General features: G+C 35.6%; 10 protein-coding genes and 1 long non-coding RNA gene across 15 annotated transcripts; 8 read left to right on the forward strand and 3 right to left on the reverse strand.

The window, feature by feature from the left end:
* Nucleotides 1-24,367: 24,367 nt before the first annotated feature.
* On the reverse strand, nucleotides 24,368-28,618 carry LOC128246935 (60S ribosomal protein L22-like). Its single transcript, XM_052965496.1, has 4 exons — nucleotides 28,569-28,618; nucleotides 25,321-25,446; nucleotides 24,755-24,876; nucleotides 24,368-24,578 (listed from the first exon to the last, which is right to left on the reverse strand). Exons 1-4 carry the CDS (start codon nucleotides 28,578-28,580, stop codon nucleotides 24,431-24,433), a joined length of 408 nt encoding a protein of 135 aa, XP_052821456.1. The 5' UTR covers nucleotides 28,581-28,618; the 3' UTR covers nucleotides 24,368-24,430.
* A 1,959-nt stretch (nucleotides 28,619-30,577) lies between these two features.
* Nucleotides 30,578-50,206, forward strand: LOC128246934 (OTU domain-containing protein 3-like). The gene is made up of 9 exons (XM_052965495.1): nucleotides 30,578-30,657; nucleotides 31,010-31,461; nucleotides 37,355-37,506; nucleotides 39,012-39,124; nucleotides 40,613-40,741; nucleotides 40,915-41,046; nucleotides 41,767-41,860; nucleotides 43,663-43,922; nucleotides 44,597-50,206. Exons 2-9 carry the CDS (start codon nucleotides 31,190-31,192, stop codon nucleotides 44,771-44,773), a joined length of 1,329 nt encoding a protein of 442 aa, XP_052821455.1. The 5' UTR covers nucleotides 30,578-30,657; nucleotides 31,010-31,189; the 3' UTR covers nucleotides 44,774-50,206.
* Nucleotides 50,207-50,561: 355 nt separating this feature from the next.
* Nucleotides 50,562-103,835, reverse strand: LOC128246968 (neprilysin-1-like). Of its 4 annotated transcripts, none has more exons than XM_052965543.1 (23): nucleotides 103,795-103,835; nucleotides 102,848-102,896; nucleotides 97,712-97,792; nucleotides 91,880-94,049; nucleotides 81,958-84,103; nucleotides 80,355-80,729; nucleotides 79,465-79,518; nucleotides 75,009-75,170; nucleotides 74,510-74,593; nucleotides 67,184-67,389; nucleotides 66,084-66,263; nucleotides 65,325-65,536; nucleotides 65,016-65,118; nucleotides 64,000-64,119; nucleotides 61,854-61,952; nucleotides 61,509-61,586; nucleotides 59,516-59,619; nucleotides 59,096-59,154; nucleotides 58,648-58,699; nucleotides 58,139-58,206; nucleotides 57,634-57,764; nucleotides 57,012-57,250; nucleotides 50,562-55,595 (listed from the first exon to the last, which is right to left on the reverse strand). In XM_052965543.1, the coding sequence occupies exons 5-23, from the start codon at nucleotides 82,394-82,396 to the stop codon at nucleotides 55,496-55,498; spliced, it is 2,865 nt and encodes a 954-aa protein (XP_052821503.1). In that variant the 5' UTR covers nucleotides 82,397-84,103; nucleotides 91,880-94,049; nucleotides 97,712-97,792; nucleotides 102,848-102,896; nucleotides 103,795-103,835; the 3' UTR covers nucleotides 50,562-55,495. The 4 variants fall into 4 exon arrangements, with proteins under 4 accessions (XP_052821503.1, XP_052821502.1, XP_052821500.1 ...); XM_052965542.1 differs by lacking the exon at nucleotides 97,712-97,792 and adding an exon at nucleotides 103,441-103,593 and having other exon boundaries at nucleotides 102,840-102,896; XM_052965540.1 differs by lacking the exon at nucleotides 97,712-97,792.
* A 24-nt stretch (nucleotides 103,836-103,859) lies between these two features.
* On the forward strand, nucleotides 103,860-108,678 carry LOC128246969 (protein C3orf33 homolog). The gene is made up of 5 exons (XM_052965544.1): nucleotides 103,860-104,008; nucleotides 105,571-105,630; nucleotides 106,015-106,177; nucleotides 106,985-107,142; nucleotides 107,966-108,678. Exons 1-5 carry the CDS (start codon nucleotides 103,910-103,912, stop codon nucleotides 108,257-108,259), a joined length of 774 nt encoding a protein of 257 aa, XP_052821504.1. The 5' UTR covers nucleotides 103,860-103,909; the 3' UTR covers nucleotides 108,260-108,678.
* A 472-nt stretch (nucleotides 108,679-109,150) lies between these two features.
* LOC128202952 (retinal rod rhodopsin-sensitive cGMP 3',5'-cyclic phosphodiesterase subunit delta-like) lies at nucleotides 109,151-120,778 on the reverse strand. Its single transcript, XM_052904150.1, has 6 exons — nucleotides 120,659-120,778; nucleotides 117,194-117,256; nucleotides 116,790-116,815; nucleotides 115,030-115,155; nucleotides 113,775-113,880; nucleotides 109,151-113,071 (listed from the first exon to the last, which is right to left on the reverse strand). The coding sequence occupies exons 1-6, from the start codon at nucleotides 120,697-120,699 to the stop codon at nucleotides 112,990-112,992; spliced, it is 444 nt and encodes a 147-aa protein (XP_052760110.1). The 5' UTR covers nucleotides 120,700-120,778; the 3' UTR covers nucleotides 109,151-112,989.
* Nucleotides 120,779-127,883: 7,105 nt separating this feature from the next.
* On the forward strand, nucleotides 127,884-160,762 carry LOC128203188 (peroxisomal targeting signal 1 receptor-like). Of its 2 annotated transcripts, XM_052904489.1 has the most exons (16): nucleotides 127,884-127,937; nucleotides 128,171-128,282; nucleotides 130,310-130,354; nucleotides 131,334-131,369; nucleotides 132,495-132,618; nucleotides 133,414-133,612; nucleotides 134,194-134,326; nucleotides 134,683-134,820; nucleotides 135,884-135,993; nucleotides 137,297-137,351; nucleotides 140,074-140,217; nucleotides 140,986-141,056; nucleotides 155,752-155,937; nucleotides 156,497-156,665; nucleotides 157,087-157,244; nucleotides 157,587-160,762. In XM_052904489.1, exons 2-16 carry the CDS (start codon nucleotides 128,187-128,189, stop codon nucleotides 157,810-157,812), a joined length of 1,890 nt encoding a protein of 629 aa, XP_052760449.1. In that variant the 5' UTR covers nucleotides 127,884-127,937; nucleotides 128,171-128,186; the 3' UTR covers nucleotides 157,813-160,762. The 2 variants fall into 2 exon arrangements, with proteins under 2 accessions (XP_052760449.1, XP_052760450.1); XM_052904490.1 differs by lacking the exon at nucleotides 134,683-134,820.
* Nucleotides 160,763-173,725: 12,963 nt separating this feature from the next.
* On the forward strand, nucleotides 173,726-206,372 carry LOC128246265 (uncharacterized). The gene is made up of 19 exons (XM_052964456.1): nucleotides 173,726-173,817; nucleotides 174,902-174,966; nucleotides 175,310-175,422; nucleotides 176,330-176,398; nucleotides 177,425-177,565; nucleotides 177,759-177,885; nucleotides 177,980-178,097; nucleotides 185,403-185,566; nucleotides 185,820-185,916; nucleotides 186,157-186,304; nucleotides 186,476-186,562; nucleotides 193,952-194,113; nucleotides 194,910-195,096; nucleotides 195,451-195,546; nucleotides 196,544-196,707; nucleotides 197,025-197,174; nucleotides 204,808-204,889; nucleotides 205,130-205,241; nucleotides 206,282-206,372. Exons 1-19 carry the CDS (start codon nucleotides 173,741-173,743, stop codon nucleotides 206,370-206,372), a joined length of 2,250 nt encoding a protein of 749 aa, XP_052820416.1. The 5' UTR covers nucleotides 173,726-173,740.
* A 27,511-nt stretch (nucleotides 206,373-233,883) lies between these two features.
* Nucleotides 233,884-237,331, forward strand: LOC128246266 (uncharacterized). Its single transcript, XM_052964457.1, has 4 exons — nucleotides 233,884-234,384; nucleotides 235,084-235,861; nucleotides 236,066-236,222; nucleotides 237,115-237,331. The coding sequence occupies exons 1-4, from the start codon at nucleotides 233,884-233,886 to the stop codon at nucleotides 237,329-237,331; spliced, it is 1,653 nt and encodes a 550-aa protein (XP_052820417.1).
* A 7,746-nt stretch (nucleotides 237,332-245,077) lies between these two features.
* LOC128246267 (uncharacterized) lies at nucleotides 245,078-247,933 on the forward strand. Its single transcript, XM_052964458.1, has one exon. It carries the CDS (start codon nucleotides 245,078-245,080, stop codon nucleotides 247,931-247,933), a length of 2,856 nt encoding a protein of 951 aa, XP_052820418.1.
* A 4,434-nt stretch (nucleotides 247,934-252,367) lies between these two features.
* Nucleotides 252,368-255,628, forward strand: LOC128246491 (uncharacterized). Its single transcript, XR_008263261.1, has 3 exons — nucleotides 252,368-252,478; nucleotides 254,359-254,486; nucleotides 255,590-255,628. It is a non-coding gene; the product is annotated as an uncharacterized LOC128246491 (long non-coding RNA).
* A 2,747-nt stretch (nucleotides 255,629-258,375) lies between these two features.
* LOC128246490 (uncharacterized) lies at nucleotides 258,376-262,463 on the forward strand. The gene is made up of 4 exons (XM_052964717.1): nucleotides 258,376-259,017; nucleotides 260,295-261,072; nucleotides 261,276-261,432; nucleotides 262,184-262,463. The coding sequence occupies exons 1-4, from the start codon at nucleotides 258,511-258,513 to the stop codon at nucleotides 262,398-262,400; spliced, it is 1,659 nt and encodes a 552-aa protein (XP_052820677.1). The 5' UTR covers nucleotides 258,376-258,510; the 3' UTR covers nucleotides 262,401-262,463.
* The last annotated feature ends 2,059 nt before the right edge of the window (nucleotides 262,464-264,522 follow it).

Genomic DNA, 264,522 nt, shown 5'->3' on the forward strand with positions numbered 1-264,522 from the left:
TTAGGTCAGTTTTAACAGTTTTACAACGATTAGTAATTAAACAGTACATCAATCACTCGCGTTGGCACGATGTTACGCGAGAGTCTGGTTTTGTTTTGTAAGTTACACCGGAGAACCTGGAGGAAACCCACTTGTCCGGCTTGGTGACCACTAAACCAAACTCACATGCGCCTAGGCCGGGAATCGAACCCGGGTCGCATAGGTGAGCAACGAGTGCGCTAGCCGGGATAAGCAGGTGAGACCGAGCCCATAACATTATGGTGAGGGATAAGAGCAAATGGAGTTATAAAATCCATACACTGTTTACACAATTTGTAATTATGTGAGAATTATTTGACGTAAGGATATGAGAAAAAGTTGTGTATGAGAGTGACCTCCCTTGTGAAATTGAACTACATGGCATGTTAGCGACGATAAATAGTTCTTCTAGCACTAGTTTGTTATGTCCTGTGTATATTTTTGTGTTTGTCCAGTGTATCTGTTGGTAAGTGTGCTGTGGAATGTTCGCCTGATTGTGTTTGTTATGTCCTGTGTAACAGAATGTGTGTGGTATGTCCTGTGTTACAGATTGTGAATGTAAAATCCTATGTAACAGATTGTGTATGCAATGTCCTGTCTGCCTGATTGTGCATGTAATGTTCTGTGTGCCTGATTGTATATGTAATGTTCTGTGTGCCTGATTGTGTATGTAATGTTCTGTGTGCCTGATTGTGTATGTAATGTTCTGTGTGCCTGATTGTGTATGCAATGTTCTGTGTGTCTGATTGTGCATGTAATGTTCTGTGTGCCTGATTGTGTATGTAATGTTCTGTGTGTCTGATTGTGCATGTAATGTTCTGTGTGCCTGATTGTGTATGTAATGTTCTGTTTAACACATTGTGTATGTAATGTCCTGTGTGTCTGACTGTGTATGTAATGTCCTGTGTAACACAGTGTGTATGTAATTTCCTGTGTAACACAGTGTGTATGTAATGTCCTGTGTGTCTGACTGTGTATGTAATGTCCTGTGTGTTTGACTGTGTATGTAATGTCCTGTGTGCCTGATTGTGTATGTAATGTCCTGTGTGTCTGATTGTGTATGTAATGTCCTGTGTATGTTATGTCTTGTGTGTCTGATTGTGTATGTTATGTCCTGTGTGTATGGTTGTGTATGTAATGTCCTGTGTTACTGATTGTGTATGTAATGTCTTGTGTGTCTGATTGTGTATGTAATGTCCTGTGTGTCTGATTGTGTATGTAATGTCTTGTGTGTCTGATTGTGTATGTAATGTCATGTGTTACTGATTGTGTATGTAATGTCTTGTGTGTCTGATTGTGTATGTAATGTCCTGTGTGTCTGATTGTGTATGTAATGTCTTGTGTGTCTGATTGTGTATGTAATGTCATGTGTTACTGATTGTGTATGTAATGTCTTGTGTGTCTGATTGTGTATGTAATGTCCTGAGTTACTGATTGTGTATGTAATGTCTTGTGTGTCTGATTGTGTATGTAATGTCTTGTGTGTCTGATTGTGTATGTAATGTCTTGCGTGTCTGATTGTGTATATAATGTCCTGTGTGTATGGTTGTGTATGTAATGTCCTGTGTTACTGATTGTGTATGTAATGTCCTGTGTGTCTGATTGTGTATGTAATGTCCTGTGTGTCTGACTGTGTATGTAATGTCCTGTATGTCTGATCGTGTATGTAATGTCTTGTGTGTCTGATTGTGTATGTAATGTCCTGTGTGTATGATTGTGTATGTAATGTCCTGTGTTCCTGATTGTGTATGTAATGTCCTGTGTGTCTGACTGTGTATGCAATGTCCTGTGTGTCTGATCGTTCATGTAATGTCCTGTGTATGTAATGTAACATATTGAGTGTAATGACGTGTGTGTCTGATTGTGTGTTATATCTTGCATGTCTGAGTGTGTGTATAGTGCCCATCATCATGAGTGTCTTACCGTGTTTGTGCTCGCCAGTGTGTCTGATTAGGTGGGATATATTCTTAGTATGTGTAATATATTGCGTGTATGCAATGTCCTGCGTGTATGCAATGTCCTGCGTGTATGCAATGTCCTGCGTGTATGCAATGTCCTTCGTGTATGAAATGTCCCGTATGTGTCTAGTGTGTAAACCCGCTCCTCATTTCGCTATTGATGTATGTGTCAACTAACAAGTCCATGCAATGATGTCCGTCTAGTATATCGCATTAATTACGTGTTTATATGCACATGACACATACATCTGAGACCCAGGAGAATTCGCAGAAAAAAAAAGATATTTCTCGAGTTATTGCCTTGGTATTTACACCGAAGACGGGCGCGTGGCGTTTGTATCCGGAGAAGCCGCCTTTCTCTGTTGGTAGTTATAGAGAGCGATTCACGGTTACGGCCATTAAACAAAGATACTGTGTAAAATAAATAAAGAAGTGTTTGGCAAACTTTGCTGTTCATGTTGCCTTTATTTGCTACATAGTGTATGCTAATAAGTCGTCATTTAATACAAACAAATGGACATATGCTATTTAAATTGTATTTGTTAGTTTTTGTCTCTCGTTTAGTGTCTGTTGGCCCTAGCCTTAAGCCTCTGAATACCGTACTGATGGGCAATCGGCCTGGATTTTTATTATCGATTATTCGAAGAACCTTATCGATCGATACATCGGCAGTAATCGGACAGCGTCACAAAAGTACCATTGTCTGATGTATATATCGATTAAAACCTTATTTCCTTGTATATTTCATTTAGTTTGTTTTAGTCTTATTAAGATATGTTTTTTTGCGCATTAGTTATTCAAAGGCTTATGAGGTAAGGGAACATTCCATTCTGAGGTTTACTTAAGTCGACTTTAATCTCTCATTTATCACCTGACATTTTATCCTTAGAACCAGTCTATAAGCAGCAACCTAAGCTGATAAGCCATGCCTATGAAGAATATTGGAAAACAAATAGATATATATTAGGGATGGCAACGAGTACCCGAGTACTCGAGTACTCGATCGAACGTCCGAGTACTCGAGTACCAAATTACTACTCGAGTACTCGGATTTTTTTTTTAAATCTATAAAAAACACCAAATACACGATTGACATACAAAATATCAGATCTGTTTAGTTGCCAAGAGGACAATTTACGGTCCCACTAATCCCCGCTGTGTACACAAATGACCTCAATCAATTAGTTGACAGTTGTTGTAATAGTTGCAATCGGTCAACAAAGGACCCCTATTTCAAATTAGCACTGATATCAATTAGCGAAGTTTTGATAGCGGTACTTTCACCTACACATTCTATTGTATACCAATTAAAAACCTTTCACCAAACAATGGACGCTAACGAGCGAAACAGTATCGACCGACGAGAATTGATTTCTTAATGGGCGTATTTTTGCAATGATTATCACAATTGATTGGTTGATATTTTAAATCAAGAATTATGAATATTAATGAGGTAAACAACAATTACACAATACGAAAAACTACCATTTAAAAAAAAATGTAGAGTAAACAACTGAACAACTGAACTTCGTATTGAATTTCGTTCACTTTGTTTATGTATACATGCTATTAATTTTCGTTCATTGTAATTTTGATTGTTGTTCATTTCTGCAGTGCATACTTGTATAAGATAAAACGAATAAGACAAATTAAAAGCCTGAAACAACATTTCTTTTCTTTTTATATTATTTTTTTGTTAAAATGCGTAATGAAAGTTTACTCTAAAGGTGAAAATGACCAATATTACGACCAACGCACAATATACGTCATTAACGATACATGTATACACAATCTTGTCTTCGTGAACACATATTCAATTTTTCCGAGTAATCGAGTACCCGAGTACTCGATCGAACGATCGTCCGAGTACTCGAGTATTAATGTTACTACTCGTTGCCATCCCTAATATATATATATCATTTCATGTATATATGTTATAACAATCTTTTGCTGCTTTGCCAGTTTCTTTTTTAAATTGCCTCTAATAAACATATTAGACTAATAACAACAAAGGGGACATCACCAAAAGCAAACAAACCATACACAATCGACCAAAATTAGTTTTTTCTTCAAAATTTTGAAATTAATTTACAAAATTGTGTGAAAATTTAATTGGTCAGTACTTCGGTTATTCACAATTTTAGCTGTGTGTAACTGTCAAAACACCTTATGTTCTTACACGTAGATTGACGTAGATTTTTCAACAGTGTTTACACACAGCGGTTTCCATACCTATCTTGTTTCGTTCGAAGTCCTGGTTTTTTTTATAGAACCCAAACACTTTCAAGCACCTGAACGACCAATTACCATGGAAATAAAATATTTTGAGATCGGTGTCGCTCAAACTGCACGCAGTGAGTGTAACATCACTAACAACAGTTGTTCTGTTTGTCAGGGGAGATCAATGCGTAAGTTTCAATTTCAGTTTTTTTTATTCAAGAACTAGGCCCATTAGGGTACACATATGTATAAAGAATAAATACAAGTATGTATGGCAAATGATAAAAACACATTTTTAAAAGTGATACGTGTATTAGAAATAAAAACACATTTATTTGCATTCAATTCGTTAAAAAGAAACTGTACTATTTAAATAATACCGTAACTCGGGTAGAAAAAAATGCTGTTTAATTACTCATCTTAACTCAATTCAACATTCTTTTATTTTAACACAGCTTACATTTAAGTGAAAACTCAATATTACTACATGTGGACACAAGTATAAAGAGGTGGATTAATGGCGGCTTCACAACAGGTTTGGAATTTATCATTATACAAAACAATTATAATTAGTTAGGGGAATGTGGTTTATTCAAATAATATTATTTTTTAATTAATAAATTCACTTATTTGAATTAAGGTACAAAAGTATCGATACAGTAGTGAGATAAACAAAACAAAATTAATGAACATATGATCAGATTCGTTTAAAGTGATTAACTAAGATTTAACAAAAAAATCTGTTAATCTTAAGGTATTCAAATAATATTATTTTTTAATTAATAAATTCACTTATTTGAATTAAGGTACAAAAGTATCGATACAGTAGTGAGATAAACAAAACAAAATTAATGAACATATGATCAGATTCGTTTAAAGTGATTAACTAAGATTTAACAAAAAAATCTGTTAATCTTAAGGTATCTGGGTTCTAACAATTTAAAACTGTTTCTAAAATTCAGGACATTAGGTCTTGAGTAAAAACGAAAATGTGTGTATTTTTTCCTGATAGGATTAAAAGTGGACATATAAGTAAATAATGCAAGGTACTGTTCAAATTTTACATCGGACTTAAGCAGAGAATACATTCTACCTTTAAACGAAATATTAATTTGTTCAAAACAGGTTTGCTGAAATCGGTCTACATGATTACATTTCATAAGTTTACTAACATGTTTTGCAGGTAATCTAGTTTAGTTCAGTCAAACGTATGAATAACCCGTTGAATCAAGTATTGATTAGATATTATTTGCCAAAACTGAGTTATTGCTATGTAACATGTATTTATAGGTCAAGAATCTGTTTTTCGAGTCATTGGATGAAGCAAGTTTACTCCAGTAACTTATCATTCTGGTTTCAACTACTATGTTTAGAAGGAATCTGCCAAGTTACGGGTAAAGCATGTAACGTTGAGTACTTTTTCTAGTATATTTACTTCGGCGCAAACAATTTCAATGTAGTTGCTCCAATAGATCGAGGTTTTCGAAACTCCAGACTTCACATCCGTTAGAATGGGAACAATGGTAGCATCAAAAAGCTTCAATTTATGTCTTAAGGCAAGTCAAGGTTATTAGTTCTAAGAAAAAGAGCATACACTGCTTTGTTAGCCTGGCTAATTAAATATTTACGGCAGTATAAAAGACTATATACACCTAGATGTTTGTATTCCTTAACTATAATTATTACTTATTTATCAATGCTAACGTTTATTTTTTCCGATTTCTGTCACCAAAATCAAATATTTCAGTCCGTGAGAGGTTAATATTTAATTTCCATTGCATACAGTAATCTTGAAAACAATTTAGACTTTGTTGAAAATCACATTCATTAGAAGGTCTGCCTTTTCTTCATCTGACTCTGGTTTAAGTATTCCATCAATAAGAGTTGGTATTAGTGAAGATGTTTTGAGTAAGTTGTTTAGCTAGTTTGAACCAAAATTTGGTTGTAATGTTATTAGAGTTCATATTGTATATAATTTTATGTTGGTGTTGGAATTCCTTTTTAGTTTTTCGATTTATGTTTGTTGTTTCATTTCGATTATTTCTGAATTGTTCCCAAATCAGCCCATTATTTGAAAGTTTATCTTTTTGATGTAATTTGTAATGTTTTGTTATTTAAATAATTATTGTTGTTTTATCTCTTTGTTTATCCAAGGGACATCGCCGGGTCGAACAGATACATTTTTATTTTGAATGCTCTGATTTAAAGATTGAGTCAGCGAAAGTGTCTGCGGTAACATCTGGATTATGATTGTTTTCGACGATTTTATCATTATATTTAACTCCCTTGTCATATAACCATATTTTGCGCTTAAAGTAAGCGTCCTTAGGTAAGTGAATTTCAAGACAGCAACAGTCGGACAGTGAAACCGTACAAGATTTGGAACAAAAGGATCTGCGCTGAACTTGATATGAGTGTTGAGTAATGAACATAAGGTCAATAAGTGATTTGAGTGTTGAGTGATGAACATAAGGTCAATAAGTGAATTGAGTGTTCGGTGATGAACATAAGGTCAATAAGTGAATTGAGTGTTCGGTGATGAACATAAGGTCAATAAGTGAATTGAGTGTTCGGTGAAGTGAGTCGTTGAGTAAATTAGCTGTTCATAATTAAAGAAGTCTATCAATCGTCACATTTTATTGGGCGGATTAAAATTAATGTTGATATTAAAATCGTAGGCCACAAGTATGTTGTCAATATACTGGTTGGAAGCTTGTTCGAGTAAATGTTCCATTCTTATTCACTGCGTTTGTTTGAGTTAGGAGGACGGTAGATTCCACCAACAAGTAATTTGCCCTGGCAAACATGTTTTTACCAAAACCGCTTCGACACCTTTAACTCGAAGATCATTCCGGTGAAAAGCATTCAGAGTATCTCGGACATGAATTGCGACTACACCACCGAAACGATCGTTTCTGTCATAACAAAATGGTTTCTTAAAGTTTGGAAGTTCGACATCGTCTGAAATTTTACTTGACAGCCATGTTTCAGTAAAGACAAGAGCATCGTACGGCTGGGCTTCTAATGTTAAAATGTCGAGTTTCGGTTTCAGACTTTGTATGTTCACAGTTATGATGCTCAGTCCACTATTGGTTAGTACTGCATATGCCTCGAATGAGGAGTTGAAGCTGTCAGAGCTCATCGAAGGACCAGAATTAAGCTCAATATCGCTCGATCTGCCTATAAGCAATGTAGCGATATATAAGAAAACAGGATAGAATACATGAATGAAGGAGAAGCAATGGACACCAAATTTAGAACCACTAGTCGAGATCATCATATAGAAAGTTGGTGGATTAAACTAATATCTGTCGCCAGCTGAAATAAGAGGGGCGTCTGATTACCCAACAATATCGCACCAAATAAATGGACGATCGTTTGCTGATCAATTATGAAACTTATTCCGTGTACGCGCATAAATGTAATTGTATATACATGTGTGTTTTTTTTTGTCTAGATAAAACTTAATCGCCTTGGACATGTCTATTTTCATTATTGCATACACTACGACACCGGCCTAGTGTATGTCAATTACACGCTAACATGAGCTAAGCATACACTACGACACAAGCCTTAGCTCCTTGAGCTACGCATACATAACGACACAAGCCTTTTGTGTGCCATTAACTCGTATGCAATGAGAAATAATCAACACGAGGTGGCAATCACATTGTCTTCTATGCAAGATCTCCCCTCTGTAACAAGAGTGTACAATTTTGATCAATATGTTTTATACTTTCGTTTAATATATACATTATAATGTTTTTATATCAATAGTGATAATGGTTTAGGCATCTAAAATTAAGAGTGTCAATTATTAGGATATAGGGATATGTATAAATGATTTATGGCCAGTAAAAATGCTCCGCCGTTTTGTATCTAATCTAGGTCTATACTTCGATATCTTATGATAAAAATACAATGGATGTAATCCTTTTTAACCCTAAAAATACTGTTTAAGAAAGCTGATGAAGTCAGCATAATATTTGAATCTGCAATCAGTTGGAAAGTTGGGGTGAAGCCAATGCATATTTCAAAGCTCCCGATCGTAGAATTGGTGATTAAAGCAAATGCCGTGCGTCAAGTGAAAGATCGTGACAAATCCATTAAAAATGATACACAAACAACTCCAAACTGTTGAGTTTCATTACATGTTCATGTATTTCTTTATTTACATGCACGTTTCTACCTACTCTTGGACCGTTGCCAATCCGGTTGCGCACATTTTCTTTTCCGCATATGTTCTTGTAATATTCTCCGAACGTAAAACATGAAATAACAAAAAAAAAAACGATGTGGGCAAAGTTTATAACACATTGGGAATCAATTCCAAACTGGGAACGATGGTCATTAGATCGGTCTATTGCCAATACTGAGAACGCTGCTTCTCAAACTGGCAATTTGTTTACTTGTTATATAGTATTTTTTTGGTAAATACGCTGACTGACATTTTTAAAGTACATATATGTGCGCTAACACAACGTGTTTCCAAACTTACATCAGAATGGTCATTTGATCGGTCTATTACCAATACTGTGAACGCTGCTTCTGAAACTGACAATTTGTTTACTTGTTATATAGTTATTTTGGTAAATACGCTGACTGACATTTTTTAAGTACATATATGTGGGCTTACACAACGTGTTTCCGAACTAACAGTCGATTGTCGTAGATATGTTCTATTCTGGTGAATCTGTTATAAATAAATACATTGTTTTTGTTAATTGGACTATTACAGCGCAATCACAGTTGTCTGGTTAAGGAATTTGTATTTTGTATAGGATGATAAATTTAAATACATGTAATAAAAGTGTTTAAGATAGTTTTTATATTAGTTCAATATTTAAATTATCAACCTTAGTTCGCCGCTTAAATTCCTCATAACAGGCAGTCGTTGTAGCATTTAAGTATTGGTAGTAATAGTTGTTTTTAACCAAACATCAGGCAACTTTCCGCTTTTGTTGTTAAACACTCAAGCCGTTTCTCGTGCTATAAAATATCCAGTTTTGTAGTTATACATTTCGTATCTCTACATGTTATTCCAAATTTGCATTTTTGAAGTTTTATTATTATGATATATGAACTAGTGGCGTTGTGAGTATGTAGTATTTTTCATTATATGTGTCGATTGTTAAAACGTCACATCACTCAGGATGTCTATGTTCCGTGTGATTGTAATTGCAATTTTATTTAGCGATCTGAAAAAAAAATCCCGTTTGATAAAGATATATCTGAAATAAAAATGTGTGGCCTTTTAGGACTGAGATTTGGGTTTAGGTATTATGGTAAGAGATTATGGTAATCTTGTACTTAAACTCCCAAACCACGTGTTTAGGGTAAACCTAAAGGCACTTATACTTCTAGACACATTTATACCAAGAAATGTTATGACAAAAAAAAGTAAAAACAACAATAGTTTTTACAATGTTGAGAAACAGACATCCAATAACAATGGCAATAACAACATGGATGTACAACACCCTGATTATGATAACATGTTGAACTCAGCAAAGCCAATAATTGTGCATATGAGTTAACCAAAAACAAATTAAAATAATGACAAGCAAAAACAATTGCATGGTATCCAGGAATTTGAACCGAACGAGTTCGAGCTAACTGGGTGCGTCTGTTTATACAAAAATGAATAAATGAAACAGCACACTCTAACGAAAAATTCCTCAGAAGCTAAATTATGATTTGTTATAATACAGTTATAATTTTATTCATATCTCATTTCTTCAAGTAAAGCAAGAATCAATGATGGAATAAAACAATCACAAAAATTAACTAAGGAATCGTCACGAATTAAAAAAAGTACTATATAGAGATAAAAGTGAAGCAACATGTTAATTACTTAATAAAATGTAGGATGATGATATAAATACACAACACGCAATATATGCAATAACAGACCGGACTGTGTCAAAACTAACTGAACTCATTTCACCGCTTTACAGCCTAGCGTGGCTTAAAATATTACATGAATTTACTGGCGTCCTTCCAAATATAATGTTGACAATAATTTTTGGTTAATGGTTAAAAAAAGTTTTTGAGACAGAATAACTAGAAGTTATCATTTCAATTGTGTTCTCATTTGTATGTACATATTGCAAATTTAAAGACCGTCCAAAAACAATGTGTCATAAAAAGGCAAGACTTAGTGTTTTACATTAAAGCTGCACTCTCACAGATTGAACGTTTTGACAACTTTTTTTATTTTTTGTCTTGGAACGAGCCAATTTTTGCGAAAATCCATGGAAACCAGTTAAATAAGACTACTGACAAAAATAAGATCGCAGATTTTTGTATTCAAGTTCAAAAATTGATATTTTATGCATTTTTCTTAAACCGTTAGTAACGGTTTAGGCCATAAAACATTAATTCTCGAACGGATATATGAAAATCTACGATCTAATTTTTGTCAGCAATCTAATATCATTGGTTTGCAGATATTTACGCAAATATTTGCTCTTTTCACGACAAAAAATAATAAAATGGTAGATCTGTGAGAGTGCAGCTTTAAGTGCATGATTTAAATGATGATGCGCATTCTAATAATAAGAACAATACTCAGCTGTCTATTGTTTATTGTTTTATTTTTTGTTTCAGTGGTTGAGTAATGCTGATGGGATGTGTAACGTCCAAGTTATTTAGGAAAACTCTTGTTTCAGACACAAGAATCGGCTTGCCCCTCCGCCAAAACGGTTTTCGGCGAAACACCTTGAACTGCAGAGCCATAAGATGCACAGTTTCGAACGTTACGTGTTTAACCTTGGCAGTTTCATTGAACGAAACAAGATCTTTGCCTCTAGCGTTGCTTGTTCGCCAGCGCTTCTTCCTCGTTGCAGGGGTGGCGCATGCTTTAATAAAGTATTTTGAACTATTTTTCCTTGAAACAGCTCTGTCTGAAATGTCAAGTGTTTCCATGTGGATGTATAGGTCTTCTTTCATAAAGTCATACTCTAAGGACAATTTTAAATAACCGAAAGGTTCGTGATCGTCTATGGTTTTGCCCTGTTCGCTGCATAACGACTTTAGTTTTGCGTACTCAAGTGCTAAACTTGTGGATACCTCTGCGGAAATTCTATATTTTCTTTTGATGTGTGGCGAATGTTTGAAGTATTCTTTGCTCTCAGGGATGACATTGTACTCATCCGATTCAAGTGTCAACCCTATGCCTGGATAGTGTATAAATGATGGTTTACTAGAAACGATCTCTTTGTTTCTAGCAGGCCGTTCTGTCTCTGACTGTGACATATCACAAAGTTTATATTCTGTCATTTCTTTTCTGATCACACTCAATTGGTGAAGCGTGTTCCCTCTGTGTGTTCTTTTCAGAGTCGGGTTCACTCTCACATTCATTAGAAACGTCAGATTCCTTTTCGCCACTACATTGGACTTCGCTTTCAGAATCTATGGACTGGTGTTCCACTGGAGAAGCGGATGCCTTCTCGTGGTTTGTTCTTCATTCTGGCTGAATAACGGAATCCTCCCTTTTCTTGTTTTGAGGCAGAAACTTTGCCGGATCGGTGTCAAGTTGGAGCGGGATGATACCAGGGATACTGGTGGGGTGGAAACCAGCAAGCCTGTGGTTTACATCGTAGTAATTTTCAATGAGCAAAATAGGACTGGAGTTTGTTCTGAGAGCATTCTTCGATTCCGGTTTAGAACGTGGAAAATGCTCTTTTTTCGGACGCCAGTTTTTTGCATGATGTGGTTTTCTATTTGTTTGGTCTTTTCCATCTTTGGCATATATCGTATTCTTACAAAATGAATCTGAGTGTTTTGTTGAATCTTTCGACAAGGTCTGCGTTAAGTCTGATTGAGATCGCTTGTATATCGAGTGTTTGAGGTTTTCATGATTCTGATCGTCTGGTTTCTTGTCAGAATATGTGTTCGCCGATGAATGTTTTGCAAATTTAAAAATGTTCTCCGATGCTTCGAAAGCAAGCTTTTCATCCGAATTTCCGCCATCATCTTGACTGTTGCCCTTTTGGCTATTTGACGACAAGTAATATTCTCGGAGGTTGTTTCGCTTTATTGCCGTTTCCCGTTGTTTGCTCGTTGTTCGGGATATGAGGTTGCTTAATGCAGTCCGGATACTGTCTGTTGTCTCTGTCATTTTGGGGTGATATTTTACATACTCCATAACGCTGCAGATAGACTGTCTCGCGCGGCTAAAATTTGATCGTATACTCGTCTCTTCAGTAAGTTCGCTTAACATATTTTTTGTCTTTCTAAAGTCACTAGATAAGGAAGGCTTATGTGTAATTTATATCCGGGTTTCCCGAAATCTCTTTATAAGCTACAACACAGTTTACCTACGTTATACTAATGTAAGTTATATGTCAAAATGAAAGACTGTCTTCTTATATATACAATTTAAAAAATAACTGTGATAATGTTTGGAAGAATGTTTTAATTAGTATTGGTCATATTGGTACTGAATAGTTCTTTCAGTTGACAAATGTTTTTGCGATAAGTTTTTTATTGGTTGCAAACAACGGTTATTCCAAGAATTAAGACCAGAAATTAACAAAACCGATTTGTTTGAAGTATAGGTGTGTTACACACTGACAACTCGATCCCTTCAAACTGACGATACACAAGCACAACAACATTATGAACGTATTGAATTTCCTACAGAAACCATCCCGAAAGAATTCATATGCTGACTTGCGTAAATGAAATGCAAGATAATGTACTATTTCATTTTTTTTTCGGTGTATAAACATGCATTCGCGGTTAGTTTACACACCGAATTCGACGCCAGAACGTCGGAAACGCGTCATGCCTTAATATCATAGTTTATCATACTTTATCATACTTTATCATACTTTATCATAGTTTATCAAACTTTATCATAGTTTATCATACTTTATCATAGTTTATCATACTTTATCATAGTTATTTTACAGAATATCAAGAAGGCCAAAATTGGCCCATGTGGACAAATACATACATGTAAATAAGTGTTACAGTTGAATCAATGCATATACTCATACAAAAAATGTGTTTTTGTTTTTTGTTTCAGGCATATTTAGTTACCTTACAGTGTATCTAGCAAACTTTAACTTGGTACAACATAATATCCTCTTTTTATCGTTATGAAGGCAACGTTCATACAGCTTGACATTAGCTGATGTTGTCGCCTTTGGCAAAGGAGTTACCGTTACTTCACCATGGTGACGCGACGCATCTACCTTCGCGGTGTTTCTTATGATTCTTGGTGACATCATATGCATTTTCTTTAACATTTTTTTCTTTGTGATGTCGTGTCATATCTCCCTTGGAAACGAAAGAACGTGTGTATGACTTCAAACATCAATAGCGTTATCGTTGAAGTGTTGTATGACGTCGAACCTTTCCTTGACAAGAACCTACACTTTTGTTCCTCTGTAGTATGTAAAGTATATTAAATCTATTTCCACGCCGTTGATATATGAAAGTCCAAAACATGGTCCAGCCGGAGGAAGGGAGGACTCAAATTAAGGAAAGAAAACGTTGACTAGAGTAATAAGACTTGAAAACTGACAAATGAAAATATGCAACGTATATACATAAAATCAATAACATTATGTAAGTTTCATCGCAATTTGACATTAATTATTCGATAGCATATGTATATAAGTAATGCTGCATCGTAATATAAATGAAACAAATAAAACAACTATATTATGCACAGTGAAACAATCTCAATTAATATGTACAATATGTACAAACTGGCAACACATTGCATTGCTAGTGTGCAGTTATCGAAAACAGAGCATTGTTTACATGGATCTTTCATTAAATATTGCACGTAACATTGCAAGGTATGTGTACATAAAATCGCAATATTTATTGTAACATTATGACTGGTACATGCGATATCAGAATAGAGCATTAACAAAGCAGTGACACACGCATGCAAGCAACACTACAGTGGTATACAAACGTGAGAAAAAATAATCACAAACAAGATAACACAATCATGGGAAATCACAAGCAAAATAAACATCAGCAATACATAACACCACAAATGAATAGGTTCTAACAACAATACAGACTAACAGTGCAAGGTATATGTTCACCAAATAACCAGGTAAAAATGGTTCGCCCCTGGAAAGTTTTCAATTATGATATATTAGAAATAGTGATATGATAACAATCCGGATTGACAATTTCATGTCGGCGACAATCGATATAGTGGTTGCCCAAAATCGCTAAGGTTACTTTCGGTAATAACGCTTTGTTATGGGATGAACGCTCTTACAATCTCAAATCATAACAATTTTTCCTAAAGTTACATACCAGTATTGTGTTAAATCGGCTATATATTCCATAGAACGGTTTGCAATAGACTGTTACCATGGTGTAGAGAGTCCTGTCTCACCTGCAAATCCGGGTATGCCGGATTGATGCATACTGTTCGTGAAACCGTTTTTGATAGTGTTTCAATTTTATATAAATTTCTTTTTTGCGAACAGTTTGATGAATTATAGTAAGATTGGTTCTCGATTTTTTTAATATAACAAGTTGTTGAAGGTCAACATCTTTTAAACATGTTTTACCACGATAAAATGCGAAGATATGCATCATTTGCAACTGATGTGAAATTATAATGCTTTTGTGTTATTGTTAAATGTTTTATTTAGATATCAAAGACAGTTTAAGTTTATGGATGTATACGAACAGTTCCAAAGTGCACACCAGAATCATACTTACTGATTCTAGGTCAAAGTATCTAAATTATCATGATGATACTAAGTGTAAAGACGTATTCCAAAATGATATTATAAAACTTCGATTATTGCCAGATAGTGAATCAAAATGTTTAATGGTCCGATTCGATTCAAGTATCGATACCAAATGGCGTCCTATTGAAGACCCACAACCAAATGCTCCATACTTTGCAAGGTACAATACAATATAATCCTACATGTTCAAATACACGACCAAAATTAACCGAATACAACCTTTTCGGATGTAATAGTTGTAAAAGTCTAATGTATTTGCTAAGCGCTTACGACTTCCATCTTCCCAAAGCATAATATTTTGTTCAGATTTCCTGATAATACCGCTTGAGTACAAAACGAATTTTGTGGAATTCGTAGATTTTTGGTGACAGACCCAGGCAAACTTTAAAAAGTTCACCAAAAGAGTTCTGACTTTACACAGGGTTAAATGGGAATCGTTTGCCAATACAAAACTGGGTCTCGAATATTCCCTCTCATAGTGCGGTAGCTTTTCAAGAAAGCGACTTGACAAAATGATTTAGAAGACGGAATGATGATTGAAAATGGTTTACTTGTTTTCCTAGTTTTCTGGTAGTGGAGGCGTGTGTGAACTGATTTCTTTTTAAAATCCACATGTTGTAATTGAAAGCCATGGTGGGCTTTGCGTTGCTTTTGGAAGGGAGAAGTTCACCCATTCTAATGAAACCATCAAAGGCTAACAAAACACGTGCTTGATTTAAATGTATTATGTGTATGTTTACTGCAAAGACGTATATAAGAGGCTCTCGCAGTTAGAATTAGAGTTTGATTTGTGTGCACCTAGTACCATGCAGCATACGAGGAAGGAACTACACTAGCTGATCAGGGTTATTTGTGAGTAGATGCTGATACGTTATTGAAACCAAGTGGCTACATAAGGTTTGGATAAAGTATTTTTGTAAATGAAGGTTGGCAACGTATTAGGCCAAAGTGTCAAATATTGCTGGTAAATAACTCTTCAACACTTTCATACTTGAAACAAATGAAACGGACCCTGACTTAAACCTTTTATATGGAAACCTTGTTGATGGAGCAAACGCTTTTACTGCCGCAATGTTGGAATGCTCAGATTGAGCGGTATTGGTAGCGGTGTTTTGTTAAGATGCTGTTCTAAGGTAAACCTGCAACCGAGAAAGCAGGTGACATTGCAGATCATCTGTATTTTTCTTGGTGCTAATGTGCCTAAAAATATAATTATTTTCCAATGCAGTAAAAACAATATTCCTAAAAAGGTCCATCATATGGCTATATGTCTTTGGATGACTACATGTTTGTTAAGACAATATACCACAGCCATGTTGTCAGATAGGAAAGAAATGTTTGAATTATGTCGTATATGTCCAGACATAGACACGGCAAGTGCAATGTGGGATGCAGTTCAAGAATATATATATATATATATATGATGTTGTTTGACTTTTGCTGGAAAGATACCGATAGCAAGACGAACCAGGTGTACATTCAAAGAATTTTGACCATGCAGCATAAGAGAAATCTTTGTGAGTTGTAAAAGTGGTATATCTATCACCTGTTAAACGAGTGCAACCACTATAGTCATTGAGGAAGTAGTGCCATAACGCTTTGTTTGCCATAGTTTCACCCGTAAAGCGAATATGATTATTGGGCTTTGTAAACTCGATAGTCAAGTTATAAAGGCGACGCAAGAAACATCGTTCCGGTTTGATAACCTTGCATTTAAAATTTAATTGACCCAAGAGGGATTGCATTTGTTTATGCCAACCCTTTACCGCCGTTTAAAACTATCTAGCAGGGTTTAGAAAACCTGAACTCTGTCCGATGGTAAGCTTGTCGTGCAGGAAGTTATATCCGCGAGAATACCCTGAACTTCACCTTCGGGGCTTGGGAGGACTATCTTAAGTTTTTAATCGGCAAATTTCAAGAACATTTGAAACTTATTTAAGCATACATTTAATCCCGCCTGAACAATGAAAAGAAATCGTCAGTTACATGGGATACAAAGTTTATTCTGGGTTTATGTTGCATGATCCACTATGTACTGGATGCGACGCTGGGGAAGTTGGTCATACAACAAAAATGATGCAAAGAAAAATTCAACTTAAGTTTGAATGCCCTGTTAATTCTGTTGATTGAATATCCAGGAATAATATCAAAAGCAATGTAAATTTAACAAGCATTCACGTTAAGACGTACAGATGAAGAAAAATCGACAGCTAAGTCACTTTGCGTTATCTGGGTGGGCTTGGTAATTAAAAAGGCCGTACGTAATACGTTGCTTCCGTTACGCTGCGGCTATAAAGGTGTTTGCATAACGGACATGCGTTTTCGAGTATTTTTTCGGGCCTGTTGTTTTACCCGCCGGTAAAGACGACTTCTACGCGCCATTTCAGAATTAAACTTAAATAATGAATAATGATACTAAATTGAAAAGAAAGATTAAGAGCAGGATCAGAACAGTGTAAATCAAAAAAAGTAAAACAGTAAAAAAGAAAATCTCAAAATGGCGACGTCATTCGGGAACTTTTTAAAGTCAACGTGGAAGGTTACTAGGAAGGCCTCGTTACCGTGTTCTACACGTGCTCTCGGGTACGCTGCTTGAAAGGTTACTAGGCAGGCCTCGTTACCGTGTTCCACACGTGCTCTCGGGTACCCTGCGTGGAAGGTTACTAGGCAGGCCTCGTTACCGTGTTCCACACGTGCTTTCGGGTACGCTGCGTGGAAGGTTACTAGGCAGGCCTCGTTACCGTGTTCCACACGTGCTCTCGGGTACCCTGCGTGGAAGGTTACTAGGCAGGCCTCGTTACCGTGTTCCACACGTGCTCTCGGGTACCCTGCGTGGAAGGTTACTAGGCAGGCCTCGTTACCGTGTTCCACACGTGCTTTCGGGTACGCTGCGTGGTAGGTTACTAGGCAGGCCTCGTTACCGTGTTCCACACGTGCTTTCGGGTACGCTGCGTGGAAGGTTACTAGGCAGGCCTCGTTACCGTGTTCCACACGTGCTCTCGGGTACCCTGCGCGGAAGGTTACTAGGCAGGCCTCGTTACCGTGTTCCACACATGCTCTCGGGTACGCTGCGCGGAAGGTGACTAGGCAGGCCTCGTTACCGTGTTCCACACGTGCTCTCGGGTACGCTGCGTGGTAGGTTACTAGGCAGGCCTCGTTACCGTGTTCCACACGTGCTCTCGGGTACGCTGCGTGGAAGGTTACTAGGCAGGCCTCGTTACCGTGTTTCACACGTGCTCTCGGGTACCCTGCGTGGAAGGTGACTAGGCAGGCCTCGTTACCGTGTTTCACACGTGCTCTCGGGTACCCTGCGTGGAAGGTTACTAGGCAGGCCTCGTTACCGTGTTCCACACGTGCTCTCGGGTACCCTGCGTGGAAGGTTACTAGGCAGGCCTCGTTACCGTGTTCCACACGTGCTCTCGGGTCGGACTTCTCCATTATTCTCACACTGATGGTTAACAACTTAACATAAACAGAAGCTAAACGTTACTTTGCCACTCTTTTTCATGACCGATATCTTAATGCATGAGTGCACAATATAAATCGATTTAAGTTCCTTTGTTATATGCTAAATTATATAAATAAAGTATGTTTTGTTCTCTTAACAGAAACTGTTTTATAGTAATCTTATATTCTTATTCAAGTTTAGATTGATCTACTGTTCCAGCTGATAATACTTTCAGTTAGTCAGCATACGCTCATATTCCTTATTGGACTCCGAAATGTTACTGAATTGACCCTTGACAAACTGATGCGTGTATTGCATTAGGCATGCCTGCTTCATGCACATTTGCAGTTATTTAAATATTCACAAAATCAATACATGGCCAAATTACAGCCCTGATAAGCTAAAATACAAAGAATGTTGACCAACGGCCCTCGAGTGAGACCGTTAAGCAACGTGTATGTCATTATTGTGGTGGATATATGTACGAAGTTGTTGTTTTTTTAATTTCCCCTAGGCATTACCAAGTTATGCACCAGTCAATTGTAACCACGGTCCGGGAAATAGCGGGGACTTTGACTTTCGATCTAGCAAAGCCCGGGGACAAACTGCTGATAAAATCCCCGCCAAATGCCCCCGCACACAGGGCCCCTAGGTTAGGCATATTCCCCACAAAATTTGGTGTGAAGACAAAACCACCGCATTCACCCGGCACTGCGGTGCCACCTGGAAGGAAAAAACACGGCCCATTTCCCCGGCCATCCCCCGGACCTAGGGTGTGTGTGTGGGGGGGGGGGGGTACAATTGACTGGTGCCATTGCAGCCCGGACAAACACAATCCCATAAAAGGAATCCATAAACTCTTCTTTTATATCAAGTTATGTCACAGTATGTCGACCCCAACTGAAGTTATTCAGTATTAACCACTTTTTAATTTTTGTAACAGTGACCTTGGCCATGAACAGCTCTCGGGGCCCGACAAACAATCCCATGAAAGGTCTCTCTATAAACTCTTCTTATATGCCAAGTTTGGTTGCAATATGTAAACCCTAATAAGTATTCGATACCAAACAATTTGAGCACCATCTGACTACTTCAGAATAACCTTGTTCAATGTCTTCAAAGACAGATACAGTGCACAACATGTATTGCCTTCAAAACTGGAAAGGGTTACATGCTGCCATCAATGTATGCTGCTAAGGCCCCTGATCGCCATGAAACATTTGACACATTTAAAACAGAATGGAATGTGAGATGGAGCATCGCAGCCGCAAGTTTATCTTGACTACAAAATACCACGAAACAGACCAACAAGGACCTGTACCCTAGCATATTTACAATATTCGAGGTTCTTCTTACTATGCCACCTACATCAGCCTCTTTGTGAAAGGTCGTTAAGTGGAATGAAACGAATAACAAACTTCCTGCGAACGACAATGAAAAGCGACCGGTTGTCATCCTTGACCCAAATTCACAGCCACAACAAGAGCATGATCATAGATGTTGGCCGCGTCATCAATGTGTTTGAGTCGCGAAAATGCCGGAAGCTAGAGGTTTTTTTAATGTTCCCGGAAAGTCAACTGTGCCATATATATATATGGCATTGTTTGTGCAAATACACATATAGTTAACTTAGATTTTGGTAACAAAATGCATTAATATTGAGTGAAATTTAATAAATAAAATGTTCAATGTTTTACTTCTATGGCCTGTCTTCTTTAGCTAATATACGTACAAAATTGATTTAAGGTCAAACATAATGATATTGTTGCTTTAATGTTTTTACAACAACGAAATATACGCCAAAACGCATCTACAATCACCTAGCTAAGCAAAATTTCCTTGGGGTGGGAACATGCCCCGCGGGCCCCCTAAAATGTGGCCTACACATATATTTTCGTCAAGCTACGCCCCTGCATGTAAAACTTAACTAAAATTATACTATACCATAGGTGAGATTGATGCATTCATTCCGTCGACTCGCCCAGACAACGACGTACGGCATTCTAGTTTAACAAGAGGCCCAAAAGGGCCTATGCTCTACTGGCATGGCTTTTGTGGTCATATCAATCCAGAACATGTATGTATGGGTAAAAGGCAACAGACATATAGTTTATGTTTTGTGTTTGGGTTGCCTGAAAAACGTAGCACGTTCAACATCTGAGCCCAGAAAGTATTGTAAGCAGATTAGTTGCATGAACTATTTTAATATGTGCAAAGTAAAAGTCATCCGACAAAAAAAAAAATGCTTTCAAAACAGTACTCATAGTAAAAATTTATGTAGTTTTAAAAGTTAAAAAAAGTTGGTCAAAAGGTCAAAAGTCAAGGGCATCCTAGGACAACATTGATCAATTTGAACAAACATTCACAATCAATTGTGCTGAGATGGATGCACGAACACGCAAAAAGATTTTCAAACCTTTCCAGATTTATGTTTACCAAACCTGTTAACCCTGGGTGTGGCCAGTAATGACACCAGGTGCATAACTTAAAACATTCACAACCAATTTTGTTAAGATGAATGCGCAAACTACAGAACTTTAAAGCTAAAAAATGGCCTTAGGGCTTTCAACAAGAACAAGGCAGAGTAATTCACAAAATCAACTGCAGAAGCAAAAAGCAAATTGTCTCTCAAAATCCTAGACTTGCAAATTGTCTCCCTTAACTCTAGTCTTGAATTTACATGTACATGTAAACTTGGCTAAAAATAGAATTCGCTCGTGCAGACCTGGCTAAAAATAGAAAGCATTTCTTTAAAACTTTCATGGCCCATAATCTAGGCTTTCATGGGCGGATCTTGCTGGTTTTCAAAAGGAATTGAGCTCTAATGGATATCTAGATACTGTACAAGTTTCATCGAGATACAATCAAAACTGAAGACTGTATCGTGTTCACAAGCAATTGTTTACAGACGCACGGATGCACATATTACGTACACATTACCATCGCGTAAGCTCTTCTGGCCTTTGGCCAGTAGAGCTAAAAATAAAAAAAACAAGAGGCCCTTCAGGGCCTATGCTATACTGGCATGGCTCTTGTGGTCATTTTCAATCCAGAGCATGTATGTATGGGTAACAGGCAACAAACATATGGTTCACGTTTTGTGTTTGGGTTAACTGAAAATGTTGCGCGTTCAACATCTGAGGACAGAAAATGTTGTAAGCATATTAGTTGCATGAACTATTAATATGTACCAAGTCAAGGTCATCAGAGAAAAAAAAAATGTTTTCAAAACTTTACTCGTAGTCAAAATTTCATTGCTATAGCTTCAAAAATAAATGAAGGTCAAAAGGTCACAGCCAATGTCATCCGAGGACAACATTGATATTTGTTTGCAAAACTGTACACATGGTCCAAAATTTACTGCTGAGGCTTCAAAAATAAGAAAGTAGGTCAAGAGGTCAGAAACAAGGCCATCTAAGTACAATTAAATATTTGTTTACAAAACAGTACACATGGTCCAAATGTCATTGCTATAGCTTCAAAAATAAGAAAGTAGGTCAAAAGTTCACAGTCAATGTCATCTTAGGACAACAGTGATGCTCGTTTGCAAAACTGTACACATGATCCAAATTTCATTGCTTTAGCTTCAAAAATAAGAAAGTAGGTAAAAAGATCACAGTCAAGGTCATCCGAGGTCAACATTGATGTTCGTTTGCAAAACTGTACACATGGTCCAAGTTTCCTTGCTGTAGTTTTAACAATAAAAAGTAGGTCAAAAGGGGTGGGGCCAGCTTTGGCCCCAAAGCTTGGCCTAGGAAACAATTTAAACTGTTTGGAAGAGGGTCATCATATGATGCTCCACAACAAATATCAAAAGAATGAGCCTTGTGGTTTGAAACAATAAGATGTTGGAAGTTTTTCTTATATAAGTCTCTAGAAAACTTGTGACCCCGGGGCAGGGCCAGTTTTGACCCCATTGGCATAATTTTAACAATCATGGTTGTGGACCACTATGTGATGCCTTATTCAAAATAGCAAGGGTCTGTGTTTTCAGACAAAAAAGATTTTCAATTATTTCCCAATTTCATTATACCAAACCTGTGAACTCTGGGGCGTTGCCAGTTATGACCCCAGGGGCATAATTTGAACAAACATTCACCAGTAATTGTGTTTAGATGAGTGCACAAATGACAGACACTTCTGATAGTTGGCCAATAGAGCTAAAAATCAACCAACCCCATTTAAACTGTAATTTTGATCTCTTTAAACAAGGGCAAGGGGAAGTACAACATAAAACTAACAGCACAACCTAAAAAAGTTTTCTCACTATAATACATGACTTGGCTAAAATAGCATATTTTTAATACTTTCATGGGCCATAATCTAGTCATGCATCGGCGAATCTGGTTGGTCTTCGAAAGGAACCGAGCTCTGATGGATATCTAACTACTGTACAAGTTTCATCGAGATACAATCATAACTGAAGACTGCATCGTGATCACAAGTATTTTTTTACAGACGCACATACGATGTACATATTACCATCGCATAAGCTCTTCTGGCCAGAAGAGCTAAAATTGCATGTGAAAGGAATAAAACAAGTTAAATAGATAATCAAGGGCTAAAATTTATATTAAGGGTTAATATGGAGTTATGTAACATAATTGTGTGATGGCTACTATTTAAGTATGATGTCAATTGAATGAACAGAATTTTAGATGAGAGTTAAAACCCAATGTTGCTCAAAAACTAAATACCAAACTTAAGTCGATCAAGGGCCATAATTTGTATTTAGGGCAATATAGAGTTATGTAACTTAACTGTATGATGGCTGTTAAAGATGTCTGAAGTATTAGGTCAATTAAATAAAGGTTGAGAAGCGCTTAATGAAAATCCAAACTTGCCCTAACTGGACACAATGTGCCTTAAAAATTTAACCCAAGTTCCTAAGTCAATCAGGGGCCATAATTTATATTTGAATAAAATGGTTTTGTGTTCCCTATATGTAAGATCGTCGCCAATAATTGTGAGGATACAAAAGACCTGGGACAATTAAATGCAAGTGCATCCGTGGCTGAGCCAGCTTTGACCCCAGGGACATAATTTGAACAACATGAGCCTTCATACCATATATTAAGGATATGGGCCTTGCTTAAGATTTTCAAAAAATAAATAAAAACTTGCAAAACCTTGGGTAGGGCAGGGAAAGGCCACTTTTGACCCTAGCCCTAGGGGCATAATTTGAACAATCTTGGCGAAGAACCACATGAAGATGCATACAATATACTTTTGTATTGGCCTTTTAGTTTCAGACAAGATTTCTGCAAGTTTTAAAATGATAACAGATTCCCAACATAGTGCAATCACAATAGCTCACACTGAGCAGTAGAAACACTCCCATGTTTTTAAAGTAGTCTAAAAAAAATTGAAGTACTGTTAATGTTTAGGCCTTATTCCAAAATGGTGAAAACACACTGCAATGCATAGCCATGACAAACCATAGTTAAAAGGAGTTTTAACTTCTACGAACCTTCACATGGGTCTTACTTCGCATCACCTCAATTTAAAATCATAGACGCCACGTTACAGCCAAGACGGACCAAAATCGACGAATGAACTAAATCGCCATTTGACAGAGAAAGATATTTTGTGTGGAAGAGTGACATCTTGTCCAATATTTATAACTTTTTTCTCATAAAGCTTTAACCAGCTGACTATAAAATCAAGGGTCGTTAAACCAAATCCAGATTTTTTTCAGGCCTAGAGGTAACATCTATAAGCAGACATTTTTTACAAAAATTAAGAATAATAGGTATTGGCTAAACAATAGGGTCAAGGAGATAGATCGCTGAAAAACCTGAATATTTTATATGAAGTTGAAGCAGTTTTTTAGAATGACCAACACCAACCAAGACTGTGTGTTTCCTTTTTTTTCTAAAACAGCTCGGTCATATCTTGCATATAATACTCGTGTACTCATGATCATACAGTCAATCTTGACAGCTTGAATACCGTACATATTTGCACTGAATGAAAGAAAACAATCTCTTTTCTGTAATTTATTTCTTCAATACAGACAAAACCACAACAGCTTTCCGGTCTTAAGTCTATTCATCTCCATCTTCCTCCTCCTCATCCTCATTGTTAATCTGGAAGTATCGCAGCTCGTAGGTATCCTTGGCACTGGCAACCACGCGCAGCCAGTCACGCAGGTTGTTTTTCTTCAGGTATTTCTTTGTAAGGTATTTAAGGTACCTGGAAGAAGACAAAATATGTTACAATTAACTGTCATTTAACACAAGAAACCTTATTGTTAAACTTATATCAAGTTCAGGATTTAAAAAATATGAATACTATTATAAATACTTCCATTCTTTCATTTACAAGTACATATTGGGAGTATTTAGCAGAACTTCTGATACAGCACTCACCTCTTGGAGAAGGGGATATCAGAGTTGAGGATAACCTTGGACTTGTTCCTCTCCAGTGATATGTTGTTTCCCATGTTGTTGGTCTTGCCCTCAACCTTGATGCGCTCGTTCAGGAACTTCTCCTGTAGAAGGGATGGGGTGGCGTTAGGGAAGAAAGCCCTAACCCGGGTCTAGGGACGGATGCCCTAGCCCGAGACTAGGGAAGTAAGCCCTAGTCCCACACATGTGCATTAGTCAATGATCATCAGGCGTAGTGAATCATTTCATTGAACAGTACTATGTGAACACTTGAATTTAAAAGTCCATTAAACAAATTTACAACAGGAGCAGGCACATAATTGCAAACTTAAAATAAATGTTGAAGATATAATACACAGCAAAAATATTAAATTATTAATACATCCTTTCCTGCAATCATAACATTAGAATATTGTTTGCCTATCAAAAACTTGAAAACACATCATAATCCATTCATGAACAATTTTGCAAAAGATCAACAATTCCATATTGATATTGTGAAAATATTTCTCATTTATATATCAAGTTCAACTCATGAGAAAACATACAAAGCTTGCAACGTCCATGATGCCATCTTCCACAGGATGGGTGCAGTCCAGGACATACTTCACCACCAGCTTCTTCTTTTTCCCCTTGCCACCGGACTGGGCTTTACCGGGCTTCTTGACAGCTTTCTGCGATATATTTATTTTTATTACAATTCTGGCAAACATATAGACATACAGGGCTGTTTTATACTAGCATTGCAACATGACTTTTTTTTAAATAATTTGACATGCAAAAACCTTACATTTCTGTGAATATACATATTTTGTGAGAATAAAAATGCAAGAATTATTCTAATATCTCATTTCAAAGTGAAGATATAGCAATTTGTATGCACCCACCCTTCACGGCCATTAAAATGCACTAACTGAAAAGTCAACGAAATCCTGACCCAAGTTTTTATTTTCATTGTAAGGCATGTAGAACTGCCCAAAAGGCTTTTTTACTACGTGCAAACATATAAACTGAATAAAACACAGCAAATAAACAAACTAAAATAAATAAACAGTTTCGTTACAAACTGAAACGAGTTGTACATTAATTGCAATTACAGTTTTTTATTTATTACACTGCTATTTAATAATGTGATTAATTGATCAAACCAATTATTATATTATATATAATAATGATTGTCAATTTAAGAGTGAATTCCTTCTTTTTGCTGTTGTCTCCTGTTAAATGTTTTAAAAATACTCATTTGTGGTTGATTATAAACATGATTCCCATTTGTAAGTTATAATCACATATAAACATCAACTCTGGATTAAAATAGTACATTTACATTACTTTAAGGCATAAAAAGGAAATGGGAAACATGCTTATTAATTTTCAAATAAGCTTATGTTTTTTGTGTTTAAAAAAAATCAAAATGAAGCCTTATTTGCATTCACTAAATGTGTTGCCTTACGGTATCAATTTATTTATTTTCTACATTATGTAATCTGTGATTTATATTTCAAATAACATGACCCATGATTGGAATAAAATATATCTTATCTTATCTTTTCTTATTACACAAAAACAACGTTTCAGTTAGAAAACTACTGATGTAACCTAAATCTGGCATTTTTCTCGGGCTTTATTTTATATAAACACTTCTTTATTACATACTGTAAACATATTTGAGAAGGAAACGGTATGAAACTGGGGACAAACACAAACTTTGTGAAAAAACATTGTTTATTTTACAATTATTTAAAGAATAGACATAAAATGTATTCATTCTGAATGTTAACACCTATTTACACAGGGTGTACTTGCAGTTTGAAGCTGTCAGCAACTGTTTCATGCATTAATCATCAAGCATCTGACTAAGTGAACACTGTAGTTTCACTTTGCGGCAGCCATTTTGGATTTTTGTTTACATTTTGGCGAAGTCTATAAATGGTCTAAGAACGTTCATAGTCCAGTTGTTTTCGTATCAAAAGTGATAAAAAACTATGAGAGATTCATCCCATGCTTAAAAACAAACCAAATAATCCTTTGTACTTGCCTGAAAACATGAAAAAAACGTTTAATCAAATTTTCACTTTCGTTTTTCTTTTAGAAAAAACACGTTTTCAGTGAACTCTGACTGGTTTCCAGAATATTTCATCATCTAATTAACTATAAATAGCCACATGGTTCTCCGCAAATGTTGATATATGTGTTTTTAAGGGTGTATAAAACCGGTACCAGTATTGGGTCGCCTTCCGTGAAAAAAAAAATATTCATGAGATTCATAAGGGGAGATTACTACAATTGACTTGGCTGCCGCAAAGTGAAACTACAGTGTTCACTTAGTCAGATGTTTGATGATTAATGCATGAAACAGTTGCTGACAGCTTCAAACTGCAAGTACACCTTGTGTAAATAGGTGCAAACATTAAGAATGAATACATTTTATGTCTATTCTTTAAATATTTGTGAAAAAAACAATGTTTTTTCACAGTTTGTGTTCGTCCCCAGTTTCGTACCGTTTTGTTCTCAAATATGTTTACAGTATGTAATAAAGACGTGTTTATATAAAATAAAGCCCGAGAAAAATGCCAGAATTAGGCTACATCAATAGTTTTCTAACTGAAACGTTGTTTTTGTGTAATATAATAATTGGTTTGATCAATATCACATCATTAGTCAATTGTAACCACGGCCCCCCAGGTCCGGGGAATAGCGGTGACTTTGACTTTCGGTCCAGCCAACCCCGGGTAAAATCTCCGCCCTGCAGGGACAAACTGATTGTAAAACCCCGGCCAAATGCCCCTGCCCCCCAGAGACTCTATATAAGGCCCAATCTCCGCTTAATTTGGCGCTAAGACAAAACCACCGCGGTCACCCCGCCCTGCGGGGCCACCTGGAAAGTAAAAACACGGCCCTTTTCCCCGGCTATCCCCCGACCTGGGGGGGGGGCCGTGGTTTCAATTGACTGGTGCATTAAATAGTAATAAATAAAAACTGTAATTGTAATTAATGTACAACTTGTTTCAGTTTGTAGTTGTGTATCATGAGTATGAGTGATACGGAAGAAAGACAACAGGTTGCCCTATCATTTGCAAACTATTTATTTGCTGTGTTTTATTCAGTTATTATGTTTGCATATAGTAAAAAAGCCTTTTGAGCAGTTCTACCATGCCTTACAATGAAAATAAAAACTTGGGTCAGGATTTCGTTGACTTTTCAGTTAGTGCATTTTAATGGCGGTGAAGGGTGGGTGCATACAAATTGCTATATCTTCACTTTGAAATGAGATATTTGAATAATTCTTGCATTTTTATACTCACGAAATATGTATATTAACAGAAAGGTAAGGTTTTTGCATGTCAAAATATTTAAAAAAAAGTAATGTTGCAATGCTAGCACAAGTTTGGTTTAGCCAAATTTCCATTCGGACTCAATTTTTCAAACAATGTTTTCTACAGGTCGTGGATAGGCTGGATTCTACACTCGTCTATTTTACAGCAATCAATACCAGGTATTTCAGATATTCATTAATGGTAAGCCATTAATATTCAATAACATTTTATTTCCAAAATTTGAACGACTGAGGCTGTATTTGCAAGCAGAAGCAGCAGTAGGCTACCACGTGGGTACGAAATGGCAGTGGTACGAATCCGTCAAACGTTAATTTTTGTAATCATCATTGTAATAACGATATAGATATCAAATTCAATCATTAAGACAGTGTGGCAACGACTTAATTAACAAATAAAATATACACTCTTGATGATTGGATAGCTTAAAATCAGTAAAATAAGAGCAAGTTAAAACATACAGCTGGAGCCATTTTGTACTGGAACGAAAAGGAGGTTGCACGTGTTTTATGACGACTGGTTTACGAAAAATTTACCAAAAAGAAATAGTCGCGCAGGAGTGACGTCCCTTGATTTCGTTACACTAAACATCAGTTTCTTCAAATTGTTGTGCTTGTATGAATCGGATGTTTTTATAAAGGAAAAAGGTATGTTTTTTGTTATGCATATTATCTGATATATTTATGAATATCTGACCAGGAAACAAGGTGTCGGGTTAACACGATCGGCCGAATTACTAACCTTTTGGATGAGTTCTGTTTCAACAAAGCCAGCTTGTTCTCACGAACTCTTCTGTCAGGAAAACAATATTCGTGTTTGAACTAGTGAAAATGAAAGACGTTAAAAAGGTATATTACTGGTATGTGCATCGGGAATTTTTAGCGATCGGATCTTTTTAAATAACTAAGATATTCGTTACTTCTTATTTCAATGTTTCGTTTGATGACCAACGAAAACAACTCAGTTTCCAAATAATTGAGATCTCTATTATATTGTGAGTTATCTGACATGACTGAATAGAAGCCATTGATGTTAAAGAGGCTGAATCTGTGAAGTTGTTTTTAAATGTCAAAACTGTCAATCTGTGAGCGTGCAATTTTAGATACTAATTCATTAACCTTCTATATTCAACTATTCACTGATGTTCATTTAAATACTAATTCATAAACCAATCACATAATACAAAGCTATGAATATAAATGTACGAAGTAAAAATAATGTGATCGTCTTCTCCGTGTGAGAAATTTTACTATGTGTTCCTATGATTAACTCTTAATGGGTATCCAAGACGCCAGATTGTCTACTTGTTCTATTCTGAAACAGACTATAGATCTATTAATACTTGTACCCTTGCTTAACCACTGGACTTCACTTGTAGAATAAACTTAGTAGCAGACTCACGTATTGTGTTTGTGTTTGTCTTTCACTACTATAAATTGAATACTTGTCAACCAAAACATACAACACTACTAAACTGTGAGCAAGAACCATTTAATCAACCAACCACTGATATTTTAAAAAACACACACCCAGTTGTCCGTTTAAATATTAATTCAAAAACCTACACATATGAATAAGTGTATTAAAAAATAAAGGTTTTATATGTGTGAGCAATATTACTGTATGTTCCCATATAACTCTATGTGATCTGATGAGACACCAAAAATCAGAAAAGTTGTCAATATCGTAGATATCGGGGCAGGATATACCGGATATCATGACGCAGCCGGAGATGGTAATTATATGTATTACTAGTTGTTTTCTCTATGTACATCTGCGTTTGAAGTCACACTTTTGCTTCTGTTTCTTCTTCTGTTTGAATACGGTGAATGGCATGTTATGGCGAATAATTTAGTACACCGGGAGGGGGGGGGGCGTTTAGTATAACAGGCGGCCCTAACGTCCCCCACTGTATGTGCGTCGACTGCACTGTTTTCAAGATAGATCAAGTCCTGACACGTTTTGACAAAGACTGATTGTTCTAACTGCGTAAATCTACACTGGAGATTGATAAAACCTCTATCGTCAGGGGCGTAGCTAGGCTTTACTGAATGTTACGCACGAAAGGGGGAGGGTGTGGGAGGGGAATATCATTGTAGCCGTAGGGGGGTTCGGGATACTCCCAGGGGGAAATGGAAAATGGAACTAACATGTTGAGCACTGATGTGTATTTGGAGGGATTTATAGGTTAATGGCGGCCGACTTTGTAGTTACCAAGTGATTAATTTAGGCTCAGTAAGCTATCAAACACAGAGAAACCATGCTTGCTATAGCTAATCTTCCCTTTATTCTGATATCAATATTTAGCTTAGCCCTCGACTATGCTAATTTTGGCCATTTTTTTTCATTTTTCAAATTGATCTTACGCACATGCGTAAGTGCGTAACGCTGGCTACGCCCCTGATCGTGATCAACCAATTGTTCGTCAGAATTTACCTGCTGGTAGTATTTTTTCTTGTTGCTGGTAACCTTTAGACTGGTTTTGGGGCGTTTCCTGTTTCATTAGTGACAGTTTTGATACTATTGGGTAATCCATTGTAAGAGAAAAAGGTATGCATTATTTAATTTCTTTCCACTGTAATGTTGAAAAATCACCAATTTGAATAATGAAATGACAGATATTTAAACCATTTTATTTTGGTAAATTTCGTTTGGTGCATTAAGGTGACATTATAACCAGATTTTAATTGTCACGCTTCAACAAATTTTAACTCGCCTGACTCGTTCAGTCGTTGCACTTTCAAAATGTGTATTGGTTTACTTATGCATGAAAATGGTTTATGACGCTCCTGGCTTGATAAATAGATCTTTCTTAGTTCCATGCTGAGTATAGCATGACTAATTGTTATTTACAATCTGGATAATGCAAACAAAAATTAGTATATATAAACTTTTTTTTCAGAGACTCAAAGACTCAGATGTTTCAAAGAGCTACTTCATCATAAATTGTTTTGTTATTCGAAAAAATAATATATTTGTTTAAATTGAACTTGAAATAAGAGAACTTCTTGTTCTGGACAGAACAGTTTATCATGACATCAATGAGTCATTAAAAAAAATACACAAATCTTACATTGTAACAATGTCAGCAAGAAGATTAATAAATAGCCGCATGGGTCGAAACCAGGGCCAGGGCGGTGGTTCCATTCCCAGAGCTGTAAACGGGGGTAATGTTCACTATGTGGCTGTGAGACAAGATGTTGTTACCCGTAAACGTGAGGAAAGAACGGTTCGAGAGGCATTCAGAAGGGAGAAGAAAATGACTTCGTATCTGGAGGAGGATGAAAATTTCCCAAATTTTAGGAACCAGCTTGCTAAACTTGGGCTAGAACTGAGAGATATTCCAGGAGATGGGTAAGATATACATATATATATATACATTCTTGTGGAATATTAGTTAGTGCGGTTTCAGACCTTGCACATAGTGCGGTTTCAGACCTTGCACATAAGTACTAGTAGTTCATGATTTTGTCAGACTGAAAAAAAAGTTCTTCAAAGTAAATTAACTGTGGGAGAATTGCTTTTAAGTACATGTAAAACAATAGCAGGTCCAGTTAGAATTACATCTTGTCTGGTAGAATGGATGTATCTCTTGAACATTTTCTTTTAAATCAATTTTGGGAGTGAGGTAGGGACTTCATAGAAATCTGATTTGGATTAATGCGAAGTTTAGACAATGTTATGTGCCTTTTTATAGAAGTTCAGTTGCCTTTTTGACACCCCTTCAATTTTGACTATAGTTGGAAATTCCTATTTTGCCTAGAAATGTACAAGAATGCTGTAAGAAATAGACAAAATATCTTAATTGAGAATACACCTACTCTAATAATCTTTCATACAAAACAATTTGACATTATTTTTTTTCAAAACAAATAGAAATTTTATTTTCACATTTGAAAAAAACAAACATTTGTGTTTTGGCATTGTGAATGGGCCAAGCTCAGCCCAAAATTGGTCAGAGAAAAACAACTTAAAATGAGATAATACAGAGTTTCTCAAATTTTAAACTAAAGTATTAGTAACCTTCAGGAATTTCATTCCCTTTAAAATATTCAAAGCGCTAATTCTTTGCCAAAAAAAAGATGCCTTAAGCTGAGGAGTGCACCGGCATGTGCCTCCTCAAACTTTTATTTCAATAAAGGAAAAAAAGGAATAAAATATGGCCAAAATGCATAATTTCAGACTAGAATGCATTCAAATTTTCTTGGGGGCCCATGAATCCTCTGGCCACCTTTAAAAAAAAACAGTTCTGAGGGAGGGAGAACTAGTCAAAAGGTTACGACCCTAAGTTACACACACCCTCTTATGCTAAATCCTTGATCCGCCCAATGTATCGCAGTTGCCAGTTATATTGTTAATTGTTGGTTAAATATTACAAGCAGTAGTTTATTATAATATTTAATAGTTAAACCACTTTCAATTATGATGGTGTTTTGCAATGTTGACCAAGCGTGAGAAATGTAAAGTGGGCAAAAACACCCTCTTTGAATTTATAATTGCTGATTTTAAAGATACAGTATAGGGTTTAATAATTCCTTGCTGAATCGCACACTCCCTTGTTAAAATACTCATTTTAATAGTAAAAGTCTACATAAATACTTTTTTGCAAGGTCTGCTGAAATTGTGAGCTACTTTTATATGTAAATGAGTCGTAAATATGGGCTCAGATAAAAGATTGTCTTTGAAAAAAGTATTCTAATTTCTATCCACAATAAAATTTATCAAATGGAACAGCTTGTGTATTTAAACTTTTGTATCGTTGAACATAAATCATCTATAGCATCTGCATTTATGTCATTCGATATTTGAGATATTAACATATACCGTACAAAAACTGTATTTTCTGGTCAGGTATTTCCTGTAATGATAGTTAATGCAGCTTATTTGTAAAATCAGTTTCTCTTTTGCATATTAAATGCATTCACATCGCCTACACAAGTGATGCATCGTTGCAGACAGAAAAAAGCTTATAAAAATACTATAAGATGGAGATGTGATGGTAAAAATGGCAGAGTGCTGCCAAAAAAGAACAGGGACTGAGGGTCAAAGGGCACATTCCTCTGGGCTATGAAGAACTTGAATAAATTGTATTTGACAAATGTCTGCACTATTTTGAATTAAAGTAATTTTAGCTTTGAACTGCCATATATATTAGGTTTGTATGTATTAACAATCGTACGACTTAAAAACAACATGCGTTAGAAATACATGTTAGTGATACTGGGGTTGGGTAATTCCAGATCATTAAATTGTTAGTTTATGCACTGGATAGAATCTGATAGATATTTTTACTGATGTGAAGTACAGTGCACAGGAACCTTTACAAATAATGATGTTTATTTACATACAGTAGGATATCGATCTGATAGTTTGCACTTAAACACATACCTCATGGCCATTGTCACCTGTCATGTTATTGAATGATTTTGATTTAGTACAAATAATTACATGCATTAAGATATTTATCATTCATTTAACATGCCTGCACTGCTCTGGCATGGGAAATATGATGATGTGACAATGCTTAAGTTTCATTACAGTATTACATTATTTGGTGAAATGTTAATTGATTAATATCAAATTATAGAATTCTTACCGGAAAAACAATAAAAAAAATCAATCAGAACTATACATTCTGTATTTGTTGTGAAGAATAATACCAGGTTTCTGAATAAAATTCGGTTGAACCATCTCACATTGAAAAGTAAGCGACCAGCTTCTACTTACTCTACTTAAAGTTCACTTAATATTTATCCAAATTTGGCTGGCAGTGTTTCAACATTTCACATATACCAATATAATTGCATTATTAGTATTTATTGATTGTACAGTGTATATACTTCCATGTATTTTGAAATTAGAAATTTGTCAAAACTGAAGTGTTCTTCCGCTGCGCAAATGAATTTGAAATTCACGTCACAAATTGACAGTGCTTGAAATGATCCAAATTCATTCATTTTCAGTTACATGTGAAATCTTAGACGAAGAGCTAACTACATCAATATCAATTGTCTTGCTGGGAAGTTTTTCACATGACTTATTGTCACCAGATTGATCTCTTGTTTTTGTATGATTCCTTATGATCCCATCAGCAATTAGGACTCATTAACAGTTCAGACAGCATACATGTATTATCCCAGCCTAAACTATACCTACATCTATATCTACAATCATGTCAACAAGTGCAGCCAACAATTGATTTTGCGTTTTTTTTATTATTTGTTTTTTATGGCATATGTTTTGGAACATTGTACATGACTCATAATGTTACACTAAATCATTTAAATGTGTTCCAAGTTTTTAATTTGATTTCTGACACTCCTTTATCATTTACCTGAAATTGTGCAATATTTTGCAAGGCTCCCGTATGTTTATAATATATCAGCCTTTTCTGTATGTTGTTTTGGGCAGTAATTATATGCCCCTAAATTGTGAAAACTAAAAGCTAACTTGTATGTTCTAGACAGATGAAGTTTGTTTCCCCTTTTTTAGCATGTTTTGTTTAAAAAAAAAAAATACAATAGGATTTATATTTTATAAAACTATAAAATTAATGTAACATTACAAAATATCTTTATTTGAAAAGCAACTTTGTTTGTTTCTTTTTTTTTTTACATTGCAATCAGCAATGAATTTTCAAATCACGGCTGAAAAGAACATGTTGATTGATGCATGGTTTAACTGTGATCCCACGCATTGGTGGATTAATATCTGATGACTTACATGACTTTTACAAATATATATCAAAATAAACATGTGATGTCAAGTATGGGTGGTGGCAGTGGCTTAATGGCCTATTTAAGACTCCCACTCACTTCAATCATACTGAATGATTCACTTTCATATGGAACGATTCAAAGGGATGGTCATAACCGTGTTAGCTTAAAGTTTTAAGCTTCTTAAGAACTGAGAAGATTTAAGATCACAGGGTCAATTTCTGAGTTGATTATACCATTTTTAAAACACTATTGTGGAAAAGCAGTTATGTGTAAACAAAAAATACCTCAAATCTATGAAAAGTTATGCTCCAAGCGTCTCATTTGAAAAGATGTTATGGATTTTCTACTATTATTAGCAAGCCATGATCAAATCCCAGTTGTTGAATAAAAGCACTCTTAGCCAGCAACCCTGGTAAAATCTTGAAGAGTTCATTGTTGAAATTTAACATAATGAAGCTTCAAGGCCAGAGAAAAATAATGTGTAAATTGTCTGTTTTTCTCAAAAAGATTGATATTGTGATAGCCTTGGTGTTGACGTGTGTTTAACATTCAAGTGGTCATAGCTCAAAAACCATTTGAGATATATATACCAATGAATCTTCATACACATGTTGGAAGACACATGTGACGATTTGAACATGTTCAGTAAGACAAAACAACAGACAACGGATGGTGTTTGGTCTGTGTCACTCTAGATTGATTTAATGAAGAAATTCAGCTGGTGGGCCGATTTATTATTGTTGTGGAATGGCATGGACATGCAACACCTGTCACATAATTTACCACCATATTAACCTGTAAAATCATGATGCTATAGCATTGTCAATTTTTTTTTCACAAATACTGAACTAGTTTTGACCTGAGCCAAACATACATTATGAGTCCTTATGGAAGTCAGGAATGAAGAATGATCTACCAAACAGGCTTACATTGCACTGTACTTCATTAAAGTGTAACAATTTATAAAAACAACAGCATGTATTATTTTTATAGTAAAATTCTGCTTCTCCCTTAATTAATACTTTATTATCAATACTAGTTATATAAAAATCTTATTCTGGCTATTAAAAAATGCAAATTTTGACTTCATTGGAAATTTTCCTGTCTGAGGAATGTCTATTCAGTCAACATTTACAATATAATTTATGTATTCAAATTCAATTTCAATAGAAAAGTCAACAAGGTCCTATGCATGGTCTACTAGTCTATAACTAAATATTTCATGAATGCCATTGAAAACTTTATTCTCAATAGAGACATTTAAATGGATCAGTGCAAGATATTTACACCTTGACAAAACCTATTTTATGAATTAAAGATAAATCTGGTGTTTAAAACAGTGTATGAACTTGTTTATGATATAATATGGGAAAACTGAGAGATTTCAAGTTTAATACAAGAACATGTTTGCAAAACAGTTGACATATTTCACAATGCTTTTTAGCAAGTTCTTTGTATACTCATCACAATGTAGTACGAAATACCAATTGAACAATCTGTTGGTGACAGTTTTTTCCTTAATGCTTGCTGTCTTCAAATAAAGAAAACAGCAGCAAATTCTCACATAATGCTGATTATTGGTATTATGAAGACAGATTGATGTTTACTTGAATACTGTTTTATGTACATACTTGTACTGACATGCACCTAATGACAATATGCAAATAAAGAGCAAGTTTCATCACTCTAAATGCAAGGAAGTTTGAGTTATGTCCCTTGGTCAACTGAAACTGGCATCTTGCTGAATTTAAGCATTTAAGCTTTGCATGTCGTGTTTTTTGAACCTATATCCCCCTAGTCAAAAGGTATATATTTTCCATTCTTAAAAACAGATACTTCAAATAATTTCATGTCATTTTTTGTTCAGTTGTGCCTCATTAGTTGGCACCCAGAAGGACGCTGACTTATTTGATATTACTCAAGAAATTGCTACAACTAAGGGACCAGTTCATAAATTGCAGAACAATGCTTTCGATATTTTTCTAAATGTTTCTAAAACCCCTAAGCAGTAATCTCCCTTACATTGAATCATACTAACTGATGTATCACATCGCTTACGACACATGTATCTTTTGCAGTTTTTGCGTATTTATGGAATTCAATGCCATGTTAATACCAGTAAATTTAAAAACCGCATCGGTATAAAATGTATCTGTACTAATCACGTGACTTTCACATGCTAATATTATTAACACTATAAACTAAGAAACCATTATGCACTATTTTTTAACAGGTAATATAATTGGCCTCATACTCGCTTGTATTGACAATTCTAGGTTTGGTTTCGAGGAAAAACCTATATTTGACGATTTTGTTACCATTTGGTGTCTAGTCCCTTTAATTGCAATTATTAACGATTAAGGGATGTGCTTATTGAAGGTCGATAGGCGATCTCATTGGCTAGAAAGGGATGTGCTTATTGAAGGTCGATAGGCGATCTCATTGGCTAGAATTGTATGTAGGTTATAATCTAATTGGAATATAATATAGGCATCATAAATTTATTATTTGTATGGTGTTTATTTCAGGAACTGCCTATTTCGGGCCCTGGGGGACCAGTACGAGGGTCATGTGCGTAACCACTTCCGACACCGACACGATGTTGTCAAGTACATGGTCGACAATAGAGTGGACTTTGAACCATTCCTTGCCGATGAGGATACTTCATTTGATAGATATAGTAAGTTTTGTAAAAGAGTTTCTAGATTTAAAATTTCCATTCATTTACTGTAGTGTACTATGGTTCGTAGATTAAAGATATTGCATTCATTACTGTAATGTTGTGTTTTGTTGATTTGAGATAGTCCATTGATTACAGTAGTGTTGGGAATCAGACATGATTTTACTGTCAATTCTTCAAAATCTATCAATGATCAATGAATTGTCTAAAGATTTTCATACATGTGCAAACACTTGAATTTGCCTTATAGATTCATGTATGGTATACTGGTAACTCATATTTTGTATGAATTTTCTCGTCTGTAGTGTTATATTCATTCATAAAGCCTTGATTATAAATATCATTGATTTAATTGATCATCGGAACAACCTTACATCATTGACTGGTGAAGCTCAAGACTGGTAAAGACTGGTAAAGCTCAAGACTGGTAAAGCTCAAGACTGGTAAAGACTGGTAAAGCTCAATACTGGCAAAGACTGGTAAAGCTCAATACTGGTAAAGCTAAAGACTGGTAAAGCTCAAGACTGGTAAAGACTGGTGAAGCTCAAGACCGGTGTTGACAGCCTTCAGGATCTGATTGTCTATCACTCTATGGAATGGATGTTATATCTTGTCTTCTGACAATTTCTGAACAAATGAAAATATTTTTCGAAGGTTCTTAACGCTTCACTGAAACTGATGCACTTATGGTATATGGAAAAGATCTTAATCAAAATTCAAGTGGAATAGCTGCATATTATGGTTCTTTTATTTAAATGATCTCATTTCATAATTGCTTATGAATTATTTATTGTCCTTATTAATTCATGTTTAATTATGTTATGGTAAAATATGTCTTGGTATGTTGAATTTCATTTCTATGGAATATTCCATTCCATTATGCATGTGGATGTCTTGCAACATAAATAAGTGTCCCTCTTATGTAACAGGCATCATGTTTATTGAACAATGCGAAAGAAATTATAAAATAGCTATGAAATGCTTTCATAGAAAACTTTGTATTTCTGAAAGCCAAAAGTTGATTATATTTAAAACGCATGACTAGAAAACAAGTTATTATAGCTAGCAGTAAAATTAATGAGAAATTAATCGTGAGAAAATGCATTAAAAGGTATGTTAGTGATAATGATTGTTTTTGTCATATTGTGCATCCCAAAACATTGAACCTTAGAAATAAAACAGGCACTTTGTACATGCAACCATCGTTCACCGACATAAAGAAATATAATTGCTATGATGACTGCTTTGATTATCATAAGCTCTACGTGCTTGTATCTAAATATTCTGTTCTATTCTGTTTTGACATAATGAATTTATTAAGATAAGGTTTTATAAACCAGCTTAATATTTGACATTCGTCACACAAGCAACACAATCAACATTATTCATTAAAAAAAGTGAGTTTAAGGGAAAGCGGATTATCAACAAATTTGATGAAATTCAGTTTTTGTGTTATTGCTAGAAACGCATTGTCCATTTACTAATCTATGTGTTTCTGTTTTCAGTCCATGCATTACAGAAGATGGGAACATATGCAGGCAATGATGCCATCGTAGCGTTCGCACGACTTCACCAAGTGAACATCATTATTCACCAACTCAACTCTCCATTTCTCCTGGTAAACAATTCATGAGGTGGAAGCAAGATGGTTCTATGTGACATCTAACATAGAAGCAGATAGATCATTTTCACTTTCACTCATCAAGGGTGCAAATTTTATTGTAGCTCATGCTCAAAGATAGTGTTATAGCCACCTTTATGTGAATGTGGTCAGGACCATTCTTGTGAAAATAGCAAAAATAGTAAACATCAAACATAACATGAAGCCCCTTTTAAGATCCTAGATTTGAAGAATTTTAAGAGAATAAGACTGCATTTCAAGAGTGTGTGTATACCACATGATAAATTACACCATTATATATGCTACGTCAGAAGGCAACATTTTGCTTAAAATGAAGACTTAATTCAAAGATTACTTCTATTACTATACCATTTTAAATAAAACAAAGGGCAGTCTATGCTGCTTAAAGAGCCCCGCCTTCATTTTATTACCGGAGTTTGATAAGGTGATGAGTTTCATCAAACACTTCGACAAACCTGTTTCCAAAATATATTTTGACAGTGCTCCGTCAGATGGCCGTATTGTGAAAAGGTTTGTCGAAGTGTTTGAAGAAACTAAACTCTCAATGAAACGCGGATAAAATACCGAAGGGGGGGCTCATTAAGCGGCGTAGACTGCGCTATGTTTCATCTAAAATGGTGAAGAAATAGTGAAGTTATCCTTGTTTTAAGTCTTAATTCGAAGCAAAATATTGCCTTTCGACATAGCAATTTATTGTGCAATTTATCATGTGGTATACACACACTATTCAACATGTCTGTGTTAGTTTTACTTGTTAAGTGTTCTCTTCTTTATTTTGAATTTTAATTTAAATTATGAATTTGAGTTAAAAATTGTGGAACTCCCCAACCGTATTGGATGTGAATGGGGCCGAGTTGTGGCCCCATTTTAAGTCAATTAAACATGCTGGAATATAAGCATGAATTCAGTTGAATTATTAAATTCAACTCAAATCAATTACACTATTCAATGTTTCTTTTTACTGATTGAGAATGAAAACCTACTGAGACTTATTTGGTGTTTTGAACACAGTTCATTTCATACTGTAATTGTTTTCTGGTACTTTAAATGTTTGCTGGTGATCCTCCATGACCCTTATTCTCATTTCTCACATTCGAGGATATGAAATGACTGAATATTAAATAAATATCATCATTGGTCTGATATAAATAATTTAGTCTAGACACAGGAAATAAAATAAAATGGTAAACATGTTTAATGATATTCATTTTTATTGAATCACTCAGCTTATGTTGAGCGTGTTTGAACCAGCAGAATGAAGCTTTATTTGGGTATGATATTAAGCATATATATTATGATTAACTTGTCAGACATCACATGACCCATGACTGGATTTTTGTATCTCATCTCATCTTGTTAAGTTATTATTCAATTGTTACAACTGCTTTAGCCTGTTAAAATTTCTTAGTAAACATGTTCTAATAATAAAGTCATCATTATTATCTACGTATATTTCCATTACAGATCCAGGGCCTTGAGTCTTGCAGTACGTCAACGCGCCAATTACACATAGCCTATCATAACGGGGACCACTATTCTAGTGTGAGGAAAGTGGGCGACAACACCGAGTCACCCACCAATATAAAGCTAAAGGTTTGTGTTTGATGTGTAGTATATGTTCACTCGTATTATAACAGTTCTAAAACCCGCTGAATTCTCATTTTTCTTAATTTTACCAAATTGTAGATTTATCTGGAAACACAACATTTTTTTCAAATTTTGAGCGGGCCTTTGAAAAAAACTTGAAAATAACTTCTGTTTTAAAGATAGGGGATAGTGACACTCTGACTGGTCCTAAGGAATACACAGGATATGCAACAGGGGAGGATGGGATGGTGAGAGCCGTTAGAGATTCTTCAAGACTTGTAGACGAAGTCATGAATGTTACTGGATGTAAGGTAAGCAAGAGTTACTGTTCTTGAGTTGTTATATTGTGCTTACTGATACAATAGATGTGGGACAGTAGGAGACATTTTGTGGATGGGACAGTAGGAGACATTTTGTGGATGGGACAGTAGGAGACATTTTGTGGATGGGACAGTAGGAGACATTTTGTGGATGGGACAGTAGGAGACATTTCGTGGATGGAGACATTTCATGGATGGGACAGTAGGAGACATTTTGTGGATGGGACAGTAGGAGACATTTCGTGGATGGGACAGTAGGAGACATTTCGTGGATGGGACAGTAGGAGACATTTCGTGGATGGGACAGTAGGAGACAGGACAGTAGGAGACATTCTATGGCTATGACAGTATGGGATTCTTAGGGAGACTCCTTAGGACTGTTTAGATGTGTACAGTAAAGCAGGAGTTACTGTCCTTAGTTATAATATTGTTCTTACGAATACAATGAATGTGGGACAAGGGGAAGGGTTTTATGGGTGGGACTGTAAGGAATTCTTCAAGACTTGTAGATAGTGAAACTATGAATGGTACTGGATGTATTGTGTATTGTTAGCATAGTTATGGTTAGATTTCTCCTTGCTAGATTGCCATATTATGTTTATAACATTTTAATCTCATAGTCTTAATTTGACTAATTATCTGGGCATTGCAATGCGCTGAAAGTCTTTTGAAAAGTCATAAAATAATCCCTGATTTCTGTTTAATCACCAGGACTATGAACATGTGTATGAGAGCCTGGCAGATTGTGATTACGATGTGGACGCCACCATTGCCTACGTCATGCAAACCATGGAAATGTCAAATGGTAACATAACAACTTTTATTGCAGTAGTGAGTTATTCATTGAAGCATGGAAGGTGCATTTCAATCTGCATGTTCATGAATTGATTGCAATGTAAAGGATGAATGCTCAAAGATTTTTACTGATATCATAAATATTGATAATAAAGCAGCCACAATATTTATTTTCATCTAATGTTTGATGCATACTGATTGTATCCAAATTCCACAGGCAATTGAGATTCAATTGCTTATTCTTTACTTGGTCGTAATGTATACTTCACACCTTTTTCCTCCACCATTTTGGTGCTAACCACAATGAAGCCACCCCACACATGTCCAAATATGGTCTGAAAACTAAACCACACGAATGAAACTCTGAAGGGAAATCTTGCTTTAACCCTATGTTTGTGCATGGTGGTATTCAATCAAGTGATTTACTATAGGAAAGGTTCTTCATAGATCTTTCCATCTCTCTGGAACCCAAATAACCTCGACAGTGGCCAGCCCAACCAAACTCTCTCACTCAATTTTATATGAATTACGTAGTGAGAGGCTGTTCCCTTCCGTCGTTCATTCAAAAAATGCTTCAAATGACATCTCCTAAATCTGGCCACATCGGATGAAACTTCACTGGGAAGTTCCTTGGATGGTGCCCTTTCAAATATGTTCAAAGAAATTTATTCCATGCACAAATCTGCTGAGATATTTGTGCTTTTTTATATTGTCTACCTAGTGTGTTCAAATTATGCCCCTGGCACTGCCCTGCGGGTCAAATTTTCTAACACACTTACATAGTGAAATTTTTGAAAATATTCTTGTCTTAACTGTTAGGGCCAGACTTTCGATAGTGTTTTATCTAGCCTCAAATAGTAGTCATCTATGAAAATAAAAATCAACTCTTGCTCCTGAGGTCAAAACTGCCCCTGCCCTAGGGATTACAAGTTTCCTATAGACTTATACAAGATAAATTTTTTCAGAAACTGCTAGGCCTAGACACTTGATATTTTATGTGTGGCATCATAAAGCATCAAGTTTGTTAAAATTGTGCCCCTGGGATCAAAACTGGCCCAACCCAAGGATCACACGTTTCCTATAGACTCATATGAGAAAAACTTGGAAAATCTCCTTGCCTGAAACCATTAGGCCCACGCCCTTGATATTTAGTTACGTAGCATCATACAATGGTCCTCCACCAAGTTTGTTCAAATAATGCCCATTGAGTCAAAACTAACTATGCCATAGGGTTCAAAAGTTTCCTATAGAGCTGACTTATATAGGGAAATCTTTGAAAATCTTCTCGCTTTAAACTGCTATACCCAGACCCTTTAGAATAAGTTTGTTCAAATCATGCCCCTGGGGTCAAAACTGGCCCCAACCTGGGGGTTACAAGTTCCCTCAGTAATAGGGAAATCTTAGAAAATGTTATTTTTCTCAAATCACATGGCCTAGACTTTTGAAAATTGCAAAGTATCAACATATGATGAACCTCAACCAAGATTTTTCACAGCTGTCCCCACCCATTTTGATCTTCTTTTTGATTTTAAAAGCAATGATAATAAAATTGGACCATGTGTACAAAACAAATATCAATGTTGTCTTTGGATGTCTTTGACGGTGACCTTTTGACATATTTTCTTATTTTTGAAACTTCAGCATTGAACTTTGGACCATGTGTACATGTTTTATAACAGATAATGTTGTGCTTGGACGACTTTAATCACTACAACATTTGATAATACTGGATCATAGTTTAATGATCAGTTTCAGGTGAAGTATGCATGTATATTGTATAAATATACAAAGTAATGTTTTTGTCTAATTTAGGTGCCACTACGGATGATTCAGCCTCACTTGCGTCCCAGATGACCTCAACAGACAGTGGAATATGGTCAGAGAACAGCTCCACCCCAACCAAAACCATGACAGGCAAACCAGGGCTGGACGTGAACCACAACCATCTCGGTGCTAAAGGTCACTATCGGGATGTGAGTTATGGGGGAAGCTCTGGTTACGGGTCAGTGAGCGAGCATACAAGTGGCGCCAGGCCCAAAGTGAACATTGAGGTGCAGCCTGCCGCTGATAAGGTGAGAGAGAACACATGAATAGAGCCATCAATAAGTATTGTTTATTTTGAAAAGAAATTTGTATAAACCTCAGTAACAAATATACCAAAAGTTATGTTGCAAGGAAGTTGAAGATTATCAACATTTTTTTATCCATTGTTCTTCATTATCCGATTTTTGGTCGACGATAAATGCCTTATTTAAAAAATGTGGTATAAGGAAAATGTTTAATGACATCAAATATATTGTGATAGGATATAAGATACACCAAAAAGAATACAACTGTGTTAATATTGTTTTAAGTCAAATATGTTACTGTATTTATAAGACATACTTCACATGCGACCGGAGAATGAAGCCCATAAATATATTGTCTTATTTATATTACGATCTGATTGCTTTAGAAACATTCCTACAAATAAAAAATGTCAATCACTGATTACTGAATGACTTTATAAAAAACCTTAAGTACATTCAATAGATACTTTGAGTGTATATTTTTTTTAATCTTTGTCTATGTATTACTTTACTACCTGTGACATTGTTGCTTTTATGATCTAATAAACAGACTGTTATACTTTAGCAGTTCCAAAAAGAAAAGAAAAATATGCCAAAAAAAGCTTTAAAAGAAGCTACAATGAATAATCCTAACTTAATCTCACCAAAATTTGACATGCTGCCTATGAATTTTGCAGGGAGGGAAGCAGAAACAATCGAGTAAACAGGCAAAGAAGCAGAAGAAGTTGGAGAAGAAAGCTAGAGCTGAGGAGAAACATCGCATGAAGTTCCTCGGCATGCAACCACAGGTACAGGATGAGGATGCGGATCTGATGACGGTGATAGTGAAGGATTTGAAAATGGCCAGAATATGAAATGATAAAATATATTATATAGTTTGTGATAGCTACATCTTGAATTATGAGTTTAAAGATTGACTGTTCAATAAGACATTGAGTTTAGATAAATATACATATCTCACTGAAGGGAAATCTTGTTATAGCTATAGTTATGCAAATATGTATTCCTCTATATTTATTCCCAAGGAATTACTTTTCAAAACCATGATGTTCACAATTTGATAACAAATGCTGTGTTTCATTAAGAGATCTTAGTTGTTAACCTTAAACTGCATAAAAGTTCTTGGGGACATCCTTAAAGTTAGGAGCAGAATCTATATCATAAATGTTCTTCCGATATTTATATTGAAACACAGTTTATGTCTAAATGGGATTACACCTGGAAATTTATTATCTTAAGATATTTATTGATACTGGGGCCAGGGATAATTATGTTAATTCAAAATTTATGTTAATTCAAAAGTACAAGAATTGGTGGGATTGGACTTATAACTTACATAATTGTTAAGTGTGTATATAGATATATTAAACCTTACACAAATATTGTGTTGAGGAAATGAATTATAACACATACTGTGTATATTTTGACTACAGGTTTGATAAATTTTTCATTTGTTTCACTGTTGAATTATTGCATAAATGGTTCATATTTCCATGTTGGTTGTTATTGGGGTTCTGGTGACAAATTCAAGCTGTCAAAGGCTGAAGGCAACATTGATATAACTTGGTGAATTATGTAGGAAGTAAGGTGAATGTTGCATTGATCCCTCTGTGTATTGAACTGCTGTCTTTCTGTAACATAGTGTTGTCTATCAGTATCATGATTTGTTTGCTCAGTGTTATGTTTTTATGTGATAGTATTGTATAAAACTCTGATTTGATTTATTTGATTAGTCCCATATTAATAAAGTATTCCCTTTAACATCAATGCAGGTTCATAAACACGTTGAGCTGACACATATGTGACACATACATGTTTGTTTACTCCTTTGAGATGGACTGAACACTTATTGCAAATATAATGACAGGGTTTTCCCAGGGTATTTTCAGATGGGGGCCTTGAACCCGCATGATTGACAAACGTGGGGCGGGGGGGGGGGGGTATATTGTATGGTAATTGTATAGGGTTTATATTGGACAAAAGTTTATCTTTGGGTGTCCTAGAAATGCACTAACGGTCCAAGATAGGGTACTATTAAATAAACTTTTGAGTTATGGATGCAGATTTTCTCTGTGAGGGAAATCCCTCGAAATAATACCATATGCTTAAGAGATGAACTCATTGTATTGTCATATGCATAATAAGCTAAATCCAATTCTGTTATGTCTTTCTCATGTGTTTAAGAGAAATATCTTAACTACTCTTGCAGATATTAAATCAATGTGATAGCACTTTATATGAATGTGTTTGTAGTGTTCTTTTGCAGGGTACAAACTCTTAGGATAATGTTTAGGTATCCATGTCAACATAAATGGAATGGCAGATTGTTCAGACCTTTGTTCAAGCTAACAATGTTGTACAGCATCATTGCTAACTTAGTCATGAAACAATTTATGCCATGTTTATATATTAAAAACAACAAACAAGCAAAACAAGAAGTTGTTGTCTCCATATAAGAACTACTGCAAATCACAAGTGGATCCATGAAACTATCAGAAAATAATTCGCCACTAGAATCCCCGAGAGTTAAAGATTTGAAAGTTAAAAATGATGGCATTACCAATGATGACGTTAACACTGATAATTTCAACAATGTTGAAAACTTAAAACAAGGTCAGATCAGTCAGCCAACGTAGTGCAACTTGTTATATTTACATTCTGTTAGACATATTTGCTGTTGTTGTTGAATCATTTTAATTTATGGGCATTAACTTTGGAAAGATTACTTTCAAAGATTTAGATTTGTTTTCCTTAATTGTTAAATTTATTTACAAGCCTATTTATTTAGTATAGTTTCTTATGTTGGCTGTCTTCATGAAACTTATCATGACTTGTACAGAAGATGATTTAAAATATTGGTCTAAAGTGAAGGCTAGTAGAAAATGTTTCTAATAAACTAATTGTATAAATATTGACTGGTCAGTGTTTAAAACTGCACTGTATTTTGTTTTGTTTAAAATACAATTAATATAAAAAGTCATGTTAATTGTTTAAGATAATTAGAAGAAATTGCATGTTTATAATTAACGTACAATTTCGTATAAACATTAGAAAGAATAGTCTATATACAAATTACATGGGTAGTAGTAATGTACATTTATGTTAGCGTAGAAAGTAATGTAAGAATACATGTACTGTATCTGATGGTGAAGTGTCATAGAAACCATTAATTGTCACTTAAATGCAATAAATTTATATCCGCTTCTATTTCTTTATGCATTTATCGCGTTATTGCACTAGGCTGACCATTTTTTTTAACATGTATGCTGTAAATATTTATAATTCTATGTTTTTGTTTTGTATAATATTTGTAATTGTTTATTATACATAGAGATTGCATCATATCAATATTGAATGTTGAAAATGTTATTCATGCTTTATGCTATGTATAGTTTGCACTGTACATACTATACAAAACCAGGGGTGGTATTCACAAAACATCTTAAGTCATTTTCTTAACATAAGTTGATTTCCTAACATTTTCATTGTCAAATTAACAGAAAAGTACACACGTTTTTGACATAAAAGTATAAACATTCCATCGAATCAATGAAAATAAAGTATTACAGATGTTATTATATTATATAATCAGTGGGGTACTTAACTTGAGAAAAGGACTTAAGTTTATGTAGGAAATGATGTAAGATGTTGTATGAATATTGGCCCTGACCCATTACACTGAAGGCAATATAATCATGTCAGTAGTATTTGTTTTTGTATCCATGCAATGTAGTATTCAGAACCAGTGAATTGTATTTATCTATTGTATCTTATATGAATTTGAATCTTACATGAATTGTATAAATGTTTATGTTTTTCTATTGAATTGTACATGTAACTGAATGTTTAGTTTTCTATTGACTACCATGGTTGAGTAACTGTCGGCTGACTAACTTGAGTGAGCATGGCAGAGTAAATAGCTTTATCATGGACTTGTGTTAGCATGGCAGAGTAAATAGCTTTATCATGGACTTGAGTGAGCATGGCAGAGTAAGTTGCTTTATCATGGACTTGTGGAAATGGATATGAAACTAAGGTTATTCATCGTACAAGATTATGATTAGATGTTTACAACTTACATTTGATGAGGTTATGTTTAAAATAAGCTAATGAGTATAAGTTACTTACAACATTGGTAAACCTAAGTGAGATCATAGCCTTGGTGCTTCGAAGCATGCACAAGCTTCGTTATCAGTCATAACCTTGGAAACAATTGAAGACATTTGTTCACTGTGTGTAGCAAGTCCCATAACTCTGTCTAACACGTTTCAGGAGGTCATACCCCTCAAGTCAGATGAGTGTTGGTATTAGTTTGTGGTGCTTTTGTTGTAAACCAGAGACAGTATTGCTGTGCAATACCTTTACAAACTCTGACTTTGTCACGAGCACTATCTTATAGACTTGTCACTTCTTGTGAGCATCTTTTCCAAATTCTTATTCTTGTAGTTGTTATACAATTTTCTAAAAGGAATGTGCACAATGTTATTTGAGATATTTTGTTAATCTTGCAATATTTTGTTATGTAGTCTTGGGCTCAATTTTTGTAAATGAGCTTTTATATAGACATGGTCTTTTTACATGAAAGTTTGAAAGCAGGTGGTAAATGTTTGTCTTTCAGTTGTTACTGGGCAGGGGTATATATCATTGATTGTGATAGCTGTATTTATATATATCTAAGTACTTGAAAAGTGAAGAGTTTCTCTTATTACTAGTATAAATACTAGTAACTTGCAGATTCTAACATCTTCTGTTTTCTTAAAATAAAACAAATATGCAGTTAATTATAAAAAAACTGCTGTTTCAATGTGAGATTTATGAGTTTTACTTCTGAGTAGGAGGTTGAATTCATTAATTTTGTAATAAAATGTGATTATGTTTTTTAAATACTATTTGTATACAAGGCATCAGAATCTTGTATAAAATGCACATGGTAGTTTGTGTTACCATATTTATGTTGTATATACCCTTGTTGCTTCAGGCATTCCAGGATGGCAATTGTATCAAATACTCGTTGGAAAATACCAAATGTCAGCTTTACAGGCAATATTGTAACATAGTCAGAAACCATATACCAATATTTACACCTCAACTTCCATTCCTTAAATGAACTGCCTTTCGGCAATTGCGTTCATCAATCGATGAACACAACATCTTCGGATATGTTCGGATCGTAATTCATTGCATAACAATATACATGAAAGCTATTGATCTTGTTATTGGTTGTATTGTGTCTGCAGGTCCCGTAAAATATACATCAACATTTTTAAAAGTGTTAGTTTATTATATTTTAAATATAATGGTACAAGAAGTGTTTAAATTTTACGTTTTAAAGTGATTTCAAGTGGTTGATCTTTTCCTGCGTTATTGTGACGTCATTTGAAAAAAATGTTTCCGGTTATAGTCGGGTCGTTCTATTTACAGAATGGGTAAGAACGGATTACTTAAAGGTTTTCTTAAATGAAATGAAGAATTTTTTTAACAATTCTTGAACGAAATAATGAACTATTGGTGTAAATATAAGGAATGAATTGCGAGGTTGATGTCATTATCGGGGATATGAACGCAATTGGGTTGGTCAAAGTACGCGTGGAGTCCACACACATTGACCAACCCAATTGCGTTCATACCCCAATAATGACATCAACCCCGCAATTCATTCCTTAATTAGTCTTATGTTCAGTTAGTTTCATGCCACAGAATTTAACTAACATGATAAAAATGTTAAACATTTGATTTGAGAAAGATTTTGATTGGTGGTACCGTATTTTCCCGACTAGAAGACGGGGAAATTTGGTCCCGATTTTGAACCTTAAAGTAGGGGCCCGTCTTATAAGCGAGTCTATAAGAATAGAGTCATAATCACGAATATTCAACATAAGGTATTCAACTGACTTATTTATTGTCTGTTGATGACACCCCAATAACAATGACACGATCACACCCATCGGATTAAGACGACCATCTGCTTTGCACCTGTATTTAAAGCATATTTTGTGGAATGTAACATCGTACCAGTAGGTATTTTTACCTAACACTCTCATACAAAAAAGATACTCAATACATCTAGCAAGTTTTATGGGTGGAACACTGAAGCTTATTTTGTGAAATTTGACATCTAGATCCAGTAGGTATTCGTTATGATACACTTGCATAATTATGAAACCTGTATTGCCTGTTTGTTGAATCTAATGATTCTGTGTTACGTTTAGATTATATTTTGTAACTTTGTATGCAATAAAAAACCTGTTGAATGATTTACTTTTTCAATAAAAATAGTGAAAAATGTCGGTCTTATATACATGGTGAGAAAGGATGAAAAATTAACAATGCCAAGCTTTTCTAGCATATGAGTGGTCAAAATTTCCTTACAATGTTGACTGTGATCTTGGCATGTTTACCCTACAAACACTATGGGTCATATACTGGTCAACCACAGCTCGCTGGTGGACTGACTCTTGCCAAGATGTTGTGGTTTTGATACCCACCAAGGGTACTTTCCAATGGCCTCTCAAAATACCGGTACTGGCATCTACCAAAGAAATGGACCTGAGCGTGATCCCATAAGCTATCAACTTTCATCACAGTTGAGCTGATTAGTATAAACTAAAATGATTAAGAAATAACAAATGACCCAGAAATATTTAAATTTTATTATAAATAAACACATAACATTTAACTAACAAAACTGGTAAAATAAATTGGGGGAAGGTCTAGGTTTTCAGCTTTCAATTAACTGATGATCAGTGAGTCAATAAATATATCATTTACAGGGAGAAGTTCCATTTTAGGTGTTACAGACATAAATAAAGAAATACATGATTTTTTGTTTGTTTCTATGGCACTTGTTTATTCCTACCTGGTAGGTAGGTTTTGAAGTTGGAACCCGGCACTAAACATGACATCAGTTTGGTATGGCATATAAACATGAACACATGGCAATAAACAATAACTGAGACTTTCTCATCTTTGTTAAGGAATCCGACCCACACATAAGCTAGTTCTCTGATAGCTCCATTAACCTTGATGATAAATTTGAATGCCTGGTGACGTACAATTTTGGTTATTAACTGAAAGGTAGTTGCTTGCTGATTACTGAAATGTTAAATAAATGACAACAAATGTGTTATACGCCAAGTTATAACAGTTTTGTTCATTGGCTTGTTGCATCAGCTGAAATCAATCATGAAATTACCAATCTTTTAAAGCCAAAAATGTTTAGGTACATTTTTTATTTTTATTTTCCTGCATGTAAAACCCTTTCAAATGATACCAAGGAAACAAAGGGTCACCAGGTTTACCCTTTCATGGGCCATATACCTTCGGAGACTAGTGCAGTTTAGAGGTAATAAGAAACACTATGATAATCAGAGATTTTTACAAGATATTCAGTTCATTGTGAAGTGTCCAATTTAACAATGGTCAAGGGTTCAACATATTTGTATTTACAAGCTTAATTTGAAGGGAATGCCTGAAGCGTAAACACAAAAACATTCACTTCATGGTTAGCAGTTTGAACAAATAGTTAATTTAACAGCCAATAAAACTTTATTTACAACATTATATTCTAACAACAAATTTATATGGTCATGATTGTGATAAAAATTACAGAAATGACCTCAAACTCAGTTTTAAACCCAAGCCACTCAAAAAGAGTTTGTCAATGATAATTTACCTAAAAAAATATTAAATAAACAAAAAAATCCTGTTTCATAAATTGTATTACCAATAAAATAAGTTAAACTTATATGATTATAAGAAAGTTAATACATTACCCTTATCTAATATGCTTTATAATACCTTAATCAAATATTAAAGTAAGATGTGGTATACCAAGAAAAAAGATATTTGTACATCAAACCTGATACAGGAATTCAAAATACAAACACTAGACAGAAAAGGGATTGGTCTTTATATTTGGTCAATTTATAAAAAAAGTATGCAAGGGCCAAAGCCGTACATACAAGCCCTACATTCAAATTGTTCATACCAGCCCTACACACCAGCCCTACATTCAAGTCGTACATACCAGCCCTACACACCAGCCCTACATTCAAGTTGTACATACCAGCCCTATATACAAGCCGTACATACCAGCCCTACATACAAGCCGTACATACCAGCCCTACATTCAAGTTGTACATACCAGCCCTACACACCAGCCCTACATTCAAGTCGTACATACCAGCCCTACATACCAGCCCTACATTCAAGTTGTACATACCAGCCCTACATACCAGCCCTACATACCAGCCATACATTCCAGTTCTACATACCAGCCCTACACATCAGCCCTACATACCAGCCCTACACATCAGCCCTACATACCAGCCCTACATTCAAGTTGTACATACCAGCCCTACATTCAAGTTGTACATACCAGCCCTACATACCAGCCCTACATACAAGCCATACATTCCAGTTCTACATACCAGCCCTACACATCAGCCCTACATACCAGCCCTTCATACAAGCCTTACATACAAGTTGTACATACAAGTCGTACATACCAGCCCTACATACAAGCCGTACATACAAGCCCTACATTCCTGTCCTACAATCAAGCCCTACCTACCAGCCCTACATACTACTACCAGCATTCATAGGTATTAAAAGGTTCAGTGAGGAGGACATTTTTTTTCTTAGCATTTTGTTTTTATGAATTTTAGTTAACAAACTTAGTACATTTGGTATTGAATGACCAAGAATATGATATTCCACTTATATCACAAATACTTATTTGATGGTTTACACTGCATTAATTATATATCTTGTTGCTATATTCTGCGCACATTTTCAACGCTATTCTTTTATGGTGTCATGTAAACATTTATTAACTAGTTATGAATAAAAAATGTATGTAAGTTTTTTTTCATGGTGGTGACATCATTTATACTATAATAACAGATTTTCATCTTTTATATAGCCTTTATTTATTTTAAATTACGTCAATATTATGATTTCTAAAGAATTCCGGAAATAGCATCATTTTCAAAGTAAACTTGTTCAATATATAGTTAACAAACTGAATATAAATGAGTATTTCATAGCAAAAATGAGATTCAAATCTAATCAATTGTCATATGGCAGTAATTAGTAAAACTTAACATGATAAAAGTTGAATATATGTTGAAATTCTATACATACTTCCATAATATCAATTCATAAGCTATATGTTAGCTGCTTACCTTAAAGGCACACAAGCTGGGTTTTCATGTATTGAAATGTAAAACATTTCTGAAATTTTCTAAAAAAATATATATCAAGGTGATATTAATTTAGACATAAACTTAGTTTTAATAAACATAATGATAAAAAGCATGATTCAAAATGAGGTACTCTACAGTCGGGGACGATATCTATTATACCACAGTGAAGTTACTCTCAGTTAATCTTACGTAAAATATAACCCAATTTGTCAACATTCAACCAAAAGATATCAACATTTGAATTTTTATTGATTTGTATAAAAACTTGTGGTTTGTTGGAAGATTAACAAAAATATCATCTTTGTCGTAAAGATAAGCTTCAGTCGCTTATTCAAAAAATATTTTATTTACTAAATATTAACAATTGTAGTTGCCATTGGCAAGCCATTGGCAATAATGCCCCTTTAACAACACTCACATGACACTTAATAAGAAATCTACTCTATGACAGTCACAATTTAATTGAATATAAGAGTTATGCCTTTGAACAGGATCTTGGTTAAACATTGGTTACTCAGGGGGGCTGGTCTTGTAGTTTCAATGTTCTATTCAAGTGAGCTTTTGCTTTTCTCCATAAGAATAACTTTTCATTTCAGTTTAGTGTAGAAAGTGTTTGAACTTAGCACTTAATGATAGCTTTATCACGGACATACAGCTTGCTCTTGGCCTCATGTACATGTATATGTATGTTAAAAATATAAAACAAAAAAAGATAAAAATAACGTGACAACACTGTACAAAGTTGAAAACATCAACATCTATTACAAACAACAACAGTACATAATTCAAAATATTTACACATGTTGAGGTATTGAATTGATATAATATCTTGTAATATTCATAATGTACTTGACTGTGAAGCGTTCTCTTGAAATATTTACAGTTATATTTGCAAACAACAGAGACAATGACTAACAGCAAGTGACATAGTAGTATGTGAAAAAGTTAAAAATAAAACAAAAACTATCATTAAATAAACTCTTGTAAAAACTTAACATCCCAATCTCTATTAGTTTATTTGGTTAAGATTAATGTTGATAATGTTTTATATACAATATGCAACAAAAATGGTAGTTTTTATTTTGGCAACACAGACAAAATCATCATGTCATAAGCAATTAGCTGCTTTATAGAGTTCATTGTAATTTCACCATATGATGACGTTTAGATTGCTTGAAAATTGATCTTTTATTACAGTAACTGTATTCTTTTCTGAAATAATATTTGTAAAATAAGCAAATAACACAATTTAACATGTCAACAGCTAACTCAAGATAGTCGGGTGTACAAAGCAAAACGCTTCAGGTACATCCCTGAATTTGAAATTGCTCCCATAGAAATTGTTCCAAAACATATTAATGAACACGTTTTATAAATGTAAGTCAACCACAATAAATATCAACTAAGCTTATTTACATGTACATAGTTTACATCAACATAAATATCTGAGGGATTCAACTAAAGTGTTGAATGTAAACAACACGTTTTTCAATATGTTATAATTGAAAACGGTAATGCCAAAATAAAACACACACAAAAAAAGTGTTTTTCAACAGAATAAAAATCTCTCGTTTAAATGTCTCAATTCTTCATAAAGATAACAAATTGATTCACAAGACAATGTTTTTATGCACAAATCCACAAAATAAATGCATATCTCATAACCCAATTTGCTGTAGATTCACTGGACTTCTTTACTATGATGATGCTTGGAAATATGTACAACCCTAGTTCAAGTCTTTTATTAGCTTCCAAGCCAAGTTTTCCCATCCTCCTTCCCCTGTGCCACAATGCTTTCAAAGTTTCACCAAGCCAGAAAGGTCATCTACCTGACAACATGCATTTTTCCAAACAGCATTAACAACAATCCTTTCAGCCATATTATCATGAAGCTTGACATTTTTCAGATGGCATATACAATTTCTTTCCATATGGTAAGCCATTTAATCTTTTGCCCTAATGTCATGCTATTTTCAAAAAAGCACGCCATTTTACCTCACACTTATAAACATTATTATAACTGATAACTATAATTGCAAGCCATTTATAAAGGCATTTCCTCGATGGCATATACTTAAGATGGTAGCATGGCATATACCAGACATGCTAAGATTATAGGCAGCAATTGCTATTAACCAGATATAAATACATGCTTAAGACATTATGCCTTTTACCAGACAGCAGGCCATTTTACAAAATATCCTTTTACAGACAACATAACATTTATCTTATTTTATTTTCAAATTCCAAAACATTTATGAATATCCTTTTCAAACTGCATGGCATTTATAATTCTTCTCATCAGGCGACATGCCATTCATCAATATCACTTTTCAAACTCTGTGATATTTCATCCACACAGAGTACCATCTACCAGACAGCACATTTATGTTTAGGGTTCATGGGGCTTCCAAGAGTGCAACTGTAGGCTTTAGCAAAGTCCTCAGAGTTGGACAGGGGAATCTTGGCCCTGAAAATAGAAAAACTACATGAAGTAATAAAAATCACAATTTTCCTGAACAACATGTACTAAGGCCAGAGTACTTTATGAGACATAACGATAGGGCCAATAGTGCTCCATATCACTCACCTGTACCTGGATAAAGTAGGGGAAGCAAGCTGTTGCTAAGGAACTCAATGGTTGCCAAGGGAGTCGTTGGTTGCTAAGAGAAAATGTAGTAGCTAAGCAAGATAGTGGTACTAAGGAGGTTCATAGTTGCTAAGGAATACTATAATGGTTAATGGTAAAGCAGGCCATTGTCAAGATAATAATTAATTACTAAAAAAAACTGATGTTTGCTTAGACGGTCAAAAGTTGTTAAGGGAAAATATGGTTGCTAGGCAGACAATCGGTTGCCAACAAAGTTATAGATGACTTAAAAAGAAGATATCAAAGGATATCAAAGGAATTTTGTGGTTGATATGGAGGTCAAAGGTTGCTTAGGAAAGTGATGGTTGCTATGGAAATAAGGTGATTTAAAGATGTTTGGAAAAGGACCCCAAGACATTTCAAGGTAGTATATATCTCATGACTGTGCGCTGCTGTCTTGGAGGATAAGAGTTTTAAAGTCTTCATACAAGAAAATACTCCTGACAGCCATGTTCTTTAAAACCACTCACATCACTTACAAGAATTTGGTGGAGGGTCACACAAGGAACATTACTGAGAATTTGTTTCACAGTTATTATGTGAGCTGTACCTAAGTTTTTCATAGTCATATATTTACACCTCAACTTCCATTCCTTAAATGAACTGCTTTTCGGCAATTGCGTTCATCAATCGATGAACGCAACATCTTATGTTCGGATCGTAATTCATTGCATAACAATATACATGAAAGCTATTGATCTTGTTATTGGTTGTATTGTGTCTGCAGGTCCCGTAAAATATAGATCAACATTTTTAAAAGTGTTAGTTTATTATATTTTAAATATATTGGTACAAGAAGTGTTTCAATTTTACGTTTTAAAGTGATTTCAAGTGGTTGATCTTTTCCCGCGTTATTGTGACGTCATTTGAAAAAAAGTTTCCGGTTATAGTCGGGTCGTTCTATTTACAGAATGGGTAAGAACAGATTACTGAAAGGTTTTCTTAAATGAAATAAAGTATTTTTTTAACAATTCTTGAATGAAATAATGAACTAGTGGTGTAAATATAAGGAATGAATTGCGGGGTTGATGTCATTATCTGGGATATGAACGCAATTGGGTTGGTCAAAGTATGCGTGGAGTCCTTCGGACTCCACACACATTGACTTACCCAATTGCGTTCATACCCCGATAATGACATCAACCCCGCAATTCATTCCTTAAATAGTGAAAACTAGCCAAGCCCCATGGTGGCAATGTTTTTTATGAATCAACATGACTTAGCCTTCATCCATACCTTATAGGCCCAGGACTATGCACAGAAGTACGGATCTTCTCCAGGGCTGCTTTATCCCGCATATTCCCACACCAAATCTGGGCAAAGTTCAGGAAGAACAGCTGATCATGTGTCATATTGAGCCCGGGCAGGAGGGGCTCCACACCATGTATTAGCTCATACTTCTTGTAAGCCCTGTAGGCTTGCTTCAGTCCACCGTTGTCTGCTATGTTCTCTCCTTGAGTGTTTTTACCATCAATCTGAGGGCAACATGCATATACGGCATTATGAACAATGCATTCAAAGAGTTAGTAAATAATGTTTTCTGATACTTGTTAACTTTTCAAAATCATATTGTCATAGTCATTGGTAGCGTGTGACATATATACATTATAGATATTTACAATGTGAGAGAGGTCCAGTGCTTATGGTGTTCCCCTCTCACCTCAGAGATTGTGGTTTCATTTTCACCAGCAAAATTTTCTCATGAGCTCTAAGCAAGGACACTATTACTTGTTCCTACCCAAGAAAAAGACTTGAGCCGAATTCTATAAGCTTAATCAGCTAACATTATAATCAAGCTAAAAAAAAACTAGATATAATCTAAACTATAGAGTGGAAACATGTCAAGACGAGTGCTCACATTCTTCCCAATCTGTTCCAGCTGTACGTTGCTGTACTGGTTTATGATACACTGGTTACGCCGATGGAACGCCTCGATGGTCTCGTTCTTCCACCACTGCTTCATGTTGCCATCCTTGTCAAACTGACGACCTGAAGGTCAGGGTACAATTTGCTAATATCCAATGGTGTAAATGATGGCTGCTTCAGATAGCGTTCTATATTTTAAAAGTTAACTCACAGATTTTTTTGGCAACCTTTTATTTAAACTCTGTTGATATTCAGTTTTTTTCCGATCAAATGCCAGGAACTGGCAGGTTCTCATTTAAACAGTTTTAGGTAATCCAGGTCTAAAATTATTCAATATTCAATATCATTATTAATGCTTTTCTGCAAAATAGAGCATTTTCTGTAACATTTTTTCCAGAAATGATGAACAATTAGAGCTCTTATTTCACATGAAGTTAAACATTTGGATATCTGCCATTGTAAAACAGGAATGAGTCCTTTTACAAATATGCTCAAACCTTTATCATCAAAACCATGTGTGATTTCATGTCCAATGACAACCCCAATGCCTCCATAGTTGAGGGACCTGGAAATATACAGAACTGTTAAACAACACGATAATACTCGAATTGAAATCACTAAACTTTTTTGTTAAACAAAGTCAAAGAGGGTAATTATCAAAGGAGTTAAAATCCGAACACTGTGTTGAATCAACTACGGTAATGTATAATTCCAGTGTTGTGTTCAGCTTTGAAGGTATGTTTGTCATTATTTGGGTGCAATACTTTGTTTTCTTTTGAAAATCACACAGTTATTAAAGGCATAAAGATACTATCATGGACATTCAGGTGATGTCAAGGTGACACAAAAAAACATGTCCTATAACAAATGAAATGAATTTACCGGTAAATCTTAATTCAAAAATTGTTTCCACAGAAAACATACAGAGAAATTTAACAATATTCCTTGTGCTTGGTATGGAGTATAATTATTATATAAATTAACTGTGGTTGCAATGAACACTCACTTTGGGAAGTATTCACTGTAGAATGGAGGCTGCAACATTCCAGCTGGAAACACTGAAATTATGAATAAAAAAAATCAGAACCAAAATAAGGGTGACGCAGAGCAAATGCAAATTTTCTATGATTTTTTTAGCCAAACAAGCATACTATCGAAGCCAGATCATATAGATATATGTGCCTATTGTCTCCTGCAACATGTGTACCAAGTTTTGTTTTTATATCTTGAACAGTTCTTACATTACATTATGGCCAAGGTAAAAGTTTTTGCATGTTCTGATAACCATGCAAAAAATTCACCCAAATGCTTTCAAAATACCTAGACTATTTTCTTAGACTTAATGTATTACACGTGAATCGCCTTGGTAAATTATATAAGTAACAGAACAAGACAAAAAACAAACGGTCATGTGGACATCGCATTTTTGCCCAAAAATTAATTCCACTGTTTACCTATGTCATTGGTGTTTGGGTTGTAGAAGGCATTGACTACAGCTGGGTCCTGTTCCCAACTGCAAATACAGAATTGATAAAAAACAAACATTATTAATATCAACACAGTGATAATAGCATATCATATCAACATCATGGAAGATGGAAAAACTCCCCTTAGACATTATCCTACACCTGCACAGACTGAGTACAGGTTTGCTGACCAGTTAAATGAAAATCATGTTTTCATGTATTTTTATGATAAAGGCTTAACAAAAATAGTATTTGTAAGCTTGCAACCCAAATTTCTGGTGTCTCAAGCAATTTACCCGGTAAGTATTCATTACGTGGAAAAATAATTTGGTTCAAAAATCTTAAAAACTTCATTCTATCATATTTACTTAAAAATAGAGAAAACACCCAAGTTCTGAGGATACTCACACATCTTTGTCAACAGGTTGTCTGAACCAGGCCATCATTCTGTTGGCATCATATCGTTCCACTCGTAAAATATTCTCAAAATACTCGTCTGGCTTAAAATGGAGCTAAAATATGGAAAAATATTTTCGTTTGTGGCCTAAGTTAAAGCTTTTACCCTTCGACAAGCCAACAACACGAAAGCAAAATGACAAAACCTCAACTTTTTTTCTTTTTTCGAAAAACAGACAAGCTAAAGAGAGGAAAAGCACTTGAAATGGTCATGCTTCCTAAGATGAACATTCTGTCAAGTTATAAACCTAGGGATTCCCCAGTCTCAGACTGTGCATACATTGGACACCCAAAATAAACATTTATTTAGTGCAAACCAAATACAGAGACCGCATATTATAAAAGAGAATGCCATTTGTCAACAAGAGGGTCACAGGTCTCCCAGCTGATAATTGCTATGTTAACCTTGAAAACCCTCCTCAGTCCGCCATTTGTCTTGTCTAGTACTATAACTCTTACCTAAATGAAGATATTTAACCCTAGAACATATGTCATTTCTTGAATAAAGCCTTGAGGTTGAACATGGACCAAGTACAAGATGGACTAAACTCTCTACCAAATTGAAGGAGATATGTCTGTCTTGTGCTGAGCCCTTGATATATGATTTATTCATTTGTAAGGTCTAAAGGTTTCAGTCCTACTACAATGTCTGGCTATATAAACTAGAGCTATCACTGAAGGTGATTAATACCCCCGAACGCCGCCTCTCATTATGATTTATCATTGTATAAAGTTTTCTGAAATTCCATCTAGTAGTTTTCAAGTTATTGTACGGACAAAAGTTTGACAAAAAAAAACACAGAAAAAGGCAATAACTCTGTAATTTGATAAAATAGTGTAATGATTCATGTACAGAACTCCTTCTCATTGTGCTGTACCATTGTATAAAGTTTTATTACATTCTATCCAATAGTTTTCAAGTTATGCTCCAGACAAGAAAAAAGTAACAAAGGGCAATAACTTTGTAATTGGCTGAAATAGAATTGCAGTTTCTGTACACTGCACTTCCTCTCATTATGATCTATCACTGTATGAAGTTTTATTAAATTCCATCTAATAGTTTTCAAGTTATGCTCCGGACAAGAAAAAGTAACAAAAGGCAGTAACTCTGTAATTGGCTGAAATAGAATTCCGGTTCCTATACACTGCACTCCCTCTCATTATGATCTATCACTGTATGAAGTTTTATTAAATTCCATCCAATCATTTTCAAGTTATGCTCTGGACAAGAAAAAGTTACAAAGGGCAGTAACTCTGTAATTAGCTGAAATAGAATTGCGGTTCCTGTACACTGCACTCCCTCTCATTATGATCTATCACTGTATGAAGTTTTATTAAATTCCATCCAATAGTTTTCAAGTTATGCTCCGGACAAGAAAAAGTAACAAAGGGCAGTAACTCTCTAATTAGCTGGAATAGAATTGCGGTTCCTGTACACTGCACTCCCTCTCATAATGATCTATCACTGTATGAAGTTTTATTAAATTCCATCCAGTAGTTTGCAAGTTAATGTCTGGAAAAATATTTGACAGCAAAAAAAACAAATACAGGTCAATTACTCAGTAATTAGCTAAAGTAGAGTTATGGTTCTTGAACACTTCACTTCCTCTCATTGTGCTTTACCATTGTATGAAGTTCCAATGAATTCCATCAAGTACTTTTCAAGTTATTCTCCAGACAAACAAAAGTAACAAAGGGCAATAACTCAGTAATAAGCAAGAATAGAGTTATGGTTGTTGTACACTGCACTTCCTCTCATTATGCTTTATCATTGTATGAAGTTTAACCAATTCCATCCAGTAGTTTTTAAGTTATGCTCCGGACAAGGTAAATTTCAACAGACCGACCAACAAACCGACGGACCAACCGACCGACCGACCACAGGGTGACTCCAATATACGCCCTTCAAACTTCGTTTGTTGGGGGTATAAAAAGCTTGACTTACATCCTTCAGTTTTTTATCCAGTTCCGTGGGATTCACAATGTAGTCAGGGTAACCTATCCTCTCTTTTATGGCCTTAGCCTGGAACATATAACACATATAACTATTTCTATATTGTATAAATGCATACATGCTATATCCCCTGCCTAGAGTAAAAGTCTCACAGAATAAAAATGAATCCCAGAGTGGGATGAACATGATTGGGTAATTTGTGTGTGTGTGTCAGATCAAAAAAACAACAATGTTGACTAGAAATCTATGCTTTGTACAATACACATTAATATAATAGTTTCTCTATATAGTAATTTTAAATTGAAATTTCGAATCCCAGTTACCAATACAACGCACCTTTTCCCGTGCGACCTCCCTCGTCTGATCGTCCATCCAGTTGTTCTCGTTGAGCAGCTCGATAAACGCTTCACGAAGATTCTCTATCATCTCTAGAGCCTGCAGCGTCAAATGTGGGATAGTTTCTTCAGAAGTGACTAGATATTTTGTTTTAGATAGTCCTGTATCCTTCTGTTAGTTTAGTTTATACTAATTAACTTAAAGCTTGATTGTTTAGACAGCTACTAGCTGACAATTCGGTCATCGAAATTAGTCTTTTGGATGAACAAGCCCGAATTCATATACCTCTGCTTGAAATTACATTTTTGAACAAGCCCTGCTGTATAAAACCCAGAATTTGAGAAAGTCCGGAAAGCATTTTACCAGTGCACAGTTTGCTGGGCTTGAGGTAAATTCGACCTATTAGACATTATGGATTGCTCTCCATTTCCTGGGCAGAAGCCAGTTTGTCCATTTGTTGGATAGGGTTAAAGCTGCCCATCCACAATCAGTAAAATTTACAATTACATTGATGAAATAAAATTCACAATATTTTTTGCACTAGCTGTGTGAACATTTTACAACCAGTCAATGGTTTGATTGATCTGTACCAAGAAAACCATATTATAATATTTACAAATATGGACAAGATGTCAGCAAATATTTGCACCCTCTGATTTCATCAATATATCAATCAAGCTTTCTCTCTTTCCCACTCACTTTCAACACTATGTACAATATCATTTGAGATTTCATTGATCGTGGATGGCCCACTTTAGAGAATGTTTCCCTTATGATGTTCAAACCCATGACCACTTGGGTATGAGGCGGCCACTGATGCCTCTAGATTAATCTCACGCTCATTCTATAAACTCACTTTCCTCTTAATAAAATGGAGTCGTTCATAAACTTGCAATACGATAACATATTCATTAAGCATTGCTTGTTTACAACACAACTTATTATAACTACAAAAGAATGTTCAAACAAAATGATTTTAAAGGAAACAATAACAGAACATCATTAACCAGTTACGGCAACATGAACAAGGCATACCTGTGTAAAATGGCCTTCAATAAATAACAATAACAATTGAGATCTCTGATAAATGAAGGCAGATAGGTTGATAGCGATCAAGTCAATAACATCAGAAGACTATTCACAAGTCAATAACATCAGAAGACTATTCACGCATTCTCACAGCCCTTGTGGGATTTTTGGGCATTGAAATTGCAAACTTTTCCATAGACCGGGAACCACTTCAAGAATTGATATTTTGATTCCTTGAACATTGTAGTTTTCCAAAAAAATAAGGCTTAACATCATGCAATTCCTTTTATTAAATTTTAGCAATTTCCAAAATGGGAACCGTATTGATAATTCACAAAAAAACTATAAAAGGGGAGTATAATCAAATCCTGTTAAAACTTGTTAAGTTTGAGATTTTTCTTAAATTTGAACTCATAAAATTCTAAATCACAGTTTAAAGTTTATAATAAACCAGATTGAATATATACAAAGAAAGTCACTATCATCATTCTTTGTAATAACATGTAGAGTGAGAAATAATTTTAAATATTTTAGTATTGGAGTTTTATCCCTAAAATCTTAAAAACGTTTTTCACCATCAATGTGAAAAATTAACTACAAAATTGTATACTACAAATATAAACTGGCACAATGATATATGTTCGTCCAACATAGTATTATGCATTTCAGTGGCAGATCCAGGAATAAATAACTGAGGGGGTAGGGAGGGAGCACAACACCCATCCCTCAAATTTTTATTTCACTGAGATTTTGATATGTATTCCTGGTCTAAATACAGATAAGTTGTTTGGCGACGGGCTCAAATATTTCATTTTGTGTCTTTGGTGGGGGGAATTTATAAAAACACACACCAAAGAGACCTTTCAAAAAGGAGTTCAATACATATGCTACTAATATTGAATGAAAATTGTGTAAGAAAAACTTCGGCAACAGGAAAATCCAAATTCCCATGAAAATGCATGTATTTCACTCAGTCAATGACAATATGACTACAAAACATATGTTACTTTAGTTAAATAATCTATAAAGAGAAGATCTACTTTTACCTTTCACTAAAATATAACCTCTGACATAAACCATATTACATCTGACCTAGACCATGGTTAACATAACTTACCACATCTTTGCTCTTTTTCCGGAATTTCTCATGTACAAACATGGCCCCAGTGGCGGGCCCTAGTTGATCGTTCAGGTATTCCACACACTTGTTCCAGCGAGGCTTACTTCTAGTCACTTCCTGTATAACAAAAGTATGTGATAGCCTCATGTCCAGTCACTAATGTACACACAAGCTGCCATGGCTGACCCAAGCCTTCCTGATGCACCCCATATTATTTTGGTATCGTTTGAAAGGGTTTTGTGAGCAGAAAAACAAGATGTTAACATTTTACCAAACATCTTACAACAACAAATTTGGCCATCAAACAACGGTCATTTTACGTCCAATTTCAGTTAAAATAAAGAGCAGATATACAAATTGTTAAAACTTAAGGTATGTATGCCAAATGTTACATATAAGTCATCACCAAGCAAAACCCTTCAAATGATACCAATATATTGGGTCGCCAGGCTGCCAATTTAAACATCAAGATTTATGGAGCTATCAGAAAACAAATGCTTGTTTTTGTGGGTCAGATTCCTGAAGACATTCAACCCATCCTTTACAGTGTGGATGGCTTCTCATACGGTAACCTTTTATTTAACAAATAAAACATGGCATAAAGGTCCATAAGCATGTATGGTCCACACTCCAATGTTTTAATTGTTATGTTTTACAAAAAAATTGTATATAAGCCGGCCATTAAACATTCTCTTTTTTCATATCAATTTTATCACAGCCATTTGTGTGAGAGATGGAAGCCTTTGCCATGACATTACCTCATTGTTACTTACATCATCTGTGTATTAACATATGGATGAACTAGATCCTGTGAGTGTAGAAGGGGAAGGTTGAATAGTTGGTGGTGAAAGGAAGGGGTTACGATGGTTAAACTATCTCTAGAGTCTGGCACATTATTCCAAGCCAGACTAAACATGAAATTAAGTTAAAAGGCAAAAAATTTAAGTGCAAATTTAAGCCTTAAGACTTAAATAAATCTAGTAGTAAGTACATAGTATACTTGTATTCTGTACCTGCATGACCGTCCTGTACTCATTCCTGACCTCCTGGAACTTGGCGGTAAGCTCAGGAATGAAACCCAGGATCAGCCTCCACAGCACAAAATTGCTCACCACTCTGTGATAAAACAATACATGTATCTCAGTGTTATAGCTAGCATTGAAAAAAAAAGAAACTAAGCTATATATAGCCAAAAACACTTTTGGAGCAAGCTGGAAAACCCACCTCTAACTTCCTCACCTGCATTTTTTCCATCATTTTTATGGTAAAAAAGCGCTAAAGAGAGATTACATGCTTAAGAACCAATAAAAGGAATAACAGACCTTTTATCTGTGACTTGCACAAGATCAACCATTTCCTTCAAAAAGTTGGGAGCAAACACAACCATTTCCTCTGAGAAATCGACCTCAGCCGGTAAAAATCGGTTGAAATATCTCAGCCAGTCAAAATCTGGAACACGCTTTTGAACTTGACCAATCGTCATCTTGTTATATCTGGCTCCAGTATCATGTTTCATGTTCTGAGGAGTGCTCGCCTATAATTCAGAAACAGGAATTCTTTACTTGTAATTCACATGCACTTCTCTATGCATTGCCAATGATACATAGTCCATGACAAAAACATATGACATTCATTATGTCATTCAACATGCAAGTCATCAAATGCCTAAGATAAGCTATTTCTATTTGGTTGTCCGGACAGCGCATTGATTGTCCGGACAGCGCAGTGGTTAGAGCACTCGCTTCTCATCTATTGGACCCAGGTTCGAATCCCAGCCTGGGCGCATGTGAGTTTGGTATGTGATCACCAAGCTGGACAAGTGGGGGGTTTTCTGGGTACCTCAGGTTCTCCTACTACACAAGGCCACACTCGCGTAACGTTTTGCCAATGAGCGTGATAAATCTAACATTGTAATAACTTGTTTCACAATCATTGTAAAATCAATAAATTTAAATTAAGCTATTTCTATTTCAGGTCTAAGTATGCAAAATTAAAACATAATGATTGATAAAATGAATTTAAAATTGGATAAGGAGAGAACCCATTTGCACTGGGTACATAAAATGTACAAGAAAACCCACATTCGCAATCTTTGTCTCAAATTCCAGCACTTTTGCCATTTCTCTCTGTATGGTATCAGGATCTGCCCCTAGTAGATATGCGACGTCACACATGTACTTGAGGTATGCACGAACATCGGGAGAGTTCTGGTCGTGGAGGTAGTACTCCCGTGATGGCATGCCCAGGGCCGGCTCATCCAACTACAATGATATAATAGAACAATATTAACCTAAGAGACCTTATTTAAATCAGTTACGTTAAGTATGATATCAAATTGTATTCAGATTGGGAATTTGCTTTAACATATATCAAAGGAATTTTACAAGTGTTTAGTACTCAGTGTTGATATTAACTATGTCAAATTTGGTTTGAAAATAGAAATCTTGCTAAGTACATGAAACATAGCTCCAAAATCAGCAAAACATTATTTCAATGGGTCAGTAATAAAATATTTAAATCATTTATAGAGAATAGTTGAAATCTAACGAGTGTTATCAGTAAACACAATTGTCGCACAATAGGTAATGATTGGACTGACAGTTGTACGTTGCAGCTTGGGAATATCAATTGGTTTAAAAGTGAAACTCAAAGTGATAAATGTTTAAACGAGTGTGTTGCACTTTTCATTGTTCATTGCTCATTTAATCAATATCATCCCAAATAGAGTGCACTATGCCAACATCTTCATTGGATAAATAGGTTTAGAACAATTATATTGTTCTGACAATTAATTATGGTGCCCTTGAAATTCTGAACAAGATTGAAGCTTTAAAGCAAGTTCATTAATAATTGTGACAGTAAAATTATATTTCAATGAAAGAAAACATGCCAAATTATGAGGCTTTATTTTATATTTAAAATATATAATTATTCTTACAAAATGATAACCTTCACTTTCTTTTCATATTTAGTGCTTGAAAGTGTTAAGAGTCAGAACTTGATCTGATTCGCTGTTCCTTAGGGGGTGAGGGGAGTATACATATAAATAATATTTTTCCTGGTTCTTCATTCCAACTGTTTTTGTCAATTTGCAAGCATGTGATTGAAAATTAATTGCACATATCCTGCTGTATGCTACTTAAAATGATATTTTTTAAGAACAAGAATATTCTGATTATACCTGCAGAATATTTATTGATGAATTCTTATCATCAGGCCCAATCCACACGTCAATGAGTATTGGGGCATTGTATTTGCCAAGCATGTCACCGAGAACATCTTCCAACACAAAGTTGTCCGCGCGCCATTTCTTGTCGATAACTGGCCATCGCCCAAGCTCTTCTAGGAGCTTTCGTAGCGGGGCATCACCAACAGCTTCAATCTGGGCTGAAATATACAACATTGATTTATTATGGTTTTGAAAACATGAACCAAGGTTATAAGATTTTTTAAACAGATTATGACAAAAGCACAGTTAAAAGAACTATGCTTGAGTCTGTCGTGATGGGCAGACACCATGATTGATGCCCATTTGGTGAGGTCATGAGAAACAGTTCTTTATGAGGCTCAACCCTGGAGCTCCTAATGTCTGGGAGGCCGACACCTACTTTTACTACTAAACTATCAGGGGTGGCAATTAAGAAATATCTTAAGAATTGTTTTGGAATAAATTTTGAAATGCTGTATTTCTTTAATAAAACTAATGTTTGGACTGACTGTGAATATCTGGACAATAAAGGAGTATTTTTAGCACTTTTGACTTCTGGATTTAAACAGTTCAGGCATTTCTAACATTTAAGGGAAAAACACAATTTGAACTGGAAATTATTCTGTAATACAGCCACTGACCATGTCTTGTACCTCAGTTAAACAGTAATTATAAGCAACATATTTAAGGATAAAAGATACTTTGAAAAATTGCAGTACATTATTGTTAAGTTACACAAATGCTAAAATTCGTTTAAATTATGATCAGTCCAATACAGGGCATAACTCAATATGTGACCGTTGCCGTTTCAACCTGTATACCAAGTTTAATTTCAATATCTTGAAAAGTTGGTAGTTAAAGACCTTTGTTTAAGCCTTTGCATGACCTTGCCGAAGACACCAATTCCAACCCCAAGACTATAAAAACACCTTGACTCATTTTCATGAAAATAAGATGAATAAATAGCAATGTCAAATCACAACAAAGTAAAGTACGAACTTTGCATGCTGAAAAACATTTGTCCATAAACAATAGATATACCGATAATAACCCATAATAGAAAATAAGTAGTGTAGAATAGTTTCACATAACACTATAATGTTACAACTGTGACTATGTTGTTAATTGTTGTACTTAATGGTAAGATAAGTTCTGGCCATCCCTGACAAACAAGTTTGTTTATGAGGCTGAGGTATAAATGTTTAATTTTGCACATATTGACAATTGTTGGGGGTATTGGTTGGAGGTTGAGCACTTGTAAACTAGTTTAACCCCCAGTGAACTACTACACGATTTCATTCGACTGCTCCAAGGTAGTACTCCAATTAATATTAAGATTTTTGCGTTGTTTTGTATCTTTTATGTTTTTTGTTTGGGACATCTTGCATTTATTTTGCCTCTGTGTGTGTGTGTGTGTGTGTATGTGTGTATTATATTAATACCTCATTTCTCTATCAACATGTTTCAGGTATATAGTTTAACACATGACACCAGACAAACAAACCCTGATACAGTTATTTATAACTGTTACACGAATGGAGAAATTCACTTAAAACATGTGATAACCATGGACAAACAAATACATGTGGACTTGGATTCAATACATTCTATGTTGAATAAAGAAGGCTGATCTTATTACGATTTAGCTGCATGTCAATTAACATGACCCTGGTTGTCATACAAACCCTTCAACTGAGCAACAAAGGCGTTATATTTCATCAATAAATCATGGCACATGTATGGTACAATACAATGGATTATTTTGACCACATCTAACAAACAGCCTCCGATATAAGTGACCAGCCTGAGCAAGGGATCCCATTCGTGGCATGTGAATTATAGAACACTTTCTGTCACCTGAATATAAAACCTGAACCCCAGCGAATACCTCATTACAGAACATACCAATATCTTATAATCTTTAAATTAAACTGATGAGTATTTCTACATTGGTAAATCACTTTCGTTAAATCTAGGGGCTTTTGCTTCCTCAGGAATCCTATCCTAACAGAGTTTTTCAGCATTAGCACTGCACTAGGTGAGCTGCACTAGGTATGAAATACCTCCAAGGAATCTACATGAAGCCATACCCCTTAAGATTCCACAAAAGAAGGAAATAGCATGCACATTTTTGTGATTCAAATGAGCCAGAATATTTTTGCTGAAATAGGACAACAAGCCTAATCTAATTAAGCCACATTAAGCAGCATTCTTAGATCTCTTGTCTAGAGAAAGCATTTAGGTAGAAATTTGGTTCATGTAATTGAATGTGTATTCATCTATATGGGCATTAGTGCCTGTATGTTAAATTCTAATTGCCAACTGACAAATGACTGCTGTATATGTGTTATTACATTGTTTCTAATGATATAAAACTAATAAAAAGTACTTCAAGTAAATGACTTACACAATGATTTAAATATATTGTGAACCTGTGCAAGATGTATCTTCATTTGTATATTCATGTATTGTGCAGGAAATTTGTTCAGGGCCAATGGAAATGGTAATTGTACAATATTCAAAAGACAAAGAAGAAGATTACTAATTTGAATATAAGCAAAAAAAAGTAAAATACTGTTCCTTCAATAGACTTAACAGCAAGTCAGTAAACATAAAGAAGTACACAGTGCGAAAGCAAATAAACAAATGGAATTAAAGGGACGCAACAATTCTGGCATCCTAGGTGTGATTGCACCAATAAATGGAAACAGGAACCCAAATACTGGTCCTCTTCTGATCCTTCGGAGAGCACTCTTGTCGCATTTGCTACAGATTACAAGTTAAGGCACATTTACATTGAAGCATTTCTCAATAAGATGTAGGCACGAAGCATTTACATGAAGGCATTTCTCAATAAGATGTAGGCACGAAGCATTTACATTGAGGCATTTCTCAATAAGATGTAGGCACGAAGCATTTACATGGAGGCATTTCTCAATAAGATGTAGGCACGAAGCATTTACATGGAGGCATTTCTCAATAAGATGTAGGCACGAAGCATTTACATTGAGGCATTTCTCAATAACATGTATGCACGAAGCATTTACATGGAGGCATTTCTCAATAAGATGTAGGCACGAAGCATTTACATTGAGGCATTTCTCAATAAGATGTAGGCACGAAGCATTTACATTGAGGCATTTCTCAATAAGATGTAGGCACGAAGCATTTACATTGAGGCATTTCTCAATAAGATGTAGGCACGAAGCATTTACATTGAGGCATTTCTCAATAAGATGTACGCACGAAGCATTTACATTGAGGCATTTCTCAATAAGATGTACGCACGAAGCATTTACATTGAGGCATTTCTCAATAAGATGTACGCACGAAGCATTTACATTGAGGCATTTCTCAATAAGATGTAGGCACGAAGCATTTACATTGAGGCATTTCTCAATAAGATGTAGGCACGAAGCATTTACATTGAGGCATTTCTCAATAAGATGTAGGCACGAAGCATTTACATGAAGGCATTTCTCAATAAGATGTAGGCACGAAGCATTTACATTGAGGCATTTCTCAATAAGATGTAGGCACGAAGCATTTACATTGAGGCATTTCTCAATAAGATGTAGGCACGAAGCATTTACATGGAGGCATTTCTCAATAAGATGTAGGCACGAAGCATTTACATTGAGGCATTTCTCAATAAGATGTAGGCACGAAGCATTTACATTGAGGCATTTCTCAATAAGATGTAGGCACGAAGCATTTACATTGAGGCATTTCTCAATAAGATGTAGGCACGAAGCATTTACATTGAGGCATTTCTCAATAAGATGTAGGCACGAAGCATTTACATTGAGGCATTTCTCAATAAGATGTAGGCACGAAGCATTTACATTGAGGCATTTCTCAATAAGATGTAGGCACGAAGCATTTACATGAAGGCATTTCTCAATAAGATGTAGGCACGAAGCATTTACATGAAGGCATTTCTCAATAAGATGTAGGCACGAAGCATTTACATTGAGGCATTTCTCAATAAGATGTAGGCACGAAGCATTTACATTGAGGCATTTCTCAATAAGATGTAGGCACGAAGCATTTACATGGAGGCATTTCTCAATAAGATGTAGGCACGAAGCATTTACATGGAGGCATTTCTCAATAAGATGTAGGCACGAAGCATTTACATTGAGGCATTTCTCAATAAGATGTAGGCACGAAGCATTTACATTGAGGCATTTCTCAATAAGATGTACGCACGAAGCATTTACATGAAGGCATTTCTCAATAAGATGTAAGCACGAAGCATTTACATGAAGGCATTTCTCAATAAGATGTAGGCACGAAGCATTTACATGAAGGCATTTCTCAATAAGATGTAGGCACGAAGCATTTACATGAAGGCATTTCTCAATAAGATGTAGGCACGAAGCATTTACATTGAGGCATTTCTCAATAAGATGTAGGCACGAAGCATTTACATTGAGGCATTTCTCAATATTAAGATGTAGGCACGAAGTATTTACATTGAGGCATTTCTCAATAAGATGTAGGCACGAAGCATTTACATGAAGGCATTTCTCAATAAGATGTAGGCACGAAGCATTTACATTGAGGCATTTCTCAATAAGATGTAGGCACGAAGCATTTACATTGAGGCATTTCTCAATAAGATGTAGGCACGAAGCATTTACATTGAGGCATTTCTCAATAAGATGTAGGCACGAAGCATTTACATTGAGGCATTTCTCAATAAGATGTAGGCACGAAGCATTTACATTGAGGCATTTCTCAATAAGATGTAGGCACGAAGCATTTACATGAAGGCATTTCTCAATAAGATGTAGGCACGAAGCATTTACATGAAGGCATTTCTCAATAAGATGTAGGCACGAAGTATTTACATTGAGGCATTTCTCAATAAGATGTAGGCACGAAGCATTTACATGAAGGCATTTCTCAATAAGATGTAGGCACGAAGCATTTACATTGAGGCATTTCTCAATAAGATGTAGGCACGAAGCATTTACATTGAGGCATTTCTCAATATTAAGATGTAGGCACGAAGTATTTACATTGAGGCATTTCTCAATAAGATGTAGGCACGAAGCATTTACATGAAGGCATTTCTCAATAAGATGTAGGCACGAAGCATTTACATTGAGGCATTTCTCAATAAGATGTAGGCACGAAGCATTTACATTGAGGCATTTCTCAATAAGATGTAGGCACGAAGCATTTACATTGAGGCATTTCTCAATAAGATGTAGGCACGAAGCATTTACATTGAGGCATTTCTCAATAAGATGTAGGCACGAAGCATTTACATTGAGGCATTTCTCAATAAGATGTAGGCACGAAGCATTTACATTGAGGCATTTCTCAATAAGATGTAGGCACGAAGCATTTACATTGAGGCATTTCTCAATAAGATGTAGGCACGAAGCATTTACATGAAGGCATTTCTCAATAAGATGTAGGCACGAAGCATTTACATGAAGGCATTTCTCAATAAGATGTAGGCACGAAGCATTTACATGAAGGCATTTCTCAATAAGATGTAGGCACGAAGCATTTACATTGAGGCATTTCTCAATAAGATGTAGGCACAAAGCATTTACATGGAGGCATTTCTCAATAAGATGTAGGCACGAAGCATTTACATTGAGGCATTTCTCAATAAGATGTAGGCACGAAGCATTTACATTGAGGCATTTCTCAATAAGATGTAGGCACGAAGCATTTACATTGAGGCATTTCTCAATAAGATGTAGGCACGAAGCATTTACATTGAGGCATTTCTCAATAAGATGTAGGCACGAAGCATTTACATTGAGGCATTTCTCAATAAGATGTAGGCACGAAGCATTTACATGAAGGCATTTCTGCATATGATAAGACAAAGGCACGAAGCACTTACATACACCATTTATTTACTTCAATGCCCTTTAATACATGTGTCCTGACATTTCAGTTCCATATAATGTAGCTTATCAAGCCAATCTGTTGTTATTTAAATGTGGATGAAGACTTAAACAAGGATTTCCATATATTGGCACTGCAAACATTGCTAGCTTTGTTACTCTATATTAAGGATAAGATGGCATTACTTTTTTAACAATGGTAATTTAAACCTTATAAATAACATATGTTTTCTAAAACAAGAATACTACATAAATAGAGGTACTCTCAGCACAATTAATTAACAGTCACCTATACAAGTGTTGTTATATTGGTATAAAACAAGTGACATCTGCAAACTGTCTATTTGGAAGATTGATAACAGAAATATCCAGAAATTAGAATACAAGAGTGAATCTTGGTGCATGATAGAAGTTTTAATGAAAACTGCATGTGAAAAAAACTGGTGTTTAAACAAGTAATGCTTAATTGATATGTAATGCATATAACTAGAAAATATTCTTAAACATCAATTTTAGGTTATTAAACTTTGATTCTACCAAAAATTTATAAGACAACAGATGCTTGTCTTAAACTATTCTTGCTGTCAGACTCGCTCAAATTTTTCACTCATCGTAATTGTTACACAAAAAAATCATGTGCCTTAAATATATTAAAATTTATAAAAAATAATTATTATTAATAATTATGTGACATACATGTACATTAATTAATTGATAAATCATTGTGACACTTCTATAAATTAAAATGCAGAAATGGGATGATTTAGGCCTACTAATACATGGAGTGTAATTTGGTACTGAAACCCACTGACTTAGACACTGATTTAACATGTTGATAGTTCAAACATACTTTATCCAACATATATATCAAACCTAAGAAAAATGATGTTCTCTCCGAAACCACATGCTACCATTAAATGTAAATGTCCTGAAGATAAATACTGAAAAGGCCTGATCTTAACCAACAGTTAACATGCACTGTAGCTAATATTCTTTAAGAATAAGTCAACTAAATTGATGCATTATGAAACATGCGACAGGCTGCCAGATATCAACAAGACCAGAGTAAAATATTTTCAGGTTCACATCCACAATATTTAACGGTATGGGTGGGGTAATGAAATAGTTTATTCTTTGTTTTGTTTTAATAAAAAAAAGCATGTGGCATCACTCAGCAACATTAGAATTTCAATAATCGAGCATGTGCTTGGCATTACAAATTTCAACACGTAACCAGGTAATATGCAAATAAGACTTTGAAGCAAGCCTTGCAAAGCTTGTGTAAAATTTCACCACTGTAGAAAATTTGAAATTCAACAATTCACCACATATTTTCAAAAAATTTGGGGAGAAATGTTTCAAGGAAGAGGATAAGATGAAACATATTTTTTCCCTAGCATAGCCTTGATCAATCTGTTCTTACATATATTGATGCACGACTGGTACAAAATCTTGGCCTTCAAGGTCGCATTGCTGTCATAGTCCTTGGGCGTGTCCTCCAGTAGAGCTAAAATATATAAAGCAGATCTCTCACAACTGAGTAAATAAGTGATATATCACCAGAGTGATGACTACCCCTGCACACGGGCTTGGGCCCCTGACACAGCATTCTGATTATGTTTTAAGGCAGACATTCAAATACAAAACATAGCAGATGACTCCTGATTATTTCAAGGGAAGTCATTCTAATTTTCAATCAAATCAATGTAAAATATGGCTCCATTTAACATGCCAATCATTTGTATCCAATACTAAAACTGTCGACAAAAATTACAAGAAATTGCAGCAATAAATGTATAGCATCAATGCTAAATGATAGGTCAAAGGACAATGTTAAAGACATGTAAGCCATAACTCATGAAAAAAATATATTCTGGTATATTATACCACTCTAAATATTCAGGTATTTCAGAACATGTTACCTCTCAATGTAAGCTGGAGATCATCATAGAGTTTTTCAAATGTGTTGTAGCTGGGCCTGTCCTCAGGTATGAAGTTTTTCTTGTTCCAGTTTCCACAGGCGTACTCGAAAAAGTCGTCACATGGGTCCACACTTCCGTCCATGGAGTCAAGGAGCTGGGCAGCTGGGAAATAAAAAGTAATATTCTAAATATCTTAGATTCATGTGTTAAGAAGTTATGTTCCTATGATCAATTATAATCGAAAATTGATTGGTTGGGCCTGAAATCGGAGATAATCAATTGGTCTTAATCGATCATCAATTCAATCGGCGAGTTATTTTTCTTTCTTCCGGTGGTTATTTTATTTCTTTCAATATCCACCAATTTTCTCCTTTAAGTTCATTTATACACATTCCCAATGTTCAGTTGTTATCGTTAACTATATATATATATTGGATGAAATCAACAACAACACTAAATAACTTCAAACATACACATCACATAAGCATTGCTAAGAATAAAACTAAAATTAAGACTTAAAAGTATTAAGACTTAAAGGTATTGTCAAAAACCAATTGTACTATCGATAATCAGTTACTTGAGTGGAACCGATTATCGATAGTTAAAATGGAAACAATTCCCAGCAATAGTGTTAAGAGAATATTTTCAAACACAGGGACCGTCTAAAACAGATACTGCAAGACTAATACTGTTAGATTCAGGCTGTTACATTAAAATTTCAGGCTCATCATCTCCATATAGCTTTCCAACATTTAAAAAATAAATTTATATTTTCAATTTCCATACCTTGACTAGAAGAATGACTTAAGACTCAGAGAGAAGGATAAGAACCCTCATAACACAGCTGTTATCTTTACTGGCCTTCCAAATGATAAAATAGATTGAAAAGAATACATACAGAAATGAAAAAAAAATGTCCTTTGTAATAGTTATATGAAATGAGGTAAGCCTTGGGTGGTATTCAATATGTAACTTAAGTCAATCTTATGGTCATACATGATTGACTTCATTCACTCTATTGGTCAGTTATAAATAACAAGCAATCTGATTAGCTACATCGTTCTTAGATCCAGTTAAGACCAGTATAGAATACCAGCCAAGATTCAAGTCATCTTAATGACTTGAAATACAACCTCATTGGCTGACACATTGTAAATGCAATGCCTGTCACAGGGAGTGTGTATCGGATGATTGGTAGTAGGCAGACCCTTAAATAACCACAAAAGTCGAAATTCTTAATGATAAAGCATAGTACTTAACGATTGCCTATCTGCAATTTCATTGGCTGAGAATGTAGTGGTTGTTTAGTAATGGGCTTCATGTTATAATGAATGTTGTTCTTGGCCCTTTCATTTCATGTCTACCAGTAATAATATAAACACAATTTTGTTGAAAGAAGAAAAGCAACATGTTTCAATAAACACAGACCTGTGCCACCTCATGTCAAGAACAACTTCTCCAGAAGTATGAATTACTTACATAAATAATTTATAGATTTACAAGTGTAATCCATAAATAAGCAGATGTTTGTTATATCTGGATGGAATATTGATTTATTTTTTTTGTACTTTATGAATATAATTATAAGACCTAACAATACTTTATTACAGTGACTGAAAGTTAGCACAAGGCTGCAAACATGAAGCAAGCAGCCCGCTTGTGGGTCATAAACTCATTATTATATGAACATACTAGTAAGTGGGCTTGTTAACAAAAACTGTTGTAGAACATCAATAATGTCATATTTGCCTGTCCAAAAAGAAGAAAAAAGGCAAATAAAAATGTGAAAAAAGGCCATCAAGGGCCTTAATTTGTATTTAGGTTTGATCTGGTGTTTGTAACTGAATTGCTTAATGGCCCTGAACAACTGGGTGAAGTATGAAGTCCATTTAATGAACAGTATTTAAGATCAGAGTTTAAAGCCCAAGTTGCCCTAAAACTTTAACCTAATTTTCTATGTTGATCAAAGGCCATAATTTGTATTCAAAATAAAATGAGGTTATGAAATCTGTTTGATGGTCGTGAACAACTGTATGAAGTGAGAAGTCGTTGAATGAACCATATTTAAGGTCTGAATTAAAACCACATGTTGCCCTTAAACCTAAATCGAATACAATGTGCCCTGAAACTTTTATCTAAGTTCCTAAATTTTCATGGGACTGTTATTTGAATAGAATGATATGGAGTTGAGTAGCCTCATTGTGTGTGGGTCCTGAACAACTGTATGAAGTTTGAAGAGAATGAATGCAATTGGAGTTATAAATGGAAATGCCAAAATGCCCTAAAACTTTATTTGGACGCAGATGCCAATGCTGGAGAGAGAAGTACAGCCCTTTTTATTCCTCAAATAGCCAAGCTTGAAATTATATAACAGTGTTGTTGGTGTAAACATACATTTTTCATTACCTAACAGGTAACCTAATCGAATAATTTAAATCATTTTATATCTTAAAAATATCACCATATTAATACATATATCATACTTCATTTCTGTTGTAGATATATATGGTAATAAACACATCAACTGACATCTTTTGTGAGAAAAACAGGACAAATATGCGAAAAGACATTACCAAGAAGATTGTGAACAATCAGATATGTCTTCATTTGGCAGACTAATAAATTTTCAATTTGCATAAAAGCTGACAGTTTTATATAAAAAAAAATGTAGGACTGGGAAAAGAGATATTTCCAAGTGAAACAAAACATCCAGACTTTAAACCTATCCATTATGCGAAACTGGAACTTATAATTACAACAGAAAAATTAACACCATCTTCTTTGTGTTACATAATTTTGCTGTTTCATAAAAACAATGCTTTTAAATAGTCTTATCAGTAAAACTTGTTCAGCATAAAAAGGCCATTCAGATTTGTTTGCATTTAATAACAGAAACCTTTACTGGAAACTGAATATGTCTATGATTTTCAGAAACAAAATTCCAAGTTTCTGTCAGATAATGCACCAGTCAATTGTAACCACGGCTCCCCCCAAGGTCCGGGGAATAGCGGGGACTTTGACTTTCGGTCCAGCCAACCCCGGGTAAAATCCCCGCCCTGGGAGGACGAACTGATGGTAAAATCCCCGCTAAATGCCCTGCACCCCAGGGAGCCTAGGTCAGGCCCATTCCCCGCTATATTTTGCACGAAGACAAAACCACTGAATTCACCCGGCACTGCAGGGCCACCTGAAAGGTAAAAACACGGCCCATTCAACCGGCTATCCCAGGTATACCCCCAAACCTTGGGGGGCCGTGGTTACAATTGACTGGTGCATAATGTTATGATCATTTCCATCACCATTGAAGGGAATTGTTGTGAAGTGTCAGGGACCATTGCTGTTCGGCATTCAGTTTTTTATTTGATTTGTAAGACCATTGACTTTTTTAAAAGTTTAAATTCCTCAGAGTTATGAATCATATATTGAGCAATAACTTACATGTAGGCTATGACAATACTATAACACAACCAAGGGGCTTAACTCACTTCCGTAACTTATTTTGAACAGTGTTTTACTTATGGCCATCGTGGGCAACCATGCTACCATTACCCTTCATACATATTGTGGGAAAATTGACTGACTAAATCTCATTTTTATGAATATGCATGGGTCAGGGGAGAGAAGCTTCTTCCAATAAAATCACATTTTACAATTAAATACCCTTCTATAAGGGTTTGTTTTCAGTTGTTTCCACAGGCAAGTGGTCTTAGTGGCTGTGTTAAAATTTGTAGTGACAAGGCAGACCAAGTTCAATTTGAGCTTTAACAGTATAAGAGTCGGTGCATATTTCCTCATTGGAACCTTGCAGAACGAATGAAATTGCCTCAAGAATTATTTATGATTACGAGATCAGCCAAGCGTAATCACCCACAGTACACAAACGAAGCATCATCCGTAATAGTGTACTGGGGGTATTGGACAATAAATTATGGCATGAATCAAGTTGATTCAGTTTAATTCAATCTTGTCTTCAAAGGGATATTGTTTTATGTGTTATGTTGACAAACATCATCGCTCAATATTCTGAAGAAAATTATTTCTATTGCATAAATTGTACTTGAGTAATAGCTCAGAAATAATGAATCTAACTCCATTATGATTTTTGCTCAAAACTATTTTTCTATAAAATATAATCTATGAGAAAAATTAATGTGCTTTTAAAAGGTAAAAAGAAATTGAATAATGCTTTGCTGTTATATGGTAATAAATATGTTGAGATTGAGACTGAAAATTTGTGGTATTGTGGCCAGGTTTATAAAACACAAGACAGCGGGATTGACTATAAGCCACTTTGAAATGAATAAAAGACACTGATGCAGACCCCGGTATGAGTGGAATAGCCTCCTTGTTCTTTGAATAGTCAAACTCAAACTCAAATAAAATTTCAACAGAAATGCTAAAAAACATGTTTTTATACCCTCTTTGAAAGGTGTCAGGAACTTTTGTACATATTTACCTGTTTTGATGCAGTTTTCCGTCAGACAGACTTCAGGCAGCTTTGTTGATTTGTCTGAAATAAGCTGATTATATTGTATACACGTAATCCCGTCAAACGAATCATTAGGTGAGATTTGTAACAGATTGTCCATGAAATGTATATCATTTACAAGAGTATAAGATAAAAGAATGAGTTTTCTTTGAAAATCTGCTTCTAATTAATGGATCCATTCCTGGATAATGTGAAGAAAATTATTTATAGAAAAGATAAAATCAGTGCAATGCAAAGCTTCTTTCTAAAACAAGTAAATTTGCAAATGCAGCAGAATATTAAGTAAGTCACTAAGGACAAGCTGATTTTGCATAAAAGAACAAAAACAAAAGAGAATATCATCAAAGCTTGTCAACTTTTTATGGTGTTATCTGGTTCAATATAGTGCCAGGAAAGCGTGTTGCTGTAAAAAGCTTAAGAAGCTAATTTCTTTATGCCAAATTTAACATAATCTTGATTTTATTATGAAACAACTTTCACGTTAAAAATCTCAACTAAGTGTTTAGTTGACATCAATGCTGAATAATAATGCTTAAAAATGACAATAATTGAGTTAAAGGGCCATAACTATTGAAAGAATTGGATGCAACTGGTGAAAAATGTTAAACACACTAGTTCATTCATGGTGATCATGTGTCAGGAGAAAAACTTAAGAAAAAGATCACTCTGAAACCTTTTGCAACAGCCACACAACCAATCAGATGTATCATGGCTCCAATATATCCTCCTTCAAACTATGTTGGCAGGGGTAAACCCGGTATAAATACAATTATTATCAAGCCAGGACAATACTTCAACTTGTTTCAGCTGTTATGACTCCATAAACTACACACAACACAAACAGCTTAATCCCATACCTTCTTCAATGAACGTAGATGTATGGAGAACAACATTCTCCCCGTTTTGTTCAAATTCCACATAGCACGTAAAAGGTCCACTCTCATGAACTGTGTAGAGGAACAGCTTTGATCCACTGACATTTCTTCCATCGGGTAAGGTCCACCAAACCTTAGGATGACTAGGAGTGTCAAGGTCGTTTTCCTTCTCATTATATTCAACATGCGAGTTACTGTTGCCATGGTGAGAATCTGGGTCGAGTTTATGGTCAAGGTCAGGTGAAGTTTGTAAAGAAAGAGCTGAGGAATTGCAGACTAGCACAATGTGGGGTTTTCTGTTTGAGACAGATGGGTCATCCTGAGGATATCTGTAGAAACTGGCAATTGTGGGTGAATCTGGAAGGAAAGGAAGAGTTGATGAAAACAAGGGCACCACATGTGGATTTCAATACCTATTTGTTTTAATACAGTACCACTGTTAACTACAAGTATAACAAGTTTTATACAAATTCGTTTGAAGGGAAAGTTCTGATGAAAATGTATACAAAGATTTTAAAATTAGAGGCACAAGATCCATGATAAAAATTGAGGAACACTTCATAGATTACCTTGCTTGGAAGTCATTGGCAATGTGCAGAAAACATTATCTGGATAATTATGAGGGCCTCAAATATTGAATCATTGATGGTTGAATTACAGCTTAGATGCATGAGACTCTCCTCATTCCTTGTAATAACATTGGGTTTTCCCTTTTGTTGTTTAATTCTCCCCTATGCCTTTAGGTGGTGAATAATGAATAAAAGGTCATAGATCTGCTGATCAAGACTAAACCTCTCTGCCAGGTTTGAGGACTGTAGAACCAAGCATACTGTAGTGGACAAGATATTTGTGTTCAAAGTCACCACAACCTTTAACTTACTGACCTTAGACACAATAGGGATCATCTGCTATTCATGACTAAACTCCCTGCCAAGTTTGAGGATGGCTACGCCCAAGCATACTCTAGTTATCCATCAGACAAGTTTCTTGTGTCCAAGGATACTGTGACCTTTGACTTTCCTGACTTCAAAACAAATGGGGGCATCAACTGGGCATGACTAACCTCCCTGCTAAGTTTGAGGACAGCAGGACTAAGTTACTATAGTAATCCATCAGACAAGCTTTTGTGTGCATGTTCATCACAACTGTGACCTATAACCCACTGATGTCAAATTCAAAAGAGGTCATCGGCTGGTCATGACCAACCTTCAACCAAGCTTGAGGACCTTGTGCCCCAGCTTACTTCAGATATCAATCAGACAAGGTTTGGTCTCCCGAATGACATGTGCAAGGTTCTTTGATTTCAAGTCTGCATAGAAAACAACGCTAAGCTTTGAGTGAATGAGTACTGCATACATTTTTCTTGAGTCCTCATAAAAAATTTTTTAATACCATGACATACCCAAAACGAGGCTGAAACCTTTGTAAACGCCATATGCAGAAATTCAAAATTGGATACATATTCACAAAATTGTTTATTATTATTTGTAGCAGTAATGGGCATTACTGCTCCATGGTTCCCCAATTAAAATAACCAACAAAACACAATTAAGTTTAAAACAGGTTTGAATTGTCTAACACTCACCATGACATGGGCAGTGCCTGCGTAGGTGTTTATCACGTACAAAGGCAACCAAGACGAAGGCAAGACATGACAAAAACAGTAACAAACACACTATGGCAAGATACTTTTCTCTGACCGTCAACTGTCGATAACACCACAATTTTCTCGTGCATGACGAACGTCTACAAGCACTGACATTCACATTGTTACATTTATCTATATGGTCACTTTTATCACTGATTTTTCTCACAGGGACTGTTTGTGACCCAGCGACATGGGTTTGTCCATTTTCATCTATATAAGTGTCTGTCTCAGTGTGCGATATTTTGCGACCCCTTTCCCCTGGATCTCCTGCTCCTATTTCCACGGAAACATAATGGCTAGGCTGGTAATGTCCCACTCCGCCATTACTCTCCATAGCTGAGGTAGTTCCATTCGGTCCGTCCTGCCGATCCGTCATTGTTTCATTACAAATGATCTCTTATTGATACAGTTAATTATGTGTTCTATGGCACTTTTGTTTAGCTCAAAATCAATTCTCCGCTCCTTCGATACATTTACAACAGATTTATCAAATGCTTTGCCAATACAATTAATTAACTGTATAGATTCATCTAACTTTGATGTTCTTCTGTGGAAATCTTGCACTTAACTTATTCTTCAATAACTGTTGATTTTCAACAATTCAATAATTGTTACAACTTTATTCAATTGAAGGATAAAATTTCAAATTAATAAATCAAACATCATAATATCACAATTGTGCATTAAAAGACGTCTTTCACATTTCTGTTGTCTTATATATATATATACGTGGTGCAACTTATATTCACAGTGATCAGTAGCATTACGTTGTCAACTCTCAGACACTAATCATAACTAGAACACAGAAAAAGTACACAATTACTACCAGGGAGACTTCAGACATCATTATCGTATATCGTAAACAAGGAAACAAGACATTCAGGTCCCCTTTTTTCCATTGTATGAGACAATAATTAATGTCTCCGAAACCACTTTTCTGTAATTTGAGAAGAGCGTTCTACTCCAAGTCTACTATAGAAGACGATTTATGTTGTAGAAATTATTGCATTGTGTCATTTAGTTCTGTAGACCTCATAAACAAGGTCGTCAATGTTGAAAATTATTGCACAATTGTTTTTCTTTATAACCTCTGCTATAAATCTTGTCATTAGCTTATTTTTTCCTCCGAGTTTCTATTTACTGTTCATTAAATTTTATTACATGATAATTATAAGCACTAATTGTTTAGAAAATTAAACAAAATTACAGGCACAATTCTCTTTTCTTTAATACTTTCATCCAAAATGATAAACTTATAACAGACACAGTATTCCTTTGACGCGACAAGTTACCATTTGACTTTTTACATGCTCCTATCATCTTTTAACAACTGATTCCTCAGAGCAAGAAACTGATGGGCAAGTTTTTACCAATATGATCCGGAGTAAAGCAATGCAGCTTTTATCAGCCATGGTACGTAGCATAGTATTTAAGGCAGCAGTCACTCCTGGATGTATACAGTAAGTCTACATGATTCATTCATTATTTTTCTTTTCTCTTATATATTTTTGAAAAGTCATACTGCATCAACATTTATCAGCAAATATGTGCAAAATGCTTCGAAACATCCCGAATCAAACCATTGACACCTTCACTAATGGACGAGAGTAATAATGGACTGAACAAATTGTATAGCAAATTCAATATTTCAGAAATCTGATACCGGTAATATGCTTAAAGAGATTACAAACATTCTGAAAACCATGGAAGCATCTGAGACTGAGAGTTCCCCAATCTTGCTGATGAATCTTTGGACACTCAAATCTTCCTCCTCTCCATAATGACTGATGTCATCAAAATCTCATAATGCACTAGCACCGCACTCTGCTTGATTACAGCTTCATTACTACATGTTAGACTAGACATAGCGATTAATCATCAATTAATCCTCCCAAATGATGCGTCTTTCGGTCTTTCACATTATGATCATCACATGGTTGTAGGAATCTTCAGCAAGACACATTATTCCTGGGGGATTTTCTCACTTTTTGGAGATGATGTCTTGTGACTTTCCCATATATATCTGTTTGAATGATTTGTAATCCTTGGTCCCTGAGAGAGTGGTCAGCAGTTGAGCAAGTATCTGAAATGAAGGATGAATAAAGGTGAGACATTGAGTGACAATTTTTTTCTACTTTGGCATAATTAGTGGTCAACATAATATTTTGTCCAATTAGAAGGCAGTATACTTCAAAGTATGTACCTCCACAAAATAAATGGTTATGCAAGTCTGTGTTGTATCAAACCATTTATTTGTGTAAGTACATACAAACAACCATTACTGAATCTAACCAATAATGTACAGCTAAAGATGATTTCAGTTTCGAACATCTTTAATGCATTCAAGCAAACCCTGATGTAGACATTCCGTTATAGTAAAAAATAATAAAAACCTGTTCTAAAGTGTGAACATTTCATTTTTATTTTTAATTATCAACTTATATTTATGTCCATTACCATCATTAAGAACTTATGTGAATATTGTTCTGTATTTTAGATTTAAAATTGTACTGTTCATCTAAAATTAACTGTTACTCAATCAACCACAAAAAAAACTAAACCAAGAAAACACCAGCTAACTTTTAAATCACATAAATTGTAAATACATGTTCTCACAAAAATGCATTGAATCTTTTTTAATGATCCTAAAAAGGCACGTAATTGCTACAAAATAATATATCCCTTACTTAAATAAATCCTGAAAATTGAAGATCTTTGGTTGGTCTTCAATCGAGAATATTTTGATTACCAAATGTTAGATGGTTAAATAGTCGAAAAATGATGTAATTGAGTGGGAGAAATTTTAATATGTATTGACAATAAACTTATCCTTTCAGTTCACTGTGACCTGGTCTACTACTTCTTTAATTATAAAATAGGCAGTCAAACTGCACATATGATTCATACTCTGTATTGTAGCTGTGATTTATTAATTTAATGTTCATGCTTGCCTTCTTTGGATAATATAATTCTTTTTTTACATAATTTACTATATTTTACATTTCTGTGTAATTTTGTAAAAAGTCTAATTTATTTTATATTACCTGTCTGCAAAACATTTCATATCATTTTCCTCAAATTTTCAACAAGTGAATATAATTTTGATTTATATTGCACACTCAATTGAATTTTAAAATCTATAGCATATACTTACTGAATAAATATTAGATATAAATCCTACAATTTTTTGCTGTAATTTTCTTCTTTAATTATAGATTCATAACCTTAGACATACTTCATAAATATTTATAAAATTTCTTCCATAAATTCACATCTTCAAGTAAAACCTCCATATACAATTGGTTAATTTAATGAAACTAGAGCATGCATGCCTCTGAAGTTAATGGCTAAAGTACACCTGAGCAATCAAAGTCAGTAATCCAATTATATGACAGGTGTATGCTTTTTTCAATCATTCTAAATAAACTCGTACCTTTAGGAAAAGAACCATTTAATGAAAGTTGGTTATAAAAATATTTATTTATTGCAGGGTAACAACCCAAACCAAGGTTTATATTTTACATCTAACACAAGTTTTATAATCCATCACAATGAATTCCTTTAATTATATTTAATAACTACTGCAACTATTCAAAGATATGTTTAACAATCATTATGATTTTATTCTGACAAAAGATATGATAAAAATTTGTAAGAAAAATAAAATTAGAAATGAACAAAAAGTCCAGAGAACTTTTCTATTATCATACGGGATACCTACCTGCCCCCTATCTGACCCTTAAAATACCCCCTAAAAAGGAGTAATATTTGTCCAAAAAAACCACAAGCCTTACTAGATACACCAGACACACCTTAAAGCTGCACTCTCACAGATTGAACGTTTTGACAACTTTTTTATTTTTTGTCTTGGAACGAGCCAATTTTTGCGAAAATCCATGGAAACCAGTGATATAAGACTGCTGACAAAAACTCAGATCGTAGATTTTCATTTTTCCATTCAAAAATTGATGTTTTATGCATTTTTCTTAAACCGTTAGCCATAAACCATTAATTTTCGAACGGAAATATGAAAATCTACGATCTGAGTTTTTGTCAGCAATCTTATATCATTGGTTTCCAGATATTTACGCAAAAATTTGCTCTTTCCAAGACAAAAAATAAAAAAGTTGTAAAAATGGTATATCTGTGAGAGTGCAGCTTTAAAAAAGCGAGTATTAAACTTTCTAGTTCATCTAACTACTGACTTTATGTAGGAGAAAAATTCCATCAATAATAATTATTTGATCACATTAACTTCATTATTTAAAGTGTAAGTGTGATACAACCTTAACACATATTTTTTAAGTTACGCAAATCAACATTGACATCATTTTTCCTTTCCAATTGCGCATCAACCTTAACAGAAAATATTCAACTAGGGTGACTGACAAATATGTTTTGTTAGAAAAAGAATATTAAATTCTTTGCCATTTCATACAAAATGAATTTATGAAAGTCATTATGAAAAAGCTATAAACCTTGTTAAAGGCTGATTGACTTTATAACTGTTACTAAACTGTTTTCATATTTTTGGTATTAAAGACAACTTAAGGGGGAACCAAACAACATTAAAATATAGAAAGCTGTGGTACCTCGATCCTTGAGAGTTAACCCCCAAGAATAATGTCACTTAGAGAGCAAAACTTTACCACATTGTTCAGATATTCTGAAACATTCCTGTTCTCCCCTATCCTCCTGAGCACATTCTTTTGGAAAAATATATACAAGTCCTGATTTACATGCAATCACAAAAAGTTTGCTGTCAAATAGTGAGAGTTCATGAATGTCAAGTTTGTTTGATTCAGGCAAATTACTTAATCTGTTCTTTTTTGTGAGAGTGTGTTTTATCTCGAAAAACAAGATTGAGTTTACTTTCATACATGACTTCAGTGGAAAAGATTGACATTAATTATGCTTGAACATCGTACAAGCAAAAGGAAAAGTGACGCAAATGAAACATGCATGCTAGCTTCACAAACATACATGGAGCAAATAAAATGCGAAACATTCCTCATTGACGAAAAAGCTAGACTAACTTTGGCATGAATGCAATTTTCATATATCATTTTTACGTCATCTGAAAGGAAACAAGATGTTAATCTTTGCAAAATGCCAAATGCTTTTGTCAAATAGTTAGAAGTTTTGTATTGTTTTCTTTCGTGGAATCAGAGCTTCCACAGATATTCATTAACTGAATCTATAAAATTATCTCAAAAAAGCATTCATTTGGGATGATTTGAGAAAATAATGCTCTTTTTCTTATTCCATTGTACAGACAGACATATCATTAATATTTAAAAAAAAAACAATAAAATAAATCAATCTTTTTTTACATATTATACAGTCAAACCCCATCGGCTTGAACTCCAAGGGACTGGCAAAAATACCTTGAGTCTCGGAAATTTTGAGCCAAGTAGAAAGACTTAGCTTTAGTTTAAAGAAAGCTGTCCTTAAGGGTTAGGGTTACATCCAGTTCGAGCCAACGAGGAATTCGAGCCAAGCGAGTTTGAGCCAACCGGGTTCGACTGTAGTATATAATGGGCCAATTGTTCCGAACTTTGATAAAGTTAAGAACATTGTTAATGACATCATAGTTTAATTTCAAATCTTTACTTCTCTGGAAATTTAATGAATACACTTGTTATCTGATGTGTTCCTAACACAAGCTGAGACAACTGTTTCAGCTGTATTATTTTGTTTTATTTCGATATATTAGCAAAGCATCAAATTATAAGATCAAGTTTAAAAGATAACAACAATGTCTTTTATCTTTGTTACTTTTAACAAAGTTCTGAACAATCAGCCCATTATTTTCATTTGTAAACCGATGATAAAATTAAATTTAACGAGCAGTGTTTCTAAGTTTCTACATAAAATCAATCTAATTTAATGTCTTTAAGTATTATACTTCATTACCAAACAAATCAAGAAAACACAAGAATTAAAATAAAAGAAGACTGGATTGGCAGAATAGACGAAAAGGTGTTCATTGCAGAACTATATAACTTCTTTTAGTAACAAAATTTTGTTTTAATTTGGCTGCTACACATTAAAAAAATAAACATGAAACACAATTTTTCCTGGGAGCGAGCGAAATAAACCACTTTTGCCGACATAATCAATTATATTAAAAATAATATTTCTGAACAACTATATGTCTTTTCTTTCTTCTAAAGTAATCATTGTATACCAGAAGTATTGCAAAATTGTTAGTAAACATTTGTTACAAGTATAAATTATATAAGTATATTTGCAGAAATGTAAGTTATCAATTTATACAAGAAGTCTTGCAAAAGTGTAAGTGCTCACTTTATACAAGAAGTATATTTTGCAGAAGTATAGGAAATCATTTGTATACAAAAAGTTGTGCAGAATTGTTATTTATCATTCAATAGAAGAAGTTTTGCAAAAGTGTAAGTAATTATTCTATACAAATGTAAATTTGCAGGAGTTATCATTCCATACTAGAAGTATATTTGCAGAAGTGTAAGTTATCATTTAATACAAATGCATATTTGCAGAAGTATAGGTAATCATTTCATACAAGAAGTATATTTGCAGAAGTGTAAGAAATTATTTTATACAAATGTATATTAAGAAGAATTGTAAAAAAACATTTTATACAAAAAGTATATTTACAGAAGTGTAAGTAATTATTTCATACACAAAAAATAAGCAGAAGTGTAAGTATTTTTTTATACATATGTATATTTGCAGAAGTGTAAGTTATTATTTTATATAAATGCATATTTGCAGAAGTATAGGTAATCATTTCATACAAGAAGTATATTTGCAGAAGTGTAAGTTATCATTTTATACAAATATATATTTGCATAAGTTTAAGTAATTATTCTATAGAAAAAGTTTTGCAGAAGTGTAATTATTATATATACAAAAAGTTTTAAGTAGTGTAAGTTATAATTTTATACAAATGTATATTTGCAGAAGTTTAAGTAATTATTCTATAGAAGAAGTTTTGCAGAAGTGTATGTAATAATTTAACACAAAAAGTATATTTGCAGAAGTGTAAGTTGTCATTTTATACAAATGTATATTTGCAGAAGTTTAAGTAATTATATTCTATACAAATGTATATATATATATATTTGTAAAAGTGTAAGTGAGTTTTCCATACAAATGTATATTTGCAGAAGTGTAAGTTATTATCCTATACAAATGTATATTTGTAGAACTAAGTTATTATTCTATACAAATGTATATTTGTAGAAGTGGAAGTTATTATCCTATACAAATGTATATTTGTAGAAGTGGAAGTTATTATCCTATACAAATGTATATTTGTAGAACTAAGTTATTATTCTATACAAATGTATATTTGTAGAAGTGGAAGTTATTATCCTATACAAATGTATATTTGTAGAACTAAGTTATTATTTTATACAAATGTATATTTGTAGAACTAAGTTATTATTTTATACAAATGTATATTTGTAGAACTAAGTTATTATTCTATACAAATGTATATTTGTAGAACTAAGTTATTATCCTATACAAATGTATATTTGTAGAAGTGGAAGTTATTATCCTATACAAATGTTTATTTGTAGAACTAAGTTATTATCCTATACAAATGTATATTTGTAGAACTAAGTTATTATCCTATACAAATGTATATTTGTAGAACTAAGTTATTATCCTATACAAATGTATATTTGTAGAACTAAGTTATTATCCTATACAAATGTATATTTGTAGAACTAAGTTATTATCCTATACAAATGTATATTTGTAGAACTAAGTTATTATCCTATACAAATGTATATTTGTAGAACTAAGTTATTATCCTATACAAATGTATATTTGTAGAACTAAGTTATTATCCTATACAAATGTATATTTGTAGAACTAAGTTATTATCCTATACAAATGTATATTTGTAGAACTAAGTTATTATCCTATACAAATGTATATTTGTAGAACTAAGTTATTATCCTATACAAATGTATATTTGTAGAACTAAGTTATTATCCTATACAAATGTATATTTGTAGAACTAAGTTATTATCCTATACAAATGTATATTTGTAGAACTAAGTTATTATCCTATACAAATGTATATTTGTAGAACTAAGTTATTATCCTATACAAATGTATATTTGTAGAACTAAGTTATTATTCTATACAAATGTATATTTGTAGAACTAAGTTATTATCCTATACAAATGTATATTTGTAGAACTAAGTTATTATCCTATACAAATGTATATTTGTAGAACTAAGTTATTATCCTATACAAATGTATATTTGTAGAACTAAGTTATTATTCTATACAAATGTATATTTGTAGAACTAAGTTATTATTCTATACAAATGTATATTTGCAGAACTCAGTTATTATCCTATACAAATGTATATTTGCAGAAGTGTAAGTAATGATCATTTCATACAAGAACTATATTTGCAGAAGTTTAAGTAATCATTTTATAAAAGAAGTATTTCAGAAGTTGATAGACAGTTGGTTCGCATTGTTTGATGCAAGATACATGACTCCCGTAAGTTTGTTTTTTGACACTATAACAAATATTTTTTCATGAAAAAAGGAGTATTTGCAAAATGCCTTTTCTTGGTTTTTTGGCATTTTCTAAAGAAGGCGTCTGGTTAATCCACAAAACAAAAAATCAATGTTGTGTGGCCAAACAGTTAAATTGAGAAAAGGAATTTCAACAAATTCAGTGTTTATATTTAAGTGAACAGTACAATAAACATGGACAGATAAGCAATTTGCAGGCGGTTCCTCTTGTTAATAATTTATAAACATACAACCATTTCTGGGGAAGCTTAATTGAATTTCAGAGAATCATGTTATCTGCTTCATCACTTACATTTAACATACCCCAGTTTTAATAGCTTTTGATAATCAAACAAATGATCTGCAGCAAAATTTATCTTGAATTGAAAGAAATTTCACAAAATTTATTTTAGTAATCAATCATCATTCAGCATTCAATTACTTATTTGCATTTTTTTTAACAATCTAATTTATTAAGCTTGTAATGCACCAGTCAATTGTAACCACGGCACCCAGGTCCGGGGAATAGCGGGGACTTTGACTTTCAGTCCAGCCAAGCTTGGGTTAAATCCCAACCCTGCAGGGACGAACTGCTGGTTCCCCGCTAAATGCCCTTGCACCCCAGGGACCCTAGGTAAGGACCATTCCCTGCTATTTTTGGCGCAAAGAAAAAACCACCGCATTCACCCGGCACTGCGGGGCCACCTGGAAGGTAAAAACTCGGCCCATTTCCCCGGCATTCGCCGGGGGGGGGGGGGGGGGGCGTGAATACCATTGACTGGTGCATAAGCTGATATCATTGCAGTAATGTTTCCAGCTGGCTAAAAACAAGTACTGGTTTCCCTGGTGGGGATCAAACGCTAATCTATGGTGACCAGTTCACTTATTTCTACATGGCCACAAGTTGAAATTTTCATAAGTACACTCCTTATAGGACATGGGGCTTTGTGGATAGCTAATTTACCATTTGTTTATAATATTTACAGAACCCTTTTAATAATACTTCCACATAGAAAGTATATACTCCCTGAGATAGGTCTTTTCAAGACGATTCCAATAGTATCAATATCAAAATATTTTCTAAAAAGTGGCATATAGCCATGTGGAATTAAGCAGAAAACTTATACCACTGCACCACTACTAATCTCAAAATTATTTTGCATATATCATTTATTTTTCCTTTGCAAATCAGCCTATCGCAAATAATAAGTATATTTCAGTACACATAATTACGACAACAGTAATTAAGCTAACTGTAGCAATGTAGGTAAAATACAAAAAACATCATATATATGTTATGTTATAATGATATATGCAAGAAATACACACCTTCGAAATAGTGGTGACTGCTGAGTCAGCACAACACTTCTATAGTTGTACTTTTCTGACGTCATCAAACCAACTTAATTCATGCTTTTATAACTTCTCTGAAAACATTTTAATAGATGTTGCTTCCCTATTTTTCTAGAGGGTCACTCTTTGAATGTTTATTAATCTGATAGTTTAATGTATAATATCTTCCAATAATAAAGCAGCACTTTCTTGAAAATGACCAGTAGTTTGCTTCTTGAAAGTCTTCTTTTGTAATGGAAATCATTCAAGGAAGTCTCCCCACCATCTCAATGAACGACTTCTTTTGAGTTCCAAGAATAATTTCTGAATTGCACTGAAACTGTTACAAGATCGATGGCCGGGATCAACAGCATATTTTTCCATTCAATATATGGAGATTATTTGGTTGGATTTGTTTGCTTCATTCATGTATGGGAGGATTGGCCTGAATCTCTTCAATAAAGAAATATCCAAAATTATACAGCATTGCCATGAATCTGTTCATTTCTTCTTTTCTCCTTGGAAATGCAATGGTCTGTTAACGTTTTTGGAACACGGAAATGTAAAAAAACTGTTCATATCTTTTCATTTAGGTATTACATGAATAACAAATAAAGTTCAAATCATATGAGTAAAGTGGATATCTTCTTAAAACATTTTTCATTGATCGAGAAAGTTTGCCAAACATGGTCCCAGTGGTCTTACAAAGTATTGAATGGGTCTGAAGATATCAAAGTTCTGACTTTCTTCCACAGGCTCATTACAATTGGGAGTGGAATGGCTCAATATATGTGTAAACATATATACAGTGCAAAATGAAATAAATAAGTCACACTCAAATACTTGAGGTAGAGGTCAAACTGAGATTCTCTTCCAAGGAATTGTCCCATGGAATGTCTTATATGGATTGTCTGATATGGTCCCATATGGAATGTCTTATATGGATTGTCTCATATGGAATGTCTCATTATGGAATGTCTGATATTCAGAATATCTTATATGATATGTTTGATATGGAATATCTGATATAAAATGTCTGTTGTGGTATGTCTGATATGAAATGTCTTAATTAAATAGGATGTTTTTATAAAATATTTACAATCTACACATTTTACATATCAATGTCATGAGGTCTTTGAATTGTTCCAGAATGGAACAGCTAGTTGATCGATAGCTTAAATATGTGAATCTAATACTATTTTAGAACTTAATATGTATAAAATGTTATAATTTATCCCAGAATTTTTGGAGTCATTCAACTTGTCACCACATACAAACTATGATTCAAATTAACTGGAAATTGGTTTTGATCGTTTCTCATCAAGTACAAGTTCAGTGTACTTTCAAAGTTTAAAAATAAATGTAAGACATCTTAAAAACTTCTGCCTAATTGGGTACACTTTTTGCAAACAGGGCAGCAGCTCTATGTCATAATTCAATGCTTGATCATGTAGACATGTGGACAGTCATCAGAATAATTATAATTTTTGGATCAACAAGCCCAAATACTTTTACTTCTACTGTCATAATTCTTATTTTCTATGATCATTTCAGATGTTGGGCAAAACATTTTCCCAGTGATGGCTTGTGTTAGTTTGAACGCTGTACTGAGGTTATTCACTTCATTTTTGAACTGTCAAGTCTTCATGTTTGCTTCCTTGTAGTTGTTCTGCTGTTGTTGCAGTTTCCTCATTTTTGACATCATTTTTCCATTATTTCAAATCTACTTGCCACTAATTTTCTTGTCCCTTGTCCATATCTTGTTCCATTATTATCGAAATATTATTTTTCTTTTGGCCCAATTTGACAACAATTACAGACATCTGCTTGCTAGACATCTTCAAAATACCAGAAATATTTCTTCCAAAAAATGTGTTGAAATATTTTTCTTGAAATAATATGTAGATTTTGTTTCAATGCCTTGTCTTTTGTGTCACCAACATTCAGGTCTGTAAACTACATCCATTTTTTTCAAACTATTTTTTATGTAATTGTATCATGTGTCATCTGCAGTGTTTCAGCGGTGACATTTATTTCAGATTCACTCCTTCAAGGTGACATTCTCAGATCCCACACTAGTAAACCAGTTTCAAAATCTGTTGTGTCTCCATTCTTTAGTTGTTTGTTTGGCAGTTGTTCTGTTATGGTTGGTTATGTTTGTTGTTTCCTGAAAATACAGAAAATACAGATAAAAGACAATTTTCCAGCTTTATATCAAATTGTGCACAATTTCATTTGGGGTCTTTGGATTTGGAAAATAAAGTTGATTAAATAAATACTCCTCTATCTATAGCCTTAGATATGAGCCTTTTAATGCTAAATTTTAATAACAAGGGCACTAACTAGGGGTTACTGATGTGCCCATTTTCCTATAAAGGAATGGCACTATAAATAAGGGGGATTTCCAATAATATTGTCTTTGGCAAAATATGGTCTGCTCAGATCAGAGCAGCAAATGAAAAACAATAAGCCCACAGGCGGGGTTATCCGGTGGTTTTCTTTATAACTATGTGAATAATAAATATTCAGGTATCTATTTATATCTTGTACCACATTTGAAGGCATTTTCTTTGTCTTTATTTATGCATTAACTCTCGCATCAAAACAGCAAAAAGTAGCATGCAGATAAATTATGATATTTCAATTAACGCTAGTGTTGAGAATTGGTTCCTAATTTACTATCCATAATCGGTTCCACTCAAGTAACCGATTATCACTAGTAAAATCTTTTTTTTAAAATACTAGATAGTACCTGAATTGTAGTTTTATTTCATATTCAGTATTGAACTCTTAATCATCATATGCATAAAAATTATATATGTTATGTCTATGATTGAAGTTATGAAGTGTTGTTGTATAAAAAATAGTTCATTTTCATGCTCATTGTGGCTTTCATCAGTCATTTTGTCAAAGATAACATCTGAACACTTACTAATATTTTTTTTATCTTTTTTTGATGATCGATATATAACCAAATACAACAGATTAATTGTCGCCGATTTCATGCCCAACCAATCAATTTTTTTATTATAATCAATCATGGGAACATCACTAATTAATGCATACGACTTATGCACAATTAGCTTGAAATCTTTGATCCAAAACAGTTACTACACAAAACCTTTTTGATTAAAAATATACTTTTGTACATAACTTGTGATTTGCGCTTGTTGCATATATTTTTGATTTCTTGGGTAGTGTGTGCAATTATGTTTGGAGCTATCATACGGAGTTCAGCAACTCATAACATCACAGCCAACCTATGCCAACTGAGTGGCTTAATTGCTTGCTAAATTATGAAACGAAAATCACATCGTTTTTTCCAGGGTCAGTATTCATAAAAGTAATTTTTTAACACTCAATTTCCTTATGTTTATGATAGTCGAACTATAAGAGAAGTTAGAGTGCTTTCAACATACAAGTATGCATTTTCAAATTAATAAAAATAAAGTATTTCAGATATTTTAAAGCTGCACTCTCACAGACTGAACATTTTGACAATTTTTTTTATTTTTTGTCTTGGAACGAGCAAATTTTTGCATAAATATCTGCAAACCAGTGATAAAAGACTGCTGACAAAAGATCAGATCGCAGCTTTTCATATTTCCATCCCAAAATTGATGTTTTATGCATTTTTCTTAACCCGTTAGTAACGGTTTAAGCCATAAAACATTAAATTTGGAATGGAAATATGAACATCTGCGATCTAATATTTTGTCAGCAGTCTTTCATCACTTGTTAGCAGATAGATAATTACGCAAAAAATGCTAATTCCAAGACAAAAAATAAAAAAGTTGGAAAGACGGTTAATCTGTGCGAGTGCAGCTTTAATGTTGTTTATATTATATCATATGATATTTTAATAGTGAGCTTAAGAATGATTTAGTTTTAGGAAATGACTTTAGATGCTTTATGAATAACAGCCTAGTTCAATGTAATCTGAAGCATACAACAGAGTTTGGATGACCTCAAAGAAGCACCAGCAGTTTAATTTTAGATATGGGTTACTGGAAACTGGGATGACCTGCAACAGAACATCAGTAGTTTATTAAGAAATCGGTTGGCATGATAAGAAAACAATCCATTTCTTCAAAAAAATCGAAACTGTCAGGGTAATATGTTTATTATCAAACATAACACTGGCTATCAATATGTTCACAATATTATCATCTGACAAATGATTCTGTTTCGAAAAAGTAAATTTAAAATCTATTAACCAACTTTTTCTTATCATTGCCAATAGTAATTGTATTTCTTTTCATTCATTCAGCACTGTGAAGGGTGATTGCAAACAGTGATTTAATTCTTTGTTTTATGCCAATTTTTCACTTTCACAAGAACACCCAGTCTTGTAAGAGGTCAACATTATTATATTTTGTCTAATGAGAAGGCAGTATTTTAGTTTTCCAATACATTTATTTGAGTAAATCAGCCGTCAGCAGTTATTGATTCAAACAGGTGAAGCAATAGATAAAAACAGAGGCTGGCCCAATTAGTGGGTAGTTTACATAATATAATGGAGACCACTAAAACACCAAAATATTTTTTGTGAGTACCTACACAAAATAATTGGCATAGGACAGCAGCGCATCAAACCATTTATTTTTTTAAGTATACTGTGAAATCATTGAAATCAATGTTCGTGGTTTTCGTGGGTTGGGTCAGATCCACGAATTCAAGATCCCACGAAATATTGACCCTTTATTCACATTTTCAATTGCCATTTTATGTACATAGTATAGTTTATTCGTTACAGAGGCCGCAGTAAACTGCGTACATATCCGTCTCACTGTATATCTTACTATCAATGTTTTGAAAATAATTTATATCTGTCTTTAACAAATAATAAACCAAATCATTTAAATGTGTTTTTATGAACCAAATGACAGAAGCATGTGCCTAAACGTGTGCTGTTCATGAAAAGCTCCAGGTTTACAAGATGTGGGTGATGAATGTACAAAACAACGCGTTTAATATACTTATTAAACAAAAACGTGTGATTAATAATTGAAATGAGATGATATTCAAAAGTGATTGAATTTGTAAACATCAGCTTTTATTTGGGATTGTTTACTCAAATATACGGACCTTCTCTGTGTTTTCACAGTTTGCAAAATTCTTAATTGGCATTCAATGGCTCCGCCTATCTGTATTTATAATCAGGGTACATCTTCTTCTATGATCTTAATTAGGAATTAAATCGATAATTGACATGGGTATATGCACTAATTGGCATGCCAAACCACTTTAACGAGTGTCAGTTTCGAATTATTTTTTTTCAAAAATGAAAAACCACGAATTCAAGTACCCACGAAATTGTAATTTTTTGGCAAACCACGAAATTTCATGCAAACGAATATAAATGATTTCACAGTAGTCACTAACAATATTTAACCATTACTTAAATCATGGCTTTTTTTGTAATAGTTTAACTGCAAATATTTAAGGAACCATTTATCAAAAGCAGGCCAAATAAATGGGATAAGATATGCTTCCTTGTACCAACAAAATTGTTCTTCAAAATGTATTTAGCTCAAACAAAACACATATTATTAATTAACAACCTATTTTGCCATAAGACATTTTAAACAAACGCTAACTAAGGAAATAATTCAAAGACTTTGTTCAAGGAATTGGCAAAAAATTCAAGATTAACTATATAAATCCCATTTATTGAAAACAACATCTCCGTAACTCCACCTAATTGTATATAAATGTGAAACATCAAATTAGATTTATTTCCCAAGAGAAATCAAGTATCAAGAGCGATAAAATTCAAGCCACAAAATTACATTACAAATTCTTCAAGTAAATTAAGAAAGGTTGAACCTGTGATTTCTTCCAATTAAAAGGTCTGCTGGCTAATACCCTTCACAGACATAGCGGTCTTCCCTTCAGGGTGGAGTCAGTCTGTACAAATGAGTTATGAATAATTTGATCATTGCAGGCCACCAGTACAGCGAAATCTATTGGGTATACCCGAATTTAGACTTTTGAAGAAACAAGCCTGAATTCTTGACACAATTTTTTTTAGCAAGCCAAGTGCTAAAGAGTCCAAATATTGAGCAAGCCCAGAAGACATTTTACCAGGCAATACAATTTCATGGTCCTTGTCTCATCTGGTCTTAAATGTCTTCAAAATTATATTGTAGCTATCAGTCGTGATTGAGGTATGAATACTAGGGGTTGTGGTGAAAGGATTACAGTTGATTAATGTTGTTAAGAAAACAAAACAACATCATATCGAAAGCCAACATACATGCCATATCCCAAAAAAAGGTTTGATAAATGCTAAAGGAAACCTTAACAACAAGTGATTAATTAATTTGAAGTAATGATCAAAGGCAAAGAAATATTACTATTTTGGAAAAGGAAGAAATTAATAATATTCATTCCATTTTCTTAGTGTCTGAACGTCATCATAGCTGAAAGTATTAAGCAGAATTTTTTAAAAGACTGGAGGAAGGTAGATTTAATTTACAGTATTACAGTATGACATGACAGTGTATCATAAGAATATGATAAATCATGACATAAAATAATTCTGTATAATGAAAAAGTTAGAGGTTTTCATTGCAAAATTATGTGAATACATTTTTTCATACTTGCGTCTAAAAATACTTTGAAATTTTGCCAACTTAAACCTGCTAAAAAATCCCCCTGAATACTACCAAAACACGCCTAAATTTCAGCCTTTCTGAACAAATCCCCCTGAATGGTCTCCAGAAAATATGGCATGTATGAGCCAATGATTTCACCATTTATTTCATATTTAATATTAATAAAAACAAACAATAATTTAAGGCAAAGATAAAAACATAAAATAAAAATTTCTTCACAATTTGCATAAATTAAGACTTTAATCTTTAAATATTTAATTCCAGTTTGTAACACATTAGAAGCGAATAACAATTTTGTTAACCAGACATCGGCCTGAAGGCATAAGTTATTTCAATATCAAGAAACCGGGGAATAAGGAGACCGGATAATACAGGAAGAGACCTGGAAATATTATGCATATCTTTTTCTCATTTTCATCTCTTGCTGGGTTTTTTCAGTTGAAAGGCATCAGTAAACAATCAGTAAAGCTTGAGATATGAGCCTTAGGACACCAAAAAGGCAATGCATGATCTCCCCAATGCTTATTTTCTGTACACTTCATTTACTCTTTTCACCAACAATGAAGCTAAAAATGGGCTTCTGACTTTTGACACTAAAAAGGGCTCTCTGACCTTTGATAGTTAAATAAGTCTCTGACCTTTGACACTAAAGTGGAAATCTGACCTTTAACACTAAAATGGGCTCTCTCACCTTTGATAATTAAATAGGTCTCTGACCTTTGATACTAAAGTGAGCTCTTTGACCTTAGAAACTGGCAAGTCAGTTGTTTTCATGTTTCCAGATATATATCAAGTATGAAATAATTTTAATTATAAAGTAATAAATAAGGAAGGTTAAAAAAAGCATTAGAGACACAGAAAACAATACATACACAAGAGCCTAAGTATTAGAATGATATAGTAAAACTTTGTATGAACAACATTTTTTTAATTTCAGATACAAGAATATTGCTGTCGTAGCAAAGGTAAGAACAACTTAGAAGTTATGGCAGCAACTCATTCCGTTCCAGTGCACTAACTTTTTGAAATTTATTCCCCTCATATTTAAGATCAGCATTTTAAAAGTTTAATCAACTCCGGAGACAGAGAGAGGTGCTATTGTTCCTCTTGTCCATAGTTTGATGATTGTTGTTGCCTGCTTTAATGAACTGCATTAGATATGTGTATCACTTGTTTAGAAAAGAGCTAATAGTTAGATGCATGTATGTGTTTTTGCCTCATTGCCATATATAATTTAGAAAGCAGTTTGTATTATTACTGCTTTTATGTACCCTTAATCTGTTGATATAATTAGTTCATATACGATCGGATTGTGGTCATGACATTATTTCTTAAACCAGCCCATTTAGTGCATTTTTCTAAATTCGTTTTTTTTTCTGTCCTCCATCTCAACTATATTTTAGATTAAGATTAGCAAAGGTAGCTTAGTTTTACCGGTGTGTATGAAAATGTATTCGCATTGTTTCATATAAATGTGCTTAGTTGTTCTTTGTCTTATTGTATATATATGAGCAATTTAAAATATTTTATTACTTTTGAATGTTCTTTATTCGCCTTTGACGTATCTGCAGTTATTCTACAATATTAATCGGCCAATTTTAGTCTTTGTTATGATCTCATCATTCTCTGTCATTATAGTTTAATTATTTTATAATTTTCGTTAAGATAACATTTGTCTAGTTACACATGCTTAATTATTTCTATAATAGATGAATCTTGTTGTTAATTGTTTTTGTTGGTAAAAAGCTAGACATAGCTTATGTTTATATGTTATATGCAATTTATGGTATCTGACAATAAACAAATACTGTATTATCTAGAAATGGGTCATCATTTAATTTTAATTACATTGACAAAACACATAAAAGGCATGGCGAGAAGGTAATGTCTTATGACAGCAATTAGCTCAGTCATTATGTCGGTGCATTCCAATCAGTGTAATGGTAATTAAATGAGCTGCTATCGATATCAGTGTGCATAACCTTGCCGCAATTAAGGGCATGCACTTGGAGACAACCAATTTGTTTTACATAACAAAAACATAATGTTTTGTTGCATGAGCACAATTATTTTTTTCAGAAAATGGCTTAGTTGGGTGCTTCAAATTGAACATTATCCAGGCCACAAAATAAGGATAGCTACCAGAGTAACAACTCATTTTTAAATATGATAATAAAGAAAACATTCTATCTTCCAAAAATGTTATTATTTGGCTGTCCTTCCTTGAGGCAGTTTATTAGCTACCCAGATATGGAAATAAAACTTAAAAACGTAATTCTAGAATAAATGCCCTTATTTCAATTCAAACAGGTGTTGTTATTATTTCCATACATAGTGAAACCAGGCTGTCCCTTACACCGGAAACAATAGAACATTAAATACTATAAAACAGATAAACAAATCACAGTTCAACTTTAATTACTGCGAGTACCAAACAGGAATTCTCATGTGTAAATTGAAAAGCCCCTTACAATTCACACAGGGACAATAAACCAACCTTGAGAGACTCGTAAGAGGGGTTTTAATTAACAATAAGTAAGTAAAAATGGCCATGATGGTTGATTTGATGACTAGAGTTGGTATGCAGAGTGACCAAATTAATTCCATAGAGAGTTATTCAATCTCTTAATGATATATTGAAGTGATTGAAGGACTCATTTGCCTTGGAGATAATGTTTACAAACAATATCGTCAATCCGGGCACGTTGCACAACCGACTTGGTCTGTAGCGCAATGTGTGTTGTTGTCTTATAGCACTCCATATCTGTTCAAATTGAAAATGATATGGAATGCCAAATCTACATAAAATGAAACAATTGATTAGAGCTCTTCAAATAATTAGAGTCCCCTAATTGATTTGAAGAGGTTGCTAAATATTTGTTGCTGTCAATTCAATTCGATTCTTGCTCTCACCAATTGAATTAGAGAGCTCTTCTTAGCAAATAAAAAAGGATAAACCCATGTAATGTTGTTTATTTTTTACTTTAAATTTTCTTGAACCAACACCTTCACCTTTCAGATTATATAAAGCATTAAAACTCATCTAGATGGAACTGTTCAAATTGTATGGACTTTGGAAAGCAATTATTTTAAATAATCTCCTCCCTTAGTCTTCACTCAGGTGCCAGCTCAGCTACTGGAGACGTTTTTATCACACTTATAAGCTGTACACTTCATAGTTCCACAGCTATAAAGTGAATATTTTCGGCATAACTTTCAGAAATATTCACATTTTAGGTCATGCAAAGTTTTATTCATATCAAATTGAATCTTAGTAACCTAGAACATAGCTGAATAAATGAAGATATAGCATATTATAACATTGCATGTACTGGGAAAGAATTATGCATCAATTTTCTAGTTAGATAATTTATTAGCACTAGATATCTTTTAGCTGAGTGATGTAGGGAAATCGCTTTATTATGTTAACCATATTGAAATCCTAGTATCCATTATCAATAAGGAACATCTGCTGGTATTGTTCCAACTGCCTGCCTAGTATGAGATTAATAGGCCCAAGTGTTCATCAGCTATTGACCTTAAACTTTACCCATCTAAAGGTCATGACCAACTTGCCTACAAAGTTTGAGGACCCTGGGACAAAGTGTTCTTCAGTTATAATATTAGAAACTAATTTTCAGCTCTAAGTCACCACAACCTTGACCTTTGACCCACTTATCTCAAAGTCAATGATGTTCATCAGTTCTGCTGGTGATGACAAACCTGTCTAACAAGTCAGTGGGCCCAAGCATTTTTCAATTTTCAATTGGAAAGTTTTCAGCTCAAGGTCACAAGGTCCTTGAACTTTGAACAACTGACCTCAAAAGGAAATTTATTTTATGTTTTTGCATAAGGTTTGGCTGTATTTTATTACTTTTTTTCTCCTGTATTATACTAAAAAGTAAACTTGGTCAGGGTCAAGAGGTCCTAGAACTTTGACCCATTGACCTCAATAGCAATAGCAGGGATAGGCCAGGATTTGACAAAAGAGGGTGACTTAGGGGCGAAACTTTTGATTTGCTCTCCTCCCTCAGAACTGAAAGTTATTTGGATTATGCCAAGTGTTTTAATGGGTCCATCATTTGGCAATACCGGTATATTTTATAACTTTTTTCTACTATATTAAAATACAAAGTAAACTTGGATGATTTTAGAGTGGTGGGCTAGTGAAGTGTGTTCATCTACTGGTCATCACCAACCCGCCTAACAAGTATGAGTTCACTTGTCCCCAGCGTTCTCCATTTAATGATTGGAAATGGATTGTTAGGACAAGGTCACCACAACCTTAGCCCCTGCACCTCAAAATCAATAGGGTTCATTAACTGGTCATAACCAACCTGCCTACCAAGTTTGAGGTCCCTGGACACCAGCATTCTTCAATTATTGATCTGATTCTGAAATGGATACCAAAAAGACAAATCTTTTATAACATTTTGTACCAAAATTATAAAATACAGAACTTTACGATTGGGAAACGAGCATTTTCAATTCGTTATTATGAAAAATGGGAGGTTCAGACAAACACCACAATGTATTGCCTAAATGCCAACCCTTTGAACAGATTGGGGCCATTTACAAATGTAATCCTACTCTCAGGCCCAGAGCAGGATATTTTTTTTCAAAACCCCTGGGCTGAGGTTCAAAAACTTGGAAGTTGGGAGGTTTTCCAGGAATTATAAATACTTTGAAAATATATCAGACTAAGTCGTTAGTCCCCTAAATACGCACTTTCCAACTTTTGGGTGAAAACATTGTAAAAGTCTAACCAGTAATGCACCAGTCAATTGTAAATATGCCCCCGCCCCCCAAGGTCTGGGGGTATACCTGGGATAGCTGGGGAAATGGGCTGTGTTTTTACCTTTTAGGTGGCCCCGCAGTGCCGGGTGAATGCGGTGGTTTTGTCTTTGCGCAAAAAATATAGCGGGGAAATGGCCTTACCTCGGGTCCCTGGGGTGCGGGGGGGGGGGCATTTGGCAGGGATTTTACCATCAGTTCGTCCCTGCAGGCCGGGAATTTGACCCGGTGTTGGCTGGACCGAAAGTCAAAGTCGCCGCTATTCCCCGGACATGAGTGGGCCGTGGTTACAATTGACTGGTGCATAAAATTGTAAAAAAAATCAGAACTAGTAATAATCAGTGGCGTGTAACCTTAAATTGTTGTCTCGAAAATATGTTACTTTATTTATACGCCAACTAGTTAGTTTGAATCAACAATATCTGAAGCTGTTTCTTTGCAGAATTGATAAGGTCAGTTTATATAAAAGTATTTTAACAAATTCAATATTATAATCACCTTTGTTTTCTACAATAGTCCACAGAAAAAATGCACTAGAGTGATTTCCCTTTATAGCTGTCAAACTTTCGGACAAAAACATCTTTGACATCTATTTTTCCCACGCGTATTGAATATGGATGATGGCAATAGAACCAATGGCAGCCGTCGGATTAAGAAGACTTTTATTGACGATTTTCAAGTGTTTGTTGACCGAAATCATCGCATTTTTACAGTAATAAATGTTAAATTCTTTCTAAGAGATTCATTTCCGGACCTGTCGTTTTTCGGATATATTTTTATTGAAACGATAAAAAGTGTTAGTTATAATAGTAGCGGATATATAGTTTATGTCAACGCACTGGACGGTCATATTAGTCATATCATGTGACAAGGTCATCTCAAATCTCACCACTAAAACTTGTAAGGGCAATTCATAAACAGAATATTTTTCAAATACAAATATACAGAATTTTAACCCTGCCAATGATACAGTTCTATCTATCTTTGAATACTGCCGAACCCCTCTTTCGAGTATTACTGGCAGGTGCGCGTCGGACTGTTAGTAAAGTGAAAGAAAGAAATAAAAGATAACATTGTGAGACATGGAATAGAAAAACAAAATCCAGTCATGGTTAAAACATGTTAGTCGTGAGAACATTTTTAAAAAGTAAAATATGATAGTACGTAAAACTAATATTGTAAGCTTGACACTGCCTGTTTGAACCTATCAAGTTCTGTTGCTGGCAGAGTTGCTACATTGACGGGCAGGCTATTCCAAAGAACTATGCTATGGGGGTAAAAGGACCACTTGTGATAATCGGATTGGACTTGGATTTGCTGAAAGCTATGGGGATGAACGTGCCGGCTAAGTCTGACAGGCTTCTGGATATAGGGTGGAAGGTTAATGGCCACGATGTTGTGTAAGATTTTGAAGAACATGATGAGCCGCATGTCATTTCTGCGATATTCGAGTGACCGCCAGCCAAGGCTGTTTTGCATCTCAGTAACACTTGCAAGAGGGGAATAGTTGTATTTAACCCAGCGGATGGCTCTTCGCTGGACCATTTCGATTTTATTTTTATTTGACTGGGTGTAGGGGCTCCAGACTGTTGATGCATATTCAACTTGCGGCCGAACTAGGGTTTTGTAAGCCATAGCTTTCACAGATTCATTTCTTGTGGTAATGTTACGCTTAAGAAAGCCCAAGGTCTTATTGGCTGTTGCTGTTATTCTTGTAATATGGGAGTTGTATGAAATATCTGATGAAAGGTCTAAGCCAGTTTGTTATAAAAATGACTTATATCAAACACATCTACATTTTTAACACCGCATGTAGCAATAGGATTAGCCATTTTTAGGAGAATCTCATTTAAAAGTAATATTAAGGCACTAACTAGCATGTATGCCAAATGTAAGATTTTGATTTAAATGTTTTTCCTAAAGATATGTTTGGTCAAAGGTCATTTCAAATGTCTGATATTAATTTATACTTTGAATATCATCAGAATAGCTTATCAGTGAAGCTGACCATCCACAGGTAGCAGTTTCAACTGTTTTTTTTTATTTATATGTACTTCTATGAAGTTTGGTGATGTAAGATGAAGTCGAAGATCATTTTCACAACTGGGCCAATGAATTTGAAATTTTCAAGTTATAAAAAAAATGCATCTATACAAAAGTCATGTTAATATAAAATACAAAAATCAACTGGTCAAAATTACTACCTGCGACAATCATTTATTCACATACTTTCATTCATAATGCGGAATATGTAGCATTTAATTTCTGTTTCAGAATGCTTTGTATGCTGCTGGTGGAATCACAGTAATCTATATGGCGTGGAAGGTCAAAGCGGTAAGAATAAGAAAGTAAGAATAACATATAACATATAAGAGGTTTTCCATCAGGGAAGTGAAACCGTTTGCTTTTTAGAATTTAACTGGGGAAGAGACCTATTAACATACCCTATCTTATATGATTTCAGAAAAACACTGTTTTTTTTTAGTTTGATATAACTCACCTGAGAAATATGTTCCATCATTGTGTTCCAAATTATGCATATTTCAATTAATGTCAAATATCTCAGTTCCCTCAAAACCAAGAATCACAATAACTTCCTTATGGCAATATCTTAAAATGCCATGCAATCAAATACTATTTTGTTATAATGAGTTCATAATAAAGTTTTTCAATACCAATTTATCTTTGTAAGAAAATAAATAAAAATAAACATTGCAGACGACAGTATTCACCCGCGTTGAGAAGATCCCAACAGATTTTATCCAGAACCGAGTCCAGCTTCTAGGTCAAGTGAGGCGAATTGATAATGATGGGGTGTTACACATACAACATAAGCCCATTGTCAAGTTAAAGGTCCCATTTACCAAGCCAAAATCCACTGGTATACATTTTTATTTCTTTGGATTATTGACAATAAATGCACAATGTTTGTGATTTTAAAATTAGTCTGGTAACTAGTCAACAATTTCCCATAATAAAGCTTACATATAAGGTATCCAAAGTGTGCCTTTCAATTAAAACGTCCCAATGTTGGATCACCATCAAGATGATCTTCTTCAAGGCCTCTCAAAATCGACCACTATGCAGCATGTATTTTTATCATATAATTTACTGAAAATAATGATCTACATTTTTTATAAAAATGAACTTAATGCAGTTTGGTGTTCTTATAAAGTCTTGGCATATTCAAAATGATTATAACAAAGGAATTAAGGCAATAATTAAATACAAAGACAATGACATAAGCTTGGATCATGTCAAAAGTACATGCGCACAGCAGCCTACATTGATCCTGTTTCTGGTATTCCTGTAAGCCGCTCGTTCTTTCCACTCATGTACATAATAGAACTGTCACTGATATAGACGCTATGCCTGTATTCATGTGAGCCCAGGTAATAAAACGATTTTGTTTAAAATTCATATACCATTTTCGACCTTTTTATGAAGAGTGTGAGCAGGTATATTTACTATATTTATGTTTGTCTTTGCCTCTCATCAAAGAGGCTTTGGGTTTGCACCCCCCACAAGGCACTGTCTCATGGCCTCTCTATATTACTCACAGATCTGGTTTATAACAGGGATCCTTTGTAACTTTTTGTTATATATCAGAGCTTATTTTGTACTATATATAGGAAACATACTTGAGGGCTTTGGTCACAATGAAACTTGATTAACTTCTTCATTACAGATCTGTTACCTGTCCACCTTGCTTGTATCGATGTGAGCCTTGAAGGACATCTTTGGTTACAGCAAAACATGCTTGAACGTGTTGTATGGTTTCATCTACTCCATAGATCCAAAGAGCATGGGGAAGCTAGGCTGCATTGCAAGGTGGAAATACCAAGGGTAGGGGCTATTCTTTAATCTGTTTGAATTTGAAGTGATCAAGGTGATGTAATGTTTGTCCCTCACCAAGGAGGCCCTTGGTAATCTGCTTAATCATAATTGTATAAATGTTGTTCTTTAAGAAAAATAATCTAGGTATTGTTATAACCTTGGTGTCAAATATAAACTTTAATAACCATATCCATAACGAGACAAACATTCAACATATTAACTTTAAGCCATATAGATGTGACGGCCAGTGATTAGACATGTTGGCTTATATTACCATTGTCAATGTGTTTAAATAAAGACCAGTGTTTTGTCAAATTTGGACAGTAAAGGGCCATAACTCCTGGAATTAATATGGCAATCAGAATGTTTGTGAGCAGTGAAGAAATATAATATGCCAATAAATAATGTCAGTAAATTTGGTAAAGATAACATAAATAATGCAAGGCCGAAGCTGATGAAATGAATTTGGTCAAATTTGGATAATTTAAGTGGAATGAATACAGTGATCTGGCTGTTGAGCAAACATGGTTGAGATATTATTGCCAATTAACACTGTAGCCAGGTTCGTTATGTGTAGACTTTCATTGAGAAATACTAGAAAGCCTAAGACATTATTGCCAGACAACATGATACCTGTATGTGTCTCAAGCTGCACAAAGAAAACAGGACTATTTTCGGCATCTGTTTTCTGTGTGATTCCCAGGTTAAAATGCTTAAGTGAACTACAACATTTCATGTTAGAAATGTTGGTCAACACTTTAAATCAATCATGAATGTACAGTTTTAGAATGATAAAAGATTCATAAGATGTGTATTTGTTTTTGTTTTTCAGAGATTCAGATGGAATATTCAAGTAAACGAAGAACTGGTGAAAATGGGAATATGTAAAATTTCATCTCTAGAACAATTAAAAGAAATTGACCCGGCTTCCACCAATCAGAATTTGTTACAATATATAGATAGACTGGTTAAGTTGGAACATCAGGCATCAAGCAAAAGTGTAGGAATGTGGACACAGTCTGAGGATAAAGTGTGGTCAAAAAAGGGTTTAAATCTTGTAAAGTTTGTTTTAACAGGACCAATAAATATTGTGAAATACATAATCAGACAACTGCGAAGAAAATAAAGTATTTTTTGTTCTAAATGGTTATGACCTGCATATATATATATATATATATATATATGGAATCTCTGTTTTAAATAAATTCATAAAGCCATTATAAATTACATGTTAACAAAGTGGGTTTGACTTTCCTAAATGGATGACACACCCATGCAATATCAACCCATGGATATGCATCGTCTATACTTTTGAGGCTTGGCTACTCAAGAATTTTCGGAAGGACATGGATTGAAGAGTTTAAGAGACTCCTAGCACAATACATGACTCATAACTTACAATAATTAACATTTGTACCATTGAGCTATATGCCTGTTAACAATGCAAGGGATTTGTTAAAGGGTAATGCTACATCTTTTTCATCACTTTTGATTGCATTAGGCATTAATCTCACTTCAAAGAGAACCAATAAATTGTTAAAATTATTCTTTCTTTTGACTGTTATGACAATTTACAGTAGATCTTAGCTGAATCATACATTGATAACAGTTTATAACCAACATCTGTCAAGATGGGACAATAGTTTCCCTTAGAGGATGGTCTATCTTATGATTCAAGGGCTATAACTCTTGGAAAACTATAAGCCATCTGTTGCCAATTGTATAAAACTGTTTAAGTATTTGGTTATGTTGAAGTTTGCAAAATTGTTATTGATTGGTCTATATTCATCCAAAAATTAATTTTAACCTATCAAATCATTTCAAAGTGCAATCTAGCCTTAAGATCACCTGTGTACAACTTATTTCAGTTTTATATAATTGGCTGCTGGTTATTTTGATAACCAGCCTACTAAAAACATCATGTGACATGAAAGTTTCACATTTTAAAGGGTCAGGAATGCAGGCTATCTCATAATATAGTCCAAAGAAATACAATTTGTTTACATTAACAACACAATTGAATACTTAAATTTATTTATAATGATATTGTACAAAATGTTCACAAAAAAGTATGGATGGAAAGAAAATAAATAAAAATTTAAAAACAAACAAAATAAACATCTATGTATAAGACCTGAAACAGTGTTCCATTCACGCCAAAAAGTCCAATCATAATAAAATTTAAATATCACAAAATCATGAAGCACACACACTTTCTACAAACTACTTTCGACATAATAAATATATATATATATATATATATACGAACATCATTTAAAGCAAAGTAAGGGTGTTTCAGCTATCAATCATCTGAATAATATGTTGGATATATTCTTCTATTATAGAGAGATAGGGGCCATATTACCAATGAGCATGTGGCAAAATATCCTAAGATCATTGGACAAGAATTTTTAAGTTAGAAAAATTAATCAATGCTACAAATGAAATAAAACATTTTGCTTGCAAAATCAAATGAACTGTGTTTGAACTGACTATTATTATCTTTTTTCGAAATAGATATTCTTACTGCTAAAAAGTATTGATTCGAAAAATTGAACGTATGATACAATCATTGATAAAATGGCTCCTAATGTTTTGGAATGTATCTTAAAAATTTTAACTGATCATTTACAGAAGTCTGTATCAACACAAAGTTAACCCGAATGATTTTACTATGCATGTACTTAACAAAAATGTTAACACCTAACTATCAATATACATTTTTAACATCAGATTTGAAGCAACAATCATACCAACATGGGTCTCAAGTTTCTACTGAAAATCCATGTGCAAATAAAACAAAATATTGTGCAGTTCTAGAAGTCCCTATTTTATTAAACCATGTACTAAGGCTGGTTTTTAATTTTTGTTCCTCAGAACTGTTAACCCATTTTTTTTTAAATTTAGGAAAAATCGCTTTTTGATACAATTTGATCCTTTTAATATTTTTAGAACAGGATATAAATCTGAAAAAAATAAAAGTACAGTCATGATCGTTTTCAAATTTTGACCTTCCTCCCGCGGACATTATTTTTTTGGAAACCCGAGTAACAAAAATTAAAAAAACTTGCCCAAGTACACTGTTCAAATTTTGTTTACAAAAAAGAAGTATCATGATTCTTGTCCCTGCAAGAATATAGATCATTTTTATATCACAAAAATTATTGATCAGACATAGCATGTGTCATGAAACAAAATAATATAGCATTAAACAATAATTAAAGAGTGTGATACAATGTAATACACATTTATTCAAGTTTTTTTCAGTTTTCATTAACCCTTGCAATAATTAAAATGGATTTACAACAATATCAGCAAAGGTTGGTGTCACTTATTGATTTCATGTCACTTAAAACCTTGTAACTGTCAGTACTCATCTTGTGCATGTACTATCATAGAAATGCAAAATCGGGCCCAAGCATTCATACTGCATGAACGTACACAATTAACAGATCAATCCTTTATTAATGTAGACATTTTCTTAAACAAGTACAATCCTTGAAGTTTAGGCTATGATAACACGTACTTGTACCCTTACAGTCATAGAAGTTACGCCTATGAGAACATGTCTCATATGTAGGCAGTACTTGCACGTGAACAGTCATATAAGTTACACCTATGACAACATGTACTTCAACAAGAACAGTCATAGAAGGTACAGCCTTGACAACATGTACTTCAACAACTACAGTCATAGAAGTTACAGCCATGACAACAAGTACTTCAACAAGAACAGTCATAGAAGGTACAGCCTTGACAACATGTACTTAAACAACTACAGTCATAGAAAGTACAGCCATGACAACAAGTACTTCAACAAGAACAGTCATAGAAGTTAGGCCATGTTACATTTCTTAACTGTAGAAAAGTACAATAATAGAAGTAACAGCCATGATGACATGTCTTAAAGGTAGGCACATAATTGTACATGTACAATGGAAGGGGTAATGGCCATGATAATAATAATAATAGGCACAGACTGAACCATTAATGTTGTACCAATTAAATAGACACCATAACTGGTGTACATTGCAGCTCTCGAAGCTATTGCAGGGGAGTAACAGAACAACTACAAACACACACAGTGACACATAGTAAGATACTTCTACGAAGGACAGTGTCTTAGAGCTGGGCTGATATTCAATATTGGTCTTAATTGGATCTAAGATTTGGTGTAGCTTTATGCTTATGGGATTACTAGTTTTTAATAACTGACAAAAAGAATGAATGATGTCAATAATGTATAACCATAAGATTGATTTAAGGTGAATATTTAATACCACCCCTGAATAAATATCAAGAATAAAAAGTAACTGTAAGTTGTATTGAAGTTAACAAAACTGTATGCCCTACATCAAATATTTAATAAACGTGTTAAGTACAATATTGTATAGTATATAAATTAGTGCAACATGAAAATTACCTGTAGATGCATGTTCAAGCATATTGGACATTAAGGTGGAACAAAAACAAAAACTATGATGGTTTCCAGCTTCCCTATCTACACTTATTGTGTCTTTTTAGGGGACAATTTCATTGTTGAATTTAAAGGCCAATATCAAATGTTAAGCAAGAAAAAGTCAATCTTAAATCAGATGTGATCAGACAAAACTATTGTTACTTATAAGGCTACAATTTTTCATGATTTTGGCCTTCACACCCTATTGTATAGAGCAGGTTACGTCTTGAAACCCATCATATTTCTTTCCACATACAAAATTATGAAATATCGTATGGGTTATAAGAATGAGACATATATAGTTTACATGTACATGTATATTATTACTGAAATACAATATTTACTGGAACGTTCACAAGTAATATTCTTAAATGTTGCTTTTCATGAGAAATGGTCTAGACTATAACTAATTATTAAGAAGGCATATATATTCAAAACAAACTGCCTGAGCGATGTCCAAACATGAAAACTCTACTGTAACACATTTAACTATAAAGTCTATGGTTTTCAAACACAAGCAATATCATAAACAAAACCATTTTCAACTTTGTTAAAAACATTCACATCGTTGACATATATCACTGTAGAATTTATGGTGGTTTGAAAATTAAGAAAAGTAACATAAGTTTGATCCAAATTTTAATGAGATGAAATATTTGTAAATAAGGATCATTAGGATAATGAAAGAGTAACAATTCCGGAACGGTGGCAATAAATAATTTTAATGAGACAATGTTTTAGTTACCTGGCAGACGAAAAACATTGTAGTACACACTTATGATGAAAATAAATTAGTATATTAAATATCATGAATCTGTTCAGAATCAGCAAATTTCTTATATGCACATTCTTGCTGACCTGGGAAAGAAATCATTTTCATTATCGTAGTCACACTGAACCAAGGTTGATATCCTAAAAAGAAAGCTTAATTTGTCTCTGTCCACTTCAGGAGCATGACTGACAAAATTGGTTGTTTCTGATGAAAAGGAAATGTGTCTTTTAATTAGATATACCAGTACCTGTAATGTTTGACCCTGCTGCACATTGGCCATTCTGCTGGATGCACTGAGCAGGTATTCCACTAAATGCATACTGAAGTTTTCATTGAAGTTTGTTTACACTTATGTACATACAAATTAATTGCATGTTATTGATATCATAACTTATGCTAAATATTATTTTTTTTGTCAACTTATTGTGTCTTAACCTAGTAAAATAAAGATAATTCAATTTTACAAAGGAGTCATCCATAACACAGTCTTCACTTAAAATGTAATGGCTATTTTCAAAGGACCAGCCAATCAGAAGCCCCATTTTTCTGTTATACACTGTTTGCAAAGTCAAGTGTATGTTTTAGTCGTTTACTATACAGTGAAGTCACATGGTTTTGCTGGACGCTACACATAGAAGATTCTCACTTTGGAGGTGCTGACTAGAACCGCTTCATCGTAAAATCTGGTTTCAATAACCACATTACCACTGAAAAGAAAGGAAATTGTTTATACTCATTTATTTCAGCTTGAATCGAATCATTCCCAAGTCTTTTTGGATGCAAACCAGTACTGGTGTCCATTTTCAGAGGCAATAACAACCTTCCCCTCTCGTGGGACTCAAACAAGAGTCACCTTAAGGGTGAAAAGGAACACGTTTATTGCTTAACTTTTCTCACCCTGATTAAAAGAGGTATTGTATTAGTTATATATGGGCAATAAACACAATATGACTCATTTTTCAGCAAATTTGCACTATTTAATTTGGAGATACATTCAGAGTGAAGGAAAAAAAACTACAGGCTAAACTAATATTTCTTTTCAACATTGGCGAAATAAGCCTTCTTTGTTGACCACTTTGCCATAATGATGATTTCATGTTTTATAAGAAAATGGTCTTCAAACAAACAACTATGAAAAAAGCTCTTCATATTTTATAACATAGAGTCAAACAACCACTAAAAAGACTATATCCATATACTTGTATAATTTCGCTGATACTGCCGGTTGCTGTATTACACCTTCCAGCTAATCTTTCAAGCGATTTCAATGAAAAATCCTTACAGGTATGCATAAAACATACCTATACATTCAAGAGTCAAGAAAACCTACAAAACTTCTCCTTCAGTTTAAAAGAGCTCAATGAATTAGTACTTGGAGAGAAAACTAGAGAAAATGACAATCAGACATACTTGAGTACATTAGCAGGCATCATCTGGCTCTCTGGGGCAGCTTCTATCACACTCTGCCACGTATTGGTGGAACCAGGGATCACAAAACCAAACTCAAACAGCCACTCTGAAATACAGACATTGGATTGTCATAGTACTTACTTAGTTATATCTTTAGTTTCTTACAAGATACTTTTAAATGTGCAACCTTGTACTTATCTAGGAGTTAAAGGCTGAGATGCCTGACCCCAAATATCCTAACAGACAGCACTTAAGCCTATTTGGCAGAGGAGGCATGGTTATTCAGGTTCATGAGGTCTGCTCTGGTCAGCAGTTTTGATTGTAAACATTCACATGGCTTGTTGTGTTATATCATTCAGGATAGAGTAATACATAAGAATTTGTCCATTGGTTCCTCATTTGAGATTAGATAAATAAAGTTTCATATACCATTACCAATACTTCTAGAATTGCGTTTTAATAAACCATTTGATAGTATATATCAACCCAGATAATGGATGTTTCCCACCATATGGCAGTTACAACCTCATACTATGATAATAAACCTGTAGACTTGAAATTCACAAAATATGTTTTTGATACATTTAATGAACCATCTTGCAAATTTTAGCTTTTTTTGTTTGTTAATTATTTGTATATTTGAAAAATATGTACTGGCAGTCTGTACTAGCAGCCAGCTCTGTGAGGTCAAGTGAAGTGGCCATTTTTCTGACTGTCTGCCTTTTATACTATTACCCCGGCCTTTAACAGGGACAAAAACCATTACCATGTTTTTTCCTTACTTAAATAAATGTTCAATGATTATGTTGAGCTGTTTGGGTGGTTGCCATTTAGAAACCCTAGTATTGTTCTATTGCACAATTCTATGTTTAATAAGAGAATACAGCACCATCAATTGTGAGATTATGTAATTAATTATCAGCTACACAGTAGTAAATAATTGATCTCTGACAGACCTTGATCATCACTTTTTACCAACTTAACATTTATTGCTTTTTGTTTACTTGTTTAAGAAAATTTCTGTACTCTTGTGCTTATCCCAATACACAAACAGCTGTCAAAGACTATGCACTAGGTGCATGGGGCAAGATAAAAGGGAAGTATGTTGCATTTCAGGCATTCACAAGGCAGTAATGGTAGACAGCTTGGTCAAAACTAAGGGAAACACCGTAGGTTGTACATCCCATGATGAACAAAAGGTTAAAGTCATTGTACTGCATTGGTTTACATAAGTTAAGGGCATCCTCTTTCCTACCTTCTAAACACTTTCCTTTGAACAATACTTTCTGTTCTAATCTGAATTTATCCATGGACTCTTTTGATGAAAAGTTGATCTCTCTTGAAACAGCCCGGCATTTCAGAATCTTTTTTGGTACTCTTGCTGAAAATAGTGTGATATAAATTTGATGCAGCTATTTATTCTTTGATGCATTACTCATTTGGAGAAATGTATTCTTCCTTTCAAAATATCTTTATTACATACATGTACATTAATCAGAATTTTCATATAATGGCATAAAATGTTTTTGAATAATAAAAACAAGTTGTTTTATTCATTTATCTTAACTATTCATAATTGTTTTCATCGGTACAATTACAAGAACTGTCACTAAGCTCTATAACTCTTCCACATTTAACTTTAAGGATTGCAAATTTTTGAAAAACATGCGTAGATCACTGTAAAATTAGATTACATGTAAAACCTAAACCAATAAAGAAATAAAGGGGCAAAATTTGGATTATATGCAAGATGGATTTATCATACTTGATTGTGTTAAGTCTCAATTCAATACATGAAGTAAATGCAGAACCAGACACTTCAATGTGCTGACATGTAAAACCTAAACCAGGTATAAGTTGAATAAGAAATGGGCAAAATTTATACAATATACAAGATTGACTTATCTTTCTTGATAAATTAAGAACATTGGATGGTTGGGAGCCTTTGTATACAGTTCCAAAGCAATACATGATGTATTTGCTGGGATATTGATTAAATATGGTCACGGTTCATGCAAAATCTTAACAAGAATTTCAATGTTGAACAAGCAAATAAGTTGAATTGATATCCCCCGCCTGATTAGGCAAAGTTCATGGAATGGAAATGAAAAGTAGGTGGAATATTCCTATATTAACATGTCATATTATGAACGTTGGATATAAGTTTGAGTTTGTTTGGGATTATTTGAAATAAAAGTTTTGTATATATAGAGATTTTTGGAAGATTTGACCTAGTGACCTAATTTTTTTATGACATGTGACCCAGTTTTAAACACTTCAAAGAGTTCATAAAGGAAAACATTCTGATCACGTTTCATGAATATTAGACCATACATTATGCCTCTGATGTGTTCCAAAGATTTTTCTAAGATTTAAGCTAGTGACGTAGTTTTTGACCCCATGTGACCCATTTTTACAAGAGGTCCATATTTCATCAAGGGGTACATCCTTACCAAGTTTAAACACAATCTAACCAATCATTACCATGATATGGTTCCTGACAAGTTTTTTTCAGAATTGACCTAGTGACCTAATTTTCGATCATATGTGTCACAGTGACCCAGTTTTATATACGTCCAAGGGTTCATCAAGGAAAACATTTTGATTAAGTTTCATGAGTATTTGACCATGTATAATGCCTCAAGTTTGTTCCAAAGATTTTTCTAAGATTTGACCTAGTGACCTAGTTTTTGTACCCATGTGACCCACTTTTACAAGTGGTGAGATATGATCAAGGGGAACATTCCGACCAAGTTAAATAAGAAAGGGCCATAATTGTATTTTATGCAAAACACTAATCAAACTTGGTTATTCAAGTACGTTGGATGGTTGAGTACAATTGTATAGAGTCTCAATGCAATACATAAAGTAGTTGCTGAGATATTAATTCATGTGTGCTTACATGCAAAAAAAGTCTTTGAATAGTTCAGCTAAAAATCAACATTTTAATCAAGATAATTTCCTTCACATGACAGACCTATCACGTTACTATCAATTGATTTGGAGAGATCATACCTTCGTGCTCAACTCCAGGCGATGACCTGAAAATATAATATTTCTATTGTTTTTACAGCGTCCATGACAGTTCACGTTGGTTTTTGTTTTATTAATGCTGCCAAAATATTATACACATTTTATGAAACCAATGTGACCACGTTATTTGCTTTCAATAAATCAATTCATCAAATTCAAAATAGAATGAAATGGAAAAACTGTTTTGGTATATTTTATGCCCTTAAGCAAATAAGATTGTTAATTAAAATTCAAATGAGTAATTTTAATCAATGCTTATATCCCTGAAGGAGATTCACCATTAATATGCTATCGTCAATACTTTACTGATTCATATTAACAATGTATTTAATTAAATGCATTGTTTTATGAATGAAATATTGGATTAATGAGGTTGACATACTTACAAATCATCACTAGATTGCCACAGAACTTTTCCACTGTCAGCATCACGGAGATTCATCCAATTTCTACACAGTAGTTAAGGATGAAGAAATATATACACATTCATACACATTCATGTTACTAAGAATTTACATACTTTACAAGACTAAATATTAGAGTTAATTATTAAAAGAGAGAGAAATGAATTTAAACAAATATGATCTAAAGTGAAATGAAGTTGTCAGGGGTTTCTAAATATGTAAAGATATAAAGTCACTTAGTTGTAGTTTTTTCATTGAGTGTTTAAGCTTAGACTGAAATTTGCAAAGCAATATGGGACAGGAATCTTTTTTAAGCTCATACTATAAATAATACATGTTTACCGAAAGCTAATGACAGTCAGAATAGAAGTTGGAAATTCCTAATACAAGTACATTTGTACTTCAAAATTAAATTTTGCTTTTGATTTTTTTCAAAACCAAAATGTTCACAGTTAGCTATAGATATTGTTTATAGGGTAAAAATGTTTGAGAGAAACCCCTGTGTTAATGCTTGTAGAAATAAACATACTTTTAGAATAATTTGCATCCTCATATAACCTGTTCCCCATTCAATTGCTTTAATATAGAGAAATAAATGGAAGAAGTTTTTTGTTAACATTTCACTTCAAAGGGATGTCACTCACATCGAATGGTGGATTTAGTTCACCGTAGCAGCAGTGGAGAGTCCAGTACATTTAGCATCATCAGACAAGAACAAATAAACGTAGTTAAATATTTCAAGTTTCGAAAAATGTATGTTAGATTTTGCATTGAATGGCTCTATATTAAAAAAATAGACATGCATAATGTAAGGTGACATCACTGTGCTCTGTCAACGTGTAAAGGTATGAAAAAGACTCACTGCCTTGTGGTCAATGTACTTAAGTACTGGTACCAATAAGTACAAACTGTTGCGATAACAGTGTTGTTTGTCCCATTAAACTACATAACATCAGGATGAAAGTTTGATGTTTATTGATTATGTAATACAGTATTGCATTAAACTAATAAAATGCTTTATAGCTCTTGTGCTATTGTTAAATATTTTAATATTTTTTTTTATTTTAGGTCATGTGCTCTACAATTAATGACCTTTGCCATTTTCGCGATTCACTAAAATTCCTCATAACAAAAATACCATTCATTTTTAAAAATTAAATAATAATATCTGGTATAATAATGGGTTTCTACTTAGGCCAAATAAAAAAATAGGTGCGTTTCAGGTAACGCTGCCAAAACTAGAAATGTGTCCATAGGACACGGATGCCCCCACTTCGATTTTTTGTCACAGAAAATAAGCCATAATGATTATTCAGGATAATCTGAGGGCCCTAACTCCTAAATGATTAAAGCGATTTCCATGGCTATCGAACTTGATCAAGATATTATGGTCACAAACATGTGTTAAAAGTTTGGTGAGGATTGGACAAACAGTTTTCAAGAATTAGATCGGAAACAATCTTCAGGACGTATTTTTCAAGTCTTTTTTTGCAAATAAAGGGCCGTAACTCCTAAATGACAAAAGCGATTTCCATGGCTATCGAACTTGATCAAGATATTATGGTCACAATCATGTATGTAAAGTTTGGTGAGGATTGGACACATACTTTTCAAGAATTAGATTGGAAACATATATTTTTGAAGTATTTTTGGCAAAAAAGGGCCGTAACTCCTAAATGACTAAAGCGATTTCCACGTACAGACAGACAGACGTACGTACGGACAAGGGCAACCCTATATGCCGCCACTTTGTGGGGGCATAAAAATAGGGTAGGTAGGTCAGAATATTTTTTTATTTATTTATTATTTTTTTTTGATATATATTGATTTCAGTACTGTTGACTCAGAAAGTAACAAAAATAAAAGTCATCAATTTTCAGGTTTATCAGTAGTTTTTAAACATGTTCCATGCTTCAAAGGAAACATTCTTTATTTGTCTGGTTAAATACTTGGACAATGATGGTTGGATTTCAACTAAGTTATGGTACACCACTCTGCTATTATTTAAGACTTTCCAGGAACGGTTTTACTTTTCTTTATGCACCCTTTTGCTTTCAATCACCCTCTGTAGAATTCTAACCTCCCTGCAACATAATTACACTTTACCATATAAGCCATCAGCCAAGGAAACCTCAATGCTGTCAAGAGGACCTGGGGGTTCAGGTTTGAAGAACAAGTAAAATGCAGGTTTTAATGCCAAAATTGCACACTTAAGTCTGACATATCAATCCGAAAGTCAGTATCTGACACATTTGTATCTGACAAGAAAATATAGTTCAAGAATTGAAATATACCAATCTAAAAATTCGGACATCCATTATTATTTTCAAAAATAATTTATTTTAGGTACCTAATTTTCGGACACCCAAAGGACATCGATGGTAACTTTTACAGTTACTAAGTCTCACAGACAAATATTATTGATCTTTATCGTTACAATGACTGGCTAGATTACCTAACTGTATACATCACTGTGATAAGTTAGTTAGTTAGTTACTACCCATCCTAAATGATTTATTGCCTGTTGAAAAGGATGTGTGATATATTTATTGGAGGATTAATGAAACAACAAGGGCAAGAGATCAAGAGATTAAGAAAACACAGACATGACATGTTTGTAAAACGATCCGCCAATAAACTTTGAAACTTGTACCACACTTTTAATATAGACTTTATGAAGCAATAATCGTACAGTAATACTCATTGTAATATAGAACAATAAAAATCAACACATTCAATGATACAGGTAACTATTTAATGTGATGAATTAAAGTTAGAAATGCAATACTTAAGTTACAATCGAAAACACCACTCAGAAACATTAATCCTGCATATAGCAATATATCCATGCTCTCCATGAGATCCTCGTGGGTATAACTGAGAGTTATGTGACGTCACACAATGTGACTGTTTGATCTGAAGCCGATAAAAGGTGTTTATTCATTTCAATGCATGTATAAAATGGTGTTGAATGGGATTTTAATTAACTTGATGAAGGAGTTACACTTATAGGCGTAATAACCATTGATAACTACGGATAAATTATTAAATGGTAACATGCAGACATGAAGAAAAAAGGCAGGTTTACCATACATGTAGATAAAATGTAAAAATGGTTAAATTAAAAATTAATTATTTCAAGGTGTCCGAACTCTAAGATGAAGTACGGTAAATACATTCAGAAATCCAACTCTAATATTGTCAACTCTACGTATATACATTTCGTAACACATGCTTTTCGTACCCAAATCACATTTTTTTCAGGGAAAAATAGGTTAGCGTCGGCGGGAAAAAATAAGGTTGGTCGGGTAACCTGAAACAGACCTATTTTTTTATTTGGCCTTATTAAAATTGCCTTTCAGCAAATTTTGGGAAAGTGACATCAGGAATAATCTGATAATTATGGTATTACCACCTGCAAATGAGAAAAATGATTAAAAAAGATACAGCTTAAAGCCCTTCATAATATCCTCCGCCCTTGCTGGCATATTTGAAGCTTTATATTCAATAATTTCTTGACTAAAATGTTTTTGTTTCCAACAGGTTCCTACTGTCAACAATCCAATATGGCCGACTTCCGGTCGTATGGGTTAGATTCTATTTAAAAAAAAATCCATAAGCAGTGAGCAGTTATCTGTCCTGTCTTTCATCAATAGTTTTTACCTTTCATACACCATGAAATTAAGGAACAAGTTATTGGTTCCTGTGCACTGGTAATACTGGCACTATAACTCGAAAACGATTTGACTGAACTTTGACCTTGAAGCTTCAGTTGGTACATGCAGCGCAGTGACTTCACGGGCCGCTATCGGTCCTAAGTTTTATACTATAAATCTAACCAAAGCTATTCAATGGTAAAATTGATAACAGTCATTCTATTAAGCCTTTGGCTAAATATTTATACAGAAAGACCAATGAAATCAAAATCAAAATCAAAGATTAGGCATAACCAGATAGACAGGTGCTAGTCAGTACATCCCTGCTCTGAGGATTACATACTTGATACGTATAAACTGGAACCAATAATCCTTCTTCCATGTGTATACAAAGGCAACATCTTTAAAGATGTCTTCTTTTTTCATTTTTTCTATTTATTTAGAAAAAAAATAATGATACGTCCGTCTTGAATCGACTGTTGCAGATTCTAGAAACAGATTATATACTTTATATCTTTATCTCTTTGCATGCTGAGTATTCCTCGTCAGTCTGTTGGTGTACATTCCTTAGCGTAGTTCATAATAACTAGTTAGAGCACACTTGTGTTTCTTATTTATTAAATCACATAAGTGAACATTGAACACATACACTACAACAAGGAAAACAAAACATGGTGTCAGAAGTTATTTGTGGATCAACTAAATTTTGATTTGAGCAGTTTTACATTAGTCAATATGGAATTAAGTGGAATTCAAGCACCACGCATGGAATGGGACTCGACAAATCTGCCAGAAGCATTCGAAAAGTTTGAGCGTCACGCGAAGCTGATGTTCTCTGGACCATTGAAGGCGAAAACAGAAGAAGAGCAAGTGTCGTATTTCCTGTTGTGGATAGGCGACAGAGGAAGAGATATTCACTGTACGTGGAAAGACACTTCGGAGGCAGATGCGAAATAGCTCAGTACATACTATGAAAGATACAGAGCATATGTACAACCAAAACTAAATCCTATTTTTGCACGTTATAAGTTCTTTAATCAAACGCAAGAGAATGACACAATTGACGCATTCATCACTCGCTTGAGGATGTGCGCAAGGGATTGTAATTTTACAAATACAGACGAGATGATTAGAGACAGAATAGTGTTTGGAACCAATTCAGCAAAGTTGCGTGAAAAACTCATCAACATCGGATCTGATTTAACACTGGACAGAGCAATACAAACTGCCCAAAACCTCGAGTATTCGCAAGAACAGCTACGCTCAATGAATAAGGACGTGGACGTGTGTCGATCAAAACCGTTTGGACACAAGCCGATTACACAGCGCCGTCAGCAACAACGCCGACCATTGACTTCATCTTCAAGACCGGGACAAGGACCACCGAGACAAGGACGCTCGTGCATGATCTGTGCAATTTCACATACATTCGGAGCGTGCCCGGCAAAAGGGAAACAGTGTCATAACTGTAACAAATACAATCATTTCGCGAAGTGTTGCCGGCATGAAAAAAACAATGTGAATAGTGTTGACGATAATTATGAGGAGATAATCTGTGGTATTCAAGAATACAACATTGACACGGTAAGCACAACTTGTTCTACCGATCGTGCACTAGTCTGTCTGTCCCTTGGCCCAAAACAATGTCTTGTAAATTTCAAAATTGATACAGGAAGCGCAGCAAATATTCTTCCCCGCAAAGATTTTCAAGCGCTAGGTTTTAATTCCCTGTTAGAGCCCCCCTATGAACGATTGACATCCTATACAGGTAATCGTATTCCAGTTCTAGGAAAAGTTCAGTTGTATTGTAGATACAAAGAAAGGTCAATCAACACATGGTTTCATGGTAGATACCACTGCTGTGCCTCTCTTGAGCCTGAAATCTTCCATAGATCTAGGTTTAATCGAACTGACATGTACCATTGATAAGCAGACCTGTGAAAGTACTGGTCAAGTGTTAAACAAACAACAGGTGTTATCTGATTATAAAGACATTTTCACGAGAATTGGTGTAATTCCAGGGTCTTGCAAGCTTCATTTGAAGCAGGATGCTATCCCATTCGGACCTCCTCGGCCATTTTTTTCAAAAACAACCTCGGGTGTATATGGACGGTTTACATACTTAAAAAGTGGTACGTTTAAGTCCGCTGCAAATAGATCGCGTAGTAATCGTATTTAGTAGTTAAAATTTATGACTTAACTATTGGGAATCGTAATTATGTTTGCAATAGTACACTTCACAGGCAATCAATTTAAACTGAGAGCAATGAATACAACTCTTAAACACTACATTTAATTAATGCTTTTATTCAAAAAAATACGGACTACTTCAATAGATGTACCGGCATACATCCGAGGTTGTTTTTGAAAAAATGGCCGAGGAGTTCCGAATGGATGCTATCCCCGTTGTGAATCCTGCAAGGATGGTACCTGAAGCATTACGTAACCGACTTCAGGAAGAACTGAATCGAATGGAGAGCGATGGCATAATCTCCAAGGTTAACACCCCGACTGATTGGGTTAACTCCCTTGTTGTAGTAGAAAAACCAAAAACTGGACAATTGAGAATATGTCTAGACCCAAAAGCATTGAATGAGGCAATACGTAGACCGCACAACCCTATGCCGACACTTGACGACGTGACAGTACAGTTAGCTGGTTGTCAATACTTTAGTCTTTTAGACATAACTCATGCTTACTGTAGCATTAGACTGGACGAAGAGTCGTCATATTTGACAACGTTTAGCACCCCTTTTGGTAGATACAGATTCACCCGTCTTCCTTATGGTCTCTGCTGTAGTCAAGATGTATTTTGTCAAAAAGTAGACGAAATCTTTGGAGACATGACAGGTGTCAAGGCAATTGTTGACGACATATTGATATATGGTCGGACAAAAGCAGAGCACGACAAAAATCTGAAAGCAGTACTAGACCGTGCCCGCGACAAGGGCATACGATTCAACGTAGACAAATGCCGCGTAGGACTGTCAGAGATACCTTATTTTGGTCATATGGTTACATCATCAGGGCTGAAAGCAGACACAGCCAAAATAGAGGCAATTGGGAAAATCGAAACTCCCAAAATCGTGCAGAGCTAGAGACATTTCTTGGTATGGTGACATATCTACAGAAGTTTGCCCCAAATCTCTCCGAAATTACAAGCCCAATGAGAGATTTACTTAAAAAGGACATAGAGTTCGTCTGGGACCAACCTCAAATTGATGCATTCACAAAGGTCAAGCAGGTTATCACAAAAAGCCCAGTTCTAGCTTATTTTGATCCAAAGAAGCCAGTTTGTCTTGAATGCGACGCTTCTAGGAATGGAGTGGGTGCAGCCATTATGCAAGATGGTCGACCCATAGCTTATGCATTTAAGACATTGACGCAAACGGAATGCAATTATGCAAACATTGAGCGTGAAATGCTAGCCATTGTGTTTGCATGTCAGCGTTTTCACCAATACATATATGGTAGACATGTAATTGTACACTCTGACCATGAGCCCTTGTCTGCAATCATGAAAAAACGTTTGCATGCAGCACCACCGCGTTTGCAGAGAATGATGCTAAGTTTGCAAAAGTATGACCTTGACGTAAGACATGTGAGCGGGAAAAACGTTCCCATCAGTGATCTCTTGTCACGGAAACCTATGTCAGATAGTTCCGAAATAGAAGGTCTTGACCTTCATGTTCATACCGTGCTTTCAAGCATGACATATACTGACCGCAGTATTGAAAATGTGAGAAAGGAAACAAAGACCGACCTACAAATGCAGGCATTGAAACGGACTATAGTTCAAGGATGGCCAGATTCTAGATCTGATTGCCCAGAACTGGTGCATGATTTTTCAATCACAGGGACGAATTATCAGTTGCCGATGACCTAATTTTCAGAGGTCAAACCTTGATCATTCCCAAGTCACTCAGACAGCACATGATTGAGCAAGTACATTTAGGTCATATGGGCACTGACAAAAGCCTACAGAGAGCCAAGGACGTGATGTTTTGGCCAGGCATGAGTAAACAAATAAATGACTTCGTTCTGAACTGTAAAATTTGTTTGTCACGCAGAAACTCAAATCAAAAAGAGCCCATGACAACCCACGACATCCCAAAAGGACCATGGCAAGAAGTTGCCACTGATTTGTTCCATTTTGATGGAAATGAGTACTTACTTGTCGTTGATTATTATAGCAGATATTTTGAAATAGACAAGCTGCCTGACACAAAATCATCGACTATTGTCAGAAAACTCAAATCACGTTTCAGTACACACGGAATACCAATGCCTATTTTCAGTGACAATGGACCTCAGTACACATCTGAGACTTTTAAGACATTTGTCGATGCGTGGCACATTGAACATCAAGTCCACGACATCCAAGTTCTAACGGACTTGTACAGACTGTACAACGACTGCCAAAGACAGTGGTCATGACCCATATCTAGCATTGCTAGAATACAGGAATACACCGATGTCAGATTGTAAGCAATCACCTGTGCAATTGCTTATGAGCAGAAGAACAAGATCTGTTTTACCTACAACAATATCTCAACTGCTACCTAAAACTGTAAACGCTAAAATGGTAAGGTCAGCCATCCAAACATCCAAACATCCAAAAGAAAGCAAAACATATTATACGACAAAAACGCAAAACCACTTTCAAGGTTGCAAGTTAATGACTTAGTACGATTTCAAGTTGGAAAGATTTGGAAACCCGCTAAAGTAATTAGGATACACAATGACCACTCTTATGTAATCCTAACCCCTGATGGAAGTAGTTACAGGAGAAATCGCCGATTCCTGTTGAAGAGTAATGAGCGATTAACAGAGATGAATGATTTCACACCCAAAGTATTGGCCAGAGATCAGTCAAGTACTGATAATGAAATCAACCCACAGGTACCCAGCTGTGCAAACTCTCAGCAGTCTAATTACCCTGCAGAGATTCCCCAAAACTCCCCTGCCCCTTATCAGACACGATCTGGTAGAATAGTGCAACCAAGTCAAAGATACAATCACGACGATTGGGTTAAATGAACTGTTATCATTATAAATTAATTAATGCATGAATATACTGTCAATAATATTTTCTATGATATTACATAGATTGTGCAAGATTTAAAAGGACAAATACATCGATTCATTTAATAATTAATGTGTAACAATGATGCCTTTTATTTACATGTTTGGAATATTATTAACTATAATATTTACTTTTTCTTTTTAACAAAACAAGAGAGATGTTGCAGATTCTAGAAACAGACTATACTTTATATCTTTATCTCTTTGCATGCTGGGTATTCCTCGTCAGTCTGTTGGTGTACATTGCGTAGTGTAGTTCATAATAAATAGTTAGAGCACACTTGTGTTTCTTATTTATTAAATCACATAAGTGAACATTGAACGCGCACACTGCAACAAGGAAAACAAAACAACGACCACTTTAATTGTAGGTTGTTCCTGACAAGTGGGTGACCCTTTTGGGGGTTAGTGTACCAAGGTCATGTTCAACCATATAAGGACAGTTTGTTTCTACAGCAACTAGAAAAAAAACCGGCAGGCTATAAAACGTTAGTAACCGGTTGCTTATGACGAGTAGGTGGCCTCAGTTGTTGACTTTGTGATCAGCATGCAGTTTGAAGGTCAAGGTCACTATCGACTGATTAATGAACATTATGTCTGCACGATTATTTGAGAACGTTTTGACGTAGGACCATCACCCTTCAATAGTATGTTTCCCTAGACAAGAAGATCACCATTTATTATTATTTTGTTATTTATATATTTATTTTGCAAAGCTCATAGCCAGAGCCAATGTATTCTCATTAATCAGAGGTTTGATTATAATGAATCTAACCTCCCTCTGATTCAAACGCTGTAAAATCGAGTGCAAAACTATGGATAAATCTTTTTCCTGATATCATCGTCGACGAATCAAAACTCACTTTACATTGAGCATGTCATATATTGAGCTCATCGAGTAGAAGCATAGTTTATTGCAACGGCGCTGTTTTGTCACTTATTTAGCACTATAAGCTCCGACCCTGTCGCGCTTTACTTGCTTAGGGGTCATAAATCAAAGAACTCTTAGATTGGCTGTAAGTTTCGCTGTTTAAAAAATGAGTCGGGATGATTTTACTAGAGCGTACATATACATAGCCACCGTACCGAACATGGTTTAAAGGTCCGTGACATAGCATCATCTCTCTTGTTCGGACAACTTTGAACGCGCCCTTGAAACACCTTATCTCGGACCTATAAACCAATATAGGTCCGTGACCTTACCTAGGACAATGAAACGTTACTGGTGTGCTGTAATTGGTCATTAGATGGCCCATACTTATTTGAATGTATGTGTAGTAGATTGAAAATGTAAGCCTAAAGTAAAATTACAATCGATCTTAATACAGTGCTATTTTAACGTTCTCAATCAAGACCTGCTCTTAAACTGGGTAACTATTTAAGTTTTCGACGATACCAATTTTATAATACTTATATAGTTAGGATGTCAGTAATCCTTAATATAAATTATGTTATTAATAATTGCTATGATTGTTAACATCATAGTAATTTGGCAGGAATATGAAATCGTTTTTCATAAATGGCGTTGTTTAGAAAATGATCTTATAATTTAATACAAAATATAGGTATCACGGAGACAATGTAATATACTTTCTAAATTGTCATTTTTACTTTACGAAAAAAACACAACAAGATCTTATTTAACATTCATGGGAAGATTCTTTGAAGGGAGGTAGCTGCGTATGAGACTCATTATCTTTTTATGTAATATTAATATTGATAGTGTCTAACTCTATATCTATACATACGCGAGAACTATTTGTTCTTGAAACCAAAATACTCAACACCTTTGCAAACAAAACATACGAATCGTGCAAAATTTATTTTGAATAAAGGTGGCACGTAATTTCAAATCACATTTGAATGTAGAAAAGATAATATTCTTGCATGCGTAACTACTTTGTTTTTAGAGGTCAGGTGTATGCATTTCCGGCAGATATGTCCTTAGGTCAAAAATCGGACGTACCAATTAGTAACATTTCAAGGTAAACAATCGAATTATTTCAGCTGTAACTGATATTGTTTTATTTTGTCGCTAGATTATGGTTTAAAAGACAATTTTGAATCGTTTAAATTATATACTGAATATTTCAAGGTGATATATCTATAGCTTTAAGAATCATGATAAGCCTCCAAGATTTTGACAATAAGTCGAATGATCAATGACAATATTAATATCATGTTTGAATGTTTATCTAAAACTTCTCAAACATTTCAGCTGTTAGTGCTTCACCATGGCGATGAGAAATCTGGTTGAGGGGGAGTGTGGTGGAGCGAACTCGTTGATGAAGCTCACCTCTCACATGACAAATGACAGGGCTCTCAGACAGGTCTATAGATTTATTAATGTTGTTGAGTTTATAAAGGTTTCCTTGCGCCCTGTAATGGCTGCATTATGGCTTGCCCCTGTCATATCCCCAAGTGTTACTAAATCAAATTTTGAATTCAAAGGGGGAGTTTTACCCCATCGATTGATGGGATTTTTGTGAAGGAGTAATTTTGTATAAATTTATTTATCAACTTTGCAAGGCATTTATAGGGCCCTGTCAGTGAATCAGTGATTTTTTGTTTTGTTGGTGTCATACAGGCATGTCATTAACCAAGCAAACATTTTACGTTGGCCCGATGATGGGCCGACAGGGTTCGACACTAACGGTAGTCCGGTAGTCCGAGACTACCAGTTTTGTGATCGGACTATAAGAAATTTTAAGTCAATAGTCCGTCGGACTACTAGAAAAAGTAAATATGACATCAGATAATTGAGCATAAAATATTTATTACGTTTAAACTTGTGTAAAACGTGTTGTTAAAATTTTAAAAAAGCCGAGTATCACTGGTAAATACTCATTCTAAAGATTGCCGAAGATGGCCGAGCAGTTCCGGACAACCTGGACTGTTAAGCGAGTTTCGGGCGCAATTCATATAGCCTTTCGATCAATATTTAAACCAGTCTGTAGAATGTCTTTATTTAGAAAGGGAAAAACCATTTTGCACTGTATGGTGTGTTTTAATCGTCAGACACATGAAAGTCTGCCAGTGTCAGCGAGGTAGATTGAGGTTTAAAATGAGGTAGAATTTCTAGATCCCTTGCATTTTCAGTCAGAAACAATGATAGATACGATGTTAGCAAAAACTTGATGGTTGTTACTATTTTTAGATTTTCTGAAAATATGTCATGGTTATTTATTTATCGTTTAGAGTATTGTCAAATATCGGTGTTTTGATAAAGCAGACAGAAGGAACATTATGTATGGCTTGTGAAATATTTTAACTGGCTTTTAGAAGAGCAGCTTAAAAAATAATCATACTGCTCATAAATGTCTAATTCAGTGTAAGTGCAGACGACGGCAGAAATTGTGTGCGTTAATTTTCGCGCCAAAATGTCGTAACATTTTATACATTGAATTGAGGGCCAATAACAATTCTTATCTAACTCCCAATTAATTAATAACATTTTGGGAATTAATTTCATTATATTTTTAAAGCATTATTGTATGTCGTTTTAATAGATTAACAAAGACTACTGAATAGTAGGATGCCAATATCAATTATCAAATAGTGCTGACCAGTAGGATGTCTGTCATTTGTGCCATAACTTAGCAACGATCTCGGTCGAGGTGTCAATTGATTTATTGCACCATTTTCCTGAAAGTGACAGATTATGGGGTATTTTAGCATGGTTTTTAGATTTTTATTCTGGGGTATTTTAGCATGGTTTTTAGACTTTTTAAGGTTTTAAAATTGAAGGCCAAACATTGTTTTGAAAAATGTGGAAATTTTAAGATTGAGACAGACAAGAAACATGATCAATCAAAGGGTTATACTGACAATGTTTTTAAGGAGAAGTCTAACAAAACACTGAAGGAAACCGTTGCAGGCTTGCATTTTTTTTGGACTATCAGAATTTTTGCTGGACTACCTGGAATTTAGATCCAGTAGTCCGAGGGACTACCTTGTGAAAAATGTTAGTGTCTAACCCTGGCCGACATGGAACCTTTCATCTGCCCAACATCAGCCAATATTTGATGTGTCTTATTAAAATGTAATCAATAAAAAATAACCGTTTTAATTTAAACAGTTTTTATTAATTCATGATGATGAATTGAAATTATTTAATAATTGCATGGGGAATTAACTTTTTGTGAAAGTTGCAATGTTTGCATTGCTCTCCCTTGAGAGCATTGGAACAATATTGGGTTGATGATAACATATTCAAAATTAAATTGTCCATAAAATGGAATACTATTGTTTGTACATTAAAATTAAAACATGCAAATCTGAATTGTGTTATGAGAAATGGTCCCTTATCACTAACGTTTTAGTGTTTTGAAATATTGTAAAACATGATGATTTCCAGGAGGGATTCCTGCCAGGAAGACCCGGGTCAAGAATACAGCATCCAGTAAGTGTACCTTTAAAAATCTTCCCAGTAGTTAACATCCAAGCCTGTGTGCTTTGTTTTTATGCCCCCAAATATCAGCATTTTAAAATGTCACCGTCCATCAGTCTGGTTTTCTGTGTCTGGGCTGTTACATTGTCATCAAGGTAGGGACTCACTCGGCACATGTCTTTGGTACATAGAGAGGATGTGTCCAGTGCAGTGCCAACAACCCTACCTCAAAGGTCAAAGTCTTACTTAACAGGTTTATCATTATGGAATGCTTCATATATGTATATACAATATAGTTGGCCTAAGTCTGGTTGAAGTTAAGTTATGCCTGAGGGATATAATAATAAATTGGCACATATGTTTGGTACATGAAGGTGCTTTGATGCATGTAAGATCGGTGATTCTACCTCGAAGTTCAAGTTCACAATTGATTTGATCAGGGAATGCTGCATATATGTACATAGGGTATAGTGATTGTGTCTGAGCTGTATCTTTGTCATGGAGGGTTTTTGAAACAATTGGTACATGTGTTTGTTTCATTAGAGGTCAAGGTCACATTTACAGGTTTTCCATTATGGATTGCTGCATATATGCAGATAAAATATAGTTGGTCCTGTCAGGGCTATAAGTTTGTCATGCAGAGAGGGATTTTTAAAAGAAATTGACAAAGGCTTTCTGTACATTTATAAGCTGATGGTTGATTCCAGGACATTACTTTGACATATGCAGATGGATTTTAAAATAATATAGTTCATGTGTTATGTACATAAATACAATATTTCATGTGCAAGACCCATGTCCCTACCTCAATGGTCAAGTTCACACTTAGACATTCAACAAGTTTTGAGTATGATTTTCGAGATGGGACCTGCTAATTCCACATGTCTTCTTAATCAGACTTTATACTTACAAGAACCAGACCTCTCAATCATTTTCAATCCAGAACATATTTCTGACATTCTACTGACTTAGTATTTTAAATTGCTTGCAGATTGAAAGACCTTTAGCAGAGGCGTCACCGAATGAGGTAAGTGGTTCTAATGTGGAAAATTTTCCTTTGCTAAATTCACATCCAATAATGATTTTTTTCTTCTTCAAAAATAGTTATGAAATAAGGACAATTTTCATCTACGGCAATATTGCGATTAATTCAAGAATTTTATATGCCTGCTGATAAAATAGGACGTTTTAAAGTTTCACCTGCAGCGTTCTGGCGGGCAGTTTCAGTCAGAATGTTATTGGCATAAAATCTTGGACAAGTTTGATAACCTACCGTATCTCTCTAGTCACTCGAGAGTTACCTTTGGAAATGAAATTACCTAAAATCAGTCTTGTCCAATCAATATCTTTAAAAGCCTTTTTCCAATCATAACCAACTTTGGTCAGAATGTGTATGGGAATAATTATTCTTGAGTGACTAAAGCAATCTTTTTAGTTAACAAACTTGTCCAAGATTATCTTGGAGTGCCATTCAAAACGTACGTAGACACTGTACACGAAGCATTTAGTAGAGGTGATAATTCTTTTTATACATATTACAGTAAAAAATCTTCAAAATTTACATAAAATTAATGTATATGTGGTTTTTCTGCACCAGTATGTAACTTTATAGCACTATTAACATAAAACTACAAAAATGAGAATTTTATTAAAAATACAATAGAAATTGTAGTTCCATTATTGTTTTGAGAAGACTTCTAAATCATGTAGTAAAGTGAGTCTACATTTCTTTTGAATGGGCCTTGTACAACCAAAAATTTAACTTGACCAAAGATCAACATGATTAGGTAATGAAATATACTTGCAGAATAAATCATATGTATTTATAACAGCATTTTCTTAGATTGATTGTTGTTAGACTATAGTAAATTCTCCCCTGTAGGTGTATTTTAAGATATAATTGAACATTGCTCTAATTGAACATTGAGCAATGTTCAGTCCCATTTTTAGCTCTTTCCACATGTTAAATTTAAAAAAATTGTACTAATCTATATTGCAATTTTCACAATTCGAAGGGCATTGCCTATATTCACCAAATGGTGAGAAAAATATGGGCATTCGGTAGAACTATGAAGTAATGATGGTGAAATAACCTGACTTCCCTGTGGACATGTATACCACTGGACGACTCTAACCCTTCTTTATCATGCAGTTGGTGGATGAGTTCCTGGGTGGTCAGCGTGTTGCCATGGCACCACAGACATTCCACATGGGCAGTCTCCTCCAGGAGATGCGGGAGATAGAGGGGGCTGAACAACACTTCATACCACAGAGAGGTTCTTGTTGCATGTTTACTATGTTGTGTAGAGGGATTGATGTTTAAATTGGCTCGATTGCAAAGAAAGTATTTGAAAACTAAGTTTAAACGTTATTTTTTCAACATTTGTGAAGAAAGATATATTAACTTACACTATCTATCATAAAGTCACTTTCGTTGGCACAATGTTTTGGGGTAAACCTGAGAACTCCAAGAAAACCTTATCTTGCTTGGTGACCACCAAACAAACTCACCCTTTTATGGAAACTTGAGTCTGATATGAATCATGGCTAAGCCTTAATGTGTATGTCTGAGGAGGAACTAGTACTGGTTTCAATGTTAGGGACTGGGTAGGCTGGAGTCTATAATTTAAGGTGTAGCTTTAGGTTGTATATGTGTCATAACTAGAATATTTTTTTAACATTCAGACTATATTGCTATGCATGTTGTTCATATAATTGTGTTGCCGTATAATGCATATTATTATACCTACCCAGTATATATAAATCACGCTCATTGTCACGTCCATCGATCCGTCTTGATTCTGTTGGTCTGTACTGTTTTTGTGTTTTTCCATATGTTTCTCATTTATTGTCGGATTTTAACATATTAGGCAGAATTGACCACCACAGTATGAGGACGTGTGTCAGGCACAAGACCTTTCAGGTCAAGGTCATAGTAAACCTTCTAAACTTGGTTTATTTTTTATAAAAAAAGCCATACTCATGATTGTTTGTGTCCAGTCCATATCTTTGTCATACAAGGTCAGATTTTATTATAACAAGGCACTGAAGATAATTCTTGATGGCCACAGGTCCAGCTATTGCGGAGCTTGCTGCTCGAGACCAAGGAGGTTGGGCCAGCGAATATCTCGCTGTGGAACATGAGCACCCACAGGAGGAGTGGTCACATGACTTCCTTAACAACCAGCCTGGCAATCAGATAACGAGGGCGCCTCCTGTGGAAATGAAATGGGCTGGAGAGTACTTGGACCAGAGTGAACAAAGACCTTGGTATTCAGAAATAACATTATACAACAATTCTCCTTTTCATATTTTAATCAATTACTTTGAGTACCAGTTGTGTTAGTCTTCTTTATGATTTGTGTTTGAATGGATTATAAAGGAACTTCTATCATCAGTGTATCAAGGGAGTGGTGAACTGTACAAAAGCAGATAGATATATAGAGTATTTGAATCAACAATTAATGTGTTTTGTGATTATACAAAGTGCCTGATTTTTTTATTTCAATCGCCTAGCCTGTCTAGAATGAACTTAATTATTAACAGACCCTTAAGGAATGCCAATTAAGTCAAAAGTTAAAACAGCCAAGAAGATTTTAAAAAATAAAATGAGAAAAAAAACATGTTTTTCAAGCGACAAAAATATATGAAACAATTTGATGGGACAGAAATATTGATGGGACAGAAATATTGATGGGACAGAAATATATGCAATGATTTCAAGGGACACAATATATGCAAATATGTAAAGAGACAATATTTATGCAAATATTTATGGGGAGAAAAATGAATGTAAAAATGTTAGGGTAGCGTTGCTGTGGTTTCTCCATAAAAACATGAATATTTTATAGGACTCAAGAAGGGGAGCATGGAGTTTTAGACGACAACCAATGGATTGAAGACTTCCAGGCACAAGACGATCTCCAGAAAATGGCTCAAGAGTTTGTGAACAGTGTTGAGGATTCAAAATTAAACAGCTCTGAGGTAAGTTTTATTATGGCAATGGCTTATATTTAGCCAATATTTATAAAAAAAATCAAATTTAATCAGACATTATCCTTGCACTATCTGCTTAATCCACTTCAATGTTCTGCTTATAGGGTCCAACTCTGTTGACATGCTTGCGATGGCGAATTAAGGCTTAAAACCATGATAACTTCATTTAGGTTTCTTCTAGTAGCTTTTATAACATATGCAGGTTTCTTATATATTTGGGTTGAGCTGCAATTCTTAATGTTAGACATACAGAATGTTTCAAATAATTTTTCAAAAATAGAGAACTACTGGTTTTTGCAGTTTAAAACAAAAATAATTAATAAGATTTTTTTTCTATTTCACAGTTTATGAGATTTGTAAAAAAGATTGGCGATGGGGATGTTACAATAAAAGATAATGAGGTTTTAGAAAAGTCCGCCGATGTAAAATCAGAGGAATGGGCTAATGAATTCTCACAATCTAGTCAGGGAAATCAAGCACAGGTACTTTGAGTGCACCCTAGTTTATCCTTGTCCTAGATTATGAACCCTAGTTAATAAGTTAGATTATCATTGTCCTAGATAATGAACTGTAGATGATAAATTAACTTGGTGAAAAGACTTTTGTTTCTGTGTACTGGGCCCAATTTCTTGAATAATTTAAGCTGAAGTAGCTTATTTCCATTAGCCACTAGTGCTACATACTTGAATTTAATTTTTATTAATGAAAAAAATGGTTTATTGTGATAATAATGAATATAATTCCTATTTAAAGTCGAAAAAGTCTTGAAGATATTAATATAATGCTGATTGTAGAAAATCATGGGTTTAAAGTAAACTCAGTTATAAGCGACATGAGAAGTTTCAAGGAATTTGGGCTTAGTATCATAACACTTGTTCTAATGGTCATAATTTGGTTTTGAGTTTTAATGTTAAAATAGGTTAGGAGTTATATCTCATATGGAAATATGGCACTTATGAAGTTATGACATCCTAAACCTTTTCAGATTTTTCTTGAGTGTTGCAAGCGTGCTTGGTCTGTGCATGTATTACTCAGCTTTGGTGTTGTTGTTGTTGTCAGTGTTGCTGTGGCCATTGTTATGCAAACCTTAATTTTTAGTCCATATTTCAAAACGGTTGAAGTTATTATCATGAAACTTGGTAAACATCTTTATTTAAAAAAAAAACATTTTAACATTTCAACCTTATGTACATACACTCATAACGCTGGTTATTTTTTTAAATAGGCAAGCATTGGCATCTGCTTGCAGTTCTCTTGTTTTAAATACTTTTTTGTTGACCTAAAAGTTAATTTTTAATGCCAATGTCTGTATAAGCTCAAATGATGAATTGTCAGTTATACAATTTAGCTATTAAACATTTATGTGGAATCATTGAATGTTTGATATTATTGAAATAATGATCAGTGACAAATGTTCTTGTATTACCTGTAACTAAACAATTAAGTACTGTAGAAACTTAAAATGTTTTGTGCTAATGGTTGACTTGTGTTGTAATAAACTGTTGACTGTTTCATTGTGTTAATATAAGCTGTTGACTGCTTCAGGATGGCCGCTCCCTTGTTGACAAATGGGAGGAAGAGTTCATGGCTGAGAAGAGCGTCAATGATGCGGAATTCTGGGAAAAACTGGAACAACATTGGCAGGATGTGGCACAGTAAGTAATCTGGGTGTATTCACATGGAAGACTTTGAGGAATTGGGAGTGAAACTGGGTGTCAGCATCTCATCCAAGATGTTGTAGGATAGGTGTCGACCGCTCATCCAAGATAAAGCGGGTTTTAACCCTTACCAGGGTGAGAGTGGCCTAGTGGTATAGGTGTTGGCTGCTCACCCAAGACATTGTGGGTTTGAGCCCCACGAGGGTGAGAGTGTTCTAGTGGTTTAGGTATCAGCTGTTCAAAAAAAATGTTGTGGGTTCTAACCTACCAGGAAGAGAGTGGTCTAGTGGTTTAAATGTCAGCTACTCATCGAAGATGTTGTGGGTTAGGTTTTGGCCGCTCATCCAAGGGGATGTGGATTTGAACCCAACAGGGAGAGAGTTGTCTAGTGGTATAGGTTTCGACAGCTCACCCAAGATGATTTTGGTTTTAAACCCACCAGGATGAGAGTGGTCTAGTGGTATAGATGTCAGCTGCTCACCCAAGATGTTGTGGATTTGAGCCCACCATGGTGAGAATGGTATAGGTGTTCATCTCTCACCTAGGAGGTAGTGTGTTCGATCCCCACAATGATGAGAGCGGTCTAGTGATATAGGTGTCAGCCGCTAACCCAAGATAATGAGGATTGGAAATCGACAGTGTGAGAGTGGTCTAATAGTATGGATATCAACTGCTCACACAAGATGTTATTGGTTCAAACCCACCGTAGTGAGAGTGGTCTAGTGGTAAAGGTGTCTCCCTCTCACCCACATTGGCGTAGGTTCAAGTCCTACCAGATTTATTTTCTCATTGAATACCAGCAAAAAAAAAAACAGTACTGGTTTTTACTTGGTAAACAGACCTTAGAGTGAGTGATCATTCATATCAGCATTCATCTGTCTTCACAATCAAGCTAGAATAAAATATGCTAACTAACAAGGAAGAAAATAATGGTCATTATGGTATGATAAATACAGGGGATGAAATTCTGTATGCTGTATATTGTGATGATATTATGATAAAAAATCCACCAACGTAAACATCAAAAGTTCAAGGATAGTTATAATTGGCAACAATCAATTGACAAGTTATATTTGTAACTATTTATATCTGGATATTGCCAACATCTCCCTGGAGTGTCATTGGCAGGAATGTGAAATCTAAATCAGTGGTCGTATATCTTTATCCTCGTGCAGAATTGCCATTAAAGAACTACTTTCTCATATGTGTGAAAACATGTTTATGAGACTCAAACCATATCAGTCAACTTATAGGAATGGCATGTATAGCATTCATATAATGTTGTTTTTCTGTTTCCCAGAACGAGTGAGAATCATGCATGGCTGACCGACTTTGAAGACAGCTCACAGTATAAGGTGAATTATTATGTTATTATTATTATTAGGTGTTATTATGACTTGAATATAGTAATGAACTACTGTAAGTTGATTTAATTTGTTGTTGTCTTTTTGTCATTTCTTGGTTTTGGTATATTATGCTAGGGTTTAAATGCACAATTCATAAAATTAACACATTCACTATGTTTGATGAAGCTTCTGAGAGAATGTGACACATACCATACATTTTTAACTCAACTATTCAAAAATAAGGAGAGCCATACTACTCACTCGATTTTAGATGTGTCAATTCTACCCTATGGCATCCAATAACACTTATAAAGAACAGTGGATGCTTGACCATCATATTTTTATGCCCCCGAAGGTGGGCATATTAAAATCGCACCGTCCGTCCGTCCGGCTCTGTAACTTTCCCTTGTATGGACAGATTTTAAAATAACTTGCCACATGTGTTCCACATACCAAGACGACGTGTGGCGTGCAAGACTCGTGTCCCTACCTCAAAGGTCAAGGTCACACTTAGTGTTTATTCACAATGGAGTGCTGCATATAAGGACATAGAGTATAGGTTGTCGTGTCCGGGCTGTAACTTTCTCTTGTATGGACAGATTTTAAAATAACTTGCCACATGTGTACCACATACCAAGACGACGTGTCGCGTGCAAGACCCGTGTCCCTACCTCAAAGGTCAAGGTCACACTTAGTGTTTATTCACAATGGAGTGCTGCATATAAGGACATAGAGTATAGGTTGTCGTGTCCAGGCTGTAACTTTCCCTTGTATGGACAGATTTTAAAATAACTTGCCACATGTGTTCCACATACCAAGACGACGTGTCGCTTGCAAGACCCGTGTCCCTACCTCAAAGGTCAAGGTCACACTTAGTGTTTATTCACAATGGAGTGCTGCATATAAGGACATAGAGTATAGGTTGTCGTGTCCGGGCTGTTACTTTCTCTTGTATGGACAGATTTTAAAATAACTTGCCACATGTGTTCCACATACCAAGACGGCGTGTCGCCTGCAAGACCCGTGTCCCTACCTCAAAGGTCAAGGTCACACTTAGTGTTTATTCACAATGGAGTGCTGCATATAAGGACATAGAGTATAGGTTGTCGTGTCCGGGCTGTAACTTTCCCTTGTATGGACAGATTTTAAAATAACTTGCCAAATGTGTACCACATACCAAGACGACATGTCGCGTGCAAAACCCGTGTCCCTACCTCAAAGGTCAAGGTCACACTTAGTGTTTATTCACAATGGAGTGCTGCATATAAGGACATAGAGTATAGGTTGTCGTGTCCGGGCTGTAACTTTCTCTTGTATGGACAGATTTTAAAATAACTTGCCACATGTGTTCCACATACCAAGACGACGTGTCGCGTGTAAGACTTGTGTCCCTACCTCAAAGGTCAAGGTCACACTTAGTGTTTATTTACAATGGAGTGCTGCATATAAGGACATATAGTATAGGTTGTCGTGTCCGGGATGTAACTTTCCCTTGTATGGACAGATTTTAAAATAACTTGCCACATGTGTTCCACATACCAAGACGACGTGTCGCGTGCAAGACCCTTGTCCCTGCCTCAAAGGTCAAGGTCACACTTAGTGTTTATTCACAATGGAGTGCTGCATATATGGACATAGAGTATAGGTTGTCGTGTCCGGGCTGTAACTTTCCCTTGTATGGACAGATTTTAAAATAACTTGCCACATGTGTTCCACATACCAAGACGACGTGTCGCGTGCAAGACCCGTGTCCCTTCCTCAAAGGTCAAGGTCACACTTAGTGTTTATTCACAATGGAGTGCTGCATACAAGGACATGGGGTATAGGTTGTCGTGTCCGGGCTGTAACTTTCCCTCGTATGGACAGATTTTAAAATATCTTGCCGCATGTGTTCCACATACCAAGACGACGTGTTGTGTGCAACACCCATGTCCCTACCTCTAAGGTGAAAGATACACTAAGTGTTTATTCACAAGGGAATTCTCAATATAAGGACATAACGGTGTAGGTTGTCATGTATGGGTGGTATTTTTTTATGTTCAGAGGCAATTTAAAATAACTTGCCATAATTATGTATTTGACACGTAAAGGCAAGATCAACTTTTCATGTACTGACCTTGTTCGTAGGTCAATGTCACATTCGGGGGCATTCGTCACATACTGTGACAGCTCTTGTTTTATACTTATATTAATATACCTGTAAGCAGAATAAGCAAGTGCTCACAAGATGAAGTATTTTTTTATATTTCGCTGAAACGAACGATTCTTCTGTCTAGTTTGTCTGAGTTTTGAAGACAACAAGTCTAGGTATTGTTGTCATAACCCTGATGGTGCTGTAGTAGGTGCTGAGTAAAAACTTGCCCATTACTCAAATACTGTTCAAGATATTCAAATCAAACTTGGTACACATGTTGCCAGAGACAATTTGCACATCCTGGTTAATAGCAGGGCACATAACCCTATCTTTGATGATTGTTGAGTTATGCCTTATTTTTTTCTACTTTTCGACAAGACCAGACCAGTGATGGTGTTCACACTGCAGTGTTCTTGTTAGTGTATGTTCTAAACTCATTAAAATGACATGAAATTGTTTGTCATTAATAATAATAAATAGTTTTCAATATGTTTCACTGATAAATTTCCATGAACCACCAGTCAGCATATAATAAATTGTATGCTCGATGATGGACTTGTCGTGTACAGGTGTATATAATCATTAGCTGTATTACAGGAGTACAGATTTGAAGAAGACAATCCACTGATAAACCACCCTGATCCTTTCCAAGCTGGACTTGAGAGACTCCAACAGGGTGACATTCCAAATGCTGTCCTGTTGTTTGAAGCTGCTGTGAAAAAAGACCCTGAACATGCGGAGGTATAACTCACATTCAATTTAATAATTTCAACAATTGTTTTTAGCCAATTTCATTGGTTCTTGAAGCATTAGTGTTTTAAAAATATATAAGCCAAAGTCAACTTTTGATATTAGTCCATATTTGAGGCATTGGTTATTTGATGTACATATTTGGCTTTGAAAGAGCTCTATAGGCAGTTGTAGTAAGATGACATATGATTACCAGTAGTTGAATTTTGAATGTTAAATGTCAAACTATTGTCTATACAAAAGGTATAAATTTAACTGTTAAATCTTTGAAACAGTAAAGAAAATTTATATATGCATTGATTAAACACACATTTATAGCAAAGGTATGAGCTTTCTTTTCCATAGATAATATCTCTGAAATGTGGAAGTCAAAGTCTCTCAAACACTAAAATATGTCCACTATTGTATCACTATTCTAATAAGATATGAAAGAATTTGCATCTAAAACATGCTTAATTCACTAATCGAGACTTACAAAAATGTGAGTTTTAATCTTACATTGTCACCTGGTTTTGATATTTTAAATAATTATATTAAATTTTGAAACTTGTAGCATATTGGATTTAACTTTCAAAGGAGCCAGGTTATCAAATATGCTGTAAGTTTCTCAATTTTGGAAATTTTAGTTCATTTCTATTGAGTAATTTACTTTCAAACTCCCTTGAACAGTATCCCATTTTTCGTAATTGCTAAACACTTGACCAATGTGTGAGAATCTTTCAAGCTCTAGTCATTGACAGTTTTATCTTCTTTGTTTAGGCATGGCAATATTTAGGGACATCACAGGCAGAGAATGAACAAGAACCAGCTGCAATTGCTGCTCTTAACAAGTAAGTGATTCTGTCCTTAACAAGTAAGTGATCTACCCTTAACAAGTAAGTGATACTGCCCTTAACAAGTAAGTGATCTACCCTTAACAAGTAAGTGATTCTGCCCTCAACAAGTAAGTGATTCTGCCCTCAACAAGTAAGTGATTCTGCCCTTAACAAGTAGGTGATTCTACCCTCAACAAGTAAGTGATTCTGCCCTCAACAAGTAAGTGATACTGCCCTCAACAGGTAAGTGATTCTACCCTCAACAGGTAAGTGATTCTGCCCTCAACAAGTAAGTGATTCTGCCCTCAACAAGTAAGTGATTCTGCCCTCAACAAGTAAGTGATTCTGCCCTCAACAAGTAAGTGATTCTGCCCTCAACAGGTAAGTGATTCTGCCCTCAACAAGTAAGTGATTCTGCCCTCAACAAGTAAGTGATTCTGCCCTCAACAGGTAAGTGATACTGCCCTCAACAGGTAAGTGATTCTACCCTTAACAAGTAAGTGATTCTGCCCTCAACAAGTAAGTGATTCTGCCCTCAACAAGTAAGTGATTCTACCCTCAACAGGTAAGTGATTCTGCCCTCAACAAGTAAGTGATTCTGCCCTTAACAAGTAAGTGATTCTACCCTCAACAAGTAAGTGATTCTGCCCTCAACAAGTAAGTGGTTCTGCCCTCAACAAGTAAGTGATTCTGCCCTCAACAAGTAAGTGATTCTGCCCTCAACAAGTAAGTGATTCTACCCTCAACAAGTAAGTGATACTGCCCTCAACAAGTAAGTGGTTCTGCCCTCAACAAGTAAGTGGTTCTGCCCTCAACAAGTAAGTGATTCTGCCCTCAACAAGTAAGTGATTCTGCCCTCAACAAGTAAGTGATTCTACCCTCAACAAGTAAGTGATTCTGCCCTCAACAAGTAAGTGGTTCTGCCCTCAACAAGTAAGTGATTCTGCCCTTAACAAGTAAGTGATTCTGCCCTCAACAAGTAAGTGATTCTACCCTCAACAAGTAAGTGATACTGCCCTCAACAAGTAAGTGATACTGCCCTCAACAGGTAAGTGATTCTGCCCTCAACAAGTAAGTGATTCTGCCCTTAACAAGTAAGTGATTCTACCCTCAACAAGTAAGTGATTCTGCCCTCAACAAGTAAGTGGTTCTGCCCTCAACAAGTAAGTGATTCTGCCCTCAACAAGTAAGTGATTCTGCCCTCAACAAGTTAGTGATACTGCCCTCAACAGGTAAGTGATTCTGCCCTCAACAAGTAAGTGATTCTGCCCTCAACAAGTAAGTGATTCTACCCTCAACAAGTAAGTGATTCTGCCCTCAACAAGTAAGTGATTCTGCCCTCAACAAGTAAGTGATTCTGCCCTCAACAAGTAAGTGATTCTGCCCTTAACAAGTAAGTGATTCTGCCCTTAACAAGTAAGTGATTCTACCCTCAACAAGTAAGTGATTCTGCCCTCAACAAGTAAGTGATTCTGCCCTCAACAAGTAAGTGATCTACCCTTAACAAGTAAGTGATTCTGCCCTCAACAAGTAAGTGATTCTGCCCTCAACAAGTAAGTGATCTACCCTTAACAAGTAAGTGATTCTACCCTCAACAAGTAAGTGATTCTGCCCTCAACAAGTAAGTGATTCTACCCTCAACAAGTAAGTGATTCTGCCCTCAACAAGTAAGTGATCTACCCTTAACAAGTAAGTGATTCTGCCCTCAACAAGTAAGTGATCTACCCTTAACAAGTAAGTGATTCTGCCCTCAACAAGTAAGTGATTCTGCCCTCAACAAGTAAGTGATCTACCCTTAACAAGTAAGTGATTCTACCCTCAACAAGTAAGTGATCTACCCTTAACAAGTAAGTGATTCTGCCCTCAACAAGTAAGTGATTCTGCCCTCAACAAGTAAGTGATCTACCCTTAACAAGTAAGTGATTCTGCCCTCAACAAGTAAGTGATTCTGCCCTCAACAAGTAAGTGATTCTACCCTCAACAAGTAAGTGATTCTGCCCTCAACAAGTAAGTGATTCTGCCCTCAACAAGTAAGTGATTCTGCCCTCAACAAGTAAGTGATCTACCCTTAACAAGTAAGTGATTCTGCCCTCAACAAGTAAGTGATACTACCCTCAACAAGTAAGTGATTCTGCCCTCAACAAGTAAGTGATACTGCCCTCAACAAGTAAGTGATACTACCCTCAACAAGTAAGTGATTCTGCCCTCAACAAGTAAGTGATACTGCCCTCAACAAGTAAGTGATTCTACCCTCAACAAGTAAGTGATTCTGCCCTCAACAAGTAAGTGATCTACCCTTAACAAGTAAGTGATTCTGCCCTCAACAAGTAAGTGATCTACCCTTAACAAGTAAGTGATTCTGCCCTCAACAAGTAAGTGATTCTGCCCTCAACAAGTAAGTGATCTACCCTTAACAAGTAAGTGATTCTACCCTCAACAAGTAAGTGATCTACCCTTAACAAGTAAGTGATTCTGCCCTCAACAAGTAAGTGATACTGCCCTCAACAAGTAAGTGATACTACCCTCAACAAGTAAGTGATACTGCCCTCAACAAGTAAGTGATTCTGCCCTCAACAAGTAAGTGATTCTGCCCTCAACAAGTAAGTGATTCTGCCCTCAACAAGTAAGTGATTCTACCCTCAACAAGTAAGTGATTCTGCCCTCAACAAGTAAGTGATTCTGCCCTCAACAAGTAAGTGATTCTACCCTTAACAAGTAAGTGATTCTGCCCTCAACAAGTAAGTGATACTGCCCTCAACAAGTAAGTGATACTGCCCTCAACAAGTAAGTGATTCTGCCCTCAACAAGTAAGTGATTCTGCCCTCAACAAGTAAGTGATTCTGCCCTCAACAAGTAAGTGATTCTACCCTCAACAAGTAAGTGATACTGCCCTCAACAAGTAAGTGATTCTACCCTCAACAAGTAAGTGATTCTGCCCTCAACAAGTAAGTGATTCTGCCCTCAACAAGTAAGTGATTCTGCCCTCAACAAGTAAGTGATTCTGCCCTCAACAAGTAAGTGATTCTGCCCTCAACAAGTAAGTGATTCTGCCCTTAACAAGTAAGTGATTCTGCCCTCAACAAGTAAGTGATTCTGCCCTCAACAAGTAAGTGATTCTGCCCTCAACAAGTAAGTGATTCTGCCCTCAACAAGTAAGTGATTCTGCCCTCAACAAGTAAGTGGTTCTGCCCTCAACAAGTAAGTGATTCTGCCCTTAACAAGTAAGTGATACTGCCCTCAACAAGTAAGTGATTCTGCCCTCAACAAGTAAGTGATTCTGCCCTCAACAAGTAAGTGATACTGCCCTCAACAAGTCAGTGATTCTACCCTCAACAAGTAAGTGGTTCTGCCCTCAACAAGTAAGTGATTCTGCCCTCAACAAGTAAGTGATCTACCCTTAACAAGTAAGTGATTCTGCCCTCAACAAGTAAGTGATTCTGCCCTCAACAAGTAAGTGATACTGCCCTCAACAAGTAAGTGATTCTGCCCTCAACAAGTAAGTGATACTGCCCTCAACAAGTAAGTGATTCTACCCTCAACAAGTAAGTGGTTCTGCCCTCAACAAGTAAGTGATTCTGCCCTCAACAAGTAAGTGATCTACCCTTAACAAGTAAGTGATTCTACCCTTAACAAGTAAGTGATCTACCCTCAACAAGTAAGTGATTCTGCCCTCAACAAGTAAGTGATTCTACCCTCAACAAGTAAGTGATTCTGCCCTCAACAAGTAAGTGATTCTGCCCTCAACAAGTAAGTGATCTACCCTTAACAAGTAAGTGATACTGCCATCAACAAGTAAGTGATTCTGCCCTCAACAAGTAAGTGATTCTGCCCTCAACAAGTAAGTGATTCTGCCCTCAACAAGTAAGTGATCTACCCTTAACAAGTAAGTGATTCTGCCCTCAACAAGTAAGTGATTCTGCCCTCAACAAGTAAGTGATTCTGCCCTCAACAAGTAAGTGATTCTGCCCTCAACAAGTAAGTGATCTACCCTTAACAAGTAAGTGATTCTGCCATCAACAAGTAAGTGATTCTGCCCTCAACAAGTAAGTGATTCTACCCTCAACAAGTAAGTGATTCTGCCCTCAACAAGTAAGTGATTCTGCCCTCAACAAGTAAGTGATACTGCCCTCAACAAGTAAGTGATTCTGCCCTCAACAAGTAAGTGATACTGCCCTTAACAAGTAAGTGATACTGCCCTCAACAAGTAAGTGATTCTGCCCTCAACAAGTAAGTGATACTGCCCTCAACAGGTAAGTGATTCTGCCCTCAACAAGTAAGTGATTCTGCCCTCAACAAGTAAGTGATTCTACCCTCAACAAGTAAGTGATTCTACCCTCAACAAGTAAGTGATTCTGCCCTCAACAAGTAAGTGATTCTGCCCTCAACAAGTAAGTGATTCTGCCCTCAACAAGTAAGTGATTCTGCCCTCAACAAGTAAGTGATCTACCCTTAACAAGTAAGTGATTCTGCCCTCAACAAGTAAGTGATTCTGCCCTCAACAAGTAAGTGATTCTACCCTCAACAAGTAAGTGATTCTGCCCTCAACAAGTAAGTGATTCTGCCCTCAACAAGTAAGTGATACTGCCCTCAACAAGTAAGTGATACTGCCCTCAACAAGTAAGTGATTCTGCCCTCAACAAGTAAGTGATACTGCCCTCAACAGGTAAGTGATTCTGCCCTCAACAAGTAAGTGATTCTGCCCTCAACAAGTAAGTGATACTGCCCTCAACAAGTAAGTGATTCTGCCCTCAACAAGTAAGTGATTCTACCCTCAACAAGTAAGTGATTCTGCCCTCAACAAGTTAGTGGTTCTGCCCTCAACAAGTAAGTGATTCTGCCCTTAACAGGTAAGTGATTCTACCCTCAACAAGTAAGTGATTCTGCCCTCAACAAGTAAGTGATTCTGCCCTCAACAAGTAAGTGATTCTACCCTCAACAAGTAAGTGATTCTGCCCTCAACAAGTAAGTGATTCTACCCTCAACAAGTAAGTGATTCTACCCTCAACAAGTAAGTGATTCTGCCCTCAACAAGTAAGTGATTCTGCCCTCAACAAGTAAGTGATTCTACCCTCAACAAGTAAGTGATCTACCCTCAACAAGTAAGTGATTCTACCCTCAACAAGTAAGTGATTCTGCCCTCAACAAGTAAGTGATTCTACCCTCAACAAGTAAGTGATTCTACCCTCAACAAGTAAGTGATTCTACCCTCAACAAGTAAGTGATTCTGCCCTCAACAAGTAAGTGATTCTACCCTCAACAAGTAAGTGATTCTACCCTCAACAAGTAAGTGATTCTACCCTCAACAAGTAAGTGATTCTACCCTCAACAAGTAAGTGATTCTGCCCTCAACAAGTAAGTGATTCTGCCCTCAACAAGTAAGTGATTTTGCCCTCAACAAGTAAGTGATTCTACCCTCAACAAGTAAGTGATTCTGCCCTCGACAAGTAAGTGGTTCTGCCCTTAACAAGTTAGTGATTCTGCCCTCAACAAGAAAGTGATTCTGCCCTCAACAAGTAAGTGATTCTGCCCTCAACAAGTAAGTGATACTGCCCTTAACAAGTTAGTGATTCTGCCCTCAACAAGTAAGTGATTCTGCCCTCAACAAGTAAGTGATACTGCCCTCAACAAGTTAGTGATTCTGCCCTCAACAAGTAAGTGATTCTGCCCTCAACAAGTAAGTGGTTCTGCCCTCAACAAGTAAGTGATTCTGCCCGCAACAAGTAAGTGATTCTACCCTCAACAAGTAAGTGATTCTACACTCGACAGGTAAGTGATTCTGCCCTTAACAAGTAAGTGATTCTGCCCTTAACAGGTAAGTGATTCTGCCCTTATCAAGTAAGTGATTCTACCCTCAACAAGTAAGTGATTCTGCCCTCAACAGGTAAGTGCTTCTGCCCTCAACAAGTAAGTGATTCTGCCCTTAACAGGTAAGTGATTCTGCCCTCAACAAGTAAGTGATACTGCCCTCAACAAGTAAGTGATTCTACCCTCAACAAGTAAGTGATTCTGCCCTTAACAAGTAAGTGATTCTACCCTCAACAAGTAAGTGATTCTGCCCTCAACAAGTAAGTGATACTGCCCTCAACAAGTAAGTGATTCTACCCTCAACAAGTAAGTGATTCTGCCCTCAACAAGTAAGTGATTCTGCCCTCAACAAGTAAGTGATTCTACCCTCAACAAGTAAGTGATTCTGCCCTCAACAAGTAAGTGATACTGCCCTCAACAAGTAAGTGATCTACCCTTAACAAGTAAGTGATTCTGCCCTCAACAAGTAAGTGATTCTACCCTCAACAAGTAAGTGATTCTGCCCTCAACAAGTAAGTGATCTACCCTTAACAAGTAAGTGATTCTACCCTCAACAAGTAAGTGATTCTGCCCTTAACAGGTAAGTGATTCTGCCCTCAACAAGTAAGTGATTCTACCCTCAACAAGTAAGTGATTCTACCCTTAACAAGTAAGTGATTCTGCCCTCAACAAGTAAGTGATCTACCCTTAACAAGTAAGTGATTCTGCCCTCAACAAGTAAGTGATTCTGCCCTCAACAAGTAAGTGATTCTACCCTCAACAAGTAAGTGATACTGCCCTCAACAAGTAAGTGATTCTGCCCTCAACAGGTAAGTGATTCTGCCCTCAACAAGTAAGTGATTCTGCCCTTAACAGGTAAGTGATTCTGCCCTCAACAAGTAAGTGATTCTACCCTTAACAAGTAAGTGATTCTGCCCTCAACAAGTAAGTGATTCTGCCCTCAACAGGTAAGTGATTCTGCCCTCAACAAGTAAGTGATTCTGCCCTTAACAGGTAAGTGATTCTGCCCTCAACAGGTAAGTGATTCTGCCCTCAACAAGTAAGTGATTCTGCCCTTAACAGGTAAGTGATTCTGCCCTCAACAAGTAAGTGATTCTGCCCTTAACAAGTAAGTGATTCTGCCCTCAACAAGTAAGTGATTCTGCCCTCAACAGGTAAGTGATTCTGCCCTCAACAAGTAAGTGATTCTGCCCTTAACAAGTAAGTGATTCTGCCCTCAACAGGTAAGTGATTCTGCCCTCAACAAGTAAGTGATTCTGCCCTCAACAGGTAAGTGATTCTGCCCTCAACAAGTAAGTGATTCTGCCCTTAACAGGTAAGTGATTCTGCCCTCAACAAGTAAGTGATTCTACCCTTAACAAGTAAGTGATTCTGCCCTCAACAAGTAAGTGATTCTGCCCTCAACAAGTAAGTGATTCTGCCCTCAACAAGTAAGTGATTCTGCCCTTAACAGGTAAGTGATTCTGCCCTCAACAAGTAAGTGATTCTACCCTCAACAAGTAAGTGATTCTGCCCTTAACAGGTAAGTGATTCTACCCTCAACAAGTAAGTGATTCTGCCCTCAACAAGTAAGTGATTCTGCCCTCAACAAGTAAGTGATTCTGCCCTCAACAAGTAAGTGATTCTGCCCTCAACAAGTAAGTGATTCTACCCTCAACAAGTAAGTGATTCTGCCCTCAACAAGTAAGTGATTCTGCCCTCAACAAGTAAGTGATTCTGCCCTCAACAAGTAAGTGATTCTGCCCTCAACAAGTAAGTGATTCTACCCTCAACAAGTAAGTGATTCTGCCCTCAACAAGTAAGTGATCTACCCTTAACAAGTAAGTGATTCTGCCCTCAACAAGTAAGTGATTCTGCCCTCAACAAGTAAGTGATTCTACCCTCAACAAGTAAGTGATTCTGCCCTCAACAAGTAAGTGATTCTGCCCTCAACAAGTAAGTGATTCTGCCCTCAACAAGTAAGTGATTCTGCCCTTAACAAGTAAGTGATTCTGCCCTCAACAAGTAAGTGATTCTACCCTCAACAAGTAAGTGATACTGCCCTCAACAAGTAAGTGATTCTGCCCTCAACAAGTAAGTGATTCTGCCCTCAACAAGTAAGTGATTCTGCCCTTAACAAGTAAGTGATTCTACCCTCAACAAGTAAGTGATTCTGCCCTCAACAGGTAAGTGATTCTGCCCTCAACAAGTAAGTGATTCTGCCCTCAACAAGTAAGTGATACTGCCCTCAACAGGTAAGTGATTCTGCCCTCAACAAGTAAGTGATACTGCCCTCAACAGGTAAGTGATTCTGCCCTCAACAAGTAAGTGATCTACCCTTAACAAGTAAGTGATTCTGCCCTCAACAGGTAAGTGATTCTGCCCTCAACAAGTAAGTGATCTACCCTCAACAAGTAAGTGATACTGCCCTCAACAGGTAAGTGATTCTACCCTCAACAAGTAAGTGATTCTACCCTCAACAAGTAAGTGATCTACCCTTAACAAGTAAGTGATTCTGCCCTTAACAAGTTAGTGATTCTGCCCTCAACAAGTAAGTGATTCTGCCCTCAACAAGTAAGTGATTCTGCCCTCAACAAGTAAGTGATTCTGCCCTCAACAGGTAAGTGATTCTGCCCTCAACAAGTTAGTGATTCTACCCTCAACAAGTAAGTGATTCTACCCTCAACAAGTAAGTGATTCTGCCCTCAACAAGTAAGTGATTCTGCCCTCAACAAGTAAGTGGTTCTGCCCTCAACAAGTAAGTGATTCTGCCCTCAACAAGTAAGTGATTCTGCCCTCAACAAGTAAGTGATTCTACCCTCAACAAGTAAGTGATTCTGCCCTCAACAAGTTAGTGGTTCTGCCCTCAACAAGTAAGTGATTCTGCCCTCAACAAGTAAGTGATTCTGCCCTTAACAGGTAAGTGATTCTACCCTCAACAAGTAAGTGATTCTGCCCTCAACAAGTAAGTGATTCTGCCCTCAACAAGTAAGTGATTCTACCCTCAACAAGTAAGTGATTCTGCCCTCAACAAGTAAGTGATTCTGCCCTCAACAAGTAAGTGATTCTGCCCTCAACAAGTAAGTGATTCTACCCTCAACAAGTAAGTGATTCTGCCCTCGACAAGTAAGTGGTTCTGCCCTTAACAAGTTAGTGATTCTGCCCTCAACAAGAAAGTGATTCTGCCCTCAACAAGTAAGTGATTCTGCCCTCAACAAGTAAGTGATACTGCCCTCAACAAGTAAGTGATTCTGCCCTCAACAAGTAAGTGATTCTGCCCTCAACAAGTAAGTGGTTCTGCCCTCAACAAGTAAGTGATTCTGCCCTCAACAAGAAAGTGATTCTGCCCTCAACAAGTAAGTGATTCTGCCCGCAACAAGTAAGTGATTCTACCCTCAACAAGTAAGTGATTCTACACTCGACAGGTAAGTGATTCTGCCCTCAACAAGTAAGTGATTCTGCCCTCAACAAGTAAGTGATTCTGCCCTCAACAAGTAAGTGATTCTACCCTCAACAAGTAAGTGATTCTGCCCTCGACAAGTAAGTGGTTCTGCCCTTAACAAGTTAGTGATTCTGCCCTCAACAAGAAAGTGATTCTGCCCTCAACAAGTAAGTGATTCTGCCCTCAACAAGTAAGTGATACTGCCCTCAACAAGTAAGTGGTTCTGCCCTCAACAAGTAAGTGATTCTGCCCTCAACAAGTAAGTGATTCTGCCCTCAACAAGTAAGTGATTCTACCCTCAACAAGTAAGTGATTCTGCCCTCAACAAGTAAGTGATTCTGCCCGCAACAAGTAAGTGATTCTACCCTCAACAAGTAAGTGATTCTACACTCGACAGGTAAGTGATTCTGCCCTTAACAAGTAAGTGATTCTGCCCTTAACAGGTAAGTGATTCTGCCCTTATCAAGTAAGTGATTCTACCCTCAACAAGTAAGTGATTCTGCCCTTAACAAGTAAGTGATACTGCCCTCAACAAGTTAGTGATTCTGCCCTCAACAAGTAAGTGATACTGCCCTCGACAAGTAAGTGATTCTGCCCTCAACAAGTAAGTGATTCTGCCCTTAACAAGTTAGTGATACTGCCCTCAACAAGTAAGTGATTCTGCCCTTAACAAGTAAGTGATACTGCCCTCAACAAGTAAGTGATACTGCCCTCAACAAGTAAGTGATTCTGCCCTCAACAAGTAAGTGATACTGCCCTCAACAAGTAAGTGATTCTACCCTCAACAAGTAAGTGATTCTGCCCTTAACAAGTAAGTGATACTGCCCTCAACAAGTAAGTGATACTGCCCTCAACAAGTAAGTGATTCTACCCTCAACAAGTAAGTGATACTGCCCTCAACAAGTAAGTGATTCTACCCTCAACAAGTAAGTGATTCTGCCCTCAACAAGTAAGTGATTCTGCCCTCAACAAGTAAGTGATTCTGCCCTTAACAAGTTAGTGATACTGCCCTTAACAAGTTAATGGTTCTGCCCTCAACAGGTAAGTGATTCTGCCCTTAACAAGTAAGTGATACTGCCCTCAACAAGTAAGTGATACTGCCCTCAACAAGTAAGTGATTCTGCCCTCAACAAGTAAGTGATTCTGCCCTCAACAAGTAAGTGATTCTGCCCTCAACAAGTAAGTGATTCTACCCTCAACAAGTAAGTGATACTGCCCTCAACAAGTAAGTGGTTCTGCCCTCAACAAGTAAGTGATTCTGCCCTCAACAAGTAAGTGATTCTACCCTCAACAAGTAAGTGATTCTGCCCTTAACAAGTAAGTGATTCTGCCCTTAACAAGTAAGTGATTCTACCCTCAACAAGTAAGTGATTCTGCCCTCAACAAGTAAGTGATTCTGCCCTCAACAAGTAAGTGATTCTGCCCTCAACAAGTAAGTGATTCTACCCTCAACAAGTAAGTGATTCTACCCTCAACAAGTAAGTGATTCTGCCCTCAACAAGTAAGTGATTCTGCCCTCAACAAGTAAGTGATTCTGCCCTTAACAAGTAAGTGATTCTGCCCTTAACAAGTAAGTGATTCTACCCTCAACAAGTAAGTGATTCTGCCCTCAACAAGTAAGTGATTCTGCCCTCAACAAGTAAGTGATTCTGCCCTCAACAAGTAAGTGATTCTGCCCTCAACAAGTAAGTGATACTGCCCTCAACAAGTAAGTGATTCTACCCTCAACAAGTAAGTGATACTGCCCTCAACAAGTAAGTGATACTGCCCTCAACAAGTAAGTGATTCTGCCCTTAACAAGTAAGTGATACTGCCCTCAACAAGTAAGTGATACTGCCCTCAACAAGTAAGTGATACTGCCCTCAACAAGTAAGTGATACTGCCCTCGACAAGTAAGTGATTCTACCCTCAACAAGTAAGTGGTTCTGCCCTTAACAAGTTAGTGATACTGCCCTCAACAAGTAAGTGATACTGCCCTCAACAAGTAAGTGATACTGCCCTCAACAAGTAAGTGATACTGCCCTCAACAAGTAAGTGATTCTACCCTCAACAAGTAAGTGATTCTGCCCTTAACAAGTTAGTGATACTGCCCTCAACAAGTAAGTGATACTGCCCTCAACAGGTAAGTGATTCTGCCCTCAACAAGTAAGTGATTCTGCCCTCAACAAGTAAGTGATACTGCCCTCAACAGGTAAGTGATTCTGCCCTCAACAAGTAAGTGATTCTGCCCTCAACAAGTAAGTGATTCTACCCTCAACAAGTAAGTGATTCTGCCCTCAACAAGTAAGTGGTTCTACCCTCAACAAGTAAGTGATTCTGCCCTCAACAAGTAAGTGATTCTACCCTCAACAAGTAAGTGATACTGCCCTCAACAGGTAAGTGATTCTGCCCTCAACAAGTAAGTGATTCTGCCCTCAACAAGTAAGTGATTCTGCCCTCAACAAGTAAGTGATTCTGCCCTCAACAAGTAAGTGATTCTACCCTCAACAAGTAAGTGATTCTGCCCTCAACAAGTAAGTGATTCTGCCCGCAACAAGTAAGTGATTCTACCCTCAACAAGTAAGTGATTCTGCCCTCAACAAGTAAGTGATTCTGCCCTCAACAAGTAAGTGATCTACCCTTAACAAGTAAGTGATACTACCCTCAACAAGTAAGTGATACTGCCCTCAACAAGTAAGTGATTCTGCCCTCAACAAGTAAGTGATACTGCCCTCAACAAGTAAGTGATACTGCCCTCAACAAGTAAGTGATCTACCCTTAACAAGTAAGTGATTCTGCCCTTAACAAGTAAGTGATACTGCCCTCAACAAGTAAGTGATACTGCCCTCAACAAGTAAGTGATCTACCCTTAACAAGTAAGTGATTCTGCCCTTAACAAGTAAGTGATACTGCCCTCAACAAGTAAGTGATTCTACCCTCAACAAGTAAGTGATTCTACCCTCAACAAGTAAGTGATACTGCCCTCAACAAGTAAGTGATTCTGCCCTCAACAAGTAAGTGATTCTGCCCTCAACAAGTAAGTGATTCTACCCTCAACAAGTAAGTGATTCTACCCTCAACAAGTAAGTGATTCTACCCTCAACAAGTAAGTGATTCTGCCCTCAACAAGTAAGTGATTCTACCCTCAACAAGTAAGTGATTCTGCCCTCAACAAGTAAGTGATTCTACCCTCAACAAGTAAGTGATTCTACCCTCAACAAGTAAGTGATTCTGCCCTCAACAAGTAAGTGATTCTACCCTCAACAAGTAAGTGATACTGCCCTCAACAGGTAAGTGATTCTGCCCTCAACAGGTAAGTGATTCTGCCCTCAACAAGTAAGTGATTCTGCCCTCAACAAGTAAGTGATTCTACCCTCAACAAGTAAGTGATTCTGCCCTCGACAAGTAAGTGGTTCTGCCCTTAACAAGTAAGTGATTCTACCCTCAACAAGTAAGTGATTCTACCCTCAACAAGTAAGTGATTCTGCCCTCAACAAGTAAGTGATTCTGCCCTCAACAAGTAAGTGATTCTGCCCTCAACAGGTAAGTGATTCTACACTCAACAAGTAAGTGATTCTACCCTTAACAAGTAAGTGGTTCTGCCCTCAACAAGTAAGTGATTCTGCCCTTAACAGGTAAGTGATTCTACCCTCGACAAGTAAGTGATTCTACCCTTAACAGGTAAGTGATTCTACACTCAACAAGTAAGTGATTCTACCCTCAACAAGTAAGTGATTCTACCCTTAACAGGTAAGTGATTCTACACTCAACAAGTAAGTGATTCTACCCTCAACAAGTAAGTGATTCTACCCTTAACAGGTAAGTGATTCTGCCCTCAACAGGTAAGTGATTCTGTCCTCAACAAGTAAGTGATTCTACCCTTAACAAGTAAGTGATTCTGCCCTCAACAGGTAAGTGATTCTCCCCTTTACCAATAAGTGATTCTTAAGTGGCTCTCTTGTTAGCTCCATGGCTCTCTTGTTTGCTCCATATACTACTTGTGAGCTCGACTATTCGAAGAATAGGTGGACTATACTACTCGCCCCAGCGTCGGCGTCCGGTTCAAGTTTTAGGGCAAGTTGGGATTTTCACTTATAAGTCCAATACCCTACATTCAATTGACTTAATAATTCACACAGTTGTTCAGGGCCATCACATGATGAGGTTAGATAACTCCATATTATTCTTTACACAGATTATGGCCCCTAATTGACTATGGAACTTGGGTTAAAGTTTTAGGGCACGTTGGAATATTTACTAATAACTTCTATATCCTTTGTTCAATTGACTTAATACTTCACACAGTTGTTCAGGACCATCCCACAATGAGGTTACATAACTCCATATTATCCTTAATACAAGTTATGGCCCCTGATTGACTTAGGTTAAAGTTTTAGGGCATGTTAAAGTTTTAGGGCAAGTTGGGATTTTCACTTAAAACTCCAATACTATTCATTCAATTGACTTAATACTTCATACAGATGTTCAGAGCCATCACATAATGAGGTTAGATAACTCCATATTATCTTTTATACAAATTATGGCCCCTGATTGACTATGGAACTTAGGTTAAAGTTTTAGGGCAGGTTGGGATATTGTTTAATAACTTCTATCCCCTTCATTCAATTGACTTAATACTTCACACAATTGTTCAGGACCATCACCCAATGAGATTACATAACTCCATATCCTTAATACAAGTTATGCCCCCTGATTGACTTAGGTTAAAGTTTTAGGCTAGTAAAAGTTAAGGGCAAGTTGGGATTTTAATAAAAAAAAAACTTCTATACCGTTCATTATATACTTAATAAAATTCAAAATTATTTACGACCTTCTTACAACAAGAAACATAACTACGTTTTAAGCCTAAATACAAGTTATGGCCCTTTTTAATTTTTATTTTTTTCCTTTGAAGGGCATATTTGTATATTCTTAACCACATTTTCATAATGGGAAATCAAGGTTTTTGAATGACTTGCGTCATTGTTTGGGCGGGCTGGTGGGAGGGCAGCATCAAAGTCACCTTAGGCCTAAAAAAAAAATATGTCTGTTTCGGGTAACCCAACCCTACCTATAAAAATGCGCCGACCCTAACTATTTTTTTCCGTTTCTGAGCAAAAAAATATTCGTTAGCGAATAGAGAGTTATGAAGGGCGGATAAATGCGAATTGGACGATCAGAATTATTGTTTATATGATAAAACAAAGTCAGGCAATGTAGGAAAGACTGCCATGTGCAAGGAAACACTCTGAACTTACGACAGATTTAAAAAAAAAAAAAAAAAAATCGCTTCCTACCCTACCTAAAATAAAAAGTTACCCAAAACAAAAAAAATAATTTTTTTTGGCCTTATGTATCAAATAATTTTAGTTAGGTTTGACATAAAGAGACCAAACTTGGTATTATTACATCGTTATTGTATTCTAAGTCAAAGCGGCGTAGTCGAGAGCGCTGTCTTACGATCTTGTTTGATTACATGGTTCATCTACTTATATTACCTTTCAGATGTATAGATCTCAATCCAGGCAATCTGATGGCACTGATGGGCCTATCTGTAAGCTATACAAATGAGTCCCTGGCATCCCATGCCTGTCATACTCTCAGACTGTGGCTCAAAAACAATGAAAAATACGCACACCTCGTTCCAGAACCAGTTGAGAGACACCCTAAAGTCTCATCTTATGTGTCAAGGTTTGTGATTGGCCATTACTGATTAAAGGAATTAGTAGTAATTTCTATTTCCCCTAAAAAACACCAAAATATACCAATAAGCGATAGGTATACAGTCAGTTTGTAAGTAATCAAGTTAAACCTTCTGCCCCTGCCTTATAGATTTAGTTTTCCTAATGCCTCGTTATGTTGTCACCATCAGTAAGCCAAACGCATTAAAAGTGTTAACTTAAACAAATATTCCTAATTTTATTATAAATTTATAGACATACTGTTTTTGTCAGTGTTCTTATTCTGCAAGTTATGTCTGGATCAGAAACTTTGAACTTTGATAGATGTTGATGTGTAGTTTTGCACTTTGCAAGAATGTTTAATCTGGGCACTCATGTTCACTTTCTTAAAGAACCAGCTTTATCTAGCCCATTACTTTGAAATCTTTTAAAAGGAATCATTAATAACTTTGAACATTTATAGATGAAAATGTGAACTTTTGTACAGAGCAAGAATAATGAATCTTGAAAAGTCAACACTATTTAAAGGATTGTCCACTATTATACTGTTGTATGAATGTGTTCTGCAGTGGTGAGCACAAGGAGATACAGGATCTGTATATCGCAGCAGCACGTGGATCCCCAGCTGGCGAGATTGATGCTGATATACAGAGTGGTCTGGGAGTGTTGTTTAACCTCAGCGGAGAGTATGACAAAGCTGTTGACTGCTTCTCTGCTGCACTACAAGTCAGGCCGAAGGTAATCAAGTATTGAGTTTAGTTAACACTTATTTTTTTTTAGCTTAAGAGGTCTAGGGAAGTAATAAAAATAAAACTTGGCACACATGTTGTGAGAGACAAATCACAGATGTAGAACAAGGCTTTTAAGTTCTTGCTTCGATAATTGTCGAGTTATGCCCCTTTTTTGACTGAAATAAACAGACAAGTGTTGATATTTGCTCCATGACGCTCTTTTTATGTTCCTATGTGCCATAGATTTATCTATTATAATTGATTCTCATAACATGAAACTATCATAATGGCACTGTAGAAATTTCAAAAAAAGTCCAAAATAGGCTGTGACTATTATAGTGAATTTATATATGACATCATAACTGTGGCAGTGTGGAAAAGCCTAAATACACTTAGGCGATATTCTACTTATACATTCTTACACCCAGGATGCCCTGCTGTGGAATAAGCTTGGAGCTACCCTGGCCAATGGTAGTCGCAGTGAGGAAGCTGTAGATGCCTACCACAATGCCCTGCAACTCTCCCCGGGCTTCATACGCTCTCGGTACAACCTGGGTATCGCCTGCATCAACCTTGGCGCTCACAGGTAGGCTTAAGCTTTTATCTAGTAAAATTTGTCAGGGCAAAAGGTTTAATAAAAATTAAATGTTAGACCATGTTAATTTTTCAAAGAGAAAACCATTGCAAAATGATCTTGTAATTTTAAAAAATATTATAACATTCAATCATCTGGAAAGCAATCATATATTAAGCTAAATGTTTTGCTTCCTCAGAATGTTACTATTCAATGAATCACACTTTTCAACACACACATTTATGTATTAGGTTTCCATGCTGTCTTGTGTAAAGATAACTGAAGAACATAAAGCTGTTCTTTATCTAGCTGTTCAATTTAACACCAATTATAAGTACTATTTTTGTCTTTCAGAGAAGCAGTTGAACATTTCTTAACAGCCTTAAATATGCAAAAACAATCGCATGGGATGAAGGACCCCCACGGAATGAAGGACCCACAGAGTGTGATGTCACAGAATATCTGGAGCACATTGAGAATGGCCATATCCTTGATGGGACAGACTGAGCTCTACCAGTTATGTGATAATAAGGATGTAGATGGTTTGCTGGCACAGTTTGGTGTTAATGGGAATTCTTGATACATAGGAGAGGATGGTTGTTCAGACAATGGGGTCTTCTTAGGAAGATGTTCCCAACAAATTTGTGATACTCATTGTAATCATGGAGAAAAACCTGTACATTATAGGAATGGAACTGTTCATTCTAACTGCAGGAGTCATTGGGATACTAAAAGTCATCAAGTTATGGCTAATCACAGAAGCTGGAAGTCTACATCCTGTCAAAAGCCGGCTAAAAGCAGTGATGCTGACAACAGCAAATCCCAAGAAAAAAATAATCACTGTGATGAAGATGATGTTGGTGATCATTGCAAACCTCAAAATGAAAATGTGCCTTGTAGCATTTATTTAATAGGAGACCAGGCCGGCCATTTGGTTTCAGGAATTCAGCAACAGGAGTTTGCGGCATCCTATTCTGATGTTGATAAAGATTCATCAATAAGGACTGAACATTTGTCCTCAAGTAGGTTTACACTTTCAAAAGATAAACATTGTTCGGTTAAAAACCCAAATTTTGCTTCAATTGATGGATGTGATCATGAAAGGACTTCTGTCAAAAAGGATTATGAATCATATGATAACTGTTATGATGTTGAAATTCCTGGTGTTCTGAAACTGATATTTGATTAATATTCTGATTTCTGGAGATATGTATTTGTTATTAATTACATGAACTACTCTGTTGGTATATATATATATATATATATATTATCTTCAGAGATTTCAACATTTCCAACATTAACGCTAGTTCCTTGATCCTTGATGTAGTGGCTATATCATTGTTTATACATGCTGCAGTGATTTATAGAGATTTATCAGTGAAATAAAAAAGATTTTTCACTGCTTCAAACATTAAATATATGAACATCATGTCAAGTGCGATTTTTTTCACTGTTTTAAAACATGGGCCCACTGACATGCCCAAACCAAACGTCATTGCATACAGGGCTGGGACTCAATTTTAACAATGTCACAGAAAATGGCATGGTTTGCTGAATATCTACAACTAACAGCTAGTGTGTATCCTTTTTAGTGATATATAATAAAACAAGACCTATACATGGTAGTGGCAGGTGGAGCCTTGGCGGGCTCGGTAATGTCTCTTGATGATAAGGGGGGTGGGGGGAGGTGTTGTCACACTCTATGTATGGACAGGCATCAACATTTAGCTTTATTTTTAACGGAACTATCACAAAACTAGCTTATTTGTGGGTCAGATACCTTAAAGTGCTCTCAATCATTGTCTTATATATCAAGGGGCTCATTATTAGCTCGACTATTTGAAGAATAGGTTGACTATACTACTCGCTTGGCGTCGGCGTCCGGTTAAAGTTTTAGGGCAAGTTGAGATTTTCACTTAAAACTCCAATACCATTCATTCAATTGACTTAATACTTCACACAGTTGTTCAGAGCCATCACATAATGAGGTTAGATAACTCCATATTATCTTTTATACAAATTATGGCCCCTGATTGAATATGGAAATTAGGTTAAAGTTTGAGGGCAGGTTGGAATATTTATTAATAACTTCTATACCCTTCATTCAATTGACTTTAATAATACTTCACACAATTGTTCAGGACCATCACCCAATGAGGTTTCATAACTCCATATCCTTAATACAAGTCATGGCCCCTGATTGACTTAGGTTAAAGTTTTAGGCAAGTAAAAGTTAAGGGCAAGTTGGGATTTTAATAAAAAAAACTTCTATACCGTTCATTCAATGCACTTAATAAAATTCAAAATTATTTACGACCATCTTACAACAAGGAACATAACTCCATTTTAACCCTAAATACAAATTATGGCCCTTAAATTTTTTTATTTTTTTTTTTATTTCTTTTGAAAGGCATACTTGTATATTCTTAACCACATTTTCATAATGGGAAATCAAGTTATTTGAATGACTTGCATCATTTTTCGGGCAGGCTGGTGGGAGGGCAGCATCAAAGTCACCTTATGTATCGAATAATTTTAGTTAGGTTTGACATAAAGAGACCAAACTTGGAAATATTACATCGTTATTGTGTTCAATTCTAAGTCAAAGCGGCGTAGTCGAGCCCGCTGTCTTACGACGGCTCTTGTTCTATATTATACTCTGTTATTGCTATTTCTATAATATTTAATTCAGTGATAAATTTTTGCATTTTTATGCCCCCGAAGGTGGGCATATTAAAATCGCACCGTCCGTCCGTCCGTCCGTCTGGCTCTGTAACTTTCCCTTGTATGGACAGATTTTAAAATAACTTGCCACATGTGTACCACATACAAAGACGACGTGTCGCGTGCAAGACCCGTGTCCCTACCTCAAAGGTCAAGGTCACACTTAGTGTTTATTCACAATGGAGTGCTGCATATAAGGACATAGAGTATAGGTTGTCGTGTCCGGGCTGTTACTTTCTCTTGTATGGACAGATTTCAAAATAACTTGCCACATGTGTTCCACATACCAAGATGACGTGTCGCGTGCAAGACCGGTGTCCCTACCTCAAAGGTCAAGGTCACACTTAGTGTTTATTCACAATGGAGTGCTGCATATAAGGACATAGAGTATAGGTTGTCGTGTCCGGGCTGTAACTTTCCCTTGTATGGACAGATTTCAAAATAACTTGCCACATGTGTTCCACATACCAAGAAGATGTGTCGCGTGCAAGACCCGTGTCCCTACCTCAAAGGTCAAGGTCACACTTAGTGTTTATTTACAATGGAGTGCTGCATATAAGGACATAGAGTATAGGTTGTCGTGTCCGGGCTGTAACTTTCCCTTGTATGGACAGATTTTAAAATAACTTGCCACATGTGTTCCATATACCAAGATGACGTGTCGCGTGCAAAACCCGTGTCCCTACCTCAAAGGTCAAGGTCACACTTAGTGTTTATTCACAATGGAGTGCTGCATATAAGGACTTAGAGTATAGGTTGTCGTGTCCGGGCTGTAACTTTCTCTTGTATGGAGAGATTTTAAAATAACTTGCCACATGTGTTCCACATACCAAGACGACGTGTCGCGTGCAAGACCCGTGTCCCTACCTCAAAGGTCAAGGTCACACTTAGTGTTTATTCACAATGGAGTGCTGCATATAAGGACATAGAGTATAGGTTGTCGTGTCCGGGCTGTAACTTTCTCTTGTATGGACAGATTTTAAAATAACTTGCCACATGTGTTCCACATACCAAGATGACGTGTCGCGTGCAAGACCCGTGTCCCTACCTCAAAGGTCAAGGTCACACTTAGTGTTTATTCACAATGGAGTGCTGCATATAAGGACATAGAGTATAGGTTGTCGTGTCCGGGCTGTAACTTTCTCTTGTATGGACAGATTTTAAAATAACTTGCCACATGTGTTCCACATACCAAGACGACGTGTCGTGTGCAAGACCCGTGTCCCTGCCTCAAAGGTCAAGGTCACACATAGTGTTTATTCACAATGGAGTGCTGCATATAAGGACTTAGAGTATAGGTTGTCGTGTCCGGGCTGTAACTTTCTCTTGTATGGACAGATTTTAAAATAACTTGCCACATGTGTTCCACATACCAAGACGACGTGTCGCGTGCAAGACCCGTGTCCCTACCTCAAAGGTCAAGGTCACACATAGTGTTTATTCACAATGGAGTGCTGCATATAAGGACATAGAGTATAGGTTGTCGTGTCCGGGCTGTAACTTTCTCTTGTATGGACAGATTTTAAAATAACTTGCCACATGTGTTCCACATACCAAGAAGATGTGTCGCGTGCAAGACCCGTGTCCCTACCTCAAAGGTCAAGGTCACACTTAGTGTTTATTTACAATGGAGTGCTGCATATAAGGACATAGAGTATAGGTTGTCGTGTCCGGGCTGTAACTTTCCCTTGTATGGACAGATTTTAAAATAACTTGCCACATGTGTTCCATATACCAAGATGACGTGTCGCGTGCAAAACCCGTGTCCCTACCTCAAAGGTCAAGGTCACACTTAGTGTTTATTCACAATGGAGTGCTGCATATAAGGACTTAGAGTATAGGTTGTCGTGTCCGGGCTGTAACTTTCTCTTGTATGGAGAGATTTTAAAATAACTTGCCACATGTGTTCCACATACCAAGACGACGTGTCGCGTGCAAGACCCGTGTCCCTACCTCAAAGGTCAAGGTCACACTTAGTGTTTATTCACAATGGAGTGCTGCATATAAGGACATAGAGTATAGGTTGTCGTGTCCGGGCTGTAACTTTCTCTTGTATGGACAGATTTTAAAATAACTTGCCACATGTGTTCCACATACCAAGATGACGTGTCGCGTGCAAGACCCGTGTCCCTACCTCAAAGGTCAAGGTCACACTTAGTGTTTATTCACAATGGAGTGCTGCATATAAGGACATAGAGTATAGGTTGTCGTGTCCGGGCTGTAACTTTCTCTTGTATGGACAGATTTTAAAATAACTTGCCACATGTGTTCCACATACCAAGACGACGTGTCGTGTGCAAGACCCGTGTCCCTGCCTCAAAGGTCAAGGTCACACATAGTGTTTATTCACAATGGAGTGCTGCATATAAGGACTTAGAGTATAGGTTGTCGTGTCCGGGCTGTAACTTTCTCTTGTATGGACAGATTTTAAAATAACTTGCCACATGTGTTCCACATACCAAGACGACGTGTCGCGTGCAAGACCCGTGTCCCTACCTCAAAGGTCAAGGTCACACATAGTGTTTATTCACAATGGAGTGCTGCATATAAGGACATAGAGTATAGGTTGTCGTGTCTGTGCTGTAACTTTCCCTTGTATGGACAGATTTTAAAATAACTTGCCACATGTGTTCCACATACCAAGACGACGTGTCGCGTGCAAGACCCGTGTCCCTACCTCAAAGGTCAAGGTCACACTTAGTGTTTATTCACAATGGAGTGCTGCATATAAGGACATAGAGTATAGGTTGTCGTGTCCGGGCTGTAACTTTCTCTTGTATGGACAGATTTTAAAATAACTTGCCACATGTGTTCCACATACCAAGACGACGTGTCGTGTGCAAGACCCGTGTCCCTGCCTCAAAGGTCAAGGTCACACATAGTGTTTATTCACAATGGAGTGCTGCATACAAGGACATAGGGTATAGGTTGTCGTGTCCGTGCTGTAACTTTCCCTTGTAAGGACAGATTTTAAAATAACTTGCTACATGTGTTCCACATACGAAGACGACGTGTCCAGTGCAAGACCCATGTCCCTACCTCTAAGGTGAAAGATACACTAAGTGTTTATTCACAAGGGAATTCTGAATATAAGGACATAACAGTGTAGGTTGTCAAGTATGGGTGGTATTTTTTTATGTTCAGAGGAAATTTAAAATAACTTGCCATATGTATTTGACACATAAAGGCAAGATCAACTTTTCATGTACTGACCTTGTTCGTAGGTCAATGTCACATTCGGGGGCATTCGTCACATACTGTGACAGCTCTTGTTAAATTGTTTATTTCTTGTCAAAATAGGAAATATAGATTTAGCAGTTTGGTTTTAATTGTAAAACATGCATTTGTTTTTTATTGTTAATTTATTGTATGATTTTAAAATATGTTTTTAAAACTATGAAGAAATATTTAAGTAGATAAAGTTATTTCCTGACATGAATAAGATAATAAGATATTGGGGTAATAATTAAGATTTTTGTTGTTGTGAACACTGAGATTGATGAAATTGTTGTTAACTTTTATAAGTGAAATAGTTTATGACATAACAAAATGTCTGCCGGCATGATTAAATGTTGCAAAAGTGATCAAAACAAAGCCAATTTTGATATATATTTCATAAAATTATATTGATAGACTAACTTGAGGTTAAAAAAGATTAATATGTATCTGATAACAGGTATATATTCATTGTCTTCATTGGTTGACTATTTATGTTGTTTGTTGTATAAAGATGGTCACATTGTTATTAAGATTTGTATTGTATTGAATATGTCTAAAGATGTATTTTTATAATACTTATGACATGTAACCATCTGAAAATAAAGATGTTATTATTATTATTATTGTTAGCTTGGATATTCAAACAATAAGAAGGCTATACTGCTGGCCCTGGCCTCAGCGTCTGCACAATCAGGTTACATAACTCCATATTATCCTAAATAAAATGTATGGCCCCTGATTGACTAAGGTTAATGTTTTAGGGCAACTGTGTCTGACAGGTTAAATATTTAGGGCAAGTTGGTATTTTCTCTCATTACTTCTGTACCCTTCATTCAATTGACTTAATACTTCAAACAGTTGTTTGTGGACATCAAACAAGTTGACTACATAACTCTGTATTACCCTAAATATAAATTATTGCCCTTGATTGACTAAAAAGTTTGGTTAAAGTTTGTTGGCAACTTTCACTGTTTTGAAACTTGGCTCCCATTTTCACGTCCAAATAAAACAGCATTGCACAGATATTTGATATTTTTAACCAGGTTTTTCATGGTGTTCAAAGTGAAGCCTGGTTATTAAAATGGCATACATCATTGGTCAGGCTGGAGGGCGGCATCAAACTAACCTATGGTGTCGAATAATTTTAGTCAGGGTTGACATATAGTGACCAGACTTGGTATATAGGAAGAGTTTATGGAGGCGTATGGGATTCTGTTTGGAGACCCTAGGGTCATTGTCACTGTTACTAAAAACAGAAAAGCTGTTGGTTCAGAATTACTTCAGTTAGGGTTGACATATTGCGACCAAACTTGGTATATAGAAAGTGTTTGTGGAGACCTTTTCACGGGACTGCGTTTCAGGCCCCTAGGGTCAAGGTCAATGTCACTGTTACTTAAGATCGATAACCGTTTGGTACTGAATAACTTAAGTTAAGGTTGACATATTGTGATCAAACTTTATGGAGGACTTTCTTGGGATGGCCTTTGTGATCCTTAGGATCAAGGTCAAGGTCACTGTTCCTAAAAATAGAAAAACAAGATGAAGCTGAAACTCATAACGAGGGTTAAGTTCTTCTGTCAATCATACAAAATCTGGTTTCGGCGCAAAGTGGCGTTTTTTGTTTACATTTTAATTCAATTTTTTTGTTATTGCTTTTGACAGGCACATATTATATCATTATTGTGTTCATTTTTAAGTGGCGTATAGTCGAGCGCGCTGTCCCTCATGTTGATCAATAATGTGTGAATGGTTCTCAGATATAACAAAAAGGCTGATCACAAGTAGTCGCCCCAATGGTCAAAGGTCAAAGTCGCACTGACCTTTAGCAACAAAATGGGTACCGTCCAGGTTCGTCAATTTTCACAAAAGATGGTCATGGCAAGAAGATGAAACCAATATATTTTGGGATCAAAAGTCAAGGACACAGTGATGTTAAAAATTGAATGTCTTTGGAATAATAACCTGAAAGTCAAATGAGCCAAGGGTCTTTCAAATTCATGAGAATGTTAGTTATGACAATTAGACCCACATTGACCCCCATAAATTTTGGGTCAAAATGTCATACATCAAGGTCACTGAACATAACTTTTAGTCATCAATATTTCTTCTATGAAAAGAGCCATGACCCATGAAGGGTCCTCAAATATCTCGAGAAGATTGATCATGACAAGTTAAAGACCACGGTGATGTTAAGGTCAATGCCATGTCATCGGTGCTTATTTGCGGTTCTCTTTTTAAGTTGGGCTTTACATTGTAATCTTACATTCCTGACGTATAACGTCTCTCACTGATTTCAATTTGACCACATGACCCTGGTGTATGCCTCTAGACTTATGATTAGCTTTGAATAAAAGTGATAACTGTTTTTATGCCCCCGAAGGTGGACATATTAAAATCGCACCGTCCGTCCGTCCGTGTGTCCAATAACTCGTGTCCGGGCTGTAACTTTCCCTTGTAAGGACAGATTTTAAAATAACTTGCCACATGTGTTCCACATACCATAAGACGACGTGTCGCGTGCAAGACCCGTGTCCCTACCTCTAAGGTCAAGGTCACACTTAGTGTTTATTCACAATGGAGTGCTGCATATAAGGACATAGAGTATAGGTTGTCGTGTCCGGGCTGTAACTTTCCCTTGTATAGACAGATTTTAAAATAACTTGCCACATGTGTTTGACATACCAAGACTACGTGTCGCTTACAAGACCCATGTCCCTACCTCTAAGGTGAAAGATACTCTTAGTGTTTATTCACAATGGAATGCTGAATATAAGGACATAACAGTGTAGGTTGTCAAGTATGGTTGGTATTTTTCAAAGGCAATTTAAAATAACTTGCCATATGTATTTGACACGTAAAGGCAAGATCAACTTTTCATGTACTGACCTTGTTCATAGGTCAATGTCACATTCGGGGGCATTCGTCACATACTGTGACAGCTCTTGTTAATAAATAAAAACGAACAGCAATCAAAGAAATACATTTACTGTATTTGAGTTAACACCTGAACAGTCAACTGATTGCATATCATAATACATAATATACATTTATTTGCAAAAGTTTACACATATTAATTTGTAAAATATGTAAATACATTTCAGAAATATAACACAACAGATACTTCATATAATCCAATTATAGCATTGCCATATACATAAACATTTGACATATATATATACAACTTGTTCAAATTTGTAATATATATCCTATACATATAGGCAATCGAACATGATCAATATCCACACAAGGTCCATAAAAATGCCCAACTTTTTAATTAGCCAAGTCTTGCCAGTCCGACTGTCCAAGCTGAATGACCAATTCACTGACCAATACTACATTTCTCTTAGCTGACACACAGCGCTACCTAGCGTTCGTTACATTTAACTAAGAAACTTATTTTCTCCTTATTCTTTAACTCAAACTAAGACAATTACATATCTAACAGGAACATGTTGAATTTATATATATAATCATATATACCTGTCATCAATGTAACAATTAAGTTATATATCGAAATAGTCATTTGAACATATAACTAATATAGATCGAAATTATTCAAAATTATTGCTTTTATTTAACTGCTGTGAATTCCGTTTTCTAATTGTCTTCTATAAGTTGCAAATATTGCCGACTACACCCAGCATGTTCGTCAATAGATACCAACATCACATGCTTGCATCTTCTGCCTACGTAATTGATTAGTGACAGCGTATATACATTAATACCATCTGTTCGATGGGTTTTAATCAGATCTGAAAACTATTAAAAAAACTCATATCCAACGAACATGAATGACAAAATGAGCAACGCAATTATAATAATATTATTATACCTTTAGAGGCATGGAAAAATGAATGTTAGACACTATATTCTAATGTTGACTTTGTTAGAAATACATTTGATGAATTAATGCATCCTCAAACACGTATTCATTACATTCTGTGTTTAACATCATAACAGCTTTAAAGTGACACTCTTATTCAAAATCAATACATATTATTATTTTTGATTAAGTTAAAGAAAAACTGAAAAAAACCCCAACCATTTACAAATCAGGGGAGGTAGTTGGTAAGTGACAGAAAATCACATCTTTATAAAATTGATCGTATTTGTGACGAATTTCCGAAATATTTATAAAACAAAATTCATTTAAAATGTTATATTCGTAAAAAGTCGTAAAAAAGACAGACGAGATAAAATTCTGGTAATAATATATATGGATAATCCTATTATGGTGGCATATGACTGCTGTAAGATAATCTGATAAAGTTCGCGAATTGTTTCGTGTTAAGCAATTAATTTTCGGTTTTCGTTAAGATAAATAAAATTATACTAAAACAGGCTTGAAAGTGCCGTGCACTGCCACCTGTTACCTTTTCATGCTGTACAATTCTAACATGTTATCTAGTTATGGTTTGCGAACTCCACTTCATAAGAAACACAATAACTGGTTAACTAGATAATATTCATGTTACCACTTTAATATCTAAAAACGTATTTCTGGCTTCTAGCAGTAACTGGTTATCTAGTTATGATTTTCGAATTCCACTTAGAAAGTTTCGTTAAAATAGATAGACTAGATATTGTTCATACATATATGTTTGTAAAAATAGTGCCAAACCATCTAAAAATAAAGACAACAAAACAGGAGACATTGTTTCACCCTGCCTCAAGCCTATGACATATTCGAATAAAAAGAGTAATTGTTTAACACTTGAACAGCTGATTTAACTTTTTCATACAGATCTCTTACAAGACGTATAACCTTAATTTTAATACCAGTTTTATACATCTTTAACCATAAAGCCTTTCTGTAAATGCAATCAAAAGTCTTTTTAAAATCTACAAATACCAAATACAGACGTTTATTTATATAACAAACCGATCATTGTTGATCTACCCTTTCTAAAACAATATTGGGCATCTGACACAACGTTTGCTTCATCACAGAAATATATTATTATTTTGGTAAGTATCGCCGTCAACAGTGTTATCATACGTTTAACTGGGGTAATGCCTCTTTAACTATTTACACCATTTTAGCTCCCTTTTTAAGTAAATGCATACCAAATATCTTTAGTGCAGCTTTCTCTTGAAATACCTCTGTTTTTAAAATGCATTAAACTTATCAGACAAACGCAAACCTAAAATGTCTATACATTCAATAAAATATTCTTTTAACAAGGCATCTGGTCAACAAGAATTGTTGCGGCTAACAGCACCTTTTATTTCATCGACTGTTATGTCTTCATCTAATATTAAACGATTCGAAACTGTCGCTTGTACTTGTGAAAGTGTTATTTCTGACAAAATCTTCAGCTTCACCGTTTTCAGTTTAATATATCAATACTTAATTCTGAAAAAATGTTTAGCAAAATCTTGCAACGAAATATCATTACTACTATTCTGTTCTGCCTTTTTTAAAAATATTTCCAAAATACTTTAGGTTTAAAAAAGTAATTCCTCAATACATGCCTTGAGCAGCTTTAAACAACTTTCGCTTACGCTTAACGAGCTAAATATTTGCGTTCGTTTTACAATGATTATAAATGGATACTTTCCTTTGCCACTGTTTAATGCGTATTTACGTAGGTATTTAAGGTATTTTATGTATAATGATGTGATTTTTGGTTGCCGGGAGACTTCATATTAATCTGCCATAATCTGAAAAGTGAAAGCATATATAAAACAAATAGCTTAGAAAAATATATAACAAACACGCTTTAATGATCGTTCTATTTCACAAAACTACAAAATGCAATAAGTGTTTTGTAGTTGTCAATTATTTACTATTAAGAAATCAGCAGTTAATACCAACATGACATGGGATCACACGGCAACCAAATTTAACATCATTACAATTGAAGGCTCAACAAAATGAGTTTGGCAAGCTTATTTGTACATCGGATATCTTAAGTACGAATTAGCATAATAATTAAAGATTATTATTGGAATAGCTTTTTACAGAGTCTACGTATTTTACGATATGATTTGAATATATATATACATATTAATATATCATTCAATATTTGCAAATAACAGACAAGTTTTGTTTCAATACAGCCTGTAAAGCTAAACGACTGGATATAAGAAAGGAACTAGGTAATTATCTTATATACTTATGACTAATGTTGCATCTGCTCTGCAATTCATTATAGTTCTTGAAATTTTATCAAATCAAACGAACAGATACAAGGTATAACTACATGATTTTCTCATTAAAGTTACTCAGCTGGCAGACGAAACTACTTTATACTTGAGCGCCCACAACCGGAGTTTATGTAATAGATACAAGTAAGAGTTTTTCTTCAAAAGTGTCCTCTTAGAGACGTAAGCAGCCGTTTCGCTAGGACGAACACCAACTTTTTTTTGTGTTCGTCTTAGCGAATCGGCTTCTTACGACTCTAAGAGGACACTTTAAAGAATAAAACGAGTAACTGTATCTGACTTATACGATAAGTGTATTACATATATTTGTGAGCAAATAAATGCATTAATAAATACAGATTTATAAATAGATAAATAGAAATATTTTTCCGAAAAATAAACATTAGATTATTGTCATGGCCTTTCTGAATACAATAAATCGGCTAGTGAGATAACTCGAAATTCTCGTGCACGGCCCGCTTACAACCGTAAGAAGGCACCTTTCCAAAAGCTCTGCTGGAGGTATAGTTGTATAATTATGGGACAAGAAATAATAACAGCGTATAGGATTGAAAAGGGCTGGTGCATTTAGCACCTGCCAAAATTTATGTTGAAATGTTGCGTCCCAGTCAGAATATATTGTATAATTCAAAAATAAGATATTTAATAAGTTAAAGAACCAATCAGTTAGGCGTATTTGACAGTCATTAGGACACTTTACATATAAAACAGAAATCTGGAGAGGCCGAGAGAAGGCAGGTGGGCAGGTGCAAAACATCGACAGCAAAGTTGCTGTGAGTTATCTGTGAGGGCTTGTAAATTTAAAAGGTCGGTATGCACAGCTTCCTCCACGCTACGATTATAAGAATATCAGATATGTAACAGTTTACAATTACTTTGTTATATCAATTATGTTTTTATTCATAAAAGATCATTTCGAAATCCTGAATGTATCATCATCGTTACGTTTATGAATCATTCACTTTTACCATGAATGCCGATACTCTAGTTCTTCACAATTTTGACATTAAGATCTCAAAGTAAACCACTGAAAGTAAGTGTAAGATATAGAATCAATGGGAATCAGAGCTTTACATCGACTACAATGCTTTGAATGAACTGAAAGAGGAGCGAGCACATGGCGATTGCATATATAAAGTGCTTTTTAACGTACAAAGCCAAAGACACAGCAAGGCTAACATATCCCTTCAGAGAAAAGCATGATCGACCCTGAAGGGGTCGACTGGTCTTTATATACATTATATTCTCCATCCACACGGAGACATGGATATGCCAACTTGCATATAACCAACCAAGTACACCAACGTACTTTATACGCACTTCCGCCTACAGCGGAACGTTACATTTTCAAGTAGTTTCCGTTTCATCTTAATTCATTCCGATAGTCCGTTTTGTCGCAGACGATATTTCCGACAAATCGAGAAGAAGGCCTGAAGAAAAACTTTTCATTGTGTTTGATCCATGAAAATACTTAGCTTTTAACCGGACACCATAAAATACTGTTCTGAAGCCTTTATGCTGCATAACATTGTATTCCATATAGGTCACGATGGTTGTAATGCATTACGTCCAAGCCATTCTGCTCATCAGTGTTGTCAATGCCCATACCTCGTGTCCCAAAGATAACGACCTGCCCGGGCTGCCCGTGCCGCCGGAGGAGTGTGTTCTGCCGTGGACAGACTTTCAGAAATATGTAATGTATCTATACCATACATGTACCAGTGGCTGGTTTCATTTCACGAAAATAACTAAAATAAGGACATATTTCCTGTTTGAATCCTACAACCTGATTAGACAGTAATAAAAGCAATCCATTAAAATATACTTGTAATAAAATGCGTATCTAGCTCGTTCCGCTATGATAAGAGAAGAAAATATTTATTTAATAGTTAAGATAAGACACTAAGATAGCATCAAACAACGCAGAGCTGTTCAACCGACGATTATCAACGCAATATATAGAAACAACGGGTGAAAACAGGGTTTCCTTGTTGGTCTCCTAAGTTGACGAAATCACATTCTTATTGACATAGGAACATACACATACATTTAGGCCAGTTTTATCCTTTACTCCTGTTGCCAAACCAGATGGATGCGAAAAATAAACAATGGTATCGCCGTGCGGTTCATGCAAGTTGAACACCAGATTTTCTCTAGAGACAGGAATAAGGTTGTGCAACTGGTTGGCCAGGATAAGAGTCGATTCAAAACTTGTTTAAGTATGTTTTTGATATATAAGAGGTTGGTCTTAAATGATGGCTTGCGTAATTTCACCAAGAAACATGCCGATTTTAGGAAAGCCGATGTTAAAATATAATTTTGAATTATGATTAAAGTGTTATTTCATAATGACAGGCTGCAAACAGAAGTTACGTAGCTGCGTACAAAATCGACACAACGGGTCGGCTTAGCGACTCCGCCGTTAAGATTCGGATTGACGTTCTACCTGATGGCAGAATAAGTGTCAAATCCGGGACATGGTATGGCTGGTTTACACAATAATTGTAGACAACCTTTCACCGATATATTCATAGCCGTTTTGTTTTTGAATAAAAACACAAGAGAAAATTTGCATGGAAGACAATATTATATACATATACGTGTGTCTATGTAGTTTAAGCTATATATATGTATATATGGTCTCAAGAAGGTGTTACGCGGTACGCACAAACTCAACGCGCATTTCCCATTATCAATCATAATCTGGTTTTAACCAGCGTGAATTGAAAATATTTAGCTATACACATACTATCATAATAAGTAGAACTCATGTTAACTTATCTCAATATAAAGGCAATATATACAAAAATACTCAAACTAAGATTTCTTATCATATCATCATTTTCAGATGAAATTTATTGTATAAACTTTTGCTTATTTGTTTTCCTTGAATAATACAATGGGATATATAATATCGTATAAAATTATCAAACTAAAGATAACAGTATAAAAAAATGGTATTCGTCTTCTACGACTTGGCATTTGGTTTCACCCGTCTTCCGCTTTCGATTTTAAGACTTTGGGAAGATACACGTAACCTAGACAAACTGAAACGAAGCTATTATTTTATTATTTTACATAGGATTAAATAAGGTTGAAGTTTTAAACTTGTTTTTATTTCTTGAAAACAACAACAACAATGTTCTATTAGATTCAGCTAATTCACCATTCCAGTTAGGAATAAAATTGTCATTTAATCTCTGTTTAACCGTGATTAGAAAAAAACAAACTATTTTACCATTACTTACATCTTGGAAAAGCCATACATCATAAAATCCGAGTACAGCTAATGAGTTATGTATCAATTAACATCAACTTGTATAATTTGGGTATCTTACACAATCATTCAACGGAGTAAGATACATTTTCTTATTTAACTTAAATGTCGTTTGTAAGTAACAACTATACCCAATACTTTATAATAGTGTGAGATTTTAATATCTGATAATTCACAAAACTTATTAACAATCATTTCCTTTGTATACAATATATATAAGCTGGAAGGCTTTCTCCTTTTCTAAAGATCAATACTTTTTTTCCTTTTCGTTTACAGGATAACCAATCAGTTTCCAGCGTTCACAATGTTCTTATAACAAATTTAAAATCTCTTGCAATTCTACCACATTGTTAGCGAATTAAAAAAAATGTCATCAGCATAAAGAATAAGGCAAAGTTTAAACGATTCTATGTCAATGCTATCAAAACATAGATAATTCTAGATCATTTAAAAACGCAGAAAACATAGGGAGATAAACACTTTCCTTGTGTCGTACATCTCAGACTCATTAATACATTCCACTTAACTGATTGCAATATTTTACCCCAGACTTAATAGACGAATACATATATTTAATACATTGATGTTACATATTTTTTTCACGTCATAACTAAAACATTAAAGCTTATCTCTAAAATCATAATCGAAAGCTTAAGTTCAGTCAACAAAACACAATACAGTTGTATCACTTGAAACATATGAAAACCTTCTATTAGAATATAGTTAACCATTTTTTTGTAATACGTTGCCATAAACTGTTTAAATGTATAAGTGTTTTAAACATTAAAGAATGCCTTTTTCAATTATGTCAATAACAAATATTTTGGAAATGCTTTTTTTTTTTATTTCATATGACTTAAGATATACTTAAATAAGGAATCTGACTTTAGTTAGGAAATGACTTAAGTAGTCTTATGAATACCGCCCCTGGTCAGTTTATTGAAAGGACTTTTTTAAATACAATACGTTGTTTTTCAAATGAACATATTAAAAGAGGCTCATCACTTAACTCGAAAATTGTCACTTATCGTGCATAGTTGAAAACTACACAATACCATTTGACTTCGACATTATTTTTCCAGTGGGACGTTAATAACAGGCTGTCACTGTTATTGCCATTATGCTGCTCCAAGTGCTTACAGGAAGGCTCACCTTCACCTCCCTTATTCCACCAGACCTTAGCAACTGTACAAAAAGGTTTGTCTAACATCGTTCTACTCAACAAGCTTGACTATAAAGAAGGCTTCACTTGCCTGACTTCTTTCTATACCTCAGCATGTTTATCTAAAGGCATTCGTTACCCATTTTCCTTAGCAACATTACTTGAAAATAAGCTCTATTTGTTTTACTTCTGTCTACATACTTTAGCACTTTTATTAAAATGTAAATTTAGTTTGCTCTTTCTACCTCCACAACTTTTTCAAAAGGTTAGCTTCACTTGCCTTAAACATTTTATTTGAACCCATTATAATATTAGTTTTACTTGCCCAACCCAACCCGACGTCAGCAACGGTACCAAAAGGTAGGCGTATTATAAACATATCCGTATATGTTTATTGGAAGAGGAGCACATTGTCAATTGAAGAATAATTATTTAAATTGCACGAAAGTGGAACACTATATAACAGAAATTATATGTTTGACTGTAGTGTAATAGTAAAAAACGAATTCGATAAAAAGAACGGACACCTACTGCATGAATAAATCATCATGAATGTCCAATATATAATCCAAAGGATGTTATATCTGTTTTGTTTAATTAAAATAGCCATGTCTAATAGTAAAACAATGCCCTAAATAAAAGGCCGTGCAATAATCCAAAGTTTTATTATAAATTGTTAATATACATCAATTAGGAAACAACTCCTGATAATAACGCAACTATGGTACTGTTTTATTTTCAATATTTGTAAAATGTAACACCTGAAATTTATGAATAATTGTATTTTAACCTTTATAAGATTAATTCTAACTGTTCCCATCGGGATTTTACAATACCAATTGAAATGAAGTTAACTAGTTTATTTATGTTGCATCTGTGCACGTTTGTCTTGATAGCCTCACGCGAATATTTGAATTGTAGCAATCTTTTAGCGTTGCGATATTTTGATCGTCTATGCAGTAAGGTAATTGTTGTTGTTGCTCTTGTTGTTGTTGGTGGTGGTGTTGATAAAAATTGTGAACATACTGCAGAATATTACTAAACAATTCAATGTTTTTGTAAACATGAGTAATACATTGACAGTATGTACGAATAATGTTGTAATCTGATCTATTTTAGGGAGCTGAGAAAATACTTTGAAAACAGCTATGACCTTAACGAAAGTCTGTTCACTTCGCTTAAAGGTAGCTACTTTATTTCACAATTAAACTTTACAAATGTAATTCAGTGGTAGTTCAGTGGTGGAACGATAAACCTGTTACGGCCTGCACTGTATTTCCAATGGTTATGTATTTCCGGTTGCAACAATGTAAAATAATAGTACATGTACTTCATCAGTGTTTTGTTATAATGTCCGAGTCAAACCAGAACTGCATGCCGAGAAAATGCCCCTGAAGTGATTCGAACTTGGGACCTATTTTTGGTTATACGTGTAAGTGGAAACGTTATCACCAGACACCCTACCCCATGTTTACGGATGTAAAGCAAAAGGCCTATCCTTATTAAAGCACCTATCATGTATTTCAGACGAGAGCGTGTTTTACCGATGTCCGGATCGCCTCCGTCTTCCCCTTATCTTCTACTACGCACACACGGCCGTCGTTTACGTCAACAAACTCATCCTTGCCGGGCTTCTTAAGGTCGGTTGTTGTTTTATTAGCATTAAGCTAACAGTGTTCATCTCGAGTGGATCCAGGGGGTGGGGGCTTACCCGGAGCCCCCTCCCCCCTAAATTCGTCCAAGTTTACTTTTTATTTCAACAAAAGAGAAAAAAAAGTAATAAAATACGCCCAAAATGCACAATTTCGAACTAGAAATTGTAAAAAATGAGGGGGGGGGGGGGGTACCGCCAAATCGCCTGCAAACACTTAATGCATGATCGAGGATACACCCTTGAACCTCACCATCACCATGGCCAAACCAAATAATTTCGGTTCTGAGGGAAGGGCGCAAGTCAAAGGCTAAGCCTTTTTAATTACGCCCCCTCTTACGTCCTTGACCCGCCCCTGTTCACGATGAGTTATAATGGTTGCTCGTCTGTCATGTACATAAAAGGTAGTTACTTAAAATGTCCTAAAAAACACCATTACACCACAAACACCACAGTTTCAAACTGATGGCAATGAAACTTGGCCAGACTGTTTGTCAATTGGAAATGAATGTCGACACATTTCGGCTATTTGAATAAGAAAAAAAGTTACAACCTACAAATGTATTTCAATCAAATTTGTGCATTTTTCTACTCTCAATTGAAATATTAAATACCAACAACTAAACTATTGCCAAAATGCCCAAATATATATATAACTTATCCTATTAATACATGCTGCAGTATAATATACATGTGATGTAAGCTATGGTTAGCTTGTACAAAACCCAGGCGTTTGCTGCTAACGTTAACGTTTTGTTTCCTGTATGCAGTGAATGCGCTGTGATGCAAAAGAGATACTAGTAAAACACAAAACAGTCATATAACGCGAGCGACTGTTAGCATTAACTGAACTCGGTGTGGTACAAAGTTCATACTTTATACCTTTCTGTTTTCAGGACCGCTTGAACTTTGAGTTTGAGAAGATGTTTGAAACTGGTGTGGACGAGATGTCATGGGATGATACGGTAAGGCTTCTCCTGTCGTATGTCCTTAGTTCGTCTTTTGAGGGTAGTTATTATTCTCGGGGGTACATTTAATTGGGTCACATGGTTAGCTAAGCATGAGGTCTAGGTACTTTGAATATGAATTTGAGCGTTAAATTGAGAAATAAAAAGTAAAATTTTAAGTTTGGTATGCGTTTTTTTTTTTTTAAACTCATCAACGCCAAATTATGTTTCTCAACAATAATGTAAAGGCTTGTTCGACAAATGCTCTTGAAATAGTTTTTTTCTAAATACAGTTCTTAGTGGAAATTGGTAAGCAATATAACTTACGAAAATCGAGGGCCGTTGAAATAATGTCATTATTTAACTGCCGCATTCAGCCAAGATTGTTTATGATACTGAAAATACTAAGAAAGCAAATACATAGGTTAATATGCAGTAAATTTGTGTATTTAAAAAAATGAGTATAACATTGACCAGAAAACCCAAGACTTGTAACGACCAGTATAATACGCGTGTAGGTTTCGTAGACTGCAACACCATCCTACATTTGGGTACTAGCAACTGTGGCATACCCCTCCCCGCGATGGCATACCCAACTCAGGTGATGGCACAGCTCGATCCCAGTTAACTTTCCTCCTTTCTGTGACAGTTCATAGGAGCTTACTCCGATATATGTCGTTAAATTAAATGTCAGGCCCCAGTTTCACAAAAGTTATAATGTGTAACAAGCTTACGGAGCTCATTACATTGATGTATGTCTCCGTGGCCTAGTGGTTAAGGCGTCCGCCTACGGAGCGCGAGGTCGAGGTTCGAGTCTCACACGGGCTTCTACTCACATGGCGAGTTGCCGACCCAGCAGGGAAGTGAGCTTTATAAGGCACTTACAATGTTTCGGGAATCGGGGCCTGGTTGCTTGTGCGATTTGCTATAGCTGTTCAGTATTGTGCCATTCAACAACATCATAGTTAGCTTTTTGCTGCTGCGCATGTCCAAATATCTATATCACGTTCATTATGCATAACTGTTCTGTCCTATATTATCCAGGAGAATAACCGTATGGGAGGCTTATACAAGTGGCCGGAAGTTGGCGCCACGGTAGAGTACAGGCGTCAGGTGCGCGCGGCTGTTCTGCGCATTATCGATGATACGCCATTAAAGCTCCCAATCACCATGGCCAGCCCCTGGGTAAGCACTTGCAAGTTTACTAAGAAGAATGGTTTTAGATAAAACGCCAATACAAATACGATCACATAAGAGTTTTGGGCACATTTCAGACGCTGAAAACGCACGTGCAATGTTAATCAGAATTATTGATTAAACGGCAATCAAAAGAAGTACATTAGAAAACTAACTTCATCGTGCAATATTTGTATTACAGTGGGCGCTTCTGATGGGCATGGAGCACGAGCGCATCCATCTCGAAACGTCCTCTGTTCTTATTCGCCAGCTTCCGGTCGCAATGGTAACCAAACCGAAAGAATGGACGTACGCTCCAAAAACAACCGGTCAGTGACTTTCCAAAATACATCACTTGCAATAACCGTTGTTTATTTTTCAGCAATTTTGTTGACAAAGAATGATTGCAATGCTGTTTTGCAGGCATCGTTCCCCAACAAAACCGGATGCTACGAGTACCTGCACAGGAAGTGAGTTTCGGAAAACCTCGGGATTATCCGGCGTATGGCTGGGACAATGAGTACGGCAGTTTCGCCTGCTCGTAAGTGTGAAACTACACGTATAAAAATGTCGGATGAATGTTTCAATTATTGTTGCCACATGATAATAATGTAGCAACAAACAACTTCTGTTATTCATGAGGATGGGAAATTATCCAGTGTGTGTTTCCATGGGTAGATACATAGACATATGCAACTTCCTATCACAAATGTAAGGCTAATTATATGATATTAGCCAAGGTGTTGCACTGCCCATTCATCCATACGTCCGTCCGTCATTGTCTCAGCTGTAAGTATTTAACTGAGTCAATTCACATCGGATTTCGATCAAACTTGACAGAATAGTAGTACAGAATGGGAGTATGTGTCGCGCATACCATTCGGACCCTCACGGCAGAGATCAGGCAATTTTTCTTAATCGTGAAAAGTCGTCTTCAGCAATCAGTAACGATTCTTCACAAATATGATTATACACGTTTTAGAACATATAGCGCCCCTGATTAACTGAAATGTAGGGCAAACACTTGTAAACCCTCAGTAACTGAGTAAATGATAAACTAGATTTAATAAAGTGAATCTACTTATGCTCCTTAATCTCTGACTGACCTCTGTAACACATGAAAAATGGTTAGCTTTTAGAGTGATTCGTTGTATATTGGGCCAGTTAAAGACAGAACTATTTCAATATATGCAGATAAGTGATGTATTTCATACACTTTAAAATGGCAAAGAAAGGTCAAATAATCATAAGGCTATTGCATTTAAAACCTGCAGCTTTAAGGCAGCATGCAACATTGTGATGGTGTTAAATAAAAAAGTTGCTCTTGAACGACATGAATTAAAAACGCCGGAACATTGAAAAAGATAATTGTAAGTAAAGAAATTACACATTTTAGATTAACCATCGTAAAATTGTGAACTGACAAATATGCAGCTGCAAACAGATTGTGACCGAGGTTCTAACCTACATTGTTTCATGGAAATCATTTCAACAATGCCAATCGGGGACACCTGTCGCGTTCCGTTGACAGCTGTTATTGTAATATCTATCATGACTTTAAAAGGAAACTTTAAGTCATGGAATCAATATCATTACAAGTATCAATATTCAAGAAAATAAAACTTATTGTAAATTTCTTAGCAGACTTAATTACGGATCAATGTAGAATGTGGTCAAGGGAAGGGCAATATATTCTCTAGCCATTACAAACATAAGTCCAAACCAAATCGATTGGCTAGTGTTATTTATACTTAAATAAAGCATTCTTAAAGGGACACAATATAAATGACCATAAGAACATAAGAAGCAAATTAATTTAAATGCATCATTATCTTTAACTCATATGAATTAAATAATGAAAAAACCCACAAAGCTTGTGATTTGTAAACAGATGAAAAATATTAGCCTTTATACATGAGGCCTTCAATTATCAGGATCGTGGCCACAATATCCTCAGTTAAAATATTATTTTTTGTTCGAAACGTAATTTAACACAATATAATGCTAATTTCTACCTACAAAACAATGCCGTATCGATATTTTATATCAAAGCACTGAAAGTGCTGAGGGACGGTGCCTCTGGTGTATGTGCATAAAAATATACAGGGAGAGCTGCCTGCTTTCAAAATCGTCGTTGTTATCAACTATTGACAGTTTGGTTATTTCAAGAGCCAACTTTCGTCATGCATAACTATTTTTTATGAATGCATGTTAAGCAAGCGATCACTTCGTACGAAGTTGCGTACGATGATTTCTGCGACCGTTTTATTAACGCTTTCGTACGTAATAACTCTTCAAAAGGGGGAAGAATCGGACTAAAAATGTAAACAAACCGTAGATGTGAGTATACTAAAAAAAATCGCAAATAGTGATTTGATCTGCTTCGCTTTTCGAATAATCAAAATAGATATTTACTATTTATTTTAATAAATATAGTGGGTGGTAACCTTTTGTCGACTACGGTTGCTACGGCAAGGTTTGACCCGTTTAAACAGCTGTTTCTGTGTCACATTGCAATGTTTTCAGGTTATGACACATTTCGATACCAACTATATTCATTTCTTATCGCTTGTACTGTGTATAATAATTGTTGTGGCGTTAACATGTTAAATAATCACACCCCAAAAGGTAAATGTACTATTACGTTCGTTAATTCTTTGTTCTATTCGATTGAAAACCCCGGAAGTACAAATTTAAGAAAGAGTTTAGTTAGCGAATATTATTTGAACTGTATCTTAAGGTATGTAAGTTTACACACTCAAATATGTTTCAATATACAATTCTAAATACTAACCAGTATGCAAATGACATTTGTCACTACAAATAGGTATACCTATTGTCAATTACAGTATCCTCTTTGTATGTTGTTGATTGCAATCTTTTGAAAGAAAAGCTCAGTCATCTATGAGTGATCATGATGTGAAATAAAACAAAATGCAGTCATCTTTTTGTCATATTAAATATGTTATGAACAAATATTTCAAACATTTTATTCATTTGTTATTTTGACAAACAGTATGAATAAACATACATGTATACCAATAGACAAACAAATAATTGGCAAAGAATGGGCACAAAATTATGAGAATATTGAAGTCGGGGATTTATTGTTAATATTGATTTTAACGTGACAGAAAATGCCCCAATTTGCCAAAAAGCATTGAATATCAAATGACAATGCTTGGATTTACAAAATTCTGCCCAAATGAGCATAGACCTGTGAGTTGCTGTTTGGTATTTGTTCATAAAAGTCATGATATATAAATCGAAGTTTAAAGCAAATATGTTGCAAACATAAAACAGTGGCGGATCTGATGTTATGTTGAAATGATATACTTGTATAAGCTATATAGACCTAATAATTAGGACCTATACATCATATACAAATATAATACAATAACATTAGTGTATTGTCTCTGACATGACGGACGGCTATAATGATACCTTGAATTTGGTACTTTGAAAACAGACTTATCTGCTAGAAATCTTTAAAAACCCTTTTTATTTCTTTTGTTTTCTTTAAGGCTGCACTCTTACAGATTAACAGTTTTGATAATATTTTATCTTTTGTCCAGGAATGAGCCAATTTTGTGTAAACATCTGAAAACCAGCGATACAAGAATGCTGACAAAAGGTTTTATCGCAGTTTTTCATATTTTTGTCGCAAATTTATGTTTTTGAAAAATGCATAAAACATCAGTTTTTGAAAATAAATATGAAAACTTGCAATGTGATTTTTTCAGCAGTCTTATATCACTTGTTGCTATGCATTTTCACATGCAATGTTACATATATACAGTATCCAGTGATGTGGATCATTCCATATATATGCTGCACATCTTTAATATTATAATTAAGTTGATAGAGCACAAACTTGCAAACAGGGAGTCCCCAGTCCAAGTCCCATTACTAGCTGCACTGTTTTCAGAACCGCAAGAAAATTGAAAAAAAAATGTAGTTTGGGACAAACAAGTCTCCCGACTGTGACCAATAGAGCTTATGCTTACCTTCTGGCTGCTCTGGATATTTTAAAAATACTAGCTACAATAATGAGTAATCAACGATTCTTTTATTTATTATTTTGACATTTCTTATGTATCCCTGTAACGCTACAACTCTCTACCATTTAACACTGAGCGAAAGAATAAATACACTGAGCGAAAGAATAAATAGTTATATTATGCATCGATGTTGAATAATAATGACAAAGTTGTTCAATATATACCCGACAGTGATCTGAACTGGATTTAATTTGTCATTAGAGTCGTTATTTTCACATAAATATATTCTTGGTCACGAATACCGTTATACATGTACACAACCTGTCAGATTTGTCCCAGATATACAGATATCGGGACACTTGATAAAAAAAATCGACACATGTACTGGTTGGAGAGCAGTAGCCGGCAGTTTTTGCATGTTTTTGAAGATTTTCTCGGTAGATCGAAATGTAACGGAAATAATACTTACTTTTTATTAAACTAGGGGTCAAGGTCTACTAATTTTACAATATTAAAATTTGTGTTGTCACGAAGCGCGTGCCTAATTGGTGCCACAAAGGGGGTAATCAATTATTGCCAATTTACAGATTATGAGAAGCAGTACCCGGCAGTTTTATTTCAGTACCGCTCCTTGACTATAAAACCGATATTTATCGGCTTATTAAGTATAATTTCCCCATGGGGCACCTCTATTGAACAGGGAAGGAATACTGGTAACCAAGCGCTGGAGTAGTCTCGCTTTAACAACGCGTCTAAAACCACACCATGGATACATAAAATTTTGAATATGCAGTGCTCCAGCCAGGATTTGAAAAGGGCAGGGTGCTTGGTCCAAAAAGGCACTTTTAATGCGCATTTAATGAGCCTAAATGGGGCACTCGCAAAGTTCAATATTTTGATATTTTGGTACTGGTACTCTACTTTCAATACTAAGTGTTATGATATCCAAAGATGTTGTTATTAAGTCATACTTCTGTATATTCATTATTTTCATACTAATTTCTGAAACATAACCTGACTATATGTGCAGTAATATCAAAATTGGTGACAAACTGTGATTTAAATAGAAGTAACAAATCATGCTTTATTCATAGTTTAATATCTGGCATATCAATGCGCAACTCTTTCAACAACAGTGTTATGAATGATTATAAAAATATATACATAAACGAACGGTAATCTAAATAAAAGGTGAAAACTCGATTCTACATACAATCATGTACACAGGTCAATCACTCTTTATACACAAATTTAAGCCAATCACTAGGTCTACACTAGCAAGTCACACATCACAAGCTTGTTTTTTAATTGTTTTTCAGGGCTCTCACTAGGCTGAAAATTTTGGGAGAAGTGACTTCTCCCTTCAGTCAATTTAGGGAGAAGTGGGGAGACTTTAGGGAGAAGTGATACTTTCGTAACACCTGATACAAAAACTATGCCATACCACACACCTCAGTTTATATAGTTTATATTCACATTCAAATTGATTGCTATAACTATATAAAATGTTCATAAAATAATATATCATTAATGGCTCAGCAAAAGTGTATTTGTCAATGTCACATAGTTTATCTCCAAATAGCATCTAAAAATGAAAAAAAATCCAAGACAGCTAAGGATTTGAAACAATCAAAATGACTAATAAATTAACTGTCAATATAGTAGGGGGACGAATCTTATTTTGGTACGTTCGGGATAGGGTACGAATGTCACATTCAGCTATGCTGTTATTTACTTGTCTTTTGCTAAAAATTTTAAATATGCTGACATTTAAGAACCAAATGACATTTAAATCACTGTCCTTGATGAAAACTTCAACAATTTATAATGGGAGGTTGAGAAATTAACTCGGAAAACTATTCTGACAAAATGGCGATCTCGCCGATTTTTTTGACATCGTAAACAGGAGAAAAATACTGTAAGTATTAAAACTCTACAGAAAGCAAAAAAATAAATATTTTTTTGATTACAAATCAATTTTTTTATCATGAACATTTCACGAAAACCAATTAAATATTTGGTGATACGTCATGTTATTGATTTTCTTAGCGCCACCTTGCCGATGGCCCGAGATGGCTATATATGACCGTCTGCTTCAAAAGCAACAATGTTTAAATGTCTTGCATTGTTTGTTCAATACATATATCAATTAATTTTATACATATTATATGTCTCAATATTGTTTGAAAGCGACTGACGGGCAATATGAAAATATCATTTCAACAGGCTTTTTTAAAAATACATTTTGCTGTGATTCATCGACGAATAATCGTTCATAACCAACACTTGACTGTCGGTAAATGCTAGTGCTATAATTAGATATGCAAATTTATTCAATTGCGCATGCGCAGTAACATTCACGTGATCATCCCCCACGAGAAAGTTGGCAAACTTTTTGACATTTCCAATACTTTTTGTAAATAAAATGTTTAAACGTACGCTTTGTGTTGGATTCGATGCAAATGGTGTTGCTTGGATTTACCATTCTCACCTTTTTTAAGAAGATTAAAAAAAAACACAAATAAAAAGCGATTGCCGGCTACTGCTTTCCGCCGGCTACTGCTCTCCAACCAGTATACCTGAACATGTTTTTTGGCATAGTGACATAAATAAATATGTGTTTAAAAGTAGGCAATAATATTTTCGTATAAATTTGAATTTATAACGGAGATAATTTTAAAATTGTATTAAATTGCCATAGTAAAACAACATCGTCAAAAGACTCGTTGACGGCCATTTAAGTGGACTAACTTTTTGACCCCCCCCCGCATCCCCACCCCCAGGCAACTATTAAATTTATAAGCTTCAATGTTGATTTAGAATTTCTGAACACTATTAGAGACATGATAATCTTGTAAATATAAGTCAAAGCAAGTTATAGAAAATTTGATAAAAACTCTGACAGATGAAAACACTGTCATAAAATCAGTCTGTTTTTAGCTTGTTTGTTTTACTGAAAACACCGTAATATTCATATACCATGAGTCTAATGGTTGGATAGTATTTCAGTCTATATTCCAGTGTTTTTATCACAACAAAACTCTTGAAATGCATCGAAATAAGAGCATTTTGTTTTTCAAAACATTTTGACAGTTGGCGCGAGGTTGCGTCCCCTGAAAATTTAGTCAAAACGGCGTCGTAACGATTTGTTAATTTACTCACCGGGTTGCAGATTCCACAGAGTCGTCTTCTGTCTTGAAATTTGGCAGTTGGTTTTGTTAAAATACGACATAATAAATGAAAGATCGCCAATATAGAATATTTCTGTTGTTGTGGCGGCCATTTTTTAGTCTACGAAGTTCGTACGCCACCCTAAGAGCTTTCGTAGAAATTTTCGTCGATCTACGAAGAAATAGGTGCTTATTCGTACGAAAATCTTAATAAAACGGCTAAACAACCCGAGATACATCGTACGAAGTTCGTACGCAAAACAGACTTCGTACGAAGTTTAATAAAACTGGCCCTTATTCTAGTAAAGCTTGGAGTCCGGATTTGTTTTTTTAGCAAGTAATTTAGTTGGTGCCAAAAAAAGGAAAAAGTCCAATGTCATTAAATGTTACGGTCAGCTCGCGCAGGAAAAAAATCAAGATAAATAAATCATGCATTCATAAGTAATGTATTTTAAACATATCCTTTATGATTTAGAATTATAGATTTATTGCATAATTATTAATGTTCTTGTAAGCTATTGAATATTACTGGTGCTTTAAGCATTGAAAAACCGCACTCTTTCTTCGACCGAGACAGGCGGTAAATCGGTTTGTAACTTTTCAGCCGATTGTCCCTACTATGAACGCTGCCCTGAGCGGGCACCGTCCAATAACGGGAGTTTGTCCACATTTAAGGGTCCCTGCGTTCGAGTGTTCCGAGTTCCTTGTGACAAATGCTCAGTTCCTTCAGTTTATTGAGGCCGGCGGTTACAATCGGTCCGAACTGTGGACAGAGGAGGGCTGGCGGTGGAGAAACTTCCGGCAAGCAAATCACCCTATGTTCTGGGTCTGCGGCAGTGGTGAGATTGTAATATTAACAGGATGATGATTTTTGCAACTTGATCATGTTGTAAAATACTACTTTAAGGGGATTAGGGAGTGGGAATGGCCGCGAAAATCGCTATATGCAAGTCTGAAAAGAGATTCGTCATTGTTTTTCGTCGATCTTGTGTTGCAACCTTTCGGTCCCTGAAAAAGATTATCAACACTGAGGGAAAAGAAGCAATTCTCTTCAACTGACCCTGTGTTATTTAGATACTGTCTCCTTTGTAGGTTGTAAGGGCGATAGCGGGTCAGATCTGGCGTCCTATAGTCATTGTTATGTCATGCCGGAACCTTACGGCAATCAGTCCGCAGATCTCAAATACAAGTAAGTGACGTCGTTATTTATGATCAAATTCAATTGATGAGCACAATTATCCCGTCTAAATAAATAAACAGAAAATATATTTTGACATACCTTTGCATAATTACAATAAATGCATATTTCGGCATATCATTGATTTTTCGAAAAATTAATAATTCGAAAAAGTAATAGTTGACCGGAACTAAAATATATACCCAAGCATGATACATCTTATTTACCTGAATGTCGCAATACTTATGGTAGGTACCGTGCCATGTTTGATGTCATTGACATGCCATGGGTGTGGCCTGTTGACGTCAACTTCCACGAAGCGCGTGCGTTCTGTGCATGGAAGGGACCTGATTTCCGATTGTTGGCCGAGGCAGAGCACAACGTGATTAGAGGAAACCAGGTACTATAATCGCATTCGTGAAAAAAAATCCTCGCGTTTTGGTTTCAGCCAAAAAATACCAAAAAACATTAACTTATTGGTCTTTTAAATCAGTATTTATTTTACTTAAGCTTTTATATATATTGCACGATTAAGAACATGTGTTGCATATGAGTAAATACTGTGTTACAGGAAGCGACGAACGCAGTGACTGTGAATGGCGCGATGTTCACGAAAAGAAACAACTTCAACCACAACTTGAAATTTGGCTCCTCATCGGTAGGCGACCGTGCCAGTTAAATCAATATTTTATTTGATAACCATTTATATTAAACACATTCACATACAGATGGTGCCTCTCAAATTAATTCACTCTTCGGCACAACTCTAGGTTTACACAGCAAGCAAATATTGACGATTCCGGAAAGAGTTGGAATCTCTGAGCATTGGAGTACTTAGGGTTTACCTATTAGTTTATTATTATTTGTTTCCTCAAGTTAATGCATACATCGATAAGATTTACCTTTTACGTTTTTTTTTCTTTATTGAGGATTGTTGGGATAAGGGTTAGGTTTGTGCACGTGAACTGGTTTAAACCCCCAGTAAATTTACATTTTACTGACCGTTCCAAGGCGGTACCTAATAATCCTTGATAAACACCCCTAGTTTGTTTTAAATAGTATATATGTACTGAGTTGTTTGTAGAGTTTTGTGTTGTTGTTCCATGTTTCTTGTTTGTGATTTTTTTTGTGTGTGCAATTAAACGGGGTTTATGTTTAAACTTTTGGCTACTGAGCTTGTTTCTCTAGTTTTTGGACGGTGCCCCTCAGGGCCCGTCCTAAGTAGGCACATCAGCCGATCAAACTACAAGCCAAAGCACGCCAGTGCGCTCAGTAAATAGTTCGCATCATTGTTTTGAATACACAGCTGATCTAAAGTGGTTGTTACATAGTTTTTTTTCTAAAATATCTGGGCGAATAGTAAGAGAAGTGGGTCATGTATAATTTATTGACAATTGGTACTCAAATCAAATATTTATATTGATAAATCATTTCGCCAATATTGACTACTTCATGGAAATAGTTCCACTACATTACTACAAAACTGCATTCGGGGCAATACTATTTCCCGGTCTCTCGTCGTAAAATCCGGTCTCATCCGGTCTCATAATTCCCGGTTAATAACCTATGGCCCCAGGCAACGGATTGTGTTGCTGATGTTTATAACACGATTTTGACAATCTTATTTGTTTTAATATGTAACAAATGAATACATTTGAATACCTTCGTCATTATTACACAACTTTAGCCGAAAATATTTTATTTGTCAACTTGAAGTTTGCAATAAAACTCTAGCTGTTTAAGAAATCTGATGCTGATTATTTTATTTATTTTTGAATTTGGTTATTTGTTATCATCGTTTTATTTTTAATCAAGCTTATAAGAGTCTTTGCATAACAATCATTTATTCTATAAAATTGTCTTTATAATAAACAACAATATTTTTAGGGTATGAACCAAACAGTAGCCGTGCTTGTGTAATAAAAAACTGGCTAATCCGTTCATCATGCCCTTAACGAGGGACATTCGCTAATCTCTGACACGCGTTGCATAACGCATTTACACCTTTCATGGTTTGACATTATTGTGTATTGTCATAAACCTGTTATGAAGAGTTCCTTGACAAAGTAAAATGATAATAAATAAACTTCTGAAATATTCGGAAGGCTATTTTGCAAATGAAATATAACTTACAAGATACAAGAATCTTTATTTAAAGTCGTCATGATCGGTGGAACTACGATGCTCCTAATTTATAAAAAGTAACAAATCTCAGCTTATAAAAGTTCCACGACTTCTATAACAATCAAATGTACATGCCTGTGGTGTCTTTGCAACTGCTAATGCTGTGGATTCTTGTTTTAAGAATGGCTATGTAAATACAAATGTCAATTTCGTTGTAAATGAAATGAGGGAAAATCTAGTCAGCTGTCTAGAAAAAAAAAATCCGTTTCATAAAGAAAATAAAAAATCGCGATCCCTATGAATTTCAAATTAAAAACATTCTGTTCATGTGAAATGCCAGAATTCGTCGATAATTTAGTTATTTGCGAAAATAGAACATGCAGGACAAGATTCCACATGAAATGCGTCGGCATAAAAATTAAAATTAGACGATCAGTTGGCAGAAATACATAAGGCAACTGGTCGTGGAAGTGCATCTGCTGCAACAAAATCAATAGTTAAACAAAAGAAAAATAATAAAATTCCTGAAGTACTGAGTTAACTAACAAATTTGATTTACATGTAGTCCAGCATTGTTTCTTTTTGTAGTACTATTATCAATAGTATACTTATAACTGAATTTAATATGAAAAAAACACACACACACAATGTGTTTGTTATTCATGACATTAATTTTAGTACATGTGCATAGTTCATGGTATTTGTCTGGATTTATAGGTTCGAGGCCGACGACTGTAGTTACCAAGTGTTTTTAAGGCTGTGTTAGCTATCTAGCACAGAGAAACAATGCTTTCTATAGCTGATCTTCCCTTTAAGGTTTTATTCTGATGTCAAAACATAGCGTAACCCTCGACTTTGGTGCCATGTTTGGCCATTTTTTTCATTTTTCAAATTGATGTTACGCATGTGCCTAAGTGTGTAACGCTACGCCCCTGAAATTGTTCTGTTGCAATTTTGGGCAAATCATTCTCATTGATATGCCTATCATGCATCAAACATGTATTTCGAAAAAAGATCAATAAAAACAAGCCATATTACTGAAATGTTCAAGGCCAACAGATCCCTTCAGAGAAAAGCATGCATAACCCTTTTATATACATATATTCTCCCTCCAAACAGAGACCTGGTATGTTAATTTGCATATTTAATCCAGGACATCCACATACTATGAATGCACTTCCCCCTTTGTCAGAATGTTACATTACCCTTATTCGTTATTTCAATTTATTTCTGAAGACAGCATGAACTTTTATAGAAAAGGAGTGTCAGTAATCTAGTCTGACAGCCTGTGATTTTTTTTTCAATCAGAAGGAAATTTTGCAATTTTAACATGGCCATGTTTTGACATGCTTGCACAGTGTGTGAATTGTGATAAAAATTGTGCTTGGTTAATTTTGTGCTAATGTCTATATCTTGGACTTGACATATTTCTTAGTTACCGCATGGCCTGTTCCAAAGGGTAAAGCATTTGGAAATGTCAGTTCAAACCTGACAAATATGAAATTCTTTTCCTTAATTCAATTTTGATATTTTCAAAACACCCTCTTTTTTAAAAACATGTTTTAATAGATGTTTATGGATAAGAAGACTCTTAATTTGAACATCAACTTGTTAAGACTAAGAAATAATGAGCCCTTAAAGCTGCACTCCCACAGATTGACTTTTTTAACAGCTTCTTTTATTTTTTGTTTTGGAAAGAGCAAATTATTGCATAAATATGTGCAAACCAATAATAAGATATCTGACAAAATATCAGATCTTAGATTTTCATATTTATGTTCAAAAATTGTTGCTTAATGGCTTAAACTGATACTAACGGTTAAAGAAAAAATGCATAAAACATCAATTTTTGAACTTAAGTATAAGAATCTATGATCTGTTTTTTTGTCAGCAGCCTTATATTACTGTTTTCCATGGATTTTCGCAAAAAAATGGCTCGTTCCAAGACAAAAAATAAAGAAGTTGTCAATACTTTCAATCTGTGTGAGTGCAGCTTTAACAACAAAAATAGAATAAACCTACAATTAAGCAAATGAAATTTCAGATAGGCATAAATGAAGTGCTATCCTTAATCATTAACAATTTCATTCTTCAATTTTGGTTTTTCCTCAGCCTACTGTCACTCACCTGATGCACAATCCCTGCATAAGATTTTACGTCGACAATGAATTAGACAATGAGGTTGTATTCTAAGTCAATTAAATGACCTAAAGTAACTAGCTTAATGATTAAGAAGGGCTCATTATCATCAATCACTCCACCCATTCTGAATAATGTTTTTTCATAAAGATTTTTTCGTGTTTTTTTTATATACTTGTATACTTTATATCCAGTTAAATACAGCCATCACACATTTTTTCTCTCCTAAATACACATGGGGATATCAATATAACATTGGTCTATTTCTATTGTTAAAAAAAATCACGACTCCAATATTTATGAAACACCGCTGTTGGTCAAGAACAGGTCACGCGGTGACCCCACATTTTTCCATTTTCCAAATTTAAATTACACCAAAATGGCGTCTTTATTCGGATTTGATGAATATTTCAATGAATAAATAAAACATTTAAACAGGGTAACAGGTTGTCAACGTTATACTTACATTACAGGGTTAGTAGGTGACATATTATTGGAAATATGGGGGGCAACAATCCATATTTAGGTTCGAGCTTCACTCCACCGCAATATGGTTTCCTTTACATTGAATATCCCATATCGCGGGTTACCTACTGACCATGGAACTTATAGTATCCTTCCACATGTTTTTAAACAAATTCATAGATAAGAATGGTTTTTTTCAAATGACAATTTGTCATTTTGTATTCATTGTGATGAAAAAATGTAAAATTAAATTTCCAACCAATTCTTAAGAGGAAAATGTGATATTTATCTTATCTCCTGATAAAAACTTTCAATCACGTTGGGTACTGAATGGGGTACTATATTGGTTTAAATAGGAAATGACGTCATGAACACATAGTAATCTATGACTTCATCTTACCGGTGACCATTATGATGTCACAATTAAAAAGAGTTAAGTTTTTTGTTGTTATTCCTTTCTGCTGTACTTGATATCACCTTTATATGTATTCTTCTTACAAACATTGTGAGAATGATCGCAAGATTCTTTGGTTTGAAATTTTTCCTAATACAAATTTTTTGCAATGCATGCTTGTAGTGCAGAGAATAGCATCGCTTTAATGGTATCCTGTTTTTAGCTCGACTATTCGAAGAATATGGAGAGATATACTACTCACCCAAGCGTCGGCGTCGGCGTCACACCTTGGTTAAGGTCCCCGGTTTTGCATGTAAGCCCCTTTAAGTCATTATCTCAGCAAATACATCGTGTATTGCATTGAAACGTTAGATATGTATTCCCAACTATCTAACCTACTAATTTTTTGAATTTAATGCAAATAATGGGCCTTTATTATTTGACTTAGAAATTATGGTTAAGGTTTTGCATGTAAGCACACATAGGTTAATATCTCGGCAACTACTTGATGTATTGCATTAAGATTTTATACAATGGTACTCAACCATCCACCCTTCCTAATTGACCAAGTTAGATAACTCTAGTTTGCACTTAATGTAAATAATGACCCTTTATTATTCTACTTAAAAATTCTGGTTAAGGTTTTGCTTTATTATTTGACATATAAATTCAAATACATCATGTATTGCATTCAAACTTTATACACAGGCTCCCAACTATTCAACCTTCTTAATAAATCAAGAAAGATATCTTTTATATTTTATCATTTTTGCCCCTTTATTATGCAACTTAGAAATACTGGTTAACGTTTTGCACGTTAGCACACATGGTTAATATCTCAGCAACTACTCATGTATTGCATTGAGACTTTAGACAATGGTACTCAACCACCCAACCTACTTGAATAACCAAGTTAGATAACTATATTTTGCAAATAACGGCCCATTATTATTGGACTTAAAATTTTCAATGTAACCACATTCATGTATCTCAACAAATACATAATGTATTGCATTGAAATCTAATTTAATTTTACAGTGATCCATGTTTCGCCAAAACTTTTTAATCCTTACACTGAACAACGGCGTAATAGTCGAGCGCGCAGTCTCTGTGACAGCCCTTGTTTACTAGAGAAGTAAAACAGGTTAGTTGTTTTTGCTGTCTTTACTTAAAGAATATTTTGATAAAAAAGATACTAAGACTCGTCATCATATAATAGACTGTATTATACAACTCGTCAAACAAATATGTTAGTAAGATCGACAAAGGCTAAGTTATTTACACATTTCCTGAAGTTGTTGAATATGTTTTTTAAAGCTACATCAATGAAAACTTGACATCTGTACTGTTTTGAAAACAAACATATATTTATATATGTCGTTCTCGGATGACCCTGACTGGGACCTTTTTGACCATATTATTTTTTAGAGCTATAGCATTTTAGACAGTTTTGAAAACAATATTTAATGTTGTCTTTTGATGACCTAGATTGTGGCCTGTTGACACAGATTTAAATTTGAAGCTTCAGCCATGAAATTAAGACCATTTATTCGAAATCAAAAATCAAAATTGTGCTTGGATAACGTTGTCCTTTTCGACATACTTTCCTATTTTTAAGCTACTTGAATGAAAGTTTTTTTAGTACAGTTTTCAAAACAAAAAGTAATGTTGTGCTTTGATGACATAGAATATGATTTTTTGACATACATTCTATTTCTATTCTAACAGCAAAGAAATTTAGACCATGTGTATAACTTTTAAAACAAATATCAATATTGTACTTGGATAACCTTGATAATTACCGTTTGACCATCTTTTCTTTTCTAAGGTACTGCAACGAAAGTTCAGTAAGTTTTGCAAAACAATTATCAATGTTGTCCTCAGATCTTCTTTACTGCGACCTTTTGACCCTCTTTCATGTGTTTACAGATTGGACAAAATGTACTGCTTTAAGAATAGTTATAAATGTTGTGTTTGGCTATCCATGATTGTGACATTTTCACTTACTTTTTTATTTTTGTGGCCTCTGCAATTAAATGTTGCTATGTTTGGAAAACAATTCATCATTGTTGTTCTCGGGTTACTTTAAAGGGACAGTACACCAGATTGGCACCAATTTGTTTTCCTGTAACGCAACTCAGGACAATTATTTAATAGAATGTGTTAAGCTTTGAATCATAATTATAGAGAAAGGACCAAAATGTAAAAAAATAGCAGTCCAGTGTTGTATCCACTGTAATACCCAGTAATATTTTTAATGGAAAAATACAAAATCACTGATTAGCTAAAATAAATTGTAAACTATGTGGTACTTCAGTTAGTAAGATTCAATGTATTGTACACATTAATACCAAGTTTATGTCAGTTTTCAACAATTGTTTTTCTTTCAAATTGATCATCTTGTGCACAGTTGCTTCAATTAAGGCCTACGTTTTTAATTTTGAGTACAACATTGAACTTTGGACCATGTGTACTGTTTAAAAAAAACTGTTAATGTTATGCTTCAGTTATCTTGATTGTGTCCTTTTGGCGTATTTGTTATGCAACTGGAATGTAATTTTGACCATGAAGTAGTTCTGCAAACAAACATTAACGATGATATTGCCAGGTGACCTTTTCATCAACTTTTCAAAGCTACAGCATTAAGATGAATAATTATGTTTGGAAAATAAATATCAAGCTTAGATATTTGGTTTGAAGCATTGTCCAATTGTCCTCACCTAAGAGTGTTTAAATTATGCTTCTATATTCAAGATTAGGTTCCGATGATTTTCTGTGTTTATAAGAGAAAGGACTTAGTTCTATACTTGCAGCAGACCATTCAATGTCACCGTCCATCAGCACTTTCAGTGCTTTGATTCACATAAGTATATTCTATTTTACTTTTCTGGCCTTTGAGCATGCCCTTTTGTCTTCAATTTCTAGCCGGTGAACATGCATGATGCGAACGATTATGGATTCTACGACGTGTTCGGTAACGTATGGCAGTGGTGCGAAGACCAATTTAACGGCCTCTGTGGCGAGACGCACTGGCTTTACGACGACTTTTCCACGCCTTTCTATGACGGCAAACACAACGTCCTCCTGGTATGTACACCTCTCGGTTAAGGTTTTTGACGTGTGTATAACTTAGGCTAACTTATAACGATCGTACGTCAAACGATCATAAGATCAGGGAATGCAGCTGAATACTAAGCTAATGTCAGAATTTACAATATATTTCTCCTTACGATCAAAAATGAACTAATCAAAAATCAAACGTACGTTACTTCGTTCAAAATTATAATGGTTCAACTACAGCACTAATGATTTGATTTCATCCTGCCACTTGCCTTCGGTCCAAACACAAGGTGTCGTGTTAATGTTTGTTTATTAAGATATTTGACCACGTGATGTTTATCTACAGTTAGTTTTTCATGTAGCAGCGAAAACGGACTTCTTCTACTATGAAAAAAGAGGAAAAGCACATACAATGCTTCAGAATCTTATTAAAACTATATGTGCACTTACGCCATCCATAAATGATGAGAAATGTGAAGCATTCAACGAAAATTTATTCCATTTCTGTGGTGAATGAAATAAAACATCTCTTTCAGCAGAAATGAATTCCCTCTCTGGCGGTGCAGTTTTGACATCCAAAACTTTATTATTAAATATCAACATGAATTTAATTCATGAACTGTGTGGCGATTGTTGTAAAAGTTTGTGAACATGAACCATGACCTTTGTGAACATGAACCATGACCTTTGTGAACATGAACCATGACCTGTGAAGTAATGTCGGGGTAAGTAAGCATGCAATAGAATTCAGTAAAATTATACAATTTAATGATGATCCCCTCATATTTTTATAACTAAATATACTTGTTTGCATTTTGCAAAGGGCGGGAGCTGGATCAGCACGGGGGAAGAAACATCTCGATTTTCGCGGGCTTGGTTCCGTCGCCACTTCTTGCAGCATGCGGGCTTTCGGTTGGCGCGGACGGTGGAGCCGAAGACGGAACAGTGGACGAAGCTGCCCTTTCGCCATGTGGATACGCAGGTGTTTGTGTTGGGACACGGGGTGGAAGGTGGGTCGAACTTGGATAACAGTTAAACCTTTTCTAGCCATATTTTCAATGCTTTTGATTTATACAAATTTTTATTTAAATTGCATTATAACTAATTTAAAAAAGCTAATGCTTTTGATGGCTAACTTTATTATCTTCTTATGACCCTCGCAAAATAGTGAATGTACATATTTCACCTGAAACCTTACATCAAGGTCCACTTGCCAAGAACAATGCGTGGCATTATTGAAAGCCCTTACCTTAATGTGTCCGTTTGGTTGCGACTTCATAGAACGTTCATACATTATTCCCTTTAATACGTCTTGTATGCTAATGCTTGTTTTCTTATACATCAGTCTAAAACTTACCTTTCAGAGAACCTTGCGAGTCTACCTCACGACAAGTTCCAGCCACACATAGAACCGTCCACAAACCTACATTATCAATATGAGACGCCGCTCGCCTTAAAAGGTATACTTATGAAGCCAGTGTAATGAAAAATAATTACGCCCTCTCCCCCCACACCTCTCCCTCCCTCCACTCATTCACATTCTTTTGGGACAATCATCGAACAAAAAAAACAAAAACAGTGTGGGATGTGAACATAATGCGTGTAAAATGGTTAAAGCATTCCCAACAGTTCAGTAATGGAGATTGTGAGGCCAAAAGAATGAAATTGTTTGTTTAGGGTAACCTTCCCAAAATTTTTAGGTAGGGTAGGTAGGGATTTTGTTAAAAAAAATATTATTTTTTTTCCAAAATCTGTCGTAAGTTCAGAGTGTTTCCTTGCACATGGCAGTCTTTCATACATTACTGTCATTGCCTGACTTTGTTTTATCATATAAACAATAATTCTGACCGTCCACTTTGCATTTATCCGCCCTTCGTAACACTCTATTCGCTAACGAATATTTTTTTGCTCAGAAACGGAAAAAAATAGTTAGGGTCGGCGCATTTTTATAGGTAGGGTCGGGTTACCCGAAACAGACATATTTTTTTTAGGCCTGATCAAAATAGTTATGTAGAGATGTGACTGGAAATGCTTTCAAAAGCTTTAGTTTCTATATTCAGTGTGTGTATATCACGTGATAAATTACGTCATAAATGCTACGTCGGAAGGCAGCAGTTTGCTTAAAATGAAGACTTAAAACAAAGATATTCTTTTACTACTCAATTTTCAATGAAAAAAGGGCAGTTTATCCCGCTTGGAGAGTCCCGCTTTCGTTCTATTACCGGAGTTTGGATGAGTATCTGTCATTTGCTATGTGGCATTTCCATAAAATTTAGTTAAACAAAATAAAAAATAAAAATATATTTGTTGCCAACATGACATATTTGAGCGAGTCCTTCTTAGGGATAGGAGAATAAAAGAGCACAAAGCTGTAAAGTATGTGAACACCTATGCGTTCGCGCTCATCCATGCGCACCCACACATACACACAAAACTAGTAAGTTTTTATCTTTAAAGGGCTTCTCGAGCAGGAATTTGGGTTCAAGAAATCATTTCCGGTGGCGGTAGCGGACCTGTGTGCGGATCTCGCTCGCAATAATGGTCTCCAACCTCGTTCCATGCTCTGGATAGGCGCTGGCTCCGGAAGAGGTCCAATGTTGATGAGTAAAACCTTTCAAAATGTACGTTTGCCTTTATTTATTCTCATGTCGTTGAAATCTCACTTACGGCAGTTGCGCTAATGTATACTAATGCATTATAACAATAAAGAGAGTCGATTAATTGCAGTTTCTGGTGCAATTTGACCCAAAATCCGTTCCCGAAATTTACCGATGCACGCAATTAATGATAGAAGCTCTCAAAAAGGACAACAGCACTGGTTTCAACCCAGGAAAGTCAATAACTTTAAATTATAAGATGCTATCAAAATCGAGTTAACTATTATTCAAAATCCGAGTTAAAATACCCACACTTAACGTTTGTTTGACTATATCACCAGGTGCTTGCATGTGATCTCGTTGCCCGTTTCTTGGATACGGCAATGTACATCCAGAAAGGAAATGACGTCACTGTGATCATGGAGAATGGCAATGTAACCACGGCTGCCCTCGACAAGGATGTCAAATCCGACAGGGTCGTCTTCAAACAGGTCAGCTAATGGAAATTTATTATCATTGGTTCATAGTTTCACCAACATATAAAATATCCCTCTCAGTCATTTCACCAAAACTTCCATCCTAAGTACTAGAAGCATTCTGTTGCTAACTAGCCACTGCCCTCTCAGTTGACGAATGTATATATTGCTTCATCTGTTAATTTATTTGACACCAATGTTGATATTATGGACGATAAGTTAGTTCCTTATTCCTTATTCAACTTTCTTGCGATATGCTTATTACCTTTATCTTTACATCTGTTAAAGACAAAACGTATCTGGAAAATACATCAGAATTATTCCATGATCTGCGCCCATCTATAACATGCAATCAGGGAGAAAAGGAACATTTTCCTTATTCCTTATTCAAAGTCGAATAAGAAATGGTGACTTTTCATTTTTTTCACTTTTTCTGTTTTGAAGAAAGAAATAACTATGCAGAAGTTGTGCATACAAACCGTTTATGGAAATGTATTGTTGACTTGAGTAGGTTTTAGTTGTTAAAGTTCTAAGAATTGCACCAAAGTCCGAATACGGAACAGAATTCTGTAAAAAAAGATCGATTTTAAAGTGTCTTATTTTTTCATTATTTTGACGAAATATCCATGCAACATTGTTTTCAACAACAAAAATGCGTAAATGCATTGTATATTTTAGCGGGATTGAGTGCTTCAACTAGTTTGTAACACACTATACATGTAAGTCGAATAAGGAATAAGGAACCGGTATTTCTTTATTCAAACTTAAATAAGGAACAGAAACAGTGGATTTTCAACTTTTTACTTATACATAGTTGACCAAATAAATTAGCAAAAGTGGTCCATATAAAAAGTTTGCTGAAATGCATTGTCTATTCAAGAGGATTTCAGTACATCAAATTATTTTAAAACGTATCAAACTACACGTGTTAGGAACAGAATTCTTGAAATGGTAAAAAAATAACTTTCCTGTTTTATTCTTTTTTGACAAAATAACTATGCAGATGCGATCTACATAAAACGTTAACAGACATACATTGTCTTTTCAAGTGTTTTTTAGTGCTGAAAGTGCTTTAAAAACGTACCAAAGTCCGAATAAGGAAAAGAAAATTTAACTTATCCGTTTTAACTTTTTTGCCATTACTTCAGTCAAAGGGAACGGTCACGTTTTTCTTTGCTCTGTTAAAAAGTAATTTTATTATAGTTGATGTATGTAAATGGACAAAATTTATATTGTGTTGAAGGATTTATGGAGTTCTATCTGATGGATAATATTTCGTGTTGGAATATACAGTGACAAGTGAGTTATTCAGGGTTTTCTGGAGAACAATAGAAAATCAGCAATTAGGAAAGGAATACATTCATTGCGTTGGGATATTACTGGATAGTATTTTTGTATATAGTGTAGTGCCGGCGGCGATCTGTGATATTCGCTCAGTTGTGGACGACAGGCCCTATTGTGCACCGCCAGTGACTACTGACGATGGCCGAGGGCGGTGTGAAATACCGTATAGAATACGAGCCATGCATGGAGAACGACAACACGGATGTTAAAGTACCTGTTGCCGAATGTCAAGATGTAGGACGCTTAAAAGACATTATGTTGCCTAGCAACGGCGTGTACAATCAAGAATCAGTGACGCAAAGAACTCGGTCAGATGATTTGTCAGGTGATCGGCCAGGTGATATAGCATGTGACTTGTCATGTGATGAGGACAGTTGCCATGGAACCGAAGATGACTTGAGTGACGTGGACGACGAGGACTTCCGGGTAATTGAAGAATATCGGACTCTAGTTAAGCATTACAGAGAACTCCCGAAGGAAATGTGTGTACAACAGATCATGCGTGATTATGCGTCGAGCGAAAGTGATCTTGAAAGACTGCGTTGCCATTATTTTGAGCATCTTAAACACAGTGATGAAACATTTCCATTCGGCCAAACTGCTGAACTGAAGCGGCGGGTGTTTACTAGGAGTGGAGAACCGTTACCAATTCGGTTAGCAAGGGACATTTATAACATTATAGAGGTAACAGAGGGCGGTGATCCTAGTGTACTGAAAAACATGATCAGCACCGGCAAGGGCCGCAAAAGCTCAGTCGCTTACCAAAAGGCATTGAAAATTCAAAATACAGGGCAACAGCCAGAGAAATGTATCTGTGCTATTGAGTTAAGCATGCTAAAGGACACTGTTTCATCGTTACAGGCAGGTTTTATATTGCTTAAACAGTCGTTACATATAAATGACAAACTTAGATCTGAACAATTGGGTCTCACCAGAAACGTTTTGCAAAGTATAAGTTTGGATATACTAGAGTGTAAAAGTGCAATAAAAACTTCTGCAAGCTCGTCTGTAGATAAAATGACTGAACTTACTAGCTCATGTGTAGCAAGAATTACAGAGATGGAAGACAGGGTACGGAGCCTTGAGAGTTTTCTTGACACGGAGCATATTGTTACTTTAGCGGCGGTGCCGTCTGACAGTTTTGGGACCTTTGAAAATGGAGACTCTACTGTGGGGTTTCAGATGGCAGCATCTGAAACGTTACCATATGATGACGGCGAACAACGTGATAGACGTGTATGGGAGGCGGGGCCAGACCCCCCTGTGAGCGGCGGCGACAACAACACCACGTACATTGAAACGGAATCGCACCCTATTCCGGTTAGGGTCACCGAGCGTGAAGACTTTCATTTTGTGCAACGCAAGCGCGGTAATAAACATTTCTGTGTACTTGGACTTAGTAGTGAGGTAAATACGGAACTTTTATCAACTGTCATATCGACGAAGGGGCCTTCTGTAAAAGGCATCCGTGTTTTCCCTTTAAGGAAAAACGCAAAGCGGGTACTGGTAAAGCTAACTCTCGCGTCAGATGAACAAACTTTTTATGTGCTGGAGGATGACTTCTGGCCGAGCTACGTTACATGTGAGCCGTGGCGGTCACACGGGTCGCTCCTGGAACCAAGGAATGGGTCGGCAACTTCAAGACCGGATGGGCGTACCGGCGTCCGCCGGGAGTGGGGCAATCGGATTACCTCATCTAGAGCGAAAGGGTTCTACGGAACCCTCAGGGAACCAAGCGAGCGCCAAACGAGTCGGCCGTCGGGGACTCATCGTGATATTCCTCCAAGGTTTAGAGCAGCAATGCAACAGATGGCGGAGGGACGGCGAGCGAATGGAGTCACACAGTGGAGAGAGTGCGAGTGGAAAAACCCATTCAGTACATTGGCTGAGTTAGTGGACTAATAAAACGGACGTTCATAAGTCATTTATAGTTAGCATTGTGATTGTAATTATGATTATGCGAACCATACTTATATTTTTAACTATATTTATGAGTCTGTGCAATCTTAATCTATTTACATGGAATGTTACGGGAATTATGTCTAGTGCATCTTATCTTTGTGATGTATTAACTCAGGGAAATATAGACATTTGTGGTATATCAGAACATTGGTTGCTGCCATCCAACTCGCATTTCATGAACTCGATCTCAAGTGATTACAATCATTATACATGTTGTGATAAAACTCTGAAGCAATGTGGGGTAGGAAAGGGCGGTGTCTCTATATTGTGGCAAAAACGGTTTGACCATTTTATTTCACCATTGAATATAAATGATGATCGTATTGTAGGTATTCAATTCCAAATTGTACCTGGACAATATATGTACATTTTTCAAGTATACCTGCCTTGTGTAAACCACTCTCTTGAGATATATTATGATTATATTTCCATATTGTATGATTTACATCATACCTATAGTGAAATGGGTCTAACGATTTTCATGGGTGACTTTAACGCCAAGGTGCGTGCGCCGTCGTTAAACAGCCGAGATAAGTGTTTGATAGAATTTTTAAATGATTGTAACATGTGTCCTATAAATACATTGTCATCGTGTGTACGTTCTGACAATACTTACGTATCATATGACGGTTGTTATACGTCACTTATAGACTATATATGTATACCACAGGAGAATATTGACTTTGTGACACATTGTGAAGTTGCGGATGACTGTTGTTTAAACGTTTCTCGACATAGACCTATTATTTGTTGCTTAGCGCTTAAAATTGTTGACTGTATTAAAAATGAATATAATGCCAATAATATGACTAATTGTACTAACTGGAAAAAAGTCAAGGTAAATCACATTCATTGCTATGAATCTTTATTGCATTATGAGTCTAACCAGTTTACTATAGACCCATGTGACTGTTAGAATGTTCGAGTAAATCATTTCCAGAACGGATCTTCAAGAGACACCTTAAACCATATTGGTCGGAAGAGCTCTCTATTCTACAGAAAAATATGAAAGTGCTACGTGATAGCTGGTGCCGGGCTGGTAGGCCAAGAGGCGAAAATTATTCTGAATATGTTGAGTACAAAAAAGCGAAGTGTGCATTTAGACGTAAACACAGAAGAACAGTTGAAGAATTTCTGCAAAATCTGGACCATACGATTGAAAGGGCGGCTGAAACAGATTCCGATTATTTCTGGAAATCAGTGAAAGCGCGAAAGAATAGCTCTGTGAATAAGATTGGTGATGGAATTAAGTTTAACGGGGAGATGTGCAGAGGCCGGGAGAAAATTACAGAGCAGTGGGGCTTGTATTTTCAGTCACTTTATTCCCCATCAGAATCACCCGAGTTCGACGAGAATTGGAGAGAACATATAACAGAGGCGGTGGAGCAGTCATTTGCGGAAATTACCCTTGATCCAAAAGTTGTCGTGTCACCTGAAGTTGTGAAAAACGCGATAAAGACATTACCAAAGGGAAAGGCGTGTGGGCCAGATAGTGTTAGGCATGAACATTTGATTTATGGGCGAAACGTTGTGTCCAATACTCTTGCAAACTTGTACACTAGTATGTTGCGTCTAGGATATATTCCTGATTTGATGAAGCGTGGTGAAATAATTACACTCCATAAGGGCGGGAAAAAGTCAAAAGACGACCCCAATAACTTTCGCGCTATCACGTTGTCTTCTACACTGCTCAAACTTTACGAATTAGTACTGCTAAGTCGATGTAAGGACTCTATTACTCATAAGCTGAACAGACAGCAAGGTGGATTTCAGGATCATCTTGGTTGTATCATGACGTCATTTTCACTCCGGGAATGTCTGCACTTTGCTAAAGAAAACATGTCAACAGTGTACCTTTGTTTTTTGGACAGTAGACAGGCCTTTGACCGTGTCTGGACCGACGGTCTTTTATTCAAGCTTATTCAGCTAAACAAGGAGCGTGACAAAGATACCTCATCCACAGTTATTGACAGTAATACCTTGGTTGCGTTTCAAAATATGTATTTAAATGTGACTAGCCGTGTAAGACATCAAGGACTCCACTCGAAGGAATTTCCAGTTTTACAAGGCACCAGACAGGGCGGGAAAAGTTCACCGTTAATGTACCTCCTTTTCATAGACGGATTAATCAAAGAACTTGAAAATAGTGGCAATGGTCTTTGTATCCATGACCTGAGGATGTGTTCCCCGACAGTGGCGGACGACATGGTATTGGTGTCTTTTTCTAAAACGGGACTAGATAACATGCTAGACATCTGTTGGGATTATTCTAGACGGTGGCGGTATTTTTACAACCCAGGTAAATGCTCAGTCGTTGTGTGTAATTTCTCAAGTAGCATTACCAAACCACAGCAAACATTTTCACTTGGTCAGAATTTAGTTGCCACCGTTGGTAAATACATGCACCTTGGTGTTGTATGTGATGAACATCTATCTGCCACAGAATCAATGCGCGAAGCGTGTATTAAACTAAGAGGGGCTTACTTTAGCATTTGTAGTAGTGGCATATGTCCTGAAAAGATCAGTGCTATAACATTGAGGACAATTTACCAGTGTGAAATCCTTCCAAAGGCATTATATGGATGTGAAATGTGGAATCAGTACTCGGCAAATGACATGAGAAAGTTAGAAGTTGCCCATCGTCATTGTATTAAGCACATGCAAGGCTTCCGCAAAAGTATGTCATCAAACTTTTCACTGTGCACATTGAATATTACAGATATCGAAACAATGATAGACTATCGGAAACTTCAACTATTTGGCCAGTTATGTCGGCTCCCATGCAAGTTTTTAGCCAAGGAGTTATTTGTGAATAGGCTTGTGCGATTTCTGAAATTAGATAAACAGTTTGGATTTATACCCGACGTTTACAGACTATTAACAAAATATAACCTGTTGTACTATTTAAATACATATGTAAATGATGCCATATTTCCATCGAAGTTTGCATGGAAGAAGCTACTTGACATTAACGTAACTCGACCGGTAAAACATAAATTGTTTGTGGATATAACGAGCGTAGGGGGTAACCTAGCACTTGAAAATGTTGTGCAAGAAAATAAATGCTCCCCTCTTTGGAGAATCGCCAGAAACAGTCCAAAAGATCGTCCACTATGTATAAAAATTCTAAATGCTATCGGAAACGTTGTTTCACGCCCATATCCACAGCGATGTAACTTGTGCAGTTTATTGACTGAAAACATGACTGAACATGTTCTTGGTTTTTGTCATATAAGAGACAAATGGCAGAACGAAGTATGGAACTCTATCATTAAAGCGTATGGTATTCGCAAGTTTAGCTTGTTTATGTCAATGCCCTATGCTGATTAGTGCCAGTATTTGTTAAGTGTTGCTTCGGCAAGTAGTAACGATTGCTTAACTAATTATGATGTAATGGTTGCATGTGTTAGGTGTTATGCTTAAACTATAGCACCTTATCTGAATGTACTGCTCGTGTACATGTAAACTAGTATGTGATGTACTATATCCGATATTAATTATGCATTACTGTATTTTGTATTATTTATTGTTATGAATTGCTTGATTATCAACCACATTTTGTAAATGTGAACAGATGAAACATGTACTTTACATATATATTATGTGATATCACTGTATATGTTTATCAATTGTAAATACGTTTTGCTCTTCATAATTGGAGGAAATAAATAAATAAAAATTCTACATAAAACGTTTACAGAATTACATTGTCTAGATTATTTTAGTGCTTTAAGCCGAATTCTTTTACAATATCTCAATTTCTAAGTGTCTGATTTCTTCATATTTTGACGAAATATCCATGGAACGTTGTTTTTAAAAAAAGTTTGCGTAAATGTGTTGTCTATTCAAGAGGGATGGAGAGCGTCAACTACTCCAAAACATGAAGCCACTTTCAAATTGAGATAATTAAACAGAATTCAGTTCCTCTTTTATCGTGGGTTCCTGTTTCTTTTCTGTCCTTGATTGCTTGTCATAAATGGGCGCAGCTAATGAAAAATACTTCTGATGCAAAAGGAAAGAGAAAATAAGCATATTACAAGGTAGTTGAATAAGAAATAAGGAACTAGTTACAAAGTTGTTTAGTTCTTATGAAAAGACGAAACACATCACAAAGAAGTGATCTTATGCATATCTGCAATAATGCATTTTGTAAAAGGAATAATGAATAAGGAACAAACTTATCGTCCTGATATTAGATGTTCCATCGCGGGAGTTGTCAAAGTATATATGCATTTGAGCATTCGGGCGGTATGATTAGAACATTGGAAATCGAGCAACGTTATACAAAAAATTGATTGCAGTACCATCAATGATGTTTTGATTGAATTACATCCTATTTTAGTTTACGTGGATTCCTAACGAGGTTGGATTGGACTTTGACATGACTGTGGTCACCTTCTTGGAGAGGACTCAGCAACCAAAAGGTTTGCAGATGTTGGTGAATATTAATGATGTTATCTAATGTTTTAAAGGATTCCTGTTCGAAGGATTCATCAGCCAAAAGAGGTACTCCAAGTGTGTACAGGTTATATTATGCCGTTTTTTTTTTAAATTGCTGACATGTCGTGTTTCTTTTTATACACATACCTAACCCATCCAGCTTATTATTTTGGGTTCGATTAGATTGCGCTATAATTAATATGACCATCCATTTCATATTTCAGCGTGGCTTGTGCGACTGTCTGAACTTACCCGGCGGGGCGGCCTTGTCATTGTTGTTTCTAGGAGTGGACAGTGGGACGGACCCGCGCTCAAGGGGACCCTCCAAGACAAAGGGTGTGTAAAACTTCAACCTCACTGCTAGTATTTTAAAGTGTAAAGTGTATCAATACAAGTGAGGTTACCATGGTAATTGTGTTATCTAGAACAGCACTGCCCAGACACAATGCGACACAACGTAGGAAACATCAGAATTGGGGTATATTGAACAGCGCTTCCAATTTATATAAAGAACAAAACGACACAATACAAGAATAGTATGTAGGGAAACGATAAAGATTAATATGATCCAATATAAGAATGGTATGTAGGGAAACGATAAAGATTAATATGATCCAATATAAGAATGGTATGTAGGGAAACGATGAAGATTAATATGATCCAATATAAGAATGGTATGTAGGGAAACGATGAAGATTAATATGATCCAATATAAGAATGGTATGTAGGGAAACGATAAAGATTAATATGATCCAATACAAGAATAGTATGTAGGGAAACGATAAAGATTAATATGATCCAATACAAGAATAGTATGTAGGGAAACGATAAAGATTAATATGATCCAATACAAGAATAGTATGTAGGGAAACGATAAAGATTAATATGATCCAATATAAGAATGGTATGTAGGGAAACGATAAAGATTAATATGATCCAATACAAATATAGTATGTAGGGAAACGATAAAGATTAATATGATCCAATACAAGAATAGTATGTAGGGAAACGATAAAGATTAATGTGATCCAATATAAGAACGGGCATAACGAAAAGCGCTTCCCATTTTATTTTTAAAGAAACAATATGACGCAATATAAGCAACATAAGAATGGTAATTAAGGGATATAGAACATCGCTTCCCATTCATTATGTAAAGAAATAACATGACACAATATAGGGAACGTCAGTATGGTAATTGAAAGTATCTAGAACAGCACAGCTCGCTGCTGTCTATCGAACTGTGTGAATAAAATGAATGTCATCAAAATTAAAATTTCTTTAATAGCATATACCATATACTCGTAAATAAAAATATAAATATAAGCTTACAGTTATGTCAATATCACTATCGTCCATCATATTCTAACTTTCAGATTGACGTGCATCGAGTCAACAGATTTACCATTCGATGACGTCACTGGAAACGCAACCGCTACCGTGACCGTATGGAAGCATGTGCAGTAGTAGACGTCACGTGACTGTAACCGCGTGGCTGGAATACTCGTCAAATCTGTCACGACCCATGTATTGACCTTATCACGTCAATGCGCCATGTTAATGATTTTAGGTCACAGTCGATTGTTTGGCAGTAATTAGTTATTCACATATTTTTGTAGATCAATTCATTCAAATTTCCCTCAATGTTTCTTTTTCAAATCGAGGCTTCTGAGAACCGTTGATACCATCGGCATTAGCCCCCGAAAATTAAACAATTATGCTTAAGATTGCAATAAAACACATACACAAGAACGGCTACTTCTTCATTGGACAATAATGAATGAAAGATTATGTGCAGTGTTTTTTTGTGGATTTACGACGGCGTTCGATTTTTTGGCGAGAGTATAAACTTTTGAAATTAGAAGTAAAATGATATATGTTATAATGTTATAAAATCTATGTATTCAAATGTTTAATCAAGAATTAAAATAAATAATTATTAAGTAATGTAACATGCTGCTTAGGTGTGAGACAAGGAGAACGTTTATCTCCATTTCCATTTGCTATTTTTTTTAAATGATATAGAAGAATATTATATGCTGAATGTATTATATGGTATAGATATGGATATGTTAGAAATGTTTTTGTGTGTAATATATGCTGACGATATAGTATTTATGGCTGTATCTGAAGATGATATAAATAAAAGGTTAAATAAAGGCTAGTGTTACTTCAAGAGTATTGTAATATATGGAAGTTCAGTTTAAACTCTACCAATACAAAAGTAATGATTTTTGGAAAGGTTGACGGTTAAAGAACAAAATTAGTTTCTTATAATAGGGAGAATTTTTAGAAATACAGAGTTAGAAATTTTACATACTACGGTATTGTTTCTGCAACTGGTGGGTCTTTTGCAACAACGTTTGATACACTAGCAGGACAAGCAGAATAGACATTTCTCCAACCTCAGATAAGTAGATCCAATAATTTAACAATGCTAGGTATTCTTATCTTGCCCACGGGTGAAGATAAAATGCCCGTATGGAACTCCTTTTTTTAATGGTCACAACATTGTAATTACCTCCCTTGTTGAAGACTGTCCTCAGTAGCATCAAGGAAATCTTGTCTTATGGTAATATTTAGAACACTAATTAGTTATTTCTCGCTTCAAATGTCACCATAAAACAATCACCATTCAAGAAATAATGCTTCATTCTCCTTAGAACTATTTAAAAAGACCGATTTGACTATTATCATTAACTGGATCATTGCGCGCATATCCATGACAACCACGTGCTATCACATATCCATACGCAATTATTTTCACTAAGCACAAAAGAGTTCTAGCAAAAAATACATTTTTACTTAATTTTGTTTAACTGAGGTGGGAGAAAAAGCATCTACCATAGCCGCTCGTGTAAGATAGGTTCATCCCGACCCTCGCGCAGGGTGTTTTGCGGAAACTCGGTAAACCTCGTTTCCGCAAAACACCCTACGCTCGGGTCGGAATGAACCTATCTTACACTCTCGGCCATGGAAGATACTTATAGTGTCTACATTAAATTCACATTTAGTCAATATCCTCATTAATTAATTCTCACAATCTTAAATTATGAATCAGAAATTTTGGGCTTAAATAATTCCCTTGTCTTAGAAAGATTCCATTATCTTTTTGTAGAAATGTGTTTAACAAATTTAAAACCGAAGCTCTCGTTATGCAAGTGAAGAAAAAAAAATTCGGAAGCGTTTGAATGAAATATTTTGATTCTCGAAACAAGTGCACTCTGACAATTGATGTAATAATGTCTTAAGACATATGCAATTAATGGTGTTTAAATTAGTTCTGAGCTATCTGATAACGTTTCCAATCACGTTCAAATGATACAGGTCTTTCAATTGTTACAACGTGGGAGTTTTGTTCGCCAAAATCCCATTTACCGGAAACCGGTGAAAAAGCAGTGGCGATTAATGAATCTTTCATTTTATTCAATATCAACTGCAGATGAATCTGCCGTTAATAAAACACAACTCGATGGTATTTGTCATACATATATATTTTATGTATGCAGGGCTAACCTCTCGATGGCTGGAAATGAAATGAAACTATATTGAATTAAATTATTTTTGATGATGTTGTTGATGTTATTGTTGTAGTTGTTGCGGCGTAATTTTTAACAAGGAAACCATAAATTTGACATTTAAGAAAAGATGAATATCGATGTTTTACATCCTCAACAATAGGTAAAACAATATTTATAAAATAGAAGTGACCGCCATCCAAACTCACCTCATTTTCATCGCCATGTATGCAATTAGATTATGTGTTTTTTTAGCTACCGCAATTGATTATCAACAACGTGCCAGTGGTGTCAAAATCGAAAAAAAACATTAATAAAGTGAGAACATAAGAAAAATATCTAGAACAATTATTGCTTGACTAGTTAGAAAAGAGTTACCTTCATAACTATCTCTGCATATCAACTACAAGCAAGCATACTCGTCGATCATTGGCACGCAATCAGATTCCATACAGGATATAGTTAATTGAAACTATGTTTGAACATACCGTTTAACAAGACATGAAAATGTTGCGGTAATGCAACGTCATGACATCCTTAAGATGGTAGTATAAAAACAGCGACTACGGGTACACTGACAAACAAACAACGCATAGTTTACTGTCAGTAAACGTCGAACTGCACCACAAGCGTCACAATGAATAAGCTGCTGCTCACTCTACTGATCGTCGGATGTCTGACGTTTGCTATGATGCCTGAGGCGGACGCCCAAGGTAAGCCCTTTTAAAACAAGATTTTCATGCACCGGATGACCATAATAGTTTATTCTAGATGTGTTTTACAGAAGGATTTTTATTACAAATAGTAATGCTCCAGCAAGAATTGTTTTAATAAAATTATGATCGGAGACCTTGGACGTTGAGTCAAAGTTTGATTGCACGGTTCAAAGGTAAAACAATATGTCTAAAATGCCACAGTTTTAACAAGGGGAACGATAAAGAGGGACTTGAGACTTCTATAGTTGGGCCAGTGACAGATTAAAAACAATGGTGCATACGGCGAGGACTAAAACATACCTCCGGCGACGTTCATGTTTAATCCGTACACGTTTATGGAGAGTAAGATTCATTCGAAAGGTTAGAGATTTTGAGTTGACTGCATTATGGCATTATGGCCGCAGAGCGCCATACCACTTAAAGTGTAATTATAAGTAATAGATCCGACCGCCATTCCCATTCTCAACTAGATATACAGTAATCTGTATTAAAAAAGAATAGTGAGATATTTGCTACCATAGGTCTTTTCCATTGGACTAATTGGTTCTTTAATGTGTCTGGCACCGAGAAATGGGAGGTAATTTTCCTGGGTTTTACTAGTATGGACAACGTTAAATTACCAGTACACTCCTCAATTCCGAGTACATGTGCTAAGGAGCTAATGGTACAAATAAAAATGTTTCGATATGAGGCGATCAGAGATTGAACCAGAGAAATTCCGCACCCGAAGCCGACGCTGTTGTTGTTTCGTACCAATAACTTAACAAGATCACCCTGGAAACATGAACTGTTAAGTGATCCAGTTTTCTTACCTCTAACCAAAGCCGGGCAACTTTTTAGCATGCTTATTGAAAAGTGTACTGTGATATCTCCGTTATTATGTTGATTACGTCGAAACATATTTGTTGGTATGTATATATATATATATGAATCCTCTCGTACCGCTGCCACTACAGGAAACGCTGGAGAAATGGTATATTCGAAATAGAATTATGCAATGAACTCTTTTAAAATGATATTCCAGGTTACTTTGGTGGTGGCGGCGGATATGGCTCTTGTCAATGCCGATACCGCTGCTATGGAAGTGAGCGTTGGAGCGGTAGCTGCGGCTATGGAAGAGTGCGATGTTGCCGGAGAAGGTGGAGACGCAACGACTAGGTAAGTGTGCAAACAATCTGAATGTGGTCATCTTTCCAAGTTTTGTCACATTGTACATCGTCTTTGAAAATAAATAAAATCGATTTCGTCCGGCTTCAAAATGTCCGAATCAAGGTTTACATGTGCCATTTTGACCGACCCCATTTTAAAAGTTTCAGTTCCCAAGGGCAAACGCAATTTGATAAGTTTTGAATTCTATAACAGGTCATTCAGTTCATTTATATATGATTTCAAACTTTCAGATCAATACAACGAACAAGCTGAGATTCAGTGAAGCCAAGATGGAATGTTTCAACATATTGTTATGTACATGTTATATATGAGCCCTTAAATAAAGTATGACCGTACGCATTCATATTAATCATTTCTGTTTCAAATACCTAATCCGTGTGTTCATACCACACGGATTGTGACGGCACATTTGTATATCGCCTAAAGCAAGTAGCGGACTCTACAAGGAAAATCGTAATAGTTTTTTTTTTATCTTCCTATCGGTTTTAACGAAACAGCGTTTTTGCAAAATGTGTGGCCAAATCCATAGGGTAAAAATAGTTACATATGAGGCTCCGTTAATATAGCAATATGTTATTTATGTTTTCTGCTATGACAAAAAAGCAATACGTATTTGGCTATCACGTAAAGAAGTTATTAAGTTAACTCTGACAAACCACGCAAAATGCAATTTAATCCAATTCCAAATACAAATGTGTGGTCAAATACACAGGGTAAAATACTCATATATTTGGCTCCGTTAATATAAAAATATGAAATTGGCGTATTTTGCTATCACAAAAAGCAATAATTATGTAAAGTAGTTATTTAGTTAACACTAATAAACCTCTCGCAAGAGGCAATTGAATCCAATTTCAGATTGGATTTCAGAGGTGTTGATATAAAGTGACCATTTTTGTATCATAACTGTTAATAATTTCAAACTTTACCTTCTTTATACACCACAGGGTGTTTCAAATAAATGAAAAATGAAAGCTCTAATAATTCATCTGGTTCTGTTTATGTAAACGGCAATTTCGACCGTCGAACGAAAATTAACACTATTCCTGTTCGACTGCATTTCCTCTGAAAAACCGATTTTCTAACTATGTCATGGACACATGGAATCTGGTTCCGTTTTAAAATGCGGAACATGAATAAGTCGCACAGATGCGGATGTGTACACACAATAACGAGATTATATTGAACCAACATTATAATACGAAATATGTTTTCAAACAAGGAAATGTATTGCTTACAGTTAACACTTGTTTCTTTTTAAGTTACCGTTCAAAAAGGTTTATTCATAACATTCAAGGATGTTCCGTTTCCAAAGTTATGGCAAACATCGATTTAACTTTTCTTTTCTTTTCATCAGAAAATTTCATGTGTCCGTGTCTGTAATGATTTGTTTGTCAAATTGCATTCCCCCCTATTTTCTTTCCAACTTGGGTTCCGGAAATATTCAACAAGTTGACAATGTACCGTTCAATAAGTAGATAAAATTCATCACAGTTCAGATAGGTTACCACCGTTCATATAAGTTAAAAACGTTCAGATAAGTTTCCACCACTCAGATAAGTTACCATCGTTCATATAAGTTACCACCGCTCAGATAATCTACAAGAAGAGTTTGATACCAATTTTCAATATTGAACGGTAAACCCGCGTATTTAGCTAGGCCGTCTAGTAAGCCTTCTGATATGCTCAATTCAAGAAAACACTTTAATTCTCTCAAATTTATGCACAACATAAATTTATTGAAGTAAATAATAAAGGTACTGCAGTGAAAAGGCACATTAAATATGAGTGTTACTTTACCTAACAAATGGAAAATGTCATTCGAATACATTAACACCCAAATCAATCCCTCCGCATAAAATTACAAAATGAGACTGTTACATGTAGTTTTCACAAAACTGGCTGAATTTAAACCTCAATTACTTCCCTATTTGTGTCTAAAAAAGTCATTTGAGGCAACTGACAGTACTAAATATGCATCGAAATGTGGTCAATAGCACAAGTGGTTTGCTTAACTTTAAGGAAAGCACTTGAATGAAAATGTCACCAATATCTTGAGAAAAAAATGGAACGTTAATATTACGTTGGGCATAAACGTTAACTCCATCGTCATGTTCCATCTAGTTATATTACGCTTGCGTGCGTACTAATATGCTGCCTACGATCCCTTTTGAACTTCTCGGAATACATGATCAGTGCACATCTGTTGTTTTTCTTGAAAATGTGCTCTTTTACAGCCCCTAAAATACATTGTAAAATATTTATAACATAAAAGGTAAGCTTCCGAACAAATTATCCATTTCAAATGTTCATCTACAAAAGAAAAGAGTGTTATAAATATGTATTTATATTAAATTGTACGTCTAGGAATCTAAATTGTGACAATAAAGCTACTGATGTATATACAAAACTATGTATATCAATTATGTACAGCTATTACCAACCAGGAGACGAGTCCGTTGATACAGAAAACGTTGTGTAAATATAACGGGCAACTGTGGCATCATAACAAGTGGGACTCGAACCGGAAATGCTGTCATCATCCAGCTGAAGACGAAAGTAGTCATATGCTGAGCTGACCTCTTGAAGGCCGGAAAAAGTGAAACCTATTCTGAAAATAAATTACTCTTTGTGGGTTGTTTTTGTTGTTGTTGGTGTTGTTGGTGTTGTACCGTAAATGCTATGAAATAAAAAATAAAATTTGACCAATGAAAAACAATTTTATCCAAGTATATCCATAAAATGTTTAATAAAACTGAACGTCTCACCTCTTTTCCAAAGCAATGAACGCAACTAGATTAGGCGTTCTCTCAGAGATTGCAAGTAGAGTATTTACGAATCCGTCAGTCTAGTCAAAATCGTATATCACTGAAAAATTAAGAACATCACAGACAGATATACCATGAATATTGTTTGACTTTTAGGAAAGAGGTGCCTTTATGCAATCATATCATACTGAAGGTGATGAGGGGTGTACAAAGGTCATAAGTCTGCTTGGAGGAATGGGGTGGATGTCACACCGGTTGTCGTGAAGGTAGCAAAGAAGCGGCTAGTCTATCTGGCGGGCAGTCTGTCTCAGCGAGTTTGTCTAAATCTCGTATTTTCGGAAACCATTTCCATGTGAATGAACTCCACTGTGTCCAATCAAGAATCATAATACCTCTTTTAAATGAATCATTCACAACTATAGCTTCTACGTATTCATTGTGTTCAATGTTTCTTTAAACATCAAATAATAAGTCATTTTACCATTATTTTTTTTTTTTCTTGAATTAGAATAATTTTAGCCAGATTGTTACTTTTTCGTTAAATCATCTGTAAACATTATTTGAAAATCTATTTTTATTAAACGCCAACCTTTCCAATGAAACTCTGTGATTACTTTTTTGCAATAAATAAAATCATCTGTGAGAAATGTGTAGTTTCGGTGATGTAAATTACATCCTAATAGAATACTGCTGTCAGGAAGTATATCTAGACATAAACCTATCTCAAATGTATTACTTCTACTCTTTAAAAATATCATCAAAGCCTCAAAAATAATTGCAAGCTATCTGTTAATACAATAGTAATAATTTTATAATTAAAACTAATGGCTAGTTTATATCCTTTTTAACTTCTAAATTAAAACGCTAAAAGAGTGTAAGCCAGTTTAAAATGATTTGTTTCAAGTTGAAAAATAAAAACACAAATGTTATCTATTCATGCAATATCTCCAGCGCTCATATGAAAGGACACGACAAATGGTTAAGAAGACACAGTTCTTTCACCTTAAATAGTTGAACAAAATACACCATGTGAGAAGGGTAACACTTTCTGAACCCAAGAGTCTTTAAATATTGCTTACGATATGCGTAACATGCAGGAGGGCGAGAAAAACATTTACCCACGATGTTGTTATTTATGACATTCACGAAACTCTTTCACGTAAGTTAGGGACAGGCTATTACCTCTGCATTTATAGGTACTTGTGTGCAGTAGACAGACGTTGCATACATGGCGGCCACTATTTATCTAAGCCTTGCACCTGCACCCAACTCGACAACGTGACGGCTGCAGATGTCAACCGGATGAGCACACAAACAGTCACTTAGCAGAGGAGATCCGTTCCATTGTCCATTCATTCTGTGGTGTGGTTAAAAAATTGAAAGTGCTTATAAACCATTTTAACCTCAAATAACTACCTTTTCGGGAGGAAATCGATAACGTCGCAATTTTAGTTCTAACATGTAACCTCATTCCAGTATTGAGCTTATCCAGTCCTTATCATCATATCAAAGTAATTTCGTAATGCAGGTAATATAATAACTCTAGTTAGTGAATAGTCAATCTAACATGGAAACACTATAATTGAAAATATCAAATAGAAGTGAATACTTATATATGTAGTCGGGAACAACATACAAACGATTAACTTAGCTTTTGAACAACAGTGATTAATCGAATATTACCTGCTCGCCAACATTTTTCAACGTTTGAGCGGTGTTCTGAAAAGCAAAGAAAACATTTTATACGGATATCATATTGTAATTCTGTCTCAATTTAGCAACACGATCATATTCTCTGCATTGCATTACGTATCAAACAAAGCTAACAAGAGGGTAAGGGTTCAATATTTCCCTAAAACCGCACCCCCTGCCAAAGAGTTTCATGTGGATTTTCTCAAGCATGTCGCCTCGTGAGTGTTCATTAGATTTTCAATTTAGGTTTCGATCAAGCGACCTACTTTTTGAACTAAAAATGGCTTACAATGGCGTACGTATAGTTCCAACCTATTGCTGGTATCTTATCATGAAAAACATTATATATATTTTTCAACGACAAATACTGGCATGAGACTGGGTTATCGTTATGGTCACATAAAATTGGCCGGGGGAGAGGTGGGCGGGGGTCTCTTAAATCCCAAACCCTAGAGTTCATTGCTTCAGAGCATTTATGAGGTCCTATATTGTCACACACTTATCTAAAATAGCAGATTATGTGGTATCTAGCGTGTGAACAGTGTTTTGCTACCGGACCCCACTAAATTTCACCTTATATATCATGCTGAACTCGTTTCACAAAGACTGTAGAAGCTTTTACGGTGATCAAGTGTTTACATCCATATGACACAACATGATAATGTACCCGAATATCATAGCGATTGGGGCCCAGAAATGTTGCATAAAGGGAAGAACACGCAACAGGTTGACGGCAGATGATCTGCATCTAATATCGTACTCATTTGGGTTTGATGCTAACTTGAACGCCGGTTGATCTTTGTAAAAGATTTTGATTTAAATTTAAAACACATAATAGATTAAACAATTTGTAAAAAAAGTAAGGTTGGGCAAATAAGGTTGTCAAATTCTTTCTTTCCGGGCTTCTGTTTTTTTACATGTGAAACATACCGAGATTAAAAAATGACCACGTAAATTCGGAAACAAAACCCACATCAAAAACGTATAAATTAAGCAAACATATTTGAGGAAATATGCCATGTTATCCATAAAACTGTTTCCAAGACACCCCTAGCCTGAGACAAAACCCCAGCAATCATAGAATATACCATTATGCCAGCAACCATAGAATACACCATTATGCCAGCAACTTTAGAATACATCATTATGCCAGCAACCATAGAATACACCATAATGCCAGCAACCATAGAATACATCATTATGCCAGCAACCATAGAATACACCATTATGCCAGCAACCATAGAATACACCATGATGCCAGCAACCATAGAATACATCATTATGCCACCAACCATAGAATACACCATTATGCCACCAACCATAGAATACACCATTATGCCACCAACCATAGACATATTTATATGAAAAACTACAGAAACAAGCTCAGTAGCCAAAACGTTAAACATAAACCCCGTTTAATAACCACATTTATACTATGTTGTCGGTTTTAGAGGTGGTTGCCTTTCCAATATACGCACACAAATTGTGCCTCCCCTAAATCTATAACTGCCGCTGCTTCGTTTTCATCTGTTTAACTTACTTATGCGATATCCGATATGATGGTTTGACCTCCGTCGTTAACCCCGTTTTTAGGCTGTAGGCCGCTGGGCCTGCAGTCTTTTATAACCGTACCTCGGAAATCGCATCGGCAGATCGACATTACATTTTTAACTTTTGGCGAATTAATGCGCGCACGGGCGTATCAACCCCAGCGCAGTTAGAACTGCGTTGGTCAACGACTTAATTTACATTAACATTGACATCAAAAATACCTAGTAAGCAATCTGCTTCAATAGCTACGGACTACGTTCTGCATATTAATAAGCTAGAAGTAGCGCTGTTAGGAGTTTTCAAGCTATGTTATGCGGTTATTATAGTTCGATTAAGCTGCGTTTTGCGTAATATAACGTAATTAAAATTGTACAAAAGGCAGTTTTTTTCAATATCGGCGAGTTACAGAACGCAATATAAAAAGCAAAATCTGCTAATAGTTTCCAAATGAACGCGTAATGATTCAAATTAATAAATCTAATATATACCTGTGTTTGGATTTTGCTGCGGCCGAGGACCGATAATATCTACATGCACATTGCAGTTAAGGTTATAATCTGAGTCATCGCATTCGGACAGGTTTATTCCCCGGAAATAAACTCTGAGAACTCGTTAAAACCCGGAAAAAATATGGATCGTATTATGATGAAATTAAATGCTAATTAGGCGTAAGATACCAAACCATAATGTTTTAAATGATATTATAACACTTCATTTTATCCTACAATCAGTTTAGTTTTGGTATTTGAAGTTCATTCATAAGAATATTTTCTGTGTTTTAGATTGCTTAAATTGGCTCTTACTTGACATTGTTATCGATGATGTGACTTCCGTTTCCGGTTTGTGATGTGAAATTCTTGGCGTACCGAAATAACAGTGTTTTTGCGTGTTTCCTTGTCAATTTGGACTATATATTTTTATATAAATGGATTGAACTGGGTACGTACATGGAGGACATTTGTTCGTGTATAATTCGCAAAATAAAATTACACATATATATGATAAAACAGTGAATCTCTTTGTCTGGAAATCATAACAAAGGCATTTTAGTGAGCGATATTCAAGTTTGAGAAAAGTGCGTTTTACCTAGAGGTCACGCTGGATTGTATCCCACATGCCCTGGGGATATAATTATGCAATCAACTAAATAACTGGACAGTTATTGCTAACCGTTAAGAACCATCAACATAACGGTTCCTTGAACGCCGCAGGATACCGTCATGGATCAAACTGACCCTAAAGAAATTGTAAACCGAAGCTTACTGCGGATCAAGAGCGAAAAAGCACAAAATGAGTCGATTTTTGAGGACGACGATGAATATCTAAAAGATCAATATTTTAAGTAATCAAGCCTTCACTACCACAACAATTCTTTCAAGAGTTAGACTCTCAACTCGACGGTCTAACGCGCGACAAATACATCCGCGAGATTATTCGACTGTGCTGTAACGACCACAGCAGGCTCGACGAATACAGACATCGTCTGGCAGAGCGTGCGCGCGCATTACCGGATTGCCCGCGAACGAGCCTTGTGAACAGACGAAACTCTTCCCACGCAAGTCGGGAGAAAAAATGTGCGAATGATTGTTATATCATCAGTGCGTTCATCAGCGGAGAGCAAACAAGGGAGATCATTGATGTTTTTGCGAACCCGGGGACCAACGAAATAACTATCTTGGAGGACAATACGGTGTCACCTAAGAAATTGTTAACTCAACCGGATATTCTGGCGCTAATTTCGAATATGAACCTAGAAATACAGAAAATTTCCTCTCAACAAGCAAAAGACTCCAACATACTAGCGTCAATCCATACCGAAATATCACTACTCAACGGCAATTATCGAATTCTAAATGGAACACTCAGGAGCATCCTCGCTCGTCTCCCGGAAGCCACAGCCTCCTCCGAAATGAACAAGCTCCAAAGTGATGTCAAACGACTTGGCTCCACGATAGCCACGATTAACCAAAATCTGTTGGACTCGAATGCAGTCGAGACGCACAATGACCCAGTTGGAATAAATAATGGCATTACGCCAGTGTCACCAGCTAAAACGTATGCTGAAGCAGCTAAAGTGCTTAAAAACACAGACGCAGGTCTTAATGATAAAACCGCCGACAGATATAAAGACACAATTGAGGCTGGTGTCAAGTCATTATTGGAGCACGGACAACCTAAAAAGCCACTTCCCTTCGACGAGAGGCGAAATCAAAACCACTCCAAGTGCACCCTGCCTGAAACGGAGGCAAAAACACAGAAAAGCGTCAATGCACCAAACCTTGGCGAAGCTGGGAGGGCGCGAAACGACATCATGCAAAATATAGAATCATGCAAAATATAGATATCACAAGCACTGCAAATACGACCGAACATAAGTTTACCGCCGTGCGAAAACGACGCAACGTATCATACTTTGTCGGCAATATCGACAAAGACGTTACGGAAAGTAACATATATAACCACTTCAAACAGAAAAAGGTGCGCTTGTCTTACCTCCGTTTGTTTCACGGAAAGAGAGGCTCCTCCGCTAAGGTGAAAGTTCCAGAGGAGCTCGAACACATTACTGAAGATGCAACGTTCTGGCCCGAGGGAATCGTGTACCGGAAGTGGGTTTCCAAGGAGGAATGGGATAGCACTCGTCGGACGTCGCGTGGAAGGCGATTCAGAGACACTCGTTACGAACGCGAACCCAACAACTTTGCCGCTGAACGTCGTCAGTGGCGCAGTGCTGGGAGAGCGCGTCGTGACTATAGCGACTACAACGACTACGATGATGAGTACGAAGGAGGACAATGTTACCAGGACAACTACTGGAGCGATAGACGGTCTAAACATTCGTACACCGATGACTGGGATCCAACAATGGACTAAAGAAAATACATATTTAATGTTGATTTACTAGATACGTTTTTCTGTCATATTATGCTAATATTCTTAATTATGCGTACGTTACTCAATTTGCTCTGTTGGAATTGCCGCGGAATAATGTCTTCCGCATATCCCTTGTCAGAATACCTAGACAAATATAAGGTCGATATTGCATTGATAACGGAACATAAATTGCTACCAAGATCTGTAGCATTCTTTAACACTATAAACAGTAATTATCATTCATTTGTTACTGCAGACTTAAGTACCGACAGTTATGGCCCGTTAAGATGCGGTAGAGCAGGAACTGCTATAATGTATACAAAATCTCTAAGCTGTTGTATAAGTCAACTTTGTTATGTAACAAATGACCGCATATTAGGCATAGAAGTGAAATGTACCGATGCTGTTCCACTGTATATATTTTGTGTTTATATGCCTGCATGCCATGACACTGATTTTTACAAATCCATTCTGAGCGACTTAGAGTCACTTTTTGCCTATTATAGACAGGTGGGGACCATTATACTAGGCGGGGATTTCAATGGCCAGTATTTATACGGTGACAAATCTGGCAACGTGAAGTCAAAATTGCTAACAGGCTTAATCAATAGTAAAAATCTACAATCCATCCAATACCATTTTAATAAACAGGATGAATATACGTTTATACCAAATAGAACGGTGTTGGATCATGTAATAACCGACGAAGGATTTGTTGAACAGATACGATTTTTTTTTAAATTATTGACTCCACGAAAGTGCTAACCTCTGACCATCTACCCATTATCATGTGTTGTGACATCAAACCCAGTTTCACCCCAGTTAGTCCCCCACGGACCACCATAGCCTGGAACAAATGCACGGCAGAACATTGTTCACAATACCAAACTGTGCTGTGTGAAAATCTTAAATGTATTGTAGAAACAAACAGTGAGCAGTGCGACCCTGATTTTTTGAACTCGATAATCGTGCAATCGTTGTATACTGCTGAGAAGTGTCTCCCAGTTAGCAAGTTTAACAAACGTGCAAAGCCTTACTGGTGCGAAACCGTGAAGAACGCTCATACACACGCTAGACATTTACGGCGATTGTGGATTGAAGACGGCCAGCCGCGCGGACATGGAAACCCGTCATACAATCTGTATAAAAAGGCAAAAGCAAACTTCAGGCGCATCCAAAGAAAAAAGCAAGATGAATATGAGAATAACTCGTTGGATGAGTTAAACAGAACCGCTGAAATGGTACAAACAATTTTGGAAGTTACTTAGAAAACGTAATGGGAAACAATCCGAAAGATGCAATGAAATAATATTTGACAAACTCTCGTATAAAGACAACGAAGTAGCCAACGGTTTTCGGCATTACTTTCAGACTGTGTTCAGCAGACCCCACGAAACATTACAAAAAAAGACAAATCAATAATAGGTTGCGAACTCTTCAATAATCATATACTTACGAAGCAAGTTACATTGACTGAAGTTCAAGAAGTTACCAAAACGCTTAAAGCACAGAAATCTCCTGGGGTTATCCTCAACGAGCACGTACTCAAGGGTGGACAAATCATCCAGGAAGCGCTAGTACGGTTATTTAACGCAATACTATTCCATGAAAATGTACCGGGAACTTGGAAAACAAGCATTTTAGTACCACTCTTCAATGGAAAGGGAAGGGAAAAGAAAAAAACAGATCCAAGCAGCTATCGGCCGATTTCATTAATTCCGTGTTTTTGTAAATTGTTTGAAAAGATGCTTCTTTCAAGGATAAATACAAACACCAATGTGCATAGTCAAAAATTTCCATCAGCTCAGCAGCAAGGCTTCCAAAAAGATCTCAGTTGCATAACTACCTCGTTTAACCTTCAAGAGACGATCTACCATCAAATTGAAAGTGGAAGCAATGCCTACGTTGCCTGCTTGGACCAGAAAGCTGCCTTTGATTCCGTTTGGCACATGGGACTCTTCTTCAAGTTAGGCAAATTGGGGTACACTGGGAAATTTCTGAGACTCTTAATAAGCTCGTACAAGGACCTGAAATGTGTAATAAGAGTGCAAGGACTTAAATCAGAGCCGTTTGACGATCTGCGTTCTGTTAGGCAAGGAGGGGTCCTGTCAACATTTTTGTATTTGGTTTACGTCGACCAACTTCCTTGAACGAAGCAATTATGGAAGTATGGTTATGTCAGTCAAGGGAGGTAATCCATCGTTTGCGGATGATATCTCACTAGTATCAGTCACTCCCCTTAATCTACAACGCCTAGTAGACATTGTATACACATATTGCCAGAGCTGGAAAATTAAAGTCAATGTCAAGAAATCAAACACGGTTGTCTTTACAAAACGACGAACTGCACCACCAATTGGAATACTTTATGGAAACATGTACATTGAACAATCAAGCTACGTAATTCACCTTGGTATAAGGCAGGATTATAATTTAAAATATACCACTCGCATTGAAGAAAGATTACAGAAGGCGAGAAACGCATTTTATTCCATGGCTGCGCAGGGAGTTAGTCCCCATGGAATCAACCCGCTGATCTCTATAGATCTATATAAGAAAATTGTCAAACCAATAGCATTATATGGTTGTGAGCTTTGGTGTAACATGTCTACGACAAATGCTAACTTAGTCAATAGATTTCAACACTTTATTGTAAAAAAGATACTGGGGTTTACGATATTGACTAGATCTGATATATGTGAAGCGATAGTTGGCTTGCATAAGCTTAGTTGCGACATTGAAATTAGAAAGCTTCTGTTTTTGCACAAACTCCTAAGCTTAAATGTCCACTGCATTAGCAGAAATCTGTTTATTCGAAGGTATCTATTATATTTATCACAAGTTGGAACTCAATTGTATGGCTTTGTACCTGATATATGTTTTATCCTATGCAAATATGGTTTACAGTCAACTGTTAACGATGTGATTGTTAATCCATCAAAGCTGCCATGCAAATCAAATTGGAAGAGCCACGTTAAGACCTTAGTTTACCAGTTTGAAGAGAGCAAGTGGAACTAGCGTGTGCTTTGTGATGACAGTTTTCAATATTTTAGGGTTCTTCACCCAAACGTCCGTCCATGTATTGTATACAAAGTGTGTTTTCACAGCGGATACAGATGTATAATGAACACTATTGCAAGATATTGGTGCCGCAGCGTCAAACTCCAGCATAATATTTGCGATCAATGTTCTTTTCCAATGACAGATGTGCTAGTACATAGTGTACATGTATGCGTTGCGACATCGACATTACGCACGTCATTTATAAGTGACATTCATGTTTTTGGGACGCAATTCCTAGCAGACTTATTGCATCTAGATAGAACTTACTTTTTACTAAGACTCCTCGGTGCTCCTATCTGACCACTGTTGAATGAAGAGGAAAACCTTGTTTTCCTCAAACGATCATTTAAGTTCATCTTCGACTGTGTTAAAGTTCCCCTTTAGGGAAGGTAATGCGTAGGGCACGCAAGACATGTTGCTGACGTTTATAGAAATATATACATGTATACATATGTAAATGCATGTACCTGACCAACACGCAAAAGCGGTACACATATTGTGTTAACTACATGTATGCTGCATTGTACATCACCATGTTTTGTTTTGTTTTATTTAAACATTATGTAACCCTTCCATTTATAATATGTTTATTGTACTAATTTGTACATAACTTGTATATCTTCAGTAATGGAGGAAATTAAGAAGATAGACTAACAAAGTTTGACCAGTACTAAGTGCATATTATACACTTTAACCATTCAAATCAAACCGCGTAAAGCGTTGACGGGATATCGACCTGCTACAATTTGTGTCATAGTCATGTAATGCCGAATGAAACGGAAAGTATGTGAATATTTCTCAGTTTATCTCAGTAATTTCAGACCAAAGTCTTGAGCATGTAGCATAATGCATATGCATATTTAAAAACCACTGGTATAAATGAGTAATCTCTTCATTTTGTGACATAGGTTGAGGGCATTATTAAGATACATGTACATCAAACAAACAGGGAATAAAAACCATTCGGGTGATTCGATCCAGAGGGGTTTGTCGTTGTAGAATGAAGCCTTAAACATAAACCTAATTAATATGTCCTTTGCATTTTGTTGGGATGCATTTGGTTAAGATGGCATACCCTGGAAGTAAATTAAATAAATTAAATACGCCTAAGTCAAGTTTGAATTGTAGAGTAGATTTTACTAAAAAATCCTAAATGCTTTATTCGTGGCAGTGCATTGTTTATGAAACCAAAGCTCCAGATAAGGTTTTATATGATATTGAGAATTACTCCATACCTTATAAGTAACTATTTGGCGTATTCCACATTTCAAAATTATGAGCGAGCATATACTATCTTTAGATTTTTATGTTAATAATTATGTTTAACAATTACATGACTATACTCACAAAACGTTGCAGGCCGAAAGCCATTCAACGCTTTAAGCGCTTTGATTAATACTTCAAACATATGTTGAAATCACCAACTACAAGTAAACGTAATTATCGATCAGTTATCCAATATCACTGATTACATACAATACAGGACATAGGTAATGGAAAACAATGTTCGGACATGTTGTTAAAAAGAAAACGCTGACATGTTGCGGTTATGCAAAGTCATGACATCCTTAAAATGATTATATAAAAGGCAGTGAGCGCGGGTTCAATAACAAAACCCTGTTCATCGCTTTCGGAACTACCGTTTACTGTCAGTTAAGGACGAACTGCTCCACGCGTCGCAATGAACAAGCTACTGCTAACCCTGCTGATCGTCGGATGTCTGACCTGCGCTATGATACCAGAGACGCAAGCCCAAGGTAGGACTTTCAGCACCACGTGATCGTAAATGCAGCGTTTTGTTATGTTTTTGATTGTGTTGTTTTTCTTTGAAATAATAATATTCGAGCAAGCTTTGTTAAAGAAGACATAGAAGATCATTTATTCCTCGAATTAAAACATTCAATTCATTTGTAAGATTTCAGAAAACATGAGCCATGATCAAAACATACAATGTAATTTTATATTGCATAAAAATATCAAACGAGCTACATTTAATTGTATAAATTAATTATGATACTGACGGGCATATAATGAACAGTTTACATGTTACTAATGATAAACATCTTAATTATTTAAGAATGCAATCTAATTGTACAGAATGAATGAGAGAAACAGTTACATTTGGTTATATGATATAGTGAATAACATTGATGATGTAAATTGTTTTAAACAAATTTGAACCTAGTGACATTTCTCTGATGAAGTACAAATAGCTGTATAAAAATCAGAAAAAAATGCCTAATATTCTATAAATCATTACGAAAGAAAGAAAGAAGTGCCACTAACGTTATTATAAAAAAAGCAATATTCAACTACCGAAAATGAATAAAGTATAACCTAAAACTTAAATGGCAGTTGTGTCCCTTCCGCCAGCCGTCGAGAATGAAAACACCAGGCTGGTACAAGGACGTTTTACTCATTAGTTTTATCTTAGTTGTGTTTTCAATTCAAAATATTATTTGAATTGTTCTCGTAAGGTGTGATTCTTTCATATAGACAATATATTACTTTATAATATTATAATAGTATAACATATCGTTAAAACTAATCATTAAATTCAGTGGAGGTTATCATCGGGTTCCAATTGCCGACGGTCAACGACGGTCAGTGATTGTGTATGTTATATGTACAAACAAAAGTTAAAACCATATTCTAGGAATAATTATCTGTGGAATCGGCCAACTTTAAGTTATATTCAGGCAACATATTAACCAAGGGCCGCAGTATGTGTGTTACAAAGGCTGTGTGTTAAGAGCGCATGATCCGTTGCAAACATGTTATTCAAGTCACTGCAATATCCACGAGTATCCGTTTACTGGGATGGCTTGAACGGTTGCTTCTACCAAAAAATAGTTTCTGCTTAATAATCCGAAGTTGATCAGCCATGGTGTATTATATATTGGCTTATTGACATTTAGGACTATGTTCAAGGAAAAGGGCCAGCATCAGTAATGCATTGACTTATCGTTATTCATTGATCTGAGATCTGGTCAATCATAACAGACACCAGAGTGTAATACTACCCCAGACTTGGGTTAGGGGAGAGGACAACTTAAAGGAGGGTAAAATTAGTCCTATTTTAAAATGTCGTTTCAGGAAGAGGTTACTGGGGTGGTGGTGGCGGGTCATGTCAATGCCGATACCGCTGCTACCGCGGTGAGCGTTGGAGCGGTCGCTGTGGCTATAGATGGGTGCGATGTTGCCGGAGACGGTATGGAGGCTACTAGGTGAGTGTACAAAGCACATGAAATGCTAGCAACAGATTTGCCCCATCAATGTTGGCACAGATATTCTTGTGTTAAAATATGGCTTAATATACCTCAATGAATTTAGTTGCCTTACTTCTTTTCTTAATCGTTAGTCGTAATATGTGACAGACAAAAATTCAAACTCGAACGGTCTCCGTACAATCGTAGCTTCTGGTCCCAAACCTACTGGCCCCGTAGGATCTTTTGAATGAAGCGTCCTTAGGGACACCGCAGACAAATCGTGAGGAAATCGCAAGGAGTTGTATTCCATTGCATATCATTTCCTCAATTCACCTAATGCAATTCATTCAGCAATAAATATCTCTTGTATAATTTCTTTATAATACTCAACAGGTTTGGCAGTTTGAAAAACTGAATTGACGAGGGATCATCATAGACCTATTTTACGAACCTTGTTTGCTCAGAAATCCTTATTCAGCAGAATTTAGTACATTCACAGTTACGCGAATTTGAAATTTCATGTCGGCAATGGATATGACTAAGGTCACCAATCAGCCGACAGACATTTTGAAACAAACTTGATGACATTCTAAAGTGAAATAAACATAGAATAATTTCTTTTACGCGAACAAAAACAAAACCTCGTTAAATAACATGTATGTCTAGTGTACGGTTTTAAATACACAAAGTTTTCCCACGTACGCTGAAATTGTGTATATAACTGCCTTCTTTAATTTACGTTATTGACCAATTAACTCAATGTAAAATAGAAGAAAAGAACGTGATCACGTGACCAACGTAGATAAAATGCAAGTGGTCAACTGACGTAATAAAGTAAAGTTTATCGGGCCGATTATATGCAACTTGCAAGTGTCGGAAAATAATCTTTACGACAGATAACGACAGTCCTTTTAAATCACAGTCTGATTCAGTATGAACTATTTACAATGTTTTAGTGTTTAGTGTTTCAGTTCGCAATGTCATACGCAGTATGTTAAATGTTTTGAATAATAATGCATAGCAATATTATAATTAAATTTATATATTATACATAATTTTCAAACTTTCAGATCAAAACAACGTGCGAACGTACTGAGAGTCAGTGAGGCATAGATGAATCGTTTCAACATTTTGTCATGTACATGTAACGAAGAGCTCTAAAATAAAGCATTATATATAAAACTATTTATAAAAGTCTTTTCGGTTTCAAGTCCATGTCGATACTTAAGTACACTACAGTTGGCTGCAACCACTAGTGAAAAGGCGCATTTGTACAAATCAATATATTTACAGTTCTCTAAACGTTTATATTTCTGTGATCAATTTGTGATATTTTTGTTCAATGTTAAACCTAAGGCTGTTGAAACCAGAATGTATTGTACAACACATATGTACTAGCGTATTTGAGTGGTTGTCCTAGTTACACGCTTTATTTCTATATCAATATCAGAGAATAAATACAGGCATCATAATAAACAATTACACAAACGAAGGTGTAGATTAATGTGGGTGGTAGGCTCCCCATGCCCAATCAAACACCTCTAAGAGTGTCTGTGTTTTACTTTTTTGCGTCGATATCGGATATGAACGATCATTAGAGTTCTTTAAAAAGTCCAAATTTTCAAAAATAGCACTCCCCAAAACCGTCTTTTTCTAAAGTAGAGGTCGCGGGTAATTAACCTATAACATATAGTCTAAAACAATAGACGTTCAATACGGGATTCTTCTGATCGCTAAAAAAGGATTTGTCATACAAAAATCAGAAACAAATCCGTCAACGTATTTGGACTTCAATATTATACACAACGTTCACATATAAAAAGCTATTCTTAGTATAATAATCATGCCGACACACAAAACAACCCATCTTACTTTATTGTCTCATGATATAATCATTGAAATCATTAAGTGCTAACCGGCATATTTTGTATCTTCATGTCTGTGTATTTGCAATACTAAAAATATTCAACCTCGGTCATTGCACATGTATAATGTCTACAAATGTGGATTGTCCCTGTTCTAATTAAAACCCTTAAACTAAGGAGCACACAATACTTCTTATTCTTGCATTTATTTTCTACAGTTTTAAAGGGAAAGTGTTAGGGTACGCGTATTAAGAAGCTGCAAAAGCTTATTAGAGGATTTTAAGTCTGAGCTGCAAAATGGCAGCGGACTTGTTTTCGGCTGGTAGTATAAATTATATATTTCCAAAATCTTATGACGCGTAATAGGCGCTACAATCTGTATGTTGCTATTGGCTTTTTATTTCAAGCTATGAAGTGTCGAGATAAAAACAATATAATGAAGGAAATGTTTCGACAAGTCTGATGTATACAAATGTGGAAACAAGGGTTGATACTTTGAAGGTCGATTTTGCACAAAATACAAACTAGTTATGCAATGTTTTCTCCTCTAACATTATTTAAAAGTGGTATTCAATTTTCCAGACGCTTTCTTTGCTGTTAATCGGCCTTCATGGGTAAAATAATGTCGGTTTAACCACCTAAATACGCGACTGATAACAGTTTGTGCACGTTGAGTCATCGAAGAGGGATGAAATTTGACAAATTTTATAAATAACCGCAAACTGGAAGATTTATTGAACTTGTGAACACTTTTTTATAATATTATTCCATAAAATGTTGGAACATTTCTTTAGAAGTTTATATAAATTGGCCGTCCGCATTAAACAACTGTTTAGAATACAATCTCCATTCACATGTTTGCTCCGGTTAGCCTCATTGACTCTAGGATAGTCTACAACAACATAAATGGTCTGGTAAAAATGGTTACATTAGTGTCATTAACTCTGCCGCTCTCTCATGTTGGTAAGAACAGCCATCAGATTGATATTTATCGGTAAGATTGCTTTGACATCTCGGAATGCCCTACAGTGTTACAGTGGAGCTCTAGCAAGTGGATCGCAAGGGCCTGTTTCCCCTCCCTCTAGTTTACCAGCTTAAGAACCTTCAAACACATATTGTTTATCTTTAAATGATAAAAATATATCGCTGATGTAAATCCTTTTCCATAATATGACCACTTTATACGATGTATCAAATTATTCCTGAATGGATGATTAAAATTCATCAGAGGTGTGTGTATTCAGTAACTCTTTTGTAACATAATTGTCAATTTAACGTGAAACTTTTACCTTCTTCATACATTACAGGGCATTGGGAACAAATGACAAATGATAGTTCTCGAAAGTTTACACCTCAACTGTTAGAGGACCTATATACTTAAAACCCGACTTTCTTATTTTATTGCGGACACATGGAAATTGGTTCCATTTTAAAATGGAAATGCGGAACAAGTCTCAAGTAGTTGACGTCGTTCAATAAGTTGCGATTAGTTGCGACCGTCCAGATAAGTTACCATCTTAATTACAAGCGTTCAGATAAGTTGTCACCGTCCAGATAAGTTACCATCTTAATTACAAGCGTTCAGATAAGTTGTCACCGTCCAGATAAGTTACCATCTAAATTACAACCGTTCAGATAAGTCACAACCGCTCAGATAAGCTACCACCGCTCATATAAGTTACCACCGCTTAGATAAGTTACCAACGGTAAGATAAGTTACCACCGCTAAATCAAGTTACAAGGAGAGTTTGATAACCATTTCCATATTGAACGGTAAGCACGCAAATCGTAAATTAAGCTTCGCCGTCTTGTTATCGTTCCGATATGCTCCAGCCAAGTTCACACTTCAGAAATCGCAAATCGAGTATTCACAAACCTTAAACAACAAACAGAAATTATTAAGCACACAATTCAAAACGCATTAACGTTTCTTTTAGAAGCAATTTATGCAAAAAGTAAAAGTATATCATATCTGGTATCATAGTCTTCGTTCATTACAATCAATTAACTCTGTTCGGGTACTTCCTAGACAAAAAGGAACACCCACCTGCAAAAGTTGACGCACGCGCACGGGAAAGAGAGGGCGGAGCAATTTTAGACATGTGAATGCGCTTAACAGGTTCTCTCGCGCTTATAGTAGGGCATTATCAGCAACGTCTGTTAAATGATATTGATAAATATGTATATATTTGAACACATCCCAGAAGTTAGTTATCGAGCTGCAAGAGAACAACGATGCTCCTTTATGGAGGTTTTTCCAATCATCCATCGAAATATTACGGGTTCCGGAATAACGAATACCTCCCAATCAACTCAGCTTTATGTTTTATTCAAATTTGAGATTGGCTTCTTTGGTCATTTATACATCATTGAGATATTAATCGCCGTTATTGAAAGTGCCAAAGTTTTGATGTATAAGTATTTGATTTAGTTCCAATGCTTAGATAACAGAAAATAGTCACCAATATTATTTACATACGCTACTTATGCACCAACTTCGATCACTATCCAACAATTATTACTTAAGTTTTTGTGCGGAAACCATTTTTCATAGATTTAGTAGCAGTGACCTTAACCATTTGACCCAATCCCCCTCAAAGGCAATCCCAAGCTATCTCTTCACATTAGCTTCCTACATACCAACTTTCACTACTAGCGATCAATGCTAGTATAAATTATTGGGTGGAAACCAATATTTGATGCCCGCCCGTCCGCCCACACATCAAAATACATACCCACTCTTATAAACTGGTGTTCGTTGAAAACCTGATTAAAACACCTGACCTGACATGACCCACTATTACACCGACACCATTTAATTTCATCTTAAATACCACGCTGAACTGGGTTCACGAATATCGTACACGTTTTTGTATGATTGTTCATTGTGATCTAGTTTTTATCCACATAGGACACACCATCGCAGTCGTAAGCGAGTATTATACTCGAATATCATTGGTATAAGGGCCAAGAATTGTTGCAGATGCTCTACATCTAATTTTGATATAAATACAAACTTTACTGCCGGTTGATCTATTTAAAGTTTTGATTTAAAACACTTTTAAAATTGTTTATTTATGGTGATAAAGAAATCATGCGCCTTCACCGGCCTCTCTACATCAAGATCTTCGCCATCATCATGTGACGTCATCAATTTTTTAACTTCCGGATCCTCTGTTTTTGACGCTAATAATTCTCACCTTCTTGATCATCGCCTTCATGTGAAGCAACCAATCGTCCAATACCTGTAGCATCATCAACTTTATGAGACCTCATCGGTCTGTTAACTTCCGTATCCTCATCACTTTCTTGTAACGCCACTTTCTACTCACTGCCTTCTTTATATATTTCATATTCTATAATGTTCGGCGAATTTCCAATGGATATATCGGCCTACCCACCTACAGATACAAACTATCAAAATATGAAAATAGTAAACAATATCGAATAACGTTCTTAGTGGCTGGTAAATTAACAATGATTGAGGTTCTTGGAACATTTCCTATCAGGGATGGTTTTCATAAACTAGGCTATGAATCGTTGTACGAAATTGTGCATTGTTGCCGGAGATGGTATGGACGCTACTAGGTGAGTGTACAAACTGACCAAGCGCCTGAATTGCTAGCAATAAATGTGCCCCATCAATGTTGGTTAGGATATGCTTAGGTTAAAAATTTAAAATATTGCTAAAATATCTCAATGAATTTAGTTGCCTTACTCCTTTTCTTAATCGTTAGTCGTGATATGTGACAGGCAAAAATTAAAACTCGAACGATCTCAATCTTAGCTTCTGGTCATATGCCTCCTGGCCCCGTACTATTTTTTGAATGATGCGTCTTTATGGACACCGCAAACAAGACACGTGGGGAAATCGCAAAGTGTTGTATTCCACCTGGAATCCTTGATGGACGTACCTAGTCCGTACGTCTGACGTAACGCCCTGGCAGCCCCGCATATCCACTCATATTTGTTGCACATTAAACATTTGACAAACTGAATTGAAGAGGGATCATCATAGACCAATTCTACGTACCTTACTTATGCTAAAAATCTTTATTCAGCAGAATTTAGTCCTTTCATAGTTACGCGAATTTTTATGAGGCATAAGACTAATTGGACTAATAGTCACTGAACAAGAGTCGCAGACAACGGACAAAATAATGTAGAATGCAGACAGACCACATCATGTATCAAACTATCTTTGTTAATAAAAATGCTGCGGTCAGGGAAACATTAAAAAATTGTCGTGGGGACTAGTTTACGTATATGTTTAATCTCACCCAAGTCCCATCGTTTACAAATAAGCCAACATATACTGCAGTCGATAAAGTGGTAACTGATGATCTTTAAAGATACACTTTTACCCGCAAATAAGATTTACCACAATTAATACAATTGTTTAAATTCAATTTAATTTAAAAATACTCATTGCTAGTGGATGCATCATGTTAAACAATTTTTTGACGAATGTGGAATTAGTTATGTATGGTATCAATATTTTAATGGTACAAAACAACTGCTATTAACTAGAATCAATCAAACACTTTCTGATCAATATTTACAAAGTTTGATATCTGATGTTAATTCCTTCTCCAAATATTTGAACTCTAGAATGTTTAAGGATACCTTTGGTTATGGATGCTATTTTGACAATGTTCCTGATTTCTATTTGCAATATATGATAAGATTTCGAATGTGTAATCATCACCTCCCTATTGAAAAGGGGCGATGGTTTAATATTGAACGTAATAATAGGAAATGTCATCTTTGTCAATCAAACGATGTCGGTGACGAATTTTATTATCTTTTTAAATGTACTCACTTTGTTGATGCAAGAAAACGACTGCTACTGTATATCGAAGTGATAACTGTAACACAATTATGTATAAAACATTGATGAATGAAACAGATGAAAAGAAATTATTAAATTTAGCGAAGGTTTTTAAGATTTTACTGGATTATTTTATAAATACACCAGGCTAATTAGCGCTTACCTCAATTTTACTATAAATTGTTACAAATTCATATAAATATATTTATTATATTTGTCTTAGTTATCTCCAGAAGATAGAAAACAGCGTTCTTTTTATTAATACTAACACAGCTTGACCGATTTAATTTTTGTATGTTTATTTGTTGTAAACCTCGTATCACATGTAATATATGTGCACTATAAACTTTGAAACTCTGAAGATCACAGTAAATATTTTAGCATTCACCAATCATTTAATATTGTTGCGTTTTCAGCTATTAAATACACGGTTACAATCTTGTTAACAGTAATTGATATTTTTCCATAAATGCATGATTTAGAAAGTAGTTAAAGGTTTATCACTCAAATTTTATGTTTATTATACATGTGTATGCAATGATATTGAATAAGAGTGTCACTTTAAGTATTCATCGACCAGACATCACCAAACAATTGAATCCATGCGCAACAAAAATACAAGCTCCTCAAATGTACGATATGTTAATACATACAAAGAAAAATCTATCCGACATAAAATCATTATGGTCTAAACATATGTGTTCGAACAGTCTTAAATATGCTGTTGAAATTTTATCCAGCTGACCTGACTAAATGTAAAACAAAATTATTCCAATAATTTTCAAACACCACGTAATAAACAAGGCATGGTGGTCGCTGAATGAAGCTTTTAAACTTTTAAGATAAAATATGTCACGGTTTTAAAAAGAAAATAATTTTATCAGCTGAACTTTAAATAGCACACACGGATGATGTTTTGGTAATATGAGTTAATCAATGTCTGCCCGCGCCTAGTGGCTGCACTATCGCTTTAATTGTGTTTAAATGCAATAAGTGATATGAGTGATGGGAGTGACATCAATACGCAATTAAATCCCTGTAAAATCCAGATATGAAAATATATATTTATGTGGAAACTACTGAAAGACTTGAAGAAAGAGATCCAGATACCCTAACTCTTTGCGAAGGGACCTCTTGACCGCTTTAACGTGCTCGGTATAAAGCACCGATACACGGTATACAACTTTCCTGTGTTTAACAAGTACTGGGAAACATGTCTCATTTGCGATATTGTTTATAAGGCATAGCACAACTTTGCAACAATTGTTTCTAACAAAAAGACATCGAATCGTGAAAAGGAAAACAACAACGGTATGTTAAATGCGAATATATTACGCCATTTACTAACAAAAGTATACACAATCATCGGTGTATTCTTGTGTAACTTTGTTTTGAGTATATTTACGGCGTCTTGTAATTCGGTCATTTTTTCGCTTCGTATGTTTCAGGGTGTATTTATTTCAAAATGTTATTATCAGTCAGGATAAATGACATGAACATTTGTCAGTTACAAAGGGCATTCATAATTTGTGCTAATTTTTAACACCACGATAACGATACCATACATAAATGCACCGAAACTGTAATTTGAGCGCTCAGTCGTTATATAATTGTGGTTTTACTTGAAATTATTCGGCTTAACATTTTTTTCGGGATAGTATCTGTAAATATCATAAGAACTCGTAAGTAGCAAATACCAATACCTCGGGTTACTGGCGTCTAAAATGTGGAAATTTAAATACACCAAAACTTTGGCTTTACTGCTTCTGTTCGCAGTAGTAACACATGCTGCAAGTTCCGGTCAGTGCCACACAAATGTACAAGACAACTTCTGCTGGCCAGGCCAAATATGCATGCCTACACACCAAGAAGGACGGGAGTTTGCCGCTTCTCTTGACGGAAACATTATCACACCCATGGACGAAAAATACCCGAACGTCACAATTATGATAAACGCGCGCGTAACGATGTTTCCTTACGTCGTCATTATGGCAGAAAGCGTTGATGACATCATAAGAACGGTAAAGTTTGCGAACAAATTCAATGTCAGGCTTACGATACGTTCCTCTGGGCACGACTACATCGGACGGTCCACGGGTGATGGCACTTTGCAGTTAAACCTCGAGAAAATGAAGGGTTTGGAAGTCAAACTAAACTCGACAAGAAACGCCGACGGGGAGTTGAAGGCTCAAAGCGGAAACTCGTGGATCCGCGTCTACACTGAGGTAAGTTCGTGTCCGATCAACTACAACTACTTGAGTATCAGCAATTTTATATTTCCAAGTTTGTTTTGTGTATGTATTACAATTTTTTTTAACGTCAGAATGATAAAACCATGCCCGCGTCATTTTTTACGAAATCCTGTCTCATCCATCGCTATTTACAATTGAAAAATAACAAATTACTTGAGATTACCCAATAGGACTTGATATTTCTCTGTTAGAATTTCGCATCCTTCGCTTGTTCAATCATCAAAATAGATAAAACAAAGACGCGACAAAGTGTTAAAGAAGTTGGTGACCACAATCAAACTCACATGCGCAAAAGCCGCCAATCGAACTCTGGTTGCCTAGGTGAGAAATGAGTACAGTTACCACAGTGCTCACAGGACAACCGATCCCGGTGAAACACCATTGTTTTTGCCAAATCGTTGAAAACTCCGTCGGTTTCCTTTGATGTTTGATATCGATCGACATGCAATATAGTTGAACTTGATTTAAATTCACTCGATGGATTGGGGCGAAAAAACGTAAAACCATGATCATTCAATGCATTTCAAACTGTTCATAACAATAATGTCAACCGCAATATTGTTGGTAACATCTTTTCGTTTTGTAATCGTATGATTGACGGTTCATGTTTTCCCCTTAGTTAACCGTACAGTGGATTGAAATTGATTTAACGATTTTACACTTTGTTGACAGCTAAACAAGGTCAATAGAACGATCATTGGCGGCTCCGCACACACCGTATCAATGGGTGGCTACACGCTGGGTGGTGGACATTCCCCAATCGGTCGAACGTTTGGTCTCGCTATCGACAATCTCCTTGAGGTAGAGATGGTTACGGCAAACGGGTCCCTCGTGTACGCTACAGAAACAGAAACCGTGTACGTCGACCACGATACCGGAGCACGCACCGTCACTCAAGATGCCGATTTATTCTGGGCGCTCAGGGGCGGCGGAGGCGCAACGTTTGGGATTGTGACGGCGTTCACATACAAAATTCATAAGGATTCAAGTATGGTAAAACTTGAATGCATTTCTGCCATCAAAGACGGAAATGGCAACGACGTGGGTAGGGCTTTCTTAAAGTCCTTTAACGACCTTCTCTCTACGACATTAGCTCCAGAATGGGGAGGATATCAATTGTTAACATCAGAAGGAAGTCCTGTTTACCACACTAAGGGAGGTGTTATTCTGTATCTGAATCACTTTGGCGAATGGGGATCACCTTCGTTTCACACGATTGATCCTTTCTTAAACAAATATCGCGCGCAATGTCAGCTCACTAATATGACGGACTTTTTGGACTACGAAAAAGACTCCAAAGACCCTCTTTACACGAACAACTACATCTTTAACACATTGATGCAACCTGGGGGATTCACTGACACTTATTATGATTTCATTTACGATATGTTGCTAGGCAACCATTCTGGACTTCCCGTCGATATGGGATGTACCGGAACACTGATAGGAGGTAAGATAATCTTCTTCATTTTAATAAGGCTTGCTTCATTAGTAGTGGTCGAAGGAAGTTCAATGGTACAAAGTTTGTCTGGTAAAAGCTTTTTTAAACATGTCCCTGCATCTCAAAGTGTACCTAGCTTAACATTGCGCAGGCTGCATAAGGTATCGAGAATCAAAACAAAACCTGAATCCATGTATATTATAAAATTCACAGGCCACATGAACAACGTACAACCGGATGCGACCGCCATGAACCCAGGCATGCGCACAGGAGTCATGAGCTTGACCTGTGGAGGAAGTTGGTATCCGGGCAAGGCAGGGCTCCAACCTGAAGAGGATTATATTGCTAAATGGGCAGACCGCCTATTGACGTAAGTTATTAAATGTAACCTGTTTTAAAAGGATAAGTTATTAAATGCAACATGTTTGAAAAGAATAATCTATGGACTGCGACATGTTTTTATTTGTCAAGTTTTAAAATGTAACATGTTTGAATAGGGAAGCAAAGCGGATATTTATTTAAAAAATGAAATGCGGGGTTGATGTCATTATCGGGGTATGAACGCAATTTGGCTGGTCAAAGAGTGTAGAGTCCATCAACACCGCAATTCATTCCATTTATTTACACCAATAGGTCCTTATTTAATTCAAGAATATACTTTATTTCATTTAAGAAAACCATTCATTAATCCTTTCTTACCCATTCTGTAAATAGAACGACCCGACTGTAACCGGAAACATTTTTCAAATGACGTCACAATAACGCGGGAAAAGATTTACCACTTGAAATCACTTTTAAACGTAAACTTTAAACACTTTTGGCAACAATACATTTAAAATACAATAAACTAGCACTTTCTAAAATGTTGATTTATATTTTATTGCGACCCGAACATATCTGTTTGATGAACGCAATTGCCGAAAAGCAGTTCATTTACGGAATGGATGTTAATGTGTAAATATAATGACTTATCATTAAAAATGATGGGATTCTCTGTTAAATACAAACATACGATGATACCGTTTATGATTTGTGACATTATAATATGTTCTTATGTCTGTGGTGTGTCTTCACGGGTCTGCGAATGGAGCTACGTTTACTAGAAATAAGCTCCCCTGTGTGTGGTCAGTGCTAGAACTTCATTCACCATAACTCGTAGGTCAGTGTCGGGTTACAATCCAACCACCGTTATATATCGTTATTCCGTAACTAGCGACGTTCTCCGAGTAACTTGTATACATGAACTTTGATTTGTTTATAAGGTACGGACAGGGGACCTACTTTAACGAACCGTCGGAGCACCTCCCGAACTGGAAGACGGAATACTGGGGTGGACACTACGACCGGCTTCTGTCTATCAAGCGTCAGTGGGACCCGGACCATGTTTTCACATGTTTGCACTGTGTTGGCTCCGACATGAGTCGCCCGTTTCCACAGACGAATCAACAGTCACCAATTATGGGCCCTATCGTGGGATAATGATGCTGAGATTTGTAGTATTAATTGTTCATAATTTGAATAAATGCTGCAACTTTGTCAGCTCAACAATTTCCGTACAGGGTCCCGTTTCAAAAAATATTTCAAAACAAATTGAAATTTTCTTGGTCGTCATATGTTCGTCGTTTTGTTAATTATATATATAAAGATGATAAGATGATTGAAGATTCCAACGAAGATCCCTTATTGAAACGGTCCATTTGAGTTCCGTAAAAGTTGAAATTTAAAATAATGAACCGTGTGTGTAAATTCTTATCATTGAAATTGTAGAACAATATACTTGAATGTGAACTTCTTACTTTCTAAATAGTTCAAAGTTTCTGATGAACATATTGTGTAATAGTCCTTTTCCATATCAATAATACAATGAAAACTATCGGGTCAATCACCGTAGTCAAACATTCAAATATAAACCATGTTCAAAACTTGTTTTGCGACTTATGAAAAACGTGGTTGAATATATGAAATCAAATTCCGTAACATATTAAAATAGTGAAGTACTGAAACACCTAATTTATAGCTGGCTAGCAATGATATAAAGAGAAAAAAATAATCTGACCTCAAATTTCAACATTGTCAATAACAAGAAAACTAGCCAATAATGTGAACTGTGATAATCACTATTCAAATGTTTACTATTCCTACTGCGGTAGTTGATTCTTTAGTGCCATAACTAAAAATGTAACTTTTTGGTGTCGTCAAACCTGGATTTAAGCGGAACCAAAATATCTGGAACTACGTATATGAAGCTGAATGTACCCTTTTATAGTAAACTTATCAATCTCTTAGTTTAAGCTTAAAGAAATGCAAAGCAATTGCCGTGAAGTTTCCAAAATTGCAACGAAGATGTAGAAATCCCCTGTACGGCCAAAAGAATGTCATCGTTTGTGGGAAATGCATCATTAAAACATCAAATCAGGTAATAAAATGTCCAAGGACACATTGATTTTAATATACATTTGAATATATAATATATTTTAAACAGAACTTTAAGTTTTAAGTAGCATTTTGTTCCTGGGAATAAGAGCATGGTTTTGTAATGAGTTGGTAAAGAAAATTGTGTTTTTACTATAACTTCAGTTCAGAATAATATTCCTAACAGGAGGATCTTAATCTGTCATGTAAGTCAAAGGTCTACATGTCTACAGACTTTTAAATGACCAACAACAAAAGAGAAGGACTTAGAGTAGGAGGATTGTTTTGAAAAATTAGGGATATTAAAACCATAAAGAAGGGCTCTTTACTTACTTTATTGCATGCACATAAATGACTTTTAAACCTATTCATCAATTGTGATGTACATGTAGTTATCTTTGCTAAGAAACCAGTGCTTAAAGAGGGATTCGGACACAGGATGAGCATATGAAACTAAAATGGGTGTCTGTCTTGTTAACATGCACCCATGCACTCATTCTCATCCTAGAACCCCTCTTTCAGCACTGGAGTCCTACTGCATTTAACTTATCCTACGAAATGAATAGAAAGGGGTTCTTCTTAAAATCAATATTTTAATTATTCCAATCAATGCACTTAGTTAAAACTTTTCTAATATTTCTCAAAATATTTTTACAAAAAATAAAGGATAGTAGAGTTGTTTGAAGAAAAAGTGGGGAAAAGTATAGCTTAACAAGAGTAGAAGGGTCCGCTTGAAAGTTCTTGGTTCTTATAGTTTTTGCTGACTTTATATAAAACAGTAATGTACAAAGACATTGTTGTTCCTATGATTCGGTCAATCCCTACCTACTGGCAGCCATTCAAATCTCTGCAAGGCCACTGTCACAATAAACCGTTAAATAGACGGGGTCAAAGTGGGTAGTAGTATCCCCACCCCCACCATCCCACAACTCTAATATTTAACTTTTTATGTTGATATCGGTTAGGAACAATAATTAGAATACCATAAATAATCAAATGCTCTTAAAAATTGCGCCCCAAAGTTTCGCCTATTTACTGTAGCAGAGGTCGGTTCATACCAATAGCATACACCAACTTCACATATAAAAAGCTATTTATAGTATAGTTATCATGCGGACACACGATACAACTTATTATATATAATCTCATCTTTTCATAATATAATCATAGAAATCATAATTTGCATATTTTGTACCCTCCTGGCTGGTTTGTTTGCAATGAACATGGACATCTAATAAATACTCAAACTACTCAACCTCGGTCATTGCACATGTATAATTGTAACAAACTTGGATTGTCTCTGTTCTAATTATAGCCCTTGAACCAAGGAGCATACAACACTTTCTATTCTTGTTTCCAAGATTTCATTTTTTGAAACGGAAGTGATGGGGTACGCGTATTACGAAGCTGCAACGGTTCAATTAAGTGTTAAGTCTGAGCTGCAAGATGACGGTGAACAGATAAAAGAAAATAGGTACTTTGAAACCTCTTTTCGCCAGGTAAGTAGTAAAAATGATATATTTCTAAACAATTTGTACACGCATTCCTATCAACAATCTCCATGTTGCCCTCAGCTTTTTATGTCAAGCTATTACGAAACGGATTCAAAAGTTAATATAGGAAATTCTTCGACAAGTCTTATGTCTATAAATGCGGGAAGCGAGAATTGATAGTTTAAAGATCACTTTAGCTTAGAATACATACGTTCTTTGCAGTTGTTGCTCCTTCAACATTTTCCAATTGTAGTATTTATTTTTTATGACGCTTACTTTGCTGTACAAAAGCCTTAATGTTAAAAAATGTGGGTTTAGCCACCTTAATATGCAACTGTTGAGAGTGTATGCACGTTCGTGAATTAAAGATGGATGCAATTTGACAAATGAGCAAATAGTTCATCTTTGCGACAAATAAGTGATAACAACAATTCTGAAACAAGTTGATACCAGTGCAAATTTATTACCCTCGTTGACACTATAATACGCGATGGTGTATTTTTTAGCTCTTGTGCTGTGGGGAACACAATTCAAAACGATTAACGCTTTTGGGGAGCAATTTAAGCAATGGAAGTATAACATGGCTGGTATAAGAGTCTTCGTTCATTATCATCAGTGATCACTGTTCGCGTACTTCCTAGCCAAAAAGGAACACCCATCTACAACATCGCTAAAATATTCCACATGACGCACGCGCACGGGACAGAGTTAGCGGGGCAAATTTGAACATGTAAATGCGCTTGAGACTTTCTAGTGCTTTAAATGCAGTCAAATATTCATGACGCCTGTAAATAATAAAGATAAATACGTATATCTTTTAAGATGTTTCCTACCGAAGCTACAAGAGAACAACGATGCTCCTTTATAGGGGTGTTTCCAATTATCCCTCGAAATATTACGTGTTTTTGAATCACAAAGACTAAAATATTCGTCAATACCTCCCAATCAGCTTTATTTTCGTATGTTTTATTTAAAATTTAGACTGGTTTATTTGGTAATTTCTAAATTACTGAGATAATACTCGCCGTCATTGAAAATGCCAAAGTGTTGACAGGTAAGTATTTGATTTAGTTCCAACGCTTTATTAACACAAATAGTCACTCTTTCCTTAAAATCGAGAGCCAAGCTCTTTGCGAGTTTGTCTGAAATAACACATTCATGTGAAACAATGGTCGAGCACGTATTAGTAAAAAAAGTACGTGTCGTTATTTACTTGTTATTTATAATGCTCGCAATTATGCAATAATATGACGAAGATGTTTATAATAGCCTGAAGGCAGGAGGCTAGAAGGTCATTATGGGGTCTTCGGTTCCATCTAAAGCTAATTGCACTGTTACTCTGCTTTTATGTTACCTTGTATAGATTTGTTGCAAACTTGGTAGATATGAATAAAGATATGTGGGGCTAGGTGAATATAGTCAGGGTAGCATTGATAAAGGATTGAAGGCTTAACTTCAAATGACTTAAATCGGAACAAAAATCTCCAATGGCAATGCATATATTTTATTTAATATGTCCTTATCTATGTTTGTTTTACGAAGTACATCAGGTCTTCGAAAATCATAATAACTCTTTTAAAATCATTCACAATTATAGCTACTACATGCATTGTATTCATTCTTTTCGATGTTTCTTAAATATCAAACTTTGAATCAAATAATCATTTAGGAATTTATTCTGTGTTTCCTAAATAAGTCTTATTTTTTGCAAAATTGTTACTTTTTCGTTTAAACATATGTACACATTTTTCCAAAATCTTTTATTTAAAGCCAACGTACCAATATGAAACTATGTGTCTTTTTTGCAATAAATCAAACTCTGTGGCGGTGTTTTTATTTTAGCCACATTAGAGTTTTGGTCTTAACTTTATGAAAGACCACAAACACAATTTTTCACTGTTTCTTTCTTTATTTATACAGTTTTAACAATTTTAATTCCAGTAACAATTCACAGTAAATGTCCTAAATAGTGAATAGTAAGTAATGAATTTATTTCCAGATGTTAACACTTTCTAACTATTATAATCCAACAATTTGTCATATATCCAATTTATAATTGATAGTCCGATGTTATAAACCTTTATAAATTCTTTTTATTTAACTCCTTTTAAATCACTTGTAATTCTTTTTAATTATAATTCCTTTTAATTCACTTTTTAACTCTTTTTTATTCTAACTTTTTTTCAACTCTTTCCTAAACGCCCAACAAAGGCCTTTTATACTATTATTTACCGCCAAAACAAACATGAAGTGCACGAGTATTGTGAGTAGCACGAATTCCTGTGATATTCGTGCGACTCCGCCGGAGCAATGACGCCGTTGAATAACACCGGTAGACTCATAGCGATTAGTTACAAGGTCAACGGTGCAAATGAAAGAATGTTATACTTAAACGATTAAACTGTAATATTGTAAAAAAGCTTAAGGTAATACAAATTAAAGTTTAAACAAATGATAACCATATAACATCTGTATAACATAAGAATCAATCTCAAAAGAATTGTATATTTAACTAACTCATATTAGAATAAAAGTATGTTATTTCGCGATGTTCGCGACACTCCCGACGCAACAATAATTAATAATAATTAATATTTTATACACACACAAAATTAGTTAACTTTGGCATGGAATTATTAACCATAAATGCATTTTTATGACAGTTTAACAAATAACAAGTAATACGTTACACTGTTAACAAGGCGTATTAATAATATTTATAATGAAATTAATACGAATACAGTTCATATTTCAACATATTTTTTTTTTTTCAAAAATCAAGAATCTTCGCGAAGGCGACCTTCCCCTCATTAAAGTTAATCTGTACGTCTCTGATTAAAGTTAACACATTGTTTGAATTTTTTCCCTGGCCGTTTTCGAAGCTTCACGTACAGGACGTTGTTGACGAGTAGATTGAGCACTTAAGTCTTTATCTCCAGACAACGTTGCGCATTTGTCACTGTCATTTGTCTGGCTACTAGAATATTCAACCGGAAACAGCAAGTTGATAGGTCTGTTCATAACACTTCCGGTGGACGTACGAAGCGCACATGAACGTACTAATCCATCACGGCTTAAACGCAACTGCAATATTTTTCCAAGTTTCCATTGTCCTCGCGGTAAATCTTCCTTTATTAGTACTATGTCTCCAACATTTGGAGACTGATGGGATTGCACTCTTTGACACTTTAACTTGTTTTGGGTCCTTTCTCTTAAACTTAAGAGGTATTCATTTCTCAAAATATTCCAAAATGCGTTAAGAAGTTTTTCACCCTTTTTCCACAACACTAACAACTTGTCCTTATTAGTGTAATGAACTTTATAATCCGGGTCACTTAAGATATCACTTTCTGGTATCCCAGTTTTGGGGTTTAAACATAGGAAATGTCTTGGAGTTATTGTCACTGAGGAATTTAGGTCATCTCCTATGTACGTCAACGGCCGGGAATTAACTATAGCTTCGGCCTCTTTTAACATGGTTTGTAGTTGATCTTCTGTCAATATTTTTCTACCAACCGACTTCCTCAGAGCTCTTTTTACCAGCCCAACTAATCGCTCATAGAAACCTCCCATCCATGGTGCCCTCTCAACTATGAAATTCCATTTTATTCCTTCATTTGATGAGAAATTTTGCACGTCTTTGCTTTTAATTACATTCGACCACACTAGCTTGATTGTATCACTTGATAATTTGAATTGTTTAGCATTGTCACTAATTATTTCGGATGGTGTTCCCCGTATGGCTATAAATCGCCTTAAACACATAAGGAATGAACTTGCAGACATGTCATGAACCATTTCCAAGTGCACTGCTCGTGTAACCATGCACGTATAAAGACATACCCATACTTTTTTGACGCCGCTAGAATCCTTTGAGTACAAAGGTCCCAAGTAATCCAACCCTGTTTTGGAGAAGGGTGCGCTTTCAGTAATCCTTGCTCGCGGTAACGGAGCCATCGGTGGTAATTGGTATGGACCGCCCTCTACACGACGGCAAACTAAACACAATTTCAATACCCTTCTCACAGTTGCCCTTCCATGGGGTATCCAAAACTTATGTCTTATCTCACTTAATGTTTGGGACACGCCTGTATGCATCATTCGTGAGTGATACTTTTCAATCACTAAATCCGTAAATCTGGACTTGCTAGGTAGTAAAATAGGATGTCTTTCTGCTTCGCTAAGCTCTGCTTGATCAAGTCTTCCATGGCACCTAAGTATACCAAAGTGCCGGAACCCGGGACTATTAACCGGACATAATGAATAAGTGTGCAGGTGGAATAATAAGTAATAAAATGTAATTTGAGTGCAAATAAGATGGATTAAAATTGTGTAGTGATGAAGTTATGCAGCTGGAATTTTCAGTGCTAAGCGAATTAGACATTAATAAGTTTGTCAGTGAATCAGGAATAAAGCAATAAGGAAATAAATTAAACAAAATGGCTGGGATTTCGTATTTAAAGGGAGTTAGAACGAGGTACAGAAATACCTTAGAGACCGAAATTGACAAAAGTGTTTTGTTAATAAAGTGTAACTTAGATACAAGTAACATAGATGATGTGCTTTCGAAGACAAGTAAGTGTTTAGAGAAACTAAAAACCTATTCAGAAAAGTTAGAAATTCAATCTGGAAAATTAGCAAGTGCTCTTGATGATAGTGAAACAGAGTTCGTCAGTGCAATTATTGATGAGGACTGTAGCCTGTGTGATTAAGCCATATCGGCTTTACTCGATTTGAAAGAGTATAAGGCTAAACTTATTTCTAAGAAAGAACAGGGTGTGGATATTAAGAAAGAAAAGGATGAATTAAGTCCGTTTGTACAGTTACAGCATGAACTTCAAAATATTGCTCATGCTCAAGTTAAACAACAACAAGAGTTTCTTGAACTACAAAAAAAAAGAACAAAAAGAGTCCCAAAAGAAAGCGTCAACTTCAGTTAGACTCCCAAAATTTGAGATGATTTCCTTCGGTGGTGATAGATTACGTTGGATAGAATTTTGGGATTCGTACGAATGTACAGTGCATAAGAATGATCAATTATCAAAAGTGGATAAATTTAATTATCTCAAGGTGCTAGGTGCGAGGTGCTATAACCGGATTAGCGTTATCAAACGAGAACTATGAAGTAGCGATTGAAGTACTGAAAGAAAGATTCGGTAAGACTCAACAAGTGATTGACTTACATTACAATAAATTGATAAATTTACACAGTGCAAATAACAATGTTCCCAGTTTAAGGAATTTCTTGGATAATGTTGAGCGTCATCTAAGGAGCCTTGAGGTTCTAGAACAGAACATAAATCAGGACGTATTCATATCGATGATACGAGCAAAACTTCCTGAAGATGTGCTTCTTCAATTAGAAATGTTAAATGGTGCTGAAAGAAAATGGACAATAACTACATTGAGGAATAGACTGAGGGAATATATAGCTGCACGAGAAAAGTCAGACAAACGGCAGTTTGATACAAAACCAAAGATACCACAAAATAAATCGCTGTATCGTGGTTCGGAGAGTGATCGAATACCAAATAAATCAAACTATGGTTATAAAGCAATAAGTTCGGCTGAGGCTTTGGTTGCAAATACAAAGAAACTAACGCCGCAGCAATCAAAACCAAGTAAAGATTACTCGGAAATGTGTAGATACTGCGCAAAACATCACTGGAGTGACGAGTGTCTCCAGTACCGGACACTCAGTGCGCGTAAACAAGTGCTTAAGGAGAGTTGTTTTAGATGCTTAAAGGTTGGACATAAAACAGCAGAGTGTAAGAAGAAAAAAGTGTGTGTCTATTGTGGAGAGAGAAACAGCCACCATAGAAGTCTATGTCCAAAGCGCTTCAAGAGTTCTGAATCTAGTGTTCATTTAACGGAAGAGTTGCCAATGACACAAAAAGGTGATATTCCAGAGGAAAACGTTCTTTTCTCTTCAGGAGAAATGGTACTAATGCAAACGGCGAAAACGGAAGTTAAAGGTGCAAAAAGTGACAGACACAGAGTCGTGAGAATGCTCTTAGACTGTGGTTCTCAGAGGTCATATGTTTCGGAGGCTTTAGCTCGAAAATTAAACCTAAAACAAGAAGGAAAAGAGGAAATCAATGTTATGACGTTTGGTAGTGATAAATCCAAAGTTGTGAAAACAAAGATATCTACAATGGAACTTAAGTTAAAAACGGGTGATTATATGACAATATCGGTGAATATTGTGCCTGTGATCAGTGGAAATATTCAAAGGCAACCCATGAAAGGGCTATCCGAAAATGCCAATCATTTGTTAAAATCAGTGGATTTGGCAGATGACATTGCCGAAGATAGTGAATTGTGCCAAATTGATCTACTCATCGGTAATGATTACTACTTGGACATTGTGCTTAGTCAAAAACTTGAAGTTCAACCAGGATTATATTTACTTAGTTCCAAATTTGGTTGGATACTTACCGGACGTACACAGGAAGGTGTCCATGACAGAAATGACGTCAACATGTTAATTATGACGTATGGTACAAAGTTTAATGAAATCACCGCATTCGTTTCCACCGATGATTGTTTACCGAAAGTGCCAGATTTAGAAGATTTCTGGAAAATCGAATCCATCGGAATCAATGATTGTCCAACGCTTTCTAGTGACGAAAAAGCAATGTCAGCATTTAAAAATACGCTTCAATTCTCTGATGGACGTTATCAAGTTAAATGGCCCTGGAAGGACGAATCACAAGATCTACCAGTAAATCGCCAACTAGCTATGGGACGACTGCGTTCGACAATTGCTCGAATGAAAGATAAACCGGAGTTAATGATAAAGTACGACAGTGTGATACAGGACCAACTGACCAAAGGTATCATCGAAAAGGTCAACGCAAGGACTGGTAAAATGATACATTACTTACCTCACCACGCAGTGATTACTCCGTTGAAAACAACCACGAAATTGAGAGTGGTCTACGATGCGTCGGCAACATCTAGATCCTGTGACAAGAGTTTGAACGAGTCCCTTTATAGGGGTCCTGTCATGCTTCATTACCTGTGCGGAATGTTGTTACGGTTTCGTGTTCACAACATTGCAGTTGTCGCCGACATAGAAAAGGCGTTTCTCCAAATAGGATTGCAACCAAGTGATCGTGATGTGACGCGTTTTTTATGGATTAAAGATTGTGACAAGCCTGTAGTTAACAAAGATACGATCGAAGAATATCGCTTCTGTCGTGTCCCTTTCGGAGTTATATCGAGTCCGTTCCTTCTAGGTGCTACCATAGAATCTCATTTGGACTCGTACGAGTGCGAATTGTCTGAGAAAATTAAGAGTGATATATACGTAGACAATCTAGTAACAGGAGCAAGAAACATCACAGAAGCAATTGAGCTTTACAGCGGTACAAAGCAAATGTTCAATGAAGCCTCAATGAACATAAGGGAATGGATATCTAATAGTGTTGAAGTGAACACTGTTATTCGGGAATCCGATCGAGCTACTAAAGGTTTAATGAAGGTTCTTGGACACATCTGGGATACAAGCAGTGACACTTTTGGATTAAAGTCATCTACAGTGCTTGAAAAAGGTGTACAGACCGAAACAAAACGTACTGTTTTAAAGTCAGTGGCGTCAGTGTTTGACCCCCTAGGACTTAATTCACCAGTTGTGCTACAAGGTAAATTGCTTATGCAAAGTTTGTGGAAAAAGCAAGTTAAATGGGACAGTGAGCTCGACGATGAAGACAAATGTTTGTGGGATGATATAAAGGCAAACTTGAAAAAGATATGTGAGTTCCAGATTCCAAGATGTGTGACATTAATTGCCAAAGATAGTGTGAGTGAAACCAGCATTGTGTGTTTTTGTGATGCCTCTGCGAAGGCATACTCTTGTGTGATTTACCTACAGCAAGAAACCAAAGGTGATTCAAAGGTAGAATTAGTGTTTGCAAAAACAAGATTGGCTTCAATAAAGGAATTAACAATTCCAAAACTTGAACTTATGGCGTTTGTAGTTGGTGTAAGGTGTGTGCAATTTGTGAAGGAACAACTTAGAATGAATATTGACAATGAGTGTCTATATACAGATTCAAAGTGTGTTTTACAATGGATTAAGGCAAAGACGGAAAAGTCAGTATTCGTCAGAAATAGAGTGGCCGAAATACAACACCATGAAGATATTACGTTTCAGTACGTACCAACAAATTAAAACCCAGCTGATATTGCAACCCGTGGGATAAGTGTAGACAAATTGAGAGCAAATAATTTGTGGTGGCATGGTCCACAATGGTTAAAAGGCCCATCGGTGCATCGAAATAAACAAAGATCAAGTGAAGTAGTAAGTGAAGCAAACAAAAACAATGAACAAGAAAGTGACACAAAGAATGATCAAGAAAGTGAAACTGAGAACGAACAAAAGAGTGAAATGGAGTTAGTGAGTTGTCCAAAGAAGAAATTTGATTGTGAAAAACCGTGCGTGTCACATGTCATAGATATAGAACGATTTTCATCCGCAACTAAACTGATACGTGTGACAGCGTACGTTCTTCGTTTTGTCAAAATACTTCGTAAGAAGACGAGGAAATCAGAGCTCGACGGATTAAATAGTTATGACTTGAACGAAGCAGAGTTATTGTGGTTGAAATATACCCAAAGAAAACACTTTGGTGACGTCATAAGTGACATTGCAAACAAAAAACCAAGTAACATACAACGTCAACTTGGTTTATATTTAGACGAGATTGGCCTCCTTCGTTGCAAAGGACGATTGGAGAATTCAAATATCAGCTTCGGCTCGAGATATCCAGTGTTGATACCTAAAAAGGACAGATTCACGGAGCTTCTGATTGAACGGTCGCACAAAGATCTGTTACACAGTGGTATATCACAAACACTTAGTAAAGTTCGACAAAGATTTTGGATACCACAAGGACGAGCAAGTGTGAGATATGTTCTAAATAAGTGTTACGTTTGTCGACGAATAGAGGGTGGTCCCTACAAAATGCCAGAAATGCCACCCCTGCCGAAGTCACGTGTTAATGAAAACCCACCATTTTCTCAAACAGGGTTAGACTACTTCGGTCCTTTGTTCATAAAAACACACAGTGGTTCGCAAAAAGTATGGTTTGTCTGTTCACATGTCTAGTTACGCGAGCGGTACATCTAGAATTGGTGCAGAATATGACAACAGAGGAGTTTTTAATGGCATTTAGGCGGTTTATTTCACAGAAAGGCGTACCGACAAACATAATAAGTGACAACGCGCTCCAGTTCAAATCAGCAAACAAGACTTTAGAGAACGTGTTAAAAGGAGTGTTGAAATCGGAGGATGTGCAAAGCTATATGTCCAATAAAGGCATTCGTTGGTCGTTCATAGTTGAACTTGCGCCATGGATGGGCGGTTTTTATGAGCGACTTGGTGGATTAGTAAAACGAACACTCCGAAAAACACTCGGACGCAAATTGTTGACTAGCGTACAATTGCAAACGTTATTGAAGGAGATAGAAGCAGTTATAAACTCTCGTCCTTTAGTATACGTTGGTGAAGACATTAACTCAAGCATCACGATAACACCATCTCACTTTATTTCACCAAACATGAAATTTAGTGTTCCAAACATAGAGTACAATGAAGACAGTAACTACAGTCCCAAAAATAAAAAGTGCTAACGACCTTTTGAATATTTGGAAAAAGGGACAAAAACTGTTGTGCGCGTTTTGGAAACTTTGGCGGGATGATTATTTATTAAGTCTTAGGGAGCGAACTCAATATAAATTAAAAGGCAAACGCATTCAGTCTCAAAAGTCTCCAAACATAAATGATGTTGTCCTGGTCAAGGATGATTTACCACGTGGTTGTTGGAGATTGGGAAAAGTGAAATCTTTAGTGAAAAGCTCGGATGGAAATATACGATCGGCAAAACTTCAGTTGCCATCAGGTAGAGTTGTTGGACGTGCACTTAACTTAGTATACCCCCTTGAGGTTTCCGATCAAAATACGCAAACTAGTGACAGTTCTATGCCTTGTAACTAATCGCTATGAGACTACCTGTGATATTCGTGCGACTCCGCCGGAGCAATGACGCCGTTGAATAACACCGGTAGTCTCATAGCGATTAGTTACAAAGTCAACGGTGCAAATGAAAGAATGTTATACTTAAACGATTAAACTGTAATATTGTAAAAAAGCTTAAGGTAATACAAATTAAAGTTTAAACAAATGATAACCATATAACATCTGTATAACATAAGAATCAATCTCAAAAGTATTGTATATTTAACTAACTCATATTAGAATAAAAGTATGTTATTTCGCGATGTTCGCGACAAACTCATCTGTGAGAAAAGTGTATGCTCGGTGACATAAATTACACCCTTAAAGCATAAAACTGTAAAGTAAATCTAACCATAAACATATCTCAAATGTATTACTTTTACTTTGAAAATAACATCAAAGCCTCCTTCATTAATGTACGCTAACCGTAAACTCATTAATTATAATACTTTATAAAACAAACTTATGACTAGATTTTCTTTTTAGTATCCACATTAAAACGCTAAAAACTTTTTTCCCAAAAATGCCGTTATTAGTGACATATATTCAACTCTATAAATTTATTTGAGAACAGGGCTAAAGCCGTTGCAGATATAGGTACCTCTGCAGTAGACAGACGACGCATACATGGCGGCCACTTTTGAGCTAAGTACTGCACCTGCACCCGCACCGAACTAGATCACGTGACGGTTGCAGATTTCCGCCGGATTGTCACACTGAAAGTTACTCAGCAGATGTTATTCGTTCCATATCTGTGGAAAAAGTTAAAAATAGTCATAAGCAATGTTCTGTAAAAGAAAGAATACTCTTTATAAGGAAATCATATCGTTATTCTGTCTCAATTCAGCAACACAATCATATTCACTGCATTGAATTAACTATAATACAAAGCTAATAAGGGGGTCGGGATCAAGAGTTTCAATAAGATTATCTAAAGCATGTCAAAAAAATAGTTAAAAATAGATTTTAAATTTTGTTCTTGATCAAGATTCAAGATTCAAGATTCGACTTATTTATTAAGTAACTTGAACACAAAGTGCCCCTCATTACATGATAGATATAATATATTCAATTAAACATATATTCAACGATCATAGGACCTATTTATTGAACAGAAATGACCCATATGTAAAGTTCTAACAAGGATTTTATGAACTGACACGTACGCTTCGTACACAACCTACTAAATTTGTATATAAAATAGTTTTCTTTAACAAATACTTGCATGATTATGGGTAATCGTTATGGTAAATACCTCCTTAAAGATCATTGTGAGCTTTACAGGGTCTTATATTGTCTCACAGTTATTTGAAAATCCTAAATATGTTGCCTCTAGCGTGTGTACAATGTTTGGCTGACTTTTTTGTGCCCTGCGATTTGACCTGATATGACCCATTATAACCCTGATCCGACCTGCTTTCACCTTAAATATCACGCTGAACTAGGTTCACAAATATCGTACAAGTTTTTGTATGATTAATCATTGTGATCTAGTCTTTTATCCCCATATGACACAACATCGTAGTCGTAAGAGGATATTTTAAACGAATATCATTGAGATAAGGGCCAGTAATTGTAGACTCTAGGAAAGCAACGGGGAGACGACAGATGATCTTCATCTAATTTCGTACTTATATAAGGTAAATGCATACTTTACTCCCGGTTAATCTTTGAAAGAGATTTTGTGGAAGGTAAATGAACAATGATTAAGGCTCTTGGAACACTTCCTATCATGGATGGATTTCCTAAACATGGCTATGAATCGGTGTACGAAATATCTAATTTATTTCTTTAGATTGTTAAAACGCTACCTGAAATGCCCATGATTTTTAAAGAAAGTTACCTTTTGTTATATCAACATCGATTTACAATTTGAAAAATATAAATCCGTTTCCTCAATAATGCAATACAGCGATTTGCCTCATTACAATGTAAATGGTGATAATTATTAAAATAATAATGTATGGTATAATGGAAGATTGTGACACTTTTACACCGAATGCAATATGTCAATTAAAACAACTTATTAACAAAATGTCAACATAAGTTTAGAGTGTATTTTAAATCGGTTACGTAATCATTAAAAATCATAATTGAATAGATTAAACAATTTGTATATAACATCAGTCTTAATCTTAGGGGGTTGTTGTCCTTCCAATATACCCACACAAATTGCGCCTCCTCTAACTCTTTAACCGCCACTGCTTTATTTTCATCTTTTTAACTTCTGTAAGCTATATCCAAAATGATGGGTTGACCACCGTTGTTTATCCCGTTTATACTACCAAGTGAACGATGCAAGATAACGTAGCCGATTCTGACGGCGCAAAATATGCACCAAAAACATATGTTAAAAACACAAAATACAAGTAAACCTAATTATCGATCAATTATCCAATATCACTGATTACATACAATACAGGATATAGGTAATGGAAAACAATGTTCTGACATGTTGTTAAGAATAAAACGTGAACATGTCGCGGTTATGCAAAGTCATGACATCCTTGATATGATTATATAAAAGACAGTGAGCGCAGGTTCAAAAACCAACACACATAATCTGTATCGCTTTCGAAGTACCGATCACTGTCAGTTAACGTCGAACTGCTCCACGCGTCGCAATGAACAAGCTACTGCTAACCCTGCTGATTGTCGGATGTCTGACATGTGCTATAATACCAGAGGCGGAAGCCCAAGGTAAGACTTTCAGCACCAAGTGATCATAACTGCGGCTTATTATCATTTTGCTTTGTTTGATTGTCGTTGTATTTTTTCCTTTTAAATGATAATATTCCAGCAAGCTCTTTTGTTAAAGATTTAGTACATGCACATTATTTCTTTGATTTAGGTCAATATGATCCATGTTCAAAACAAACAGTGCAATTTTATATTGCAAAAACATACAGACTCAAACAAGGTACAATATATTGTATATAATAATAATAATATGGACGGACGTATTATAAACAGTTTTACAAGTTATAAGTAATAAAGATTTATAACACAGAGTTATTTTAAATTACAATACAATTATACAGAATAAAAGAGGGAAACAGGTACACTCGGCTTTATGATATAATTAATATCAATCATGATTTTTAATCAGTTTAAACCAAGTGAAATTTCTCAGATGAAATACAAAACATCTGTATAAAAATAAAAACTATACTCAGGAATATATACTAAAATTTCGAATGATATACTTTAAAATGATTTACTATTTTTATGAATTATATAAGGCATATTACTATTATTCAAATGAATAATTTAAAGGAGTTCTACGATTATTTATTCAATGAAAAGGTGTATTCATATATATCTTTGAGGTAAGTCAAAATGAAAATGAAATCACATATGTTACACGTTATGACAATTTTCAGGCTTGTAAAGGAGGTCTGATTGAAATAATAAATAAATAGTTCCAAATCAATACACGTTTAAGAAAGCCAAGTTTAATACAGTGTCATTGCACGGTTATAACATTGTTTATTTCCATTGAGTTATAACATTTTCTTTAGTTTTAGTATAAACAAGTTAACCTCCGTTCTACTAAAAAATCAGAATGAAACATTCGTCTACAATTTTATTAATCAAAACGAACGGAAACTCTTGAACATCATTTACTTATTGCTATAATAACAATAAGTGTGACACACATTATTATTAACACAAAATTCAATACTGAACATGAATAAAGTATAACCTAAAACTTTAAATGGGAGTTGATTCGCATCCACCAGCCTAAAATCGAGAAAGAAAACACCAGGCCCCATTATCTCGAGTGTACTTAAGTTAAATCTGAATCTCAACTCATTTAACCATATACAAGTAAAGAATTACTCAAAATCTTGCGTGTTTTCATACTTTTTGAAGACATATCTTCTCATAGAATGTGTTATTAAAAGGCTGATACAAGGAAGTATAACTCATTACTTTTATCTTTGTTTTATTTTTAATTCAAAATATTATTTGAATTACTCTCGTTATATGTGGTAATTTTTTTATATAGACCATATACTTATATAGTTTGACATATAACATATCATAAATAATAATAATGAAATTCACTGGTGGTTATAATCCGGTCCCGATTGCCAACGGTCAGAGATTGTGTATGTAATATGTACAAACAAAAGTAAAACGCATTTAACAAGTAACAATTATCTGTGGAATCGGCCAACATTAAGTTATACTTTGGCAACATATTAACCAAAAGCCGCGGTATGTGTGTTAGAAAGGTTGTGTTTAAAGAGCGCATGATCCGTTGCATATTGTTTTTCAAGTCACTGCAATATCTACGAGTAGCCGTGAACTGGGACGGCTTGATAGGTGCCTAGTTAAAAAAATCTGGCTTGGAATTCACCGGTTGACCAGCCATGGTATATTGTTTACAAGCTAATTGCCGTTTAGGACTGTGCTAAAAAGTGGCTGATTTAGTTATGCATTGACTGATCAATATTCATCGATCTGAGACCTTACCGTTCAAAACAGAGTGTAATACTAGCCCAGGCTTGGGTTAGGGGAGATGACAACTTAAAGGAGGGTTAAACTAGTTCTCTTTTAAAATCTCGTTTCAGGAGGTTACTGGGGTGGTGGTAGCGGGTCTTGTCAATGCCGATACCGCTGCTACCACGGTGAGCGTTGGAGCGGTCGCTGCGGCTATAGAAGGGTGCGATGTTGCCGGAGATGGTATGGAGGCTACTAGGTGAGTGTACAAAGTACAAACTGACAAAGCACATTAAATGCTAGCAACAGATTTGCCCCATCAATGTTGGCAAAGATATTCTTGCGTTAAAATATAGCTTAATATACCTCAATGAATTTAGTTGCCTTACTCCTTTTCTTAATCGTTAGTGGTGATATGTGGCAGACAAAAAATAAAACTCATACGGTTCTCCGTACAATCGTAGCGTAGACAAGTCGTGGGAGATCGCAAGTAATTGTATTGCACCTTGAATCCTGGATGGACGTTTCGAGCCCGTACGTCTGACGTAACGCCCTGCGGGCCCCGCATATCCTCTTATTTTTGTTGCATATCATTTCCTCAATTCACCTAAAGCAATTAATTCAGCAAATAATATCTTTTGAAAAACAAGTTTTTAATACTCGACAGGTTTGGCAAATTTAACAAACTGAATTTAAGGGGGATCATCATAGACCTATTTTACGAACCTTATATGGCCAGCAATTTTTATTAAGCATAATTTGGTCCATTCACAGTTACGCGAATTTTGAAACTTCATGACGCCATGGTTATGACCAAAGTCATCAATGAACCGAGTCGGTTCAACCGACATTCATTTTGTTAACAAACTTAATGACATTCTGAATTGTAAATAACATAGACGTGTTACAGTTACACAGACGTCCCACAAACCGTCGTTTTATAAGATGTATGCCTTGTTCACGCATTTCACATATTTCCTCAATGTTTTCTCCTGCTCAATTGACATCCTTGACTAATTAACTCAATGTAAAATGGAAGAAAAGAACGTTGTCACGTGACCAATTGACCGTAGATAAAATTCACGTGGTCAACTGACCTTATAAAGTAATGTTTATTAGGCATCCGTTATCGGGTCGATTTATATGCAACTTGCAAGTGACAGGAAAAACATGTTTCAGACCGATAACGATTAAATATTATTAACTATTAAATCACAGTCTGATTCAGTACGAATTGTTTGAAATGTTTTAATATTTAAGCGTTTCAGTTCGCAATGTCATAGTTTTACGCAGTATGTTAAATGTTTTGAATGGTAATGCGTGTCATAATTATAAATAAGAATGTATATTTTAAACTTTCAGATCCAAACAACGAGCGTGCCGAGGGTCAGTGAAGCATAGATGAAATGTTTGAACAATAAAGAGTTCTAAAATAAAGCTTATAATCTATTTCTGATAGTCTTGAATGTTTCAAGTCCATAGCGAGTCTTGAGTACACTAAAGTTTGCGGTACCCCGGGACCTGCCATCACTAGTCCTTCTCATTGATCAAGGGTTTGATAATGATAAATCTTACTCGCATAGCATCATCACTCTGGTGTACGAGAACGTCACTAGTGTAAAGGTGCATTTGTACAGATCTTTCCTTACAATTCTCTAAACGTTTAACTTTTTGTACATTATGTGTACCCTCCCAGCTTGTGTATTTGCGATTAACATCGATATCTGACAAAAATAAAATATTCAACCTCGGTCATTGCATATGTATAATGTTTACAAACTTGGAATTCACTGTGCTAATTATAGCCCTTAAGCCAAGGAGCACACAACACTTTTAATTCTTATTTTACGCTTTTAATACTGAAGTGATGATGACTTAATGTGGGCTCTGAAATGATGAAATGATAACTGTAGGATTATTTGGCAACAATACATTGCTAGTGAAACTAGTATATTTTGTTCTGCTGTACTTATTTGACGGTTTTGGACCACTGAACATGAGTTGAGCAAATAGATTTCGTAACGCATGTAATATTTATTCTTCACAATATATAAGGAAACAATTACGATAGAAAATTAGATCGGTCTAAATTTGTGCATAAAAACATCTGTACAATGCCACTCCATGCGTGACTAGGTGTGGATGTGTGCCACAAAGAAAAGAAACAGTTTTTTTTATAAAACCAGTGTGTGTATACCACGTGATAAATTACGTCATATTAACAGCGTCGTAAATAAATGACATGTATACATTTATATGTTTTACCTTTTTTCTGCAATTAAATAGTATTTAGTTTCTTTTCTTCCATTAAACTTTTCATGAGTTTCCAACATTTGTTATTACTAGTATTGTAAACATGCTAATTGGTGACTAATTTACCAATCGGGCCAGTTGTTACCTGTTTTATATTTTACATATCCCAGTGGCCAGACATTGACGAAGACGTGTTTAGAGGAATAAGACTAATATAAGGACTAATAGTCACTGAACAAGAGTCGCAGACAACGGACAAAACAATGTAGAATGCAGACAGACCACATCATGTATCAAACTATCTTTGTTAATAGATAATGCTGCGGTCTAATGTTTACGTATATGTTAAACCCCACACTGGTCCCATCATTAACAAATAAGCCAACATATACTGCAGACAATAAAGTGGTTACTGATGACCTTTAAAGATACACTTTTACTCGCAAATAAGATTTACTACAATTAATACAATTGTTTTAATTTACCTAAAAGGATGAATAAATGTCGATGACAATGGTTCTTATGAAGGATATCGAGTTTAATTTGAAAGAAAGGTGCAGAAAACACGGTATTTTTACCTTATGATACGATAGAAGATGACAGTAAATATTTTAGCATTCACCAATCAATTAATATTGTTGCGTTTTCAGCTATTAAATACACGGTTAGAATCTTGTTAACAGTTATTGATATTTTCCATAAATGCATTATTAAGTAAGTAGTTAAAGGTTTATCTCTGAAATTTTATGTTTGATTATACATGTGTATGTAATGATTTTGAATAAGAGTGTCACTTTAAGTATTCATCGACCAGACATCACCAAACAATTGAATCCATGCGCAACAAGAATGCCAGCTCCTCAAATGTACGATACGTACATACATACAAAGAAAGCTATCCGACATAAAAAAACATTAAGGTTTAAAAATATGTGTTCGAACAGTCTTAAAATTATCTGTTGAAATTTTATCCAGCTGACCTGACTAAATGTAAAACAAAATTATTCCAATAATTTTCAAACACCACGTAATAAACAAGGCATGGTGGTCGCTGAATGAAGCGTTTAAACTTTTAAGATAAAATAGGTCACGGTTTTAAAAAGTTAAAAAAATTATCAGCAAGTTCACTGAACTTTAAATAGAACAAACGGATGATGTTTTGCTTATATGAGTTAATCAATTTCTGCCCGCGCCTAGTGGCTGCACTATCGCTTTAATTGTGTTTAAATGCAATAAGTGATATGAGTGATGGGAGTGACATCAATACGCAGTTAAATCCCTGTAAAATCCAGATATGAAAATATATATTTATGTGGAAACTACAGAAATACTTGAAGAAAGACACCTCTTTAAGAGATCCGCGTACGATACCCTTACTCTTTGCAAAGGTACTCTTGACCGCTTTAACGTGCTAGGTATAAAGCACTGATACACGGGATACAACTTTCCTGTGTTTAAAAAGCACTGGGAACATCATTTTCCCAGTACTAACCCTTGCTTAAATGATCTCATTTGCGGTCTTGTTTATTAGGCAAAGTACAACTTTGCAACATCTGTTTGTAATAAACAATTTAAGCAAATTGTGAAAAGGAAAACAACAACGGCATGTTTTAGCCTTTTTAAGGGTTTGCATATATTACGCCATATATTAACAAAAGTACGAGGGTTTTCCGGAAAGTTTTGAACTTTGTTTTGAGTATATTTACGGCGTCTTGTAATTCGGTCATTTTCTCGCTTCGTGTGTTTTTGTGGTGTATTTATTTCAAAATGTTATTATCAGTCACTCTAAATGACATGAACATTTGTCAGTATCTAGGGGCATTCACAATTTGAGCTAATTTTTAACTCCACGATAACGTCACCCTATATAAATGCACCGAAACTGTAATGTGAACGCTCAGTCGTTATATTATTGAGGTTTTACTTGAAAATATTCGGCTCATCATTTTTTTCGGAAAAGTATCTGTAAATATCATATAAAGAACTCGTAAGTAGCAAATTACCAATACCGCTGGTTGCTGGCTTCTAAAATGTGGAAATTTAAATACATCAAACCTTTGGCTTTACTGCTTCTGTTCGCAGTTGTAACACATGCTAGTGCTGCAAGTTCCGGTCAGTGCCGCACAAATGTACAAGACAACTTCTGCTGGCCAGGCCAAACATGCATGCCTACACACCAAGAAGGACTGGATTTTGCCGCTTCTCTTGACGGAGACATTATCACACCCACGGACGAAAGATACCCGAACGTCACAATTATGATAAACACGCGCGTAACGATGTTTCCTTACGTCGTCGTTATGGCAGAAAGTGTTGATGACGTCATCAAAACGGTAAAATTCGCGAACAAATTCAATGTCAAGCTTACGATACGTTCCTCTGGGCACGATTACATCGGTCGGTCAACGGGTGATGGCACTTTGCAGTTGAACCTTTGGAAAATGAGGGGTTTGGAAGTCAAACTTAACTCGACAAGAAACGCCGACGGGGAGTTGAAGGCTCAAAGCGGGAACTCCTGGATCCGCGTCTACACTGAGGTAAATGTGTGTCCGATCAACTTCAACTATTTGAGTATCAGCAATTTTATATTTCCACGTTGGATTTGTTTATGTATTACAATTTAATTTTACCGTCGGAATTATAATAACATATCCGGGGCTCCGATCAGACTGTCACTATACCAGTCATGTTACACTTTATTAGACCGCGTACTATTTTATTTACATGCAAAGCAAGAATGCAGAGTCACTTTTTAAGAAATATTGTCTCACCCCTCGCTATTTCCAATTGAAAAACAACAAATTCATTGAGAATATTTAAGAAAAATAAGACATGATATTTCGCTCTTACATTTTCGCATTCTTTGCTCAAAATCGATAAAACAAAAAGGCGTGATATTGATCTAGAACCTCACGTTTTTGTCATGAATATAAATTTAAAAATAAAAGATGAACAGAAGAAAGAACTAAAATCACGCATCTTTTTCACTCAATAAATTGATCGAACAAAAAAGTTGAGAATGTTACAAAGAAATCTTAAGTTTTTTCTTCAAATTTCAAGGGGCAAGCTACGAGACGAAGATGCCCCGACAGGTTTCGTACATTTTGCACTGACGTTTCTGTTACTTAATACCACATCAAAAGCGGATTCGGAACGTCAGTTTCGGCACTTTAAAGAGCTTCATTGGCGTTATATGAAGCTACGATTTACTTGGTCGCTTTTAGTAAAACCAATCCGTCCATGTATGGATGTTTTATGGGCGTATTTGTTCGCTTATTTATTAATCATTTCCTGGTGATTAACTTTAATCTTATTTATTTTACTATATATTTATCACTCTTATTCTGTGACGATGTTACGTAAGAGTGTTGACTTGGTATGTTGGAAACCCGAGAACCCGAAGGAAACCCACAAGTCCGGCATGGTGACTACAGACCAAACTCACATGCGCCAAGGCCGGCAATCGAACCCTGATCGCCTAGGTGAGAAACGAGTACGGTAACCACTGCGCTAACAGGACACCCAATCCTAGTGATACCTTATTGTTTATGCCGAATCGTTGAAAGACTCAATCTTGATGGATATCGATCGACATGCCATATATGTTGCACTTGATTTAAATTCACTCGTAAAAAAACGTAAAATCATGATCATTAAATGTATTTGAAACCGTTCATAACAATAATAACAACCGTAAGATTGTTTGTAACAGCGTTTCGCTTTGTTATCGTATAACTGACGGTTAATGTTATTCACTAAGTTAACCGTACAATTTACTGAAACTGATTTAACGATTTCACACTACTGTTGACAGCTAAACAAGGTTAACCGAACGATCATTGGCGGCTCCGCACACACCGTATCAATGGGTGGGTACACGCTGGGTGGTGGACATTCCCCAATCGGTCGAAAGTTTGGCCTCGCTATCGACAATCTCCTTGAGGTAGAAATGGTAACGGCCAATGGGTCCCTCGTGTATGCTACAGAAACAGAAGCCGTGTACGTCGACCCCGATACCGGAGCACGCACCGTCACTCAAGATGCCGATTTATTCTGGGCGCTCAGGGGCGGCGGAGGCGCAACGTTTGGGATTGTTACGGCGTTCACATACAAAATTCATAAGGACTCACGTATGGTAAAGCTTGCATGCATTTCTGCCATCAAAGACGGATATGGCAACGACGTGGGTAGGGCTTTCTTAAAGTCCTTTAACAACCTTCTCTCTTCGACATTAGCTCCAGAATGGGGAGGATATCAAGTGTTAACATCAGAAGGAAGTCCTGTTTACCACACTAAGGGAGGTGTTATTCTGTACCTGAATCACTTTGGCGAATGGGGATCACCTTCGTTTCACACTATTGATCCTTTCCTGAACAAATATCGAGCGCAGTGTCAGCTCACTAACATGGCGGACTTTTTGGACTACGAAAAAGACTCCAAAGACGCCCTTTACACGAACAACTACGTTTTTAACACCTTAATGCAACCTGGGGGATTTACTGACGCTTATTATGATTTCATTTACGATATGTTGCTAGGCAACCATTCTGGACTTCCCGTCGATATGGGATGTACCGGAGCACTGATAGGAGGTAAGATTATTTATTTATTTTTAATAAGGCTTGCTTCATTAAGTAGTGATCGAAGGAAGTTCACTGGTACAAAGTTTGTCTGGTAAATACTTTTTTAAACGTGTCCCCTGCATCTCAAAGTGGTAGCTTAATATTGCACAGGCTGCATAAGGTATGGAGAAACAAAACAAAACCTGAATCCATGTATAATATAAAATTCACAGGCCACATGAACGACGTACAACCGGATGCGACCGCCATGCACCCAGGCATGCGCACAGGGGTCATGAGCTTGACCTGTGGAGGAAGTTGGGATCCGAACAAGGCAGGGCTCCAACCGGAAGAGGATTATATTGCTAAATGGGCCGACCGCCTATTGACGTGAGTTATTAAATGTAACCAGTTTGAAAAGGATAAGTTATTAAATGCAACATGTTTGATTAGGATAAGTTATTAAATGCAACATGTTTGATTAGGATAAGTTATTAAATGCAACATGTTTGAATAGAATAAGTAATAAAATGCAACATGTTTAAATAGAACAAGCTATGGAATGCAACATGTTTTAATTTGTCAAGTTTTAAAATGCAACATGTTTGAATAAGATAAGTTATTAAATGCAATATTTTTGAATATGATAAAGTATAATAGTTTTAATAGGAAAACTTATGAAAACAACATCTTTAAATAGGATAAATTATGAGATGCAACATGTTTGAATACGGAAGGTTTCAAAGCGGACATTTATAATGACTTTTCATTTGTGACATTGTAATATGTTCTTATGTCTGTGGTGTGTTTTTACGGCCTGCAAATGGAGCAACATTAAGCTCCCCTGTGTGTTGTCAGTGCTAGAACGTCATTCGCCATAACTCGTAGGTCAGTGTCGGTTACAATCCAACCATCGTTATATACCGTTATTGCGTTACTAGCGAACATCTAAGTACGCCGATTGCCCGGTTAGTGACAACCGGAAAAGGCCGACTGAAATAACAGCAACTGTCGGAGACGATCGCCATATTTATTACGCTTCTTTCAGTGCAGCTACCACATAAGCCGAGTAATGTGATCTGTGTAAACCGACGTTTTCCGAGTTACGTGTATACATGAACTTTGCTTATTTGTTTTTAAGGTACGGACAGGGGACCTACTTTAACGAACCGTCGGAGCACCTTCCGAACTGGAAGACGGAATACTGGGGTGGACACTACGACCGGCTGCTATCTATCAAGCGTCAGTGGGACCCGGACCATGTTTTCACATGTTTGCACTGTGTGGGCTCCGACATGAGTCGCCCATTTACACAAACGAATCAACAGTCACCAATTATGGGCCCTATTGTGGGATAATAAGGCTGAGATTTGTAGTTTTAATTGTTCATAATTGGATTAAATAAATGCTGCAATTCCATCTGCTCAACAATTCCATCCGTACAGGGGCCCGTTTCAAAAAATATTTCAAATACAAATTGAAATTATCTTGGTCGTCATGAGTTCGTCGTTTTGTTACATTTGTGTTAATTGACATTAGTCAGTATGAAACATGAGCACATAGTTGAGGAAAACAAACGTGTTGTAATTTGGTTCGTTTATATATATATATATAGTGTATATATATATTATATTAAGATGATTGAAGATTCCAACGAAGATCCTTTATTGAAACGGTCCATTTGAGTTCCTTAAAAGTTTAACTTTAAAATAATGAAGTCGAGCATGTCAATTCTTATCATTGAAATTGTAGAAGTCTTTAGACTTAGTGCCAAAACTTAAAATGAATATTTCGGTGTCGTAAAAACTGGATTTAAGTGCAAACTAGAACTTGAACTACGCGCATGAAGCTAAATGTACCCTTTATAGTAAACATCAATTTGTTAGTTTAAAAGTAATGCAACGTTATTTGTACGCTTCAAGTGGGTGTAAGGTCTCCAAGATTGCATCGAAGATGTAGAAATCACCAGGTGACAGAGTAAAGCCGAAAGAACGTCATCGTGGGTGGGAAATAAATCATTAATACATTTTACCAAGTGATATTATGGCCAAGGGCACGTCGATTTATACATTTTATTTAAATATATAATACATTTTAAACAGAAAAGTTTGAAGTTCTAAGCATAACGTGCCTGGGATTTAGAGCATGTTTTTGTAATGTGCTGGTAAAAAAATTGTGTTGTTGTTTTTTACTATAACTTCCTAGAAAAAAAGTCTTCGAAAATTATTTCTTAGAGTAAGCAATTAATCTGTCAAGTAATTTAAAGTTCTAATATATTTTAATGACATTATCAGAAACAGTAATGTACAGAGACATGTTTCTTCCTATGATTTGGTCAATTCATACCTAATGGCAACCATTCAAATATCTGCTCTGTAAGACCACTGTTAAAATAAACCATTACACAGACGGGGATCAGTAGTACGCCCCCCCCCCCCCCCCTCCCACACCTCTAATATTTTACTTTTTATGCTGATATCCGTTATGAACAATAATTAGATTACCATAAATAGTCAAATGAACTTCAAATTTACGTCCCAAAGTTTCGCCTTTTTACTGAATTAGAGATATGTCCATACCAACACCATACGTCAACTTCACATAAATAAAATGGCTTTTATGGTATAATTATCATGCCGACACACGATACAACTTATTATGTTTAATCTCATCGTTTCATAAAATAATCATAGAAATCTTATTTTGCATATTTTGTACTCTCCTGGCTGGACAATTCGCAATTAACATGGACATCTGATAATAACTAAAACTATTCAAACTCGGTCATTGCACATTTATAATGTTAACATTCTCCGTGGCCTAGTGGTTGAGCGTGCGCCTACGGAGCGAGAGGTCGTGGGTTCGATCCCTGGCCGCGTCATACCAAAAGACGTTAAAAATTGGTACAAGTAGCTTCCTTGCCTGGCGCTCGGCATTTAAAGGGTAAAGTGGTGTGCTCAGTACTGGTTTAACCCAGGAAAGTTGTACCCCGTGTATCGGTGCTTTACACCGAGCACGTAAAAGAATCTAGGGGTCTCTTCGAAAAAGAGCTAGGGCACCCAGACTTCCTTGTATCCCACCACTGTCTCTTCAGCGTGCTATCCCTTCTGCAAAAACAAAGGACCCCCGTTGGAAATAAGTGCTTGCTATTCACGGGTTATCCTTGACCGCAAGAAATACATACATACGTACAACAAACTTGAATTTTCCCTGTTCTAATTATAGCCCTTAGACCAAGGAGCACACAACACTTTTTATTCTTGTTTCCGAGATTACATTTTTGAATCAGAAGTGATGGGGTACGCGTAATACGAAGCTGCAACGGTTTAACTGAGGATTTTAAGTCTCTATGATAGTCGGATCTACATCATAAATGGAGCGGTAAAAATGATAATATTAGTGTGAATAACTCTGTCCCTCTCTATATATCTTTTTGGTAAAAACGACCATAGGGCTATCTTTATCGGTAGATAGAATCGA

Source organism: Mya arenaria, chromosome 9 (genome assembly GCF_026914265.1).
Source record: "Mya arenaria isolate MELC-2E11 chromosome 9, ASM2691426v1".
Taxonomy (NCBI): Eukaryota; Metazoa; Mollusca; class Bivalvia; order Myida; family Myidae; genus Mya; species Mya arenaria.

Coding starts and splice junctions, on each gene's coding strand:
- LOC128246266 (XM_052964457.1), top strand. CDS start 233,884: ATGTGGAAATTTAAATACACCAAAACTTTGGCTTTACTGCTTCTGTTC. Junction 234,385..235,083: donor GGATCCGCGTCTACACTGAG/GTAAGTTCGTGT, acceptor CTTTGTTGACAG/CTAAACAAGGTCAATAGAAC. Junction 235,862..236,065: donor TACCGGAACACTGATAGGAG/GTAAGATAATCT, acceptor TAAAATTCACAG/GCCACATGAACAACGTACAA.
- LOC128246935 (XM_052965496.1), bottom strand. Junction 24,877..25,320: donor TCATGGACGTTGCAAGCTTT/GTATGTTTTCTC, acceptor TCCCTTCTACAG/GAGAAGTTCCTGAACGAGCG. Junction 24,579..24,754: donor GATATCCCCTTCTCCAAGAG/GTGAGTGCTGTA, acceptor GTCTTCTTCCAG/GTACCTTAAATACCTTACAA.
- LOC128246265 (XM_052964456.1), top strand. CDS start 173,741: ATGCTGCTCCAAGTGCTTACAGGAAGGCTCACCTTCACCTCCCTTATT. Junction 196,708..197,024: donor TGAGTAAAACCTTTCAAAAT/GTACGTTTGCCT, acceptor CTATATCACCAG/GTGCTTGCATGTGATCTCGT. Junction 205,242..206,281: donor GGGACCCTCCAAGACAAAGG/GTGTGTAAAACT, acceptor TCTAACTTTCAG/ATTGACGTGCATCGAGTCAA.
- LOC128246490 (XM_052964717.1), top strand. CDS start 258,511: ATGTGGAAATTTAAATACATCAAACCTTTGGCTTTACTGCTTCTGTTC. Junction 259,018..260,294: donor GGATCCGCGTCTACACTGAG/GTAAATGTGTGT, acceptor TACTGTTGACAG/CTAAACAAGGTTAACCGAAC. Junction 261,073..261,275: donor TACCGGAGCACTGATAGGAG/GTAAGATTATTT, acceptor TAAAATTCACAG/GCCACATGAACGACGTACAA.
- LOC128246969 (XM_052965544.1), top strand. CDS start 103,910: ATGGATGATGGCAATAGAACCAATGGCAGCCGTCGGATTAAGAAGACT. Junction 104,009..105,570: donor GAAATCATCGCATTTTTACA/GTAATAAATGTT, acceptor TTTCTGTTTCAG/AATGCTTTGTATGCTGCTGG. Junction 106,178..106,984: donor TACCAAGCCAAAATCCACTG/GTATACATTTTT, acceptor TCTTCATTACAG/ATCTGTTACCTGTCCACCTT.
- LOC128246934 (XM_052965495.1), top strand. CDS start 31,190: ATGTCAGCAAGAAGATTAATAAATAGCCGCATGGGTCGAAACCAGGGC. Junction 31,462..37,354: donor AGAGATATTCCAGGAGATGG/GTAAGATATACA, acceptor TGTTTATTTCAG/GAACTGCCTATTTCGGGCCC. Junction 41,047..41,766: donor TGAATGTTACTGGATGTAAG/GTAAGCAAGAGT, acceptor TTTAATCACCAG/GACTATGAACATGTGTATGA.
- LOC128246968 (XM_052965540.1), bottom strand. CDS start 82,396: ATGACGGATCGGCAGGACGGACCGAATGGAACTACCTCAGCTATGGAG. Junction 75,171..79,464: donor GGAAAACTGCATCAAAACAG/GTAAATATGTAC, acceptor TTTATTTCCCAG/CTGCCCAGCTCCTTGACTCC. Junction 74,594..75,008: donor TCTCCAGCTTACATTGAGAG/GTAACATGTTCT, acceptor TATATATTTTAG/CTCTACTGGAGGACACGCCC.
- LOC128246267 (XM_052964458.1), top strand. CDS start 245,078: ATGATACGAGCAAAACTTCCTGAAGATGTGCTTCTTCAATTAGAAATG.
- LOC128203188 (XM_052904489.1), top strand. CDS start 128,187: ATGGCGATGAGAAATCTGGTTGAGGGGGAGTGTGGTGGAGCGAACTCG. Junction 132,619..133,413: donor ACACTTCATACCACAGAGAG/GTTCTTGTTGCA, acceptor TGATGGCCACAG/GTCCAGCTATTGCGGAGCTT. Junction 141,057..155,751: donor GCAATTGCTGCTCTTAACAA/GTAAGTGATTCT, acceptor ATTACCTTTCAG/ATGTATAGATCTCAATCCAG.
- LOC128202952 (XM_052904150.1), bottom strand. CDS start 120,699: ATGCCAGCAAGGGCGGAGGATATTATGAAGGGCTTTAAGCT. Junction 117,257..120,658: donor ATTATGAAGGGCTTTAAGCT/GTATCTTTTTTA, acceptor ACTACTGTGTAG/AAATTGGATGAATCTCCGTG. Junction 116,816..117,193: donor TGGCAATCTAGTGATGATTT/GTAAGTATGTCA, acceptor TTATATTTTCAG/GTCATCGCCTGGAGTTGAGC.